This window comes from Dendropsophus ebraccatus, chromosome 5 (genome assembly GCF_027789765.1).
Source record: "Dendropsophus ebraccatus isolate aDenEbr1 chromosome 5, aDenEbr1.pat, whole genome shotgun sequence".
Classification (NCBI taxonomy): domain Eukaryota; kingdom Metazoa; phylum Chordata; class Amphibia; order Anura; family Hylidae; genus Dendropsophus; species Dendropsophus ebraccatus.
Genome location: NC_091458.1, coordinates 129,440,904 through 129,729,261, shown reverse-complemented (window position 1 = coordinate 129,729,261; position 288,358 = coordinate 129,440,904). Strand labels below are relative to the sequence as shown.

The window sequence follows — 288,358 nt, the reverse complement described above, 5'->3', positions numbered from 1 at the left end:
TATATATATATATATATATATATATATATATATACACATACATACATACATACACACACATAATATTTTTATTTTTACCAATGATCTAAAAATATATTTGATAACAATGTTATAGTGTCATTTTTACACACCAGATATCCTTGGGGCCAAATTCACACACAGTAAAATAAAAGCTAACTACGACCCCAGTTTAGAGTGAAAATTATACTATGTGAGAACACATGCAAAAAACGCCCGTACATTGCAAAAGCAAATGGCAAACAATGAATTTGTTCATTACTTGGGCAGTTGTAATCAATTACGAACGTAATTCTATACACTGTGCGCACTGCCAGCCCATTTCCCATTGGCTTCTAGAGAGCGCATTATTATATTGAAAATACTGCTATAGTTTTATCTCCAAATTACGGCCGTATTTTACATTATTTTATGGTGTTTGAACATAGCCTCGTCGTATACTGCAACCAGATAACATTCTTGGACTCATGTCCTCAAGTATTAAGAGAAGTCTGGCAAAACTTTTTATTAAAGTATTGTATTGCCCCCCAAAAGTTATACAAATCCCCAATATACACTTATTACGGGAAATTAACATAAAGAGCTTTTTTCCCTGCACTTACTACTGCATCAAGGCTTCACTTCCTGGATAACATGGTGATGTCACTTCCTGGATAACATGGACATCTATGCGGGCTGTGGCTGCTGGAGAGGATGATGGCAGAGGGATGCTCAATGTCCCTCCAGTGCCCAGTGTCCCCCTGCCATCATCCTCTCCAGCAGCCACAGCCAGCACAGCCCTGGGAGTCGGGGTGTGACATCACCATATTATCCAGGAAGTGACATCACCTTGTTATCCAGGAAGTGAAGCCTTGATGCAGTAGTAAGTGCAGGAAAAAAAGCACTTTATAAGTATTTCCTGTAATAAGTGTATATTGGTAATTTGTATAACTTTGGGGGGGGGGGGGGCAATACAATACTTTAATAAAAATTTTGCCGGACTTCTCCTGTAAAAGCATATATGTCTATAGTATTGATCCTGATATTTGAATTCAAAATTTAACACTGATAAACACTAAATCACAACGTCCTTCAGGTCTATTACTACATGGACCATGTGCTATCAAGAATTAACACAAATGCTAAATAACCACAAATACTACATGATTGTGTGTCAGGGAAATGGCTATGGTTCTCACTATGTGCAATTCAAAGCGCCTCTTTTACGTTCTCACTACAAACCTTATAAGACAAGGCTTGTTGAATAGTGTTTGGGGGGGGGGGGGGAAGCTAAAAAAAAACATGGTCACAGTAGAAAAGTTAGCAATAGGATGATATTTTATCTTCTATCCGACACCACATGCAATGTGAGAGACTATGCCGCGAGTATTTTGAAAAGAGAACATTACCTCCGTAGTTTTATGTGAGGGCTTGATAGCAACTGGTGGAGTCTTTGGTCTTACAGTTTCTAGGGGAAAAAAAAAAAGGAAAAAGAAATCCTTTACAAACCTGTAAGTGCCATTTTGTGACATCTGCAATACTTAGTGCTTTTTATAGCCTGACTCACAATGCAATATATTTTTGCTCCATTTATAAACACTGGCAATTTTGAACTAATTTATTTCTATTTACTCTTCATTAAATGTAAAAAAGAAACTAACAACCCACAATGTAACCAGCATACAACCAAAATAAGGGGAAAAGGGGAGACTCCATATTTACACTCAATAACTGTAACCACCTGCTTTTAAAGATTACCATAAGACACATAGTAGAAAGCAGAATCTTAGGTCCCTATTACACGGAGCGATAATCGGACAAATCGGCCCTATCCGGTAAATTTTTGTTCCGTGTAATAAACACAACGATCAGCCGATGACAACGATCATCGGCTGATCGTTGATTTAGGTTTGGACCTAAAATTGTTGGGCGCCCACCACGCATCGATACGTGAAACAGCGATGCCTGGCCGGCGGCTGACGATTTTCAAATTGTATACATTACCTATTCATGGTCCAGGGCTCCTCCTGCGCTCTGCTTCTTCCCAAGTCCGCTGACAGGCCGCTCGGCCAATCACTGGCCGGGACAGCTGCGACCAGTGATTGGCTGAGCGGCCAGTGATTGGCCCGTGTAATAGGACCCTTAGTGCCAGCAGAACAATTCTTACTCTCGGATGGGGATTTGCCATCCCTTAGAACTGCATTTGTTGTTCCCTCTACTTCCCCGCAGTCAGTAGAAGTCAATCAATGAAATATGTGTAACCTAAGATAATGCAACTTGTCCTGCAAAAATACAAGCCCTTATATCACTATAGGAAAAAAAAATAATGCAGAAATGGGTAAAAAAATACTGTGTTCTTAAAAGATGTACCGCAGCCATCTCATATGTGCATACTCCTGAGAAAGTCACCAAGAGTGACGGAACGCATGCAGTACGGGGACCCGACTCTGTGGTATTCACCCTCCACGGGGTGACACCAGCTTTTTCTTACTGCCTCACATTTTGGTTTTGCTTTTGGCCCATGTATTTTTGGCACTTTAGAGATGGCACTCTATAGGTGATTTTTCACTTATGATTACAGTAAGGTCTGTATTATATTTCATTCCACTGTTCAGGGATCAGAGTTGTAGTCCTGGGGGTTTCTTTGTATGGTGGGTTCTCCCTATGTGGTTCGATTTGTGGTTTTAACTTGTACAAGTCCTGGTTTGTCTTTATGTACATAATAAACAGATTGTCTTGATTCATGTGTGGAGTGCAGCCTTTCTGGTTACATTGTGACTTATAAGCCTTACTTAGCAGGATAAAGTGCCTGCTTCTTACTATGGGTTAGGTCTGGTGCTGCAGCTCAGGCATATGCATTCGATAGCTGCCGGCCAAACAAAAGTTCAGCCAAAGGCTTTCTCCCCTCTTTCCAGCAGCTCTCCCATAAATAAGCCTGATTCGGCTGATCGAGCACGTTTATTTCTCAAGAACAAAGGAGATAAGTTGCTGCCAAGCACCTCTTAAAGACCAACAGGCCAGATCCATTCCCCTCTCCCTTGACAGAAGACATTAAGGAACAATAGGGAAGACCTCAAACCTATCAGACTCCAGTGATATCAGTCATCTCAGGCATCACTTATCTTCCAGCACAGCTATAATATAGTGTCCCCTGTGCTCCCACAATGCACTTCTGCGGAACAGAAATCAGACTCTGTACTGAATTTAGCTTTATAGCCAAACAAAGACTAAAACAGAAAACAGTACAAGCATTTACATCAACATAAGATGGTGACTTTTATACAACCTGCCAGATAGTAAATATATAATATTACAATTAAACAATTCAGAGCACTCACAACAGTAAAAGCCGAAAGTAAAACACTTGCTGGTCAGTACCAATATAGAAAATAGGTGATAATACCAAGTTCCACACCTGGGGGGGGGGGGGGGGGAATCATTCACACTTCACACGTTCCTGTGCAAGGGCTGTAAGTATGGACGATGAGCTACAGAACTGAGTACAAAGCTCCAAGCAACATAATGAATGACGAGGGGAGCTACGTACTCCGCTCCGCTGTGTCAGTATAGTAACAGTTTCTGAGCTCCAGGCGTTATGAATGATGATGCCGGGAGTCGTGAAATTCTGGTCCATAGCACGTTGTTTGTGCACGGTCTGTACTTACAGAATGTGTAAATGCCCCATAATATAAAATATAAATAATATGGTGTAAGAAATTTTTATGGAATTATTGGGAGCAGATTTACTATCGCAAACATGCCAAAATTGTGGGGTAATTTGCAATCAAACTTTCAGTGCACAATTTTGTTGTAAAGTAAGCCAACTATAGGTTGTATAGATCAGACAGGCTAAAGACGCACCAGATCTATCACAGTCAAGACAACTATAATAAATCTGGCACATTCTAAGGCTGGTTTCACACTGTTCATGTGTAACATAAAAATGTAAGTTGCTATAAATGGATTCTGCTCTATGCCATACACTAGAATCTGTTTCCCACTGAATTTTTTTATAAGATTTAAAGTGTACCTATCATTTCAGGACAGCGGCAGGGTACAGTGAAAAAATATCGCAGGTGGGAAATCCTCGTATGAAGCAAGTGGGGTACAGAACTCCCAGAAGCGCTGCTGACAGCACTGTAACACACTTACAAAGAAGTCTACCACACTTCCTTCCTTTGCCTGTAGCTGAAGAGGACAGCACACCTGCAGATTTTTTTCTGTGTATCCTGCCACAGTCCCAAAGCGATAGGTACACTTTAAGGCCGGGTTCACACATCATATAACACCGTCCGTGTCACAGAACGGCCGGTATCAGTGAAGTTCATCAGATTAGTGAAGGCATAACTGGATGATCTGTATTTCTATTGAATTGGGTCGTTGTGTGTGCCCGCATCCCAGTTCACCATTGAACACAATAGAGAGTGCGGCCGAAGCTGCACTTTCCATTGTGTGACCTGTCAGGGATGTGCAGCCGCTATTTAATAAATAACGGCAGCACAAAATTGACATGTCAGTTTCTTGTGCTGTCGCTATCAATCCTGGCCGGAGTGTATACTATGTGTATACACTCTGGCTGTGATTCCATAGACGGCAGCACAACGTAAGTTTCCTATTAATCACGGCCGTTGTTTCATATCAACAACAACGGCCGTGATTATTAGGAAACTTACATTGTGTGAACATAGCCTAACAGTGTGAACCTAGTCACACCTTGTCTAGCCTATGTAAGAATTAGAAAGTATTAGTAAATCTGCTCCATAATGTCCACCATGCATTCATATATATCTACAGAAGCAAACATCTGCTTTACCTTCTAAGTCCCCATCATTTTGCTTGCTGTTTGTCTTATCAGAATTTCCGGTAGCTTGCTGGGCAGCCAGAGCGGTCAGCTGTGCAGATTGCTTTATGAGAGACACCCGATAGAAATAGTTCCTCCAGAAGACCTCTTCTTTCACACTAAAGAGAAAACAATAACATTCACTTGAGATAGACGAGTATCTTTATATATTGGTAATCAATAACCATGCCTGTACATCTTCAGGGCTCATTCACACAAGCATCAGTTAACTTCATTCTCCCGTAAGTTTATAAATAATGTATGAAAAACAACAACATAATAAATGTTATGCCGCCAGCCTACTGATATTGGTTGGTGCAGCTGACTGTGTAGGGGAGGCAAGTGCCCCACTCTAATTTAAAGCAATATTCTCTAGTTTTCAAAAAAAAAAAATAATAATAATAATTTCAATCCCTCCACATTACTGGATCTTTTGAAGAAAATGTTCTTGTTTGGATCTAGAGACTACAGCTCATAAAGTGCAGAAGCGGATATAGTTGTATCCAGTCTAGATAATGCTCTGTGAGCCAAACAGCCTAGAGCTGCTTGAAAGGGAGTCACAGTAGTCAGCAGTCTATGACAATCGTCATCTCATCATGCAGATCATCATTCCTGCTTTCCTTACACCGTGTAGACTTTATTTGTCAAACATTGAGAACACTTACAGTTTTGGAACAAGATCAAATCTCATCCGATTGAGCAACTCATCTTCTTGCAGCATCACAAGGGCAACAGAGTACATCTGGTCAAAATCAAAATTAAAATGGACACCGGCAGGAGGGTCTCGTAGGAAGTTTCTCCGGTCCTTAAAAATGAGATAAAGGTATACACTAATAATACAAACTGAGCAAGTCGGGAATGAAAATGTAAAATTTGGCTTTTATAGGTGGGTATTAAAGAATTAGGGTCCTATTCCACGGGCCGATGGGGGCCCGATCAATAATGTAAACGAGCGCCGATCTGCTAGATCGGCGCTCCTTTACTGGGCCTATCACATGGCCCGGTAATCATTTAGCGAGGGCTGCAGGGACATCGTTACCGATGTCCTTGCAGCCCTGGTTTAAACACCATACTTTACTTAAGCATGTTGCAGGTCTTCTCCAGCGCTCCTTCCTCCCGGTTCCCGGCGCAGCAGCAGCTTTGGTGCGGCCTGCCTGAGCTGACAGACCGCTCAGCCAATCACTGGCCACGGTGGTCCTGGCCAGTGATTGGCTGAGCAGTCTGTCAGCTAAGACAGGCCGCACCGAAGCTGCTGCTGAGCGTGGGATCGGAAGGAAGAAGGAGCGCAGGAGAAGACCTGCAACATGCTTAGGTAAAGTATGGTGCTTGTGAAATCTTCGGTCGCACCAACCGCGCATCGCTGTGTGGAATAGCGATGCACGGTCAGTGCCCGATGATTTATGTTTGAACCTAAATGAACGATCAGCCAATGACACGATCATCGGCTGATCGTTGTCTTTATTCCACGAAGCGATAATCGGCAGAATCGGGCTGATTATCGCTCGGTGGAATAGGACTAGAGTACTCATTATCTCCTAAAAGGATTGGGTAGAGGGGATAACATTCAAAAGGCAACAGTGGCTATATAGTACAAACACAAGAATTAGCACAAGGGACACAAGTGAGACACCTAGTGGCCCAGACTTTAGGCCTGTTTTACTGGGTTAAAGAAAATGTTTGGAAGTATGAATACATAGGCTAAGGAGGTGATTTGGTGCATTGGGGGTGCAACTAACACCCCCAGTGCACCGATCTGTCCATAGACACACACAGCTCTGCTACACACAGTTGTATTGCTGACAAATGCCTAGCACAACAAATAAAAGTCCTATGTTCAAACACACCCAGAAATTAAGACTGATCACATGACTCCAACATCATGGAAGGTCTTGCAGGACTTTCATCGCCTGTTCTGTAGCTGCATGTGGCGTTCTCTTGTTAAAAAAGGAGCATCCTATAGTCCATAAATTTACAGTAATATATACATTTTAAATATACATTTACTCGCATTTTAGTCATAATAACTAGTAAGCTAGTCTGATCAATGCAAGAACCGTACAAGCAGGCCCGCTTCTGCCATGAGGCAGGCTGAGGCTTCCGCCTCAGGCGGCAGCTCTTGGGGTCCTGCAGGGGGCGGCAGAACCTTCCCTGACACCAGTGGCGTCTGCGTCTGGCATTTGCACTCCGGGGCTGGGTCCAGCTCCCCCCAGCTCAGCCCCTTTACAATCACATCCATTTAGCAGACGTGCCATGCGCAGGCACATCTGTTACAGCACACTTCTGATGGCTGACGTCACTTTTCCGACGCACCTCAGAGGAGCCGGAAGGGGAAGGAGAAGGAGATGAGGGAAGCCAGGCCCCAGAAGAAGGAAGACACAGCTGAGGAGAAGAGTAAGTGTTCTTTAATTTATTATTGTGTCCACTTGGAGGCTGCACAGTGAGCGGGTGGGCAGGGGGGATGCTGCAGAGTGAGTGGCAATGGCGCCCCCCCCCCACCCAAGCACAGCATGGCCTAGCTCCGCTCACCCCTCCTGCCCCACAGAGACAGTGTCTCACTGTGGGCTCTCAGACCAGCACGATCCGTACCCCTCCTTCACCCCCTGCCTCTCTGCCTTACCTCACAGACAGGGTCTCAGTACGGCTGCAGCGTTTCCTGGACCCTGTGCTGGAGCGACCATGCCAGAGCCTGTCAGAGTACTTAAAGGGAACCATTCACCCCGTGGCCCCCGGCAGAAACTGACATACAGTGACATAAAGTTCAATATACTTACCACATCGCTCCCGCTCCCGTCCCGAAGCCCGCTGTTGACACGGAGAAATCGACGATTCTTCTTCTCGCGCCCATTATGGTAATGAGCGCCGCCGGGTCCGAATTCCAGCCTTCTCCCCGCCTCCGACACTTGATTGACGCCAGGTCCTCTTCCTCCTCGTCTTCTTTCTTCTCGCCGGATCCCGCGCAGGCGCCATGACAGTCGTTTTCCGCGCATGCGCAGTTCACAATTGAAGCCGCTCCGCAGCTTCACTGTTTACTGCGCGTGCGCCGATTTGCTTGAAGACCGTATCCTGTTTACCGCGCAGGCGCAGAAGAGGTGACGAGACCATCACAGCGGCGCCTGCGCGGGAATTCGGCAGAAGACTGAAGACGTCAATCAAGTTCCAGGAGGCGTGGATGGGCGGCGATGAGAAGAGGACCTCATGAATAAGTTGGACTCGTCCGTCGTTTCCTATGGACGTTGGACTCATCTCAGCTCATTACCATAATGGGCGGGAGAAGAAGAATCGGCGATTTCTCCGTGTCAACAACGGGATCCGGGACGGGACCGGGAGCGATGTGGTAAGTATATTGACCTTTATGTCACTGTATGTCAGTTTCTGCCGGGGGCCACGGGGTGAATGGTTCCCTTTAACCCCTTCATGTACTGCAGTGTGTAAGTCACACAGACTTCACTTACAGGCTGCAGCACAAAGGGTTAAAGAGCTTCAGAGAATTAGAGGTCTGCTTCTTCACTTCTTGTACAGTGATAACCCCTGACCTCCGATCTCCAGCTGCCAGTAGGTAGAAAAATGTGCGGGCTCCGTGCAGAGGTCAGGGGTCACCAGTGCAGCGCAGTGAAGAAGACCTCTCCTTCTCTTATGCCCTTTAATTATATTTGTGCTGCAGCCTGTAAGTGAAGTTTTTATCACTTACACCCTGCAGTACATAAGAGGATCATACACTGTTCTTTATAAAGTAGGAGGCTTATGTGGTTCTGCAGCAGCTGAGGTGTATGATGAGGTTCTGCAGCAGCTGAGGTGTATGATGAGGTTCTGCAGCAGCTGAGGTGTATAATGAGGTTCTGCAGCAGCTGAGGTGTATAATGAGGTTCTGCAGCAGCTGAGGTGTATAATGAGGTTCTGCAGCAGCTGAGGTGTATGATGAGGTCCTGCAGCAGCTGAGGTGTATGATGAGGTTCTGCAGCAGCTGAGGTGTATAATGAGGTTCTGCAGCAGCTGAGGTGTATAATGAGGTTCTGCAGCAGCTGAGGTGTATAATGAGGTTCTGCAGCAGCTGAGGTGTATGATGAGGTTCTGCAGCAGCTGAGGTGTATAATGAGGTTCTGCAGCAGCTGAGGTGTATGATGAGGTTCTGCAGCAGCTGAGGTGTATGATGAGGTTCTGCAGCAGCTGAGGTGTATGATGAGGTTCTGCAGCAGCTGAGGTGTATAATGAGGTTCTGCAGCAGCTGAGGTGTATGATGAGGTTCTGCAGCAGCTGAGGTGTATGATGAGGTTCTGCAGCAGCTGAGGTGTATAATGAGGTTCTGCAGCAGCTGAGGTGTATAATGAGGTTCTGCAGCAGCTGAGGTGTATGATGAGGTTCTGCAGCAGCTGAGGTGTATGATGAGGTTCTGCAGCAGCTGAGGTGTGTTATGAGGTTCTGCAGCAGCTGAGGTGTGTTATGAGGTTCTGCAGCAGCTGAGGTGTGTTATGAGGTTCTGCAGCAGCTGAGGTGTATTATGAGGTTCTGCAGCAGCTGAGGTGTATTATGAGGTTCTGCAGCAGCTGAGGTGTATTATGAGGTTCTGCAGCAGCTGAGGTGTATTATGAGGTTCTGCAGAACATAATACACAATGAGAAAATAAGTTTACTTATAGCTGAGGTATCGACGTGTGAATAGTTGCTACACAATTGATTCTAGAATGGGGGGGGGGGGGGCGCCATTTTAATTTTCGCCTCAGGCAGCAGAAAAGCTAGAATCGGCCCTGCGTACAAGGTCCTGCAAATTAAAAACATTACTATACATGTGTCTTCATCTGAGAAAACAAAAACACAATGTGAAGTTATAAATCTACATATACTGTATTTACACTGGCAGAGGTGTGAACGACAGGCGTTACAGGACTATTCTTACCGCTGACAGGGCCAAGATTTGCTGTTGAATGGTTTCCTCTTCATTATAGCCGACCCAAGGAGGAACCGCAGCTTCTGTTAAGAGAACAAAAGAACGTTTTGTTTTTTTTTAAAAGGGGGGGGGGGGGGGCTCAAATTCAATTATAGAACCAGCCCCACATGTTATCAAAGGTAAAAAAAGAAGCATCCTCCTGTGTAGATAAATCTTGGGGTTTGTATTGGACTGTTTAACCAAAATATTCGCAAATACCTATATTGTGCGGCGGTTTGGGCACATCTATAACTCTTCACCTTCTACGAGCCATAACTCTTTTATTTTCCCAATATGCAGAGTCCTGGTCCTGCCCACACTACTTTCCGTCAATTAATAGCGGTCGCAGAAAACTGACATGTCAGTTGTTTGCGGTGCCGCTAGGGATCCCGGCCGGAGCGTATACTATGTGTCTACGCTTCGGCCGGGATCCCATAGACAGCAATGCAACGTATATTCTCGTAATAATCACGGCTATTGTACAACGGCCATGATTTTACGAAAATATACATTGTGTGAACAAAGACTTACAGTGTATTAAAATATATATATATATATATATATATATATATAAAACTTATACTTTAAAACATACACATAGTAAAACACACAGTAAAACAGGATACACACCACAGGATCAGACAGGAAAAACAGGACATGCCAGAGTGCCATTCAGTACTATGGACAGGTGTCTGAGTAAACTCAATAATTGTACATGGATACAGGAAGGATACATACCTGTCTTTTTACTTGATTTCTCTTGTACAAACCTCTCCTGTTCTTTCTGGAACTCACCAATGATAGTCTGGTAATACAGAGAAAACAAATTCACTTGGGATGTTTTCTAAATGGCGCAGAGCAATGTACTGTGACTCCTACACAGGCCGATTATTGTGCGATAGATCGCTATATCCTTTGCATCTTTTGAGCCGACCTCAAAAATCATTGTTAGGCTGGGTTCACACTACGTATATTTCAGTCAGTATTGTGGTCCTCATATTGCAACCAAAACCAGGAGTGGATTAAAAACACAGAAATGATCTGTTCACACAATGTTGTAATTGAGTGGATGGCCGCCATTTAATGGCAAATATTTGCTGTTATTTTAAAACAACGGTCGTTGTATTGAAATAATGGCAGTTATTTACCGTTATATGGCGGCCATCCACTCAATTTCAACATTGTGTGAACAGATCCTTTCTGTGTTTTTAATCCACTCCTGGTTTTGGTTGCAATATGAGGACCACAATACTGACTAAAATATACGTAGTGTGAACCCAGCCTTAATGCGTTTGCTAGTTTTTCAGTATAAACACTTGTTGTGCATAGTGCACTTTCATATATCTGATGAAGAGGACACACGTCTTGAAACGCCTCATATCTGTGCTGATTTAAATAAATTCTTTTAATGTAATTGAGCCATTGACAACTCTTTTCATGGACAGCGCTGACCTAGAGTACCAAAAGTTTTTTTCTGTTGCTCACATATCATCTCCACGGGCCCCCGTGTTTTTGGGAGTATCCCGTTTCCGGTACAGTCAGCCTGGCAGTCCCTAGAGTGTCTCGATATACATCCAGTTGGACGACATTTTGGATTTGGACTTGTACCCAACAGCTCAAGAGGGGTGATATGCATAAAGCCCAAGTGGCTTTCAGGTGAGCACCTTTTCACTGTTTCCGTTTTTTCCATATATTGAGGTATGACATGAGGCGCCCGTGCCTGGTTTTCTTTCTCTTTCTGTTCCACTTTGAGAGATGGGATACAACTATATTGATGGCAGAAGGAGGGGGTCTGTGTAATGTTGGGTAGGTCATTTCTTTTTGGTTATAAAGCAATAAGAATGATGGTTTTACTGGTTTGTTAAAGTAAAACAGTCGGTTGGAATCCATCTGGTGCAGCACCAGAGATACATGAAGCTATACATATAATAATCTCCCGGCCTGTCACCAAGCAGGAGCAGACAGAGAGGAAGAGCCAATAAAATCTAAAATCCTGATGATAAACAACAATCCCTGAATGTATCAACGGATCTGACGTCATAAGGGAGGAAGGTTGAATACCTGAACTGCTGTATGGCTGATCTACCTGAGAAATTACAAACTACAGGGGTTAAGTTTGGTCACTGTCACCATCTGTCACTTAATAATAGCCTTACAGAACTGCAGACAATGGGGGAGATTTATCAAACTGCAGTAAAGTAGAATTGTCTCAGTTGCACCTAGCAACCAATCAGATTCCACTTTTCATTTTCCAAGGAATCTGTGAGGAATGAAAGGTGAAATCTGATTGGTTGCTAGGGGCAACTGAGACAATTCTACTTTACACCATGTTTGATAAATCTCCCCTGTTTTTATTTTTACACTAAGGATCAAACTATAGATGTCAGAGACAGTGGGGGTGAACAAGCCCTTAAATGTCACTTTTAAAAGAACTTTTGACATGTCCTACAGATTGAAAGTCTATGGAGGCTGTCTCCTCAATTGAACTAGAGATCATAACGAGCTGGGGAGAGAAGTGCTTAAAGGGGTATTCCACTCATAACTTTTCATATGTTACTGCCCATTGTGAGACTAACAATTCCATCTATACTTTTTATTATCTATTCATTCTCCCTCCCCCATTTCTCCACTGCTGCTTTCTTCTGAAGACACAAACATCTGTGTGTGAGCTTTTCTCTCTCTCTCCCCCCTCCCTCCCTTCAAGGACGGCTGATGTAAACAAGTCCCTGGCTGACTTTATCTGTAACTTTATAGCTTCTTTGTAATGCTGGGAGGGTTAATTTGAGGTCAAGTTGCTGATGAACTCACTGTGATTAATCCTCCCGGCATTACAAAGTTGCAGATAGAGACTTGTTTACATCAGCCATCTGGGAAAGGAGGGGGAGACAGAGATAATAGCACACAAACAGTTTTTTGTGTCTTTATCAGTAAGCAGCAGCTCAGAACTGGGGGAAGGAGACTGGATACTAACAAGTATGGAAGGAATTGTTAGTCTCACCATGAGCGTCAACATATGAAAAGTTATGTTTGAGTGAAATACCCCTTTAACCACTCGCTTCTCCTGGCTACATGGGGCTGAACACCCAGACACTAACCAATCACAACTCTCTCAACTCAACTCAGACACGAACGCTCTAAAGGTGCCTGAATCATAACCCAACAAACCTTATCAATGATGCCGTCGATTTTCCCTTCTTCCACAGACTTCTTGATAGTATGGGCAGTTTCCGTGACTGATTCAGAGATCTTTTTGGTGGCGACTGAGGCCATGTTCAGGAGATAACCTGAGACAAAAACAAAACAAAAAGACACAAAGCAAATTTAAGATCAAATGGAAAAACTGGCAGAGCAGACATTCCTGTGTCGGGCCGGGTTCATCAGCTCCTATTCCTGTTCAGCAACACGTGACAGGTGAACAGGTGGTTACAAACACAATGACAGCGTCGTCCATCACATCAGGATTTCCCTCTATTGTCTCGCTGTATTGTAAGTAAAACACAACAGATCGATAAGCTGTTACTCTGTACTGAACTCCATCATCCAACGGGGTGGAAGGCTGAACAGCTCAACAGCGGGCTGGCCTATGGTATGGACTATATACCCAGTCTCCTGTCCCTACACATCAGAGCGCTATGGAATATGCTAGCCATATGCTGAAATAAGAAAGGAATACCAGGCATAGCCATCTCCAGACCAGGGGGCATGGAGAGACAAAGCTGAACACTAGTGAGACTGAATGCCAAGGCGATCGATGCCCAGCAAGTATCCCCCACAGGTTCCAATGATATAAATAGGAACCATGCACAATACTCGATAGTCGGTAGACAGACGCCTCCCCAAGACCAGCACAAGAATGTGGGATGTCTGGAGAACGACTATACTCCAGGGGGCGCTGTGTAAACTCTCTAACACATTAGAGATGCCCAAGCAGTATGCCGGTCACTGACAGGAGGGCTGCGTCCTGCCCACCACCTCGCCGACTGCAGGCTGCCCCCCTCCTCCTCCTCACTGACTGCAGGATGCCCCCCCTCCTCCTCCCCACTGACTGCAGGATGCCCCCCCCCCCTCCTCCTCCTCACTGACTGCCGGCTGCCCCCCCCCCCTCCTCCTCCTCACTGACTGCCGGCTGCCCCCCTCCTCCTCACTGACTGCAGGCTGCCCCCCTCCTCCTCACTGACTGCAGGCTGCCCCCCTCCTCCTCCTCACTGACTGCAGGCTGCCCCCCTCCTCCTCCTCACTGACTGCAGGCTGCCCCCCTCCTCCTCCTCACTGACTGCCGGCTGCCCTCCTCCTCACTGACTGCCGGCTGCCCTCCTCCTCACTGACTGCCGGCTGCCCTCCTCCTCACTGACTGCCGGCTGCCCTCCTCCTCACTGACTGCAGGCTGCCCCCCTCCTCCTCCTCACTGACTGCAGGCTGCCCCCCTCCTCCTCCTCACTGACTGCAGGCTGCCCCCCTCCTCCTCCTCACTGACTGCAGGCTGCCCCCCTCCTCCTCCTCACTGACTGCAGGCTGCCCCCCTCCTCCTCCTCACTGACTGCAGGCTGCCCCCCTCCTCCTCCTCACTGACTGCAGGCTGCCCCCCTCCTCCTCCTCACTGACTGCAGGCTGCCCCCCTCCTCCTCCTCACTGACTGCAGGCTGCCCCCCTCCTCCTCACTGACTGCCGGCTGCCCCCCTCCTCCTCACTGACTGCCGGCTGCCCCCCTCCTCCTCACTGACTGCCCCCCTCCTCCTCACTGACTGCCGGCTGCCCCCTCCTCCTCACTGACTGCCGGCTGCCCCCTCCTCCTCACTGACTGCCGGCTGCCCCCCTCGCTGACAGGTGACAGCACACACATTGCCGGTCACTTACTGCCGAAGCCTTTGGCCTGCTTGATCAGCACATCATCATCGTCCTCCTCCTCCTCCTCGGGGGTGTTCCCTTCGGGGTCCGCGGGCCCTCTGCTCTCCCCCTGCTCGGTAATTGCGGGTCCCTCATCCGCTGTGCTCTGGGTCGGCTGAGCCTTCTCTTCGGTGGGCTGTGAGTCCGGCTCTGGGTCCAAGCCCAACCAGCTGCCCAGACCGCGAAACATGCTGCTGTCCGAGCCCGGTCACGATCCCCCAGCTGCTGACACGACGCGGTTACCGATTAGGACCTTGTTGTTGTTGTTTTGCCGTTACACCGTCAAAACTTCCTTGTTCTGCCTTCTACGTCACCAGCAGCCGCTCCAACCAATAGCGACAGTTGTTGTTTTCACGTGACATCCACAGAGACGTCCACGGCTCGGCGCCGCTCAGCCAACCGGTCCTCATCAGGCCTAGCCACGCCCCCGCTCCACGCTCTCCAGCAGCTCAGTCACGTGCGCCTTGTCTACAGCGCAGTGTTGTGCGCCTGCGCAGAAGGAGGAATTTTGTGGTATAATTTATGCAGTTTACATGTATGTATATATTTGTATATATGTTACTAATAGTTACATTTTTTTTATTACATACTGTATTCTGTTATAGCAATCTCATGCTTGTGTCCAATCTCACCTTGAGTTACCTCAGGACCTTCTCCATCAATGGGAGTCCTCTCTCTGCAGTTGTTAGGAGAAGGCCTGGGGTCGTAGTTTATTACTAATTTTTTTGCCATGTAGACAAGGAAAACCTAGTTAGGCCATGTTCACACTAGGTATATTTTCGTAAAACTGAGGCTGTTGTTACCGATTACAACAACGGCCAGGATTAATACGAATATATACGTTATAGTGCTGTCTATGGAATCACGGCCAGAGTGTATACACGGCCGGAGTGCACTGATTGACCTTCAGACGCCGGGAACCCCCGAAGCAAGCCGAAGCAACTTACATACTCACAGCTGGATGTCAGTCGCGCTGCGAGTATGTAGTCTCATAGAAAATATAAGGCAATGGATCCGCAGTGGATTATGCTGCGAATTCGCAGTGTGAGAGCCGCTGCAGATTTGTTAAGTGTGAATCTAGCCCTAAAGTGTCACTGTCATTATAACTTTCAAAATCTAAACCAAAAGTGGATGTGATATAGAGCAAGTTTGCGATAAACATTCATTATTTTTTTTTTAGTTATCATGGAAAACACGGCACTTCCTGTTTTCTGACAGTTTTTTTCTCAAAGAACAGTAAACAGTCAGAAAACAGGAAGTCCTGTGTATCCCAGGCCATCTGAGCTCTCATAGAGAGAAAGCAGTCATGTGACTGATGGACACATTGAGCCGTGACTCTCTGTACTGGCCAGAATTCCTGTGTTTAGTCTGTTTTTTTCAACCAGCACAAGACTGGACCTGGATACAAGTAAGTATAGCTTTCTTTTACAGCATGATAAAAAAAAAATTTATGTAAATTGCAAACTTGCTTTATATCACATCTACTGTTGATTTAGATTTTGAAAGTTATAACGACAGTGACCCTTTAAAGTCTCATCCAGTGTTTCTATAGTCTCAGTATACCTGCTAAAGCAGAAGTCATTTATCTACAAGGGACAGCTGACAGACGATATCTCATATATTTTCTTAACAAGGACTTATATTACCACTACTGTGTCTATATACTGCACTGCACCTTTAAGAGATTCTCACATAAAGTTGTGCAGCTATCCCTGGCTCTATATGTTTAAAGGAGAAGTCCGGCCAAAATTATTTTTTTATATGTTATTACTTATGGAAAGTTATACAATTTTCTAATGTACATTAATTATGGGAAATGCTCATATAGGGCTATTTCCCTTACTTTAGTGTATCAGGAAGTGTTAGAATTCTCTCAGATACAGTGACGACGAATGGTGTAATTCCTATGGAGTGTCCAGCAGGGGGCGCTCTCTATATAGAAGTCAACGAGTACCATTTAGCAAATGGAGTTATGGGGGGGGGGGCGCAGATCAGCCACCAGCCCAAATGTTACCGAAACTAAACATACTGCCTAGTGTGCAGCCGTGGACACACCACACTTTCACTGCGCAGGGGGGGACGTTCTGCCACCGGTGAGTTCCAGGGGCTGGGAGGACACTGACAGCTGCTGCTACTGATCAGTGTCTCCCGACTCCCCCCCCCCCCCAGCTCAACTGTGGCCCCTGAGGTTGCCCCCCCTGGGGGAGACAATGCCCATGTGCTGGAGGTGTACGGGACTCACCCGCGGCACCCCGCACTCCCCCGGACTCACCCGCGACACCCCACACCCCCGGACTCACCCGCGGCCCCCCTGGACTCACGGGACTCCGACTTCCTGCGAAGTACCACTGTACTTTAGCAGAGTGGCAGAGCTGCAGCAGGGCTTCGGCAGGGATTGCGGCCGGTGAGTTCCGAGTTCTGCCGAAGCCCTGCCGCAGCTCTGCCACTCTGCTAAAGTACAGTGGTACTTCGCAGGAAGTCGGAGTCCCGTGGATGAGTTCTGGAGGGGGGACATCAGTGCCGCGGGTGAGTCCGGGGGGGTGCCGCGGGTGAGTCCGGGGGGGGTGCGGGTGAGTCCGGGGGTGTGGGGTGCCGCGGGTGAGTCCGGGGGGGGGGTGACCTGGGGGGGGGGGGTGCGGGGTGCCGCGGGTTAGTCCGGGGGGGGGGGGTGCCGCGGGTGAGTCCGGCGGGGGGGGGGGTGCCGTGGGTAAGCCCTGGGGGGGAGGGGGATGCGGGGTGCCGCGTATAAGGTGGGGTGCCGCGGGTGAGTCCGAGGGGGTGTGGGGTGCCGCGGGTGAGTTCCGTACACCTCCAGCACATGGGCATTGTCTCCCGGGGGGGGGGGCAACGTCAGGGGCCACAGTTGAGCTCAGGAGGGGGGGGGGGGGGGAGTCGGGAGACACTGATCAGTAGCTGCAGCTGTCAGCGTCTCACTGTCCTCCCTCTCTTCACTGGACTGAGTTAGAAGCGCTAACCCAGTCCATTGAAGAGAGGGAGGACACGTGATGCCGTCTCGGAGGGTGCGGGCCAGGAGCAGGGAGCGTGTCGGAGTGGACTGAGCTTTGATGATTCTATGCATTCCGTGGGGGCGAATGCATCAAGATAACAGCAAAACTGTGCAGAATCTATAATAAATTGATATAGGAAAGATGGAAAGCTAGGGGTGGGCAACGTATTAATGCAATAAAAATTTTGGGGGGAATACCCCTTTAAGGGAAATAGCAGTATATGAGCATTTCCCATATGTGTATCCCAGGTCATCTGAGAGCTAAGAGAGAAGGCAGTCATGTGATTGATGGACACATTGAGCCGTGACTCTCTGTACTGGCCTGCAATTTCTGTGTTTAGTCGTTTTTTTCAACCAGCACAAGTCAAAAAATCTGCCTTCAGAAGACTGGACCTGGATTGCTGGTAAGTACAGCTTTGTTTTACAGCATGATAAGAACAAAAACAAATAATAATTGTATATTGCAAACTTGTTTTATATCACATCTACTGTTGATTTCGATTTTGAAAGTTATAACGACAGGTACACTTTAAATGGTAAAAAGAGTGCAGATTTTTCACACCCTTAAAAGGGTACTTAGGCAAAAAAAAAAAAAAACTATTTAAACTCAGCTGGTATAAGAAAGTTATACATATTTGTAAATTACTTCTATTATCAGCTGCTGCATGTGCTGCAGGAAGTGGAGTTTTACTTCCAGTCTGAAACAGTGCTCTCTGCTGCCACCTCTGCCACCATTATCAGACTTAAAAGAAAACACTACTTCCTACAGGACATACAGCAGCTGATAAGTACTGGAAGACTTGACATTTTTTAACAGAAGTAATTTACAAAGCTGTTTAACTTTCTCACACAAGTTGATTTGAAAACTTTTTAAAGTTTTTAAATGGTCTACTTCTCTGGAACACACATCCATGGCGTGTAACGGATGCAGATCAATCTCTAAGACCAAAAGGAAGGACGCCTATGCCTTATTCTCCCAAGAAATGTGCACAACAGAAGATTGTTGTGTGCATGTCCTGGGAGAACAGAGCATAGGCATCCTTCCTGTTGGTCTTAGAGATCGATGTGAACATGTCCGCATGCGTTACCTGTGTTCCAGTGATGTAGGCTGGAGGGAAGTGATGTGATTCTTGGCCCCTCTTGTGACCTGCGCCGCTTACCTTGAAGAGGTCTCAGTAAGATCACATATAAAGCAGTAGGCACGGGAGTATAGACACGCCCCTTCATAAAACGTATCTATGCAAAACGCATGTCGGAGTGCGGGCGCAACGCTGCAAACATGGTTAAGCATAATGGCTTACAGATTTACTTTATAGAGTACTGTGCATTGGTTACATAAGTGTTTTCTGTCCTTCATAGAAAGCCAGGCAGCTTGGCCATTGTGATTACATAGGGCCTTAATAATATGTTTACTGAATTGATCATGTTTTGGTAATAACATTGCTGTGGGTGTCTTATTTACACTGGACCCCTTTACACGTGTGTATTTTGTATTATTTTAATCATAATAATAACTTTGGTATTTTGGTTTTCAAAGCTTGTTGGTGTTATGTATAGTTATGATAGAAAAGCTTAGTGGGATGTGTCAATAAGTGGGGCTATTTGATTCTCTTATACAATACATAGAGGCCCATATATTATTGCTCCCACCTAGCCAGAATCCTGCTCCTTACTGATGAAGGGCAACACCCTGAAACAGCTGTCTATGGATGGTTACTTGGCCTTGTTTTTTCCCTTGTCATTACATTGACTTATAGGGCCACTTAATATGGTGGTTTTGGTGCCTCCTTGGCTGGGTCCTTCCCGGAGGGATATCTGGCAAGTCCTCTGTTTCGAGACTCCTAAATGGGGCTCCACGGGCTCTTCTTTTCCATATTCATGTTTCCCAGGGAGCAATGCACCTAGGATTTCACTACATTGAGCAGTTTGAGCTGCAGCCGGAAGTGTTATTATTTGGCTGGTCTCCCTGAGATCAGCGATCTGTTTCTCTTATATAAGATAAAGTGTCCATTGGAACTAGTGTATATAAAATACATCTAAACAGCAGTAGATTTTTAATATAGAGATGAAAGGTACTCTCACAATAACAAACAATGACAGTCTGAGCCATGTTGTGGAATTATACCTTAGGTGAGTCATTCCAGTGATCTAACACAGTAAACAATAGTTATACTTGTGATGATGTCAGTATTGAAGTATTAGACTGATCACAAACACCTTCTGTTAGGTCATATTTAGTGTTGGATTAAGTATCTTGGCCCTACTAGGAAAATATATGTTAGGGGCCCACACTACATACACGGATACAACCCCATCGATTATCATAGAGTTGAGTATGTGAGCAGTGATGTGTACACATTACCAGTCACTTCTAAAATCATTTCGGTGGTACCATATGCAGGCAGCACATAGTTCCACTTGCAATGTTTGAACAAAGCCTTAGGGCCCTATTAAACGGGTCGATTATTGTTCGAAAAAATCGTTAGATCGCTCGAATTTAAACAATACTCGTTCTGTGAAATTTCAGGCAATGATGGAAAAATCGTTCGTGTGTCGTTGATCGTTGATTTAGATCTGAACCTAAAATTATGGTTAATCGTTTGCTGTAATTCCACATTCTTTTGTTCAAGTTCCACATTTTTTTACTAATCGTTCAGTGTAATTGCACATTGTTCATTGTTTTGCTGGGATCAGAAGGAATAAACGATCATAGTAACAATCGCAATAACGATTGTAGTAACGATCGCAATAACGATTGTAGTAACGATCGTAACTAACGACCATCGTTCTGTATAATAAACGATTTCAGGTTAACGATAAACAATCTCATTTGCGTTTGTTAGTCGTTAATCGTTAAAAATTGCTCCGTGTAATAGGACCCTTAGAAGCATAGAAGATAAGAAAAATAGAATTAAAACAGAACATAGCAAAAGGTATTAAATAACTTAATCTAATTATTGGGGACAAACTTTACAAATGGATGATGCCTCTATCTTGTCAGGTCTACGAGCAGTACACAAGCCAGTTATCAGTGAGATTTAAAAGGAAAAAGGGAAGAGAGATTTGAAAGGAAAAAGAAGTAATCACAGTTTGTTTGTTTGTTTGTTTTTATTCCTTTATTTAATTAGTAATTAGATTTTTTTAACTTTATTGGCACCTGCGTTTAATTGCTGTAGCCATTTTTCTCTATGGGCTTGCGGCGGCCCTCATGAAAGGAGCTGGTGCGAGCTAAGAACTTCCCAGCACGTAGAGTGACGGGATGGGCTCCCATGATCCTTTCCCCATTACTCCATTTAGTACGAGTTCGCTATGTGTTATTAAGTGTCCCTATTATGTCACTATCTGTGTCCCCTAAATCTAATTATAAAGATACAGACTAGCTTTGCAGTCTGTATCTAATACTTCACCTAATCCTCTGTCACCCTGGCTGTACCCGTTGGGCATTTCCATCTTGTGACATCACTGTCAGCACTGGAACACACCACTGGGACACAGTGACATCACCAAGACGGTGGCCCCCAATGATGCAGCCAGGCGACAGAGGATTAGGTGAAGTATTAGATACAGACTGCCTTTGATTTAGGGACACAGATAATGACATAATAGGGACAGTAAGAACATAGGTAATAGGTTCTCTTTAAGGCATAGGCATAAGGTTATCTACGCCTTCAACTTCTTTTTTAAAGTGTCAGGCGATTTTAAGAAACTTTGTAATTGGGTTTATTAGGCAAATATGCCATTATCTGCATTCAAAAAGACTTTCCCCAGCCCCAGCCCCCCCCCTCCCTTACTCTCTCTCATCCACTGCCCATTATCAGGAAATCTCAACTCTTTTACATCAGTCGAGCCCTGTGTAACCTATGAAGAGGGGAGGGGGGAGAAGGGAGATTGGTCGCCGGAAGAGAGCAAAGAACAAAGGATTACACAGCGGGACCTGTGTGAAAGCCGATATTCAGAGGTCAGTGCTGACTTTAGAGGAGATAGCCCAATGATGTAGCTGTAAATTAACTTTTTGTTGTCCTCTTTTGGTGCCTCATCTCCCTCAACCCCTCCCCTCTCCATAAGAGAACCATGAAGACAGGGGAGAGAGCTTCAAACTGCTTTTTCATGATAAAAATGCATTTTTCGGTTAATAAACCTAATTGCAAAGTGGGTTATGGCCATGCACATACTCCCAAGAATTATGGGAGGAGGCCCTGATGTCTATTCATAGGTGTGGAAAAGGGTGTAGGGTGTAGAAAAGTCCCCAATGCAAAAATGTATCAGTATTAGGCTATGTTCACACATTATATGACACCAGCCATTCCGTGACCCGTCCATGACCCGTCAGATAGGATCATCCCGGCCGGTACTGCAGTTCTGATTAGAACTCCTCACTGCACACAATGGAGCGTGTGGCCGCAGCCGCGCGCTTCATTGAGTGCACTGACAGGTTCTCTTCAATGAATAGCGGCTTCAGTAAACTGACATGTCAGTTTTTTGCGGCGCCGCTAGAGATCCCAGCCGGAGCGTATACTATGTGTATACTCTCCGGCCGGGATTCCATAGACGGCAATATAATGTATATTTTCTTATTAATCATGGACGTTGTTGCAATCGGCAAAATCGGCCTTACTTTTATGAAAATATATATTTTTTTTTTAAAGGGAAAGGTAATAGTTGAATAAGTGGGAATGGTTTAAAATGATTACTTATCTTTATTTCTTGAAGATTTGCAGACATTACAGAAGTTTTATCCAAAAAAAATTTACAGCCCTTCAATCCCGTAGAACATCTTTAAGACACCTCATGGTTATGGTCCTTTTAGACGGAGCGATTAATTCGCCCGATCGCACGATTAACGATTTTGAATGAACAATGTGTTTTTTGTAACGATCAGCATTTAGACGGAACGATACATCGTACGGAAAAATCATTTTGCGATCGTTTTGTGATCGCTTAAGCCTATCTCACACATAGGTGAAATCGTTGAAAGACTGTTTACACTGACCAATCTGCAATTTTTTTGCGAACGATCAACGACGATTTGAGAACATGTTGAAAGATCAAAACTAACGATTTCTCGCTCGACGCTTGATCGTTCTCTGTGTTTACACGGAACGATTATCGATCAAATGCGATCGTTATCGTGCAAATTCGAACGATAATCGTTCCGTCTAAAAGGACCATTAGGGTTTCCAGCACACATTATTAGGGTTTCCTCTCACATTATTGACAGTAGCCAGGTGTCTACTCTGCCACTGGCTAAAGACAGATTTACCTACCATTATTCAAATCATTGACACCCTTAAAGGGAACCAATCAGCCCAATTGGGCTGATATGGTTCCCAGGAGCACTGTATACAGCCCCTGCAGCAGCCGTGGCACGCGCCCAGAGGGGATAATTGACAGGCAGAGAGGTCTGTTACTGGCCTCTCTGCCTGTCAATAATCCCTCCGAGCGTGCTGACAGGCAGAGATCAGTGACTAGACACGGGTGGGGAGCTGCCCAGATGACTACCTCGCCGCCTCTGCCTGTCACGTGCCTGGGAAATAATACTCATTTTCCTTCAGTATAAAGCCTCTGCAGCAGCCACGGCCAGTACGGCTGCTGCAGGAGCTTTATACAGCAATCCTGGGAACCATATCAGCCTAATTGGGCTGATTGGTTCCCTTTAAACATATTATGTAAATTAAATAGCACGCGAGGGAGCAATCGACGGAATTGTCCTTCCACAAGTGGCATCCTTTTATCTTTAAAGAGGTTATCCATTGCTACAAAAACATGGCCACTTTCTTTCAAAGACAACATGACTGTTGTCTACAGTTCAGGTGCGGTTTGCAATTAAGCTCCATTCACTTCAATAGAACTGAGCAGCAAAACCCCACCCAAGCTGGAGACAAGAGTGGGGCTGTCTCTGGAAGAAAGTGGCCATGTTTTTGTAGTGCTGGATAAGGCAGAGAATTGTTCAGCCATTTAGCGGCAATATGTGGTATCTCACAGAGTAGTTAAAATGCACATTAGTGGCTTTGTGCTTAACTCCTTGATTTTTTTTTGTTTTTGTTTTTCAAAAAGCTTAATAACTGCTGGAAACCCTAACCATAAGGTGTGTTAAAGGTGTTCTTGGGGACTGATACCCGATGTCAACAAAACAAGACAAGCAGACCTACTCGTTTTTGCCGAGTTTATTTTGTTGTTTTGGTTACACTTTTAGTTAATCCAACTGGAATTTATAACAAAAAATATAGGCTTGTGTGATATATTCAAGTGATTTTCTCTACCGGTTTATGTTCTACATGACCCATGAATGAAGAATAATATATGTTTAGTTATATACCTGGCTATCACCAGGTTTCTTCTCTGCTCGTTTATATTACTTGTGCTAGGTGATTGTTTTTTATTTGCACCACCTTTATTATACCTTCTTGTATGTATATCGTGTAAAGCAAATAAAGTATTGTTTAAAAAAAAAAAAAATAGAATGCTTGGTCTAGTCCGCTCCTGTATTACAATCCGCAGCAAAGGAGACCCATGACTGCTTATTCTAGCCTTGCCGCATAGGTTTTCGGCTAGAAAAAGACCACCTAATGACCACCTAGGTGTCAGTGCTCAGACCCCCACCAATTGCTAAATCCTTACTCAACCCATCATGTTTCATGTGATGGGCTCATCATGCATTGCAGATGATGGGCTTCATTATAGTGTATGGAACTCTTCACTTACAACATAATAGATTGAGCGGTGATCTAGCCATCAGTTGGGTCTCAGCATTGACAGCCAGACTGTGTCTGCATGACATATCAGACATTTTTTATAATGGCAATAAGGCCTCTGGCACACATTCGTGTCTACCTCCGTAATGCACAGTCCATGATTAGCCCAAAGCCCAAAGATTTTGATGCCTCATAAAGGGAGGGAGGCATGTGGATGGTGTAAGATAAAAAGTCGTAGAAGAGCACTGTCCATGCTCTCCAGAACCATCAGTAAATAAAAATGTCTGTGTTTTGTTGGAGGTGACAGAGAGAGACTGATTCTTGTTTGGCGAGGTCATTGGTAGGGTGGACTGTAAGCATTTCAGGATTTCTTATGTATCACCCTGTGCATGGTTGGTCTCTATGTAATTACCCTCTTCCTGTATTAGTAGAGGAGGATGGCTTCACATGTACATTTCAATCTGATCATGACCTTATGACTTTACTTTCAGTGGATGAAATGGATGTAGGATAAATGGAAAATACAGCCACTAGGGATGGTCCTAACCCGCCGAGGTTCGGGTTCGGCTGAACCTGAACGCTCGGCATCGGATTCCCACTGTCTGCCCGATCCGTGCAGCGGGCGGATACAGCGGGAGGACCGCCTGGAAAACTTGGATACAGCCTATGGCTATGGCTGTATCCCAGTTTTCCAGGCGTTTCTCCCGCTGGATCCGCCCACTGCACGGAGCGGGCAGACAGCGGTAATCATTGCGGAGGGTTCGGGTTCGTACGAACCCCGTCAGAACCAGGTTCGGACCATCCTTAACAGCCACGTGGTATCAGTCACCACTAAGGCATGCAGATTGGTTCAGTATCTCGGCCAGCATCCTTTCCAGTTTCTTTGTACCTTTAATAAAAAAGTAGGAACTAAAAGTATAGCATATAAAAATCGAACTATCAAATAGATAAATCCAGGTTTCTTGCTCCAAGATCATTATGGCCATAGAAATAAATATCAGGATATTGGTCACCATTAAAGTAGAGACTGTTCTGACCGCACGGATATGAGCCGCTATATTAGGAGATCCGGAGGCCCCGCTATTCTCCTGGATTCTCTTCATGTGTTTACACAAAGAGATGAGGATGGTTGATGCCGATACCGAGCTGAGGAAAGTGCACAAGGCACAAATAATCAGGAAGATCAGTGTTAACCAGGCACATCTTGGAGAGATCTGAACAGATCCAGCCTGGGGATCCGTTGTGTTTAGTAGACACTCCTGCTTTTTGTCCAGATTAGAAGAAAAATTAATAAAGGCGAATCCAAGGAAGAAAGCCAGATGAATCCAAGGAAATGACTTAGGAAATCCTCTCTGGAGACGAATGTAGAACCAATGGTGAATAGTGACAATCTTCAGACAGTAATGTATACTAAGGAGGGCCGAGAACCATAAGGTACACATGCTAAAGTACATGGTGAAATGTATAACATTACTGTAGGATGTTAATAGAACTAAGCACAATATTAACATTTCAATAAGTCCATGGAGAAAGGTGAAGATACTGAAGTAGAATATAAGCCGATCACCTAATGTTCGTTCTCTGTTCCTGTGGGAATCTACAATATTCACAACTATGATGAAGATGTTTCCAGGTAAAGAGATGATCGCAGTCACATAACTGATAGCTATGAGGGTTATCTGTAGAGCATCCATCTCTCTCCTGCTGTACCCAAGCAGGTCTGAATATTTTCCTCTCACATCGTGTCATTTAGTTGCTGGAATACTATAGATACTATGAAAAGCTGAACCGTCTCAGATTCACAATCGCAACACGAGACACTCGATCTTTCAAGTTTTGCAAGTGAAATCGCAAAGATGACGGAGAATGGAAATATCTATCATGGTTTAGGGGAAGATGGAAAATGCCTAATGTCCTAAAATTACAGGTCAGTGCTATATAGTTTATAGAATCTATACAGACCCCCTCACTTTTCTCACGACTGTAATGTAGATATACCAGAGCCTAAAGGATTGTGTGGATTGTGAGTTCCCTAACACATAACCGAGCCAAGGCGCAAGTCAGGTTGATGCCAAATGGAATACAAATACACATCTAAACAGAGTCTGGAACCTAAAGGACCTTGTTGTTGAGGCAAGGAGAGATGGAGAATAGTACTGAAAAGGATGTGTGGGGTGTAGTTTTCATTGGTAAATGTAGGCTGATTGGGGTAAAACCAATAAGAAACGTGTATTTCTCCTCCCCGATTCCTCTCCACCACCTTTATGATGAAGCCCAGTCCTGTTTTTTGGATTTTGACATGTTTAATCTTTTTTTCTCAAGGAGACAAGCCGCCACCGGATGAGTGTGACAGTGGCTTTCTCCTCTCTGCCCCAACAGAACACATGTACACTCTGTCAGGATGAACAAACCTTACACCACCAGCTATATGAAATGTATGGCTTTACTTTAAGTGCACTATATACATTCTTCATGCAATCTGCTCCTATTTTTTTGAAAAACAAAATGCAAATGGAGCATGTACAGTCATGGCCAAAAGTTTTGAGAATGATACAAATATTAATTTTTACAAAGTCTACTGCTTCAGTTTTTAAAATGACAATTTGCATATACTCCAGAATGTTATAAAGGGTGATCAGCTTAACAGCAATTACTTGCAAAGTCAATATTTGCCTAGAAAATGAACTTTATCCCCAAACACATTTCAACATCATTGCAGCCCTGCCTTAAAAGGACCAGCTAACATTGTTTCAGTGATTGCTCCATTAACACAGGTGTGGGTGTTGATAAGGAAAGGGCTGGAGATCAATCTGTCATGATTAAGTAAGAATGACACCACTGGTCACTTTAAAAGGAAGCTGGTGCTTGGCATCATTGTTTCTCTTCTGTTAACCTTGGTTATCTCTAAAGAAACACATGCAGTCATCATTGCACTGCACAAAAATGGCCTAACAGGGAAGAGTATCGCAGCTAGAAAGACTGCACCTCAGTCAACAATCTACCGCATCATCAAGAACTTCAAGGAGAGAGGTTCCATTGTTGCCAGAAAGGCTCCAGGGCGCCCAAGAAAGACCAGCAAGCGCCAGGACCGTCTCTTAAAAGTGTTTCAGCTGCAGGATCGGGCTACCAGCAGTGCAGAGCTTGCTCAGGAATGGCAGGAGGCAGGTGTGAGTGCATCTGCACGCACTGTGAGGCGGAGACTCTTGGAGCAAGGCCTGGTCTCAAGGAGGGCAGCAAAGAAGCCACTTCTCTCCAGAAAAAACATCAGGGACAGACTGATATTCTGCAAAAGGTAAAGGGAGTGGACTGCTGAGGACTGGGGTAAAGTCATTTTCTCTGATGAATCCCCTTTCCGATTGTTTGGGACATCTGGAAAACAGCTTATTCAGAGAAGATGAGGTGAGCGCTACCACCAGTCTTGTCTCATGCCAACTGTAAAGCATCCTGAAACCATTCATGTGTGGGGTTGCTTCTCAGTCAAGGGAATCGGCTCTCTCACAGTCTTGCCTAAAAACACAGCCATGAATAAAGAATGGTACCAGAATGTCCTCCAAGAGTAACTTCTCCCAACCGTCCAAGAGCAGTTTGGCGATCAACAATGCCTTTTCCTGCATGATGGAGCACCTTGCCATAAAGCAAAGGTGGTAACTAAATGGCTCAGGGAACAAAACATAGAGATTTTGGGTCCATGGCCTGGAAACTCCCCAGATCTTAATCCCATTAAGAACTTGTGTCAATCATCAAGAGACGGGTGGACAAGCAAAGACTAACAAATTCTGACAAAATGCAAGCATTGATTGTGCAAGAATGGACTGCTATCAGTCAGAAGTTGATTGAGAGCAGCCAGGGAGAATTGCAGAGGTCCTGAAGAAGAAGGGTCAACACTGCAAAGATTGACTTGCTGCATTAACTCATTCTAACTGTCAATATAAGCTTTTGTTACTCATAATATGATTGCAATTATATTTCTGTATGTGATAAAAACATCTAACAAACACACATAAAAACCAGAGGGCAGCAGATCATGTAAAAATATAAGATTTGTGTCATTATCAAAACTTTTGGCCATTACTGCACAAAAAACTATCAGTATAGATGGGCAGACAGAGGAAGTAGAGCGCCGGAGTGCAGAAAAAGTAGGACCTATCTTGGAGAAGATGAAAAATTTGAATTCCTTTCCTTGCCCTGAGCCCTCTATGTGTGAATGTGGACAGGGAATTGCTAGTTAAATATCCATAAAGCATGTATATGGAGAGAAGACTCATGCCTGCCACCTAGTGTTCACCACTGAGCTTATACCTATAGAGGAAACTGGGGGTGGGGCATGGTCACATGCTTCTCTATGTCAGCCATCTTATAGTCAGACTCACCTCAGAGCAGGGCAGGAGGAGGAGAGTCTGATTTTATCTCTTAGATGGCAGCCCCCATAACAATGTAAAAAAAGTTAAATAAAAAAAAAAACATTACAGTCAGAAAATAGAAACAGATGAGAATAAATAATCAAACAATATTTATTATCAGGTTCAAATCAGTAAAATAAAATGTAGGTGGTACATTCCCTATAATGTCTTGTCACAAGAGAAAAGGCAGAAAATTGTTCAGCAATTTAGGGGTACTATGTGGTATCTCACGAATGGGTTAAAAGACACATTAGGGTCTTACGCTTAACTCCTTGAACTTGACTGCCTACCATGTTACCATAATGTATCTAGTATATATAATGTTATTCGTTTTTTTTTCTCGTGTTTCTCATAAGGTGTAATAAATTTCGGAAACCTTAACCATAAGGTGCCTTAAAGGTGTCCTTGGAGACTGCTACAGGATGGCAACAAAATAAGACAATTAGCCCTGTTTTATGAGTTTATTCATTGGTTTTGGTTATGATTTTAGTTAGTCCAGCTAGAAATGACAAAACAAAATAGACCTGTGTGATATATTCAAGTGACGTTCTTATACAGGTCTATGTTCTTGATGACCCATGAAGCGAGGATAATTTGTTTAGTTATAGATCTGGAGGTTTCTTTCCTGTACATGTTTATATTACTTGTGCTGGTTGATTTTTCTATATTTTCACTACCTTTATTGTATCTTCTTATATGTGTATCACGTAAAGCAAAAAAAGTACAGTATTGTTAGAAAAAAACAAAAAAAAAACAATAATACTTGGTCTAGTCCACTCCTATATTACAATCCCCAGCAGAGGAGAACCATGACGATTTATTCTAGCCAAGCCACATAGGTGTCTGCCTAGAATAAGACCATCTAATGACATCCATAAATTGGCCTATCAGAGGTTATTAAGGCCTTACTGTCATTATAAAAAATATATATATGACCTCATAATATTTCATTCAGTCCGTGATTCTATGGATGAAATGGATGTAGCATGAATAGAAACTACAGCCACGTGGTATCAGTCACCACTAAGGCATGCACATTGGTTCAGTATCTCATCCAGCATCCTTTCCAGTTTCTTTGTTCCTTTAATGAAAAAATAGGAACTAAAAGTATAGCATATAAAAATTAGACTATTAAATAGATAAACCCAGGATTCTTCCCTCAAGATCAGTATGGACATAGAAATAAATATTAGGATATTGGTCACCAGTAAAGTAGAGACTGTTCTGACCGCACGGATATGAGCCGCTATATTAGGAGATCCGGAGCCCTCGCTATTCCCCTGGATTCTCTTCATGTGTTTACACAAAGAGATGAGGATGGTTGATGCCGATACCGAGCTGAGGAAAGTGCACAAGGCACAAATGATCATGAAGATCAGTGTTAACCAGGCACATCTTGGAGAGATCTGGACAGATCCAGCCTGGGGATCCGTTGTGTTTAGTAGACACTCCTGCTTTTTGTCCAGGTTAGAAGAAAAATAAATAAAGAAGTATCCAAGGAAGAAAGCAAGATGAATCCAAGGAAATGACTTAGGAAATCCTCTCTGGAGACGAATGTAGAACCAATGGTGAATAGTGACAATCTTCAGACAGTAATGTATACAGAGGAGGGCCGAGAACCATAAGGTGCACATGCTAAAGTGCATGGTGAAATCTATAACATAATAACTGTGGGGTAGTAATAGAAGTATTAACAATATTAACATTTCAAAAAGTCCATGGAGAAAGCTGAAGATGCTGAAGTAGAATATAAGCCAATCACCTAATGTACGTTCTCTCTTCCTGCGGAAATCTACAATATTCACAACTATGATGAAGACGTTTCCAGGTAAAGAGATGATCGCAGTTACATAACTGATAGCTATGAGGGTGATCTGTAGAGCAGCCATCTCTCTTCTACTGTACCTGAGCAGGTTTGAATATGTTCCTCTCACGTCATGTCATTTAGCTGCTGGAATACACGATACTATGAAAAGCTGCCTCTTTTCAGTTTTGCAAGTGAAATCGTAAAGATGACGGAGAATGGAAATATCTATAATGGTTTAGGGGAAAATGGAAAATGTCTAAAGTCCTAAAATTACACGTCAGTGCTATATAGTTTATAGAATCTATACAGATTCCTTCAATTTTCTCACATGTCTGTAATGTAGACGTACCAGAGGATTGTGTGGATTATGTGTTCTTAGGGGCCCTAACACATAGTCCGAGCCAGGATGCAAGTCAGGTTGATGCCAAATGGAACAGGAATACACATCTAAGCAGAGTCTCGAACCTAAAGGACCTTGTTGTTCAGGCAAGAAGAGATGGAGAATAGTACTGAAAAGGATGTGTGGGGTGTAGTTTTTATTGGAAAATGTAGCCTGACTGGGGTAAAACCAATAAGAAACATGTATTTCCCCTCCCCGATTCCTCTCCACCACTGTTATGATGAAGCCCAGTCCTGTTTGTTGGATTTTGACATGTTTAATCTTTTTTTCTCAAGGAGACAAGCCGCCACCGGATGAGTGTGACAGTGGCTTTCTCCTCTCTGCCCTCACAGAACACATGTACACTCGGTCAGGATGAACGTCTTGCGGAAAAAAACATGCAGATGGAGCATGTACAGAAAACACCATTACTAATTCCTACATCTACAATATTCAGAGCTATGATGAAGACGTTTCCAGGTAATAACAGGATAAGAGTCACATAACTGATAGCTATGAGGGTGATCTGTAGAGCAGTCATTTCTCTATCTCTGTATCTGAGCAGGTCTGGAATTGTTCCTCTCATGCCAAGTCATTTAGTTTCCAGAATACATGATACTATGAAAAGCTAAACCATATCAGATTCAAGATTGCAACATGAGACACTCGCTCTTTCCAGTTTTGCAAGTGTAATCTTAAGGGGATATCGAGAGATCAGGAAAGGTCCTTCCTTTTCTGCTCTCCGGCACTTCACTTCCTCCATCTACTTGTCCCTGCTGATGCTTCCGCAGACAAGAGGGGTGCAGGAGCATGTTGTGGGCACTGTGGGCATTGTGTGCAGGTGAAACCACACAAAACCACACCCTGACGCAATGTCCAATAGCGTCCAGATGTCGCAGTGACAACAGTAACATCGGCAGCTATTTATCACTGCCAGCAACATGCTCCGAGCCTTCCTCTCGTCTGCAGAAGTATCAGTATAGATGGGCAGACACAGTAAATAGAGTGCCGGAGTGCAGAAAAAGTAGGACCCATCTTGCTCTCCAGCTCTTCCCTTTAAAGATGACAGGAGATGGAAATATCTATAATGACATAGGAGAAGATGAAACATTTTAATTCCTTTCCTTGTCCCTACCTCCCTATGTGTGGATTTGGACAGGGAATACCTAGTCAAATATCCATGAAGCAGGTACATGGAGATAAGACTCATGCCTGCCACCTAGTCTCTACCACTGAGCTTATACCTATAGAGGACACTGGTGATGGAGCATGGTCACATGCTCCTTCATGGCATGTGACCCAGTGGCGCTACGGGCAAGCCGCTCCTCCTGCAGGTCAGAGCGGGACCGCAGCCACCACCCACCCCAATAACAACCACCCACCTATAAGATTGCCGCTGGCCGGCACCCGGAAGACCGCAAGGCAGCACCCCCCACACCCACCCACATATATGATCACCCCCAGCACGCACCTGGAGGACTGCAATGTTGCCGCCACACACACTTACATGATCGCCACCAGCCAGCACCCACCAAGATGGAGTGAGTACTGTGCCTGTCACTATGTGCGTCCAGTGGGGCCATCTTCCTAGAAGTCTTGTCATGTGTCCATGTATTACAACCTTCATACTGTAGTGTGGTGCCAGTCAGTAATGCACCCATGTAGTGATGTCTGTACATATTGCTCTACTACTATCCTCAATACTACTACTAATACTGCTTCTACTACAACCCCAATACTGCTCTACTACTACCCCCAATACTGCTCTACTACCCCCAGTACTACTTCTAATTCTGCTCTACTACTTCCCCTAATACTGCTTAACTACTACCCCAATACTACTCCCAATACTGCAATACTACTGATGTAGTATGAATAGAAACTACAGCCATGTGGTATCACTCACCACTAAGGCAGGCACATTGGTTCAGTATCTCGGCCAGCATCCTTTCCAGTTTCTTTGTTCCTTTAATGAAAAAGTAGGAACTAAAAGTATAGCATATAAAAATCAAACTATCAAATAGATAAACCCAGGATTCTTGCCTGAAGAGCTGTATGGATATAGAAATAAATATCAGGATATTGGTCACCAGTAAAGTAGAGACTGTTCTGACCGCACGGATATGAGCCGCTATATTAGGAGATCCGGAGCCCTCGCTATTCTCCTGGATTCTCTTCATGTGTTTACACAAAGAGATGAGGATGGTTGATGCCGATACCGAGCTGAGGAAAGTGCACAAGGCACAAATGATCAGGAAGATCAGTGTTAACCAGGCACATCTTGGAGAGATCTGGACAGATCCAGCCTGGGGATCCGTTGTGTTTAGTAGACACTCCTGCTTTTTGTCCAGGTTAGAAGCAAAATTAATAAAGACCAATCCAAGGAAGAAAGCCAGATGAATCCAAGGAAATGACTTCGGAAATCCTCTCTGGAGACGAATGTAGAACCAATGGTGAATAGTGACAATCTTCAGACAGTAATGTATACAGAGGAGGGCCGAGAACCATAAGGTGCACATGCTAAAGTACATGGTGAAATTTATAACATAATAACCGTTGAATAGTAATATAGCTACGCACAGTATTAACATTTCAAAAAGTCCATGGAGAAAGGTGAAGATGCTGAAGTAGAATATAAGCCGATCACCTAATGTTCGTTCTCTCTTCCTGTGGGAATCTACAATATTGACAACTATGATGAAGACGTTTCCAGTTAAAGAGATGATCGCAGTCACATAACTGATAGCTATGAGGGTGATCTGTAGAGCAGCCATCTCTCTCCTACTGTTCCTGAGCAGGTCTGAATATGTTCCTCTCACGTCATGCCATTTAGTTGCTGGAATACACGATACTATGAAAAGCTGCCTCTTTTAAGTTTTGCAAGTGAAATCATAAAGATGACAGAGAATGGAAATATCTATAATGGTTTAGGAATGTAAAATGCCCAATGTCCTAAAATTACAGGTAGTTTATAGAATCTATACAAATCTCTTCACTTTTCTTACATCTCTGTAATGTAGGCCTACCAGAGGATTGTGTGAATTGTGAGTTCTTAGGGGCCCTAACACATAGTCCGAGCCAGGGTGCAGGGGTCCGGTTGATGCCAAATCGAACACAAATACACATCTAAGCAGAGTCTGTAACCTAAAGGACCTTGTTGTTGAGGCAAGGAGAGATGGAGAATAGTACTGAAAAGGATGTGTGGGGAGTAGTTTTCATAGGAAAATGTAGCCAGACTGGGGTAAAACCAACAAGAAATGTGTATTGTTTTGGCTGAACAAACCTTACACCACCAGCTATCTGAAATGTATTACTAGCTTTACTTTTAGTTCACTATATATATATTCTTCATGCAATCTGCTCCCATTTTTGGAAAAAAAACATGCAGATGGAGCACATACAGAAAACACTGTTACTGATTCCTACATCTACAATATTAAGAGCTATGATGAAGATGTTTCCAGGTTACAATAGGATCAGAGTCACATAACTGATAGCTATGAGGGTGATCTGTAGAGCAGCCATCTCTCTATCTCTGTATCTGAGCAGGTCTGGAATTGTTCCTTTCATTCCATTTAGTTCCTAGAATACTTGATATTATGAAAAGCTGAACCATATCAGAGTTATGATCGCAACACGAGACACTCGCACTTTCCTGTTTTATGAGTGTAATCTTAAAGTGTCACTGTCGTTATAATTTTAAACCAACAGTAGATGTAATATAAAGCAAGTTTGCATTTATTATTATTATTATTATTATTATTATTATTATTATTATTATTATTATTATTATATTAGTTATATATCTGGAATTTTGTTAGGTTTCTTTCCTGTACATGTTTATATTACTTGTGCTGGGTATTTGTTTTATATTTTCACCACCTTTATTGCACCTTCTTGTATGTTTATAACAAAAAGCAAATAAAGTATTATTTAAAAAATAAAACTAGAACACTTGGTATACATTGCTCCTATATTACAATCCCCAACAGAGAAGACCTGTGACGATTTATTCTAGCTTCGCCATATAGGTGTCCAGCTCGAATAAGACCACTATAAATTGTCCTATCAGAGGTTGTTAAGGTCTTGCTGTCATTATAAAAAACCTCATGATCTTACTTTCAGTATGTGATTATATGGATGAAATGGATGTAGCATGAATAGAAGGTACAGCCACGTGGTATCACTCACCACTAAGGCAGGCACATTGGTTCAGTATCTCAGCCAGCATCTTACCTAGTTTCATTGTTCCTTTAATGAAAAAGTAGGAACTAAAAGTATAGCAGATAAAAATCAGACTATCAAATAGATAAACCCAGGATTCTTGCCTGAAGAGCTGTATGGCCATAGAAATAAATATCAGGATATTGGTCACCAGTAAAGTAGAGACTGTTCTGACCGCACGGATATGAGCCGCTATATTAGGAGATCCGGAGCCCTCGCTATTCTCCTGGATTCTCTTCATGTGTTTACACAAAGAGATCAGGATGGTTGATGCCGATACCGAGCTGAGGAAAGTGCACAAGGCACAAATGATCAGATAGATCAGCGGTAACCAGGCACATCTTGGAAATTCATCCTGAGAATTTGTTGTGTTTAGTAGATGACATGACTGCTCTTTGTCCAGGTTAAAAGAAATATTAATAAAGGCAAATCCAAAGAAGAAAGCCAGATGAATCCAAGGAAATGACTTCGGAAATCCTCTCTGGAGACGAATGTAGAACCAGTGGTGAATAGTGACAATCTTCAGACAGTAATGTATACAGAGGAGGGCCGAGAACCATAGGGTGCATATGCTAAAGTATGTAGAGAATCCTATAACGTTATGGCCGTGGAAGAGTAATAGAACTATGCACAGGAGGTACACTTCAAAAAGTCCATGGAGAAAGCTAAAGATGCTGAAGTAGAATATAAGCCGATCACCTAATGTACGTTCTCTGTTCCTGCAGAAATCTACAATATTCACAACTATGATGAAGACGTTTCCGGGTAATGAGACGATCACAGTCACATAACTGAGAGCTATGAGGGTAATCTGTAGAGCAGCCATCTCTCTTCTACTGTTGCTAAGCAGGTCTGAATATGTATTTCTCACATCATGTTATTTAGTTGCTGGAATACATTTTCACAATATGAAAAGCTGAAACGTATCAGATTAATTACAACACGAGACACTCGCTTTTTCGAGTTTTGCAAGTGAAATCATAAAGATGAAGGAAAATGGAAATATCTATCATGGTTTAGGGGAAGATGGAAAATCCCCAATGTCTTAAAATTATAGGTCAGTGCTATTGTCAGGAACTTGCCTGGCCTCTTCTGCATAGGCCCCAGCAGCCTAGCCATGCCGGAATGAGGTGCCGCCTCTCTGCCCGTGCCTCTGTGACGTCACGGATACCCAATGGAACCACAGGAGGTGCAGGAGCTATCTGTGTATGTTGCGGATCTAGGATCAGGGGGCTGGTCCAATTAGGTTCTGAACCTGCCCCTGATCCTCTATAAATAGTGTGTAGCCCAGCAAACAGATGCTAGCTATTGAGTGTTACTCTACAGCTCCAACTCTGCTGTTGGTGAATTGACCTTTAGCTTTGATCTTTTCACTTCCATATCCGCAACCTGCCTTCATCCTTCCTTTGCTTGACGTTTTTGTACCTTTGCTGCTTGCCGTTCCTGACCTGGACTGGTGACCCTGAATCATTGTGTTTGTCGGTCTACATTTTGTGTATCACCTTTTTCAGAGCAGGGACTGTCTTTGTGGTTGTCCGCAACCACCTAGGGCTGACCGAGGCAAGTGGGCGGAAAAAGCCAGGGCTCACTGTGACGGGGCGATTATTAGAGAACACACGGGGATGGAGCAACTTATAGAAAAGGAGAAGAATTTATTGAATCCTACTGTATGAAGCAGGTAATCCAATGCCAATAGAGTCCTCCCATACGAATATAGCAAGAGTCCACACAGTCTATCAGTCCTCAGGTCCCAATGGAGTTCTTCCTCTTCATCCCACCGGGGTGCTGTGCTCACATCAGCTCCTCTTCTCTCCTTATAGATCTTCTCCCTTCATGGCACCCCAGGATCTGCCACAGTTGCAGCTCCTGGCTCCTTCACAACATCACAGACAACTGCCCCCTGTGTTCTGAGTTCTTTGTCTTCTGCTCAGGATGTTGGGGGTGGGGGTCTGCATAACCTACAGCCCCCTGCTCCACACCTAGTGTCCTCTATAAATTCCCCAGCAGAAGGTGATAAGACTCCATGCTGCCCTGCCCCCTTCCTTCTCCTCCAGACTCCTTGTCTCTGGTTAGGAGTCTACAGCCAGGCACACTGTCACAACCTCTCCCCCCCCTTAAAATGTGTACGACCATGTGACCTCCACAGGTCGCTTGTTGAGTACACAGGCAGATTAATAACTCTGTGGATGGGAGTAGTGTATGGCTGTGGGCGGGACTCCCGACAGAGGCCCGGGCTGCCCACATCTGTAATATCTGTCCTCTATTACTCTTCCTCTGTATCTGGGGATGGGGTCAAGGGCAGCTGGAAGTGCAGGGTGTGGCCCCCTCCGACTCGTTGGGCAACTGGCCTGCAGATGCCCCATCTGCCCACATCCATAGCATCTGCGCTTTATCATGTTACCTCCACATATCCTTCTGGGATAGGGCTTATGGGTAGCCGTCTGCCTCTGGGTCACTGCACCCAAGAAATGGCATTGTAGATTTCCCATATCATTTCCTAGGAGAACATGTGCGGGCAGACCACCCATCACCCCAATCGTGCACTGCTTGGCCCCAAAGCCATAGTCCAGCTCCACACGTGCCTTTGGTATAGTTCTTCTGATGCCTCCAGCCAGTTCAATATTTATCCCTGGTCCCGGCTGTACTGCCTCTGGCTGAACTACACGGGGTTCAGCTAGGGTGAGGAATGCTCCTGAGTCCCGAAAGCCAATGACTCCTTGACCATCCAGCGTAACCTTCTGTAGATGCCTGCTCTGGAGGTCAGAGGGATGTAAGGTGGTGGGCCAAACTCCATAGACCCCAATGGATGGGACAGTCCGGTCTGGTTCATTGGGACAGTCAAGTTTTGCGGGTGAGAGCCCTTCCTCCATTGAAGGGGCTTTCAGATAGTTTATCGTTTGAGTTGGTGTAGAGCGACCCCCTCTACGAAGAGTTGGGCAGCTTGATTGTAGATGCCCCGGCTGCCCACACTCATAACACTTGCGTTCAAATACTTTTCCTCCGTGACGCATTTGGGGAAAGTTCAGGTTGGCTGGAGAACGGTACCCACCTGTGGGTAAGTGAAGCGAGGTTTGGTTTTGGAGTCCAGCAGTGGAGACTTTTGGATAGCATACGTGTGGTTGAGGGGAGCCCTGCTGACCCCCTCCCAATAGCTTCTTCCACTGGGGCTTTATGCTAAGAACCTCGTCAGCCAAAGCCGCTGCTTCTGTTAGAGTTGCTGGGTTCCTTTCTCGCACCCATTCTCGGATCTCGGCAGGGCATTTGGCAAAGAATTGTTCCTTTAGGATAGCTTGCAGTATTGTGTCCACAGTGTAGGCCCCCTCTCCCTCCAGCCACCGCCGGCATGCTTGGGTAATTTTATGGGCATACATTTTGAGGGAACTCTTCCCATTGCAGGACAAGAAACAGAACTGAATCCTGTAACTTTCTGGGGTTACTGCATAATGCTCCAATACAGTTTGCTTAATCATTTCATAGTCTCGGTTATATTGAGGGTCCATGGCGCGGTACGCCTCTGCAGCTCCCCCTTCCAGAAGCCCCACAAGATGACGGACCCACTCTGCTTCTGGTACTTCCATCAATGCACATTGGTGTTCAAAGTCCTGGAAGAATCCGTCAATGTCCTCCTCGCGGAATGGCTTAAAGTCTTTGCGGGACACTCGTGGGGATTCCCCCCTATAAAATGTTGTGCCTGTGGATTGCTCACGCTGCAGAGTTACCATGTCCCTTTCATGGGCTCTTCTAATAGCCTCCCTCTTATCATCTGCAGTCACATCTGCCCCAAGCAGGGCCAGTTCCTCCTCCACCCACACAAGCCTCCAACATTTTGGGGAATTTACCTCCGGGAAGATTTCCTCTGTTCCTTCTCGAAGGCTCAGCTGCTCCAAGGCTTCAATCAGCTCCTGTTTGGAGAGTCCCGTGTAGGTGAGGCCCAGCTCACCAGCCTTGGCTTGCAGAGTCATCATAGTCCAGTTGTGGTATCCAGAGGCTGTGGCCCCTCTTGTTACTTGGTTGTTCTCCATCCCCTGGGCTCTTATCCCAGCACAGCCAACCAGTTTGTGACGGGGCGATTATCAGAGAACACACGGGGATGGAGCAACTTATAGAAAAGGAGAAGAATTTATTGAATCCAACTGTATGAAGCAGGTAATCCAATGCCAATAGAGTCCACCCATACGAATATAGCAAGAGTCCACACAGTCTATCAGTCCTCAGGTCCCAATGGAGTTCTTCCTCTTCATCCCACCGGGGTGCTGTCCTCACATCAGCTCCTCTTCTCTCCTCATAGATCTTCTCCCTTCATGGCACCCCAGGATCTGCCACAGTTGCAGCTCCTGGCTCCTTCACAACATCACAGACAACTGCCCCCTGTGTTCTGAGTTCTTTGTCTTCTGCTCAGGATGTTGGGGGTGGGGGTCTGCATAACCTACAGCCTCCTGCTCCACACTTCCTTCTCCTCCAGACTCCTTGTCTCTGGTTAGGAGTCCACAGGCAGGCACACTGTCACACTCACTGTCTCTGTGTGTTTGGTGCGACTGGTCCTTACAACTATAAAGTTTATAGAACCTATACAGACCCCCTCACTTTTCTCACGTTTCTGTAATGTGGAAGTACCAGAGCCTAAAGGATTGTGTGAATTGTGAGTTCTTAGGGGCCCTAACACATAGGCCTAGCCGTGGTGCAACTCAGGTTGATGCCAAATGGAACAGAAATAATTACATCTAAGCAGAATCTGGAATCTCTCAGGCAAAGAGAGATGGAGAATAGTACAGAATGGGATCTGTAGGGAGTAGTTTTCATACGGGAATGTAACCAGACTGGGGTAAAACCAATAAGAAATTAGGATTTACCCTCCCTGACTCCTCGGCACTACCGTTATGATAAAGGCCAGTCCTGCTTGTTGGATTTTTCAAGGAGACGAGCCACCACCGGAGAAGTGTGACAGCGGTTTTCTTTTCTCTGCGCTTACAGAAGACATGTACACTCGGTCAGGATGAATGTGTTAGGGAATGATAGTTGTGGCTGAACAAACTTTACACCACCGGCTATGTGAAATGTATGGCTAGCTTTACTTTCAGTCCACTATATTTATTCTTCATGCCCCTGTTTCTAGAAAAAAATGCAGATGGAGGATGTACAAAAACACCATTACTGATTCCTACATCTACAATATTCAGAGCTATGATGAAGACGTTTCCAGGTAATGAAAGGATCAGAGTCACATAACTGATAGCTATCAGGGTGATCTGTAGAGCAGTCATTTCTCTCTCTCTCTCTGGATTTGAGCCGGTCTAGAAATGTTACTTTCATGCCAAGTTGCTGGAATACATGATACTATGAAAAGCTGAACCATATCAGATTCAGATTGTAACATGAGACACTCGCTCTTTCCAGTTTTGCTAGTGTAATCCTAAAGGGGATATCTAGTGAGCAGGAAAGGTCCTACCTTTTCTGCTCTCTTGCGCCTCACCCTGTCCGTACTGATACTTCCACAGACAAAAGGGGGGCAGGGGTATGTTTTGGGCATGGGGGTGGGGGTGAAACCATGCCTACACACAATGTCCAATAGCTGCCCGATGTCACAGTCACAACAGTCACATAAGCAGTTATTCCTCACTACCTGCAACATATTCTCGTTTCCCTCTTGTCTGCAGAAGTATCAGTATGGATGGACAGACAAAGGAAGTGTATAGGGATGAGCGAACAGTCGGACTTTTGGTCCGACGGCAACTCCTTGAACTCGACTGTATAACATGTTACCATAATGTGTCTAGCATATACTGTATAATGTTAATAGTTGTTTTTGTCCTGTGTTTTTCAAAAAGCGTCATAATTGCCAGAAACCCAAACCATAAGGTGTCCTAAAGGTGTCCTTGGGGACCGCTATCGGATGTGGACAAAAGAAACCAAGTAGACCCACTCGTGTTTAAAGAGTTTATTCAGTTGTTTTGGTTACGCTTTTTATTAATCCAACAGGACATAAAAATACAAAATAGGCTTGCTTGATATATTCAATTGATGTTCTCATACAGGTTTATGTCCTATATAACCCATGAAGCAAGATTAATATATATTTAGTTATATACCTGGCTTTTCCCAGGTACTTTTCTGTACATGTTTATATTACTTATCCTGGGTGATTGCTTTATATTTTCACCACTTTTATTGTACCTTCTTGTATGTTTATCACGTAAAGCAAATAAAGTATTGTTTAAAAAATAAATAAATAAATAAATAAAAGACCGCTTAGTCTAGCCCCCTCCAATATTACAATCACCAGCAGTGGAGACCCATTACGGCTTATTCTAGCCTTGCCACATAAGTGTCCAGCTAGGAAATGACCACCTAATGACCACCTGAGTGTCAGTGCTGCGACCCCCACAATTGATAAATTGTTACTTAATCCATCATATTGCAGGTATCATGTGAGCATTGTCTATGTTCTCCTGAACTGTCAGTAGATGTTAAAGTTTCTGTTTTTTTTGGAGGTGACAGAGAGCAATGGACTCTTGTTTAGTGAGGTAATCGGTCATGTAGACTGTAAGAATATCAGGATTTCTCATGTATGTAGGACAGGTCAGGGTACACATAGGTGACGCAGAGATAAATGCAGTCCTGACGTTGTCCCTGCCTACTTGCCTCAACGTGTCCTAAGTGACAAGGGACAACTTGGAGATGTCCCCTACGCTACTATAAGTGGAACAGGACACGAGACAAATACAAGACAAGGACAAGAACTAAGGGCCCTATTCCATAATCTAAACGATAATCGTTAAGTCATTCGAATCTAAATGATAATCGTTCAGGTGAATAGCAGTTAACGTTTAACGACCGAACGAGAAATTGTTAAACGTTTAATAAGACCTGTAACTATTTTTATTGTTGCTCGTTCGCAAATCGTTCGCATTGAATAATTATCGTTCCATCTAAATGGTTGAACGATTTTAGGTCTTTTGCAATAGCGGTCGTTTGGATTGTTTATCGTTAACGATTATGCGAACGATAATCGTCCCGTGGAATAGGGCCCTTAGTCAGGAGGATAGGGCTGTCAATCACTGGAAAGGCAAGGAGTTAACCATTAAGGTGCTGGTAGAATTCACTCCTGAAAATGCAGGGCGTAAACCAGAATGTGATCAACTAGGCCGGACAGAATCCACCCATGTTCACACTAGGGATGGAAGCAGCACAACGTCTACTCACAGAACCCTTCCCTCGAGGAGGAGCCTCCGGTCCGTCTCTGGGACCACCAAGTTTAGAAGGGTGAGCACAATGGAAAAGTTAAACAAGTTTTTGAGCATGAAGATCTTTGGCAGCCACATAAAACTCGCTCCTCAGGTCTATGCCCCCTCCAATATACCAAATATTCCACTTTACGAGAATCCATAACAACCACTGGATCAGGCAGAGATTTAGAAACCACAGCAGGAATGTATACATGACTTGTGAAAAACTGGATGTATACGGGATCACCTTGGCAATTGCAAGTTAAAAAAAAATTACAGGATTTAAAATTTCGGTAATAACGTATGGACCAATGAATCAAGGTGCAAACTGGTTAGATGATACACGCAAGCAAAGGTTTTTTGTTGAGAGTCAAACTTTATGCCCAAAAACATAATTAAGCCCTGTTTTGCATTTTTTGTTAGCCTGTTTAACCTGGTTCAACTGGGCTTTCTCCAGAGTCCTGCGACTCTGTGCCCAGAATGTGCACAGTCAATGTATTACAGATTTGACTGAAGAACAATCAGATTTGTGATCAAAAGCGGACTACCTTGGGTAGACAAGTACTAAAAGCTTTGCCTGAGGAAGTTCTGGGGATACTAACTCCTGGGGGTCAGCAATAAAAAATACCAGGTCTGGTGTAAGAGTAGCAACTACTATACCAGGGACGAGAGTACTATCTGGATCCTCATTAGGAGCATCTCAGGCACTAGAACTACAAGATAAGGCATTAGCCATAACATTTTTTAACACCAGGGTGTATTGCAGCTATAAATCCTAGCATGGGTTTAGAGTCAACAGTATATTCAACAGACTAGACTGCAATAAGATGAGATCTACACGTGGAACCCCACTGAAGTAATTTTTAAGGTTCCCCAATCGAAGACCGGGTTATGGAGATGGAGCCATGATAAACCAAGATTTTTTCCATAACAAAAAATAACATTTTCCCAGAATAAGACACCCTACAGAGAGACTGATCTCTGCAGTTCGGAATTTAATTCTTCCTTCAGTAAGAGAGGTAAAATCAGCTACCGTAACTGAAAGGCAATATCGGCATTAATACAGTTAACAGCTGCCCTAAAGTCTTGACAGGCTAACTGTCTTGTATCATTAAACATAGTTATAGGCAACATGACTGAACTAGGATGTACCTGTGGGTCCTCCATGATACCACTCAGGCACTGGAGTTTTTTCTGCATCAGCTGTGGTTTAAGAGGGCAGGTCCGAAGAAAATGACCTGGCTTCCCATGTTCACACTGAGGATGACTGAGGTGAGCAGCCTGGCATAAGCTCACATAGCAATTCGGAATTTAATTATTTCTTTAGTCAAAGGGTTAGAATCAGCCCCCATGACTGAGAAAGGAGAACACAGAAGAATAAACTTAATTTTCAAGACCCGAGCAATAACAGCATTAATAAAATTACCAGCTGCCCCAGAGTCTATCATAGTTTGACAAGCTAAACTTCTAGTACCTTCTAGTGTTATACTGTCAGGACTGGCACCAACCGGCATGCGCAGCTCCCGACAGTTCCGGAGCACGCTGGCAGCGTCCCTGGTAACCGGGCTGGCCGGTTGCTAGGGGGCACGTCATTGGCATCCATAGCATCTCTCACCGCGGCCCCCCGCCAGACGGCTCAGGCACTCTGTATTTGCTGTTATGCTGACTGGCGTTTAGCCATTTAGCTCTGTCAGGGGGTTGCGGGCAGGGGTGGGCTGGGCTGGGGGGCAGGGGGGCATCTGCCCCTGGACAGGGGCGGGCTGGGCCGGGGGTCAGGGTGGCATCTGCCCCCCGGGCCGGTCTTCCCCAGTACATTAGAGGGCCGCGCTGAGGCTGCTTACCGCCCCAGTGCTCTCCTCTCTGCCACACAAAGAAGCTGCGCTGCTGCAGGGCCGGTGTGTGATGCGATGGGCTGAAGCTGCTCCCTTCCCTCGTTAAGCCCCGCCTCCTAGTCCCATGTTCCTCCTGGTCCCGGGCTTCCTGCCACTACTGAAGGGGGAGAGGACAGCAGGGCCGACAGTGCAGGGCAGCACAACTTATTATACACATTCAGTTACACTCACTGACTGTCGGCTGTGAGGTAACATAGGTGCCTGACGCTCCAGCTGCCCCCAGCAGGTCCTGTGTGTGTCCTCACAGCAGCTGCCTGTGCTGCCAGAGCGGAGATCAGCTGTCTGCAGATACAACTATTGTGCAGACTGCCCAACTCCCTGTATGTGTGGTGAGGAGGAGGCTACAGGCTGCTAACCTCCAGCCGCCACACAGCGTCCCCCAGCTACAGGATCCTGCTTCCTGCCCATCCCCCCTCCTGTCCTGCTCTGGGCTCAGCTGCTGTATATGTCAGGTACTTCAGGCTGTACATAGGAGGGAGGTCGGGACAGAGAAGGGGGGGGGGGGGGGGGAGTCTGCAGAGCTGGGCTGAGAGAAGCAATCACATTAGCACTTGTCCCCCCAACACCTTTTAGCAGCTGCTTTGTTCCCCCTATAGCTGCCCCCTCTCCCATAGGCTTAGCCCCTCTCCCCCTGTACCTGCTATGTACCTCCTAAGGCTGAAGTGTGCACCCCCCACACACACAGACTACTGTGTTCTCCTCCATTCTGGCTGCTGTGCCCCCACACACTTCTGGCTGTTCCCCATAGCATTAGGATTCCTAATTGTACTAGAAGACGTCCAGTTATACTGCACAAAATTAAGTGTGACTGTATGTATGACTGAACTATGTATGTGTATTTGCAATGTATGGCCAGGTTCACACTATGCATTTTTTTTAAGCCCAACTACGGCCATTGTTATAAAATATGGCTGTTGTCTTTACATAGAGTGAACCTGGCCTATGTGAAAAATATCCACACACACTTATGTTTTTGTTTTTTTCCTGCTCCTGATCATTGAAGGAGAAGAATGAAAAAAAAATGCAGATGCTGCAAAACTGCTCCAGATAAAATAATATGCACTCATACAGAACCATACAGTGCAATATACACCCATACAGAACAATACGCACTCATACAGAACCATACAGTGCAATATACACCCATACAGAACAATATGCACTCATAAAGAACCATACGGAACAATGTACACCTATACAGAACAATATACACCCATACAGAACCATACAGAACAATAAACACTCATACAAAGCCATACAGAACAATATACACCCCTAAAGAGCAATATACACCCATGCAGTACAATATACACCCATGCAGTACAATATACACCCATACAGTGCAATATACACCCATACAGAACCTTACAGAACCATACAGTACAATATACACCCATACAGAGCCATACAGTACAATATACACCCATACAGAACCATACAGTACCATATACACCCATACAGAACTATACAGTGCAATATACACCCATACAGATCCATACAGTGCAATATACACCCATACAGTACAATATACACCCATACAGAACCATAAAGTGCAATATACACCCATACAGAGCCATACAGTACAATATACACCAATACAGAACCATACAGTGCAATATACACCCATACAGAGCCATACAGTACAATATACACCCATACAGAACCATACAGTACAATATACACCCATACAGAACCATACAGTGCAATATACACCCATACAGAACCATACAGTACAATATACACCCATACAGTACAATATACACCCATACAGAACCATACAGTACAATATACACCCATACAGTACAATATACACCCATACAGAACCATACAGTGCAATATACACCCATACAGAACCGTACAGTACAATATACACCCATACAGAACCATACAGTACAATATACACCCATACAGTGCAATATACACCCATACAGAACCATACAGTGCAATATACACCCATACAGAACCATACAGAACAATATACACCCATACAGTACAATATACACCCATACAGAACCATACAGTGCAATATACACCCATACAGAGCCATACAGTACAATATACACCCATACGGAACCATAAAGTGCAATATACACCCATACAGAACCATACAGTACCATATACACCCATACAGAGCCATAAAGTACAATATACACCCATACAGAACCATACAGTACAATATACACCCATACAGTGCAATATACACCCATACAGAACCATACAGTGCAATATACACCCATACAGAACCATACAGTACAACATACACCCATACAGTGCAATATACACCCATACAGAACCATACAGTGCAATATACACCCATACAGAACCATACAGAACAATATACACCCATACAGTACAATATACACCCATACAGAACCATACAGTGCAATATACACCCATACAGAACAATATACACCCATACAGTACAATATACACCCATACAGAACCATACAGTACAATATACACCCATACAGAACCATACAGAACAATATACACCCATACAGAACCATACAGTACAATATACACCCATACAGAACCATACAGTGCAATGTACACCCGTACAGTGCAATATACACGCATACGCAGAACGATGCACACCCATACTGATCCATACAGTACAATATGCACCCATACAGTACAATATACACCCACACAGAACCATACAGTGCAATATACACCCATACAGAACCATACAGTGCAATATACACCCATACAGAACCATACAGTACAATATACACCGATACAGAGCCATACAGTACAATATACACCCATACTGATCCATACAGCACAATATGCACCCATACAGTACAATATACACCCACACAGAACCATACAGTGCAATATACACCCATACAGAACCATACAGTGCAATATACACCCATACAGAACCATACAGTACAATATACACCCATACAGAACCATACAGTACAATATACACCCATACAGAGCCATACAGTACAATATACACCCATACAGAACCATACAGTACAATATACACCCATACAGAGCCATACAGAACAATATACACCCATACAGAGCCATACAGTACAATATACACCCATACAGAACCATACAGTACAATATACACCCATACAGAACCATACAGAACAATATACACCCATACAGAGCCATACAGTACAATATACACCCATACAGAACCATACAGTACAATATACACCCATACAGAACCATACAGAACAATATGCATCCATACAGTACAATATACACCCATACAGAACAATATGCATCCATACAGTACAATATACACCCATACAGAACAATACACACTCATACAGAACCATACCGAACAATATGCAGCCATACCGAACAATATGCAGCCATACAGAACCATACAGAACAATATGCACTCATGCATAACAATAGGATATTAATTATTGATATTAATTAGGCACATCTGGTTTCTGGCATGGTGTCATTTGAATAAATAACAATAGTTCTGCATGCTGCACTATTTGGGGGAATTTTGGACACAAACTGCCAAAGCCTCACTCCCCACTCGTCCATTTTAGCAAGATGTTCCCAAAGACTTTCATTATGTGACCGTCACAGTCATGTGGCACAGAGCTGAGGGAACATACGGAGCACGGACCTCTCCCAGTTTGTTTTGATTGATTGCTGTCTGAACATTCACACTCTGACCAATACAATTTTTTTATATGTTTTTATGACATATGAAACATTTTTTTCTGGTGACATTGACCATTTAAAGGAGAACTCCAGTGATAATATAATTTTAGACTTCCAGCAAAAGCGATAACAACTATAGTCAAAATACAGAAACCCCAGTTTCCCAGCATATTGTATTGTAGTCAGTATGATGGCGGTCACCCAGCTTTCCCAGCAACTTATACTCAGTATGATGGAGGTCATCCAGCTTTTCCACAATCTTATACTCAGTATGATGGAGGTCACCCAGCTTTTCCACAATCTTATACTCAGTATGATGGAGGTCACCCAGCTTTCCAGCATCTTATACTCAGTATGATGTGGTCACTCAGCTTTCCAGCATCTTATACTCCGTATGATGTGGTCACCCAGCTTTCCAGCATCTAATACTCAGTATGATGTGGTCACCCAGCTTTCCCAGTATCTTATACTCAGTATGATGGAGGTCACCCAGCATTCCCAGTATCTTATACTTAGTATAATGGAGGTCACCCAGCTTTCCCACCATCTTATACTCAGTATGATGTGGTCACCCAGCTTTCCAGCATCTTATACTCCGTATGATGTGGTCACCCAGTTTTCCAGCATCTAATACTCAGTATGATGTGGTCACCCAGCTTTCCAGCATCTAATACTCAGTATGATGTGGTCACCCAGCTTTCCAGCATCTTATACTCCGTATGACGTGGTCACCCAGCTTTCCAACATCTAATACTCAGTATGATGTGGTCACCCAGCTTTCCAGCATCTTATACTCCGTATGATGTGGTCACCCAGCTTTCCAGCATCTAATACTCAGTATGATGTGGTCACCCAGCTTTCCCAGTATCTTATACTCAGTATGATGGAGGTCACCCTGCATTCCCAGTATCTTATACTTAGTATAATGGAGGTCACCAAGCTTTCCCACCATCTTATACTCAGTATGATGTGGTCACCCAGCTTTCCAGCATCTTATACTCCGTATGATGTGGTCACCCAGCTTTCCAACATCTAATACTCAGTATGATGTGGTCACCCAGCTTTCCAGCATCTTATACTCCGTATGATGTGGTCACCCAGCTTTCCAGCATCTAATACTCAGTATGATGTGGTCACCCAGCTTTCCCAGTATCTTATACTCAGTATGATGGAGGTCACCCTGCATTCCCAGTATCTTATACTTAGTATAATGGAGGTCACCAAGCTTTCCCACCATCTTATACTCAGTATGATGTGGTCACCCAGCTTTCCAGCATCTTATACTCCGTATGATGTGGTCACCCAGCTTTCCAGCATCTAATACTCAGTATGATGTGGTCACTCAGCTTTCCAGCATCTTATACTCCGTATGATGTGGTCACCCAGCTTTCCAGCATCTAATACTCAGTATGATGTGGTCACCCAGCTTTCCAGCATCTTATACTCAGTATGATGTGGTCACCCAGCTTTCCCACCATCTTATACTCAGTATTATGGAGGTCGTCCAGCTTTCCCACCATCTTATACTCAGTATGATGTGGTCACCCAACTTTCCCAGCATCTTGTCAGTATGATGGAGGTCACCCAACTTTCCCAGCATCTTGTAGTCAGTATGATGGAGGTCACCCAGCTTTCCAGCATCTTATATTCAGTATGATGGAGGTCACCCAGCTTTCTACCCATCTTATACTTAGTATAATAGAGGTCACCCAGCTTTCCCACAATCTTATACTCAGTATGATGGAGGTCACCCAGCTTTCCCAGCATATTGTGCTCAGAATGATTGAGGTTACCCAGCTTTCCCACCATCTTGTACTCAGTATAACATGGTCACCCAGCTTTACCAGCATCTTATACTCAGAATGATGGAGGTCGTCCAGCTTTCCCACAATCTTATACTCAGTATGATGGAGGTCACCCAGCTTTCCCAGCATATTGTGGTCAGAATGATGGAGGTCACCCAGCTTTCCCACCATCTTGTACTCAGTATAATATGGTCACCCAGCTTTACCAGCATCTTATACTCAGTATGATGCAGGTCGCCCAGCTTTCCCACAATCTTATACTCAGTATGATGGAGGTCACCCAGCTTTCCCAGCATATTGTGCTCAGAATGATGGAGGTCACCCAGCTTTCCCACCATCTTGTACTCAGTATAATATGGTAACCCAGCTTTACCAGCATCTTATACTCAGTATGATGGAAGTCACCCAGCTTTCCCAGCATCTTATACTCAGTGACTGGTAGCCTCGGGGAGCTGTATAGTAGATCTATACTGTGCAGTTGAAAACCATATCATCACAACTGTGGTAATTGGTTCCCTATAAAGGAGCACTCCAGCCCTTACTACCCTCCTCACATCAGTGCAGGGATGGTAGATGGTACCCCGGGCCTGTACTTCCGCCAGCAGCGATGTTCCAACTTTTGGATAACTCTCCAGCCCTTCTGGTAATTTGTGACCAGGGAATTCCTACTGCTCTGTGTGAAGGGTCCAGAAGTCACTTTGTCAATGTAAGTCTATGGGACTATGGTTCTGTGTCAGCGCTGAGCCGTCCCATATACTTATACAGGAAGGAGATCTCCGACCCCTTCACAACGAGCAGTAGGAATTCCTTGTTTACAAATGACTGGAAGGGCCGAATGTGTTATCCAAAGTGTCAGAGCATTGCTGCTGGAGGAAGTAGAGGTCCGGGTGGCATCTACCTTCCCTGCACTGATGTGGGGAGCGTAATAATAAGTGAGGGCCAGATTGGTCCTTGAAGGATGGGCCGCTAGCCTGCTACTCATGGGCCACTGCTGTGTGCTTGCCCCCCAGGCTAAAATTTGCCAGCCAGCCCCTGGTTGCGGGCTTGGGTCTCTGCCCCAATCACGGCCTGAGACTCCATCCTCCACAACACTACTACCACCATCATGCCTCCTTGCCTGCAATGAAGCCTTTTTGATTGTGACTGAGGCCCCATTCACACGTCCGTGTCAGTTTTTACTGTCAGGAAATCCTGATCAGGAGGCCTTAAATGTCATCAGGAAAGTATCAGGATTTCCTGACAGTAATCCGTTTTTACCTTCAGGAAACCATCAGGAAAAACCTTCAGGATTTCCTGATGAGAAGAAAAATAGGACATGTATTTCTGCAAACTGGATGGTCACAGCTTGCAGAATTACAACTCCCATCATGCTTGGCTGACAGGTCATGATGGAAGTTGTACTTCTGCAGTCTGTGGTCACCCAGGTTGCAGTACATGATGGGAGTTGTACTTCTGCAACCTGGATGGCCACAGGCTGCAGAAGTACAACTCCCATCATGACTTGTCAGCAGGACATGGTGGGAGTTGTACTTCTGCAACCTGGATGGCCACAGGCTGCAGAGGTACAACTCCTATCATGACTTGTCAGCAGGGGCATGATTGGAGTTGTACTTCTGCAACCTGGATGGCCACAGGCTGCAGAGGTACAACTCCCATCATGACTTGTCAGCAGGGCATCATGGGAGTTTTAATCTCACCTGTCCTGGTCTCCTGGCCCCCGGGAGGGGGGTCGATGGGGGTGTGTGTGGGTGCCGCGAGTGCCCGTGGGAAGGGGGGGGAGGGTTCGTGGGGGGCCGCGGGGGGTGAGGGGGTACCGCGAGTGATCGCGGGGGTGCCGCGAGTGGCCGCGGGGGTGCCGCGGGAGGGGTGCGGCGAGCAGCCGCGGGGGGGGGTGCGAGGGTGCCGCGAGTGGCCGCGGGGGGGTGCGGGGGTGCCGCGAGTGGCCGCGGGGGGTACCTGCAGACAAGGATGCGGACGAAGAGGCAGCAGGAGGCCGGGGCAGAGGCGGAAGGTAAGTGGAACTCCGGACGCTTTCCTGATGTGCATCAGGAAAGCGTCCGGGGCCCGGGCGCTCCCATAGACTCCTATGGGGGCGTCCGGGCCGGATTTCCGGACGAAAATAGGACCGGTTCTAAAAAATCCGGTCCTATTTTCCGGAACGGACACCCTTCCGGAAAATTCCGGAAGGGTGTCCGTGTCCAATGAAAGTCTATGTGTCCGGAAATCCGTCCGGATTTCCTGATAGGAAATCCGGGTGTTTTTTTCCGGACGTGTGAAGGGGGCCTAAGCTAGCATAGTAAGCAACAGCACCTTATTGTCTGAAGTAGTAGGTACCTCTGTGCCTGAGTGGCCCTCCTGGAAATCACTCAGGCATTGAAGTTTTTCTGTATCTACTTTAGATTTTACAGAACAGGTCCAAAGAAAATGACCTGATTTCCCACAATAAAAGCATAACTAATTCTCTGCTCAGTGTTTCCTCCTGGCGGCAGCACCAGTTGCCCTGACTGTCCTGTTCCACCAAAATAGGTGGGAAAGGACACAAGACAAATACGAGACAAGGACAAAAATACACAATGGCGGGTGGTAAGCAAGTTAGGGTCAAACCAGGAGAGGCAGCTAGGCAATAAACTGAGGCAAACCAAAGCAAAAAACAAAAAAAACCCAGAGGATTAAAATACAGGCCAAGACAGAAGGCAAACAAGTAGTCAGGAACACAAGCCAAAGTAAGGAAACCAATAAGTCAAGATAGCTATCACAGGGTAGGAAGCGAGTATAGGCGCACAAGGTATACACTATAGCAAACATCAGGCATAGAAAATGACTGAGTTAAGAAGAAAACCAGGTGCCAGTCTCCAAGGTGATTGGGCCAGAAAGACAAGAACTAAGACAGGAGGAAAGGGCTGTCAATCACTGGGAAGGCAAGAAGTTAACTATTAAGGTGCTGGTAGAATTAATTCTAGAAAATGCAAGTCGTGAATCAGAATGTGAACAGTTAGGCCAGGACAGAATCCACCCGTATTCACACTAGGGATGGTGTAGGTGAGCAGCTTGGCGTCTGTTCACAATTACCTTGAACATGGTTGGTCTCTATGTAATTATCCTCTTTTCCTGTATTAGTAAGAGGAGGATCACTTCACATGTACATTTCAATCTGATCATGACCTTATGACCTTAACACCATTACAACAACAGATCTGACGACAGATCTGCCAAAGATTTGAAGCCAAACCCAGGAACAGACTATAAACAGAGACCAGGTCATAAAGGAAAGACTGGATTTCTCCTCTTTTCAAATCCACTCCTGGGTTTGGCTTCAAATCTTTATCAGATAATCTGTCGTCAGATCTGTTGGTGTAATAGGGCCTTTACTTTCAGCACATTACATGGATAAAATGAATAAAGCATAAATGAAAAATACAGCCACGTGGTATCACTTATCACTCCAGCATGCACATTGGTTCAGTATCTCGGCCAGCATCTTATCCAGTTTCTTTGTTCCTTTAATGAAAAAGTAAGAACTAAAAGTATAGCATATAAAAATCAGACTATCAAATAGATAGAACCAGGATTCTTGCCTGAAGAGCTGTATGGCCATAGAAATAAATATCAGGATATTGGTCACCAGTAAAGTAGAGACTGTTCTGACCGCACGGATATGAGCCGCTATATTAGGAGATCCGGAGCCCTCGCTATTCCCCTGGATTCTCTTCATGTGTTTACACAAAGAGATGAGGATGGTTGATGCCGATACCGAGCTGAGGAAAGTGCACAAGGCACAAATGATCAGATAGATCAGCTCTTGCCAGGCACATCTTGGATAGATCTGAAGAGATTCGGCCTGGGGATCCGTTGTGTTTAGTAGACACTCCTGCTTTTTGTCCAGGTTAGAAGAAAAACTAATAAAGGCGAATCCAAGGAAGAAAGCCAGATGGATCCAAGGAAATGACTTCGGAAATCCTCTCTGGAGACAAATGTAGAACCAATGGTGAATAGTGACAATCTTCAGACAGTAATGTATACAGAGGAGGGCCGAGAACCATAAGGTGCATATGCTAAAGTACACAGTGAAACCTATAGCATAATAACCTTTGAATAGTAATATAGCTATGCACAGTACACACACTTCAAGAAGTCCGTGGAGAAAGCTGAAGATGCTGAAGTAGAATATAAGCCGATCACCTAATGTCTTTTCTTTGTTCCTGCAAAAATCTACAATATTGACAACTATGATAAAGACGTTTCCGGGTAATGAGACGATAGCAGTGACATAACCGATAGCTAAAAGGGTGATCTGTAGAGCATCCATCTCTTTCCTTCCGTACCTGAGCAGGTTTGAATATGTTCCTCTCATGACATGTCATTTAGTGGCTAGAATACACGATACTGTAAAAAGCTGAACCATCTCAGATTTACAATCGTAACACAAGACACTTGCTCTTTCGAGTTTTGCAAGTGAAAACATAAAGATGACGGAAAATGGAAATATCTATCATGGTTTAGGGGAAAATGCCCAATGTCTTAAAATTACAGGTCAGTGCACCTACGATTTCACTGCATTGAGCGCTTTCACTAGCAGCTGGCAGTGTTATAATTTCGATGGTCTCTTTGAGACAAATTATCTGTTTCTCTTATAGCTCTACTAGGCATTGCTCCCACCTAGCCACAATCCTTCTCCAAACTGATGAGGGGCAACACCCCTGAAACAGCTGTATGTGGATGATTACCTGGCCTTGGTTTTTCCCTTGTCATTACATTGACTTATAGGGCCACTTAATATGGTGTTTTGGTGAGTTCCCTACAGGAACCACCCCTTGGCTGGGTCCTTCTCGGAGGGATATCTGGCTAATCCTGTGTTTCAAGACTCTTTAATAGGGGCTCCACGAGCTCTTCTTTTGCATATTCATGTTTCCCATGGGACAATGCACCTAGGATTTCACTACATTGAGCGCCTTCACTAGCAGCCGGCAGTGTTATCGTTTGGCTGGTCTCCCTGAGATCAGCGATCTGTTTCTCCTATGGCTCTACTAGGCATTGCTCCCACCTAGCCACAATTCTGCTCCACACTGATGAGGGGCAACACCCCGAAACAGCTGTATGTGGATGGCTTCCTGGCCTTGGTTTTTCCCTTGTCCTTACATTGACTTATAGGGCCACTTAATATGGTGGTTTTGGTGATTTCCCTACAGGAGCCACCCTTGGCTGGGTCCTTCCTGGTGGGATAGCTGTCTAGTCTTGTGTTTCCAGACTCTTTAATGAGGCTCCACAGGCTCTTCTTTTGCATATAGGTAAATTTAGACAGACCAAAACCAATAAGAAATGTGTATTTAGCTTCCCCGATTCCTTGCCACTACTGTTATGATGAAGCCTAGTTCTGTTTGCTTGTTGGATTTCCACATATAACAAAACACAGCAATCACTGAGATCAAGGAGATGAGTGAAAAAAATTCCAATGAAGTACTCAATCAAGAGTCTCCACTGATGCCCCAAAAAATGTAAATATGCAAAAAAGGAGTCTGTGGAGCCTCTGTTGCGAGTCTCAAAACACGGGAATAGCCAGATATCCTTAGCCTGTTGCCACGGGGTGCCTCCAGATTGGGAGAGCACCACACCACCCTGACAGATAAGGGGTTATCTAACAACGTAACAATGTAAAATAACGGCCACTGTTTGCTCAATAACGGCCACAAATTTGATGGCTTTTGTTTCCATAGACTTCAATGGAAATCATTGACTACCAAAAACACTAGCCGTTATTTTACGCCGTGTGAACATACTCTCACGGATTTCTACATCTAACACATGAACACCAGTTCAATATCCCAGACAGTGAAATATGCCGATCCTGCGCAGGATCAGCACGCAACGGCGCATGTCCAAAGAAGAGGACAGTCTGATTCCGGCAGCAGACAGTACCAAAGGGGCGGGGGGGGGGGGGGGAGGGCCTTGCGCGTTACTACCACAGAGCGGGGACGGCATCGCTACCACGGAGGCAGGGCGGACCCGGCTACGTCATTGGGGGGGGGGGTTCAGGAGGCGGCGCATGCTGTAAGTGTAGCTAACACTGTGTGGGCAGATCTGTACAGCGGTTCAGGCTTTTTGGGTCTGGTCCTGTGACATTGGGGTTGCAGGGCCATTCCATGGCCTCCCTTCCCTGCACGCTTTGCGGGGTTGGCGGTCGCTGACCGACACGGTGTGGAGTTAGCGTAGGGACCCGTGTGGACCAGAGGACCTGCGCGGTGGTACACGGGGCAATATGGCTTGATCAATTCATATACAGACACTCTGGTGTTGATTTTTAATATAGGCCTAGCGGCATTAGTATCAGCCATAGATGGGATGTGCAGCCGTTCCATTCTCTCCAGTTCGTGTTTTACAGTTCTCCCTCTCTGAACAGCTAGCACTCCTTTATAAGACCCACATGACCGAAAATTAGCAGGATATGCCTGTGCTCACATGTCTGGACCCTATGTCTTCCCCATTCCGTGAGAGCAGCAATGGTAAGTGTAATACCATATCCATACTTGTGTCGTTTGGGGGCAGCCTTCCCCGCCGGTGGTGCTGGCCGGGTTTTGGTGGGGCTTTTTGGGTCTGGTCCTGTGACATTGGGGTTGCAGGGCCATTCCATGGCCTCCCTTCCCTGCACGCTTTGCGGGGTTGGCGGTCGCTGACCGACACGGTGTGGAGTTAGCGTAGGGACCCGTGTGGACCAGAGGACCTGCGCGGTGGTACACGGGGCAGTATGTCTTGATCAATTCATATACAGACACTCTGGTGTTGATTTTTAATATAGGCCTTAGTGCGGCATTAGTATCAGCCATAGATGGGATGTGCAGCCGTTCCATTCTCTCCAGTTCGTGTTTTACAGATCTGTACAGCATTACAGCCAAAAGATGACACAAGTAGATAGCAAAGACTATAGCAGCTCAGCCTTTCTCTAGAATGACTTTTGCACAGGTCACAGAGCATGCCTACAAATGTGTCCTTTGTCTGGAGATGTCTATGTGACACTAGATGCAGTTAAGGATATCTCAGGCAAAATTGCTGCCCCCCATAATAATGTACCAAAAATAAAATTAACTCCTTAGGCCACCGTGACATACCATTACATCATGGGACTGTTAGGCATGTATGGAGGGTGTTTGTGAGAGCTGCCTGCCCCATACCTGGCGGCTCTCTGCTGCGTTAAGCAGTAAAGAACTACAAATAATAGCCTGGCTATTAACTGTTTAAATGCCGCTGACTGACTTCTGGCTAGGATGGGAAAAAAAAGGAAAATACAAAAATAAAAATTGGCATCATTCTTAACCCTTAAAAGACCTGGCCAATTTTCATTTTTGCACTTTCGTTTTTTTCTCCTCATGTATATAAGGCCATAGCGCGTGCATTTTCCCACCTAGAGACCCAGATGAGCCCTTATTTTTTGCACCACTAATTGTACTTTGTGAAATCAGAAATAATTATATGTGCTGTGAAATTGAAAAAAAAAAAACAACACAATTTTTTCAAAAATGTTTTTTTCTTTTTGTGTGTGTGTGTGTGTGTGTGTGGGGGGGGGGTTACGCTATTCACCCTAGAGTAAAACCGACTTGTCATATATGTCCCTCAAGTCAGTACGATTACGACTATATGGAATTTGCATAACTTTTATTTTATTTGATGGCTTTTAAAAAATAAAATAACATTTTTTTTTAAATGTTCCTTATAATCACTCTATTACCATGCTAATAATGCTTTTATCCTTTGGTCTATGGGGTCATTTTTGGCGTAATGATGTGTACTTTCTATTGGTACCTTGTTTGCATATATGCGACATTTTGATAACTTTTTATTACAATTTTTCTAGATTCGATGCGACCAAAAATGTGCAATTTTGCACTTTGGAATTTTGGAATCAGCTGTGGTTTAAAAGGTAAGGTCCGAAGAAAATGACCTGACTTCCCATGCTCACACTGGGGATGACTGAGGTGAGAAGCATGGCATATGCTCACATAGCAGTTCGGAATTTAATTCTTTCTTCAGTCAAAGGGGTAGAATAAGCCTCCGTGACTGAGAAAGGAGAACATAGAAGAATAAACTCTATTTCCAAGGCCCGAGCAATAACAGCATTAATAAAATTAACAGTTGCCCCAGAGTCTATCATAGTTTTACAAGCTAAACTTCCAGTACCTTCTAGTATTATACGGTGAGGACTGGCACCAACCAGCATGCGCGGCTCCCGACAGTTCCAGAACGCGCCAGCAGCATCCCTGGTGACCAGTTTCTAGGGGGCACATCATCGGCATCCCTAGCATCTCTCACCGCGGCCCCTGGCCAGATGGCTCAGGCGCTCTGTATGTGCTAATATGCTGACTGGCGTTTAGCCAGTCAGCTCTGTCGGAGGATTCAGGGCTGGAGTGTCTGCCCCAATCAGGGACTCCAGCCTCCATATAAATAGGCGATAAAGCCTTTTTGATTGTGACTAAGCTAGCATAGTTATAGGCAACAGCACCTTATTGTCTGAAGTAGTAGGTACCTCTGTGCCTGAGTGGCCCTCCTGGAAATGACTCAAGTTTTTCTGTATCGGCTTTGGTTTAACAGAACAGGTCCAAAGAAAATGACCCGATTTCTCACAATAAAAGCATAACTATTTCTCAGTGTTTCCTCCTGGCGGCAGCACCAGTTGCTCTGGCTGTCCTGTTCCACCAATATAGGTGGGAAAGGACACAAGACAAATACGAGACAAGGACAAAAATACACAATGGCGGGTGGTAAGCAAGTTAGGGCCAAACCAGGAGAGGCAGCTACGCAATAAACTGAGACAAACCAAAGTAAAAAAGACTATATATAGGCCAAGACAAGAGGGAAAAAAGTAGTCAGGAACACAAGCCAAAGTAAGGAAACCAATAAGTAAGGATAGCTATCACAGGGTATTAAGTATATGCTATAGCAAGCATCAGGCATAGAGAATGTTAAGAAGAAAACCAGTTTCCAGTCTCCAAGGTGATTGAGCCAGACAGACAAGAACTTATGGAGCGTTTACACAGACAAATTTATCTGACAGATTTTTTTTAAGTCAAAACCAGGAACAGACTATGAACAAAGAACAGGTCATAAAGAAAACTCTGAGATTTCTCCTCTTTTCCAATCCATTCCTGGCTTTGGCTTAAAAAATCTGTCAGATAAATCTGTCTGTGTAAACGCACCATAAGGGTAGTTTCACATGTACCGTATCGCTGCATTTTTAACGCTGAATTTTTGCTGCGTTTTTACATGCAATTTTAACGCTGCGTTTTTTACATGTGAAAATGTGAAATGTGAAAATCAAAACGCGCATGTAAAAAACGCAGCGATACGGTACGTGTGAAGCTACCCTAAGGGTGGGTTCACATTAAGGAATTCTCGTGGATAAACTCAGCGGAATTCCGCCGGCTGTACGCGCTCACAGACATGTGCCTTTCCCCCGGCTCCATAGACACCTTTCTATGAGCCGTCTGATTCCGCATTCCGCTGAAAGAATTGAAATGTCAGTTCTTTCAGCGGAATCAGCCGGCCCATAGAATGGTGTCTATGGAGTCAGCGGAAAGGCGCGCGTCCGTGAGCGTGTAAAGCCGGCGGAATTCCGCGGAGTTCATTCGCCAGAATTCCTCGATGTGAACACACCCTAAGACAGGAGGAAAGGGCTGTTAATCACTGGGAAGGCAAGGAGTTAACTATTAAGGTGCTGGTAGAATTCACTCTAAAAAATGCAAGGCATGAATCAGAATGTGATCAGTTAGGCCACAACAGAATCCACCCGTGTTCACACCAGGGATGATGTAGATGATCAGCTCGGTGTCTGCTCACAATCACCTTGAACATGGTTGGTCTCTAGGTAATTCCTGTATTAGTAGAGGAGGATGGTTTCACATGTACATTTCAATCTGATCATGACCTTATGACCTTACTTTCAGTGGATGAAATGGATGTAGGATAAATGGAAAATACAGCCATGTGGTATCACTCACCACTAAGGCATGCACATTGGTTCAGTATCTCGGCCAGCATCTTATCCAGTTTCTTTGTTCCTTTAATGAAAAAGTAAGAACTAAAAGTATAGGATATAAAAATCAGACTATCAAATAGATAAATCCAGGATTCTTGCTTGAAGAGCTGTATGGCCATAGAAATAAATATCAGGATATTGGTCACCAGTAAAGTAGAGACTGTTCTGACCGCACGGATATGAGCCGCTATATTAGGAGATCCGGAGCCCTCGCTATTCCCCTGGATTCTCTTCATGTGTTTACACAAAGAGATGAGGATGGTTGATGCCGATACCGAGCTGAGGAAAGTGCACAAGGCACAAATGATCAGGAAGATCAGCTCTTGCCAGGCACATCTTGGAGAGATCTGGACAGATCCAGCATGGGGATCCGTTGTGTTTAGTAGACACTCCTGCTTTTTGTCCAGGTTAGAAGAAAAACTAATAAAGGCGAATTCAAGGAAGAAAGCCAGATGGATCCAAGGAAATGACTTCGGAAATCCTCTCTGGAGACGAATGTAGAACCAATGGTGAATAGTGACAATCTTCAGACAGTAATGTATACTTAGGAGGGCCGAGAACCATAAGGTGCTCATGATAAAGAACACAGTGAAACCTATAGCATCATAATCTTTGAATAGTAATATAGCTATGCACAGTACACACACTTCAAGAAGTCCATGGAGAAAGGTGAAGATGCTGAAGTAGAATATAAGCCGATCACCTAATGTCTTTTCTTTGTTCCTGCAAAAATCTACAATATTCACAACTATGATGAAGATGTTTCCGGGTAATGAGAAGATTGCAGTCACATAACTCATAGCAATGAGGGTGATCTGTAGAGCATCCATCTCTCTCCTTCCGTACCTGAGCAGGTTTGAATATGTTCCTCTCATGCCATGTCAGTTAGTGGCTAGAATACACGATACTGTGAAAAGCTGAACCATCTCAGATTTACAATCGTAACACAAGACACTTGCTCTTTCGAGTTTTGCAAGTGAAAACATAAAGATGACGGAAAATGGAAATATCTATTATGGTTTAGGGAAAGATGTAAAATGCACACATCAGTGCTATATAGTTTATAGAATCTATACAGATCCTTTCACTTTTCTGACATGTAATGTGGACGTACCAGAGCCTAAAGAATTGTGTGGATTGTCAGTTCTTAGCGGCCCTAACACATAGTCCGAGCCACGGTGCAAGTCAGGTTGATGCCAAATGGAACAGGAATTAACACATCTAAGCAGAGTCTGGAACCTAAAAGACCTTGTTGTTTAGGCAAGGAGAGATGGAGAATAGTATGGAAAGGGATGTGCGCAAAGCAGTTTTTATAGGTAAATTTAGACAGATCAAAACCAATAAGAAATGTGTATTTACCCTCCCCGATTCCTTGCCACTACTGTGATGATGAAGCCTAGTTCTGTTTGCTTGTTGGATTGCCACGTTTGATCCTTGCTCTCAGGGAGACGAGCTGCTACCGGAGGCATGTATTGAGAGAAGTGAAGACAGCGCTCCATGGTATAGTATTGCCAGATTGTGATATACTGTAATGATAGTGGAAATAACTGTGAAAAAAATCAATGCGTGAACAACGTTAAATAACGGCTACTGTTTGCTCAATAACGGGCACATATTTGATGGCTCTTGTTTCCATAGACTTCAATGGAAATCATTGACGACAGAAAACAATAGCAGTTATTTAACGGCATGTGAACATAGCCTCACGGATTTCTACATCTAACACATGAACACCAGTTCAATATCCCGCGCAGGCACAGTGACACGACCGGCCTTCTCTGTCTAGCCTGCTGCATCATTGTGCCTGCCCGGGATCGGGGCGCAGCGGCGCATGTCCAAAGAGGAGGCTGATTCCGGCAGTGGGCGGCAACATGGTATGCGGGAGGAGGGCGGTGACAGGCAGGAGAGGCGGGGAAGGGCCGCGCACGTCACTACCAAGGGGCGGGGGCGACACTGAGAGGACACACCACAGAGGGGGGGCGGACCCTGCTACGTCATTGCAGCGGCACCGGGGGGTCAGGAGGAGGTGCATACTCACTTACAGCTAACACTGTGCGGGCGGACAGAGGGCGGAATGGGAGGCAGGGGGAGACGAAGACCAACACCACACAGGCAGTGCTGGCCTAGGGCACGATTGCTCCAGGCCACGCTTCTTAGACACGGCTACAGCTCAACTGAAGTAGAAGACTGAGACAATTTTCATTTTTGCACTTTCGTTTTTTCCTCCTAATGTTTTGTTTTGACGCCGTTCGCCCTAGGGTAAAACTGACTTGTTATATGTTCCTCAAGTCAGTACGATTATGACGATATGTAACATGCATAACATTTATTTTATTTAATGGCTTTTAAAAAAATAAAAACAAAATGTTCTTTAAAAGTGCTCTACTACCATGCTTTTATCCTTAAGTATATGGGGCTGTATGAGGTATCATTTTTTTGCGCCATGATGTGTATTTTCTATTGGTACCTTATTTGCATAAATGCAACTTTTTAAACGTTTTATTACAATTTTTCTAAATTTTATGCGACAAAAATGCGCAATTTTGCACTTTGATTTTTTTGTGCTTACACCATTTGCCGTGCAAGATCTGGAATATGATAATTTATTAGTTCAGGCAAATACGCACGCGGCGATACCAAAAATGTTAATTTACTTATTTTTATTTATAAAAAAGGGGGTGATTCAAACTTTTATTAGAGGAGTGGATTTTTTTATTAATTAACTTTTTTTTTTCCACTTATACTAGAAGTCCCCCTGGGGGACTTCTAGTATAACTGCTCTGATGTCTCATTGAGATATATGTAGTATAGATATACTGCATAGATCAATGAGATAGGCTTTCTATTGCTCTCGGCTGCTGCAGCCAAGAGCAACAGAATGCCGAGCCGGGATCAGCACCATTATTGGCGCAGACCCCAGCCCGGTACAGATGCGGGGATCGCTCCACCGCAATCGCGGGGGACAATCCCCCAACTAAACCACCAATGAAGGGGGAAATCCGGCATTTAGATGCAGCTGTCAACTTTGACAGCTGCATCTAAATGCCTAGTTAGCGGGCACAGCGATCGTACCGTGCCCACTAATAGCCGTGGTCCTTGGCTGCATATAGCAACCAAGATCGCGGCGGTTCAGAGCGGGGTCGTCTAGGGGTTAAAGAGAACCAATCACAGACGATTTTTTTTTTTTTTATTTCTCCATTTATTTAAATCTTTGTTATTATTATTTGTAAATAAAGTTAATTAATTTTGTGCCCCCAGTTTTATTTTATTCACCTTTTCTTCACTGTCTAACACCGGCTCTTTTCAAAAGTCGGAGGGAGACAGGAAACTCCCGTCATGCAAAGTGGTGGTATAGGGTCCCATGATCCTTTGCCCGCCGCTCCATCAATACACAGTGATCTTGCACTATACAGTGTGAGATTGCTGTGTGTTATCTAGTATCTCTGTGCTTCTCATCTACAGTCATGGCCAAAAGTTTTGAGAACGACACAAATATTATATTTTTACATGATCTGCTGCCCTCTGGTTTTTATGCGTGTGTGTCAGATGTTTTATCACATACAGAAATATAATTGCAATCATATTATGAGTAACAAAAGCTTATATTGACAGTTAGAATGAGTTAATGCAGCAAGTCAATATTTGCAGTGTTGAACCTTCTTCTTCAGGACCTCTGCAATTCTCCCTGGCTGCTCTCAATCAACTTCTGGACCAAATCCTGACTGATAGCAGTCCATTCTTGTACAATCAATGCTTGCATTTTGTCAGAATTTGTTGGTTTTTGTTTGTCCACCCGTCTCTTGATGATTGACCACAAGTTCTCAATGGGATTAAGATCTGGGGAGTTTCCAGGCCATGGACCCAAAATCTCTATGTTTTTTTCCCTGAGCCATTTAGTTATCACCTTTGCTTTATGGCAAGGTGCTCCATCATGCTGGAAAAGGCATTGTTGATCGCCAAACTGCTCTTGGACAGTTGGGAGAAGTTGCTCTTGGAGGACATTCTGATACCATTCTTTATTCATGGCTGTGTTTTTAGGCAAGACTGTGAGAGCCGATTCCCTTGGCTGAGAAGCAACCCCACACATGAATGGTTTCAGGATGCTTTACAGTTTGCATGAGACAAGACTGGTGGCAGCGCTCACCTCGTCTTAATAAGCTGTTTTCCAGATATCCCAAACAATCAGAAAGGGGATTCATCAGAGAAAATGTCTTTACCCCAGTCCTCAGCAGTCCACTCCCTGTACCTTTTGCAGAATATCAGTCTGTCCCTGATGTTTTTTATGGAGAGAAGTGGCTTCTTTGCTGCCCTCCTTGAGACCAGGCCTTGACGACGTCACTTGCATTCCAGCGCTAAAATGCAAGTGATGTCATCAAGATGACAATCTGTATCTTCATAAATAGACTTAGGGGGGAGATAAAACTTCTATAATAGGGACAGTCATATTTAGATCATAGGTTCTCTTTAAAGTGACTGTACCACCAGGCCCATGCTGAAGCACTGGAGGCGGGCCGACCCACCCTTAGTGGGAGGAAACCCTAGCCCTTCTATGATTAGTTTCCATTGATTCTAATGGAGTCACATCATGGAGGGGCTGAAGTTTCTTCCCACTAAGGGTGGGTCGGCCTACCACCAGCTTCAGCCTGGGTCTGGTGGTACAGTCACTTTAAGGAGTTAATTTTGAAAAAAATAGAAATATAGGGAGAAAAAAAAGTTTCAAACAAAAAAGATTACTTTATTAAAAAACAAAACACACATGCTATTTCTATTCGTTCCCCACAAAAAAGGGTAATGTTGAAGCTGCAAGAAAGTTACTGAAAGAGAAACATTCTCCAGACAGATTTATTCAATTCCTTCTTGTTTATCCTTAATGGCGACCTAAAGAAAAAACAAAGCAAAATACGAATAATTAAAATGTACCATACTGCTTTACAGAGACAACAATAAACTGTATGTGTAATCCCCTGTCCCCACAGCATTAGAGCAGTGAATAAGACTAGTGCGATCCGGCAACACGATCCACTCCCCCACCGGCCCCTCATGCCGTCAATATTTTCTCATAGACACACATTGACTAATATTAACGAATGATGGCTGGCCAGGGAGTGGACCTTTCCCCAGGTATATATTCAGATCAGAGCGGGTCTCAGCAGTTAGACCTGCTGAGATCAATAACTTTTCACATGTACGATGACGCCACAAATTTGTTGTAGTGAACGGTATCAACACATAGGAATAAGAAGTGGACCCCCCCTAGAATTTGAGAATGCATCCTTAGGGGGCATTCACACATCTGCAAATTTGCGGATGTTATGGACGGGAAAGGAATGTAATGGATTTGTTCCCCGCCCAGCATGATATGTCCATATAATGCTGGTAGCAGGGGAAACTCTTTGAATCTCCACGGTACTGTAATGAGAGAGCCACGCGGCTGTGTCACTACAGTGCCGCAGAGATTCAAACAGTTTTCCCACTCCTGGAATGATACTGATACATCACGCCGAGCGAGGAAACAGTTCAGGACAGGGATTCACTGTCCTTATCTCCCGTGTTTCATGGGCACAACACAGAACGTATATTAAGGTATCCGCAAGAAGAAAGTGATGATTGTCCAGTGTGCTATATGTCTACTTTTGGGAAACAAAAGTATTATTATATTTTTTTTTATTAATCAGGTTTTTGGCAAAAGTGTGAGAATTCTCCTGGCAGTGAAAGAGTTAGGGAAATTGTCCCATGAACCACATTTACCAACTATTTACAGGATAGGTGATAACTAGAGATGAGCGAACCTGGAGCATGCTCGAGTCGATCGGAACCCGAACTTTCTGCATTTGATTAGCGGTGGCTGCTGAAGTTGGAAAAAGCTCTAAGGCTATGTGGAAATCATGGATATAGTCATTGGCTGTATCCATGTTTTCCAGACAACCTTAGAGCTTTATCCAATTTCAGCAGCCCCAGCTAATCAAATGCCGAACGTTCGGCTTGAGCATGCTCGAGGTTCGCTCATCCCTAGCGATAACCGTATCATAGCTGGGGATGCACTCTCCCCAGTCACAGGTGTTGTGAATCCCCCAGTCATGCAGGTCCTCTGGACTGATGGGAGATAACTGAGAGTGTCAGTTTTCTCTCTATCATTCCCATAGACAGTTATAGGAGAGGTAATGCACATGCATAGCTACTGCACCATTAAAACATGGGTCCCTGGATCATAGATAAAAAATGTTTTTGGGGACAAACCCTTTAAATGGCAATCATTGCCACCAAAATTGTGACACTCCTATATAAAGTGTTCTTTACATAATGTATAATGGTAAGAAAGCAGAACTAGCTAGGTATAGTAAAGAATTCCTGAATAATAAAAAAAAAACACCTCTTCCCGATATGTAATCAGTACCATACGTACCCTAAATCTTTCTTCCAATAGGGACAGCTCACTGATCAAGTCTGTGATAGCATTGGTGAACGCCTCCTGAGGACTGTATTCAGGGGTCGTCTGGACTCTTATAATAATCTTATGTTCCAAGGGATGTGGTACTTTGTATCCAGCAAAGAGCACCTGAGGGTCCTTCAACAGCTGTCTGCAAAGCAGAGAATAGGACATACTTTAGAATGGTAGTATATGATCCACAGGCAGGAAGAGACTGTTACATTGTGCCTCATATATATTATAATTAAACAACAGCACGTGGTCTGATGCAGCGCGAGGCTGGACTCGCACAGTATTCTGGGCCTTATATTGGTCAGTATTTTCAGTGGAAAAAAAAGAGTAGGTCCAGAACACAAAAAATAAAGTTTCCGTTATGCTATTGCTATGTGTATTAGATCCAAAATAATGTGTGTGAATCCAATCTTCAAGAGGTACTCGTAGGGCTAGGGCTGCATCCAGCTTCTTCAGCCATGAGTAATCAAATGCCGAATGACTAGACTCACGCATGCTTAAGCTGCGCTCATCTCTAATCTTCATACATAACTATGATGATTCAGGCCAGGTATTACTGTATGTGCTCACTCAGATCTACAATCCTGACACGCACATGAAATGTCATCAGAATCCCTCGCAGCATAGTCTGTTGGCCTGTAATTCAGGTGATCATATTTTGGCAGGGAAGAGAAACTCTCCGATCTCTAAGAAACACCATTTTTTCCTCCTCCGTTATTACTTTCTTTTCTTACATCAAGTCTCCTTAGACTTAAAGTAGCACTATCAGCAGGTTCGGGCCAATAAACCTGCTGATATCCCCCAGCAGCTGTTTACCTTCTGACCACAGTGCTGTTATTCTTATTTTTCTCTTCCGGTATAGCGGATATAGGAGAAGATTTAACAAACATGGTGTAAATTAAAACTGGATCAGTTGCCCCTAGCAACCAATCAGATTCCACCTTTCATTTCTCACAGACTCTTTGGAAAATGAAAGGTGGAATCTGATTGGTTGCTAGGGCAACTGAGCCGGTTTCACTTTACACCATATTTGATAAATTTCCCCCTTCAAGCTTGATAATTTCAGATATGCTAATACCCGGCTTTGGAGAACCCCCTTGCCCCGCCTAGCCCACTATGCATAGTCAGAGTGAGGCCGCTTGTTACCGCAAATGTACAGAGAAGAGCTCCCATTGGAGACAGGCTGCTTCGTGAGTACCATTGACGTCTATATATAGTGCGCCCCTGCTGGACACTCCATAGGAATTACAGTGTATGTAATGTAATGTTATGCACTGTACTTTTGTGACTTCATGAATACATTTATGGAATACTTTGGGGAGCAAGTGTCCTTGCTCCCCAAAGTATTCCATAAATGTATTCAATGAATATATTTGCTGGGCACCGAGCAGGGAGGGAGAGAGGTGCCATCTACCTCCTCCCTCCCTGCTCGGTGCTGGGAACATATACAAAGTACTACTCCCCCATTATCTGCACACCTGTGCTATCCCTATCACCTGCTTTTTATGCCCCCCGCTGCTCCCCCTCCTCCTCTCGGCTTCAAACTTACTATCGCGCCGCTGATTCCCGCCGCCCGCGCCGCTCCTCACTATCCGGCCGGCCGCTGACTCCCGCCCGCCCGTTCGCACGCCCCGTTCCTCACACTATCTGGCCGCCGCTCTCTGCTCTTGCATGCCGGCCGTGTCAGCCCGCCCCCACCCCGGCCGGGAGCACTGCGCTTCCTGGTGTCCCCGGCCGTGGTGGGGGCGGGCTGAAGCGGCCGGCATGCAAGAGCAGAGAGCGGCGGCCAGATAGTGTGAGGAACGGGGTGGCCGAACGGGAGTCAGCAGCCGGCCGGATAGTGAGGAGCGGCGCGAGCGGCTGGAAATCAGCGGCACGTTAGTAAGTTTGAAGCCGGGAGGAGGAGGGGGAGCGGCGGGGGGCATGAAAAGCAGCCCCTGTGTGAGCGGCGGCGGATCGGGCGGTGATAGGGATAGCAAAAGGTACTACTCCCCCATTATCTGCAGATAATGGGGGAGTAGTACTTTGTATATGTTCCCAGCACCGAGCAGGTAGGGAGGGAGGAGGTAGATGGCACCTCTCTCCCTCCCTGCTCGGTGCCCAGCAAATGTATTCATTGAATACATTCATGGGGTACTTTGGGGAGCAAGGACTTGCTCCCCAAAGTATTCCATAAATGTATTCATGAAGTCACAAAAGTACAGTGCATAACATTACATACACTGTAATTCCTATGGAGTGTCCAGCAGGGGCGCACTATATATAGAAGTCAATGGTACTCATTGACTTCTATATAGAGAGCGCCCCCTGCTGGACACTCCATAGGAATTACACCGTTCGTCGTGACGTCACTGCTTCAGAGATAATTCTAACACTTCCTGATACACTAAATTAAGGAAAATAGCAGTATATGAGCATTTCCCATAATTAATGTACATTAGAAAATTGTATAACTTTCCATAAGTAATAACATATAAAAAAATAATTTTGCCCGGACTTCTCATTTAAATGCATAGCTGTTTTTGCATTGTGCACACTGTTTTTTTTAAATATGGACTTTTATAAAAATGCGTTTTAACCTGGAGCAGACACCGGTGCTGGAGGCTCTCTATACTACAAACCTAAGCTGTGGTTGGTTGCTGAGCGCAAATTACATCAGTGTTTGTTTCACACTGATTGTAATTTACATATAATGGCCCAGATTTATCAATGTTTTATAATGCCACTGTGGTGATCAGAAGCATTGTTCCATCACCCGCCATGCCAGTGACAGGATTCCACTCGTTTGGTAATGTAAGGCTGAGAAGTTAGGCAGCCTAGTGAGAGTGCGCTAAGAGACACTTGCTGCTAGCTAGACATAAGCGAACCTCGAGCATGCTCGAGTCCATCCGAACCCAATCGTTCGGCATTTGATTAGCGGTGGCTGCTGAAGTTGGATAAAGCTCTAAGGTTGTCTGGAAAACATGGATACAGCCAATGACTATATCCATGATTTCCACATATCCTTAGAGCTTTATCAGCAGCCACTGTTAATAAAACGATAGGGTTCGGATGGACTTGAGGTTCGCTCATCTCTACTGCTAGCCCATTGAATGCTTGCAAAGGCGACTGGTGATGCTGTTTGCTGATCATGTGTAGGAGCAGGGACTCCTGTCAAACACAATAGTGTGTTTTCTGTTCAGCCAGAGCTGGGTGAGGTTATAGTCATGTGACCTTGTGAGGTGCCAGCTATTGGAGAAGTGTACAGGGCTATGTTGTGAGCCACAAGTGGATGTTACTACTGATGTCTTAAAAAAAAAATAAAAAAAAAATCTATGTCTTCACATAGGGACAATTATTAAAGGAGAAGTCCGGCCAAAATTAATTTTTGATATGTTGTTACTTATGAAAAGTTATACAAATTTCTAATGTACATTAATTATGGGAAATGCACATATACTGCTATTTCCCTTAATTTAGTAGATCAGGAAGTGTTAGAAATATCTCTGAAGAAGTGACGTCACGACCCAGGGTGTAATTCCTATGGAGTGTCCAGCAGGGGGCGCTCTCTATATAGAAGTCTATGGGACTTTATTGTTTCTATGGGTTTCTATGTAATGTAATGTAATGTAGTGTACAGTGCTTTATTGAATGAATACATCTATGGAATACTTTGGGGAGCAAGTGTCCTTGCTCCCCAAAGTATTGCATAAATGTATTCATTCAATACATTCAATACACAGTAAGCCCGCCGATCCGCCGCATTCCCGCCGATCCGCCACACGCTGATCCGCCGCATTCCCGCCGATCCGGACCATATACATTGAACTACAGCTCCCATCATCTGCTTCTGGTATGAACAGGTGATGGGAGCTGTAGTTGGGTAAGGGATATGACATGCCGCCGGGCGCAGGGGGGAGCCGCTCAGTACACAGGAGCGCTCCCCCCTCCTCCTTCCGTGATAACTTCCGCCTATACCAATGCTGACTCCCTGCCTGGCCGCCGCTCTCCGCTCACATATACCGGCTCCCGGCATCAGCGCGGACACCAGGCTCCCCGGTATGTATGGGGGGGAGAGCGGAGAGCGGCGGCCAGGCAGGGAGTCAGCATTGGTATAGGCGGAAGTTATCACGGAAGGAGGAGGAGGAGGGTGGAGCGCTCCTGTGTACTGAGCGGCTCCCCCCTGCGCCCGGCGGCATGTCATATCCATTACCCAGCTACAGCTCCCATCACCTGTTCATACCAGAAGCAGATGATGGGAGCTGTAGTTCAATGTATATGGTCCGGATCGGCGGGAATGCGGCGGATCAGCGTGTGGCGGATCGGCGGGAATGCGGCGGAAATTCGGCGGAAATGCGGCGGATCGGCGGGCTTACTGTGTATTGAATGAATACATTTATGCAATACTTTGGGGAGCAAGGACACTTGCTCCCCAAAGTATTCCATAGATGTATTCATTCAATAAAGCACTGTACACTACATTACATTACATAGAAACCCATAGAAACAATAAAGTCCCATAGACTTCTATATAGAGAGCGCCCCCTGCTGGACACTCCATAGGAATTACACCCTGGGTCGTGACGTCACTTCTTCAGAGATATTTCTAACACTTCCTGATCTACTAAATTAAGGGAAATAGCAGTATATGTGCATTTCCCATAATTAATGTACATTAGAAATTTGTATAACTTTTCATAAGTAACAACATATCAAAAATTAATTTTGGCCGGACTTCTCCTTTAAGCAAGTATGGTTTTCTTTTACTTCTGGGGGCGGGAGAGGAGCGGAACAGAGCAGGAACACTTATTACCACACAGTCATATAACATTGTAATTTATGTGTGTGTGTGTGTGTATATATATATATATATATATATATATATATATATATATATATATATATATATAAATAAAACGCTGGAGTTGTCCTGTAAGTGGAAAACCTCAGGAACATCTTAGGAAGCTGCCCCATTTACTTCACAGACACCATTTTTTTTCTATTTTCATTAGATTTTCACGAATGAAGTAAAACTTACGATTTAATAATATTTCCAATAGTATGGTCCTCCTTGTTAATGGTGAAGAGACAAGCATTTGGCACCTTTGTGTCCTTAGTAATGGTTATTCTACACAGCGAGAAAAAATAAAAACAATATTACATTTTATTTTTATGATATGAAATAAATAACAATGTAAGCAGATCACTATTGTAAGAGTAACATTAGCAGTAGCATTTTTTAATCTGCAGCACTGTGTCATACTGGCATTGCCTAGAATGTCTGAGCCGCCTCTCCTTTCTTCCTCCCCACCCTCCTTATCATTAGGAACACCCCCAGGCAGAATTTCTATTCATCGTTGATCTAAACTGCACCTGTTTCGCTACAGCCCAGGTGGAGTTTAGAGAGGTGATTAACAGAAAAATCCTGCCTGGGGGCGTTCCTAATGATGAGGAGGGAGGGGAGGAAGAAAGGAGAGGCGTCGCAGACCTGGGACATGTCAGCATGACACAGCACTAAACATTAAGGGTGCCTTCACACCTACCGGATCCACAGCGGATCTCACTTCTGCGGATTCGAAGCGAGAACCGCTGTGGATCCGGTATCAATTCACCCCTATGATAGCACATATTCGCAGCGGGATTAACATCCCGCTGTGAATATGTGCTTTAACTCCCTGGTGCCCGCAGCCCCGCCGTCGCATCCCCCATCCCTGGCGGCGGCACATCCCCCCCCATCCCGGCCACATCCCCCCATCTCCGGACCGCCGCCGCGAGCATACATTACCTGCTCGGCTGCAGTGAGGCTCCCGGCTCCGGTCCCGCTCAGCTAATCTGAGCGGGACTGGAGCCAGCAGCCTCGCCGCCGAGCAGGTACTGTATGCTCTCGGCAGCGGGATGCGGGCGGCGGCGGGCTGGGGCTGATGTGGCCGGTATGGGGGGATGCGATGGCGGGGCTGCGGGCACCAGGGAGTTAAAGCACATATTCACAGCGGGATGTCAATCCCGCTGCGAGTATGTGCTATAATAGGGGTGAATTGATACCGGATCCACAGCGGTTCTCGCTTCGAATCCGCAGAAGTGAGATCCACTGTGGATCCGGTAGGTGTGAAGGCACCCTAAAAGATCATTCTGACCAACACACCAGGCACATTTTAAAAGACAGGACTGGCAAGAATTTACTCTCAAACAGATGGTACTAGCGGTTTGGTGGGGTGTGTTAGTGGACACAGCGTTGCTTTGAGATTTTTAAATAGAAGTAAATTACAAATCCATATAATATTCTGAATATTCTAATTTAAAGTGACTGTACCACCAGGCCCAGGCTGAAACACTGGAGGCGGGCCGACCCACCCTTAGTGGGAAGAAACTCCAGCCCATCCATGACGTGACTCCATTAGAATCAATACAACCCTATCATAGAGGGGCTGCGGTTTCCTCCCACTATGGGTGGGTCGGCCCGCCTCCAGTGCTTCAGCCTGGGCCTGGTGGTACAGTCACTTTAAAAGCTTTTTTTCCTTCTCAAAAGTACCCCATTAATCTGCCCACAACTAAGAATTTGCTAAGGACATGTTCACACAGCAAATTTGAGAGATGGAAAATTCTTTATCAAAATCTGCATTGAAACTCTGTGTGGTTGCTAGGAGTTAAAGGAGTATTCTGCTCAAACATAAGTTTTAACATGTTGCTGCCCATGGTGAGACTAACAAATCTTTCCATACTTATTGTCGATTTAGTCTCCTTCCCCCAGTTCTGAGCTGCTGCTTTCCGCTGAAGACACAAAAATCTGTGTGTGAGCTGTTTTCTTGCTCTCACCCCTCCCTGCTGAGACAGCTGATGTAAACAAGACCCTGACTAGCTTTGTCTGCAACATTGTAGCTTCTTTGTTATACTGGGAGGGTTATTCTGAGGTCAAGTTGCTGATGCACTCACTGTGATTAAAGTGACTGTAGCACCAGGCCCAGGCTGAAGCACTGGAGGCGGGCCGACCCACCCTCAGTGGGAGAACCCCCCGCCCCTCTATGATAGGGTTCCATTGATTCTAATGGAGTCACGTCATGGAGGGGCTGGGGTTTCTTCCCACTAAGGGTGGGTCAGCCCACCTCCAGTGCTTCAGCCTGGGCCTGGTGCTACAGTCACTTTAGGCCTCCCAGCATTACAAAGTTGCAGATAGGGACTTGTTTATATCAGTCATCTCAGAGGGGGGTGGAGGCAGAGAGACAAGCTCACAGTTTTTTGTGTTTTCAGTAGATAGCAGCACCTTGGGAAGGAGACGGAATAAATAGTAACAAGTATGGAAGGAATTGTTTGTCTCACCATGGGCAGCGACATATGATAAGTTATGTTTGAGTGGAATACCCCTTTAACTAGATAGTTATTTCCTCACACTGATAAATCTGCATCTGTGTGTGAACACAGTCTTCATCTGTTTATTCTGTCCATTCATTTCTATGGTCCCATACACACATAGGTATTACAGAGTCGTATCCCGGGTCACTCACTTTTTTTCGCCTTCAAACAATAAGAAGGACTCGAAGGCTGGCGGTGCGTTCATCCTGGAGCCTCCACACACCAAGCACAGTACACACTGCACTGCGTCACTGGAGCGCCACCGCGTCACTTCCTGCTCTTCCCTCCGTGTCTCCGGCCACCAAGCGCAGTGCTCGCCGTCAACGGCCATTTTTACGAAGCCCATCATATGTTAAGGCAATGAATAGACGCACCCAAAATGGCCGCCCGAGCGCGGACATATTACGAAGTTATGGAGTTTATGTTGACGCTGCGTGTTTTCGCGCTAGTCTGTAAGTGAAAGCATTCGTGGAGGTGTTGTTTTTTTCACTACACAATAATCAATCTATAGTTTACACAAAGAACGCACACATAAGCGGACAGTGTAATCCGCGTAATTTTATAAAGAAATACTTCTCTCATCACGATTTGCCCTTCTCAAAGATGGCGTCCCAAATACTTCCGTCTTCCTTGCAGGAGCGGTCACGTGGGGAGAGGCTGCAGCGCTCTGTTGTGTTGCCCTTCGTCTGATTGGCTGCGGGCTTGCGGGGTTCTGAGTGAGATTGCTGCGCAAGGGACTTGTCTGCTGTCCATAGCGCGGCACTTACAAGACTGCGTCACACTATGTCGTGCCAGGTGGAGGCAGCAAGTGACGGGGCGGAGGATTCGGCAAGGCTGGACGGCTCCAAACAGGTAACAGCAAGGCAACGGGCTTCCCGGGAGATAGGACGGCGGGCGCACGAGGAAGCGCGCACTGTACACACCTGTCACGTCCTGCCCGAGCCGCCGTCCCTCTGTACACTTCTCATCGGCGCAGGCTAGGGCAGGAGGACGCGTCCATCTACTCCCCTAGCTGTGTGTACGCGGTGACACAGCCCATGGTTACTAGTCACCCCCTCCCCACACAGATCAATATGGGCAACTAATAGACAATACTAGTAAGTTAGCTGCAAAGTTTTCCTGATAACGCATGGTGTGAACAGATGTCCCGATGGCATGTAGGGAACTCAGATCACCCGTCCTCCTTCCTGCTCTCATCCCTACACATTGCACAATAATTGGGCCCTATTCTTATATGTAGGGCAGAGGGGGGGGGGGAAGCATACTCATCTGCTGTTGGTCTTCAATAGTGCTGGTCCAGTAGTGTCGCTCCCCACTGTCTCAAACTTCCCGTTCTCTTCTCGAAACGCACAAGATTCCCGCTCAGCCGGTAAGTGACAGAGACAGGACGCCGCTGTGGTGGAGTGATTGGCTGAGCAGGCAGCTCCTGCGGGAATGTGTCACAGGAACCAGGAAGAAGTCAGAGTGACGGCATCAGGGAAGTGGGGTAAGTATGACACCTTCGGCCCCTCCACTAATTCTTTCACTTACAGTCTAGTGTTTTTTCACCTACAATATCAATGCCACAACTTCGTAACATGTAGGCGTTCGGGCGGACCATCTGAAGGGGTATAATGGAGCCTAGGACCGGTTACCCAGGACTTAACTCCCCTGGTGAGGTGCAGAGTGAATGGAGAGGTGACCACACATGGTTGGAGATTTCTGTGACTACTGAAGAAATGAGAGAAGTGAGCTGTGGAGGTTTGCATCCTGTTTATTCTCACAGCACAGCTGGTTTTCCAGGCCAAATGTATTGATCACCTATCCGCACCAAATGGCACAGTCACTAAATGTAAATGTATGGGGCCGCCCGCTTGTAGCTCAGTTCTCAGTGTTTGTGGGCTCCACAGCCCTGGCAGACAGCTGATCAGCCCAATGGATGAGCCTCCTGCCTCTGATCCTCCAATGAAGGCCATTTAAATGCAGCTGTCAGTTTTGGCCAAATAGGTGGCACAGGAGATGACGGATAGCAGCTGGGAATTGCTGCAGATGAGGGGGCTTCAAGTCCCAAACCCACTCCATACATTTTTAATGGCCCTTTTAATACATGTCATAGGTAGTTAAGGGAATAAATAAAAGTAGGGTAATACTGAAAGCTGGGTATTTACCTGTTTTTATCTTTTTTCCAAATTTAGATTTAGATAAAAAATAAACTAAAAATTACATCTGAGAGGTAACTTAAGGTGCGTTTACACGTAACAATTATCGTGCGAATTTGCGCGATAACGATCGAATTTGAACAATAATCATACGTGTAAACGCAGCGAATGATCAAATGACGAACAAGAAATCGTTCATTTTGATCTTTCAACATGTCATCAAATCGTCGTTCGCAAAAAATTCGCAGATCGTTCCGTGTGAACAGTCGTTCGCCAATTTAACCAATGTGTGAGATAGGCTGAAGCGATTGCAAAACGTTTTTGCGTACGATATATCGTACCGTCTAAACGCTGATCGTTATGGAAAAAAAAATCGTTACTCCGACATTGTTAATCGGGCCAATTATCGTTTCGTGTAAACGTACCTTTAGTGTCCATGAAAAAGACAGCCCTGGGCTTCATTGTCTAAGTATCGTATAGTGGTTGGACTATTATTTGTATTTCCTCCTTTTCCTCTAGCTCTGGTCTGTGGAGGGGGCATGTCTGGAGACACAGCGCTATAAACGAACAGGCTGTCAGCCACAAAGTGAATACCTGTCCCTCTATGTCAGGTGTCAAACACAAGGCCCTCCAGCTGTTGCAAAACTACAGTTCTCATCATGCCTGGACATGGGAAATTGTAGTTTTGCCACAGCTGGAAGGCCGCAATGTGACACCTGTGCTCGCTCTGTGTGTGCATGTCTAATAGGGACAACAGAGGAGATAGGCGTTAGGCATTAAATTGTTAGTAAGAGAAGCCACTAAAATATAAGCTTGACCCTCATATCCTTCCCTACGTGTTCTGGCTACACCTGCATCCAGTAGGCAGAATTAGGAAGGTAATAATGTAACTGATCACCAAGACTAATGATGGCTAGAAGACAAAAAAAATGGTATAACAGTTCAGAAAATATACACAGGCAGCTTGTAGATCCATAAAATAAGGAGGAGGCAGAGTTATCGAACTTGCGGGAACAGGAATTCTGTGTTTCATAGCAGAGGCAGGAGAAGGAGAAACACCTAATATTATGGCCGAGGCAGGGGAAGAGCTAATACTATGGCTGATGGCAGGAGAAGAAGAAACACGTAATATTATGGCCGAGGCAGGGGGTGCAGCTAATACTATGGCTGATGGCAGGGGGAGCAGCTAATACTATGGCTGATGGCAGGGGGTGCAGCTAATACTATGGCTGATGGGAGAGGAAGCAGCTAATACTATGGCTGATGGCAGGGGGAGCAGCTAATACTATGGCTGATGGCAGGGGGAGCAGCTAATACTATGGCTGATAGCAGGGGGAGCAGCTAATACTATGGCTGATGGCAGGAGAGCAGCTAATACTATGGCTGATGGCAGGGGGAGCAGCTAATACTATGGCTGATGGCAGGGGCAGGGGGTGCAGCTAATACTATGGCTGATGGCAGGGGGTGCAGCTAATACTATGGCTGATGGGAGAGGAAGCAGCTAATACTATGGCTGATGGCAGGGGGAGCAGCTAATACTATGGCTGATGGCAGGGGGAGCAGCTAATACTATGGCTGATGGCCGGGGGAACAGCTAATACTATGGCTGATGGCCGGGGGAGCAGCTAATACTATGGCTGATGGCAGGGGGAGCAGCTAATACTATGGCTGATGGCCGGGGCAGAGGAGCAGCTAATACTATGGCTGATGGCAGGGGGAGCAGCTAATACTATGGCTGATGGCCGGGGGAGCAGCTAATACTATGGCTGATGGCTGGGGGAGCAGCTAATACTATGGCTTATGGCCGGGGGAGCAGCTAATACTATGGCTGATGGCAGGGGGAGCAGCTAATACTATGGCTGATGGCAGGGGGAGCAGCTAATACTATGGCTGATGGCAGGGGGAGCAGCTAATACTATGGCTGATGGCAGGGGGAGCAGCTAATACTATGGCTGATGGCAAGGGGAGCAGCTAATACTATGGCTGATGGCAGGGGGAGCAGCTAATACTATGACTGATGGCAGGGGGAGCAGCTAATACTATGGCTGATGGCCGGGGGAGCAGCTAATACTATGGCTGATGGCCGGGGGAGCAGCTAATACTATGGCTGATGGCAGGGGGTGCAGCTAATACTATGGCTGATGGCCGGGGGAGCAGCTAATACTATGGCTGATGGCAGGGGGAGCAGCTAATACTATGGCTGATGGCAGGGGGAGCAGCTAATACTATGGCTGATGGCAGGGGGAGCAGCTAATACTATGGCTGATGGCAGGGGGAGCAGCTAATACTATGGCTGATGGCAGGGGGAGCAGCTAATACTATGGCTGATGGCAGGGGGAGCAGCTAATACTATGGCTGATGGCAGGGGGAGCAGCTAATACTATGGCTGATGGCCGGGGGAGCAGCTAATACTATGGCTGATGGCAGGGGCAGAGGAGCAGCTAATATTATGAGCAATGAACAGCAAGTTCAGTGTGCGCTATGGACAGCACTGAGATGTGTACCTGTAACAGTGTGCATTAGCGTGGACCTATTCATTGAGAATATATCCTGTATCCCACCTATGGGCGTGTGTAGGGCCATAGAAATGAATGGGTCCTTATTCTGTCTGTATTTATGGATAAATGGATGTGTAAAAGACCTGCACACACAAGGCTTCATGCAGAATGCCATATTTTCCATACACTATATCCAGGTTTTCCTTATGAAGTGGTAGCAGAAGTTGGAATATCTATTGCCTGGTAGATTCCAGGAGTCATGTAGGGTGTGTCATAGGGAAGACAGTGTGGATTCCATTCATGTTGCCAAAACATCTCTAAGCTATGACGGCATGGACACCACAAGACCTCTGAAGGTGTCCTGCTATATCTGGCACATTAGCGCGTATCCTTTTAAATGGTCATCCCGCCTTCCAAAATTCATGTCCTAGTCTCTAAATAGGCGATCAATATTAGATTGGCTGGGGTCGTTACACTTACTAAATAGATGTTGTTTTCTGCAATGCCTACAATCATGGCCACCACTGTGATCTAGTAGAGATGGCTTGTTCCGCACGTTGTTCGTCTTTTTTTCTTTGCTAAATGGCTGGGATTTTGGGAGCGTGCATTGTAGAGAATACGCAGTTACTCATGGCCCTAGTATTATCAGAATTGTATGCTTTTAGTGCATCGGCTTCATCTAGTACGTTGGTCTGCAGCCCTCAGGCTGATGGCGTGCTGGGAGTTGTGTTTTCCAAGAGGTTGCAGTCCACTGTTCTAGCATATGTTGTTCCAGTGTATCTAATCTGAAATACAGAGGGGCATTGGGGACTGTATGTATTCAGATCCCTACCCAAGCTGATGTGTACAAAACCCTAGTAGGTGGTAGTCAGCAGGAAATTCTGGTGGATTGGCTTCTGGTGTTCAGTAAGTGGGCATTCACACGGTCCATAAATAAGGAAGATGTGCTATGGAACGGAGTTCAGAGCTCTCAGCATTATGATTCATGATTATGCTGGGAGCGCCGAAACAGTTTGAAACTTTGTGCTCCTGTACAATGATACTGATAATAAGTGATGATGCCGGATGTCCCGTGATTCTGGTCCATAGCACATTGTCCGTGCACGGTCCGTAACGGCAGAATGCGTGCATGCCCCCTTACCGTATGATCCTCTTTATCTCTGTGTTCTCTATCTGGTGGCTCTGGGTCTGTGTCTCTCGGCCACTGCTTGTTTTCTCCCTGCTCTTGGTAGCTGTGAGTACTGTCCTGCACCAAAGAGGTCACAGCGTTACTAGAACTTTTTATAAGGCTTAAAACCACTTAACAAATAACTTTAGAAAACAATTATTAAAATTTCTGCTCTGTTATGATGATGGGTACATAGACCTAACATAAGACCAGGGTGCAGTAAAAATTCTCCTGTCAGCCCTATCTTAGTATGAAACCACTCATAAAGCCCCCTCTGCATTTACGGTCCCTTATGAGTTGCAAAACCCCACCCAAGATGGAGACAAGAGCAAAGCTGTCTCTCTGGAAGAAAGCGGCCTTGTTTTTCTAGGGCTGGATAAGACCTTTACCTTCATCCATTGTTTGTGAAATGGAAGTCTCAGGGGAACTTTTTTCAGAAATACCGGTACCATCCATGTATTGTGAAAAGTCGTCTCCCCCTATGTATTATATGACACCTAATACTCTATAACGTCTCCCAACATTATCATTTCCATCTGATAACTGTTCAGCCGCTGTGTGGGCAGTGCGGGGATGTGCTCATAGCAGTGTTTGCTGTAGCCGTAATGATGTACTGTATAGTGATGATTCCAATAATGTAGGTAATATCTAAAGGCAGAAAAGCCTGAATGGATCCATAAGCGCTGTATTGCGGAGAAGCCTTGTAAGTTGGACATGCAGTAACAGCAGACATGAGTGTAGGGCAAATTAGAGGGTTATTCCAGTAATAACCAGCAGTATGCCCTGTTCTGTGTGTGTGTAGTTGTGTGTCTCACTGTCAGGTCTGCCATGTAACCAGTACCTCAGTCGGATTCTTAAGGGTTTATTCCCATGTTCCATGAAACATGGAACCTACGGATGGAGAAGCCCTGTAGTGGAGTCTTTCTCACCACCACAACCCTGCTACCTGTACACTACCATATATACCACATTCTATAGTGTGAACGGGGCCTAACATGATATAAATAAAAAATAATGCCACTCAACAAGTTGCATCACAATCAGCATATCAAAAAGTACACAGAACAACAGGATGGAAGTAGACAAATGGATAGCTTTCAAAGGTGCACGTACCCCTCAGAATCCAAAAAAAAGCTGAGTCCAACAGAAAGTGAACAGCAACTCTTTTATTGCTGCAATGGACCTGATGAAGAAGGCACCAATAAGTCCCTTGAAACACGTTGTCCATTTTACCAATAAATGAGTTGCTGTTCACTTTCTGTTGGACTCAGCTTTTCTTGGATCCTAAAGGGTACGGGTTCCTTAGGAAGCCATCCATTTGTCTACTTCCCTCCTGTTGTTTTACTTACCGGCCCCAGGAGGGTGTTCTGGAGGGTGGCGGCTGCTCCCCATCTACTCTCATGCTGTATTTTGAGTCGTGTCGAACAACACTACTGATCCAGGTGAACAGTACAGAGCTGTTTTGATTCCTAAGTTTTTAAAGGATCTAACCGCACATGTGAGCGCCCCTGCTTTATTTTTTTTATTTTAGAAAGTTAACAGAAGAGATCCGTAAACCAAAGCTGGAGGCTATAGCAGGGTGCTAGTATTGGTATGTTCTGGAATCTCCTAATAGCTCTATAGAAGGCAGCCAAGTCCATCAATCAAACACAAAGGGGGAGATTTATCAAAGGGTGTAAAATTTAGACTGGTGCAAACTGCCCACAGCAACCAATCACAGCTTAGCTTCTAGCTCTGGTGAAAGGAAAGAGGAGCTGTGATTGGCTGCTGTGGCCAGTTTGCACCAGTCTAAATTTTACACCCTTTGATAAATCTTCCCCAAAATTTGTAGAGGTCCAGACAGATCCAAATCAGGACTCCGCCTAGTCCTATCTAAGGAACTCAATCCAACATAAAAACAAAGTGGGAGACAGGGACAGAACAAACACTAGAAAAATGGGTCACAATCCGGAACCTGAAGGCCTACAGTATGTGATAGCCCAAAGTACGCATCCCACAGAGCCCAGATCTTAGGAAATATCTCCACTCTGTCCTCATGCATTGCCAACATATGTTCCAGTCTCTTAACCTCCTGGATACCGTTAATTAATTCAGTAACAGAGGGTATAAGGCGCTGTTTCCAATATTGGGCCAGCAGGCATTTAGAAGCAGTAAGAATATAAAGGAACAGCCTGGCTTGCGCATCGTTTTAGGGGGAACCATAAGAAGATATGTAAGTGGGGGTAATGGCCCCACTTGTCCCAGCACTGCCGCTACCAAACCATGTATCCCACTCCAGTAAGGCTTTAACATTGGGCAAAATATGTGAGGGAGGGTCCCCAGCCCTGTAAGACAACACCAGCATTCCCCAGGTGTCGTCTGGTAAAGGCGATGCAACAAATCAGGCATCTTTGGACTGATTTTCCCTATTAGAAGTGCACGAAGACTACAAAGTATGGTGTATTCTGCTCTACATCAGGGATGGGGAACCTTCGGCCCTCCAGCTGTTGCAAAACTACAATTCCCATCATGCTTGGACATGTACTACACATTAGTCTGTGAGTCTATTGATCACATTCACACCTTCCTATTGTTTATTAAAGTGTCTGTATATTAGTTGGGGGGCTATCCTCTGAACTACAGTTTTGGACTAAAGATAGCTTGAAATCTCTTGTGATCTAGAGTACTCAAGCACCCGACTGCTTCTCTCTGGTCCCTGATGTTCCGCTCAGAAAATTAGTGTGCTGTCCCGCCGCAGCCACGGTGTGGATTCCCTAGTGTGAATACACCTTAAGTATCTTCACACTGAGCAAATTTTGCTCTCCCCTCAATGAATTGACATGTCAATTCTTTGAGCAGAAGAAGGGGAGACGCGTGAGCCCTCCCATAGAGACGCTGTTTGTCACTGAGGCAGGCGGGATTTCACGATAGAGACCTCCTGTCTGCCTCAGTGTCAAAGCGCGCCTCTGCTCAAAGAATTGACATGTTGCATGAACAGGATTTGTTGATAAATAATAGAGTGCTAGTGTGTAGAAAGCCTTTACAAGCTTTGTATTGCGGGAAGAAGGATGTGCAGGGTAGCTTCACTCCAAGTATCTTCACTCCAACTAAGAGTGACCAAGACCAGGGATATTTGCCAAGCCAAACCTTTCTCCACAGTGAGAGAACACCAATCTGTAGGCAGCTGTTTTGGGGTTGTTGCCCCTGGTCAGTATAGGGCAGGGTGCTGGCTGGCCACTATCCACATGGGATTATAATTAATAATCAATGTATTAATTTTTCCTCTTGTGTTACCTCATGTTTTCTATGATCTTTTTGGTAACTGAATGAAGGGATGACCTATCTAAAGTCCTACACTAGCTGGATTACCGCACATAATCCTAATTTGTTGCGCCATCTGGCTCCTGCAGATTATATGGTATTTACTGCTCACTCCGATCTGTTGTTACTTCAAGGACAAATCTATTGTGCTTTATAGCCCCTGTCTGTCCCTTCCGATCTGTCCTGGAAAGCACTGCAGCACATACTGGAGTATCCGTGCTTATTCACCGAGCACTGAAAGACATGTCACATTATCCCAGGAGCAAAGGTCTCCGTACGTTCTGACCTCTGCCTGTTCACCTAAAGATTTTTTTTTTTTCCCTTTTCTCTTTATAACCTTGGGTGGAGAAATTGTCTCTTTCCTATGTTATCACAAATACCATTCCTCCTTTGGCGAAATATTAGCTATATGTAAACCAATATATACATAAGTCATCCCATTGACACCAGTCCTTTCTCTCTTTCCCTGAAAGCTTTGCATTTGGTTTTACATAGACAACATTACGTGAACTGACCGAAAGCACGACCGCTCCAAATAAGAAGAATAGGTGAAAAATACCTAGTGTCATATATAATAATTTGGGTTTAGTAATAAGGACCAGTCATTGCCATGACATCCCTGGAGGCATTGGTGATCTCTTGTATCTGCACCTTGTAGACAAGGGGTGTCCAACTGCGGCCCTCCAGCTGATGCAAAACTACAATTCCCATCATGCCTGGACAGCCAAAGCTTTAGCTTTGGCTGTCCAGGCATGATGGGAATTGTAGTTTTGCACCAGCTGGAGGGCCGCAGTTTGACACCCCTGTTGGAGACTGTAGGGTTCTGGTTCCTTTTGGTGATTTCTTAGAGTCCCAAAAAAAAGATGAAATGGTATTAAAACAATGGCAAGTAATAAGTGGCTAGCACTATGAAGGCTGCACACTGGAGTGTACAGGGAGGACTACCTAACCAGTTCTGTTCTGACACTCCAGTTTCCACCCTCCATTTAGCTTCAGCCAGGATTCTAGCAATTATGGTAATTATATATTATTGTAGCTTATATTTCTTTATATATAGTATAGTATAAACAGGATTAGCTGGGCATTAAAGTTAGGAGCGCTCATATACAGATATCTTTTTTAGCAGGTGTCTATTCCCATAGAGTACTGTACAGTATGTCGGGGTCACCTTTTTAGGTTTATACCTTAATCAAAACAAAGGTGATGTTCATACAGCTATATTACAGGCTTAAATTTTTTTAATTTTTTAATTTTTTTTTTGCAAAACAAATGCACAAAATTACAGCGCCACTCTGCAGACCCTAAAAAAATCTAACCATTATGTATATGGAACACTGAGTTACCCATCCACTACATTAAAAGGGTTATCCAGCGCTACAAAAACACGGCCACTTTCCCCCTACTGTTGTCTCCACATTGGGTGGGGTTTTAAAACTCAGTTCCATTAAAGTAAATGGAGCTTAATTGCAAACTGTCCCTGAACTGAGAAAAAGTGGGGGAAAAGTGGCCATGTTTTTGTAGCACTGGATAACCCTTTGAAGATTCTACTCAAATGGAGTCTCTGATTTACTCCAGAAGGTGCGGTGTTTCAGAGAAATCATAGGTCTAAAGTGAAATTAACATCAGGTTAGAAGACCCTAACCTGTTATGGTTCCATAGTGCACAGAACACTGAGAATACAGATAATTTTCCTTCGTTCTAAATACAGGTTTTTTTTTTTTTTTTTTTGCTAAATCTTCTTTAATCAGTAAATAATGTGGTTTGGATATTGAGGCACCGTAGTGACGTCACTGCAGAGTGCAGGTCAGCAGGGCGGATTGGTGCACAGAGTGGTAGCCCTGCCCCCAGTGCACCAAACCGCCTAATTTACGTATTGATTAAAGTAAAGATGTCCAGGCGGCATTTAAAGGTAATCTGTCAGCACCTAGACTGGACCCAAGGTGCTCACAGTATAGTGTAGGTGGCTGGCCCCTTGTGAGCATGGTACCTGTAGCAAATATGTTCATTCAGTACAGTCTATATAGTCTTGAGTCTCCCACTGTAATGAAGAGTCCAGGGGAAGTAGTTGCTTGGCGTTAATGCTGAACTTTGGCACGCCTCACCACTACTTCCTCCTCACTCTTCTTGATGCATATCTACTGCTGGCCAGCCTCCTTCACAATGCTGTCCTCACCACATGCACCCATCTCTCCAGCTGTGCATTCCTGACACCACCAATCGCAGATGTGCCGTAGGAGTGGAGCACGCACGTTGAGGGACTGAAGCCTATACTCACATTTGGGTGGCGCGTGTGCAATCAGCAATGTCAGGAGTGCATGGCCCGAGAGATCAGCAGCGCATGCGATGGTGACAGCATGGTGCAGGAGGCCGGCCAGCAGTAAATATGCATCAAGAAGAGGGAGGAGGGAGAGTGGAGAGACCCAAGACTGTATAGAATCTACTGCATGGACGCATTTGCTTCAGGTACCATGCTCAAAGGTGGCCAGCCACCTACACTACACAGTCAGCACCTCTGGTCCGGTCCAGGTGTTGATAGATTCCCTTTAAACTTATGACACTTCTGAAACACTGCAGTCTCTGAACAGACTGTCTGTATCAATGTTTTTTCGGACTCCCCAGGGCTGCACCCGACTTTCACAGCCACCACTAATCATATACCGCACGCTCTGGTTCGTATTAAGCCAAGCATGCTCAAAGTTTGCTTAACTCCACTAACTGGTCATTGGGTTGGTCCCTGTAGCTGCCCTCTGTCCCAATGTTTTGGTTTCATAATGTGTGTGGTGCAGGCACCATAGCGGGTTCCTGTGAAATAGAGTGCCCTCTCTTGGGCCTTAGGCCCTTAGCGTGAAAAGGTATGTAATATTGGCGGCATAAGATTAACTAGGGAAAGATGGCAGAAACATCTTTCAAGATATGTTTGATGTTGTCTGGGAATTGCCTAAGCATGCCCTCGAGCTCTGTGAACTAGTCCTATATGTTGCAATCGGCGTGACTCAGTTCTGCTTTATTCCCTGTACTTTTCTTCATACGAGTGTGACCTGACAGCTACGTGACAATGCAGTTTCTTATCCCTGTCTCCATCACAGTATATACTGTAGCACTGAACACTGATCTCATCTATGCCTGTAGGTTTTTGTTTTTACTTGTTAATACTAAAAAAGCACTACGTCCAATGTAGTAAGCTGGATGTCTCCTGTGACTCATGCAGACTATGGCAACTACTTTTTCCCTCTCGCCCTATGACGGCACCCCTGGAGAGGTCCACCTCCCGCTCCTCTGGACAGGAAACAGTTCACTGGATCCATAAAAGAAGAGACCGCCCCTTCATCGCCAGTTCTGTTTCCTGTCCTTTGGAGCAGGAGGCAGGAGGTCCAACATAAGAAGAGGGGAATGGGGCAACCGGCTTACTTACCTTACTGCCGACATCCCCGGCGGCGTAAGTCTTCTAACGGAGCAGCTGCTAAGACTGGCTCTCTCCCCAGCACCTGTCAGAAAGACGACCTCCGGATCCTTCCTGGCTCTCCGGTCAGCGGCCACGCATCCTCCGGTAAGCGGGCGGTCCTAGCACTTCCGGGTAGCGGGACGCGCGCGTCGGCGTACGCGTGGTGACGTCACGTGCGTCTGACGTCCGGGACGCTCTGGCTGCTTCCGGGGAGGGGTTCCGGCGCGGCCGTGCTCTTCCGGACCACAGGCTTGGGGCCTGTTAGGTGAGCCTATCGCTGCAGCGATCTGGAGAAGGTGTTCTGGCGCGCGGCAGAGGGGAGGAGCCAGCCATTCCTTGGCGCCGAATTCAAAAAGAGCCCAGCAGTCACCGAGGATGGCGTCCACGCTGAGCAGGTATTCCAGCAGGCTTCTGGCTGTGCACTCTGCATTTTCAGCACGTTCCCGGCTGCCAATCTCTGCATTCAGCACGCTCTGTTGCAAACTCTGCAGACATCTACTTCCATTATGGAGGAGCGCGCAGATAATCCTGAGACCCCTTCTGAGACTCAACCGGTATGACAGGGGCTAACTCGGTACCCTCACAATATTTATGATGGTTTGAAGTATTTACACATAGTATGTATATTTTTTTCTTATAGATGAAAACATCCCGTACTAAGACCAGAGAATGTCCTGTGTGTGACAGAAAGCTGAGTAGTCACAATAAGACATTATGCAGCTCCTGTCGTAATAGATTCCTGGAGGAAGAAACACCATCCTTCATGAAGGACATTAAGGAACTTATTAGAGGGGAAATTAAATCATCCCTTCCCTCACAGACCCTAGTCCCCGTGGAGACTGGAGAATCCTCCAGGTCTGAGCCTAGGCCTGGTCCCAGTACGGAGGCAGATGAGGAGGATCCTATGTCTGAGACAGAGGATTTTGGTGAGATCGTTGAGATTGGTAATGAGTCTCACCAGTCGGAACCTTTAGAGTCCAACATAGAAGAGGTTGATCCGTTAGTCAGTGCAGTTAGACGCACTATGGAACTAGAGGACAGTCCTGTGTCCAAGACCGTACAGGACAGAATGTTTCAGGGCCTTACCCCAAAGAAGAGAAAAGTATGCCCTATCCACCATACTATTAAAGACCTGATTAAAAGAGAGTGGAACAACCCAGACAGAAAGTTCTTCGTGCCTAGGGCAGTGAAGCGTAGATATCCCTTTAATGAGGAGGAGACAGCTGTTTGGGATAGAGCCCCTAAAGTGGATGCACCTTTAGCGAAGATATCTAAGAAGGGGGTCTTACCTTTTGATGACTCTGCTACTCTAAAGGACCCTATGGACAAAAGAGCAGAGGTCTACCTTAAAAAAGGTTGGGAAGCAGCTGCTGCTTCTTTTAAGCCTCTTGTTGCGGCCACATCTGTAGCCAGGTCTATGGACATTTGGATAGAGGAACTAACCACAAAAATTAAGGACGATGCCCCTAAGGAAGAGTTATTGGCTGCCCTCCCCAATATTAGCCAGGGAGCCAAGTTCCTATCGGAAGCCTCAGCAGATACCCTAAAACTAAACGCCAAATTTGCTGCCTTATCCAACTCTGCAAGGCGTACAGTTTGGCTCAGGGACTGGAAAAGGGGACATTACTTCCAAGGCAAAGCTATGTGCCGTACCCTGTGAGGGTGAATTTCTCTTCGGGTTCCACCCTTGATGCAGTCCTTGAGAAAGCTTCAGATAGAAAAAAGGGCTTTCCAGTTGTACCCCAACCTCCCAAAAGTAATTATAGGGGCAGAGGTAGGGGTGGTCAGCGGGGAGGCCCTTCAGGTAGAAGGGAATGGAGGACCTCTAGAAAAAGTAGAGGTCTTTTGTTCAACTCTGCTGATTCTGCCAAAAAGCCCAATCCCCAATGACGCCAGGCCCCGGTGGGTGGTCGCCTTTCTCTATATAGTCAGGACTGGGATAAGATATCGTCCAGCAAGAATATTTTGAATACAATAAAGTATGGTTTAAAAATTTCGTTTGTGTCCCCTCCAGGCAGTAGATTTGTCACCACTCAATTCCGGGATCCAGAGCGTCAACAGGCCATGGAACTTGAGGTGCAGTCTCTCTTGGATAAACAGGTATTGGTCACTGTACCAGCGGAGGAGAGGGGAGCAGGCTTTTACTCCACTCTCTTCCTGGTCAGGAAGCCAAATGGTACTTTTCGTACCATAATTAATTTAAAGCCCCTTAACAAATTCCTTACCTATGAAAAATTCAGAATGGAATCTATATCTTCAGCCATTCTGAATCTTTCTAGAGATTGCTCCATGGCGACCCTTGACCTCAGGGATGCGTACTATCACATCCCAGTTCACCCAGAACACCAGAGATTCCTCAGGGTTGCGGTTTGGTTCAAGGGCTCCTTCCTCCACTTACAATTCAGGGCCATGCCTTTCGGTATTTCACAGGCCCCCAGAATATTCACAAAGGTTATGGCAGAGGTGATGGCACATGTAAGGGAACAGGATATCATCATTGTTCCATACTTAGATGATTTTCTCCTGGTAGCTGATTCTCCGGAGAGCTTACAATCTCAAGTCGCACAGGCGGAAGTCATCTTTAAAAAATTAGGATGGGAAATAAATGAGGATAAATCAGTCAGGACTCCTTCTCACACCTGCCAATTCCTAGGAATTCTCCTAGATTCCCATGTTCAGAAATGTTTCCTACCTTCTAGTAAAGTGACCCAGTTACTGACTAGAATAGAACACCTCATGTACAGTCAGAGCACTACACTTAGAGAGGCCATGTCAGTTCTAGGTCTAATGACCTCTTGCATTCCCGCAGTCCCCTGGGCCCAGTATCATTCCCGAACACTGCAGACACAGATCCTCTCTCAATGGGATAGATCTACAGACTCCTTAGACTCTCTATGTGTTCTCTCTCCACAGACAGTACGTTCCCTAAATTGGTGGACCCAGAGAGAAAATCTGGAAAAGGGGGTTCCCTGGGTACGCTCAGACGAAGTCATCCTAACTACCGATGCCAGCCCTCGGGGCTGGGGAGCCTACACAACAGACATCATACTCCAGGGGTTATGGAAGCCAGAGGAAGCTGCCTTGTCTCAGAACGTCAGAGAGCTGAGGGCAGTCTTCATGTCCCTATCCCAGGCCCTACCCCTTCCAAGAGACAGACATGTAAAGGTCCAGTCAGACAACTCATCAGTAGTAGCGTACATAAATCACCAGGGGGGCACAAGATCCAGAGAGCTAATGAGAGTCGCACACACTTTATCTTCGACTGGTAGAACCTCATCTCTCCTCCCTCACAGCACTACATCTAAAGGGGTCAGAGAATATAAAAGCAGACTACCTGAGCAGGCACCAGCTAAACCAGGGGGAGTGGAGCTTGTCAGTAGAAGTGTTTCAACAGATCTGTGCCAGATGGGGTCTTCCAGTAATAGATCTCTTCGCTTCCAGAGCGAACAAGAAGGTAGGGAGGTTCTTCTCCCTGAACCCATCAGACAACCCGATAGGGATAGATGCGCTAGCTCATCCTTGGAATCAGGGACTCCTGTATGCCTTCCCCCCGTTCAGGATGATCCCAAGAGTTCTCAGGAAGGTCAGGCAGGACAAAGCGCTGGTCATTATGATAGCGCCATTCTGGCCCAGGAGGGTGTGGTTCTCTTGGTTGAGGGTCATGTCCGTTACAGATCCCTGGGTACTGCCTTCTCAGTCAGGGTCCAATTTACCATCCGGAAGTCAAGAATCTCCACCTGACAGCATGGCTTCTGAGAGGCAGATCCTCATAGATAGGGGGCTTTCAGAACAGGTCATCACCACCCTCCTGGCCAGTAAAAGAGTCACATCAGAAATATATCTTAGAACTTGGAGAGCATTTTGTAGGTTTGTTAATAAACCCATTAATGTATTAGTTCCACCAGATATCCCAGTAGTACTAGATTTCCTACAAGAAGGTCTAAATAAGAGGTTAAGGCCTAGTACTATTAGGGTCCAGATTTCAGCTCTTAGTGCCCTCTTTGACTTTAAACTGGCGGAACATCCCTGGGTTAGGAGGTTCATGAGGGCGACAGAATCTTCCCTTCCATCAAGCCTAAACTCCCACCGTGGGATTTAAATCTAGTTCTCTCCCAGCTAACAGAACCTCCGTTTGAACCCTTAGCAGATCTCTCCATCAAGACTCTCTCTCAGAAGTTAGCCTTCCTTCTAGCTATTACCTCTGCCAGGAGAGTAGGAGAAATATCAGCTTTCTCCATTCAGCAACCCTATATGTCCATTAGAGAGGATAGGGTGATACTATCTCCAGACCCAGCCTTCCTTCCCAAGGTGGTTTCTGATTTCCACAGATCCCAGGAAGTGGTACTCCCCTCATTTTGTCCCAACCCCTCTAATGAGGGGGAGTCTCGTTTCCACTGTCTAGATGTCAGGAGATGTCTTATCCATTATCTACAGAATACAGAACAGTGGAGGCTTTCCAATAATATTTTAATACTTTCAGGGAAAGAATAGAGGGAAGGCTGCATCTGCCCAGGTGATAGCTAAGTGGATAAAGAACACCATCTCTTCTGCCTATCTAACCGTGGGTATTGAAGTTCCATCAGGGTTCGGGGCTCACTCTACCCATTCAGTAGCCACATCCTGGGCGGAGAGAGCCTCAGTATCTATTGAGCAAATATGCAGGGCTGCTACGTGGAGCTCCCCCCATACCTTTTTTAAGCATTATAGGCTCCAGTTATCCTCTCAAGAAGACTTAATCTTTGGGAGAAGGGTATTGCAAGCAGTGGTCCCACCCTAGGCGTAATTCCTATTCTAGTCTCCAGGGGTGCCGTCATAGGGCGAGAGGGAAAACATGAATTACTAACCGGTAATTGCTTTTCCTTGAAGCCCATGACTGCACCCGCCTAATACCCTCCCTAATATTGTATATATTGGCCTTACACTAGTAGTAGGACTTTGTATTGATATAGTCATATAAGAAGTATTATATGATATTAAATTAGTAATAGTTTTTTGTTTAAAAAAAAAAAAAAGTGTGTTTTGATAAGCTAGGAAAATATACTTATTTTCCAAAGAAGATTTAGATATGCTCCTGAGATTCCTTGATGACGAACTGGCGATGAAGGGGCGGTCTCTTCTTTTATGGATCCAGTGAACTGTTTCCTGTCCAGAGGAGCGGGAGGTGGACCTCTCCAGGGGTGCCGTCATGGGCTTCGAGGAAAAGCAATTACCGGTTAGTAATTCATGTTTTTCTGAGAATACCCAGACTTCCTAACCAGAGACTTTCTTCCCCTGCGGAGCCCTGGCACAGCTTATTTTGCTTAAAATATTTTTTTACAGAAGCATTCCATTTTTATTTTTTTTTTGTTATTACTGACATCTATACTTACATTATTCCGGTGGTGCGGCTCCACTCGTATCCCGCTGGCGCCTAGGTGCCATCTGGCCTGCAGCTCAGGAGGCCAAAAGTCAGACTTTCCAATACATCTCTGAGAGCACGCTCATAGAGATGCATGGCAGACCCTTACTTGCAGGCTTCAAAAGCTCAGGAGGATGAAGGGGGGTCCGAAGAACAGTGACGTCACCACAAGCGTGATCCGAGCAGTGCCATGCCACTGAAATGAAGCCACGCTGCTCAGCAATGGTGAGTATACTGGTCACCCTGCTGCCGGGGGAGTAACTTTAAAAAATGCTTCACATCTACAATATTTGTAGCATATCTACAAATGATGGGACCCACATCTGTCTTGAGACTGAGGGTCACTGAAGGTGGTTGGGAAACCAAAAACTGGGCCTTCCAGAATAGTGTTAATCCCCTTAATGACCACAATAAGTCTTATGTCGGTGGGCAAAAGTAGCCTGGCACTGGTCTCCTGTGCAGAATGTCACAGGAACTTGGATGCTGCATGACAGCAGGGCCCCTGCTCTATCTATCAATGGCAGAGAAAACTCCGATCCCTGTAATTTTAACCCCTTTGATGCTGTGGTTAAATTGTGTTTGTGGCATTGATAGTTATACAATGACTGGGACGCAGATTATTTTCTATAGCAGCAGGGGGGTCTAATGAAGGCCCTTAGGTGTGCCATATATTTGTGCCTACTCTGTTTTGCTTCCGGCGAGGTCGATTAAGGGGCCATTTACACAGAAAGATTATCTGACAGATTATCTGCCAAAGATTTGAAGCCAAAACCAGGAATGGATTTGAAAAGAGGAGAGATCTCAGGCTTTCCTTTATGACCTGTGCCCTGTTTATAGTCTGTTTCTGGCTTTGGCTTCAAATCTTTGGCAGATAATCTGTCAGATAATCTTTCTGTGTAAATGGACCCTGAGTCGCCTATCAAAGTTTTGATGACAGGATAATACACCACACTATACTAGTAATATGATGTATTATATTAGTGATCTGAAGATTGCATTTGAAAGTCCGTTTTAAAGTTTTGAAAAATATTATTTTATTTTAAATATAAAAAAAATCCCTGCCCCTCCCCCAAAAAAATACAACTACATAATTTCCAGTTAAAATTATTTTTATTTAAAAAAAAATAAACACATATTTGGCATCACCACATCCGTCACCACCTGAATTATAATATTATCTCATTTACCCCACATGGTAAACGCCATAAAATAAAATTGAAAAAACGACACTAGGCTGTAACTAAAGATGGTGCCAATGGAAAGTAAACCTTGTCCTGCAAAAAACAAGCCCTCCATATAGGTATGTCAACTAAATAATGGACGTTTATGGCACTTGGAAGGAGACAATTAAAAAGCCAAGGAAATTGTCTGGCCGTTAAGGGGGTTAAATAAGGGCAGAAGAGTAGTGCTCGTGGAGTATGGAGGATCGGATGAAAGTGCTATTTAGGGATGAATCGCCAACATTGGCCAAGGAGATGATGCTTTGAACACAGTTTCCCTTTAAATGGACCCATCAATCAAAAAAGCGATATAGTGCTAACTATACGTGCTGGTACATCACCGAGCGCACTTCCTAAAGATATATCTATGCCCTGCGCCCCGCCTGGTATAATTGTAACATTTACTTTGAAAAAGTCCAGTGCTGTATGTAAATGTGGGCCAGCTAGTCATCTGGATGTTGTGGATGGGGCAAGAAGTCCTGTGTCCTGGGCGTGCCAGCGCTGTAATCATGCCCCTCTGGGGTGATTCACAGTGCTATATCAAAAGCCCCCATTTAATAAAGAGGACTTGTTTATGACTTGTCTGAGCTCTTACTATGCTGAAGAACATCCTCTGGACTTTTGATCCCTATTTACATATCAATAGACTTCTGGTTGCTGAGATATTCTGAGATATCTGGTTGCTGAAAAGTACTATGGAGATTAAAAAAAAAATTAAACATTTTCCCGGATTTATGATGAGAAGCCCTATATAACCATTGGCTTATTTAAACCGGTTTTCTCCTGACCGGTCCACTTTAAATATGAATGCGTTTTTTCTATTTCTGTATGTATCTAGGTGTTTCAATTCAGTCTATAGCAATGGTAGAAGGCCAGTGTACCTGACACATATATTTTTTTCCTTTTAATTTTAATCTATTTATAACTGCTCTCTTCATTGTTTGTCCTTTCTTAGGTTGTGATGGGAGAAAGCGAATTAAAGACCGCTGCAGGTAACGCTGACCTCTTGGTCAGCCCATGCCTGTCTCTATCTGTGGAGAATGGCGAAGAACTCTCCAATTCTCGGTGCCTGGAGGAAGTACAAAGCACAAGCATTGCGGACAACGTGATGTCAAGCTTCTTGGTAAAAGCGTCCCGAGAGGAAACCCCAGGAAGAGAAGACACCAGACTGGGTCCACCTGATGGTCAACAAGACCCCGGAAGTGAGAACAATAAAGAGAAAACACTGGGTATGAAGTTTCATGGCAGTTACCTAAATCCACTATGGGACAGTACAATGCAGGAGAATAGCACTTGCTGTGCCAAAACTCTGGTGTAAAAATATAATATTAGTATAGTATATTAGTATATAGTATGGTATATTAGCATTTCTTTCTTTCCAGTTCTCTCTATGAGGTGTTAATGGTATGGACCCCCAACTATCGCACATATAGTATACTAATTCCTTTTGCTAAGTGTCTACAGTGATTCTATTTGCTTGGCCTACAGGTAAAGAAGTGCTACTATTGATGCAGGCTTTGAACACGCTAAGGACTCCAGAAGAAAAACTGGCCGCACTCTGCAAGAAATATGCTGATCTTGTATGTATGAGACTTTATAGATGTGGGTTAACAGGCTTATGCTCCATATTAACATGTGTAACCAGCTGAACCTGTGCAGTAGGAAACCCGGTATAAATATATGTTTACTTTAAAGGGAGCTGAGTTGACATGTGATGTTTTTTAACCCCTTCATGACCAATCAATTTTCTTAGTTTTTTTTTCATTCTCTCCTTCCTTTCAGTTTTTAGTCGACATACCTATGTGGAGGCGTGTTTTTTGCAGGAAACATTGTACTTGCTATTGGCACTATTTTTAGATAGGTTTAACTTTTTCATTTCATTTTTTGGGGGGATGGGGGATTTTTAAAATAGTTAATATGATACAGTTATATTTTCCAAAACGTTCATATTGTATTTTCTGGCATATAAGACAACTGGGCGTATATCAGACGACCCCTGACTTTTCAGAAGATTTTCAGGGCTTCATCTTATACACTGGAAATTGTTAACCCCTGCCTGACCGCAGCAGGGTTTATTAGCTGGAGTCCTGCTGCGGTCAGGCAGGGGTTAACTGAAGTTGGAAAAATACCAACAATAAACTCAACAGTGACCCGTTCCCGTGAGCCGCGTGTCTCTGCATCACATCGGAGAAGCTCGAAGACGCTCGGCTGCCGGGAGAGCTTTGGGAGAATGAGAGACTTCCGCTGCCTCTGTTATTCTCCTGGCAGCTAAACGTCTCTGAGCTTCATCCCAGACACCGCTGAAGTGTCACAGTCACAATTTGATCACAGCATCTAAGGGGTTGAATTACAAGGATCAATTGTTTCTCTTCCTTATAGTTAGAGCAGGGGCTCTGCTAACGGCAGCTAAGTTTCCATGATATTCTGCACAGGAGACTAGTGCCAGGATACTTCTGCCCTATTGACAAAAGACGTATTATGGTCATTAAGAGGTTAAAGAAATGGTATCCTTTAAAGTTACAACACGTGTGAGAGAAACAATAACTGGGATACCTCCTGTAACCTTTCTTTTTTTTCCCCTTCTGATTTTAGCTGGAAGAAAGCCGGAATTTCCAGAAACAGATGAAGGTTTTGCAGAAGAAGCAATCCCAGGTGATAAAAGAGAAGGTTCACCTTCAGAGCGAGCACAGCAAAGCTATTCTAGCACGCAGCAAGCTCGAGTCCCTGTGCCGGGAGCTCCAGAGACACAACAAGACATTAAAGGTCAGCTCCAGGCTAAGTGAAAAGATGCTACCCCGCACACTGTCTCAGCAATCCTCTCTGCTCTCAGAGGTGCTTAATAAGATATGACCCTGTAGCTTCTCCTGCACACTGTCTATTCTCAGACATGGTGGCCCTCATACACATGCCCTTAATGTGTCTGTCTTCTGGAAAGCAGGTCCATAACTGTACACTGTTTTTGCAATGCAGGAAGACAATCTGCATCAAGCCCGAGCATATGAGGAAGAGCGCAAAGAAGCCACTGCACACTTCCAGCTGACCCTAAATGAAATCCAAGCACAGATGGAGCAACATGATGTCTACAATGCAAAGCTCCGCCAGGAGAATGTAGAGCTGGGAGATAAGTTAAAGAAACTTATTGAACAGTACGCACTGCGTGAAGAGGTACTTAAATGGTTTTGTACACATTGGTTTCTAATGCACACTTTATTTCCTGGGGAGAAATGCTAAAGTAGAGAGCCCTATCTGTGAAATATTGTCCTAGTATTTTTGTCAGTAGTAGTAGTAGGGTATATTCACAGGAGATACATTTCTAAGAGTGTGGCAAACATATAGACTTCTCCTAGCGCCAGATGAATGGGAGAGTCTAGGACATGTCTCCAACAAGTCTGTATCTGTGGATGTCAGTAGTTAGTGCTGCTCTAGTAAAGATGTATGTATATGTATATTGATCTGAGAAGAAATAATCTCTTGAGGGGGAAAAACTTTTTTCCTACTAATACTTCCCTGGAGGTCTAATGGTGCCTTTACAGAGAGAGATTTATCTAAAAGGTTTTTGAAGCCAAAACCAGAAATGGATTTGAGAAAAGGAAAAATCTCAGTTTTTCCTTTGACTTGATCTATGTTTATAGTTTTTTCCTGGCTTTGGCTTCAAAAATCTGTCAGATAAATCTCTATGCAAATGCACCCTCAGTGGGTTCACACTGAGGTATCTGTGCGGAGAAGTTCCAGCGGCTTCTGTCCCCGCTCGCATCTGTCTGCGCCATAGACTCCATTCTATGCAAAGGCAGATTACGCCGTCTGCTGAAAGAATTAACACGTCAGTTGTAGGCTGGTTCACCATGAACATATTATGACTGCGTTTCTTCTAAGTCTACTGTGGTAGTGAGAAATTGGCCTCAAAGTGTCACTGTCATTTCAGAAAATTTTTGATATGCCAGAGACATGTCATAAGCTTTGATTGGTCGGGGACTGGGATTTTGGATTTTTTTGATTTTGAAAACTGTTAAAATTAAAAAAAAACTTCATGGCATTATATTATATCAACAAAAAATACTCAACCCTCTAGTCGTAGCTGGCGGCCACCAATACAATATACTCCCAATCCCTCAGACTAAGCACCCCCCTGTAATGGAACCCAACTAAAATATGGATAAAATCTGTATTCAAAATGGCTAAAAGAATAAATTATTAAACACAACAGTTGGACTGCTGCCATACAAACCATATGCAGCTAGACCAAACGGGTCTGAATCACTGAATATGGTGGAGCAGTGTGCTGTTGCTGATAAAATCTGCCTTACAGCACCTTCAACATGTTTCACTGCATCCACAGCGTCCTCAGGAAGAATTGCGGTCATGGTAAAAGTGAAAAGTGTTTCCCTATCATTCTGCTATCAGTACCTTCATAATAGGAGGGTGAAAATTAAATTAAAAACTACAATTCTGGACATGTTTTTTAAAGACATATATATAATATCGAAGCTGACAATGCATATCAGAACATGGTGGTGGCAACATCATGCTAGGGGGGGGAGTTTTTTTTTGTTTTTTTTTTCAATTGCTCGTAAAGGGAGATGGGTAACTCAACCCTTTACCCTGACCAATCTGCTCCGCCATATCTTCCTGGCAGAGCTGATATATGCACTACAGCATAATTGAAAGGTACTTTTTACATTGGTTCAGTGAAAATAGAAATTTATCAAAATAAAACATTTTTTTTTTCTTTAGCACATTGACAAAGTCTTCAAACATAAGGAGCTACAACAGCAACTAATCGATGCAAAACTTCAGCAGACTACTCAGCTTATGAAAGAAGCGGAGGAGCGACACCAGCGGGAAAGAGAATTTGTAAGTCCACAGTGTGCGTTTTTTCAAATTGATGCAGCTGTAAAACTGTACATTTAATGGTGGTAAGAGATCTCAGCTGAAATTTAATTAACTGGAGGCTATTTGGAATTTAGACATGCTGTGCTCCTCTATGATCTAAATGTGTTTGTTGTTTTTTTTGTTTTTTTTCTTTTGTTCCCCTGAAATACAAGATGTGACCAGTTTTAGATGTATGCGTGTTTCAGTAGTAGACGGCTACTTTCTCAGCCACCTCCTGCTTTCCTCCATAGTATCTACTGTATTTGTAACATGATATACTTGGGAAAGCTGAGCATATTGAATACAGTCTGGTTCCTGGCAATAAATGGTTTGTATTATTTTTTTTTAAGTTGTTGAATGAGGCCACAGAAACCAGACAAAAATTTGAGGAGCTGAAGCAACAAGAAAGTCAGTTAAAGCAGCAGGTAAGTAAAAGTTGCCTTTGTGTACTTTACGCCTTTGTCTTAAATTGTTATGCTTATACCACTACAGTATACCACAACTGTTTGACCTATGGTAAAACTGACATGGTATCTATGTTCCTCGAGTCAGAACGATCCCAACGATAGGCAACTTTATATAACTTTTTGTTTTATTTGACGGCTTTTAAAAAATTTAATCCTTTTTAAGTAAATGTGTTTTAAAATTGCTCTATTACCATGCTTTAAATGGTTTTATTTTTTTGGTCTGTGGGGCAGTGTGAGGTGTCATTTTTTGCGCCATGATTTGTACTTTCTATTGGTACCTTGCTTGCGTATGTCACTTTTTGATAACTTTTTATTACAATTTTTCCCAATTTGATTTGACTACAGCAATTTTGTGCTTTGGCTTTTTTTTTTTTTTTTGGTGCTTACGCCATTTACCGTGCAAGATCAGGGATGCCATCATTTATGGGGGGGGGGGGGGTTATAAAATAGGAAAAGTGGTGTGATTTAAACTTTTTGTGGATGAAAAAACAAAGCTAATCAATATTATATGTACCCCCAAGGTGACAGTGAAACTTTGAGTGATGAAGCCAGAGAGAGCACATCTCACATCTTTCTCTAAATTAAGGCAATGTGTTTTGTTTCAGTTGTCTCTTTACATGGACAAGTTTGAGGAATTTCAGACCACAATGGCGAAAAGTAATGAACTTTTCACAACATTTCGTCAAGAAATGGAAAAGGTATGTTTCAGCTCTTACTTTTTTTTTCCAAAAGATTTTATAACCCTCCGACCTAAAAAAAGATTTAATAATTTTTTTTCTGAATTGCTTGTCACAAATTGTTCAGAAGCATCAATACCACACTTGCATTTAGCGTTGTGTTCAATGTGTGACCGGACTTTTACTGCCATTCCATTATCAGTAGTCCTCCCACATTTTCCATTCTACATTTCAATGTAATGACCAAGACCAGGTATCCATCCACAGACAGCTGTTTTGGGGTGTTGCCCCTCATCAGTGTGGAGCAGAATTCTGGCTAGTTTGGAGCAATGCCTAGTAGAGCTATGGGGGAAACTGATCACTGATCTCAGGGAGACCAGCCAAAGATAACGCTGTCAGCTGCTGGTTAAAGCCCTTAATGTAGTGAAGTCCTAGGTGCATTGCTCCCTGGTAAACATGAATATACAAAAAAGAGCCTGTGGAGCCTCATTTAAGAGTCTCGAAACACAGGACTAGCCAGATATCTCTCTGGGAAGGACCCAGCCGAAGGGTGGCTCCTGTAGGGAAACCACCATATTAAGTGGCCCTTTAAGTCAATGTGATGACAAGGGAAAACCAAGGCCAGGTATCCATCCACAGACAGCTGTTTCGGGGTAACATTCATGTAAACACTGTGGGCCGGATTTATCAATCTCTCCGAAAGAAAAATGTATCTGGTTGCTGTGTGTCTGAGACAACAATCACAGGTCATTTTGAAGAGCCAACTAAGCAGTGATTGGCCACTATTAGAGCCAAAAATGGGACCCATTCTTGTCTCGACACGTTAATGCATCTAGGCCTCTGTAAAGTGGTTGGGTGTAAGTTTACATCTTACAAAGGTGCATAGCTTTTCCTATGAGATTGATTTTAGAAATATTTTTTTTCTGTCCCATTTCTTTTGTTGAAGTAAATGTAGCTTTTAACAAATGTTTAATATTTTTATGTACAGAACAGAGAGGAAAAACAAGCGGCAGTCACCAATTTTAATAAATCTTCCTTTATTGCAACTCAGCTGGAAGGGTGGTGTGGAAGAGCAGGCAGTGGCACTTAAGTAGCCTTCCTAAAGGCCATGTCAACATTTTTATTAGAATACCTACGATCTAAAATGTTGCTGTAATTTCTTTGCCTGTTTTTTTATGGATTTGCAATGAAGGAAGTTTTCCTGGAGCTGGTGAGTGCCGCTTGTTTTTCCTTTCTGCTCTGTAAGTTCTGATGCTCACCGCCTGAGAACTCTAGTACATTGTAGGTTCTCTGTCTGTAGGTGGCCTTGGAAACAGCTGTGCTGACTTTCTCCTTTCCATGTTCGGACATTTAATATTTTAATAATTTTCTCTAGATGACAAAGAAAATAAAAAAGCTGGAAAAAGAAACAGTGGTCTGGCGTACCAAGTGGGAAAACAATAATAAAGCCCTTCTACAGATGGCTGAGGAGGTAAGTGAAATGCCTTGTTGGTAAAGAGAATTTCTGTTTTTTCTTTGTATCTGGTTTAGATCACATGGATATAAGGTGCATCTTTTCACAACTATACTGTACAGTGGTCTCCCAAGTTACAATGGTCGTCCTGGAACCAATTAATATCCTATGTTGAAAACATTGTATTTTGAGACCAAAACCCTTTAGAAAACTGGTAATTGGTTCTAAAGCTCCTGAAATATCATCCCATAATTGTAAAAAAAAAAAAGATTTAGAAAAAATAAAAGCATATAATACACACTAATATAGATAAAGCAAGTCCTTGCATACAACAGTCATAGCTACTAGAGACTGTAATTTTATATGTACAGGACAGGAGCATTTTCAGGGTCCTAGAAAAATAACATAAAGCTGCCCTCACCTGGTGCAGCTCATTCTGGCACAGGTAAAGACCAGCACAGGACATGTAGTATCACACTATACTGTAGAGGAGATACTGGACACACACAGCAGTACAGGACATGTAGTATCACACTGTACTGTAGGGAGGAGATTCTGGACACACACAGCAGTACAGCACATGTAGTATCACACTGTACTGTAGAGGAGATACTAGACACACAGAAGTACAGGACATGTAGTATCACACTGTACTGTAGAGAGGAGATACTAGACACACACAGCAGTACAGGACATGTAGTATCACACTATACTGTAGAGGAGATACTAGACACACAGAAGTACAGGACATGTAGTATCACACTGTACTGTAGAGAGGAGATACTAGACACACACAGCAGTACAGGACATGTAGTATCACACTATACTGTAGAGGAGATACTAGACACACAGAAGTACAGGACATGTAGTATCACACTGTACTGTAGAGAGGAGATACTAGACACACACAGCAGTACAGGACATGTAGTATCACACTATACTGTAGAGGAGATACTAGACACACAGAAGTACAGGACATGTAGTATCACACTGTACTGTAGAGAGGAGATACTAGACACACACAGCAGTACAGGACATGTAGTATCACACTATACTGTAGAGGAGATACTAGACACACAGAAGTACAGGACCTGTAGTATCACACTGCACTGTAGGGAGGAGATACTGGACACACACAGCAGTACAGGACATGTAGTATCACACTGTACTGTAGAGAGGAGATACTATACACACAGCAGTACAGGACATGTAGTATCACACTATACTGTATAGGAGTTACTATACACACACACAGCAGTACAGGACATGTAGTATCAGACTGTATTGTAGAGAGGAGATACTAGACACACAGCAGTACAGGACATGTAGCATCAGACTGTATTGTAGAGAGGAGATACTAGACACACAGCAGTACAGGACATGTATAGTGTGATACTACATGTCCTGTACTGCTGTGTGTCTAGTATCTCCTCTCTACAATACAGTCTGATACTACATGTCCTGTACTGCTGTGTGTGTGTGTGTGTGTGTGTGTGTGTGTATAGTAACTCCTATACAGTATAGTGTGATACTACATGTCCTGTACTGCTGTGTGTATAGTATCTCCTCTCTACAGCATAGTGTGATACTACACAGCAGCAGTACAGGACATGTAGTATCACACTATGCTGTAGAGAGGAGATACTACACACAGTAGTACAGGACATGTAGTATCACACTATACTGTAGAGAGGAGTCACCAGACAGCCAATTGGTGCAGGCACTTCAGTAACACTGGGGATTTACCAGTAAAATGGCCACTTTTATTAGCCTGTCATCTAGTTATTAACATGCAGATCCTGACTGTCTGTAACATTGTATGTTTAAAATATTGTATCCTGAGGCCATTGTATGTTGAGGGACCACTGTATTTGCATGCAGGCTGTGGTATCAGAAAGCTTGTCTGTCTTGGTGGGAAAGTGATTGTGGTATCCGGTCACTATCTGGTGATTGCCTCTTCTGTCTGTCATGTGGAATAGACCCTGAAAAAAATCTAGCAGCACTGGAAGGTTAGGGACAGCCCATCAGTCATTTAGGGTTCTAGAAGTTAAACTTTCTTACATAACTACTTTTCTTCTCAGAAAACTGTTAGGGACAAGGAGCACAAAGCACTGCAAGTCAAGCTTGAACGTCTGGAGAAGCTTTGTCGGGCCCTCCAGACTGAGCGCAATGAGCTTAACAAGAAAATTGAGGTCCTTCAAGATCAAGTTACCGTACTAGATGATGATGGTGATGCGGCAAACGGAGATTCGATAGGGACAAACCCAGCAGAGGAAGAATCCTCAGAGGAAATTAATGTAGTTACAGAGAGAAAAGAACCTGGAATCCAGCCCATTACTCAACCCCCATTATCAGAGGAACAGATTGTTGCGCAAAAGACTCTTTCAACGGGCCCTCCTTCTAGCATAGATTCTGTCGACTAACACCCAGGCATTACACTGTTTAATAGATACACAAACATATGTATATAATGGAAAATATACATATATATATTTTGTGTATAACTTTGTTGGTGGTAATTTGTTTTGTGGTGACAAATTTCTTACTTTTTTCTACCATATATGTATTTTCTTAGGACTACTGGAGTACATGTGGTACATAAAGCTTCCTAGTAATTTCACAGCGTAATAGATTTTTGTCACATTCATGTTTGACATCTGTCTCCATTTCATTGTCCATTCTCTATATAAGAGGGGGAGTGCATGTTCTAGGCCCCGGCATGCCCATGTAGGTGACAAACCCGAGCAACCCGTTTTTATTCAGGGTAGCAGCACCAGGTTAAGTGTCTCGTCTTTCCCATTTACATTATTCCATAAAAGTCTAAAGGTCAGAAGCAATTTTAAGACTTTAAAAATTGTATGAATTTACATCCATTTGGTAGTATCTGATACCTTCATCTGTTGAATTACCAATTCAGTACTTTGGTATATTTTTCTTATGCATCTGTCACTAATCTCATGAGAGATGGATCAATAAGAGATCAACGTACAATTGTAATCAGGGCTCTATATGTAACTACACCCATTACCTATGCATACCTCCACATTTGTTTCCTTTAATATGTCAGGGCTAGTAGCTTAGCTTTAAAGGAGAAGTCCGGCCATTTTGTTTTATTTGGTAGCCAGCAGGGGAAACCCAATACAGAATCCTTAATTCCTCCACACTTGGCCAATCAGTGACAGCCAATCAGTGAATGACGTTGGTTGAGAGAAGATCCTGGAGCTCGGTGGGTTCCCGGAGCCACAATCTATCGCTGGAAAAAGGTGAGTTGACATTGTTTATGCTCTCCCTGCCTTTTTTTAAAAAAAAAAGTCTCCTTGCTGGTCTTTTCCTTTTATATAGGGTACCTGTCGTTAGACAAAAACTGTAGACCTGTCAGAGATATACCATTCAATGTGGGGGGGGGGGGGGGGGGGGGGGGGGGGTCCAGCAGCACCACCACCACCAGTAAATCTAATGAGCATCCTCCTGATCTACCTGAAAACAAGCAGAAGTTCACAATGTCCAACAGAATCCAAGATGAAAGAAATCCAATATTGTTTTTTGTCAAGACCATTGCTGGTCCAAACATTGTCTGATAGTTGGCTGAATAAAATTGGATTTCTTTCATCTTGGAGGCTGTTGGACTTTTCTTGATGTCATAAAGTTTTTTGAGTGGTTGGGGTCTGAGTGTTTAGATCTCGACCAATCGGGAGAATAAAGCAGGAGAAGTCCCTGCTCCACATGTTCTCTCCCAGCTTCATGTCATGTGACCTAGCTGCCCGCATAATGTAAGTCTACAGAGCTTTCCCACTTGCATGCACACAGAGCTGGGAGAGGAATGCACAACATCATGGTTGTCCTACCCCCCCTTCCCCGTCCGTGGGGAAGGAGGAGAGTGCCCGGGTACCGCCTGGAATTCCGGGATTCAGCCTAGGTAATAGGCTGAATCACAGAATTCCAGGCGGTACCTGGGCAGTCTCCTCCTTCCCCACGGACGGACCGGGAAGGCTTCAGCAATCAAATGTGGCAGGTCCATGAATGTTAGAGTTCGATCGAACCTAGGATTCCCCCCCCCCCAATGACTGGTATGAAGTGATAGCCATGATGCCAACAAAGTGTGATACCCCTGCCCCTTCATTACAATGTTTGGTAGTTCCAGCAGTCCGTACAGATGCTTCATTGATGATTATTTAATGGTTTTCAATTATCAAAAGAATTTTTTTTTTTCTAAAAAAGTTTAAAAAAAGAGGAGTTAAAAAAAGAAAAACAATTCTAAAAATCTCCTATATTCTTACCATGGGTTATTGATAGCTGTTGCTGCTTCTTTTTCTCATAGGACCAGTGGGTGGCAGTCTATCGTAATTGAGGTAAACCTGATTGGTGTTATGGGGGTGTAGACATGTCTCTTCTACTAGGTGACCTAGAAACTTGCATAAACGTATGACTCACCACAGGAATAAGAGATTATAGATATATATAATAGGTTTATATACTTCAGAGAGAGACCAAGATGAATTATAAATACAGATGATAATATAAGTTTATGAGAGATCTATCGAGATATATTTTTTTTAACCCACATTTATAAACATGCAAAGAAACATAGATTTACATGCCATACAGTTGTCTTTAACTTTTTTTTTTTATTAAATTATGGCCAGAGTTTCCACAGAATGTCATACTATTGTAATTGGGTTCCAAATTTCTCTGTAACCACATGGATTCCTAAGCAGGCATGTCCCAGTATTAACACTTGGGCATTAAGTGGCAGACGTGTACACAACCTGTGGCGCTGTTTTTGCAAGATGGCAGTGGTGCTTTTTCTAGTCCTGGATACCCCTTTAAGAAAAAGCTATCAAAAAGTCCCATCCACTCCAAAATGCTACTGCCAAAACTACATAGGGTGGTGCAAACAATGGGGGAGATTTATCAAACATGGTGTAAAGTGAAACTGGCTCAGTTTCCCCTAGCAACCAATCAGATTTCATTTTTCAGAGTCTGTGAGGAATGAAAGTGGAATCTTATTGGTTGCAACTGAGCCAGTTTCACTTTATACCATGTTGGATAAATCTCCCCCAATGAGCCTTTATATAGATGGAAAATTAAGTTATATGGGTCAGAATAGAGCAATTTATAGGAAAATCTAAAGCCGTAAAATAAAACAAAAGCTGTATTAGGCTATGTTCCCACAATGTAAAAATAATTGGAAATAACTGTTGTTAATTATCAGGATTACAGTAATAATGAAGCAAAGTGCTTTGTTATCTCTGTAATCTGCCCGTCAGCCGGCTGCCTTTTAGCTCACTGCCGCTCCTCCCCAGGTGCTTGGAAAAGCTGGATCCAGTCATGGGAAGCAGGCTGATGAGCGGATTGCAGAGAAAACGAATTTGCTTCCTTATAACTGTAAATTCCCTCATCTCTAATCCCGATCATTAACAACAGCCAACATTTTGGGAACATAGCCTAAATCTGGTATTGTAACTGTACTGACCCACAAGACATTGTTTTTACAGTAATGTGCATGGTGTAACAATGAAAGGAGTCCTAATAAAGTACAAATGGTCCCACAAATACAAGCCCTGATACGGCTTTGGACATGGAAATATAAAAGCATTATGTTTTGGGTTGGGTTGTTTTTTTTCACCAAAGCAGGGGCGATTTAAAAAATGTTTTAGGAGTGAAAGGGTTTAAAGGCAGCAGAACAGCCTATTTTTGGCTTAACTCCATAATGGCCCTTTAAAATCAAAGGGAGCCATATAATCTTTGCACCCATAGGAAAGATCTCTATGAATCCTAACTGAGAGCTCTTACAATATGGTATAATTGTAGCTGTTTCCATTACTTACCCCATAATGATGCTGTGAAAAGATCGATCATTACCAGAGAAGAGCAAGTTTACAGTATAAACAAAGCACTTCATCAGCTTGGCAGTCGGCTTATCAGCCTGCTGCACTTAAACTCTGTGCCCCTCCACGTTGCAGGAAAAGCTGGATCCGCTCCTGGGAGAAATTTTCCAGGACTGAATCCAGCTTTTCCAGGCACCTGGGTGGGAGCGTCATGAAGTGACTGCTGAGCTAATGAAGTGTTTTGTTTATACTGTAAATTCACTTATCATTTTGTGTCCTTTCCATCTACAGTTGCATGTGTTATCTGTATGTTCACTATTACCATTCATCTCAATGTCCTTTAAGAAACAACACAAAACGTGAATATCGGTAACAGGGTAAAACAGCCTTTTACGTTATGATTTGCTTGGTTTATTCTGTATTTTATGTATACTTTTAAATACATACAGCCTAAGTTACTGTGCTCAGGAAATTATATTGTTAGTGCTATCAATAGAAATTGAAAGCCTTGGCCAGTGCTAGTATTTTTGGTCACTTGCAAAAGCAGACATTTAAATTGTGTAATGACACCTGTTGATTGATTCCTGTTATAAATCATGCTAGACAATGAATGAATGAAATTTTGCCTGGGCCCCACCACTAGAGATAAGCAAAGCGCATCTACATTCAGCTAATTTGGCTGCGGGCTTTGAAGTTTGCTCCGTTCCTCTCTGGGTGCTCGGAAACGGGGAGAAGTTTGCCAGGACTGGACCCAGCTTTTCCCAGCACCTGGGGAGGAGTGGCACAGAGCGGAGGAGACTTTAAAGCCCGCAGCCTGTCACTGTCATTAAACTTTTTTTTTTTTGCAGTAATCAATAGTACAGGTGATTTTAACAAACTTTGTAATTTGGTTTACTAGCTGAAAAATGCATTTTTATCATGAAAAAGGTATCAACAAAAAGGTAATTTACAGCTTTCTCCTCTGACGTCAGCACTGACCTCCGAATAGAGGCTTTTAGCGGCTCCCTGTGGTGTAATCTTTTGTTCTCTGCTGCCTACTAATCTCCCTCCTTCCTCCTCCCCTCTCCACAGCACAGAGAGGATCCGACTGATGTAAAACAGTTGAGATTTCCTGATTCTGAGCAGTGGATGACAGAAAGGAGAGGAGGGGGGACCTGAGAAAAGTCTTTTTAAATGCAGATAATTGCACATTTGCCCAATAAACCCAATTACAAAGTTTCTTAAAGGGGTTATCCTACAAAAACATGGCTACTTCCCCTCCCCTACTGTTGTCTCCAGTTTGGGTGGGGTTTTGAAACTCAGTTCCATTAAAGTAAATGGAGCTTAATTGCAAACTGCACCTGAACTGGAGACAACAGTAGGGGGAAAAGTGGCCATGTTTTGTAGTGCTTGATAACTCCTTTAGAATTGCCTGGACTATTGATTTCTCACCAAAAAAATTTAACAACCGTGACTCTTTAAGCTGTACAACTGTTAAAGGGAACCGATCATTGCTATTAGGCTTCCTGAATCACCTGTCATTGGACAATGCCTGGTGACTTATACCCAAATCTATTCATCAAGGCTAGTGGAATGGGGAGAAGGCTAGGAACACATATTGCAGATACGCTGCAGATTTTCTGCAGCAGCAATTAAGCCAAAAGCATAACCGTAGTATAAAAGATCCAGTTGTTAAAAGATTAAATATAAAGGTATGGGTTGAGCTAGGTTCACACTACATTTGTAAACCCCCCCCCCCCCCCCCCCCCCCCCTTTTTTTTTTTTTTTGGCAAAAAACGGATGCAAATGGATCTTTTTTGAACATACACAAAAATGTAGTCAACCTCATTTTTGTGTCCTTAAAAACAAAACAAAAAAACGATCAAAACTGAAGCACATACACATCTGTTCTTTTGCAAAAAAAATGGATTGCAAAAATATAGTGTGAACTCAGCCTTAGGGTCTTATTACGTGAAACGATTACCAGCCATTCCGGTGGATAAGCGTTTGGTGTAATAGCGCATGTTAAAAGGCATAATCAGAAGATATGCACAATGTAATAGGAGGGGTGGTAGTAGACTGTCGATCTCTTCTATGGGCCACCCGATCTAAAGATAATCTGGGCAGCTCCTCCCTGCTCGATGTCTGTGCGTGTGCACATGCATGGGGAGCAATGAGGAAGCCATCTCTTGCTTCTTCCCAAATATAGGGTCCTTATACCTCCTTTCAGCTGGATGCTCTTCTGCCTTTGTCTGCAACAGCTAGAACACCAATCTGTACTGTCTATTCCTAGCCTTATACCAGGAGACAAAAATCGATGGTGGGGTAAGAAGCAGCTGCTGAGGACTGCCCTTATAACATGTGGCTTAAGGCAGCATGAAGATGATGACAGATTCCCTAGAAGTTGTACTAAGTGAGCTGCCCAACTTGGTGATCCTGCTTTCTTGTGCATTCCAGTTACATTGATGCATGATGTTTCTCCAACATCTGGTCTGGGATTGTCAGCAAAATGTGATTATACAGTATATTGATGTCTTGGTAAACCAATGTTCATAAGAAGGGAAACACTTCTGCTGCCTTACTTCTAAAAGGATAGCAGGGTTCGCTGAATGGCCATATTTATGGGAGGTAGGTGGTATATTTTGCATCTAAAATCTGACTACACGTCATCTCCTTCCTATCTCTTGCTATACTCTGCACGTGTGGTATATTCTACCATCTACATGGCTTAGCACACCAGAGAACTCCTGGGAAATGTAGTTTTGGGGAGTTAAATGAATCATCATAGTGGGGACTGAGATAAACCTTCCACTTTCATCTGTAAACACCACATGGGAATACAGCCATGGTAGACCCAAATGATTGCAGTGCCAGCCATTGTTAATAATCTTGTCTAGCCTTCAGTTACACTGGTTGGTGGAGCTTGAAAAGTGTCATATTGGGCATATAGGAGCACTCTATTCAACACAAAATACATTGCTAATAGAGATGAGCAAACCGGGATCGGGTTCATCCGAACCCGAACGTTCGGCATTTGATTAGCAGTGGCTGTTGAACTTGGATAAAGCCCTAAGGTTGTCTGGAAAACATGGATACAGCCAATGACTATATCCATGTTTTCCACATAGCCTTAGGGCTTTATCCAACTTCAGCAGCCACCGCTAATCAAATGTCGAAGTTTAGGTTCGGATAGACTCGAGCATGCTCCAGGTTCGCTCATCTCTAATTGCTAATACAGACCAGCACATAGGCTGTATCCTAGTTTTCCTGAACTCGCTTGGGCTGCATCCAACTTCTTCAGCCATTGGTATTCAAATGCTGAATGATTGGACTTGAGCATACTCATCTCTAGTTGCTAGTGACATCTGTATGTTTTTTAATCTGCAGCACTGTGTCAAACTGGAGTGTCTGTGCCCCAGGTCTGCAACACCTCCTGGCAGGATTTCTATTTATCACTCGTCTATACTGAACCTGTGTCACTACAGCACAGGTGCAGTTTAGACAAGTGAGAAATAGGAAAAATCCTACCAAGGGGTGTTCCTAATGAGGAGGAAGGAGAGGCATCACATACCTGGGGCACAGACACTCTAGGCCACCCCAGTATTACATAGTGCTGCAGATTCAAAGATCATTTTGTTGCTCTAACCAAGGTACCAGGCGCTAGAGACGAGTCATGTGTCTAGAAAGTGGCCATGTTTTTCTAACACTGTATAAACTCTTTAAGCAGTCCCTTTTGGACTAGAAAGCCAAGTCCCTGTAGTAGAAATACTGGAGACTAGTGGCTATTTCCATCTCTAAGGGCCCTTTTACACAGAAAGATTATCTGCCAAAGATTTGAAGCCAAAACCAGGAACAGACTATAAACAGAGATCAGGTCATACAGGAAAGCCTGAGATTTCTCCTTTTCAAATCCATTCCTGGTTTCGGCTTCAAATCTTTGGCAGATAATCTGTCAGATAATCTTTCTGTGTAAAAGGGCCCTTAGCCTCTGGGGCCATAATTTGCTTATGAAACAGATCAATGTGTTCCACTATGCCTATTTTTTAAGTGAGAGCAAAACTGGTGCAAGTGCTATTATAGTGGAAATTGCAAGGTATGTAAGACACACTTCCTTAGGCTACATTTCCAGAGCTTACTTTGCTAAATATGACCACAATCTTAAAATTGCTAAAAAAAACAAACAAACCAACTCTTCTAGTGCATTACCCTAGAAAACCTGTAATAGTAATGGACCAATAGTCTACTAAGTATAATAAAGCCAGGGGCTTTGTACATAAGTATTCCAGGGGAATCTTGCCTCAAATCTGATCCCTTCAGCCAGTTTTCATTCTGCACTTTTGTATACTGCTGCAACTGAAACTTTTGCTATATAACTATGTATAAGATAGTCACAAATAGAATTTATTTCTAGCTGGACCACCACAAAGCTAATACTTGTCACCTGTTAAGTGGACATAGGCTACAACATCCCTGTATTTATATTTTATTCAAGCCATAGCTATTGGGTATTCTGGTGTATATATAGACTCTCTCAACCATCTGGTTGGTAGACCCTGCTGCACAGGTGCTTTATAGAAAACCTACCTCCAGTCTGTGCAAGAAAAGATTGACATGTCTAGTGTTGGCTACATGCTGGTTTATTTATACAGCGGATGCTTTGTTTCTATGTAATAATTGGGCATTGGGTTTAATTTTCTTACTTTGTAGATGATTTTCTTGAATGTAAATCTGCCATTTTCATAAATGTAGATTAAATCTGTATACAATATAGTCTGCGTCATTTGTTACACATCCCAGAACAAAGTCCATCAATCATTTGATGAAATAATTGGTTGTTCTAAGGAGCCATTGGATACCAGCATAGGATCGATATACATACTTACACAAGATTATTTTGGGACTACAGCCACAAATTAGAGACTGATTTATTTTTTTTAATTCGGTTAGAAAAAAAATAAAAATAAAAAGCAATCAAATTCTCTTACAGCAATAAAAACTAGAGATCATGGCACAAAAAAAAGAACAACACCCCCTCAACCAGCCTTGTAGGTGGAGAAATAAAAGCACTATGGTTACAAGGTGGGGAAGAACATTGCACCAGTTTGACCTGGACATGTGGGCATCAATGGGCTCGGTCATGAAGGGGTTAAAGGGAAACTCCAGATAAGAAAAACTTGTTTTCTTTTAAAAGTACACTAAAAGTTATATAGATGTGTCTATACAATTACTGTACCTGTACGGTTCTGCCACACTGGTAGCTGATAGAAATCCAGGAAGTGAAAAAATGGCCTATGTGCCAATTCACATTGTCTTCTGCTCCCTCTGCTCTCCACCCTTAGGAGACAAATCTCCCATGCCTCTGTCTCACTTTGAGAGTGTTTGCTGATGATGGATACAGGTGGCAGGGCATGATGTCACAGGAGGCTTGGCTGGATAACCCAATCCCCTAAGTGATTCACCATCTCAGACCAGCCAGCAGCAGGTGCAGCACTAATTTTTCTGATTGTAATGGGTGGGGCTTGTGATGGTCACATGAGGGAAAGCATTGCATTCTGGAAAATGCTAAACCAGGAAAGACAGAAACACAAAACAGAGCAACGCCCCAAACAAATGGATTTTTGGTACTTTCAAAACTGGGATAGACAGGTAAGTAATGCTGTATACTTCTGTAGAAGTTTAAACTTTTAACCTATACCCAGAGTTCCCCTTTAATATTGCTCTGTTACCAGCCTTACAACACTTTTATCCTTTGGTCTATAAGGCTTGATGCGGTGTCATTTTTTGCAGCATGATCTGTACTTTATTTCAGTATCTTGATTGCATATATATGACTTATATGTGACTTTTTGATGGCTTAGAACAATTTTTCTGGATTTAATACAATCAAAAATCAGCAATTTTGCTCTTTGGCTTTTTTTGCACTTACCATTCATAATGATAATTTTAAGGATCTCACAATTACGCACAGGGTCATACCAACCAAATATTTTTTTAAATTTATTTATATTATGGGAAAAATTAGGGGAGGGGACCTCTCAGAGATCCATGCAGTATAGACTTTGCACCACTGAACGATTAGATCAGTGCTGTATTACTCTGGTCTGCTGCAGCCCAGATCTATAGATTACCCAGCCAGGATCAGCCATCATTGCGGCCCTCTCTGACATTGCAGCTAGAAGATCCCCCACTAGATACCAGCGATTGCTATAGAAGGCATTTAAATGCAGCTCTCAGTTATGACTGCTGCATTTAACTGTCCTAATTAACAGGGACAAAAACAGTCCCGCATTTGCTAATAGCCACTGTCCCTGGCTGCACATAGCAGCTGGGAGTGGCGGGGTCACAGCCCTTCTCTCAATCTCCATAGCAGACACATGACATACCAGATGACATCATGTGTCCTCAAGGGGTTAATGTGCCTGCTACACACCAGCGCATATAGGTGTCACCTACTAAACCACACACTGTCTTTACAATTCTATGGGATAAATATGGTATGAAAAATTTACATTTAATGCTAAATTCAGACACTACAGAACAGAAACATTTTTTTTAATTCCACCATTTCACAAGCCTTGTGTCAAATACAAACATGTTCATTACAATACAATATATAGGTAAGTTGTCAAAGTGTGTTGTATTCATTCATTAAAAGGATAACTTAAATGAATAGCAACCACTTTACATTGTGTAAGTCTGCATTGGTAAACAAAGAAAAACAAAACAAAAAAAAAACGCACAAAAAGCACATCTAAGATCCCTGTGCTTCCAATTCAGAAGGTTGTATGTCTGGCTCTTCATCATTATAAATATTCTCAGCCTGAAAAATATAAAAGCATAGGCACATGTATGAGAGTGGCAGAGCTGAAGCATTTAAGACCATGTTCACACAACAGAAAAATTAAGGCTGCCATTTTTAACACCAAAATGTCGTCCATCTACTGGTAATGACTGCCACAAATGATGAACATGTGCATCTTTTGGCACTAAAATGAAAGCCATCCACAAAGACTGACGTCATTTTCCCGTTGTGGGTACATAAAAAAAAAAAATCCTGGATGACATTTTAGGCTAAGTTGCTGCTTTCTTCAAAAACAGCACCACCAGTTGTCATCAGGTTTTATTAAGCATTGCAACACTGGTCTATTTACTCCATAGAAACCAATCTGCAATATCATGTACAAAGTGAGACTGAGGGTCCTATTACACCGATCTGACTGTTTTTGAAGCCAAAGCCAGAAACAGACTTACAGAGAACAGGTCATGAAGGAAAGACTGTAACTTCTCTTTTCAAATACATTCATGGGTTTGGCTTCAAAAATCTGGCAGATGAGTGTGTGTAAAAGGACCCCAAGATGCTGTTTCTGGAAGAAAGCGGCCATGTTACTCTAATTATAGATAACCCCTTTAATAATTCACATAACTTTACATTATATAATAGAACTTATAGCACCATAAGCAACAACTCAGATCAACTTACCATCTGCCAAACCTGCATAATGTTGTCTTCAGACACTGAACAAATAACCCAGGGCTCATTTGGGTTCCAGCTGAAATCTGATATCTTTGCTGTGTGTCCTCCATGGATGAACTATCAAAGACATGATTTAAGGGCACATTATTCAGTTATTAAAAATCATGTTCTTCTCAGAGCACTAGTTCACAAGCCTATGTAGTAAGAAACATTAAAGATAAAGCCATACCAGTAATTCAGGGGGTCCGTCCTCAGCATCTTCTGCAGATTGTTCCTCGCCAATTTTACTAGATTTAAAAAAAAAAAAAAAAAAAAAAAAAAAAAAAAAAAAAAAAAACACACACATGAGAAAGCTTCTAAGCGTCTGTACATTAAAAAAAATCATTTCATACAGCGCCGATTTTGCAAGTTTTCCAACGTACAAAGAATGGAGAGTTCTGTAATTTAGGGATTGTAGTAAAAAGTAAAATTGTCTATTTGCATAGTTATTACTTTTTTGAACCCTATGATTTTAATTTCCAGTCTATGGAACTATATCGAGGCTCATTTTCATGCCATAATCTGTAGTTTGACACAACCATGTTTTCATCTACCTTTTAAATCACTTTTTTGGAACCTTCCACTGCAAAAATCAAAGAAAAACTCCCCCACTATTCTGACATTTTATTGTTCGTCATTTACTTTGCAGTTTTGTTATTTTAATTAGCACTTTTGTAGTTCCCATAGAGGAATTGTATATAAGCAATCACTGTTATTCATACAGATCAGTGCAGAACATGTGTACTACACTGATCCATTATTTTGGTGCCCCTGTAGGCAAGCTGTACCAAGTTCTCCAAAGAGATCCAGCAATTGAGTCATGGGGAGCTGAGTCATGGGGAGCTGATCTGAACCACCACACCATTAATAATGTATGTAAAGCCATTTAAAATGCTGCTGTCAGTTTTTTGCAGTGGCATGTAAAGGCTTATTTCTACATCCCATATTTTGGACGGGGAAGCACTGTAATTGTGAGTGTTGAAATGTTTGAATCCCCACGGCTATGCCATTACAGTCCAGCGGAAGTTCAAACAAGTTTTCCTGCTCCTGGCATGATATTGATACATCATGCCGGACAGGGAAAAACTCCTCTACAGGATTTTCCCATCCGTAGAATCTGTAAAATACGAACGTGGGTATAAGCCCTAAATGCTAAAATAGAAAGCGTGAAGAGTGCTCCAAGTCTGAGCCCTATCTATATCCCCTTCACAACAGATGTCATGGGTCCTTAACCCTTTAAGGACATGGCCCATTTTCGTTTTTACGTTTTCGGTTTTTCCTCCTTGTGTTTAAAAGGTCATAGCACTTGCATTTTTCCACCTAGAAACCCACATGACCCCTTATTTCTTGCGTCACTAATTGTACTTTGCAATTACAGGCTGAATTTTTGCATAAAGTACACTGCGAAACCAGAAAAAAATTCAAAGTGTGGTGAAATTGAAAAAAAAAACGCATTTCTTTTATTTGGGGGAAATGTGTTTTTACGCCATTCGCCCTGGGGTAAAACTGACTTGTTATGCATGTTCCTCAAGTCGTTACGATTAAAACGATATATAACATGTATAACTTATATTGTATCTGATGGCCTGTAAAAAATTCAAACCGTTGTTAACCAATATACATTCCTTAAAATCGCTCCATTCCCAGGCTTATAGCGCTTTTATCCTTTGGTCTATGGGGCTGTGCGAGGTGTCATTTTTTGCGCCATGATGTGATCTTTCTATCGGTACCTTGATTGCGCATATACGACTTTTTGATCGCTTTTTATTACATTTTTTCTGGATTTGATGCGACCAAAAATGCGCAATTTTGCACTTTGGGATTTTTTTGCGCTGACGCCGTTTACCGTACGAGATCAGGAATGTGATTAATTAATAGTTCGGGCGATTACGCACGCGGCGATACCAAACATGTTTATTTATTTATTTATTTGTTTACTTTTATTTAAAACCTGGGAAAAGGGGGGTGATTCAGACTTTTATTAGGGGAGGGGGATTTTTACTATTAACAACACGTTTTTTTTTTTTTTTTTACACATATACTAGAAGCCCCCCTGGGGGACTTCTAGTATATATACTTTGATCTCTCATAGAGATCTCTGCAGCATAGATATGCTGCAGAGATCCATGAGATCGGCACTCGTTTGCTTTCGGCTGCTGCAGCCGGAATCAAACGAGTGCCGAGCCGAGGACGGCGCCATCTTGGACGCGTCCCCGGCCGGCATCAGTAACGGAGATCGCTCCTCCGGGACAAGGTCCCGGAGGAGCGATCTCCCCCACTAGACACCAGGGAAACGTTGCCTCCGGTAATCGGAGGCAGCTGTCAACTTTGACAGCTGCCTCCGATTAGCTAATTAGCGGGCACGGCGATCGGACCGTGCCCGCTAATAGCGGCGGTCCCGGGCTACACGCGGCACCCGGGATCGCGGCACTTCAAAGCGGGGCCGCCGCGCGGCCCCGCTTTGAAGTGCTAATGAGGACATAGGACGTACCGGTACGTCCTATGTCCTTAAGAGGTTAAAAGGAACCAGACTGTACCAACTTGGTTCACAGCAGCACAGTACAGCTCGCAGAACATACCAGCTGCAGTAGAACAAAGTTGAAACCCATTAGTAGCCTCTGTGTGTCAACCATCCCTGCATTGACAGGCTGAGAGCCGTGACTAGTTGCCGCCCCTCTCCCTGGCTCACGCAGCATAACACACTGCTTTGTACAGCATCTGCTGCGGCTGTATGCTCCACGAGCTGCACATTACCTTTATACCGTGCTGCTGGGAACCATATTATAATTGTGCTCAAGTTTTCTTTTCATTTGTACAAATCCTACCACCATCTCCCATCAACACTGCACACATACCTCAAATCCCAAACATTAAGTCTGCGATCTGTTCCACTTGAAGCCAGGATAGTTTCATTATGAGGAGACCAGTGAACCTAGTAGGAAGACAGTGTAAGTAAAGCCATACACATATGCAAGCAACAGATTTACAATAAAAAGTGTCACTGTTATAATCTTCTAAAACAGGGAATGAAATAAAGCATATTTGCAATTTACATGATTTCTTCTAAAATTTAATGCATAAAAAAAAAAAAAAAAAAAAAAAACTACACTTACTTGTATCCAGGTCCAGTCTCCTGATGGCAGCTTTTTGGTCTTGTGCTGAAGACTATAGATGATCGATCAGGAATTTTCAGGTTCGTTCGAATTCGAACCATCGGCCTTCCATTCAAATTGAATGGAAAGCCGATGGTTCGAGTTCGATCATCTCTACTGAAGACCAAACGCAGGATGTCCCGGACAACAGAGCGGTCACAAAGACGGCAGACATTTGATTGAAGGATGTTTCGAGCAGTGATTCTCTGTACTCTGCAGTGATTCTTCCTGCATTTAGTCTCTTTTTCATCCAGCACCAGACTAAAAAGCTGCCTTCAGGGGACTGTACCTGGATACAAGTACATGTAGCTTGGTTTTAATGCATATATATCTATATCTTTATACACACACACACACTTTATTAGGTACACCATGCTAGTAACGGGTTGGACCCCCTTTTGCCTTCAGAACTGCCTCAATTCTTGGTGGCATAGATACAACAAGGTGCTGGAAGCATTCCTCAGAGATTTTGGTCCATATTGACATGATGGCATCACACAGTTGCCGCAGATTTGTCGCCTGCACATCCATGATGCGAATCTCCCGTTCCACCACAACTCAAAGATGCTCTATTGGATTGAGATCTGGTGACTGTGGAGGCCATTTGAGTACAGTGAACTCATTGTCATGTTCAAGAAACCAGTCTGAGATGATTCTAGCTTTATGACATGGCGCATTATCCTGCTGAAAGTAGCCATCAGATGTTGGGTACATTGTGGTCATAAAGGGATGGACATGGTCAGCAACAATACTCAGGTAGGCTGTGGCGTTGCAACGATGCTCAATTGGTACCAAGGGGCCCAAAGAGTGCCAAGAAAATATTCCCCACACCATGACACCACCACCACCAGCCTGAACCGTTGATACAAGGCAGGATGGATCCATGCTTTAATGTTCTTGATGCCAAATTCTGACCCTACCATCCGAATGTCGCAGCAGAAATCGAGACTCATCAGACCAGGTAACGTTTTTCCAATCTTCTACTGTCCAATTTCGATGAGCCTGTTCTTAGCTGAAAGGAGTGGCACCCGGTGTGGTCTTCTGCTGCTGTAGCCCATCTGCCTCAAAGTTGGAGGTACTGTGCGTTCAGAGATGCTCTTCTGCCTACCTTGGTTGTAACGGTTGGCTATTTGAGTCACTGTTGCCTTTCTATCAGCTCGAACCAGTCTGCCCATTCTCCTCTGACATCAACAAGGCATTTCTGCCCACAGAACTTCCACTCACTGGATGTTTTTTCTTTTTCGGACCATTCTCTGTAAACCCTAGAGATGGTTGTGCGTGAAAATCCCAGTAGATCAGCAGTTTCTGAAATACTCAGACCAGCCCTTCTGGCACCAACAACCATGCCACGTTCAAAGGCACTCAAATCACCTTTCTTCCCCATACTGATGCTCTGTTTGAACTGCAGGAGATTGTCTTGACCATGTCTACATGCCTAAATGCACTGAGTTGCTGCCATGTGATTGGCTGATTAGAAATTAAGTGGTAGCGTGCAGTTGGACAGGTGTACCTAATAAAGTGGCCGGTGAGTGTAAAATTGCAAACTTTACATCCAGTTGATTTGGATTTTCGAAAATGACAGCGACATAGTAAGGCAGGGGTGTCAAACTCTGGCCCTCCAGCTGTAGCAAAACTCAAAAGTCCCATCATGCCTGGACGGCCAAAGCTTTAGCTGTCCGGGCATGCTGGGAATTGTAGTTTTAAAACAGCTGGAGGGTCTGAGCTTGACATGTCTCTTCTGAGAGTATGTTCCCACGACATACTAAAGACTGCAAAGAACAGCCATTGTTGTTAAACGGCTAGAAATAATGCTCATGAACATTTCCAGACGTTCAACAACATCCATTCTTTGCAATCTATACGTCGTGGGAACATAATCTAAAAAAGGAGAATCCCAGCGTTTAAATTTGTCGGTTAGCAGGAGGGGGCAATATAACAATCACTACTTGCCTCTCCCTTTGCCTCCAAAGCACAAAGTGACAGGCACTGGGACCCCCGCTAGGAGGTATTCTCTCTCCCCCCCCCATACTAATGTCGCCACAACTTGGGGAAAAATACCCAACCTTCCTGATAGATTGTCCCATCAGCCAGTGGCTGAGCAGGCAGTCCATCAACTGGGTTGTAAAAAGTCCAGGGGGACCCCAAAGGGGCAAGCCAGCGCTGCAGAGGCAAGTAGTGATTGATTATGTTCCCCCTGCCAGCTGACAAATCTTAGAAGTCACTGGACTTCTCAAGTAACCACAGATATACATGTCAACATGAGCACTCACCTGAAAGATCTCATCTTTATGGGATTCAAATGAATGAAGTTTAAGCTTTAGGTTCCGCAGATCCCAGAGTGCAACAGTCTAAGAGAAATACATGAGCACAATATATATTTTGTAAATCATTGTACTTGTATCTATCATTTTTGCAGTGGCCTAAAGTAGATTTTCCTTACCCAGAAGCACTTTCAGCCATGCTGCCACCAATTGACCACTGTGTACCGAACCAATATCGGTTAGCTAAATATGGTGGCCCTGAAAATTCCTTTGCCATTATTTTAGGTCACAAACAAAAATATATCTAACCACATTCGTATCCAGCATAGGCAGGGAAACCTTAAAGCGCCTCTGTACCCACAATCTGACCCCCCAAACCACTTGTACCTTCCGATAGCTGCTTTTAATCCAAGATCTGTCCTGGGGTCCGCTCGGCAGGGGATGCAGTTATTGTCCTGAAAAACAACTTTTAAATTGGCAGCCCTGTGTCCAACGGGTGGGGCTTAGATTGTGTATGCATCAGGCTGGCACAACCTCTGTCCCTCCTCATCATTAAGAATGCTGCAGGCAGATTGCCTACTATTCGTCAGCTGAGTGAATATTGGGCTGGATCGTTAAGCAGCTGTGCAATGGTCAGACAGGAGTAAATGTTCCAGTGGCATTCCTAATGATGAAGAGGGTGGGGAGGAGGGACGGAGGGGTGGTGCACAGTTAGGGCACAGATACTCCCGTTTGGCACAGGGATGTAAGTTTAAAAGTTGTTTTTTAGGACAATCTTGGATTAAAAGCAGCTAACTGAAGGTACAAGTGGTTTGGGGGGGGGGGGGGGGGGGTCAGATTGTGGGTAGAGAGCCACTTTAGGAACCTGAGCAAGGATCTTTAATAGGTCTTCTACAGACCTCATATTTTCTACACAGTTTTCGCAATTTTAAAATCGTTGTAAAGAAAAAAATTTTAAAACCTTATCAGCCGATCCAGTAGCCAGGATAAATTCGCTATATGGATTGAAGGACAAGCAGTTGACTTCGGCAGTGTGCGCATCCACAGAATGACTTGGTTTAGATGTTGTATTTGACCGCGTGTCCCATCTGGCAAAGAAAAATATATTTATACATAAAGTATAACAAAAAGAAATCTGTGCTCGTTTACTACAGTGATTGGGTCATAATATGGCCCTTACTCTATAATATAAAACACATTGATAAGTTTTTAGCAGCTTCATACATTATAATTGTTCTAAGTTACAATACAGTTGAAGGGAACAATGCATAGATATGAACTAAATCTACAAGACTAAATTAAAATCCCTACTTACATCATAAGCTTTTGGTCATCAGCAACGGAGCCAAACAAAGACTCATGCAATAGATGCCACGCCACATCCTCCACCACTGCCGAATGGCCAGTAAAGATTGCTTTAGCATCGATTATTTTGCCCTCTTTGGGCCCGGCACTTATGTCCCACAAACAAACAGTCTGCAAACAAAAATTGTTACACAAATTCATTATATAGGTTACATTACTATTTTAAATACATATATTAATCAGGTATTGTGCACTACAGAGCTCAAAACTACTTACTGCAAACCTAAATACAAGTCTGCATTAGGGTGCATTTACACAGAAAGATTATCTGCCAAAGATTTGAAGCCACAGCCAGGAATGGATTTGAAAAGGAGAGATATTTCAGGCTTTCCTTTATGACCTGTTCCCTGTTTATAGTCTGTTCATGGCTTTGGCTTCAAATCTTTGGCAGATAATCTGTCAGAGTAAATGGACCCATACTCACATGATCATCAGATGCACTCAACAGGTGACCACTTAGGTTAGAATTCCAAGACAGGCCATAGCCCTCTTTTTGATGACCTCTCAGTCTAAGATCGGGATTACACTCTCCACTGGGGTCTAGCAAGAAAAGGAAAAAGAAAAAAAAACACAAGTCAATACAGCTTCTATATACAAAAGCACTCTGAAAGGCATTTGTCAGTTTAGGCCTTCATTGAAGCCTTCTTTGCAGACTATGAAGAACAGTCTGCAAAGTGCTTTATGCTGCCCTGAGAGCAGACATATGACAAAGGGATAGATGTTGGGCTCTATGGCATATAGGTGTTTATGACTGGAAAATATGAATAAAGAGCAGAGTATATCTAGTTGGGACTACAGTGGTCAAAACTTTTTAGGCCAACTCTCATAAGTGCTGTGGATTAGCCACATCCATCATGAGGTATTCCAGCAGGCAATGTTCTACTCACCAGGTTTAGACGGGTGCTTAGTATAATCAAATACCAGCACATCAGATGATGGCGTTTTGGTCGCAATAATACATGGATTCTGAGGCATGTATCGGGCCCGATTCACTTCACCTTCATGGTTGATTTTAATTTCAGTTTCAATTTTGCCACTTACAGAACCAAATCCACCAAATTCTGAAAAGTACAAACATAACAGGGAATAATGAGAAACAACAGATTCCTCAATGGGGTCAGGACTGCCCCAAAAATAAAGGGCAAGAGAGAAATTATACAGTCCGAAAAACAAGCAAGTTGTGACTGGAGCCCATTATAGTGTTGACTATTGTGGCCACATCAATGCTATTTCCATGCATGGGACTATCGGATTTGGGGGATCTCTTACCTCCTTTCTCACTGTCATAGTGAGATGCATCAAACTGTGCATCATCATTTGGAATCTGGACTCTCGCCACCACAAGATGATTCTGCTCATCTGAAGTGTGTGTCCCCAGTACCAACCAATGCAAAGCATAGTCTTTACCTTCTGGTCTAATGGGGAGACAAAATTATAAAACAATAAGGCATTTTGCACAGACTACACAAGAGGGAACTAACAGGTGGACGAATAACTACAGGGACAGTTTTTACATTTATGGTTTGCAAGACACTTTGCTGTTTCTCTTGCATTACAACTTGGGTCCCTATTACACGGAGCAATAATCTGACAAATTGGCAGATTGCGCCATGTAATAATGATCAGCTGATCGTGTCTTTAGGTCCAGACCCTAAAATCATCAACCACCGACTGATTACTATAAAAATAAAATGTATACACCATTACCTCTCCACACTCCCCGGTGTTCTCTCCACTTCTCCCCGCAGCTGCCAGTAGAACTTCAGATATGGTCTCTGAAGTGACAGGCTGCCAAGCCAATCCACGGCCAGGGAGGCCTGTCACTTCAGAAGCTGTCTCTGCAGTTGCGTTAGAGGCTGCAGACAGCAGGCAGGGGCGAAGAGACCACCAGGGAGCATGGAAAGGTAATGTATGAACAATGCACGATAATCAAGTCATGTAATAGGCTCAGGTAGCGATTACTATAGTGGTTGGGCCTGTAATATGGCCCTTACTCTTAACATAACACATTTGGTAAGAACACAATTTTTACCTAGTAACATCGGGAAGCCACTGCACAGTAAGACTTGGCCATTCCAGGGCATGTGTCATTACCAAGTCATACAGGAACGGAGTATTTTTCTTCCAGATTTTGTATTCCTCATTGATAACACGCTCCTCCACGGTATCCTCAAACACTACGAAGATCAAAGTAAAATTTTAAAAAATTGTTTATGATTAATATCCAAGACAGGTTTAAAGGGATACTCCAGAGGGGGGTGGGGGATATTTTGAAATCTGGCCGGGGAGGAGGTGAGAGAAAAGACGTCCACTCACCTCCCCGGATCCAGCGGCAGGTCCCGTATCGCAGCGCTCCGGTCCCCAGCCGCTTCCTGGTGTCTGACGCGGGCTCGAGGCGTGACGTCTCAAGTCTGCTCAGCCAGTCAGTGACAGAGGGCGGGATCGGAGCAGACTTGAAATGGATCCCGCCTCTGTCAGTGACTGGCTGAGAGGACTTGAGACGTCACGTCTCGAGCTCGAGTCAGACACCAGGAAGCGGCCGGGAATCGGAGCGCCGCAATACGGGACCTGCTGCTGGATACGGGGAGGTGAGTGGACGTCTTTTCTCTCAGCCACCTCCTCCCCAGCCAAATCCCAAAATAACCCACCGCTGGAGTACCCCTTTAGGAAGTGATGCCTCAGTTGTACGTCTGTATGAACACCATCAGAGGTATTGTGGAGTCCAGGACTCGATGGGTCAGAGCTGTTCTGGGTCAGGGACAAAGAGGGACCACAGCACCCTTTTCCTTAAAGGGGTACTCCAGGCAAAATGTATTTAATATTTTATTACATATGGAAAGTTAGACAAATCACTTATATACACTATGAGAAATGCACATAGTGCTGTTTCCCTCAATTTAGTAGATCAGGCAGGCTCACTTCCTTAAAAAAAAAAAAAAAAAAAAAGTGACGTCACGTCTCAAGTGTATGTCTTCCGGCAGGGTCCAGCAGGGGGCGCCTGTAGAAGTATAGACTAAGGCCCCGTTCCCACTGAGCAAAGCTAGCGGAATTCCGCGACGGAATTGTCCGCCGCGGAATGCCGTTAGCCTCCCGCTCATAATGGGACTCTATGGGAGGCGCGCGCTCCTGCCCTGTCCGCGCTGAAGAATGAACATGTTCATTCTTCAGCGCGTATAGAGCAGCAGCGCGCGCCTCCCATAGAGTCCCATTATGAGCGGGAGGCTAACGGCATTCCGCGGCGGACAATTCCGTCGCGGAATTCCGCTAGCTTTGCTCAGTGGGAACGGGGCCTAAGAATAGACGTCTATGTAGAATTGCAGTGCTCTCTCTCTCTCCCTCCCTCCCTTCCAATGCTGCAATGTCACCCCTTCCTCCCACTCCCGTGCAGGGGGGTGAGCGTTCCTTATCTGCCGCTCACCCCGCTGCACCTCCTTGCGGTTCCGTATCCCCGCAACCCAGTCCCGTGCAGGAGCGCTCACCCCGCCACCTGGTCCCATTGGGGTGAGTGCTCCTGCGCCTCCTCCCGTCCTCTCTGTGCCCCTGTGATCTCCTTAAAGTGAATGTACCTTTAGGCCCAGGTGAAGCACTGAAGGCAGGCCGACCCACCCCAGTGGGAGGAAACCCCCACCCCTCTATGATGCTGCTCCATTGATTATAATTAAGCAGCATCATAGAGGGGCAGGGGTTTCCTCCCACTGGAGATGGGTTGGCCTGCCTCCAGTGCTTCACCTGCGCCTGATGGTACATTCACTTATATATACCTTTGTCTTCTGCGGCTCCTGCACAATAGGGGGCTAACAGGTTAGATTAGTCTAAACTGCTGATAGTTCCTCTTTAAGGAGTCAAATGGTAGCCCCGCTTATTTCTCCAGTCACAGAGCAGAGACTTTATATTCATATACTTATATTCATATGACCACTCCCCTCAACCATTACTAGTTGGAGCAGTTTGAGGAGGACAAAGATTTATGGAAAGCCCTTTTACAATTGTTTAAGTTCATCGTCATCCATAAAGGTGCGCTATATTGCTCCATGGGTAGTCACTGAGAATCAGAAGGTGTCCAGGAGGTCATTCCACATCAACACCAAAAGTGACAGCAGATCCTGTCCGTAGTTTGTATAACGGATAGAATCACAAAAGGTTCCGTAAACTTATAGCCCACACATCATATGCTCTAAGAAAGTGTGGGAGAACACAGAAATAATAATATTATTATTATTATTATTATTTTTATTATTATTATTATTATTATTAATAATATTAATAATAATATTATTATTAATAATAATAATTTATTATTATTCCTGTAGATTTATATGGCATTCTTGTAAAGTTTTAGTTTGACATGCAACATACAGTATGAGTGCATGCCAATAGATCAACTATCCCATATGTCCAGGTCATTAGACTAGAAGTCAGAACAGGAACCAAGACAGTAATAAGGGCACAAAAATCCATCTGTCTCAGGCTAGTGTGAAAAAGGCGAAAAAGGAGAAGTGCCATCAAAATAAATATATTTTTTTAAAAGCCAGGGGGTTACAGGAAAATTACAAATTATTCTTCCCTGTCCCCACGCCTCATAGCGCCGCTCCCGGGTCTGGTTGACAGCTGCTGATGTCCTGCAGCAACATTGCTTACACAAGTGAGTGACTGTCCGTTCTGCCAACCAGCGAGTGGGGCGGGACACCACTGCAGTCACTGACTGGCTGAGCGGGCATGCACTCAGCTGGGCCGTGATGCTGCAGCTGGAAGAGCCGGGTATGTGATGTACCCAGATTCCAGACAAAAGTGACATCTGGCGGTAGTCAGCGGGGCCCAGGAGCGGCAATACGTTCATGTGTAAATTCACTTTGTGTATTTCTCCAATATCTGTTAATACATCCAGCTCTTCTACATAAATGCTCACTTTGTGTATTGTTTTCCCACACAGTCTTCCTCTTGTTTTTCAATTTCATTGGGTGTCTTTAAATGCCAGGGCAGGGATACAATGTACTGACCTAAAGGAGCCAATGACACCAATCACGGCACACTGTATCCACACTACCTGAGCAGTGGTCCCACCTGATAGCTTCCACAGGGCACAACTGTATCAATCAACCCCAAAAGTGTATCAATGAAACCTAGTACAGTATTGGGGAGGGGGGACCCCCACAATGAACATCTTTACCCCTTAACCTGGATACCAGCTGTGAGGCACTACATACAAGCCTTTCCCAAGTCAGTGTGGGTTCAAGCTAAGTGAGAAGTTCCCACGATTTCCATCGCTCTAATCTCCGTCTGTGCCATAGACGCCATTCTATACGCAGGCGGAGTTTCAAGTCCGCTCAACTAGTCAGTGGCGGAGAGGATCCCGCCTCTGCCACTGACTGGTTGAGCGGACTTGAAACGTCACGTCTCAAGCCCGCGTCAGAGACCAGGAAGCGGCCTGTCAGCGCGGACCTGAGCGGTGAGATCTGGTGAGGGGACGTCATTGCCCTCATCCACCTCCTCCCTGGCCATAGGCAAAAAAAGCCCCCTTTTAAAAAAAAAAAAAAATCTTACATAATGGGGGGCCACAACCCACCTCTATATGATCTCACACAGACCTAGCCCCAGTATTACTGCGGCAGCACCTGTGCCCTTTCCAGCCATTGAAAAATATAATATTACAAGTTATGGGCATTAGATTTCCGCTGATCCGGTAATTGTTCTGCTCGCCATTGGAGTCAGGGGGGAGGGGTTCTCCCTGTGATGGGGCAATTGACATCTGCCTGGTGGCGGTTTTTGCCTTCTCCCGGATCAACACAGTAGGGTTTCCTTAGGTTGAACCTGATGGACTCTTGTCTTCTTTCAACCTTGTTTACTATGTTACTATCAGATACCTCCATAGGCTGCTATTAAGATATTGGTAATAATATTCCCTATGGTTTAGGTTTCTGCTCCTAGGCAGCATCAAGGGGTCACAGCCCCTAACATCAGACCATGATCTGTACTCCAGCAACGTCTATGGGGGAAACCATCACCTTATATAGCAGCATCATGGGGTCACAGTCCCTGACAGACCGTGCTCTGTGTGCCAGCAATGTCTATGGGGAGACCCATCACATGGGGAGCATCATGGGGTCTCAGTCCCTGACACCAGCCCATGCTCTATATACCAGCAATGTCTATGGGGAGACCCATCACATGGGGAGCATCATGGGGTCTCAGTCCCTGACACCAGCCCATGCTCTATATACCAGCAATGTCTATGGGGAGACCCATCACATGGGGAGCATCATGGGGTCTCAGTCCCTGACACCAGCCCATGCTCTATATACCAGCAATGTCTATGGGGAGACCCATCACATGGGGAGCATCATGGGGTCTCAGTCCCTGACACCAGCCCATGCTCTATATACCAGCAATGTCTATGGGGAGACCCATCACATGGGGAGCATCATGGGGTCTCAGTCCCTGACACCAGCCCATGCTCTATATACCAGCAATGTCTATGGGGAGACCCATCACATGGGGAGCATCATGGGGTCTCAGTCCCTGACACCAGCCCATGCTCTATATACCAGCAATGTCTATGGGGAGACCCATCACATGGGGAGCATCATGGGGTCACAGTCCCTGACACCAGCCCATGCTCTATATACCATCAACGTCTATGGGGGAAACCATCACCTTATATAGCAGCATCATGGGGTCTCAGTCCCTGACAGACCGTGCTCTGTACACCATCAATGTCTATGGGGGACCCCCCTGCTGGCGGTAACACACTGCCCGGCCCGGGGGGGGAAGCTCCCGGCTCCATCCCCGCAGCCCCCGGTACATTGTCTCTATACACCCGGGCACACAGAACAATGAGGCGCTGCTGCGGGAGTGAATGGCGCCGGGGAGCGGGATGCGGCACACAGAGCAGCCACAGCAGCGAGCGGCGCGGTTCTCCCGGCTACACACCGGCCCCGGGATGAGAAGGGTGTGCGCCCAGGGCCAGGCCCCGCTTACTTTCTTTATTCGCCATCTTTCCGCCTCTTGCAGACGGCCAGTACCAGGAGAGCCGGGCCCGCTCACTGCCTCCCTGTCGGTCACAGGACACGCTTCCCGCGCCAAAAGAAAAAGAAAGCCTGAGGTGACGCAGCCGGATGATCCCCGCCAAAGTTACACAGCTACTTGTAACAGCAGCACGCCGCCTGCAGCCCCGCCCCCCGACACGCCGCAGCGTGCGCCGCCATACTGGAGGAAGCGACCAATCAGCGCACGGGAGACTGCGGCGCCTGCGTCACGGAGGCCTGGGCGGCCATTTTTATAACTGGCAAAAAAAAAAAATCACAAAAGATGCTGAATGAAGTATAGTATATTCTGTATTGTGACTGTGGTTGTGCCAGTTTGCCTCAGGAGTACTAGGCATTTACTGGAGCCAGTCTCCTAACGTTTTGGAAGCTGGCTTCCTGAGAAACACTAAAGCCTATGGACTTGTAGATGTGCTGCATGCAGTGCAGCCTTGTCTGATGGTCACACACTGTTTATTGAGCTGTAGATGACTAAAAAGGTCTAACAAAGCCGCCCTATAAGATTCTCCAGAACCTGAACTATCCACATCCTTCTATTTCCCTTCTTTTGTACAAAAAAATAAAACATTATTTGTCAGTTTTGCCAGGTAAGCCAGCCTATAGGTGGTAGACACTGCACCCCACTGCGCTCACACAGGGGACCTAGCTACTATATGAGGGGAGGGAAAAGAGAGCGTGTATACTATATGAAGCCATATATGGGGTCTAACCACTATATGGGAGCACATAGAGGCCTAACTACTATATGAATGCATAGAGGAGGCCTAACTACTTTATGGAAGCACATAAGGGCCTGAATATCATATAGAGACAGGGAGCCTGACTAATATATGGGGACACAGAGAGGCCTAACTACTATATGGGGGGCACAGAGGGGTCTAACTACTATATGGGGGGCACAGAGGGGTCTAACTACTATATGGGGGGCACAGAGGGGCCTATCTACTATATATGAAGGCAAAAGGTCACAGAGGCTAAAGGAAATAGGGTGGGTAAGAGGATAGTATCAATATTATCTTGTTAGGATTAGGGTTTTTTCCGTGCACAGCAGACACCTGACATTTTTTGAGTAAAAATGAAGGCTTTCTTTCATTATGGTGATGAGTTTATAGTGAATCCAATTTCCCTAATTCAGGTGTAACCAGGAGCAGGTTTGTTAGCAGCATGGATTAGCAGATTGTGCATTGGTATGTGTCCCACTCCTTGAGCATAGTAAAGAGTAAAGTTAAAGGAGTCCGGCGAAGTCCGGCGAAAATTTTTATTACAATATTTTATTGCCCCCCAAAAGTTCTACAAATCCCCAATATACACTTATTACAGGAAATGCTTTTAAAGTGCTTTTTTCCCTGCACTTACTACTGAATCAAGGCTTCACTTCCTGGATAACATGGTGATGTCACTTCCAGGATAAAATGGTGATGTCACGACCCGACTCCCAGGGCTGTGGCTGCTGGAGAGGATGATGGCAGAGGGATGCTCAGTGTCCCTCCAGTGCCCTGTGTCCCTCAGTGTCCCCCTGCCATCATCCTCTCCAGCAGCCACAGTATACATAAGTGTATATTGGTGATTTGTATAACTTTTGGGGGGCAATACAATACTTAATTAACATTTTCACTGGAATTCTTCTTTAAGTGTATTCCAAACATAAAACAGTTCCAACAAAGCGGTTGTCAGAAAGCAACAGAGGTGCAAGTGGGTTATAGGGTGTAGACTGTATGTGGTAAATCATATTGTGCCACTCAGTGAATGCCACTATAGAAAAATAAGCATGTGGGGACAATGGAGGTCTATCCGAAACATGTAGGTATTTCAGAAGAGTGGACAATCTGTTTTGCTCTTAAAGGGGTAGTCCACCAAAAAAACTTTTCTTTCAAATCAACTGGTGCCATGAAGTGCCAGAGATTTGTAATTTACTTCTATTAAAAAAATCTTAAGTCTTCCAGTACTTATCAGCTGCTGTGTGTCCAGCAGGAAGTGGTGTTTTCTTTCCTGTCTGACAAAGTGCTCTCTGTTGCCTCCTCTGTCCATGTCAGGAACTGTCCAGAGCAGTAGCAAATGCCCATAGAAAACCTCTCCTGCTCTCCAGACTGGAAATAATACAACTTCCTGTTGGGCATACAGCAGCTGATAAGTACTGGAAGGCTTTTTAATAGAAGTAAATTACAAATCTCTGGCACTTCATGGCAGCAGTTGATTTGAAAGAAATTTTTTTTTTGTGAACTACCCCTTTAAGGTGCCCATAAGCTTTACACTAAAGTCAGCCTAACCTGCTGCTGACATCAGGTTCGGCCGTCAGTATAAGGTGTATGGGGGCCTTCTGGGGAACTTTCACTGCAAAACCTATTTGTTCTCTGAGACATAAGCTAGGGCCATTTGGCTGTGGCTTACTGCTCCCCATATGGAACACATAATAGTTTGGCCGTGCCAAGCATTCATGTGTATCGGGAGGATTGGGAGAGATAAATGTTGAGTTATTGTTCAGTTATTGAAGGAGTGTAGGTCGTCTAACTCTACCCATTGTTAAAATTCACCTTGAGGCTATGTTCAGACTCTATATGACACAGGCCATTCCGTGACCCAGCCGGTGTTAGGTTATGTTCACATTTTGTAAGACCCCGGCCGTTCCGTGACCCGGCCAGGTCATGGAATGGCCGGTGTCTGAGAAGATCATCCTAGCCGGTGCTGCTTATCTTTACCCGCATACAAATTCCCCGCTGCTCACAATGGAGTGTGCGGCCGGAGCCGCACGCTCCATTGTGTGACCTGTCAGGGTTTTCTGCTGCCGCTTTTCAATGAATAGCGGCTGCAGAAAACTGACGTCAGTTTTTTATGGTGTTGCTAGAGATACCGGCCGGAATGTATACTATGTGTATACACTCCGGCTGGGATTCCCTCAGCCCTCAGCACAACTTAAGTTCCGTACTAACCACGGCCGTTGTTACTACAGAACTTACGTTGTGTGAACATAGCCTGATACTGCCAATACAGCTGGCAGGTCAAAAGTGTGGCAGTGTGGGGCAACCCCTCATTATTTTTGGGCAGGTCAAAATGTCCTGAATAATTTGGAGTCTAGATCTGCCCCAAACAAAATTGGTACCACATATCTTACAGGTTCGAGCACGGCCATTTTTAGGGCGTTAAAATGCCAAAACCCTGATAGGAAACAATAATATGATAAGTTTGTAAATCCCTCTGAGTGTGTCTAGTAAAGGTCTACAGTTCAGTCTGTTATGTGGACATGGTTATGTGGAATAGAAATACCAAGATATGTGAGCCCTCTCGTCTGCCAACTGGTTTTCTCCATTCGTGTCAGTGGGGTCAAACCAGACATAAAACGCATAATCGATACAGATGCAGAAAAAGACTTGTTGTGACTTCATCAATAGTCGCTGCTTCCGTCCATGTAATGACAGAGATTGATCTGCGCATTGTTGGTTATTTTACATTGTGGTGTATGGAGTGGTCATTCTAAATAACAGCCTTCCCAGACTCAAGTATATTCGCTAAGGCACTTACATCGCAGACAAAGACCCTTGGTGAAAAGGTGTCAGTAGACATGTATAATGAAATTAATGAAAGTTTTTTTTTGTATAAAATAATTTTATTTGCTTAAATTTTTGGATATAACATCTGAAATATAGTACATCAATTGAAAAAAATTATAAATAGATATGCAGGGGACACTTAAAGGGATTGTTTGGCATTACAGATATTTATTAAAGGGTGTTTGGTTGAGCAGACATTTCCTGTGTGTTGAGATTAATGGGGACCTGGTGATCAATGGGGACCTGGTGAGTGTGGCATAGACAGAGAAAGGGGATTGTGGAACAGTATAAAGTATATGGGGGCTTCTCGACTCTTCACTGACAAGGGTTGGGTGTTATGGATTTTCATCAACTAACCCCTTTGTTCTGGGGGTCATAAGCCACCAAAACAGCTGTGTGACAATGACTTATCCCTCCTCATAGAGCACACATGGTTGAGCGATAACTGTTGGCTGACAGTTATAGAGGGTATATACCACCTTGACTCAGTCTGCCCCATTTTAACAAATATTTGTAGTGCCAGATATCCCCTTTAATGATAAGATTACATGGCATGATCACGTGCATGCTGTCTGATGTGGTTTATACATTGATTGTTAATGGCTTCACAGTCCTGCAAAATACCTGCAAAGGGGTACTCCGGTGAAAATCTTATTCTTTCAAATGAACTAGTTTCAGAAAGCTATATAGATCTGTAATTTACTTCTATTAAAGAATCTTAAGTTGTCCCATTCTTATCAGCTGCTGTATGTTCTGCAGGCAATGTTTTCGTTTCAGTCTGACACAGTGCTCTCTGCTGACATCTCTGGCCGAGACAGGAACTGTCCAGAGCAGGAGAGGTTTTCTGTGGGAATTTGATGCTGCTCTGGACAGTTCCTGTCATGGACAGAGATGTCAGCAGAGAGCACTGTGTCACACTGGAAGGAAAACATTTCCTACAGGACATACAGCAGCTGATAAGTATGGGAAGACTTGAGAAATTCTTAAATAGAAGTAAAATTATAAATCTATATAACTTTCTGAAACCAGTTTAATTAAAAGAAAAATATATTTGCTGAATAACCCCTTTAAGTAACCATGCATGAATAGACTCATTACCTGCAAAATCACACTGCTAGTAACACTCACTTCAAAAATTGTGGGTGTTCAATGTGGTCTTACTGGTAAAGTGCTATCCCCTGAGGTTGTCTTCCCATATTTGTAGTTTTGTTCTGTTTACATAACTACAGCCTAATTGATTATGTGATTTCTGAAATTTAGTCTAAATTGGCGGTGTTGCTTTGCCATGTGATTAACTTTACCAGGCTTCATTGGGGGTGTTTTTCTTGTCATAAACAATCTGATCGAGCCTGGTAATGCTAATCACACGGCAAAGCTCAGATAGTCAAATTAGACAAAAAATTGCAGAGCTCATATAATCAATTAGGCCCTGAACAAAGTAGTTGAACAACACTGAATGTGGGAGCCCGGCCTGTGTCCTTCAGTTGCTTTAAAGTGAGAAGACCTATTTTATATTTTATTCAGCTGTTTCTAATGGTGTGTTTACACAGAGAGATTTATCTGACAGATTTTTGAAGCCAAAGCCAGAAATTGATTTGAAAAGAGGAGAAATCTCAGTCTTTTCTTTATGACCTGCTCCCTGTTTATAGTCTGTTCCTGGATTTGGCTTCAAAAATCTGTCAGATAAATTTCTCTTACATCATTAGCTTTAACTATTTCTAGCAAAGGTGATTGACAACCTATATGACCAACAATACAGTTATTACTGGTGCTAACATGCTGATTTGGGGCCTATTGGTTGTCACCCAGCTTTTCAAAAAGAGTTATAGTTAAGAGTTAATTCACTTAAATAAAACACATTATAAAGTTGTATAACATTGTAATGTGTGTTATTTAGTGAATAATTGTTAAACGCCGCACTTCCCCTTTAACTACAGCAGAGGACCTCTAAATGACCCTATTTACAGGGAAATTTTCTCTAACATATACAGTATGATTCATTTAATTACCACATCCCATTAATCGTGGCTTCCTGGGAAATTATTATTGAATAGATTACTTACTTCAGCAAGTGCTATTTCTTTAATATCATATATTTAGCTATTTTGTGAATCATTTTTTTTCCCTTTAGGGTACATTCACACTTACAGGATCTGCTGCAGATTTGATGTTGTATTCAATCATTTACTTGCAATGAGATATCTGCAGTATCAAATCACAACATCAAATCAGCGGCAGATCCTGTACATGTGGATATAACCTTACTGTTCAAGGACTTTCTGGGGGCTCATAACAAAGTGGTGGCAGAAATAAGACGCTAAACAGGTGAACGGTGCAATTTATATTGTGCTCCCAAATTTTTGAGCAAGGTTTATTTTCACCCTACAATATTTACTATGAAAGGCTTAAAGGGAACCTGTCACCCCCCGTGTCGGGGTGAAGGCCGCCCGACCCACCGCCAGGGCCCGGATACTTACCCCATCTCTCCAAGTCCCATTCCTGGAGCCAGTCCCGGGATGGATTATCTCTGTCTGAAGCCCGGCACGCGCGCTGCTGAGATGAGTCCGACGTGACGACGTCCATAGAGAATGACGGCTTTATTCATTCTCTATGGGCGTCAGACTCATCTTAGCAGCAGACGCGCCGGGCTTCAGACGGGGATATCTCCGTCCCGGGACCAGCTCCAGGAACGGGACTTGGAGAGATGGGGTAAGTATCCGGGGCTCTAGGGGGGGGGGGGGGGGGGCGGGTAGCCTTCACCCCGGCATGGGGGGTGGCAGGTTCCCTTTAAGCCTTTAATAGTAAATATTGTAGGGTGAAAATAAAATTTGCTCAAAAATTTGGGAGCACAATATAAATTGCATCGGACGTTCGGGCGGCCTTCACCCCGGCACTGGGGTGACAGGTTTCCTTTAATGGTGCGTTCACACCGACAGGATCTGCAGCTGATTTTCTGCAGCAGATTTCATTTAAATAACTGAACACAGCATTAAATCTGCTGCAGATCCTGTAGGTGTGAACGCACCCTAAAGGAGTATTCTGGTGAAAATATTTTTCTGTCATATCACCTGGTTTCAGAAAGTTACATAGATTTGTAATTTACTTCTATTTAAAAAATTTTAAGTCTTGCCATACTTATCAGCTTCTGTATGTCCTGCAGGAAATGTTGTTTTCTTTTCATTCTGACAGAGTGCTCTCTGCTGCCACCACTGTCTGAGATAGGAACTATCCAGAGAAGGAGAGGTTTTCTACAAAGATTTTCTACTGCTCTGGACAGTTCATGTCACGGACAGAGGTGGCAGCAGAGAGTACTGTTTTAGACTGGAAAGAAGCCACCACTTCCTGCAGGGCGTATAGCAGCTGAGAAGTACTGGAAGACTGGAGATTTTTAAACAGAAGTAATTTACAAATCAATATAACTTTCCGGAACCAGTTGATTTAAACGAGAAAAAAACCCTTTAATTAGTATTAGTAGTTGATGTATGTCCTAGAAGTATTTACATTTTTTTTTTTTACTTTTTCCATTTCAAGATACTAAATACATATTGTCATATCGTGATCTGTATGTGGAACGAGGCATGAAATCCATATTTCTGTCTGAATGCTTTTGATTGAGCATTGTCCGCTTCCAGCAAAGATCCCGGCTGCAAGTAAGAGAAACACAGGTAAATAATAATAATAGTAAATCAGCAGGAAGTATTTTATTACTATATATGGAGGAGTAAAAACATCTTTGCATTGTCTTTCTATAGTATGTTTCCTTCTAGAGCTTGAACAATAGTTTCTATAGGTGTCTATGATTGAATGAAACAATATATGTAGTAAGCAGGGGTGTAGCTAGACTAGATGCCATAACAAACTTTTAAATGGGGCCCTCATTCCCCAAGCATTAACCCCTTAACGACATGGGCCCCCGCGCCCTGGTACATCGCGCAAATGGACGTAAATTTATGCCCGATGTTTCCCCGATCGCTGTGTGTTCACACACTGCGATCGGGGAAGATGGCCTGCTATAATGTATAGCAGGCCATCTCTGCTCGTCGGCATGGGGGGTGATTAACCCTCCCCCCCCCCCCCGTGCCAATGATTGCTGCTATCGGCTGATCAATACAGATCAGCCGATAGCAGCTGAATACAGCTTTCCGGGTCATCGGTAACCCGGAAAGCAATGGCGATTGGTGCTGTCCGAGACAGCACCAATCACCATTAGTGTGCTCCAGGAAGATGGCGCCGGTGCCACCCCCACGATCACCGTGATAGGCCGGCCAACACCGGCCGGCCCATCACGGCGATCATACTGTAAAAAACAGTGTTGCCGGGTTCTGCACCCGTCAACTAGGTAGCTGAGGGGTGCAGAACAGGTGTGTGTGGTGTAGGTGCACCATACTCACCTGATCCCGGCGTCCGGAGCGGCGATCGGCGGTCCGCGCGTCCTCTTCTCCTCGACGGCGCGACTTCCGGGTTCGGTCGGGTCCAGCGTCGGTAATCTTTGGAAATACTCATGTCTTCGGGTTCGGCGGGCCTCGGCAATCCTCGGCAGCTTCGCTCTACTGCCCCCTAGCGGCTGATCAGTGAATATTATTCACTGATCAGTTGCTTTGGGTTAAAAAGATTTTTATTTTTTTTTACCAATTTTTTTTTTCCTTTTTATGCGCCCTAACGCCGCTGAGTGCTGATCAGCATCGCACGTAAGTGCGCCGCTGATCAGCAACTTCTCCTTTTTGGCGTAGGGGCGTTTTTCCCCCCTATATCCTACCACCACTGGCTGCTGATAAGTGCCGCACATAAGTGCGGCATTTAGCAGCAGCTCCTTTCTTGGCGTAGGGATATTTTTTCTTACCGTAAAAAAAAAAAAAACTTAAAAAACACTACACTACACCACACTACATGGAATAAAGTTTTACACTACACCACTACACATTTACATACCCCATATACCAATCCCTATATAAAAATGGCCCCCAGGGTGTTTTCGGCGGCGGACGCATATGTTATTATTGCCTCCGACACCGAAGCAGCCAGTGAGGATGAATGGGGGGATCCTTCTTTCCTCCATTCATCCTCATCATCCAGTGACGTGTCTGCGGGTAGCGTAGCGTACGCTGCCCCCCAGATACGTCTTTTCCGCCAGTAATGTCCCAATAAGAGATGACAGTATGGTGTGAAATTCTACAAACTCTGTGAGAGTATCTCAGGGTACACTTACAGATTTAGGGTACGTGCACACTGCGCAATGGGGAAGGATAACCCTTTGTGCATTCCGCAGCTGGCACCCACCGGCGGACTGATGCGGGCGCGCGTCTCCGCCCATGTCATAGACTCCATTCTATGCACAGGCGGATTCCGTCATCCGTCTAAAGAATGAACACGTTCATTCTTTGGACAGAGGGTGGAATCCGCCCGTACATAGAATGGAGTGTGGCATGTGCGGAGACGCGCGCCCGCATCAGTCTGCCGGTGGGTGCCAGCTGCGGAATGCACAAAGGGTTATCCTTCCCCATTCCACAGTGTGCACGTACCCTTAGAGTGTATGAAGGAAGGGGCATCCGAATCCAGCACCCAAATGAAACCCCCCTATCCTCCGAGTTAGTGGGGAGATCGTTCGGTAACTGATCTTCCCACTGCTGGATAAAGGTTACCACCTGTACGGGGATAACTTTTATACCAGCACCCCCTCTTCCGGTCCCTCGCTGCCCGAGCTACTGTAGCTTGCGGCACGATCCGAAAATATCAGAAGCAGTAATAAAGCCCTAATATTTAGCAGCCATGGAGCGGACCCAGCGTTTCTGGATATGAGGGACCCCGTATCGCACCAGGACAACATTTTCCAGGTGACGTCCCCCACACTGGAAAACAGGAGACCCCAGAAGAATTGCAGAGTGTGGCGTAACAGGGGGATCAGGAAGGACACCATTTTCCAGTGTGCCACCTGTCCTGATCCCCCGGCCTCTGCATACTGGATCGCTCCAAGGCTCACCACACGTCACTGGGGTTCTACATTTTCTAAATTCTGTCCCTTATTCCTATTTCAGGGGTCACGTTGGTCCAGGGATTATTCTGATCGCCAATATGGAGTCGGGAAGGAATTTTTTCCCATTGATGGGGCTACTGTCGTCTGTCTAGCAAGGTTTTTTTTGCCTTCCTCTGGATCAACACAGGTTGAATTTGATGGACACCTGTCATTTTCAACCTTATAAACTAATAATTGGCCTAATACCCCCAAATAAATTAATAATTGTCCCTTTTCCCCAGCTAAATAGGTATGGCCATTATTCCCATTAGAGGATACCATGATGCAATTACAAAGCCTCTGTGCGGCCAGGACAGTAGAAACCCCCCACAAGTGTCCCCATTCTGGAAACTACACCCCATAAGGAATCTAACGAGGGGGGCAGTGGGGATATGGCCCCCTGGTGATGGCCACATTTGTGCCGTGAAAGTGAAAAAAATTGTATTTTTTATTTTCACGGCACATGTTCTACATATGTGCCCGTCACCAGTGGGGTCCATATGCTCACTGTACCCCTTGTTAGATTCCTTATGGGGTGTAGTTTCCAGAATGGGGTCACTTGTGGGGGGTTTCTACTGTCCTGGCAACACAGGAGCTTTGTAATTGCGACATGGCCTCCATCCTCCATTCCAGCCTCTAAATGGCGCTCTGTCCCTTTGGTGGCTTGCCCTGTGCCTATATGGCACATTTTGTCCACATGTGGGGTATTTTCGTACTCAGGGGAAATTACCCTACACGTTTTGTGTTCATTTTCTTTTTTTAACCCCTTGTGGAAATGGAAAAAAATCAACATTTAGTGTAAAAAATGTTTAATTTTTACACTAAATCATTGATCTTGTCTTAAAGAGTCACTGTCGTATTTTTTTTTTTGCAGAAATCAATAGTCCAGGCGATTTTAAGAAACTTTGTAATTGGGTTTATTAGCCAAATATGCCATTATCTGTATGTAAAAAGCCTTTTCCCAGGCCCCCCCTCCTTCCTCTTTTCCATCGACTGCAAAAAAAATCTGTCGTACCCGGGTGAGGGATTTGTAGATTAACTCTTTGTTGTCCTGTCTTGGTCTTTTCTTTAGCTCTCTCCATAGGAGAACAATGAAGACAGGGGGGAGAGCTTCAAACTGCTTTTTCATGATAAAAATGCATTTTTTGGCTAATAAACCTAATTACAAAGTTTCTTAAAATCGCCTGGACTATTGATTTCTGCAAAAAAAAAAATTCACGACAGTGACACTTTAATTTTTTCATTTTCACAAGGGGTTAAAAGATTTAAAAAAAACACAATGTGTAGAGCAATTTCCCCTGAGTATGAAAATACCCCACATGTGGACATAAAGTGCCATGCGCGTGCAGGGTAAGCCTCCAGAGGGACGGAGCGCCATTTGGTTTTTGGAGGCTGAATTTGGCTGGAATGGATTTTGAGGGCCATGTTGCATTTAAAAGGCCCCTGTGTTGCCAAGACAGTTGAACCCCCCCCACAAGTGACCCCATTATGGAAAATACACCCCTCAGGGAATGTAACAAGGGGTGTAGTGAGCATATGGACCCCACTGGTGACGGATACAAATGTGAAACAATGTGGCGTGAAAATGAAATATTACATTTTGTACACTGTAATGTTGGTTTAGCCTTAAATTTTTCATTTTCACAAGGGGTTAAAAGAGAAAAAAACACACAAAATGTGTAGAGCAATTTCCCCCGAGTCCGTAAATACCCCACATGTGGACATAAAGCGCCATGTGGGTGCAGGGCAAGCCTCCGAAGGGAAGGAGCGTCATTTGGATTTTGGAGGCTGGATTTGGCCAGAATGGATGATGAACGCCATGTCGCATTTACAGAGCCCTAAAACACTGGAAACCCCCCACAAGTGACCCCATTCTGGAAACTACACCCCTCAAGGAATCTAACAAGGGGTGCAGTGATGATATAGATCCCTTGATGACGATTTGTACCGTGAAAGTGAAAAAATGAAAATTTTCCTTTTCACGTCACATTGTTCCACATTTGTGCCTGTCACCAGTGGGGTCCATATGCTCACTGCACCCCTTGTTAGATTCCTTGAGGGGTGTAGTTTCCAGAATGGGGTCACTTGTGGGGGGTATCCAGTGTTTTGGCAGCACAAGGGCTCTGTAAATGCGACATGGCCCTTGAAATCCATTCCAGTAAAATCCAGCTTCCAAAAGCCAATTGGCGCTCCTTCCCTTTGGAGGCTCGTCCTGCGCCCGCTTGGCACTTTATGTCCACATGTGGGGTATTTCCGTACTCGGGAGAAACTGCGCTACATGTTTGGTGTTTTTTTTTTTTCTTGTATCCCCTTGTAAAAATGAAAAATTGAAGGCTAGAACAACATTTTAGTGTCAAAAATAGAATTTTTCCTTTTTTACACCACATTGTTCTGTGGGGTCCAGATGCTCACCACACCCCTTGTTACATTCCTTGAGGGGTGTAGTTTCCAGAATGGGGTCACTTGTGGGGGGTTTCCAGTGTTTTGGCACCCCAGAGCCTCTGCCAACCTGAAGTGGTACAGTCAAAAATGACCAAATATAACGGAGGCATTGAAATTCACTAGGCACTCCTTTATATCTGAGGCTTGTGGTTGCGTCAAATAGCGCAATAGGGCCACATATGGGGTATTTCTATAAACTGCAGAAACGGGGCAATCAACATTGGGGTGCATTTCTCTGGTAATAGGTTTATAATTATGAAAAATATTGGATTACAATAAAATCTCTGCACAGAAAATTAAAATTTTCAAATTTCTTACACACTTAGCTTTTATTTCTGTGACTCTCCTAAAGGGTTAATAAACTTTCTGGATGTGCTTTTGCAGAGTTTGGGGGGTGCAGTTTTTGAAATGGGGTGCTTTGTGGGGCTTTCTAACATACAGTCCCCTCAAATACACTTGAAACCTGAACCGGTCCCTAAAAATATCTGACTTTGAAATTTTACTGAAAATTTGGAAATTTGCTGCTAATGTTTTAAGCTTCCTATTGTCTAAAAAAAATGAAATATAGTTTAATAAATGCCGCCAACATAAAGTAGACATGTTGCTAATGCTATTTAATATATAATTTATGTGGCATAACCATTTTCTGTATAAGCAGAAAAGTTTCAAAGTTGGAAAAATTCATTTTTTCACAATTTTTCGGATTTTTTTCTTAAAGATTCATTATAAGTATCGACTCCAATTTACCAGAAATGTAAAGTACAATATGTCACGAGAAAACAATCTCAGAATCAGCCAGATAGGTAAAAGCATCCCGAAAGTTATTAATGAATAAAGTGACACAGGTCATATTCATAAAATTTGTCTCTGTCCTTAAGGCCATTTCAGGCTCTGTCCTTAAGGGGTTAAAGGAGAAGTCCGACAAAATTTTTTATTAAAGTATTGTATTGCCTCCCAAAAGTCATACAAATCACCAATATACACTTATTACGGGAAATGCTTATAAAGTGCCTTTTTCCCTGTACTTACTACTGCATTAAGGCTTCACTTCCTGGATAACACGGTGATGTCACTTCCTGGATAAAAATGGTGATGTCACTTCCTGGTTAAAATGATGATGTCACGCCCCGACTCCCAGAGCTGTGCGAGCTGTGGCTGCTGGAGAGGATGATGGCAGAGGGATGCTCAGTGTCCTGTGTCCCTCAGTGTCCCCCTGCCATCATCCTCTCCAGCAGCCACAGCCCGCACAGCTCTGGGAGTCGGGTTGTGACATCACCATTTTATCCAGGAAGTGACATCACCTTGTTATCCAGGAAGTGAAGCCTTGATGCAGTAGTAAGTGCAGGGAAAAAAGCACTTTATAAGCATTTCCCGTAATAAGTGTATATTGGTGATTTGTGTAACTTTTGGGCGGCAATACAGTACTTTAATGAACATTTTCGCCAGACTTCTCCTTTAATGTTTATTTGCTAGCTCAATGTAAAAGTTAAAGGGGTTGTCCGGCGCTAAAAAATTATTCACAGAATCTTCGGATCTTCCCGAGTGCCGGCCGCCCTCTGCAGCGTCATCCGAAGCTCAGCCGCGATTGGCTGAGCATAACTGTGCTCAGCCAATCGCAGCTGAGCAGCTGATGACGCGGCCAAGATCCGCCGGCCGCCCGAAGAAGACGTCACTGCTGAGGATCGGAGACCGTGGTCGGCACTTGACAGGTGAGTATAGCGCACCACACTTCCGGGTACACGGGTGGGGGTGGTGGGACACGGGGAAGGGGGCCATTCACAGACATAACATACATTACAAAGTTGTATAACTTTGTAATGTGTGTTATTCTGTGAATAATTTTTTTGTGCCGGACAACCCCTTTAAGGAATGGGCAAAGTCTCTTGCCAATTTATGTTAAAGGGGTTGTCCAGTGTTAGACAACATTTGACATACTGCTGTTGTTATATAAAAAATCAAAGAAGAGTCTATGCTTACCTCTCCACATTCCCCTGGTGTTCTCCTATTAGTGTCCGGTGTCCCCCCACAAACTCTTCTCGGGAGTGACAGCCCTCTCAGCCAATCACTAGCTGTGACACTGTCCTGTCTCAGTGAGTGATTGGCTGAGCGGGTTGTCCCTCCCGAGCAGGAGGCATATAATGCCCTTAGCTGGGCTGTGACTGTATAACCACTTGCACACTCAGAAGCAAAGGCCTTCTGCTCTTATGCGAAAGGTACAATACGAGTAAACATACCCTAAAAGAATAAAAAAATAAATATGTTCCCCTAACCTCTTCCTCTGGATTTTTCTGTAGCCCACAGGCTGGTTTAGGCCTTTGATGTGCAAGACGCTGGGTGTGTTATGTTATATCAGCAGCCAAGCGTAGAGAGTTCTATTTATTGCATTTATTGCAGTGCCTGCATTGGGCCACTGTTGTGTACTGTATGCTTTTGGTGTTCTGTAGTCCCCAGGCCTAAATCAGCATGTGACCAATCATAGTAAATGGCAGGGCAGCGAGCCAATGGCTCTCTGCGTCGCTATAATTTTCCACTAAATCTACTTCTTATTTTCTTTCAAATCAACTAGTGCCATAAAGCGCCAGAGATTTGTAATTTTTTTCTATTAAAAAATCTGTGGTATTCTTTCCAGTCTGGAGAGCAGGAGAGATTTTCTATAGTAGTTTGCTGCTGCTCTGGACAGTTCCTGACATGGACAGCGATGGCAGCAGAGAGCACTGTTTCAGACTGGAGAGAATACACCACTTCCTGCAGGACATACAGCAGCTGATAAGTACTGGAAGATTAGATATTTTTTTCATCAAAGCAAATTACAAATCTCTGGCACTTTCTGGCACCAGTTGATTTGAACAAAAAACATTTTTTTTAAATACCGCTTTAAGACCACAGATACAGTTGAAAGTGGTGCTCTACCAGGTCACTGAGCAAAAATGCCAGTGCATTCTGGGACCCCTTCCAAGTGCACCATTTGCGGCGTGGTAGTTACATCACTAGTTGGAAGACATTTTTGCTCTTTTCCTTTCTCTTTATGAATAATAACTTGAGGTTAATCAACTTAATACAAAACTCTTACCCTCCAAATATGAGTGCAGCAATGACGGAAAGCAGCAAAAAGGCCATTAGGACGCTGAGGATGGAAGTTAGGACAATCATTCCCCCACTTCGCCCTGAAGGCAAACCAGTGTTCCCTTGAAAGGATTTGCCTATGGGAATAATGGATTCTATGAGAAGTAGCATAATCTTAGTAACTATATAATGAATATTAGTAATATCACAGAAATCTCACTGCCGCTTCTAAACAACAATAATTTTTGCCATGTAGGAACCCCAACAACCTAAGAAAGCATGAGTTAAGGAAAAACAAAAAGAAAAATGAATAACTGTAACCCGGTAATCACTGGATATGATTGCACTGCCTTTTTATGGTCTTTTGTGGTGTGCAGAACCTGTGTAGAGCTGGTATCCACGAATATATGGTCACTTTATATGGAGATATTGGTCTTAGGGCCCTATTACACGGAGCAATAATCGCCTGAATCGGCCTGATTTGGCTGATTATCACTGCGTGTAAGGCTGGGTTCACACTACGTTTTTGCAACCTGTTTGAAAAAAAAACGGATGAAAAACAGATGGAAAAAACTGATGCATTTTTGTGCATTTGTTTTGATCCGTTTTTCCATTGGCTTCCATTGTAAAAAAAAAAAAAGGATCAAAACGCATCCGTTTTTTTTTACGTACACAAAAACGTAGCTGACCTTACTTTTGTGTACATTAAAAAAACGGATGCGTTTTGATCTGTTTTTTTTTTTATATAATGGAAGCCAATGGAAAAACAGATGCACACAAATGCATCAGTTTTTCTCGTCTGTTTTTTGCACAAAAACAGATGAAAAAAATGGATTGCTAAAAAGTAGTGTGGACCCAGCCTAATAGAAAAAACCATGATGAAACAATGATCGGCTGATCGTTTCTTTAGGCCCTGACCTAAAATCATGGCGATGTGTGGCCGGCAGCTGACGATTCAGCAAACAGTTTACATGCTCACGCTCCCGTTCTTCTCCTGCGCTCTGCTTCCTTCTGCTTCAGACCTGCGTGCTGCTGCTTCAGAGCGGCCTATCTGACAGACAGCACAATAAATTTCCCTCAGTGTCCTTAGTAGCCCATAGCAACCAATCAGGGCTCCCCTTTAACTTTACTATGGCAAATAATATTTTGAAAGCTGAGCTGTGATTGGTTGCTATGTTTTTTTTTTTTACCATAGCAGCACAATACAATTCCTTTAGTAGCCCATAGCAACCAATCACAGCTCCCCTTTCTCTTTACCAGAGTGGGACTCTGTACCTTCTTTTATAGGGTCCTGGGATGACATCACCAATTATGTCACTTACGTGATGTCACTGCTTGTCGTAGTGATGTCATGAGCGTGTCCTGACATGTTGTCAGGTTGTCATGATGGAAGTTGTCGTTTCAGGTTGAAGCACGTTGCACTGCAGTTCTATTTGCCATGTCACCCGCTATACAATATCAGATGTGAAATAGGCTTTTATGGCCTGTCAGAATGATGTTCAGACATGGAGGATATGTTGCAGATTTTTACAGTCCAATACATGTGGCTAGTGCTTCTACAACCGAGTCCAGGGGCATAGCTAAAGGCTGATGGCCCCTGGTGGAAGATTTTATCTTGGGCCCCCCTATCCCATCCAATGAGGCACAGTCAGATGCCAAAAATTTCCAGTTACTCTAAGGTAACGCCCCCTAATGTGCCACTGTGTCCTAATGAACTGTCACTGTGTTCCCTCATGTAATGCACCACTGTCCCCTATAATAAATGGACTGTACTGTGTCATTTTCTAATCATTGTTTTTCTATCTTTGACTCTCCAGCTGCAAAACTACAACTCCCATCATGAACTGCCAGCAGGGCATTATGGGGGTTGTAGTTCTGCAACCTTGAGAGCCACAGGCTGCAAAACTACAACTCTTAATATGAACTGTTAGCAGGGCATGATGGGGGTTGTAGTTCTAGGCATAATAATCTCACCTGTCTAGGTTCCTGCTCTTCCCTGGGGCTCTGGCCTCCTCTAGCCAGGTCTGACTGCTTTGTATGATGGCGGAGATAATTGCTCAGCCTGTATTACACAGAGCAGGAGTCCCGGAGGCAGGAGAGGGAGCATTTGGCTCCTGCCAACAATCTATTTAGTTGTATCAGCGAAGGAAGAGAAAGCGCCCTCCCGAACTGGCTGCCATTATCACAGATGATTCGGGATAACTGCAGAGTGACAGGATGGGACCGGTGACCATGACAACTGCTGCGAGCCCCTATAGCTACGCCACTGCTTGCAACATGCAACATAACACGACTATGACAACCATCCAAAGTCCAAATCTGATGGATTTTTGGTTATAGGTGTAATTCAACTTTGCCAGGATTGACCTCAGTGTAGGTCATATGCATATATCTGTGCTGCCACTTTCCTGTTGCCGATTACACCAGATGTACATACCAACCTTCAGCCTTTTACCCTCCCACAGCTTTTTACCCTCCCCCCCACGTCCTGACTGATGCTGCATAGAAAGCCTTGTCAGCACACAGGGAGGAAGCAGAGTGCAGGAGAAGATCGGGAGCATTGAGGGGTAATGTAAACTGTTTGGGCAAGGGCTGCATGGACATCGCTAACGATGTCCGTGCATCCCCTGCTAAATGATTATCGGGCCATGTAATAGGCTCAGTAAACGAGCGCTGATCTAGCAGATTAGCGCACATTTACAATATTGATCGGGCTGCCATTGGCTTGTGAAATAGGACCCTGGTATTATTTGTCCCTTGTATTTTGTTAGTGCTGGCTATACTGATCTTAGCAATCCTAGATGTGCCAGAAACTAACCTGCTGCATACTACAGTAGCAGTAGGAGATGAAATTGTAGCAAATCACATCTGCATGCTGTGACTAAAAAGGCATAGTGCAAGGTGACCTACATTACCCCAGCAATCCAGATATTCTTGTAGGTGTTACCTAGTACTTGTACCTTATGCACTGCAAAGTTTGTAAGCTGCCGAGTTTCACTGAAAAGTGGATGACTACAGCTCTGACACCCAAGGGCCCATAAAAACCTGCAGCCGTCCTGGACAATATTAAAAATTTAATCAGCACTGGATTTTGCTTCAACCATGTGCTCGTACACAGGCTTTAATAGTGCAAATTCTACAACATTATGCTCACTGCTGAGGATGCTGAAACCCACACATCTTGCACTGCTTGTTTGGGCCACCAGGGGGAAGCAGCTCTACTCCATGTATTCAGGAAAGCACATGTACTTTATGCACATGTACACTCTGGATGCTTCTACCAACAAATCCTAACATACAGAATCCTCAATACTTTTTTCTTTTTGTATATTTTCTTTAGGGGTGTATGAAACTTTAAAAAACGAAGATGTATTCTTAAAGGGTTTTTCTGTGCGAAAAAGATGGATGGCCTATCCACAAGATAGCTAATGAATTACTCATTGGTGGGGTGCTGATTGTTAGTGCACAGTGAATGGGGCTAGAAATTGATTTATTTTACTATTTCAGCTGTTATTTACTTGAACGGGAGCTGAGCTGCAGCTGCACAATAATCGGCCAACTGCCCCGCTGAACAATGCTGAACCCTGCTGGATCGGTGATCAATTACCTATGTGGTGTCCCACCATGGGTGTTACTAGTTTAAACCCTGCTCGCAAAAGCCTTGTATTATAAGGAACAATGTGGAAATGAAGGTGTATATTTTAGTTTTACCACAAGAGGTCACTGTGTATATACTGGTACTGTTGCACAGCTGTAGTGAACTAAGGGTTATTGTTTTGTTTGTGATCTGCACACCAATAAGAGATACTCTTCTCTTCTGCCTCTCTATCCTCCTTTTTTATTGCTCTCTCTTCACCACTCACAGGAGCTTTTACATTCACCCTGTAGGAAGTTTTCACATGGGAAGAAGAAGTGTAGACGCACACATAGTCAGTTTTTTTTGTCTCAGAGGAGCAAGACACACAGATCAGGCATCCCTGCTGGCTCTGTCAGGTTCCCTGTCCGGGACAGACCAGCTGTAGTGTATACTTTTGGGAGACACAGAGACTTTTATTTTTAAAGCAACACTTTTACCTATAATGCAGTGCTAAACACCTAAAGAGAGGACAAGTCAGAGATCAACCAACCCACACTGTGAACATTTCTAAAGGTGCAGAACAGTATCCTAAAGCAGAGGAACTGATCTGGATAGAGCAAAGCAGCTAAGAGCCAACGTACTCTATCTCGCAACGCAGGTGATACCGGGACACCCTCGGACACTTCCTCAGGTAACTAGGACTGGGGTTTGTGTTACCCTGATAGGACGGGTAACTCGACACTGCACGCCAAAAGTGGTAGAGACAAAGGTTGAGTCATCTCCCTTTTCTGTGGGTGGCGGTACCGACAGTCCGGGTGGGTCACATCCCCACTCCAAGCCACTGTGATAAGTGCCCAAGGGACCCATCACAACCTGGCAGGTCACCGACCATTGGGGAAAAGTATAGCCAGACACAAAAAAACTAAAAGCAGGTGTGCCTTCATACCTGTGTCCTGAGTTAACACTGGCATCACAACAACCTACCACCTGGCTGAGCTATACTCCACTAACCGACCACCACCACAGTAGTGGAGTCACATGATACCCTCTAGCAAGTGACTGGTCGCAGCTGCAACGCCACACGGCAGCCACACCTATCCTGTGGATAGGGCGTCAGTCTATCCTTCAGTTCATCTGAAGGATAAAATTTATTCAGTCAACAGCTATCTTTTCTGACTACAAAGTAAATAAACATGGTGGCATTTCAGGGAAATAGAGGAATAAGCCACTGCCAGGTATCTTTTCCCAAGGTTATATTGCCCTATCCTTTGCCTTGTTGCTAAATTGATGTGTTTTTCCAAGTTTATTCCAATGTGTAACGTGTACCTCTCTGCTGTGGCTATTAGAGATCACTCCCATTAAGGGGTTCCTCTCTGTTTTCTCCATATCCTCTAGCAGAGTAAATGAAAAATGGCTTGCCAAAATTCATCCATCAATATGTTTGAAATCTAGAATACAATTAGTAGCAGGTTGGTAATAGGTAGACAGTGGTAAAGCTAGGACATGTAAATACCTTGCTGCAGGATAATTTCATTTGACCATTTTGTTGTGTCAAATATTCCGCTGCTGTTTAACAGAATAAATTTTGCTCTGAAATGCAGGAAAACATATCCGTTATTATATGAAATGTAATGTACTTTGGTACTTCTCAGTAAAGGAAAATATAATGTATAGAGATGGTGGTGATGGTTGTGTTCACTTTACTCCATGTGGAATGATGATTCTCTGGAAATCCGGGCATGCTCACATAGTCTAAAAAATAATTTAGTCAGCCATACTTTTGCTTAAAGTGTACCTGTCATGGTGGCCCACTGCCCGATCAGCGACAAGTTCCTCTGTTCACGTCCCCATGGATACAAACACCCAATGAGACTGTAATGCATGTGACCCCCATTGGATACAATCTCATTGCGGTCTCATTGTGTCTTCGTAGCCACAAATTTCTGGATGAACTAAAGACCAGAGGGCTGTCATGAGGGGTACTCTTTAAAGGTACAGTTCTAGTATACTATCCTAGAGCTGTCTCAGTAGAAAACCACAGTCATGGTACTGCATCGACTGTTTGGAAGGTTTCTACATACATTTGTGATGCTGCATTTTTTTCTAAACCAGTGGGGGATAAAACCCGCCTTTTTATTTAAAGTGTCAGTCATATATATATATATTTTTAGCATAAATCAATAGTACAGGTGATTTTAAGAAACTTTGTAATTGGGTTTATTAAGCAAATATGAAATTATCTGCATTCAAATAGACTTTCCCCAGGTCCCCCCCCCCTCCTCTCTCTCATCCACAGCTCATTATCAGGAAATCTCGACTCTTTTACATCAGTCGAGCCCTGTGTAATCTATGGAGAGGGGAAGAGGGACATTAGTCGCCAGTAAAGAAAAGAGAACAAAGGATTACACATCAGGACCTGTGTGAAAGCCGGTATTCAGAGGTCAGAAAGGTCAGTGCTGACTTCAGAGGAGATAGCCCAGTGATGTAGCTGTAAATTAACTCTTTGTTATCCTGTTTTGGTGCCTCATCTCCCTCAACCCCTCTCCTCGCCATAAGAGAACCATGAAGACAGGGGGGAGAGCTTCAAACTGCTCTTTCATGATAAAAATGCATTTTTCAGCTAATAAACCCAATTACAAAGTTTCTTAAAATTGCCCGTACTATTGATTTCTGGAAAAAATTAAAAAAAATTAATCGACAGTGACACTTTAAAATAAAATACAAATACATAGGTTACTTATAACATCATAAACAGAGCATGCTGGAGTTTGGGGCAGATTAATCTGGTGTAAGTAGAATTGTCTTAGTTGCCCCTAGCAACCAATCAGATTCCACCTTTAATTTTTCAAAGAATCTGTGAGGAATGAAAGGCGGAATCTGATTGGTTGCGATGGGCAACTAAGACAATTCTACATTACACCAGTTTGATAAATCTCACCCTTTGTGTATTTCTTTTTTAGCTATATGGTCACTATACGCAATAGGTTAATATTGTTCCTACCTGTAGGTTTGGTTATTACTCAGTACACCATTGCAGAACTGATTTCCTTTGCATGTCTCAGAACCAATTTGGATCACCTTATTGGAGGTTGAATCACTAGGTAAGCAAGGATATTTTCCAGCCGAAACAAGAAGAGTATGATAATAGTTGTAAAGGCCATTTCTGTATGAAGAATACGGAATTGGAGTACTGAGAGCTGAATCACTTATGGTGGAAAATGCTGTAAGAAGACATTTGTAGAGAATTAGATTTAGAGGGGTTGTTCATAGCAACTTACCAGATTCCAGCTCAGAACAATCATAGCCATACATAGTGCAGGAAAATTCATTTTAACATACATATGATAATCTAGAAATCCCAAACACATGCATGACCCCCTTTCGTTCTGCACTGAAAGTTAGGGCCCTATTCCATGGGACGATTATCGTTCAGATTATTGTTAAGTAGTTCGAATCTAAGCGATAATAGTTCTGTTGAATAGCAGTTAACGATTAACGACCGAACGAGAAATAATAAACGCTTAATAAGACCTAGACCTAGTTTTATCGTTGCTCGTTCGCAAATTGTTTGCATTGAATAAGAAGTTGTTTGGTCGTTTGCAGTAGTGAGGAACGCAAAAGCAACGACAAGATGACCGCAAGAACGATCATAAGTAACGATTATCGTTCCATGTAAATGGTTGAACAATTTTAGGTCTTTCGCAATAGCGGTCGTTTGATATCGTTTATCGTTAACGAATATGCCAACGATAATCGTCCCGTGGGATAAGGCCCTTAGTCTGAGCAGGAGGTGGGACACTGTTCTTTACTATCAGGTCCTGGAGTATGTTCTCTTCAATATACAGGGGACATGTTCTCTTTAGTATACAAGTGTCCAAAAATTCTAATAGTACAACATTTTAACAAATAAAGCGGTTGTCCTGCAAAAATATTTTTCTTTCAAATCAACTGGTGCCAGAAAGTTATATAGATTTGTAATTTACTTCTATTCAAAAATCTCAAGTCTTCCCATACTTTTTGTGAGGTTTTATGTTTTCTTTTCAGTCTCACACAGTGTTCTCTGCTGCCACCTCTGTCCAAAACAGGAACTGTTCAGAGCAGGTGAAGTTTTCTATGGGGATTTGCTGCTGCTTTGGACAGTTCCTGTCTCGGACAGAGGTGTCAGCAGAGAGCACTGTTTCAGACTTTAAAAATATACCACTTCCTGCAGGACATACAGCACCTGATAAGTATGGTAAGACTTGAGATTTTTAAATAGAAGTAAATTACAAATATATATAACTTTCTGAAAACAGTTAATTTGAAAGAAAAAGATTTTCACTGAACAACCCTTTTAAAGGACTGCTTTAGACTTGTGTAATCAACTTAATAATAAAAATGGTAAAAGGTTTTCCTTTTTTTTTAGGAATTTGTAAATATAACTAAAAAAATACTTGTACTTACATTTATTCAGTGCAACTACAACCCACACATTGGTTGTGGGGTACTGAGTAAAAATGCAGTTTGGTTGAACCAGCACAAATGATCTGTCCGTTACATTGGTTGTTATCTTTTGTGCAATCTGTGGAATGTAGACTGATATGTCTGGAATAAAAAAATATGGTCAGTGATTAATTATTATCAGTACTACGGTATACAATTTACCAAGTCTTCAGAATTTGGTAAAGGAGATGGGGAAACAGTTGTCGGCTTTTGATCAACCAGTGTTATGTGTATTTCTTATGCAAGAGCGCCTGAAGAAGCGTAATTCCGATACGCGAAACAGCTGTCACGCTGCCGTGCTGATTGAGAAGCCCAGGTGTCTTCATCATGCCTGTCCTGCATTTGTACTCCTAAGATTTTAAAGAAGATTTAATAAAGTAAAGAAATTTTAATACTACAGCTGTTACCATTTAATGGAATAGGGTTGTGCTGCAGTCCAATGTGTAGCCAGAATGCTTAACTTAGTGCAATACAACAGAGAACCATCAGCAAGCACTGAAGATTTTTTTCCACAGGAAAAATGCACTCTGAGCAGTAGAAGATGAACGATAATAGACTGCAGATTGCTAGGGGCCATAGTGATGTTCAGGAGATGAGGCCCATGGAAGGAGACAGGGCCCGCTTTACCAACACAGGTATCTCAGCCAGCTGCAAATTTTTATTAAAGTATTGTATTGGCCCCAAAAGTTATACAAATCCCCAATATACACTTATTGTGGGAAAAGCTTATTAAGTGCTTTTTCCCCTGCATTTACTACTGCATCAAGGCTTCACTTCCTGGATAAATAAAATGATGATGTCACGACCCGACTCCCAGAGCTGTGCAGCTGTGGCTGCTGGAGAGGATGATGGCAGAAGGATGCTCAGTGTCCCTCCAATGCCCTGTGTCCCTCAGTGTCCCCCTGCCATTATCCTCTACAGCAGCCACAGCCTGCACAGCTCTGGAAGTCAGGTCGTGACATCACCATGTGATCCAGGAAGTGAACTCTTGATGCAGTAGTAAGTGCAGGGGAAAAAGCACTTTATAAGCATTTCCCGTAATAAGTGTATATTGGTGATTTGTGAAACTTTTGGGGGCAATACAATACTGTAAAGCGACTCTGTACCCACAATCTGCCTCCCCCCAACCACTTGTACCTTCGGATAGCTGCTTTTAATCCAAGATCTGTACTGGGGTCCGTTCGGCAGGTTATGCAGTTATTGCCCTTAACCCCTTAGTGACCGCCGATACGGCTTTCTACGGCGGTCACTAATGGGCCTTATTCTGCTGCCATCAGCTTTTTACGGCGATGGCAGAGAATAAGGCTGCGGGGCCGGGACGGCCCCCACCCCATCCCCCCGGCTACCGGAGGTAGCTGAGGGGTTGGGGCAGTGTGTGAGGTCCGTCCCGGCCCCCCCCCTTACCGACGATCGCCGCTATTAACGTTATAGCGGCGACCGTCGGTAAATGAGAGTACCGGTGCCGCCGCCACCTTTCATCTCCCCCCGCCGTGAATCTACGGCGGGGGGAGATGAAATAAGTATCCCCCAGACCTCAGATCAGCCCCCCCTAGTGCCCCGATAACTAACCCCCCTCCCCCGGCGGCCATCATTTCCAAGATGGCCGCCGCTATCGCTGTGAACCGACTAACGTCGGTTCACAGCGATTAAAAGGTTAAAATGAATGAAAGCCCCATGCTCTCCGCCACCGGAGGTAGCGGAGAGCATGGGGCAGTCATCGGGGACCCCCCTGTGGGGTCCCGGTACAAGCGATCAGCGGTATATACTATATACCGCTGATCGCTTGTGCCATGTGCTCCAGGCACTTTTTATCCCCTGTCACCATGAATGATTGGTGACAGGGGATAAAAAGTGATGTCCCCCCACCCCCCAAGTCGCCCCCCACCCCCCCTGTCACCCCCGTCCCCCAGTCACCCCCCCCCCCCTTCACCATATACTCACCGGATCGACGGAGCTCCTTCCTCCTCGACGTCCTGGCTGGTTATGAAGTGCGCATGCGCTTCACAACCAGCCAACTCTGAAAATTTAAAGTGACAGAGACCAATTTGGTCTCTGTCACTGAACTATGATTACTGAGATAGAAAATATCACAGTAATCATAGTAATACAGTGAAAATGAATATGTAAAGTACAAAAAGTGACAAACATACAAAAAAATAAAACACACTTTTTATTATAGTAATAATTGCAGTTTACTCCCAAATTACCCCTAACCCCTCCCCAGATTACCCGTAACCACCGCACGTTGCCCGTAACCACCGCACGTTGTCCGTAACCACCGCACGTTGCCCGTAACCACCGCACGTTGTCCGTAACCACCGCACGTTGTCCGTAACCACCGCACGTTGCCCGTAACCACCGCACGTTGTCCGTAACCACCGCACGTTGCCCGTAACCACCGCACGTTGCCCGTAACCACCGCAAATTGCCAGTGACCCCCTCCAGATTGCCCGTAACCACCCCAAATTACATGTACCCACCCCAGATTACCTATAAGCACTTCAGTTTATCAGTAACAATCCCAGATTGTCTGTAACCCTTCCAGGTTGCACATAACCCCCCCAGGTTCCCCGTAATCATGCCAGATTACATGTAACCCCCCCAGATTGCACGTAACCACTGCGCGTTGCCTCTGACCATGCCACAATGCCTCTGACCACGCCACGATGCCTCTGACCACGCCACAATGCCTCTGACCACGCCACAATGCCTCTGACCACCGCACGTCGCCTCTGACCACCGCACGTCGCCTCTGACCACCCCAAATTGCCAATGACCCCCTCCAGATTGCGGTGCCCATGTCAGATTACAGGTACCCACCCCAGATTGCCTATAAGAACTTCAGTTTATCCGTAACCACCCCACATTGCCCGTAACCAGCCAACGTTGCCTGTAACCACCCCAGATTGTCTGTAAGCATTGCAGGTTGCCCGTAACCACCCCACGTTGCCCGTATCCACCCCAGATTGTCTGTAAGCACTGCAGGTTGCCCGTAACCACCCCACGTTTCCCGTAACCATCCCAGATTGTCTGTAAGCACAGCAGGTTGCCCGTAACCAGCCCACGTTGCCCGTTACCAGCCCACGTTGCCTGTAACCAGCCCACGTTGCCTGTAACCAGCCCACGTTGCCTGTAACCACCCCACGTTGCCTGTAACCACCCCACGTTGCCTGTAACCACCCCACGTTGCCGTAACCACAGCAGGTTGCCCGTGACCACCACACGTTGCCCGTAACCACCCCGCGTTGCCTGTAACCACCCCACGTTGCCTGTAACCACCCCAGGTTGCCGTAATCACAGCAGGTTGCCCGTGACCACCCCATGTTGTCCGTAACCACCCCAGATTACCTGTAACCACCTCAGGTTGCCCATAACCACCCCTGGTTGCTTGTAACCTCCCCACATTACCTGTAATCTCATTTTTTTTATCTTATTTTAGTAACTGCGCTATTCTAATAACCATTACTAGCTGCGGTTTTGCTCCTGTAAATCGGCGCTCCTTCCCTTCTGAGCCCTGCTGTGTGCCCATACAGTGGTTTATGCCCACATATGGGGTACCGTTGTACTCAGGAGAACCTGCGTTACAGATTTTGGGGTACGTTTTCTCTCCTGTTCCTCGTCAAATTGAGAAATTTCAAACTAAACCAACATATTATTGGAAAAATTCGAGTTTTTCATTTTTACTGGCCAATTTTGAATACTTTCCTCTAATACCTGTGGGGTAAAAATGGTCACCACACCCCAAGATGAATTCTTTGAGGGGTGCTCTTTCCAAGATGTGGTGACTTTTGGGGGGAATCTATTCTGCTGACACTACAGGGGCTCTGCAAACGCACCTGGCGCTCAGAAACTTCTTCAGAAAAATCTGCACTGAAAATGCTAATTGGCGCTCCTTCCCTTCTGAGCCCGGCTGTGTGCCCATGCAGTGGTTTATGCCCACATATGGGGTACCGTTCTACTCAGGAGAACCTGTGTTACATATATTGGGGTGACATTTCTCTCCTGTTCCTCGTGAAATTGAGAAATTTCAAACTAAAGGAACATATTATTGGAAAAATTCGAGTTTTTCATTTTTACTGTCTACTTTTGAATACTTTCCTCAAATACCTGTGGGGTCAAAATGCTCACCATACCCCAAAATAAATTCTATGAGGGGTGCACTTTCCAAAATGGAGTGACTTATGGCGAGATTTTACTCCGCTAGCACTACAGGGGCGCTGCAAACGCACCTGGCGCTCAGAAACTTCTTCAGCAAAATCTGCATTGAAAAAGCTAATTGGCGCTCCTTCCATTTTGAGCCCTCCTGTGTGCCCATGCAGTGGTTTACGCCCACATATGGGGTACCATTGTACTCAGGAGAACCTGCGTTACAAATTTTGTGGTACTTTTTTCCTCTTGTTCCTCGTGAAATTGAGAAATTTCAAACTAAAAGAACATAATATTGGAAAAATTTGAGTTTTTCATTTTTACTGTCTACTTTTGAATACTTTCCTCTAATACCTGTGGGGTCAAAATGGTCACCACACACCAAGATGAATACTTTGAGGGGTGCACTTTCCAAAATGGAGTGACTTTTGGGGGGGTTCTATTCTGCAGACATTACAGGGGCTCTGCAAACGCACCTGGCGCTCGGAAACTTCTGCAGCAAAATCTGCATTGAAAAAGCTAATTGGCGCTCCTTCCCTTCTGAGCCCTCCTGTGTGCCCATGCAGTGGTTTATGCCCACATATGGGGTACCATTGTACTCAGGAGAACCTGCGTTACAAATTTTGGGGTACTTTTTTCCTCTTGTTCCTCGTGAAATTGAGAAATTTCAAACTAAACGAACATATTATTGGAAGAATTCAAGTTTTTCATTTTTACTGTCTTCTTTTGAATACTTTCCTGTAATACCTGTGGGGTCAAAATGGTCACCACACACCAAGATGAATTCTTTGAGGGGTGTACTTTCCAAAATGGGGTGACTTATGGGGGGTTTTCTCTCTGCTGACACTACAGGGGCTCTGCAAACGCACCTGGCGCTCAGAAACTTCTTCAGCAAAATCTGCATTGGAAAAGCTAATTGGCGCTCCCTTCCTTCTGAGCCCCGCTGTGTGCCCATGCAGTGGTTTACGCCCACATATGGGGTACCGTTGTACTCAAGAGAACCTGCATTACAAATTTTGGGGTGCTTTTTGTCTCATATTCCTTTTGAAAATGAGAAACTTTAATCTAAACGTATATATTATTGGAAAATTTAAATTTTCAATTTTTTTACTGCCTAATTGTGAATACTTTCCTCCAGCCCCTGTAGGGTTAAAATGCTCATTATACCCCTAGATTAATTCTTTAAGGTGTGTAGTTTCCAAAATGGGGTCACTTATGGGGGTTTTCAGGATACCAGACTTCTAAATCCATTTAAAAAAAGAACTGGTCCCTAAAAAAATCAGTTTCACGAAAATGTGATAATTTGCTGATAAATTTCTAAGCCCCATAACACCCTAAAAAAGTAAAATATGTTTACCAAATTATGCCAGAATAAAGAAGACATATTGGTAATGTGACTTAGTAACTAATTTATGTGCTACGACTTTCTTTTTTTAGAAGCAGAGAATTTCAAAGTTCATAAAATGCAAATTTTTTAAATTTTTCATGATATTTTGATGTTTTTCACAAAAAACACACAAAGTAGTGACCAAATTTTGCCACTAACATAAAGTGCCATATGTCACGAAAAAACAATCTCAGAATCGCTAGCATACGTTAAAGCATCACTGAGCTATGAGAGCATAAAGTGAGACAGGTCAGATTTTGAAAAATTAGCCTGGTCATTAAGGCTCAAACTAGCTGCAGCACAAAGGGGTTAAAAAACAACTTTTAAACTTGCAGCCCTGAGTCAAACATCCGTGGCTTACAGTATCTGTGCCCTAACTTTGCACCACCCCTCTGTCCCTCCTCCCCACCCTCTTCATCATTAGGAATGCCACTGGAACATTTTCTCCTTTCTGAACATCGCACAGGTTCCTTAAAGAGAACCAATCACCTAAAATTTACTATCCCTATTATCAAAGATTCTCTCTCCCTAAGTCTATCTATGAAGATACAGACTGCCTTTGCAGTCTGTATCTTATTCTTTACCTAATTTCTCTTCCTCTGTGCAGTAATGCTGGGCGCCGCCATCTTGATGACGTCACGCTGGAACGCACCGAGAACGCACTGGAACGCATCAAGATGGCGGCGGCCGGCATTAATGCACCGGAACAAAGGAGCAGGTAAAGTATAAGATACAGATTGCAAATGCAGTCTGTATCTTTATGAAGTCTATTTATGAAGATACAGACTACATTTGCAGTCTGTATCTTATACTTTACCTGCTCCTTTGTTCCGGTGCAGTAATGCCGGCCGCCGCCATCTTGATGACGTCACGTGCGTTCCAGCGGTGCGTTCCAGCGGTGCGTTCCAGAGTGACGTCATCAAGATGGCGGCGGCCGGCATTACTGCACCGGAACAAAGGAGCAGGTAAAGTATAAGATACAGACTGCAAATGCAGTCTGTATCTTCATAAATAGACTTCGGAAAGATACAGACTGCCTTTACAGTCTGTATCTTATACTTTACCTGATCCTCTGGTCCGCTACAGCAAGGCCGGCGCCGCCATCTTGATTACGCTACTTGCGTTCCACCGCTGGAACGCAAGTGACGTATTCAAGATGGCAGCGCGCGGCCTTCCTGCACCGAACAAGAGGATCAGGTAAAGTATAAGATACAGACTGCCTTTACAGTCTGTATCTTATACTTTACCTGATCCTCTGGACCGCTACAGCAAGGCCGGCGCCGCCATCTTGATTTAGTCTTTTCCGTTCCAGCGGTGGAACGCAAGTGACGTCATCAAGATGGCGGTGCCCGGCCTTGCCGCTTTGCATGACGGGAGCTTCCTGTCTCGCGCCGGCTCTTTTGAAAAGCGGCGGCGCGAGATAGGAAAGTAAAAAGTAAATATTTTAAAAACACAGCCAAAAAAGTAATCAATTATATTTACAAATATTAATAAAATAAGTAAATATATCTAATTAGGGGAATTTTTTTTTTTGATTTTCATCGATGATTGGTTCTCTTTAATGATCGAGCCCATGTTCACTATTTGCACAGCTGATGAATAGGAGACAATCTGCCTGGAGCATTCCTAATAGTGAGGAGGGCGGGGAGGAGGGACAGAGAGGGTGTGCCAGCCTAATGCATACCCAATCTTGGCCACGCCCATTGGGCACAGGGCTGCTAGTTTAAAAGTTGTTTTTTAGGACAATAACTGCATCACCTGCCGAACGGACAGATCTTGGATTAAAAGCAGCTATCCAAAGGTGCAAGCAGTTTGGGGAGGTCAGATTGTAGGTACAGAATTGCTTTAATAAAAAAATTCCCTGGACTTCTCCTTTAAATAAACAGTGACTGAGATTGCAATACATTATTAATAAGTTCAGTTGTTGATTCAGGGGTCCACAGGAGGATTTACTAGTGTAAAAAGTCATTGATTTGTGCGCAGCAATTTGCAGAGACGGTCGCCATAGAGGGGCGAACTCTGTATCCAATAAGAGTAGACAGGCAGCCATGTCAGTGCACCGAGGTGTAAAGTACCATGCCTGGTGCCCCAATTGGCCTCTAATTAATAAAAATTATTAATAAAATGCTTATTTCGTAAAAAAAAATGATGCGGCAGAGTGCTATAATAAGACCACACACAGTAAACCAAAATATATGTCCAAAACAGGGGATCTTGTCTGGGGTTCCCTAAATGGAATGGTTAGCACCTTCCAAAGTGAATGATGGAAAAAAAAAAAAAACACATCCAGTGACAAGGTTATGGGTGTCCAAGTTTCAGTAATGCGTGTGAGGAGCACAAGCTAGCACTTCTAACATGTGAAGAATAAAAAGAATAGAAGAATTGTTAGAAAATGTAATGCTGACTATGACAGAAAGCTGCCAGGATACATTGCTGCATAGCTGTAAACCAATCAGAATACCCTTGTTTATCCCTATTCATAGCTAAAAGCACAAGTAATGGGGTAAAGTAATGTTTGTTAGGTAGCCACAGCTCCCATGTACCCTGATAGCTCCACCTGACATCAGGAAGACAACTCCTAGCCACTGCAGGGTTGCTGTTTGAGCCCGTTGGGCACGGACACCATACCAGTGCCTTTTGTTTGTTAATTTATGTATTTCTATTAACCTCTTATTGGTAGTAATTGTGCCTCACCTCCTTGAGGACCCCAGCATACCCGGAAGAAACGTGTCGGAAGGTGGGGGACCCCCACACTAGGTAGGGTTAAGTAGGGTTAGTGACAAAGGGGTAGTCCAGCGCAGTTTAGATTATCGGAGTAAAAGGAATGTTTTAATATTGTTCTACCCCTTATGTTTGATATTTTTTGACACAGTGGTATATCACTGTATCTGGTATTGACTTCACCGGACCCTGTTTTTTGTAATATTTGTTAATGGACAAACTCCCCCAATCCCTCCCTACCTATTCCATGCGTCCTCTGAAGAGAGTCCAAAATACAGTACACTACAATCCAAACTAATAGCCTCGTGTACACGAAAAATACAGTGCAACTATAAATACACAGAAAATAATCTAGCAATAAGGTCTCCTGAACAGAACAATGGGGGTTGTGTCCTTTGTCCATGAGTAAACATGTATAAAAGACAGCCTAGAGCCACACCCTAAAGCCATCATATACATTCTTCTGAAATACCAGCTAGAGGAGGTCTGTCTTCAGTGAAGCTGGACAGAGCTAGTCCAGGGGTGCACAACCACTTAGCCCATATTCTGTCACATTTACAGAGTACGTTTTGCTTTTCATAGACATGTTTTTCTATAGCAATCAACCAATTTAGCCATCAATAAATTCGTTGATCTTGAGGGGAATCAATGCTGAGACTTTTTAGATATAACTAACATCTTTAACACCACAAGCCAAAAGACCCTTTAGGGTGCGTTCACACGTACAGGATCCGCAGCAGATCCGCAGCAGATTTGATGCTGTGTTTAGTTATTTAGATGAAATCTGCTGCGGATCCAGTCCTAAAAGGGGTTGTCGAGCGAAATTTTTTTTCTTTCAAATCAACTGGTGTCAGAAAGTTATATACATACAAAATCTCAAGTCTTCCCATACTTATAAGCTACTATATGCCATGCAGTAAGAATTGTTTTATTTACATTCAGAAACAGTGCTCTCTGCTGACATCTCTGGCAGAGACAGGAACTGTCCAGAGCAGTAGCAAATCCCCATAGAAAACCTCTCCTGCTCTGGACAGTTCCTGTCTCGGCCAGAGAAGTCAGCAGAGAGCACTGTGTCAGACTGAAAATAAAACCCCGTCCGGCACCACACACGGAGATCTCGGCCACTAGACACCAGGGAAGCGCTGGATCCAGTAATCAGATGCAGCTGTCATCTTTGACAGCTGCATCTAATTACTTTATTAGCGGGCATGGCGATCGGACCGTGCCTGCTAATAGCCGCGGCCCTGGGCTACATGAGGCACCCGGGACCGCGGCGGTTCAGAGCGGGGTCGCCGCGCGGCCCCGCTCTGAACGCCGCTACCCGCGCGAGGACGTACCGTTACGTCCTCGTGTGGGAAAGGGTTAAAAGTATTTTTTTAGGACAATAACTGCATCCCCTGCCGAACAGACCACAGGACAGATCTTGGATTAAAAGCAGCTGTCCGAAGGTACAAGCGGTTTGGGGGGGGGGGGGGGGGGGAAGTGGGTACAGAGTCGCTTTAAGCTTGAAAAGAATTTGCTGCTAATTTCTTGCCACAAACCATGGGACACCGTCAGAAGTCTTGTAAAGGCCATGTCCTCATGAGTCAAAACTGTTTTGTCAACAGGAGGGAATGTACAAAATATTAGGCAGGTGGTTTTAATGTGTCTTATAAGTGTATAGTGGATTCTTTGAAAGAAGCACAATCCTTTGAGTGGTCATCTCAAAGAAGTTTTACTGAATATTGTAATAATGTAGAAGATTGACATCAGAAAACTTCATTATAGAGTCTTCTCAACCCACCTACATCTGTGCTCAGTGCTCTTCCCCAATAACTCACCTCTCCACCATCACTAAAAAAGCTCTCCAAACTACTCTCCACATCGCCACTTATGTAGAAAAAGTAGGAAAGAGTGTCTCCCACTCACACACCACCTCCTCATCTTGCCCTCATTACTGCTGGCAATTTCCAAGGCTTTATTCTAGGGCCTCTACTGCTTCTATGCTGATGGCACTCATGACTATTGCTCTGGTCTAGATGTCATCTCCGCTATGTAGGATCCCAGAGCATCTTTCATATTCCTTCTGCTAAAATTCAGTGTGGACAAAACAGAATTAAGTCTTTTTCCCCAATTTTGTTTTACCCTACTATCTAACCTGTCAATGGCTGCACTCTCTCCCCCGTCCCACAAGTCTGTTGCCTGGAGGTCACCTTTAATTCTGCTTTGTCATTCAAACTGTACATAAGGCCCTTACCATCATCTGTCCCCTCCACCTTAAAATCAGTTCCAGAATCTGCTCTTTCCTCAACTCCGACTTAACAAAACTTCTGATACATCCTCTTATTATCACTGCTTGCACTGCTGCAATATCCCCCACTCTGTCCTTCCATCTAAAACCCTTGCTCTCTTCCAATCCATCCTTAACTCTTCTGCTCGACTAATCCATTTCTCCCATCACTCCTCCTCAGCCTCTCCCCTCTGCATATTCCTTCAATGGCTAACCGGTGCCGAACAAATTACCATGACATACAAGGCTAGCCACAACCTGTGCCCTCCATTCATCTTTGACCTGATTTCCCAATTCTGTCCCTTACACAATCTCGGATCCTCACATGACCTATTTCTATGTTTTCCCCTTGACCACTTCTCCTGGACTTCCCCCATACTCTGGAACCCACTGACACATCTAGCTCTCGCCCACCACCACATCAGTGAAGGTGCCACTGCAAAGACCCTTACCAAAGTCTAGAAAGAACTGCAGAACTTTTTGTTGAAATGGACACCATTGTGTAATACTGAATATTTTCTTCACATAGCTCTAAATAAAGTCTGGCCGGTTAGATAAATGTATAGTACACATTTTATAGAAAGAGGCATTCCAAGTCTTACCTGATGCATTAACAGCGGTATATATAACTAGAAGGAGTCCCAGTTTAAGACATAGATCCATTCCTTCACTTCAAGCTTTCATTTGAGGTTCTGATGGTTTCTATAAATGTGTTCAGCATTAGTTCTTGTGAGGAATACAGCAAGTACACTAAGATCTGTGACATTTCCCACCAGCCCTGGTTCTCCCCATGGGCAAATAACACTGATTTATGAAATAACATTCTTTAGATGTTGTATTGAGCTGCCTATCACCTAAGCAACAAACGTGTTAAACCTGTTTACATGCAAATTTTACTAGAATGTAGGTCGTTCCTTTACTAAATATTATTTGGTAAAAATTTAGTAGATAACGTCATATTACACGCACCTTTAGATTCTTTGAATGGTTGTATTTCATAAGGAAATATCGGCGTTGGCAGTACCGTTAGCTGACTGTAATGTGAAATTTAGCCCAAACCAGTTGTGGGTCCATAGATCTTTCTATTATAGTTTTTCTGTGTCCACGGCTGGTTTTGACTACAAACACTGACCAACTATTAACCTAAATACTATGTATAAACATCTCACATCTCAACCATGGTTGATACCAAAGCTTATTCAGTTATATTAAAAACCAACATCAGAAGTTAGTATATAATTTGATCAAACCATATTGCCTCATGTACCACGTGCAGGTCTTCTGATACACATGAGTTCCTACTCTAGCCCTGGTGCAGTGTCAGTTGGCGACCACCACTTCTGCAAATCCAGCGCCCACAGGGGGGAGCAGCCCAGAGGTCCAGCGACCCCAATGGCGCAGAACCAAGCCCCCAGGGCCAGGGCTGCACCACCCCGCAGACACGGCAAGCAGAGGCAATGGCCACCAGCCAACACCATATTCTCATTAGTGTTGATGTTGTCTACAGGCATCTGCAGTCTATTCCCCTCTTTACTGTGTAAATTTTGCAGAAGCCTTAAGTTCCCGGGATTAGTGGGAGTGATTTGTTAATGTTAGATATGGTATAGGTATGTTACATGGTTCTTCGAGCAGGGCTTTGCCACATGAATAGAGAGGACTGGACTTCTTATTTATTTTAACATTTTTTGTGTCACCTAGGTAATGCTTTTTAGAGATATGTCTATTAGTGCATTAAAAACCTAAAACATTAGAAAACATCTTTTTCCATCTTTGGGAGATGGTTTAATCCCTTAATGACCAGCTAAATTTTAGGCCTTTACCATTAAATGGCCATTTTCCAAATCTGACCTTTCTTACTTTATGTAGCAATTAGTATTGAGCGAGCATGCTTGTCCGAGCTTGGTACTCGTTCGAGTATTAAGGTACTAGATTGTACTCATTACTCAGACGAGCATCTCGTGATACTCGAGGCAATGGCATCTTCCTCTTCCAGCATGTTTGGCGGCTTTTTTTTCAGCCAATCATCATGCAGGAGAGTCTTTGGGAGCTCGTAGCATCACGTGGGAACCTTACATGTCGATAGCAGTGATTGGCTGGCCAGATCAGATGACCTGGGCATATAAGAATCAGGTCCCGCGATGCTCGCTTCAGACGCAGGCTGGATGAGCATAGGGAGAGAGCTGCTGTCTGTCAGGGAAAGTGTTAGGCAGGGAATTAGTTTGCGGTTAGGCAGGAATCCGACACAAAGAACCCAACAGTCCTTCTAAGGGCTTACATTTTTTTTTAAATGTTTTTTTGCTACTCCTGGTTGCTGGCTTGGACTTGTAGTGCAGCTGTCAGTAGTTAATTTGTCCTGTTGCTGACATTACCTTGGCTGGCTGGGATCTGTAGTTCAGATATACCTATCCTCACTGTGCAGTGTCCTGTGCAGTGGGGGCCTTAAAAAAAAAAACAGCACCAGTTACACACATACTCTATACCACTAGCCCCAAAACTTCTGTCAGTAGTCAGTTTTTCCTGTTGCTGACATTCTCTTGGCTGGCTGGGATCTGTAGTTCAGCTATACCTATCCTCACTGTGCATGCTGCCCCTGCTGTTTCCTGTCCATTTTCGTGTTGTTTTCATCATTTTCTGAGGTTTCCAGGTTTTCACACAACCTTCCCTGTGCAGAGCTTTGGTCCCCTGCAAAAATGCTCGAGTTTCCCATTGACTTCACTGGGGTTTGTTACTCGTCTCGAGTATTGAGCACCCGACCATTTTAGTACTCGCTCATCTCTAGTAGCAATATCTTTGTGACACTTTAACTTAACCAAGTGACAATGTCTTTACGTGACATTTTGGCTGATACATTGAGCATTTGTTTGTGAAAAAAACTAAAATTTTGTGAACAAAAATGGAAAAAAATAGCTTTTTTCTAAATTTTTAATTTTTTGCTTGTAAGAAAGATAGTGATGTCACATAAATTAGTTAATAATTTACATGTACAACATGTCTACTTTATGTTGGCATCATTTGGTAAATGTGCTTTTACTTTATTTAGACATTAGAAGGCTTAGAAGGTTAGCAGCAAAAATTTCCAAGTTTTTTAGGGGACTAGTTAATTTCCCAAGCAATTTTAGAAACCTAGAAACCTGCATAACATTTTTCACCTCAACTGCACCCCATTTAAAGAATTCACAACAGGATCTTTGTTAACCCTTTAGGTCAGGGGTGGGGAATATTCAGCCCCTAAGACCCCCTGATGCGGCCCGTGACTCTCCTGTGACATGTGGTGCTTTGGTGGGGTAGGAGCTGGCACTCAGAGAATCCTCTTGTGTCTGTGAATGCAACGGCGGCCAGACACAGGCAGATTTTTGGGGGAGAGTGAAGAGTCATATAGAAGGGGCCATGGGGCCCGTGGTCGGGGATGATGTCCCTAAGATACTCCTGGGTGGATATGGTAACGATGGTCGGATGGGCTCCTTATTGAATAAACTTAGCTCTCTGGCAAAAGTTGTAATATCCAAATGGTGGGGTGGTGATAAGGTTCCCCCGATCGAGGAATGGATCGGTCTGGTTAATAAGGTCCATAAATATGAGGAATATTGGGCAAAGCAAAGCTCCCCCAAGGCTATGCAGAGATGTAGCAGATTATGGGCACCGTGGGTAGCGGCACAAACCAGATGAGATTGATATCAAGGCTATTCTTTTGAAGATGGAATTAATTTTTTTTTTTCTCCCTCTCTCTCGGGGTGGTTTGGGGTGGGGTGGGATGAAATATATGTCATGTATTAATGAATGGCTTGGAAGATAACTATTTGTTTTCTTTTTTTTTTTTTTTTAAATGCATGTAAAGTGTAAACTTTTCTATTTTTGATAAATAAAAAAATTATATAAAAAAAAAAAAAAAAAAAAGACCCCCTGATGCGGCCCGTGGCTCTCCTGTGACGTGTGGTGTTTTGGTGGGGTAGGAGCTGGCACTCAGAGAATCCTCTTGTGTCTTTGAATGCAACGGCGGCCAGACACAGGAGTATGCCGGCTCCTTCCCTATGAGAGCAGTCTTCTTTCTCCGGTGGGCCATGCGTGATGATGTCATTTCATTGCGTGCCACCTGCAGGAGAGGACCGACACAGACTAGAGGAGAAAGAAGAGGATCTGGGCAGCATGGGAGTGGAGGAAAGGTGAGTGGGATGTTTATTTTTTTATTTGGTATGGACACTGGGTGCTAAGTTGATTACTATGGACATGAATTGGGGTTAACTAGACTACCAGGGACATCACTGGGGGGTTAACTAGACTACTAGGGACATCACTAGGGGGTTAACTAGACCACCAGGGGCATCACTGGAGGGTTGCCTTGTCCCGGTTGCTGCCAACCCACCCTACTTCACTGCCGCGAACAGTATAACATTGAGTGCAGCAGCTCTTAAATGATTTTTATCAATGCCTAAATGGCCCTTGGCAGGGAAAAGGTTCCCCACCCCTGCTTTAGGTGGTTACCCTGAATATGCAGTTTTCAAAAATAACCCACATATGGCCATAGTCCACTGGATGACTACATTTTTAGGGTGTTTAATATACTGGATTATTATAATTATAGTTTTAGGCTTTGTTCCCACATGCCAATTTTTGCCCCAATTTTCCCACTATTTTGCTGCAAATTACACATTAAAATATCACCATTTTTGCAACAATTCCTTTAAAGCAAATGTACCAGCAGGCACATTGCTTTAAGTGCTTTACATCAATAGACTGGCGCCAGCACAGGGATGCCAGTGCCACGATTCCCACGCACAGTGCCGGTCTATTCCTAGTCACCAGCCCGGCCCGAAACACTGGAGGCAAGCACGTCGGCCCCCAAGTTTGACAAAACCTCTCCCCTATGTTACGCGGCTCCATTGATTATAATGGAACCGCGTACAGAGGGGAGGGCGGAACTTCTCACTGGGGGCCTGTGGGCCTGTCTCCAGTGCTTCAGGCCGGGCTGGTGACCAGGAATAGACCTGCACCGTGCCCGGGAACCAATAAAAAGGGACTTCTGTACCGGCGTCAGTCTATTGATGATGATGATCTTAGAGCGATGTACCTGCGATGGACCTGCTGGTGCTATTTAACCACAATTGCGTAATTCTCGCACAGTATCTACAGGGTTAATCTGGAGTGGACCCAGATATCTTCAGATGCCACGACTATGTGGACTGTACACCACAATAATTATGATGAATCATGGTACGGGAACGTGCACCTGCTCATGATAGATAGATCCGTGATCAGGTGTGAAGGGAATAAACATTGGGTTGCATATCTATGGAATATACAAACAATATTAGGTGATTAGCAGTGCTTTCATTTATTGATGATTGTATGTATTAAAGTGGACCTTTCACAGGCTTTTTGGTGCTTAAACTAAGTGCATGGTTGTATAGGGCTTCTCGGTCTTATCTCATGATTACCTTTTACAGATTGAGCCCTCCTGTGCCAAGATAGCTGGGTTTTCATTAAAGGACAAACTCAGGCTCTGATAAAAAAAAAAAAAAATGAACTGAAGCTCCAGTTGGTGTCTTCATTTTTTCTTCACTTCCTGGATTGGGGTTTCCCATGATGCACTTTGTCTCCTGTGATTTCTAACTGATTCTGTAAAAGTGTTACAGCTTGCTTAGCCAATCAGAGCTAATCAACCTGAGTCATCTGACAAAGGGAGGCTGGCCTAACAGGGCTTAGACCAGTTTTCCGCTTGATGATGTCATTGTCACAAAATGGCTGTCACAGAAAAGTCAGGGGGCAACAGTTATCAGGTAAGAATGAGTTTAATTCACTTCCTGGTGGCGGGGTTGAGGGGGGGGGAAAGATAGGAAAGAGGGGCACATAGACGATTGAAGCATATTACAAAGTTATATAACTTTGTAATGTGTTTCAATTACTGGGAAAAAGCTTTTTATCTGAAGTTGTCTTTTATTATGAAAATAGGCTCCAAAAGCCTGGGGGGTGTTCCCCCTGGATGCAAAATCCCAGCTTTGTACATTGCTTGCCTCAGGTTCCTCAGTAACATGACAACTTTATACTTTAAGTAACTGGCATATGGGTGCCAGGACACTGCATATGTAGTAGAAATCACCACAAAATAAAGACACTTATGTGCTACAAACCCATTAATATTTTTATTACATACAGTACATTGTGAAGTGACAGCATTTTGACAATGTAATATCCTTTAAAAAGGATGTTTTGTAATAATCAAGCTTATACGCTAACATAACAACTTTTAGCACCTACCACACAGTTCCAACATTAAATGGCAGTGTATACAAAATATGTCTTTGCAGAGATGTTGCACCACTTACAGGAGGCCTCATTGTCCCCTGTGTGCATGTCTGTGATGTTGTATGCTGCAGTCATTCACATCGGGGTTGAATTGCTTGCCCGGATGTGACGGTGCCTTGGCTTCCAGCGGGGCGTTCCAACAATCCCGGAAGCACCGGAGATGGTAATTGGGCCCCAACATATTTAAGGGAAATAGGGGAAGATAGGGGTAGGTCCCTGAAGAAGCCTGGTACAACGAAACATACTTAGGGACAGCTCCAGTTATAAGATCGGTGAGTGATATTCACACACTGTCAATGTTTACAAGTGACCTGTAGTACTTCTGCATGTGACACATAGTGTGACAGTGTTCACATGAATATGAATAGGTAGTTTTCAGCACTTTAGTCTTTTAGACCCATACTCCAGGGGTATTTATTACAATCTTTTATATGTTACTGATTATCGGCTATCATTTTTTAACTGTTACTATCTTTTTATGAATTTTATTGTTTATGTTTATAAAGTTTTAAATTATGCAAATAAAAAGATATTATGAATTCTGAACTATGCCCATATCCCTTTTTGTGTACCCACATTTTTAGAAATATAAAGTACTAAGGAACTTCATGTCTCGAGAAAGTTGTGGTCTTGTTTCATCTTTCTACTGCAGTTTTTTTTTAATACAAGACCTAATCTGTGGTCAAAGCTTACATCACTGTACTGTTCCTCTACCCTATTTACCTGATTAATTCCTCACTAAATAGTGCCCATGCTGTGTGCCAAGCCTCTTTGGAAAATTTATAGGACTGACCACAAGACTGTAGTTAAAAGGCGCATGTGTGACCATCTTAGTGGATTTCATAGGGGGGTCAAGATCAACAGATTATCAAAACATAGCAGTACACAATAGCAATATATTAATCACCATTAATACACATAACACATAGCAATACATTAAACGGGTACTCCAGCGAAAAGTTTTTCCCCAGTAATTGAAACACATTACAAAGTGATATAACTTTGTAATATGCTTCAATCACCTATCTGCCCCCCTTCCCTATCTTTTCCCCCTCAACCTCCCACCAGGAAGTGAAGTAAACTCATTGTTACCTAATGACCGTTGACCCCCGGCTGTTCTGTGGCAGCCATTTTGTGACAATGACATCATCTGCATAAGCACAGCTTCCTGGTTTGGGCTTTCCCATGATGCACTTTGTCTCCTGTGATGTCTAACTGAGCAACCTGAATCATCTGACAAAGGGAGGCTGGCCTAACAGGGCTTAGACCCGCCTCCCTTATGTCATTGTCACAAAATGGCTGCCACAGAGCAGCCTGGGGTCAACAGTCATTAGGTAAGAATGAGTTTACTTCACTTCCTGGTGGGTGGTTGAGGGGGGAAAAGATAGGGAAGGGGGGCAGATGGGTGATTGAAGCATATTACAAAGTTATATAACTTTGTAATGTGTTTCAATTACTGGGAAAAGGCTTTTTGCTGGAGTACCCTTTTAATCATCTTCACCCTCGACAATAGACCCAGGGAAAAGAGATAATTGGGGAGTCTTTTTTTTTTTTAAATCCCTTTTATTTTACTTACCTCCTGCAGTAAAATTTTACATATAAACCATAGGTAAAAAAATATTGCAGTCTAAATGATAAAAGAGTTTAATTCATTTATACACTGTGTACACTGTGCTTTTGTTTTGTTGAGCATTTTTCCACCTTGAATGAGTCATATATACACTGTGTGGACGGTATGGAGGAATATTGTAGTTCTCCAAACCAAGTTCTTCTTTGACCAGGAATCCTTCATTATCAATGGTGCGGCACCAGCAAATGTCTTTGCTGTAAACAAAGAATAGAAGGATAAAATGTCAGACACCAAATATATTTGTAGAGAGAATACCTGTATGTCGAAGTACTGTACTGTCCCTACTGCCCCTCCTTCTTTCACATGCCATACTGTTCCTGCCACCTCTCCTCCTATCACTGCCTCATTGTCCACTGCCACATTTCCACGATGTGTTTTTTTACATTACTTTTAAGGCTATGTTCACACTGCGTATGTTTCCGTCCAAAGTGCGAACCGGGAATATACGCACATAGTTTTGAGGTTGATGCGTTCACTTGAAAGTATACGATATACGCCTGCACAATGCACACTACGTATGAGCTTATGGCCGGATCGTATGCGGCGCCGTGAAAAATGAACAAGACCATTGTTTGAGGACAGAAATGTTACAACTCACGGCCGTGGATTTCAGTGCGGTCCCGTACGAAGTACTTATTTCAGCCAAATTGAACTTTTTCGATTTTTTGATACAAAAGGTTCTGTGTGGTTTACGGGGCTGGGAGAAGATTTCCAAGTAAATGACCTGCCTCAGATCGCTTCGAAACAAGCTAGGGAAGCATAACTGTACTACGGCGTATGTTCGCGGTTCGTACGCATCCGGCCGCATGTTGATTTTTCCCACGCCCGTAGTTTCAGCCGCGGCGTACGAACTACGGACGGAATCATACGCAGTGTCTGCTGCGTGTCACCCCATGTAATAGGATCGCCGTCAGACTGCCTTCAATGGGCAGTCTGAATGATGTAAGGATCGTCCAGGTGGCAATTCCCGCTGATCCTCGCTTGCTGTCTGTACGCGTGATATCTGGAAAATGAGGGGTAAGTGAGTGCTGAGCTGACAGGTTGGGGCTCGCTTCCCCCAAAACATCAAGCCATGTAATATGCCCTTTACTCAAGTAACAGGGAGACACAGTTAGTCGTAGTGACTAGCAGCTATCCTATCACTCAATCTCAGCTCGAGCGCTCATGCACTCAGGCTCCTGGAGAAGGACCATACAGTTTGCTCGAGTACAGCTTGGCCTGAGTTTGAATGAAGGGCTGAACATGTTACATGTTTAAGAAAGATACTGGGATATAAGCTACTGTGATAAGCTACTGTGACATCACAAGTGGGATTATAGTCAGGTGTTTCTGTCAGCTGTGACATCACAAGTTCGTTTTACCGGCCCGGCCTGAAGCACTTAAGGCGGGCCTTTCCTCCCCCAGTATGATGAAACCCTTCCCCTCTGTGATGCAGCTCTATTACAATCAATGGAGTCGCGTCACAGAGGGGAGGGGTTTCGGCATGCCTTCAGTGCTTCAGGCCGGGTTGGTGCCCGGGAATAAACCGACGCTGTGCATGGGAACCCGGTCACGGTTCAAAAAAAGGACCACACCACCGGCATCCCCGCACCGGTGCCAGTCTAATCATATAAAAAAACTTAAAGTGATGTACCTGATGGTACATTCACTTTGAATTGGTAAGAATAATACAAACAATGTCATTACCTGCCAACGATGAGTGCAGCTATTAGGCAAGCAAGCAAAATAGCCAGGAGAACTGAGAGAATGACCACAATTACGATCATTCCTGCACTGTGTCTTCCAGGCCATGTAGTATCGATAGTATTTGAACTCTTTCCTGATAAAAGACAATATAATTCCACTTACATGCTATAAGAAGACACAACTTACAAAGAGCAAATAATTATAGAATGCTAAAAATTCTATCTACCAGATAAAAGCCAATATTTTACTATAGACTTTAAAGTTGTTTTTTTTTTTAGATTTTCTAAGAATTTCATAGATGCTGTGATCTGTTTTAAAAACAAAACAAAAAAAACTTTACTTGTCAGCGACACCGACACTCTACTATCTCCCACTGGGCCTACTGCCATGACATCACTTGCCTTGTTCAAGTGATGTAGCAACCAATCACTGGCCTAAAATGTCTCCTCCTGATAGTAGCTGTAGTGTCATGTGAGCAGTGTACATGATGTCATCGCAGCAGGTCTAGTGGGAGACACTGGAATTAGGGAGGAATTATTGGTAAGGAAATAAAAAACTGCAACCAAAAACATGTCAAAACATTGTGTACCTAACTGTCCTCAGGCACGTTCTGCTGTATGCTCCCCTGTCTAACAGGATAGCATACGTCCAGCTTCCTCAGTTTTTTTAATCATTACCCAGGGTTATGTAGTAGAGAATTATAAATGAAATATCATTGGAAGATCTGATACCTGCTAGTAGGTTGATTTGATCAGACCAGCGAGTCTCTTGGACCAGAGTGGTATTGTTCAGCAAAACAAACTTCACCCTAAAAAACAGAATAGTAAACTGAGAGAAAATAAGTGAGTAGGAATATAGTTTTAAATGACTTATTATTATAGGACTGTCCGAAAATTACACTAAAGATGGTCATACACCTTCAATAACTGATGGCCACTTATCTCTCCCTTCCTCTTCCGGTCCTCCTCATACACAGACACATTCGGCATGGCCAAACAATCCTGTGTTCTCTATGGGGACGGGTAAGCTACAGCCAATGAGTTCTGGCTGCAGCTTATCTCTCCCAGAACAAAGGGGTCCAGTGAAGATTTTACATTACGTTCGACCCTCATCTCTACCTTCATCATTTGTCGGTGGACGGTCAGGAGAGCCACATACACCTTATACTAACAAGTGATCCTGCTGCGAGTGGTGGGAACCAAGCTTATCAAGCTGTAGTGTCTGTTTTTTGCACAGCAACATGACTTGCATTGCTCTCAGACGTTTTACCCCATAAATGGCACTGTGACCACTGCATCTATAGAGTTGAAAGGGGGAGAGGGCTCCTCTGTTGGTTGGCATAGCAAATCATGGCCTGCCAGCTATGCCAGTGTGGCCCAGCTCATATTGGTGTTTTCCCTCCCACATAACATTTTTTTTCTTCATTCTTCAATAGAAGCCCTGGCGTCACATGATGAAAAAAATCACATGACCTGTATTGAAAGAAAACACAGAGGATAAAACACTTACCGGTAAGGTCCATTTACTGTTAGAATGCCATTGCAAAATGAAACATTGACACAATTGAATTGTGTTCCAACTGGAATCATAGCTTTTGTTCTTGGAGCGGTGTCAGAGCATGGGAAGTTAGCAGCTGGCATCTGGTAGAGATGATAGTAATTTTTTGTTGGGAGTAATTTATAATCAGATGGATTACTGAGATCCCTTACAGTCAGCTTAGGCACAACTGTGGGGGAAACATATTAACAGTTAGTCAGAGTAACAAAACCTTCCATGAATGCTGGGGCTATATGGCAATTCCCAGTCGTGTAAACAGGTGAATTCCCAGTTGTGTTGAAAGTAAATAGGGTCACATTGGGACCATGCCCCGCCCCCCAGTGTCCACCATAGACATATACAGCCTCAGCGGTGGACACTGGGGGTGGAGCATGGTCACATGCTCCTCCATGTCGGCCATCTTATGAACAGGCTCACCACAGAGCAGGGTACCACAGCCTGGAGTAGGGGAGTCTGATTTTAGCTCTATGAGATACATAGGGAGCTGCTGTCAGTAGAAACAGTGAGTACACTTATTAACCTCTTAAGGACACATGACGTTGTCCCGGAGGAGCGATCTCCGTTACTGCTGCCGGCCGGGGACCGCTCCAAGATGGCGCCGTCCCCGGCTCGGCACTCGTTTGTTATCGGCTGCAGCAGTAAAGCAAACGAGTGCCGATCTCATTGATCTTTGCTGTATAACTATACAGCAAAGATCTCAATAAGAGATCAAAGTGTATATACTAGAAGTCCCCCGGGGGGAAAAACCCTAACCCCAGGGGGGCTTCTAGTATATGTGTAAAAAAAAAAAAAAAAGTATTGTTATTAGTAAAAAGCCCCCTCCCCTAATAAAAGTTTGAATCACCCCTCTTTTCCCAGGTTTTAAATAAAAGTAAGTAAATAAATAAATAAATAAACATGTTTGCTATCGCCGCGTGCGTAATCGCCCGAACTATTAATTAATCACATTCCTGATCTCGCACGGTAAACGGCGTAAGAGCAAAAGAATCCCAAAGTGCAAAATTGTGCATTTTTGGTCGCATCAAATCCAGAAAAAATGTAATAAAAAGCGATCAAAAAGTCGTATATGCGCAATCAGGGTACAGATAGAAAGTAAACATCTTGGCACAAAAAATGACACCTGACACAGCCCCATAGACCAAAGGATAAAAGCGCTATAAGCCTGGGAATGGAGCGATTTTAAGGAAAGTATATTTGTTAACAATGGTTTACATTTTTTACAGGCCATCAGATACAATATAAGTTATACATGTTATATATCGTTTTAATCGTATTGACTTGAGGAGCATGCATAATAAGTCAGTTTTACCCCGGGGCGAATGGCGTAAAAACACATTCCCCCCAAATAAAAGAAATGAATTTTTTTTTTTCAATTTCACCACACTTTGAATTTTTTTCTGGTTTCGCAGTGTACTTTATGCAAAAATTCAGCCTGTCATTGCAAAGCACAATTAGTGATGCAAAAAATAAGGGCTCATGTGGGTTTATAGGCGGAAAAATACAAGTGCTATGGCCTTTTAAACACAAGGGGGAAAAAACGAAAACGCAAAAATGAAAATGGCCTCCGTCCTTAAAGGGTTAATTCTGTACACTGAATTATTTTACTATTAAGAATGGTGCTGAGAACTGATTGTATGGAAAGGGGGCGAGAAAATCCCTTTAAGTGATGGAATTGCAGGGAAATCTGTCTAGCCCCAGACTTCTAGACATATTCTCTAGCTTTGACATAAATCTTAAATCAATAAAATAAAATACTTAGATTTATCAACCTGTCTGCAGCAAAAACATATCTGATTTTCTTTTTGTGCCCTGCAGTTCCCAAACAGTGGTGGCAGCAGATGGGACATTTTCGCCCCTTACTTCTGCTAGTTTTCGGAGGTACATATAGAAATTTAAAAAGAGGATATCTTTTTTTTATTAAAGTTATATTACAAAGTAATATAAATTTATTAAAGCAATGTATTTGTAACAGTCTCCAGAGTACCCTTTTAAAAAATTTGCAAAATATGCCACCGATTAGTGTAATGCAAATTTCAGGGCAGAATTTGAAATGACATCAGAAACACATACAATATGCAGAAAGTATTCATTCCAGATAGGCAGTAATTATGCGATGTGAAAAATTACCAGTGCTATATACTTGTTCAGTACATGTACTGGAACTGTGACATGGGACCACATACAGACTACAGTTTTTTGTAACTTGACCAGAATATTGTGGCAAGAATAAGCCAAATCAATAGGTGAATGACATGCAACAGGGATGCCTGCAGCCATTGGGGATTTCAGGCCTTTGTGACCTAAGGCCTAAGGGTCCTAATTAGACAAAGCAATTTTTAACGATTAGCGATAAACGATCGCAAACGAGATTGTTGATTGTTAACCTGAAATCGTTCATCATATTACACAGAACGATAGTCGTTAGTTACTCCATTTGATCCCAGCAAAAGAAGTAACAATGTGGAATTGCACTGAACGGTTAGTAAATAAATAAGGAACGAATGTGGAATTACAGTGAAACAATTAGAGATGATTTTAGGGTCAGATCTAAATCAACGATCAATGACACACCGATGATTTTTCGATTGTTGCCTGCAATTACACGATTATTGTTTAAATTCGAACGATTTTCTGCACTATAATCGTCCCGTGTAATAGGGCCCTAAATGTCACTCTATGTCCCATTACAAATAAAAACAAATTCATGTTCCCATCTGTTGGTAATTATGTAGTACAATCCGGAATATTTCACGTCTTGCAAACAATATCAGCTGAATGCTAGGAGACAAATAAAAATACTATATATGGCTAGTGGAAAATAATGTACATACCAGTATCTGTCGCAATAACCAACCACACATCAGTTGTGTTATACTGTTGGAAGATGCACTGCGGTTGATCAAGCGCAAAACTGTTATTTGTCAGTTTCCCTAAAACTGGCTTGGCTGTCACTTGAGGAACATAATATCGAACCACTGAAAGAGAAAGGAACAATTCATTAACAATATCTTTTCATAGTATTTATGTGCAGGTGTAACAATGCCAGCTGGTCACTACAAGGCTGAATAAGGCTTCACCTTTAACAGTCAACTTTCCTGAATTGTAATGGTTTCCAGTACTCAGATACCCCCAAGATTTATAGCAGAATGATAAAGAATGACTAGCAAACCGTTGTAAGGAAATACATACAATCGTGTATCACAGATGGTAACAGGAAAAGGATGGCAAATCACTATTTAAAGACCGGAACTGATTTGAATAATGATGATACAAATGAATAATAAAGATGGCAGCCAGAAATGGAAGAAAAGATGACAGGACGAAGATAAACACATGAAGAGGGCCAAACTTACTCTACCTAATCTTTTCCTAGATATTTCTCTAAGGTTACAAACCCACTTGGCGGGTCTGCAGCGAGTCTCCATGCTGCGTTTTTGCAGCGAGACTCGCTGCAGATCCCGGCCCTATACTTTTAATGGCAGACAAACACGCAGCAGGGATGTACATCCCTGCTGCGAGTTTGTCTGCAGCCCACCCCATTAACCCCCCGGCCGACGGAGCTGATACTTCACCTGATCCCGGCTCCGGCGGTTCCCGATGTCTTCAGCAAGCCGGAGGGGGGACCAGGTGAAGTATATGCTCCAGCCAGCCCCGGCCGCCCGATCGCCCCCCCGCAGCCCCGGCCGCCCGATCGCCCCCCCCGCAGCCCCGGCCGCCCGATCAGGGGGGGGGGGCGATCGGGCGGCCGGGGCTGCGGGGGGGCGATCGGGCGGCCGGGGCTGCGGGGGGGCGATCGGGCGGCCGGTGCTGCGGGGGGGCGATCGGGCGGCCGGGGCTGCGGGCGGCTGGCTGGAGCATATACTTCACCTGGTCCCCGCTCCGGCTTGCTGAAGACATCGGGAACCGCCGGAGCCGGGATCAGGTGAAGTATCAGCTCCGGCGGCCGGGGGGTTAATGGGGTGGGCTGCAGACAAACTCGCAGCAGGGATGTACATCCCTGCTGCGTGTTTGTCTGCCATTAAAAGCATAGGGCCGGGATCTGCAGCGAGTCTCGCTGCAAAAACGCAGCATGGAGACTCGCTGCAGACCCGCCAAGTGGGTTTGTAACCTAAACTAAACAGAAACTAACATTACTGTCCCTGTAATATCCCTGATATAGCCCTAGTCTAAACTGTGCCAAAAGTATCAATAGGAAGGTAGTAAGACCTAGAAAAACAAACTGCAGCAAAATCTGTTAAAAAAACCCTGCCAGTGCCCAGTGGATTTATGTATATGTGCACACCTCCTCATAAATCCAGCTGCATCTGAGCTGCCTATCTGCAAACTTGGAGCTGGTGTAGATTTCAGCTATGATTCATGCCTGTGTGTGTTAGACCCAGCCTAGATAGATTCCCCCCCTACAACTTCCAAGTACTAATATTTTAATAACTGAACAGGAATCAAGAAATGGACAAAGAATTAAGACTAGAACATGGAACCAAACAGATAACAGCACTTTTGACTGCTGTCCTGTCTTTGGCTTGAAAAATTGCAAGAAAAACTGCGGCTAAAAGCTGTTTGTGAAACTTGACAGCTTTTTTTTGTTCTTGATACAATTTCTTGTGGATCCCCCCACCCAAAAAAAATACAGTGGTTTAGTACATGTTATTAAGGTTTTTTTTTGTTTTAATGTGGCATTTTTTTTTCTATTTGATTTGTCAATCACAATTCATAGATTTCTCTTAAGGGTATGTTCACACGTACCGGATCCGCAGCGAATACGCAGCGAGACCCGCTGCAGATCCCTGCCCAGTAAACTCTATGGGCAGACAAACTTGAAGAAAGATGCACATCCCGCTGCGAGTTTGTCCACAGCCCGCCCCGTTAACCCCCTTGCTGCCGGAGCCTATACTTCACCTGCTCCACGCTCCAGGCTGCTTGCGGGGCTCCCGGTGTCTTCACTTCCCGCTCAGCCAATCAGTGCGCTGCGGCGGGGCAGTGCACTGATTGGCTGAGCGGGACGTGCCGAGAACCTGTGAAGCAAGCCAGAGCGGGGACCAGTTGTATAGGCTCCGGTGGCGGAGGGGTTAACGGAGCGGGCTGCGGACAAACTCGCAGCGGGATGTGCATCCTGCTGCGAGTTTGTCTGCCTATAGAGTTTACTGGGCAGGGATCCGCAGCGGGTCTCGCTGCGAGTACACAGCAAGAAATCCGCTGCGGATCCGGTGTGTGTGAAAGTACCCTAAAGGGGTTATTCAGGATTTGATAAATTAAAGCTAGTTTCTTGCAAAAACAGCTCCACCCACTGCGTGTGTGGTATTACAATTTTGCTCTATTTTTGCTCCTCTTTCGCTCCATTTATTTCAATGGAACTGAGCTGATTTTGGTGCCTTTTTTTATCCCATGGACGCAACTCTGGGTCTATGAGCAGGAATGCACTGCAGAAATGTGTGCACAGTTATTTCCTTGGTCCTGAATGGGTTAGGGCCTCCTTTAGACATACGCTTTATGAATATTATTCTTGCCCCAAAAAATGGCACAACATACTGCACTTTTTTATTCCCTATAAAAAAAACATTTTTTGTAACATTTTATCCCAAAATAGTGAGTGCATTTTTTGTGGCTTTTTCACCTGCATTTTTCTTCATGTGATTGTTTAGTCATGTGATTCTAGGATTTATATTGCGGCTAGAGATGAGCGAATCTACATTACAAACTAAGCAAATTGCTTCCATTTCTCGACAGTCGGCTTATATGCCAGCTGCCTTTGTTCTCTGTGCCGCTCCCTGTCGCTCCACCCGGGGTGTTGGTGTATAAGCAATGGCATGTTCACTTCATTTGTAATGTAAATTCACTCATCTCTAATTGAGACCATAAACACAAGAAAACTTGCACACACATACACACGTTTTTTTCTATGCATCTTTTTGAACCTATTGAGATCTATGGAAAGAAAAACACCACAAACTAAAAAAAATGCAACAAACAAAATATTATTGTAGTTATGGTGCTTTTTTCACCACTGACTCCTATCTAACACCCGGATGCAGTGTTTATTCATTGGGGGAAAAAAGCACCTTGCATTGCCTTTGGCATTTTTTCTGTGTTTTTCTAGAAACTACATGCCACTAAATAACACTATAAAATTTTCACATGCATTTTTTTAAGGAGGAAAGAAAACATACATGTCTACTTATCTAAAGTAAAGAACATATAAAAATATATAAATTGTCTCTAGTCCATAATATTTCCCTATAGTACAACTAATATCTGTCTACAGTGTGCAAAAATACACAAAAAATTACATGTAACAGAAGCCAAAAAGATTTTTTTATTTATTTATATATAACTCAGGTTAAATCTAAAAAAAGAAATCCCATAAAATACATATAGGGGGAGATCTATCAAACATGGTGTAAAATAGAACTGGCTCAGTTGCCCCTAGCAACCAATCAGATTCCACCTTCTATTTTCCAAGGAATCTGTGAGGAATGAAAGGTGAAATCTGATTGGTTGCTAGGGGCAACTGAGCCAGTTCTACTTTACATAAATCCCCCCCCCCCATAATGTTTTACTGATAACCCTACTTTTCGATAGTGTCTCATTAGTAAAGGGATAGTAACAAATCACAATTGGCTGTGGCAAACATCACTTAGAAAAAGTGCCTGAAATCTACCATTTCTGACATATACAAGATGAACATTTTCCTGATAAAATCATCTCAATGAAAATGGAACTAGAAATAATTTCATATTGAAAAAGAGAAGTTGCGTTACCTGCGAATGTACCTGTAGCCCCCAGCAGCAGGAGCCCCAGTTTTACGAGTAGAGCCATGACGGGATACCGTATTATGATTTTAATGCAGTGGTGTAAGACACGAGAAGACGTCGTACCTGTTCGTCTAACCCCAGACCATTCTTAACATAATATTTCTGTGAAGGGTTGGTATCTCCCCCGGGCAAATAATGGTCTCTTTTAAGGTCATGCATTCCTAACATGAGAAGAATGGAGGAAGAACATGTCAAACTTGTTTAAGAATATAAAGAATATAATAAGAGGGGATTTAATAAATAATCAAATGTTTGAGGGGTCCTGACATTTCTCAGAAGAGAATCAAGGGAACCAAAGTACATGGACTGCTGCTAAAGAAAATCATGACAGAAAGTTCTAGACATATTAGTATGTGATACCATTGGAGCAGTGACCCAGATTTGCAGGAGCGCAGCTAAGTAAATATCACACTAGGTGTGGTAAAAATGTAGGGGGTTTTGTGTTATGAGTAAGTGCCAGAGGTATTTTTAGTTAGACAGTCCGTAAATGGAGGCCCTGTAATGTAGGTAGTGAAGGAACATACCTCAGAGGAGACAAATACATAAGAATATTAGGTAAGAAATGCTAAGAAACTTACGCCCATCCTGTGCAATTCATATCCAACTATCAGAAATCTATTAGGTCACCTTGGGCTCTGTCATGGTGACTGGCCTGTTTTCGACTTCATGCTTTTTTTTATGACCCTTGCTCTAATCCTCGACCCTTTTTTTTTTTTTTTCCTACCAATACAGTTCCTGGAGAGAGAAGTTGTGCACAGGTTGTTTTACTCCACTAGCAAAGAGGATAGGACCAACTTGAGATGGGCCCTTTCCATCCTGGAGCCACAACTCCAGCCAGTGGCCCATCTGCCGGGTTTCTGTATTTTTTACAAAGTGCTTCTGGAAAAAAGTTCTATGTACAGATAAGGCAGAAGTCATGCTATTTAGCACACATTCACTATGGTATGTTTAGAGGAAAAGGAACACTGCACAACAGCAAAAAACAACAACAACAACTTGATCCGACGGTGAAGCATGCAATAGAAGTTTATAAATGTCATACGTTTCTACCGTCCCTCTGGAGTTTTTGAGGCTCTGTGGCAGTTTTTCCAAAACGCAGCATGCTGAGGGTATAGCGTTTTTTTTTTCTGCAAACTGTGGAATTTCAATAAAAGATCTTCTGCTCATCTAAAAAACAGCATAGCTTATGTCTATGGCGCTTTTAGTGAGAGTCTGGCTCCCAGGGGGCTAAGTTTATCCCCTGGGGGCCAGACTGTACTCCATTGAGGGGGCAATGGATGACAATCTGGTTAACCCCCTTTGGGCCAGACTATGCTCTGTTTGGGGGGGGGCAGGGGTGTGTGTGTGTTTAAACTATTCCTCACCTATTCCTCAGTGTGAACGCACCCGATTGGGGAGAAAGAAAGAAATGGCCCTTCCCACCCTGTTACTACTAGGCTGCTGCAGTTTGGGTTTTGACCTGGCTGGTTATGGAAATAGGGAGAATCCTACACATTTAAAAAAAATAATAATAAAAAAAGGGCATGTAGGGCTCCCCCCACTTAGATTACCAGACAAGTCAAAATCCAAACACCAGCAGCCTATTAGTACCATGGTGGAAAGGGGCATTTATTTTGGTCTTCCCCAGCCTAATAATACCAACCTTCCAGTCCAGCCATTTTATGACGCTCCAGGACTACTGTTACTCGGCTCTTCCCAGTACCCCTGTGGGTACAAAGGTAATAATCGGGTGCTTAGTGTTAGCCATTTTACTGACTAACACTAAGCCTTGGTTTCGTAATGGAAGCCCACCTATCAGATGGCTTCCACTACTAAGCCTGTAAAGAAATAAAGACAATACACAAGTAAAACATTTTTTTTTTATTCAAATAAAAACACCCTCACACCTCTCCTTGACCATTTTATTAAAATCTGCTGAGCATCCATGTAGTTCACAGAATCTGATTTAATCCTCAGGATACTGATATATCTGAAAAACAAAAAGGAGAGACACAAAAAAGGTGGAGCAGAACACCCATCATTTTGACAGGTGTTCTGCTCCTTACAGTATGCAGCATCTGTACAGATACTTGTATGCATTCTACAGTCTAGCACCAAGGGGTTAAGTAAGGATGCATTTATCTCTATTTAACCCTTTGGGTGCCAAACAGAACAGTCTGGATTCTAGGGAGTAAAGTGAGGATGCATCCCCACTTAACCCCCTGGAGACCAGATTGATCTCGCACTGTACCCATGCCAGCAAGGAAGGGCGTTAAGTGACCCCCTTTCTTGTTGGGATGGGAGCAGTGCGGTGGGGAGGCCCTCATACTCTCCATCAGACATCCTCTTTTTTTTACCACACCCGGCACACAATCAGCCATTGATTGGCTAAGCTGAAACTGCAGGAGGAGCATTGTCCCTCAGCCCCTGATTGATTAAAGATTAGACCCCATTACCTACCTTCCCCAACGAATCACAGTCTGGCCACCAAGGGGTTAAGTTAACCCTCTGGGGGCCAGACGGTCAGTTTTTACCTCTCTGAGTGACCCGGCACCCAGCAAACTCAGAGTGCCGAGTCTGGTGCCTGCCCCAGCAAGGAAGGGGTCTCTTAACCCCTTCCTTTCTGGCATGGGTGCATATAGATCATGTTCAGACTCGAACATGGACTTGAGCAGCATTGACATTTTTTTCTGGTAGTTTCCAAAAAAGCCACAAACAACTGTGTCTCGGGGTACCCTGGGCACATCTTGGTTTGTGGCTGTTTAGCTGCTCCAGGGCCTGGGCACCTTGTGATCACCAAGGAAACAATTAATTCATTTGTGTATGAAGACACTAAAACAGTAATTTACAGGAGAATGTAAGGACAGCAGTTCATGACCTCAAATTAAAGAGACATGGGGTAATTCAAGAAAACAAGATAATTAACTGAAGTATAGTTAAAAAAACATTTGTGTTTTCTAATTGCCAAGTCAGATTCCTGACCTTAACCCCATGGTGCAGCTGTGGCATGACCTTATGCATACAAGGCACATTAGACCTCATTCACACTTTCATAGTGCAGCCCATAATTGCGGAACCACAATTGCAGACTGCACTACTAATGTGCATCAGTTGTGATTCACAATTTACGGATCACTACATAGAAGATAGTGATCTAGGCCGCAAAAGCAGGTCCCCAGTAGGAAATGGCCTTTTTTTGTGGCACAGATAATGGCCCCATATACATCTACGGATGTGAGAACGGGGTCATTAAAATCTACTGGTCCCATGTTTTAGCTGCAATTTTGTAAGAAAGCTTGTTCTCTGGTGCCACCTACTGGAATAAGACTTCCCCTCAAGTCATTAACTCATTGTCAAGCCAGACTCCCTCCTAGAAGGAAAAGTTACCCATCTGTAGACAGCTGTTTCTGCATTCTTGCCAGTTGTCGGTACAGTAAAGGGTGCTGGCTGGCTAATAAGAGGCCATGGTTGTGAGAGAAGGGAAGGATTAGGTTTGAGGAGAGTGCTAAAAAGGTGTGAGACTTATAGGCCATACTTGTCCACTGGAATTTTGTGAAAAAAAGCTCTCTCCCCCCCAAAAAACAAAAAGAAGTATGACTTAGACACACTGAGTGTTTGGGCGTCCACTTGGCAAATGAGGTTCAATGTGGATAAATGTAAAGTTATGCACCTGGGTACTAATAACCCGCATGCATCATATGTCCTAGGGGGAGTTACTCTGGGAGAGTCGCTGATAGAGAAGGATCTGGGTGTACTTGTAGATAATAGACTACAGAACAGCACACAATGTCAGTCAGCTGCTTCTAAGGCCAGCAGGATATTGTCATGCATTAAAACAGGCATGGAGTCTCGGGACAGGGATATAATATTACCGCTTTATAAAGCTTTGGTGCGTCCTCATCTGGAGTATGCCGTCCAGTTTTGGAATCCGATTCATAAAAAAGATGTTCTAGAGCTGGAGAGGGTACAAAGACGGGCAACTAAACTAATAAGGGGAATGGAGCATCTTAGTTATGAGGAGAGATTAAAAGAATTACATTTGTTTAGTCTGGAGAACAGACGTTTAAGGGGAGATATGATTAATTTATTTAAATATATAAATGGCCCCTACAAGACATATGGGGAAAAGATCTTCCAGGTAAAACCCCCTCAAAGGACAAGGGGGCACTGCCTCCGCCTGGAGAAAAAAAGGTTCAACCTCCGGAGGCGACAAGCCTTCTTTACCATGAGAACTGTGAATCTGTGGAACAGTCTACCACAGGATCTGGTCACAGCAAAAACAGTAGAGGGCTTCAAAACAGGGCTAGACAAGTTCTTAGACCAAAATAATATAAATGCATATGTATAGAACCTATCACCCCTCCCCCTTCCCTGTATCTATCCCCTCCTTGGTTGAACTTGATGGACATGTGTCTTTTTTCAACCGTATTAACTATGTAACTATATGTAACTATGTAACTATGTAACTTTGAAGCACACTTTGAAATCCATTGCAATGTTGGGTGTGGCTAGGGCCCAACCTAATAAGACTCTCATTGGGGATAGTTTTTTTTTCTGCTGTTTTTGGTTTGTTGTGTAGTATATGTATATCATTATGATGGTTACAATGTACAGTGGTGCCTTGGATTACGAGCATAATAATTTAGCAGTAGCTGCTATGACTGTTATGCCTTTCCTGAAGAAGTAAATAAAATCTGATTTTTGTTGGATCGTAATAAGGGTATATGCACATTACGGAATTTACGGAGAAATTTAAAGGGCTTGAAGTTCCACCTGTCTCATTGACTCAATGATATTCTGAAGCTTAATCTACCATCCACACAAATAATTGACCAGTCAATTCTTTGGGCGGACAGCGGATTGCGCTTCAGAATATCAATGGGATAAGGTGAAACTTCAGGCAAACTCCAAAGCACGGACTCCATTTGAAATTTCTGCGCAAATTCCTTAGTGTGCACATACTCTAAATGTAAACATACGATGCCTCATTAAAATCTTTTAAAATCACATTAAACACTTGGCTTCTTTTGGTTAATTTTTCACTATTGACTTTCCCCTGTTTGGGAGAGGGTCTTTAGTATTTCTCAGCCTGCCCAGATTGTGACAGGGTTTTGCCATTATTGGACCTTTCGGGGCAGTTTAACTTTTGGGCTATGTTCACACAACGTGAACAACCGGCCGTTCCGTGACCCCGGCCAGGTCACGGAACGGCCGGTCTCTGCCCGGGTGATCTTTCCGGCCGTAGAGCTCTGATGCGGGCGCATCAGCGTGAGCCCGCATCAGAGCTTCCCATAGCTGCCGGAGCCGCTCGCTTCATTGTGTGAACTGACAGGGTTTTATGAATTCAATGAATTGCAGCCGCAGAAAACTGACATGTCAGTTATTTGCGGCACTGCACAGGATCCCGGCCGGAACGTGTACGATGTGTATACGCTTCGGTCGGGATCCCATTGAAAATAAGGCATCGTTCCACCCCGCAAAAAGTACGGCTGTTGTTGCCGGCAACAACGGCCGTACTTTTACATAGTGTAAACATAACCTTAGGGTTATTTATTATCTATAGAAAGTCTTCTTTTAAACAATGCATTGTTGGAATACACAACACTATAGGACCATGTGTGAGTCTTACAAGATTTCTGATCCCTCCAGCATAGTTTCTATTTTCTCCAGGACAAAGCAAGTAAGGGAACATTGATAAGGAGGCAAACGACATAATACTATTATTATAAAAAAATCATCATTATTATTATTATTTTTTTCTTTTTCTTTTCTTTTCCATAAAAAAGACAATACAAATAGTTCTCCTCACAGGGAGTACAAACACCTTCAAATCCAAAATATTATAAATCCCCCCACCCCTGAGACTGGCGAGAGAGGAGAAAAAAAACCCAAAAAAAACCCCATACAACTCCTTTAGTCCTCAGACCATTCCCCCCAGGTTTTCAAATATTTTTTCCTGGGTTTATCCTATGCCCCAGCTAATATTTTTTCATACTTTTGTATTTTCCCCATGAGGTTAAACCACCGTTCAACCCCAGGGGGATTGGGGTCCAGCCAAGCCCTCAGAATTACTATCCTGGCTAAGAGCAAAGCTTTAAGTACAAAGGTCTGATGGCTTTCCAAGCCAACCGAACAGCCAAGTATAATATATTTCGCACAATATGGTACCACAATCTCCATTTTCTCAACCATACAGTCCACAACCTTCCTCCAGAAGACCTGTATTACATTGCACCTCCATAATATGTGGATATAATTTGCCCCAGCCTGGCCACATTTAGGACATGTGTCATCCAATCTAACCCCAACCTTACGTAAAAAGGTCAGATAATAATGTAAACGATGTAAGATTTTAAACTGGACCCTCCGATGTTTTTTATTTAAACTACACTTCCTAACATTACCTAGGATGTTGTCCCACTCTACTTCTGTCACCTCTCCTACTTCTTCTTCCCACTCTGTTCTTTTCTTACTACTAATAAACCAATCTGCGTTAAAATTTTCTGTGAAAATCACATATAGTCTCTTCAGTTCCCCTTTCTTATTACCGTACACTTCTTCTACTGTCTCCATAAAACTAAAAATATGAAACTTAGCCCTACTCCCACCCATCTGAGTTTTCATTGCGTGAAATAATTGCCTAAATCTTAACCAGTGAGATTCGTGTAGTGCAAATTCTATTTTAATTTCCTCAAAGGTCTTCAAATATCCAGCCCTAAATAAATGCTCCACACGAGTGATCCCGTGAGTGTACCAAAAACCATGATCACTGACCGTATCCAATTGTGTCAACTGTAAATTCCCCCACAGGGGTGTATAAGATGTGTACCCTATAATACCCCAAAATTTCTTAATTTTTCCCCATACTTTCCCCCACATTCGCACCATCTTCCAATCTTTATATGTGGGAAGAGACCACCTATGAGATTCCAAAAATTCAAACAACGATTGATAATTCAAATTTTCAATCCTAAAAACCACCTCTTTTCAGTGTACATTATCATTACCCCTAATCTGAAGAATTTTATACATAAAAAAATAAAAACGAAAATCTGGCAAAGACCAACCCCCCATATCAGATGGAAGAGTGAAAGTATGATACCTAAGTCGGGATCTCTTACCTCCCCAAATCAGTTTACCTTGCAACACTTCAAGACGCACAAAATATCCATCCGGGATCCAGGCCGGTGCCGCCTTAAGAAAATAAAGTACTTGTGGCTGAACCACCATTTTCACCAGGGCTATCCTATCAGTCATAGACAGTGGTAGTCTAAGCCAAACCTTGATCTTTCCCTCCAATCTATGCCAATAAGGCTTAAGGTTTAACATGGCATATCTTTCCAGTTTTGCAGAAACTTTTACTCCCAAATACTCTATAAAGTCCACCCGTCTCTGAAGCTCTAGATTCTCTGCTGTTTCCATTTGAGGGTGGTCAAGTTCTAACAGTGTTGATTTGGACCAATTAATCTGAAACCCTGAATAGGAGCCAAATAATGTAAATTGTTCCATCACGGCTGGCAAGCCCGTACCTGGGTCCCGGATGAACATCAGCACATCATCGGCATAAATAATCACTTTACTATCTCTGCCCTTTAACCCAAAACCCTCTATCCTTTGATCTTTTTTTAATAACTGGGAAAGGGGTTTTATGTAAAGAGCGAACAGGACTGGCGAAAGGGGACAGCCTTGTCTAGTACCTCTATTTAGGCAAAATGCCTCCGAGAATACCCCGTTCACCATTATGCTCGCTACAGGCTTTAAATACAACATTTTTATATACCAACATATTCCCTTCCCCAAACCAAACGCCCTAAGGGCTTCCCACAAGAACCCCCACTCCACCCTGTCGAACGCTTTAACAGCATCTATCGACAGGATGGAGCGGGGAATGCCCCCAGACATCTGAATATTAGCAAATGTCTCCTCTATATTGGAGAAAACTGATCTGCCAGCTATGAATCCCCTCTGGTCTTCACTAATCAGTACCGGCATTAAATCGATGAGCCTTTGAACAATTACTTTTGCAAAAATTTTAGCATCCGTATTTAATAACGAGATCGGCCAATATGATCCTACATCGAGAGGGTCTTTCCCTTTTATTGGTAAAAGTATAAGCGTAGCTTCATAGATTGAAGGGGGTAGTTCACCTAGTATACAGGATTCTTTAATCATCTCATACATTATGGGCAGGAAAGCTTTTTTATATTTCTTATACACTGCAAATAGAAGACCATCAGGTCCAGGGGCAGAATTTTTCACCAACGATCTCAGGGCACATTCTATCTCTGTAATAGAAGAGTCCAGCTCTGTTTTTTGTTCCTCTGAGACCTTTGGAAGATTCAGATCCTCTAGAAACTGAGAAATCAGCTCCGGCTCAGGATGACTTTGACTGGTATATAGCCCCTCAAAATATCTTTCCAAGACCTGGGACACGGATGGGGTGCCCAGCGCCAATTCTCCCCTCTCATTCCTAATAGCCGGGATCTCAGGTCTAGAGTCCTGGGCCCTCACTACGTCTCCCAGAGTTTTATTAGGTTTCCCTGACTCAACAAAATTTTTCTGCCCCTGGAAAAACATTATCATTATTATTATTATTATTATTATTATTATTATTATTATTATTACTAGTTTGTGAAAGTTACAGTACCTACAGCACTACTGTCAATTGTTCAATAGTCAGAAACATACAGCAGGGGGCAGCAGAGAGCTGTATGAGTAAAATGCTGAGTGGTGGACACCCAGCAGCAGCAGCAATGCAGAGGGGATGTTTCACCAGCTGCAGTAGTAACACCTCCTCTTTTTAGCGTCTTTACCTCTTGTTTAGAGCAGAGGAAGAGTGTGACAGCCATAGGAAGTGAGGGGAAGCAGCCAGTGCTTCTGTTTCACTAGCCTGGGCTGCTAACAGTGGGGTCCTGGCTGGAGAAGGTGCTGATCTATGGATCCAGGACCTCCAGTGGTGTCTGCTGGGCAGGGGGCTGCAGGACTTCATCTACCTCTCAGTGACAATGAGCAGAAACGCTACTCAGAGCTTTTCTCCCTGTGCCAAGTTGAAGGGTCTTCAAGACTGGCAGCTGACAGCAGCAAGGTGGCAGAGCTGTTCATGGCATCCCAGCTCCCAGCTGAAACTTTACACCAGGTGAGTCCTAAATGTTGGCACAGGTCATCTCATTCATTCACTGCTTACTCACAGATTTAGTTGGTGTAGGCACTCAGTTTTATTCATTTATATTTTGTTTGTTTGTTATATATATTTTAGAGTGGAAGTAGCAGTATAAAGTATTCAGTATGATCCCACAAATACCAGTCAACAATGAGAAGCTTGTACACCGAGTCCTGCTGACCTTATGTAGAATTTTACAGAGTTACTGGACCAGTTAGGCCTCTTCCTAATGCACTTGTTTTACCAGTCAGCTCAGGTTGTTCCTAGGCTTCCTTTGCTGGATATTATATAATGGAACATGGATTTCTCCTGGGAAACATATGCTTGCTTTGGTCAAATAAACTCCATTATGTGACCACATTGATGAAGTTCATGTTGCTGGCAATAACAGGAGCTATTGCTAGAGGTCTGTGTCACTGTTGGACCATCATTTATAGTTAATACACAAAAGGAAGAGAGTGCTTGTAATTGTAGTTTTTGTGCTTTTGTTTTTAGTACTATTGATTTGCTTTAATGTCCTCATAGAGCCTCGTAAATCTACATTAGTCGTTGGAGAATGACCGGCAGATGTATTGCTGTTTACCTTTTTACAAGGAAATGGAAAACTGAAAACATATTCCCCTGTAAATGGGGAATAGCTGAGTGTGACAAAGAATAACACACTATAGATAATGTAAAAGTTTTTCAGGTGCATTTCATATATTTAGACAGCATAGCCTATGGGGATGGAAATTAAATTGAGAAGCCATTGATGATATGCCTAATGTTATTATATAAACTCTTTCACCCCATAGCACAGTAAGGGGCCTATTATGCAGATCGATTATTTGCCGAATCGTTTTGGGCAGGTATCGCTCTATTTAATAAACACAACGATCATCGCCTGATTCTTGTCTTTTAACATGTTAAAAATTTAAAGTATATACAAAATAATAAAGATTATACTTACTTGTCCATGCTCCCCCTGGTGTCCTGCTGTCTTTTCCCCCTTGACTGCAACTGCCACTGAAGCTCCTGAAGCTGTCTCTGAAGTGACAGGCTGCTTGGCCAATGACTGACTGAGATGGGACAGTGCCATGGCCAGTTATTGGCTCAGAAGCTTCAGCGGCGGCTGGTCACCAGAGAAAGGGCTCTTGGACAGGTAAGTATGGTCATTATTATTTTCTATATAATGCACTATTCTGCACTATTCTTGCACTATTCTGCACTATTCTTGAATAGACTGTGAAAGTGAGTGCCAATCAGGGCTGTGGAGTCTGAGTCGAAGCTAGTTTTGGCTGGAGTCGGACTCCAGCTTTAAAAAAGTCTTTAAAAAATGTAGAATTGAATTTTGATATGAATTTTACAAGTTTTGCTCATGAATATATATTATGAGCAACATTCTAATAGGACACTGGCCCTATTACATATGGGTGGTCATGGAAAAGTTGTCGGTCACTATTTGGCAGTTTGTTTCTGAGCTGGAAGAGTCCATTGTGTGTGGGGAGATCTGTGCTGTTCTCTTCCTGGATGCTGGATGACTGTATATGAGCAGCAGTGTAATATGAAGATATCCTGTATAGCATAGAGGAGGAGGAGGAAGAGAAGACAAAAGTAGTGTAGCAGTAACCTCTGTCCTCAGTGTGGTGTTTTCTCTTTTAGAGAAGATTGTGTGTTTTTCTTCAGAGTTCTATGGCTGCAGCTGTGTGTGTGTGCGTGTGTGCACTTTGGCTGCAGCAGGCTGTGTGTATGTGTGCTATGGCTGCAGCAGGCTGTGTGTGTATGCTATGGCTGCAGCAGGCTGTGTGTGTGTGTGTGTGTGCTATGACTGCAGCAGGCTGTGTGTGTATGCTATGGCTGCAGCAGGCTGTGTGTGTGTGTGTGTGTGCTATGACTGCAGCAGGCTGTGTGTGTATGCTATGGCTGCAGCGGGCTGTGTGTGCTATGGCTGCAGCAGGCTGTGTGTATGTGTGCTATGGCTGCAGCAAGCTGTGTGTGTGTGTTTGTGTGCACACTATGGCTGCAGCAGGCTGTGTGTATGTGTGCTATGGCCGCAGCAAGCCGATGTTGTGTGTGTGGTGTGTACTATGGCTGCAGCAAGCTGTGTGTGTGCTATGGCTGCAGTAGGCTGTGTGGGTGCTATAGCTGGAGCAGGCTGTGTGGGTGTGTGTGTAGGCTATGGCTGCAGCAAGCTGTGTGTGTCTGCGTGCTATTGCGTGCCCCCACAGTGACCTTCTATATCACTGTGTGACCTCTATATCGCTATGTGTGACCCCTCTCTATATCACTATGTGTGACCCCCTGTATATCACTATGGCTGACCTCTATATCACAGGAATTTGGCATTGTTAGCAGTGTTTCTTTAAGTATGGTGAATATTTAGTTAGAAACATAGAAGACTGTCAGCAGGAAAAGACCACCTGCTCCATCTAGTCTAGTTGTGAGTAGTTCAGGACATAGAGGCTGGAGACTGGCTGCATCCACTGCACACACAGGAGAAGCTGCTTTATATCTTTCCCTATTCCCTCAGAAGTCGCCCCAAGATCATGTAGGACATTAGGGAGAAGCTGCTGAGCTAGTGTGATAAATAACTCCCCTGGTATGTGACTGGCCATTTATGAAGGAGCAGGAGTCGGATTCGGAGTCGGTCCTGATAAAATTCAGGACTCGGAGTTGGAGTTGGAGCTGCAGCTTACCGACTCCACAGCCCTGGTGCCAATCTAGCAGATCAGCGCTCATTTACCCCGCTAATCGGGTATCTTAGGCTATGGCTACCCAGCAACTTAAGTCACATGACAGAAAATCAGATCTACGTAGCGTAACTAGAATATTTATGCATTTTGTCACAGGTGTAAAACGAATCACGGAGGAATTGCAAGGAGGTCACAGTCATGTGCAGCTGAGGTCAACGCTAGCAAAGTTGCCTTTGACTTGCAACCAGAAATCTATTAAAGTTAAAATTAACTTAAAATTACCACAGTTTTTTCTTTTAACCTTCTAGCTGGGATTTTTATTTGCTGTCTTTTAACCTTTAGAGTCTTTTGATTTAGGCATACTTTACCTTTGAGGCTTCTTCAGGTGTTAGTGTTACAGGTCACGGTTGCAGGGGCACTACTCTGGTAAAGCAACTATAAAGCATTATAGTTGTCTTCATGGAGTATGGAGGTCAGTTTTTTGTGGGTGGGGTTGATGCTTATAAATAGTTTTACCTGTAAAGTTGCTGACTGTGGTATATTGCCAGCTTCATTGGAAACACCTGGCAGGTTCTGAAGATAAAATTAAGCCTATTAAATTTTTCTGGAATTAGTAAAAGACCGTCGAGGTAATTTGAAGACTGATAAGTTTTTCCTCATGTTGATCCGCGTGCTGCTTCCTGAGTACAGCTGGAATGTAAATCTCTTTGTGGCCTAATTTCTGCACTTAATCCTTTTCACGGTGCTTGTAGAAAATCAATTTTCTTTTTTGTCTGGCCTGAAATTTGTAAAGGTGATTTTTTAATACCAATCTTGGGCTCAGTCCAGATGGCATACCTTTTATGACTGCCAGCCCTATTAACAGAATTAATAGAAGGCAATCCCACCAGCGCAGCTAACCTTTACATAGTATTGTATTCTTGGGAATCATAAGACAAAATATTAACTACAATTTTACATCAGAGACCGCCCTTATGTTTAATACAAGTCCAGTCATATATTTGGTAAAATACAAAATAATTTGCTGTGTTTCCCCCAAAATAAGACATCCTCCCTGGACCTCCCCGGAAATCTCACCCCGGGACCAAGAGCGTATCAGCGGCAGGATATGGGTCGGGCATGTGGCGTGATGTGCGTCGGGACATGCGGAGGACGTGGGGGCCATGGACCAGAATGCCTGCAGCGATGGCTACGGAGGTCCACAAGGGGATTAAGTGAGTTCTGGGTGGCGGCAGGTGGCAATGGGTGGCCTTACTTTCGGGGGTGCCCTAGTTTAGAGTAGGGGGTGCCTTATTTACGGGGGGATGCCTTACTTTAGGCTAGAGGGTAGGGTAGTTGTGGTGTCTTATTTTAGGAGGGTGTTTTATTTTTGAGGAAACAAGTTATAAGTATTAATGTAAGGTGCTTCAGTGTTATGATGATGAAATATAAATCTAGTATGAAAAAATACAACAAAATACAAGCATCTTGTCAGCTCCTCTTCTGCTGTGGCTGCGGTGGACAATGCCTTCCTGATGCCAGGACGTGCATTCCAGCCCCCCTGCATGCTCTCTTATTAAATGATCAACGATTTCTCGTTTGGTCTTAATCGTTAACTGCTATTCAACCGAACGATTATCACTTAGATTCGAATGACTTAACGATAATCTGAACGATAATCGTTCAGTGGAATAGGGCCCTTACCCTGCAACTCTCTTGCTCGCCGGCACGCACATGCCTGACTTCTAGGACGTGCATGTGCTTGCTCAGTAAAATTTAAAGGGCCTGTGTGCCCCTAATGGGTATTTTAAATCATTTTCCTTGCCTTCCCTGTTGGATTCTCTGCATTGCTACCCTAAGCATTGTGGTCCCAGCTTTTCTGCCCATGACTCCTTTCCAGTGAGTCGTGTCCGTGCTGCCTGCTGTGTTCCTGTCTGCTGAACTGTCTACGTTGCCTCCTCCTGCACCTCGCCCGCCATTACTAGCAAGCCAAACCAGGGGTAGCGACCTGGGGGTCACCTGCTGCAGGAAGTCCTTCCTGCCTTGCGCAGATTCTGGTGAAGACCCTTAGAATCTGCACACTGGTGTGGTTTACACCATCGCTAGCAGCGGTCCTGTGGATCCATGACTCCAGCCATTACAAGTCTCCTTGGTTGGAGTGGGTAATATGGGTCTTTTACTGTTTTAATGCATGTTAATCTGTTTTTAAGAGAGATTTTTTTTTTATGATTTTCATGCAGCAATGACTAGATGTAACTGCACCATCATCATAGTGCAGGCAATTTATTATGTCAATCTAGACTGTAAGATATATTTTACCGTGTGCTACAAACATCATTTAATGCAGTTTCATGCCACTTTTGCCATGTAGCCCCAGCCCAAATTTTTTGTAAAATTTGGATAGTTTTTGCTAGGGTGAGGCTTACCTGTCATTTGTAAAATCTTTTGATATGTCAAAAGTTTTGATCGCATCCTCTTCCCGCTCTGTGCAAGACAATCTGAGTGCTCAGATCTGTACCGATCGTGAGGACGAGTTAGGAGAAGTCTGTGCTGCAGTTAGTTAGCTCTGCATCAGTGAGAGAGTTGGGCTCCATAGACTTAGGGTCCTATTCCACGGGCCGAGGAGGGCCCGATCAACAATGTAAACGAGTGGCGATCTGCTAGATCGCCGCTCGTTTACTGGGCCTATTCCACGGCCTGATGATCGTTGAGCGACGGCTGCAGGGACATCGTTACCGATGTCCTTGCAGCCCTTGCAGCATCATACATTACCTGTCAGGGCTTCTTCTCCGTGCTGTCTTCATCCCCGGGTCCCGCGCGCTCTATCTTCAGAATGGCCGGGACCGCCGCGGCCTGTGATTGGCTGCGCGGCCGGTCAGCTGACCGGCCATTCTGAAGATAGAGCGCGAGGGACCCGGGGATGAAGACAGCGCGGAGAAGAAGCCCTGACAGGTAATGTATTACTGCTGCTGCTGGTCAAATAGTCGGTTGCCCGCCACGCACTGCTATTCAACCGTAGCAATGCGCGGTGGGGGAACGAGGATTTTAGGTCTGGCCCTAAATCAACGATCAGCCGATGACACGATCATCGGCTGATCGTTCTCTCTATTTCACCGAACAATAATCGGCCGAATCAGGCCAAATGTTACTGTGGAATAGGGCCCTTACATTATAAGCCAGACTCTTTCTTTTCTCTAGCACAGAGTAGAGAGAGGAGGAGCTGCAGTGAGGTCTTCTCCCAATTGGTACAGGTCTGAACACTTAGGACCAGACCGATGAAAACTTTTGACATGTCTCTATGATCTGTCAAAAGCTTTTATAAACAACAGGCACACTTCAAAGTGTCACTGTTGTTATAACTTCCGTCGACGGGCAAGCAAACACTCACTCATTGACTGACCACTGTCTTTTAGCTTGTAAAAAAATAATCCTCCGTCAGCTGCACATGTTTCTGTGTAATAAGAGATGCGCGGTAAATGACTGATTAAAGCAAAGTTTAGCAGATTGGCACTCACTTGTAGCACAGGTCGGACCATGCAAGGGTTGGTTCAGCACAGGAAGGAGGAAATAAAAAAAATAAATTGTAAACTGTGAGGTTATTGAACAGGGCACATGTAAAGGTTTTGTATAATTGTGCTATAGTCCCTGTAATGGACTGACAGAAGAAAGAGGGTCTTAAATGGGCACTTTCAAAATCTAAATCAACAGGAGATGTGAAATAAAGCATGTTGGCATTTACATTATTATTATTTATTGTTTTTTTTTAAATCATGCCTTAAAACAAAGCTATACTTACTTGTATCCAGGTCCAGTGTCTTGAAGACAGCTTTTTAATCCTCTGCAGGTTAAAAAGAAGAGACTAAACACAGGAAGTCCTGTGTATCCCGGGCCACCTGAGCGCTCACAGAGAAGGCATCATGTGATTGATGGACTCATTGAGCTGTGACTCTCTGTACTGGCCGGGACTTCCTGTGTTTATTCTCTTTTTTTGAACCAGCACAAGACTAACAATCTACCTTCAGGAGACAGGATACAATTAAAAATATCCTATAGACAAAAAGAGAACATACTGCCACGTGTCAATCAAATCCAAAATCTTTATTTAAGGGTTAAACATGTAAAACAGCGATGAATCACACACAGAAAAATGGCAGCAAACCAGACCAGAGTGGACCAAAATACTAAGATATGCTAGTGCTGTAATTGGATATCACAATAATCACTTATATAGATTCAATGATTGTAGGTACTCATGATAATAATAAACTACCCCGTAAGGATTACACTCATGCGAGCCAACACCACCCAAATAAAGATAATACATAAAAGACAAGCTTCAGCTCCAGCTTGGGATGCCGCCATGACCATAACACGCATTTTGACCCTTCGTCAGGGAGTTTTCTGTGTGTGATTCATTACTGGCAGAAAGTTCTCTTTTTGTATATACAGTAGGATATTTTCTATGGAGATTGCCTAAGGGTGGTATTACATGGAACGATTATCGTTCAAAGAATCGTTAAATTGTTCGGATTTAAACGATAATCATTTAGTGTAATAGCAGACAACGATTAAACGACCAATCAGAAATCGTTGGTCGTTTTTATAGAATTCGGACCTATTTTTATCGCTTGATCATTGGCAAATCGTTCGCACATCGTTCGGTGTAAAAAGAAGTCATAGCTGAAACGTGCGCAATAGCAACAACAAAATGTACGCAAGAACGATCATAAGTAACGATTTCAGGTCGTTTTCCATAGCGGTTGTTTGAGATTGTTTATCGTTAATCGTTAGTCATCGAAAAATCGCTTGGTGTAATAGTACCCTAATTGTGGGACAAAAGTATTGTCTTTACAGATAGTAAACACTTTTCTGTGTTTGTTGATTGGACTGGATACAAGTAAGTATAGCTTTGTTTTATGATGATGATAACAAAAAAATAATAATAATGAATGTAAATTGCAAACTTGACCCCAATCACTGCCAAAATGGATATTACCAAATTTCCAAACCAAAATTACTTCACAGAAATGGAAATTAAAACATAACTTTTATTAAGAATATACCTAAAATTACTCTTATCAATATTAATAGTAAATAAACCAATGATGACGATAACGTCTATTATATACAGACAATCACTATAGATACCAACCCCTACTGGGGTATATAAGAAGCCTATGTACCTACACTCGGGTGACCCTGTGTGAAAGATGTGATGGGTATATGTGTAAACAAGGACAGGGTTGTGGAGCAAGGGACAAGGCAGGGTAAATGGGTCCTATGTGCCGTAATCTGGACCCTAATCTAAGCCTGTCCAAGGCAGAGTATACACCCGTAAAAGGACGACCACCGCACCGTCCCTGTCTCCTGTTTCTAACCCTACAATAATTGGGGACTAACTATCCCACTAATAACCCAAAGTCCTATCTAATCTATCATGTACTAGTGAGTAGTAACTATACTGTAAACAATACAATGACCAAATAATTAAATACGCACTTAGGATAGATAAACTCTTAAAGGGTACATAGACTAGATAGGATAAACCTGGTGGGGGAACACAGAGTAAAATATAAGTCCCCAGGATCAGATGTGACAACCCAGATGGCCCTATGTGTCATACAAAGAGTTTCTATTGTCTAACACCCTGTGTGTAATATGTATACAGATAATATCAATAAATAATACATAAACAACTGATCTTGCCAAAGAACAGAAAACAGCAGATCTCTCCACTGATGTCTAAGTGATCGTCTCAATGCAAAATATGTATAAAACAGCAAAAGAGGCCACTATCTGGGTATGAACCAAAAATTATATGAGATAGCAGAAACATCTACATTTGCCCTTGGAATATGGCAGATAAATCTGTATCTCCTATTCACAGTACGCTATATCACCAACGAATAGTGGCGCTCGTCAGGGCAGATGCAATAGGACAACCACACTGCACAATAAATATGTGACTACTAGTAACCACAGCACGCTATATCAAAAACAAGTATCAAAAACGCTATATCACGCTATATCAAAAACAACACACTGCACATTATCCTTATAATAAAGCAGCAAGATGTGCAGCTAAATAGCCAGAAGACCACTGCCTGTCCAAAACCGCATGATAGCCGAAATATGGTAAAAAAAAATGATGTTACACTAGGGCTAACCAGACAACACAAGGGTAATAGGTATAGACAGTGTAGGTATATAGGACAAGTAATTCAATAGGTATCAGAAAATGTAAGGGCCAATTCAGAGGTACAGTCACATATACTCATCTGAATGCCCCAACTTGCGGTCCCAACGCGTTTCATATCCTCCAATGATCAGGAGACCAGATATAAGGATGGTAGATAGAGTTCCATGATCGCGATGTCCTGCATAGACGCAATAGACGTAGTAGGTGTCCTTCGTTCGCCCAAATTGCAAACTTGCTTTATATCACATCTATTGTTGATTTTGAAAGTTATAAGGACAGGTACTTTATCAGGTCGTTCTGAGATTTTTGGAAGAGAGCAAAAGTAATTTATTTATTTTACATTTTTCCTAAACTGCATTTAATCTACTAAATCCATAAGTGAAAAAACAAATCCTTGTACTTTATAAGGTAGATACAACAACAAGCCTGACCTTAGTCGTTATATTCTTATAGTCATCACTATACGGCTAGCATCTGAACCTTATTTTCCTGCTGCTGGCAGAGTCTGAAACATTGTACTTTTTACTTTTATAGTCGTGGTAATACTTTTAAGGGGAGGCTAATGTCACTATAGGAAGTGGGCTGCCCTGGCAGGGACTGAGATATAAACATTCCACTACAGAAAGGAAACTGCTGTAAAAATAAAAAAAGCTGCCCAAAAGATTAGACAGCATCTTGCACCGGAATGGACTGCTGGTTACATGGTATCATTGTAAAGGTACTTTCATGTATTTCAATATGTAAACTGTACCGTCTGCACAATTTTCACCTTTCAGGACTTATACCACTATGTGAACAGTTATCTGGGTAAGGGTGCCATCACATGTAGCACGTCGCAGCGGGTTTCAGTACTTAGTACTGTGATTTTCTATGGTTTTACCTTCTTGCAGCAGAATGAAAAAGCTGCCTCCCACTTAACCCACCACTGCCAGGCTAATAAGTTGCTTGGCTTGCTTCTCAGGCTCCTGGCTCCCTGGGGTCCCAGTCAGCCAGTCAGTGCTCTGCCCCACCCCAGCCACTTATTGGCCGAGCAGGACGTTAGGGAGCTGGGAGTCTGAGAAGTGAACGGTAGCGCATGCAGGTAACGCGTTGGGGGTTTATATTTTCGCAGTGGAATGAAAACTCTGCTGTGAGAATGTAAAACCATAGAAAATGACAGTACAGAGCATTTCAGCAGATTTCGCTGCGGAACTCGCAGCATGAAATTCCCTGTAATGCCATATGTGTGACAGCACCCTAAAGAGAAATAATGTCAAAAGTTTTGATCGGTCTGGATCTGAGCGTTCAGACCTGTAGCAATCGTGAGAGCAAGCTGGGAGAAGAGCACGATTAGCCCGGTCCTCTCCCTGCTCAGTGTCATGTGATTCAGGCTCATAATGTAAGTCTATGAAGCCCAACTCTTTCACTAACACAGAGCTAACTAACTGCAGCTTGAACTTCTCCCGACTCGTTCTTACGAATGGTCCGGATCTGAACACTCAGACTCGGACCGATCAGAACTTTTGAACATGGGTAACATTCACAGCAGCAGCTGCAACATTATGGATATACCTCTGTAAGGCAGATCTGCATTCTTTTTGCAGGAAAGAAGTTTTAAACCTTGGTGGCTTTGTCCCAAACATTGTCATCAAGGCGGGGCTTCTCTGTCGCTGAGTCTTCTCCCCCCCCCCCCCCCCGCCTCGGTTCTGCAATTATATCAAATAGATTGAGCCCTTTCCCTTACAACTTCACAAGGGGGACGGGGATTACAGGACAGGACATGGGGGGGAGAGAAGGCTCAGCGACACAGAAGCCCCGCCTCAGTGACACTGTCTAGGGCAGTGGCACCAAGGTTTAAAACTTATTTTGTACATAAAGAAGCCCCGGACTAACAGAGGTATATCCGCAATGTGCAGCGATGTGAACGTCATCTGTGTAATGACGGGGGGACAGTATCACTTAAAATACGTGCTCTCTGTAATTCTCAGTTTTTTTCCCTTTTAGATCACAGAACTGTGTGGTGCAAAACACGTTGGATTCTTCGGTCCAGCTCAGTTTTTTATTGCATTGAAATTAATTGCAGCAGCACAAGCTGGTCTGGCGGTCTGCACGGAGAGCATCAAGTGTGGTGAGGAGACGATATAGTAGTAGATGAGCCTGTAGATGAGCCATATAGTCATTACTGAAAACAAGTGAGGTGCCCATATAAATGATGTTAGCATTTTATCCATTATAAATGCTACATGCTACATACTACATGCTACATGCAAAATATGGTTGTGCGCTTAGTTATGGCTGATCTGGGTGGATACCACATTGCAGTCAGTCCTCTGTAGACAAAACTGGAGTGACACCAAGTGGAAGGCAAATAATGATTTCTCTTGACATGAGGCAGAAACCAATTGGTAATGGAGATCCCCATGTTTTCTATTACACTCAGGCAAAGAACAATCATACCTGTGTCTCAGTCCATGTTGATGTTGGTGTCTCATCAACAAACACCTACTACCACATAACACCAAATACCGCTGTGCAGTGCACATAATATTCTCCAGCAGCACCAGAGACTTTTCTAGCAGCAAGAAAGCAGCACCATAGCGCAGTACTAAGTACTTCTCTACCAGTAACAAACCAACCCTGCAGAGTGGAAGTACATACTGCTCCACCTATAGTATTCCAATAAAACAGTACAGAAATATTTACTGCTCCACCTGTAGTAACCCAACACCACAGTGCAGGAATAAATACTGCTCCACCTATAGTAACCCGACACCACAGTGCAGGAATAAATACTGCTCCACCTATAGTAACCCGACACCACAGTGCAGGAATAAATACTGCTCCACCTATAGTAACCCAACACCACAGTGCAGAAATATATACTGTTCCACCTGTAGTAACCCAACACCACAATGCAGAAATAAATACTGCTCTATCTGTAGTAACCCAACACCACAGTGCAGGAATAAATACTGCTCCACCTATAGTAACTCAACACCACAGTGCAGAAATACATACTGTTCCACCTATAGTAACCCGACACCACAGTGCAGGAATAAATACTGCTCCACCTATAGTAACCCAACACCACAGTGCAGAAATATATACTGTTCCACCTATAGTAACCCGACACCACAGTGCAGGAATAAATACTGCTCCACCTATAGTAACCCAACACCACAGTGCAGGAATAAATACTGTTCCACCTATAGTAACCCAACACCACAGTGCAGAAATATATACTGCTCCACCTGTAGTAACCCAACACCACAGTGCAGGAATAAATACTGCTCCACCTATAGTAACCCAACACCACAGTGCAGGAATAAATACTGCTTCATCTGTTGAAAACTGACAAAGAAGTGCAGAAATAAATACTGCTCCATCTGTAGTAACTCAACACTACAGTGCAGGAATAAATACTGCTTCATCTTTAGAAAACTGACATTGCAGTGCCGAAATAAATACTGCTCTATCTGTAGTAACCCAACACCACAGTGCAGAAATAAATACTGCTCTATCTGTAGTAACCCAACACCACAGTGCAGAAATAAATACTGCTCCATCTGTAGTAACTCAACACCACAGTACAGAAATAAATATTACTCTATCTGTAGTAACTCAACACCACAGTGCAGAAATACATACTGCTTCATCTGCAGAAAACTGACATTGCAGTGCAGACATATATACTGCTCCACCTGTAGTAAACCAATACTGCAGCACAGCAATAAATAAATAAAAAATAGAACAGGTGCAAGTACAGACTACAAGAATGGTGAACGATCTGAAGCAAGAAATTTATTAGGAAAGTCTTTGTCACTAAGGGTATGTCACTAAGTTTATGCTGCCTTAAATGAGGGCAGCATAAACTAGTGACAGGAATGCTGAACAGATCGGTGTATTACTTTCATGATTCTTTTCAGCCGTTCTCCTGATATGTAGGTGAATGAGCTTCATGTAGCCCCAACTACCCCCGCTCTCCAGCTGCTGATTGACAGTTGACTACCTATACACAGCATGGAATGATAACTGCTAGAGATGAGCGAACCGGGTTCGGGTTCGAGTCGATCTGAACCTGAACGTTCGGCATTTGATTAGCGGTGGCTGCTGAACTTGGATAAAGCTCTAAGGTTGTCTGGAAAACATGGACACAGCCAATGACTATATCCATGTTTTCCACATAGCCTTAGGGCTTTATCCAAGTTTAGCAGCCACCGCTAATCAAATGCCGAAAGTTCGGGTTCGGATCGACTCGAGCATGCTCCAGGTTCGCTCATCTCTAATAACTGCCAACCAGCAGCTGGTGGGTTGAAGTTTTCTGGAGGTCATGAATATCCAGGACTACTGAGCTCATGCATGCAGAGGACTACTTGTTGTCCATGTTATTCAGGAGGTTATCTCCGAACCAGCAGTACAGAACAATGTTAGTGATTAGTGATGAGTGAATACTGTTCGATCGAATAGATATTCGATCGAATATTAAGGTATTCGATTTATCAAATATTATCGAGTAGTTCGCCGAATGTTCAATAAATATTCGATAAGCGTTCAAATCCCCCAGCTTCCGGTTTTTACCTCCAAGTGGTCGAATAGATGTTTTTCAATAATCAAATACTTGTTCCCATAGACTTTAATGGGATCGAATATTCGATCGAGTATTCGAATATTCGGGAGATATTCGTACGAATATCGAATATTCGAATATTTCACTATTCGCTCATCACTATTAGTGATACATCATTCTGTTCAGCTTCTCTGTCATTTGTTTATGCCACCCTAAAGGCCCTATTATACGAAATGATTATTGGCTGTATTCGGACGATAATTGTCTCGTGTAATAGAAGACAACGATCAGCCAACATAAATGTTGTTGGCTGATCATTGCTGTTGTTTGTCTTTCAACATGTTGAAAGACAAACGACTAATATAGCAGTGATCTGCTGCTGACGACCCGTGGAACAGGAGCGGCGGCAGCAGACTGCTGCTATCCGCTATGGGCTGACCAGACGATCAAGCGATCACCCGGGCAGCCCCCCTTCACTCACCCGCTCGCTGCCAACGCGTGTAATAGCGCTGGCAGCGAGCGAGGAACGAGCAGCAAGCAAACGCTGATAGCTCGCGTTTGCTCCACTACGTCGCCCCATGTAATAGGGCTTTAGATATGGTAGCAGAAACCTACTGACAGTAGGTTGAGGACAGAACTATTTTTAATAAGAAACTGAACACAAGAATGAAGGGAAACAATCTGAGGTTCGTTGTGGGAAAGATCAGAGGCAACATGAGATAATATTACTTTACTGAAAGAGTAGTAGATACTTGGAACAAACTTTCAGCAGATGTGGTAAGAAATTCTACAGTAATTAAATTTAAAACTGCCTGGGATAAACATATATCTATTCTATATTCAAAATAAAGCAATTAATATAAGGAAGGACTAGACAGACTGGGTGATCTTTTTATATAGACAAAAGTACGGGTTATTCTATCATGGATAAATACCTGTGTGTGTTAAATAGTCAGGTCTACTCATCTGTACGCTAGGTAGGTGAGACATCAGCTGCACTTCTTGATGGCTTGCCACGTCGGAATGTTAGTATTTTTTTAGTTAAATAAGTAATGAGAACGTGAATGATTAATGAATGCCGTAGACTGAAATGGACTCACAATCACAAACTTTCTCCTTTACTCTCGGTTACAGAATTGCCGCTCGCTTGTTTCCTGCCTATGAAATTTGACAACGTAAAATATGGGATTCAATCAATGGGCGTAGATGCACCACTATCAAAACATACTGCCAGTGAGAAAGGCCCACTCCATTCTCTTGGCGAAGGAGAAACTAAGGTAAGAATTTTATAAATGCAGTGTACTCACAGTCCAGGCTGATATAGAATTGCATGTCAAATGTCAGGTATCACCATTCTGGGTTTTTTTTCTTATACCAGTTCACACACAGTATTTTGGCCTGTATTTTTAGTCACAACCAGGAGTTGAACAGGCAGAAAAAATATAATAGAAAGACTTTTACCTTTTTTATATTTTTGAACCATTCCTGATTGAAATACTAGGGGGGAATGATCATTAGATTTCCAGGTTTGATTGAACTTGATGGACTGTTTTCAATCAGACTAATTATGTACCTATAACTGTATATATAACTAACACATGCTACTCCATCCTTTCCACATGTAGATCCTCTTGTATTGTTATGAGCACTTATCTGATTCTTTTAGTTCTCAGTCCCGAGTGTGAACTAAGAATTAGTCAAATGCCTCTTTAGTCGCCTGGAAGACACTAACAGAGGAATTTATCAAGATTGGCGTACCTGTATGCGAGTCTTACATAAATCCCTGCTCCCATGCCCCACACCTGGCGGATCTGTGGCTGCTGATGTAGATTTCTGCCATGATTTACCCTGCAAGCTGACGTAAATCATGATGAATCAGTTGAGAGAGGAGGACATATCATCTCCCCGTCTTGCGGCACCCCTTCCATGAGATAAGCCAGGCGTACACCAGGGAAAAGGTGCAGATTTTTGTGCAAACCAGGTGGCATAATCCTTGGCGTAAACCAGGCATATTATTGATAAATCCCCCCCTCTAAGTCTAATCTGAACTAATAAATGTGAACCTCTCCAGAACTGCCTATCCATATCTATTACTAAAGCCGCAGAAAACCAAGATTTTTGTCATTGCCCTTCGGACGAATAGATGGAGCATAAAATGTTATAAATATGTACATAAAAACTATTCTTCTTAACATGGAGGAATAACACTTTGGATATTTCTGTACAGGCTGGCTGCACGCTGTTACTGGCTTTAATCTTGCGATTTTATTTTAGACCAGTAGATTCCTAGACTTTCCATTTTTGGATGGGTTTCTGGAGAGTGCTGTTTATGAACTCCCCATTGAAGACATTTTAGCACGGTCATTATGTTTTTAGAACAACCTCCTTGGTATGAACTTAAAGGCTGACCCATTTTTTTTATCAAGTGCGGGGGAGAATAAAAGAAAAATGCACTTACCTCCCTGGCTCCAGCACTGTCCGGCGAATCCTGCCACTCCGGTCCTCAGGTCCCCGTCCGCTTTCTGTTCTGAGCAGGGACCCAGGCTGTGATGTGTGAGGTCCTCTCAGCCAGTGGGTCCCGCCTCAGCCGCTGACTGGCTAAGCAGTCCTCACACATCACAGCCTGGGTCCCTGCTCAGAGCAGGAAGCGCCCAGTGGCCTGGGAACAAAAACGGTGTGCTGTAGCAGGGGAGGTAAGAGCTCTATATTTCTTTTATCCTCCCCAACCCTTGCTAAAAAAAAATTGGTTTGGCCAGACTTCTCCTTTAAAGAACTTAAAATTCAGTGCTTTCTTTAGTTTTTCTAATATGGTCTAGTATGGACTCCTGGTCTGTTTTAGAAAATGCATGCAGTTCCCATGAAATAACAATTCTGTAACATATTTTCTCATATACAGTCATGGCCAAAAGTTTTGAGAATGATACAATTATTAATTTCTACAAAGTCTACTGCTTTAGTTTTTAAAATGGCAATTTGCATATACTCCAGAATAAAGAGTGATCAGCAATTACTTGCAAAGTCAATATTTGCCTAGAAAATGAACTTTATCTTCCAAAACACATTTCAACATCATTGCAGCCCTGCCTTGAAAGGACCAGCTAACATCGTTTCAGTGATTGCTCCATTAACACAGGTGTGGGTGTTTATGAGGACAGGGCTGGAGATCAATCTGTCATGATTAAGTAAGAATGACACCACTGGACACTTTAAAAGGAGGCTGTTGCTTGGCATCATTGTTTCTCTTCTGTTAACCATGGTTATCTCTAAAGAAACATGTGCAGTCATCATTGCATTGCACAAATTGGCCTAACAGGGAAGAGTATCGCAGCTAGAAAGATAGCACCTCAGTCAACAATCTATCACATTATCAAGAACTTCAAGGAGAGAGGTTCCATTGTTGCAAAAAAGGCTCCAGGGCGCCGAAGAAAGACCAGCAAGCGCCAGGACCGTCTCTTAAATGTGTTTCAGCTGCGGAATCGGGCTAACAGCAGTGCAGAGCTTGCTCAGGAATGGCAGCAGGCAGGTGTGAGTGCATCTGCACGCACTGTGAGGCGGAGACTCTTGGAGCAAAGCCTGGTCTCAAGGAGGGCAGCAAAGAAGAAACTTCTCTCCAAAAAAAACCATCAGGGACAGACTGATATTCTGCAAAAGGTACAGGGAGTGGACTGCTGAGGACTGGGGTAAAGACATTTTCTTTGATGAATCCCCTTTCCGATTGTTTGGACAGCTGGAAAAACAGCTTATTCGGGGAAGACGAGGTGAGCGCTACCACTAGTCTTGTCTCATGCCAACTCAGTGGCGTAGCTACAGGGGTCGCAACGGTCGCAGTTGCGACCCGGCCCGCCAGCCAGGGGGGCCCGGCTGGGCCCCCCATGCCACCTTGCTGTGTCCCCCCTTGCCACTGCACTGCTCCCCTCCCACTCCCTCTTGTGACCGCAAGCAATGTTTTGCCTGCGATCACAAGAGGCAGGCTGGGACGGCCCCCGGCTGACGTGCGGGGCTGAGAGCATCAGGTAGGCAAAAAGACAGGTCCCGCGAAGCTCCGCCCCCTCTGCGGGAAGCCCCGCCCCCGCCGCGAGAAGCCCGCCAGCGCGCGTGACTAGAAGACTAGAGGAACCATTCAGGTGAGTAAAGATTTTTTTGTTTTAAAGGACATGATGGGGGTGTAGTGGTATGGTGGTGGAACAAGAGGATGATGGGGGCTGTAGTGGTATGGTGGTGGAACAAGAGGATGATGGGGGGTATAGTGGTATGATGAGGATGGAAAAGGAGGATGATGGGGGGTGTAGTGGTATGATGATGAAACAAGAAGATGATGGGGGTGTAGTTGTATGATCATGGAACAAGAGGATGATGAGGGGTGTAGTGGTATGATGATGGGGGTGTAGTGGTATGATCATGGAACAAGAGGATGATGAGGGGTGTAGTGGTATGATGATGGGGGTGTAGTGGTATGATCATGGAACAAGAGGATGATGGGGGTGTAGTGGTATGATGATGGAACAAGAGGATGATGGGGATGTAGTGGTATGATGATGAAACAAGAGGATGATGGGGGTGTAGTGGTATGATGATGAAACAAGAGGATGATGGGGGTGTAGTGGTATGATGATGATGGAACAAGAGGATGATGGGGGGTGTAGTGGTATGATGATGGAACAAGAGGATGATGGGGGGTGTAGTGGTATGATGATGAAACAAGAGGATGATGGGGGTGTAGTGGTATGATGATGAAACAAGAGGATAATGGGGGGTGTAGTGGTATGATGATGGAACAAGAGGATGATGGGGGGTATAGTGGTATGATGAGGATGGAAAAGGAGGATGATGGGGGGTGTAGTGGTATGATGATGAAACAAGAAGATGATGGGGGTGTAGTTGTATGATCATGGAACAAGAGGATGATGAGGGGTGTAGTGGTATGATGATGGGGGTGTAGTGGTATGATCATGGAACAAGAGGATGATGAGGGGTGTAGTGGTATGATGATGGGGGTGTAGTGGTATGATCATGGAACAAGAGGATGATGGGGGGTGTAGTGGTATGATGATGGAACAAGAGGATGATGGGGATGTAGTGGTATGATGATGAAACAAGAGGATGATGGGGGTGTAGTGGTATGATGATGAAACAAGAGGATGATGGGGGTGTAGTGGTATGATGATGATGGAACAAGAGGATGATGGGGGGTGTAGTGGTATGATGATGGAACAAGAGGATGATGGGGGGTGTAGTGGTATGATGATGAAACAAGAGGATGATGGGGGTGTAGTGGTATGATGATGAAACAAGAGGATAATGGGGGGTGTAGTGGTATGATGATGGAACAAGAGGATGATGGGGGGTGTAGTGGTATGATGATGATGGAACAAGAGGATGATGGGGGTGTAGTAGTATGATGATGATGGAACAAGAGGATGATGGGGGGTGTAGTGGTATGATGATGATGGAACAAGAGGATGATGGGGGTGTAGTGGTATGATGATGAAACAAGAGGATGATGGGGGGTGTAGTGGTATGATGATGAAACAAGAGGATGATGGGGGTGTAGTGGTATGATGATGAAACAAGAGGATGATGGGGGTGTAGTGGTATGATGATGAAACAAGAGGATGATGGGGGTGTAGTGGTATGATGATGGGGGTGTAGTGGTATGATGATGAAACAAGAGGATGATGGGGGTGTAGTGGTATGATGATGATGGAACAAGAGGATGATGGGGGGTGTAGTGGTATGATGATGATGGAACAAGAGGATGATGGGGGTGTAGTGGTATGATGATGATGGAACAAGAGGATGATGGGGGGTGTAGTGGTATGATGATGATGGAACAAGAGGATGATGGGGGTGTAGTGGTATGATGATGAAACAAAAGATGATGGGGGTGTAGTGGTATGATTATGATGGAACAAGAGGATGATGAGGGGTGTAGTGGTATGATGATGATGGAACAAGAGGATGATGGGGGGTGTAGTGGTATGATGATGAAGGAACAAGAGGATGATGAAGGGTGTAGTGGTATGATGGAGGGCAGGTGGATGAAAGGGGTAGTAGTATGGTGATGAAGGGGCAGGAGGAGGGGACAACATGGGGGGCATCTGTAAGGGGGATAAAATGGGGGGCCATCTATATGGGGGATAACATGAGGGGCATCTATATGGGGGATACCATGGGGGGTTATCTATAAGGGGGAAACATTGGGGGGCCATCTATAAGGTGGACTACATGGGGGGTGTATACAATAGGGCATGCACAGAGGGGGATATGTACTATAAGGGGATCACATAGTGTCAGGGCTAGCTACTAAATGAGGGTGTAAAGGGGCCAATACAGATGTGCAGTGTGTATAGAGATGAGGATGGTGTCAGTGTGAGGAGACTAATATGTCTGTCTGGCAGATTCTGTGGATTCGTGGCTCAGACGTTCTCATAATGGCCCAGGGCAGATGGAGAAGAAGATGAAAAGGGAAGAACTCCGATCAGAGAAGACGTCCCCTGTGAGTCACTTGATATAACTGCACTGTAATGTATATGGTGTATAGAGCCTGTGTGGAGCTGCATCCACCTCTATATGACTGGATGAGGTGATATTGGTCTATGTACAGAGGATTATATTCAGTAGCAGTGGTGGTGTTAGTCAGTATGTGGTGGTATTAGTCAGTAGCAGCAGTGGTGTTAGTCAGTATGTGGTGGTATTAGTCAGTAGCAGCAGTGGTGTTAGTCAGTATGTGGTGGTATTATTTGTTGTTATCTGGTACTGTGTTTTATTGGATTTAGTATACTGGATTTGGTCAGTAACAATATGGTGGTGATGGTTGTGGTGTGGCAGTAATATTTCCCCTTGTGTACTGGTAATATGGGTCTCAGTAAACAGGATTTGTTTAGTAACAGTATGGCGGTAATATGTACGGTGATAATATTTCCTGTATACTGGTATTATTGGTAATATCAGTCTTGAGATATATATCTACCAATAGCATCGAGAAAGGGGGGGGGGGCCCAAGTTGACCTCTTGCACCAGGGCCCAAGAGACATTAGCTACGCCCCTGTGCCAACTGTAAAGCATCCTGAAACCATTCATGTGTGGGGTTACTTCTCAGCCAAGGGAATCGGCTCTCTCACAGTCTTGCCTAAAAACACAGCCATGAATAAAGAATGGTACCAGAATGTCCTCCAAGAGCAACTTCTCCCAACTGTCCAAGAGCAGTTTGGCAATCAACAATGCCTTTTTCAGCATGATGGAGCACCTTGCCATAAAGCAAAGGTGATAACTAAATGGCTCAGGGAACAAACCATAGAAATTTTGGGTCCATGGCCTGGAAACTCCCCAGATCTTAATGCCATTGAGAACTTGTGGTCAATCATCAAGAGACAGGTGGACAAATAAAAACCAACAAATTCTGACAAAATGCAATCATTGATTGTGCAAGAATGGACTGCTATCAGTCAGGATTTGGTCCAGTAGTTGATTGAGAGAATGCCAGAGAGAGTTGCAGAGGTCCTGAAGAAGAAGGGTCAACACTGCAAATATTGACTTGCTGCATTAACTCATTCTAACTGTCAACATAAGCTTTTGCTACTCATAATATGATTGCAATTATATTTCTGTATGTGATAAAAACATCTGACAAACACACATAAAAACCAGAAGGCAGCAGATCATGTGAAAATATAATACCATTAGACGTATGCATAATAATGTTAACCTTTTACATGAATATGTACGTGAATGCTATCAGCCAAATAAAACAAAAAATTCTTCTAACACTAAGGCTCCGTTCCCACTGAGCAAAGGTAGCGGAATTCCGCGACGGAATTGTCCGCCGCGGAATGCCGTTAGCCTCCCGCTCATAATGGGACTCTATGGGAGGCGCGCGCTCCTGCCCTGTCCGCGCTGAAGAATGAACATGTTCATTCTTCAGCGCGTACAGAGCAGCAGCGCGCGCCTCCCATAGACACCCATTATGAGCGGGAGGCTAACGGCATTCCGCGGCGGACAATTCCGTCGCGGAATTCCGCTAGCTTTGCTCAGTGGGAACGGGGCCTAAGGGGGAGATTTATCAAACATGGTGTAAAGTGAAACTGGCTCAGTTGCCCCTAGCAACCAATCAGATTCCACCTTTCATTTCTCACAGACTCTTTGGAAAATGAAAGGTGGAATCTGATTGGTTGCTAGGGGCAACTGAGACAGTTTCACTTTACACCATGTTTGATAAATCGACCGATTCGGACGATTATCGCTACGTGGAATAGAGACAACGATCAGCCGATGATCGTTGTCATCGGCTGATTGTTGATATAGGTTAGGACCTATATTTGTCGGCGCCGACCGCGCACTGCTACGTGGAATAGCGGTGCGTGGCCGGCGACTGACGATATACATTACCTATTCATGGTGCAGGGCTCCTCTTCTTCTGTTTCTCCCCGGGTCCCGCGCGCTCCTCCAGCGCCAGGGCGGCCTGTCAGCTGAGACTCGGCCAGTGATTGGCTGAGTGGCCTGTCAGCCGACACAGGCCGCCCTGACACTGGAGGAGCGCGTGGGACCCGGGAGAAGAGGAGCCCTGCACCATGAATAGGTAATGTATACTAGTTAAGCTAGGGCTGCAAGGACATTGGTAACGATGTCCCTGCAGCGCTTGTTTAATGATAATCGGGCCATGGAATAGGCCCAGTAAACGAGCGCCGATCTCGTTTATCGGGCCCCATCGGCCCATGGAATACCACCCTAAGTTTGACAGCATAAAATATTTCAGCACAGATAATTTCATCTCCTCATATTTCCTATTTTAAGCCTTTGGGAGTCAGAGTATCTAATGTGGGACAAGACAAAACAAGCAAAAGATTTTTTAATATTGCCACCTCTCCCGTGATACTCTAATGGTAGATTTATGTGAAAGGTTAACCTTAAAGGGGAAATATCAGCAGGTTAGACGAATCGAACCTGCTGATAGGCCCTTATAGTGCACGGGGCACCGAGGAGGAAGGCATATGTCTTACCTTCATCCTGAGCGCCATTCCCATGCTGTTAGTCGTTTACTCCTCGGTCTAGTATGACTGTTAGGAGCACTGGCCCACCCCATAGCTCCCATTCGCCTGTTCTATTGATATTTATTAGAAGGGGTGGGCCGGCCGGGGCAGATCTGCACTATGGGTGCCGTGCAGTGCTCCAAACAGTGAAACATTTAAAGGGGTTGTCCAGTGAAAATCTTTTTCTTTCAAATCAACTTGTTTGAGAAAGTTATACAGATTTGTAATTTACGTTTATTTAAAAATCTCCAGTCTTCCTATACTTATCAGCTGCTGTATGTCCTCCAGGAAATGTTTTTTTTTTCAGTCTGACACAGTGCTCTCTGCTGCCACCTCTGTCCAGAGCAGCAGCAAATCCCCATAGAAAACCTCTCCTGCTCTAGACAGTTCCAATCTCAGACAGAGGTGGCAGCAGAGAGCACTGTGTCAGACTGAAAAGAAAACAACATTTTCTGCAGGATATACAGCAGCTGATAAGTAGGGGAAGACTTGATTTTTTTTCTTTTTAAATAGAAGTAAATTACAAATCTATATAACTTCTGAATCCAGTTGATTTGAAAGAAAAAGATTTTCGCTGGATAATCTCTTTAATTGCAAGGGAACGGTGCCGAGGATGAAGGTAAGTCACTTGCACCTCTTAGCCTTCTGCGCAATAGGGGGCTATCAGCAAGCTAGTTTTGTCCAAACTACTGATACTTTGCCTTTAATATGCATCTTGTGTGATACGTCTGTTTGTTGCATAATCTCTACATTAGAGTGTAATTATGTATTCTTTGATGTCCTGTTATATTATCGCACAGCTTTTTTGTGATTATGTCATGATTTCACAAGTCTACAGTATTTTTTTCATATATATATATATATATATATATATATATATATATATATATATGATGTCTGTTGTATGATCAGTGTGATGAGTGTTAGCCGCTATGCGTGCAGCAATGCTAAATAAATCTGTGTAAAGCAACTGAATTCTGAGTCCTTCTACTATCCATGACTATACAGTATGGCGGACACATATGTCGGGGCTTCACCAGACGTGTAGATCTGACAGACTCCGCTAATGCAGTGTGAAAACTGGAGGACAAAATTAGCTCCAGAAATAAACGTTTTCTAATGTACTAATATTTTTCTAATAAAAGTCCCCCCATGTTGTGGCCTGTGCTATTGCTTTCTTCACTTGTGTTGTAGATAGTTCAGTGGATTTCCAACATAATGTCCGTGCATGTACTTTTACCATAGATTTACCAAGATATTTTTTCTTTAAGTCAGAAGCCAAGATATGTGTGACATCACCCCAGAAGTCTGCTTTCTCTACATCCCCAGAATACGTGCAAGGGAAAAAGCAAAGCAGCCCTGAACAGCACAGTGGAGGTAAGGGAATAGAATTCATGGATTTCATCTGTTCTTAAAATGAACACATAGGAGGATTGTGAGCCTGTAGGAGGGAACGTTCTGGAGGGAGAATACAGTATGTCTCACCCAAAATCTTAAACTGAGTCAAATAAAGAGTTATAGTAAGCTGGGTTTCCCCAGTCGTTTGGGCCAGGACTTTACAGCTAATGAACCACCGGGAACATCACTTTGGGCATTATATTTTAATGGAACGGTGCTGGTCTTTTCGGGGGCACTAGCCTGCCCCAGAGCACTGGGGGCAGGTCGTCTGACCCCCGGTTTTGATGCTTTTCCCTCTGTGACACGGCTCCATTAGATTCAATGGAGCCGCATCACAGAGGGGAGGGGGTTTGCCACACCAGGGGCCCGAAAAGACCGGCGCTGTGCGTGGGAACCGGGTAGCGGTTCAAAAAAAGGACTGCGCCAGCGGCATCCCCAATATATTAAGTTATAATACCCAAAGTGATGTACCTGGTGGTACATTCGCTTTAGTGGAATAGTGGAATGGTTGTATAGGGGGCAAAGGGGCATGAGAGAGCAGGAAGAGCAGACAAGCAGCCTGTGCAGTTTGGAGACTGTCTGGGCACACAAAACGCTGGATTCACAGGTCAGAAAGCTCAGTACTGATCTGAGAAGATTGCAGGATGTTGTGCTGTGTAGGGCTGCCTTTTGTCCTCTCCGTGCTCACTCATCCCCCTTGGCCCCTCCCACCTTCATAGACCATAATGGACACAGAAATCCTGCTTCTTCTGAAGTGAGGGTGGGAGGCTGCAAAACAGCTTTTTGCGTACAGAAGGAAACTCTTTCACTTAATAAAATCTATTACAGTGTTTCTTAAAATCGCTTGTACTATTGATTTCTGCAAAGTGATATTTAAATGACAGTTACACTTTAAGGTCAGGGAAAGTTGCTGGATTCGTAAATCGACTATACAGGTTAGAGAGGAAATATAGCCACATAATGGGGGTGTAGGAGGTCTGACTACTTGGATGCTATATACTCTGAGTATATAAATAGGTGAGGAACCTTCTTATGTTTACAGAGGGGCAGGGGATTGTTTTCTACTTTATTGCATGTGTTATATGCTGGAAAGTACCTGCACAGCTTTACTGCCATTGGTTTGTTTTGTGACAGCTAAAGCCAAGTTTGCACTTGAAGCTATTAAGTCTGTAAGGTGTCATTGCCAACCACACCCCACATGCACAGGTCCTGACAGCAAATATCTGTCTGTAAAGTGTGTGTTACAGAGTAAACTGAGAAACAACTGGAAAGGGTATTTTTTTATCTTAAATAACATAGTTATACTTGTAGGACTCAATATTCTTGCAAATACAGTCATTTAGAAAACTTGCCTCCTTCTTCTGCTATGCTGCTCTTTCCCACCCATTTTTGACAGCTCCTTGTCTAGCTTACAGACTACCACTCTGCTCTTAAAGCAAATGTCTGTTTGATATAGATATACTGTATATTGTTATAGTGTAGATGTATAGAGGTGTATTGTATATATATATATATATATATATTTTTTTTTTTATACAGTAATACCTCGGTTCCCAAACACCTCAGTGTTTAAACAATTTGATATTCAAACAAAATTTTCCCCTGAAGTTTTGCTCGGTATCTGAACAAAATCAGGGGGATAACAGTTAGGGGTGTTCGGGAACAGGAGCGGTGATTCTTGTGAGGCAGGAGTGGGCGGCTATTTAAACTTGCCGTCGTGCTCCTGCTCCTCTCAGCTGCTGGGGACACCTTGTAAAGACTCGGGGATTCTTCTCATTATGATGGGATTCCCCACTTCTTTACAGGGTGTCCTCCTCTGCTGAGAGGAGCAGGAGCACGACGGCAAGTTTAAATAGCCGCCCGCTCCTGCCTCTCACTGGGGGAACGCCCTGTCTCTCCACATCCCCCCTGCCGGCCCGGAGCACCTCCCGTACACTACCCCAGCCTGCAGCACGCCCGTGCTGTTGTGCCCGCAGCCCTGCTCACCAGCTCCTTAGCCACTTGCTTCTGCTGCTCACCACCGCCTCTGCAGGGTAAAGGAGAGTCTGCAGAGGCAGCGGGGAGCAGCAGGAGCAAGTGGCTAAGGAGCTGGTGAGCGGGGCTGCGGGCACAACAGCATGGGCGTGCTGCAGGCTGGGGAAGTGTACAGGATGTGCTCCTGCCCCTCTCTGCTGCAGGGGACACCCTGTAAAGATGTGGGGAGTCCAATCATAATGAGGGGAATCCCCGATTCTTTACAAGGTGGCAAGTTTAAATAGCCGTCCGCTCCTGCCTCTCACTGTTGCTGGGAACATGCAGCTTTTTTTTACGCTCTGTGGGCCGGGTGCCCTGCACCTGACCCATGGGTTGTAAAAACCAATTAATTAGATTTACATTGTTCCCTATGGGAACTTACAGCTCGGTTCTTGAACTGCTCAGTTCTGGAACAGCCTTCCAGAACCGAATATGTTCGAGAACCAAGTTCCACTGTAAATTATACTATGCATTTTATACTATACTATTTTCATACATATATATGCTTTTAGAGTAGAGTGGTGGTTTGTTAGCATGCAGCATGTGTTTTAAGGGTTTTATAAGTGCCTTAAACTAAAATGTTTGTATATCTACTGTTTGATTATATTTGAAAAATAAAATGTTTCAAGATTTGCACAAATATTTATGATGATGAGCTCTACGTTTACTATAATTAGTTTATAGGAATACTCCTTTAAATAATGCTGTATCAGCAAAGTTCCTGCAGCACAGACAAACAAACCTACCTCATTTTATAGCTTTTCAACCATTTTTGTATTGTTTTCTTTAAGGCAGGGGCGTACAAACAGCTGTCTATATTTCCTCTAGTTATGGCCTCAGCCTGGCTATGTGGACATAGCTCATTGCACAGGCAGATTATCTACTGAAAGTCGCAGACAAGTTGCCCAAAATATTTTGGCTATGCAACTTGGATGAAACTTGCTGTCACATGACCCAAAGTCTCCATGTAGCCCCAACCTTAGTCTGGGGATTCCATTCCTTGTTGGGCCTATCCTTAGGATATTGAAGGGGTACGCCAGAAGAAAAAATAATGTTTTTTTTAAATTAACCGGTACCAGAAAGCTATGTAGATTTGAAAATTACTTGTATTAAAAAAAATGCGATCTCTCCACTACTTATCGGCTGCTGTATGACCTGCGGGAAGTTGTGTTTTCTTTCCAGTCTGACACAGTGCTCTCTGCTGCCTCATCTGTCTGTGACAGGAACTGTCCAGAGCAGGAGAGGTTTTCTATGGGGATTTACTATTGCTCTGGACAGTTCCTGTCACAGACAGAGGTGGCAGCAGAGAGCACTGAGTCAAACTGGAAAGAAAACACCACTTCCTGCAGGACATACAGTAGCTGATAAGTACTGGAAGATTTGATATTTTTTTTAAATAGAAGTAGATTACAAATCTGTATAAATTTCTGACACCAGTTAATCTCCGGGGTACTCTTTAATTGATCTAAGGGGTCTGATACTTAAAGGGGCTGTGGTGCTTGGGTGAGCACTACAGCTTCTTTATTGTTTTTATCAGGTTTAACTAGATAGTGTAATACTTTTTGTAGAAGCTGTATTTGGTGTAGCAGTTGTGGAATAATATTATTAAAACTTGCAATTTCCATTCTGGACACTCAGTCTAATAAAATGTGGACACTTCTAGTTCTCTATAAAAAAAACTTTTATAGCAGTCTGAACATTGTACTTTGAAACCAATACATTAATAAGAAGGGATCAGGCCATTCAGAGCAATAGTTGATGGTCACAACTCCACAGATTTCCCCATATGCAGTGATGGGCTATGTTCACACTACATTCTTTTTAAGAAAAGAACGGACGCTGATGGTAATGAAATCAGCCTTCATTCTTTTCTGCAGGGGTAGTATTGAATTGAAGTCATTGCAATGCCGCCCGCTGTGCTCAGACATCGTTATTTTAGAATGGGCGTTAAAATAATGAACAAGCCTTTCATGTCCGGACGCTGCTCACCAAACAGAGTCCGGAAACAATAGCTGTTCACACAATGTAAAGTACGACAGGGGGCCGAACTTTAAATTGTAGTGAATGGTTAATTGATTTGTGGGCACACCCAACTGTGTCCACAATTCAATTGTAAAAATAAATAATGTTCCTCAGCCGATACAGATGCAGGAACGTGCCGAACGCCACGTGTTATTCCCTGTGTGAATATAGCCGTAAGGAGAAACCTGTCCATCATTAGTTGTGGGTTGGAACAACAGTAGCGGTGAGTCTTTTCTGGCCGTGTGCTGCCTGCTTTTGGGGGTAGGTTGTCCTCTGATGTGAGGGTCTTTCCCTACCGCGTGCAGCCTTTTTTCTTTAAAGAGTCACACATTGTCATAATGCTTAGAGGTTGTGCTAGAGAGACCCTTCTTTCTGGAGGAGACATATTTTACAAACCCTTTTCCAAGAAGGGTGCCTTTTAGGAGAATCTGTAGTTTTCCAATAATATTCTGTATTAAAGTATAGTCCTTAAAGGAGAACTCTGGTGAAAATGCAGCGAGCCGGGGTAATGGGAAGAGAGTGAGGGGGATGAGGAGAGGATGATGGTGATGGTAGTCTCTCCTGAGCGTGGCACTGAGCTCCTCTGTGAGGGGATGCACTGAGGGCTGCAGAGGGAGAGTGTGCTATACCTGCAGGATGGCTGGAACTTGTCACGGTCACAGGTGGGCACGAGGGCTTCTGCAGGTACAGGGGGACTCTCTGACGCTTCCCGGGTATCTCTCTCTCTTCTGTGGCTGCTGCAGCGGTTTCTGTAGGGGGGCTGCACCCGTGTGTAAGGTAGTCGGTGGTGTGGACTTGTAGTTCCCCCGGGGCCAATCCCAAAATACTGCTGCCTGGTAATATGGCCCTTGATGGTGGTGTGGTGCAGGTGGACCAGACAACAGGGAGACAAGGAGGGAGGCAGTGTAACAACAACTCCTTTACTGTAAGACTTGCAGGTGTTATACAGTCCTTTAGCATACAGTGGTGAATACTGGCGGCTTTGACTGAGCTACTGTGCTTGTGAGAGCCTGGTGGTGTGAAGAGAGACGACCTGCCTTAGGTCCTGGTCTGCCAGTACGTGTGGGACGCTGGTGAGCACTGTGATCCTGTGGACTTCTCCCAATGGTGCTTGAGTCTGCTTCTCCCCTCCCTGTCTGCCAGGGAGCTTCCTGCAAAGTTACTGGGCCGGGCCTTAGGCCACAACTTTCGGTTCCCAGAGGATCCAGGGGTCCTAGTCAATCCTACCCCCCGAATGTCAGGAAGATGGGTGCCGAGGCTAAGTTAACTCGGCTCCCTCCTACAGCCAAGTCTCTCCACTGGGTGTCTGTCTTTAGGATTCCCACTGACTGTATATGTGCTGGCCCTTTCCTGAGGGGGCACCTGACAAACTGTCTCTCAAGGTCTCTCTTTCTCTCACCTCCAGCTGTCTGTTCTCTTGCTGCTCTGTGTAGGATCTTTCTCCTTGTTCCCCTCAGCAGCTTCTCTCTCTGTGGTGGTCTCCTGAGGTGATGTTATACCCTCTACAGCTGGTCACTTGTCTCCTGTCTCTTGTCTCAGCTTGTCTCTCTTGTCTCAACTTGTCTCAGCTAAACACTGCAACAGCTAGCCTTATATAGGGGGCCTATCTGCATAACCACACCCCCTTCTAGCAACTTCCAAGCTTACCACACTACCAAAGCAGTTCCCACTAAGGTCAGTAGATGTCGCTGTTGTGTGGCGTGCAGTGTAAGCATGTAACCCATCTCTGCCTGCCAGTTACTGGTACAGAGAAATACACAGAATAGTTGCACATAAAACATGTTAACTCCTAAAATAGACAATAAACTGCTTGTAGACAGGTGCCATCCTCAGCCCAGCCACAGGAACCATGCTCTGGTACACTACAAAAATACTGTGGGGGAGATTTATCAAACATAGTGTAAAGTGGAACTGGCTCAGTTTCCCCTAGCAACCAATCAGATTCCACCTTTCATTCCTCACAGACTCTTTGGAAAATGAAAGTTGGAATCTGATTGGTTGCTAGGGGTAACTGAGCCAGTTTCACTTTACACCATGTTTGATAAATCTCCTCCATAGTTTTCAAATCAGCTGGTGTCAGAAAGTTGTACATATTTGTAAATGAATTCTGTTTAAAAATCAAGTCTTGAAGTACTTATGAGCTGCTATATGTTCTGCAGGAAGTGGTGTTTTCTTTCCACTCTGACACAGTGCTCTCTGCTGACATCTCTGTCCAAGACAGGGACTGACCAGAAAAAGTAGAAAATCCCTATAGAAAACCTCTCCTGCCCTGGACAGTTCCTGTCATGGATGAAGGTGGCAGCAGAGACTGGAAAGAGTACATCACTTCCTGCAGGACATACAGCAGCTGATAAGTACTGGAGGAGATTTTTAACTGACAGTAATTTACAAATCTGTATAACTTTCTGACACCAGTTGATTTGAAAACTATTTTTTTTTTCACCGGATATAATATAATATAAGAATTCGTTAAAAAAACATGTCTGCCTATGTCTGTCTCCTTCTTATGTGTCTCTTGTCTTTCACATTGTCAGTAAGTGCTCTGTGTAATTTAGCCATGAAGCTTTGTATGGTATGTGTTCATTTGGAACATTAAATACGTCTTTTGTTTGTTGTGCTTGGAGATTATCCTTATTCTCATATAAAGTGAGATTTGAAGAATGATCATTTTATTTTTACACTCCTTACATATACCACAGCCATAAACATTGCATGATTCATGGTGGGCATGCCCTATAGCAGACGGCAGGCCCGTGCATGTAGGGAATAGTCTAATTATAGTGTCTCTGGGTTTATCAGCCTGTAATTTGGTTACAACATGGAAGCATTTTTACAATTTCCTCAAGTAATTAGAATATTAAAGGATTTTGTCAGTCTGCATTTATTTACAGCATCCTAAAGTCATTACGGGAATTGACTAGTCTTTCCCCTGTAGTTTGGTAGAACATGTGTCATACAGGAAAACTGCTTAGTACTTAATGTACAAAAATCATTTGTTTGTTATGCAAACAAAAAATATCTGAGAAGCTGTTTGGCGCAGTAGATATACCGCTGACATATACAATGAAAAATAAAATCTTGCACACCGTTGCTTAGTTCTGCTTATTTCCAGGGATATTCCGAAGGGTAAGGTTTCTCGGTGCAGCTACTGCAGACTTAGGCCTTGTTCAAACGTGGTAAGACATGGCCGGGTTATGGAACGGCCGGTGTCTGAGAAGATCATCCCGGCCCGTACTGCAGTACCGCCCGGATATTCTTCACTGCCGCTGAATTCGGATGCGGGCGCGTCTGCATCCGAAGTCCCCGCTGCACACAATGGAGCATGTGGCCGGAGCCGCACTCTCCATTGTGTGCACTGACAGGTTGTTTTGGGGCCGCTATTTAATAACATGTCAGTTTCTTGCAACACTGCTAGGGATCCCAGCCGTGATTATTATGGAACTTACATAGTGCTACCTTCTAAGGAATCCCCGCAATCCCCGAAACTTACGCAATGGGAACATAGCCTTAGGGTGGTATTACTGGGAACGATTTTTCGTCGATTACCTATCTCAAGCGACGGCTATGACAAACGATCTTAAACCGTTCATCCTATTACACAGGATGATGATCATTACTTACGGTCGTTCTTGTGGTCGTCCTTTCCTGGCTGATAGACCAGGGATCGGCCAAACAACGTGTTATTACACCGAATGATGTTCGAACGATTTGTGAACGATCAAAGATGAAAATAGGTTCAGATTCTATCAAACGGTCAACGATTTCTCATTGGTCATTGCCGGCTATTACACTAAACAATTATCGTTAAAATAAGAATGATCTAACCATCTTTCGAAAGATAATCATCCTGCTAACAGCTCCAGGTGGTAACCTGACAGACCCCATTAAAGTTAATGGAGGCTCTTGGGATTCATTAGTTGTCTGGCACCCTGCTCTGTACTGACGAGGGACAATAACCCAGAAACAGCTGTCTACAGAGAGGTATTCTTTATTTTTGGAGAGATTTTAGGCTTGGCATATATCCCTAGTAGAGATGAGCAAACTTTTTTTTTTAAAATCTGGTCCACCAGGTTCATCAGACTTTATCAAAAAGTTCAGATTAGTCCAAACCTTAAACGAACTGCACTAAAACAGCTAAATGATTGAAGCTCTTTAAGGCCAGATTCACACACACCAGATCCGCAGCGGATTTTTTGCTGCAAATTAGTGGCAAAATCTGCTACGGATCTAATTTTCAATGAGATGACATACCAGTAATGGGATTGACATCCCACTGCAAGTATGTAAGTGACAGCCCCCTTAACCCCCCCCCCCCCCCCCCCCGCCAGCTGGAGCATACATTACTGTGTCCCTGCTCCGGCTTGCTTCTGGGGCTTCCGATGTCTGGATGTCCAGCCAGGAACCCCTGAAGCAAGCTGGAGTATGTATGCTCTGGTCGACGGGCCGTTAAGGGGGCTGTCACTTGGATACTCGCAGTGGGATGTTAATTCCGCTGCGAGTTTGTAATCACATTGAAAATGACAGACAAGGGATTTGTGTGTGAATCTAGCCTAAGAGCAGTTCAAAAAATATACTCTTCTATACTCATCTATCTACGCTCCCCTGGTATCCTTTTTCTCTGGTGTCGTCCACAACCGCCAAAATCCTGTTCATTTGAGACGGGACAGGACCACAACCTCAGCACTGTCCCATCTTAATCGGTCAGGGATTGGCTGATCAGGCTGTCACTCCGGGGGAGTATGGAGGTGTAAGACTTTTTTTGGATTGCGGCCACCATCATTCCAAACATGTTCCAAACTTTGGTTTGGTACCATACCAAACTTTTTGCAAAGTGTGGAACAAATCTTTGATCTCAGCTCATCTCTGATCCCTAGTCATGTTCTAAGAATCCTAGTTAGAGTGAAGCACTGACTTGAAGGGAAAGCCATCTTTTCAAGGTGATACGAGAGAGCTATCTTACATAACCTTTCTGGTTAGCCAATACGACTATCACTCCTAGAATACTTTCATCTTTTTGACACAAACGTATTTTACATCATACTTAAAAATAGAAAACCTCTGAGAAACAATGCAGCTCTGTACACATATGGTGTCAGCTTGAAGCGGTCTCACAGCGAGCTTCCTTCCTGCACTCAGTCCAAACAATTCAAGTGTTTTTACAAAGGTAGAAAAACAGATACCAAAAGAGCCGGGAGAACATGAGCTCCTGACTGATTCAAGTCACAAAGTTCAAACAACTATGGAGAAAGTTGTGTTTTCATTAAGTCACATGAAAATCTCATTTACAGTTTGTAGTCTGGTTTAACATGTAACGCTCAAATACGTACAAATAAATGATAGTGTATTAGTAGCACTGTGTAAGCTTCACAGCAAAACCAGATTAGATATAGAGTGTTTGCTGTATGCATATACCTGTTTGTCACTTGAAAGCATAGTCTTTTTTGCTTTTGAATCCAGACAAAAATATATACTTTCAGGAAACCAAAAATATATGGAGGCCTACCTTGGCAAGCCCTTGTCATGATCGCAATACTCGTACCTTGAGTTAGACATTGACAAAAAGAGGCCACCCTGGTATTTCTCTATTTATGTTCCAATACTCGCAACCGAGTGGGACTTAAGGGGCTATTTATCAGGGTGGTGTGGTGCTCTCCCTATCATGGAGGTACCCCGTGGCAAGAGGCTAGAGATATCTGGCTATCCCGTGTTTTGAGACTCGCAACCGAGACTCTGCGGACTCTTGTTTTGCATATTTAAATTTTGAGGGGCATCAGTAGAGACTCTTGATTGAGTACTTCATTGGAGTTTTTTTTCACTGTTCTCCTTGAGTTCAGTGATTACTGTGTTTTGTTGGGAGATTTCAGAGATAACTGAAATATCAATTCTGTCAGCAACATATTAATAGCAGAAGAAGGTGCATCTTTTTTCACAAATATATATATATATATATATATATATATCAGCTCTGTAACGTTATGCTAATAGATTAGATAGCTTTTTCATGGTGACCGGTTGCCGACATGCACAATGTCTGCTGATTGTTGTCTTTCAACGTCTTTCAACATGTTCTTTTAACGACTAGGACAGCAATAACTAGGATAGCGGCAGACCGCCGCTATCCCCTATGGCCTCCCCTGACGTGCCGCTCAACCAATCAGTGCGCTCTCCTGCCGCCTCCACTGATTGGCTGAGCGGGAGGCCAGGATGCCAGAGAAGCAGACCGGAGCACGGACTGGTAAAGTGTTCATTGGGTCGCCGCAGGTTAAGGGGGGGTGGTTTTTACATACTTGCAGCAGGATAAAAATTCCTCGGTGAGTATGTAATCCTATTCAAACTGACATTGCCGGGAATCGCAGCGGATTTCGTGAAATCTGCTGCGACTCCGCTATGTGTGAACCCACTCCTAAAATGCATGTGAGACGCCAGCAGAGATGAGCGAATTTACAATACAAACGAAGTAAATTGCTTTGTTAGCTCGGCAATCTGCTTATCAGCCGGCCGTCTTTGAAATCCATGCTGCTCTGCAGGGGCGGATTAACTTTACCATAGGCCCCGGGCTGTTCACCAAGTCTGAGCCCTCCCACCCCACTGTAACTATGGCAGCACTATCGTAGTGTTAATAGTACTGGATAGATAATGTCATGATGCCCTGATTTGTGCAAAATTGCAGTAAAAAAGCAGCAATTTTTTAGCAAATCATGGCACAAAGGTTTTCAGGAGACAAGACACCACTAAAGTCTGTTTTTTTGGGTGGCCATGGGCCCCCCAGGAGCTCAGGGCCCCAGGCTACTGCCCGAAACGGACCTAATATAATCCGCTACCGCTGCTCTGCCCCGCGTGCCTGGAAAAGCTGGATCCTTTGGAGAGAAGTTTCCCAGGATTGGATCCAGCTTTTCCAAGACACTTGGACCAGAGCGGTGCGGACTTCAAAAGCAGCCGACTAATAAGCAGATTTCTAAGCTAACGAAGCGATTAGCTTCGTTCGTACTGTAAATTTGCTCATCTCTTATTGTAACCACCTGACTGGATATAAGACACATGCACAAAAAAATAAAAATAAATAAATAAAATCCTTTAAAATGTGTATAATATTTAGTGGTATACAATGACATCCTCTATCGTTTGATTTTCTTACACCTCAAACATCCATCATTTCCCCAGCAGTGAAGAGGTTAAGCGACTTTTTTTTTCTTCTTTTTTTCGCAGCCTTCTATTGCTTTAAATTCAGTTAATTACCACTCGGAGCCTTGTAACCATGCAACAGCAGCCTGTGAGTCACATGACCGATTCTTCTTTATTATTCCCTCTCTGCAGCAGCAGTATACGAGACTAGACAACCTGCTCTACTTCAGCAGGATGGACACTTGCCGCTGAACTATGGAAACCAACCTGCAACGCTGCAGTCTTCTATTAGCCGGGTAAGGCTCTATATATCATCCTATAAGCAACACTGCAAATTCAATGCAGCAAGCCTGTCTAGATTCTAGAGCATGCCCTGCTGTATATGTATATAGATGGGGGTTTCTGCCGTCACCATAGCTCGCTCGGAGGAAACTGCAGCACCTGGATTCTTCCTTTAGTTTTCTAGGAATCCACCATTATAAATAAATTGCTGCTTATCGTGGAATGTAAAGATGGAATAAGATTATGGGAGACGGAAGGTTGGATGGGAACATTGCAGCAGCAAACACTGATCTGTTCTATAGGCTTTTTGCAGCGACTAGCAATGCATCCGTCACCTCTGCCTGCTGTCATTATCACATTTAACTATATATTTCATAACCGCAGAGGATACAGTAAGAGCATAGCCAAGGAGGTAGGAAAAGGAGAAAGTTTTTCATGGATGTCATGTAGTTACATATGCTACCTAATTTACATACAATTGTAGTCTTATAGCTTATGATGGGATTATAGTTTTTTTTCTCTATTAAATGTGAATATTAAAAGTGATCGTATGCATTGTCATTGCTTACATACACAATAAATAAATAAATAAATAAATCAGGCAAATCATAATGCACAGAAAGAGGTAAATCTTTAATGAATGGCATGAAAAAATATCAATATAGTTTTATGTATGATCAATTATTATGGTGAAATGTAATTATGTTTTATATGTATATGTTACAGATGATATATTATTGTGGTGTTAGTATAGGGAATAAAAAAATAGGAATAAACTGATGATTATAAACAGGTAATGTGGAGATGATGACTTTATAAACATAATAGGCACCTAAATATCCTGGAAAGAATACGCAGTATTGCTGCTGCCCCAGATTCTAAGGTTCTGCAGAATATGATGGCACCGTATAGGGCTACGTTGCCACAATGGAAAAATAAGGGCAAAGAACAGCCAATGTCGCAAAATGGTCGTTATTAATGATCATGATAATTACCAACGTTTGTTATATTTTTACATTGTGGGAACATAGCCTGAATAAAGCCTCTTCTTCTTCTTCTTAATATTATTGGGCTCTGTTTACACTACATTCAAGGCATCAAAAGCAACAAATCACCAGTGAACAATACATAATAGCGTGAATTTGCAATTTTGTTGCACAAATGTAAGTTTTTACTGTTTGTGAATGTGAATTTAGCATTTATATGATTTCATATTTCCCTGTGTATATGTATAGGTTGTGGTAAAAATGGTAAAAAAAAAAAAAAGTTGTAGGATCATAACCAGAGAGATTGAGCATGCATGTTTGACAGTGATTCTCCAGAACAGTGACTTAGAGATGACTCAGGGTGCCCTCACACATTTTTTTTGTCTGGCCTTTTTCGATCATTTTTTACTTTATGTGTGAATAATCTTTTTTGTGGTTTAGGCCTATGTGTGTGCTGAACTTTTTATGTCTCTGCCATCAAATGACCTAGTTGCTCCCCCACAAAAGGTGACAAAAACGGCAGAAAAAAAAAAAAAACACCAAGCGCACAGCAATGGCATTTTTGAGACAACCAGAACAATCCCGTTGAAGTCTATGGTAGGAAAAACGCCAAAAATGTAAAAAATGGACCATGATAAACTGCTCAAAATAGGTCAAACTGCTTCTTAAATAATGCGCAAAATGTTAGGGCCTACGCAAAAACACAAAATACACCAGAATAATGGCGCAAAAGAAGGATACATATGCCCCATAGACCTTAATTTACCCATCAGATGCTAGTGTCAAACGCTTTTGCCAAGTCCAGATATACTATATCCACAGCTGTCCTGCTATCCAGGCTTCTACTCATTCATAAAACATATTAAGTTGGTTTGACAACTTCTGTCCCTAGTAAAGCCATTATGCGCACTACCATTTATGAGACTGTTACCCCCTACATATTCCTGTATGTAGTCCCTTATAATCCTCTCAAATAGTTTTCCCACAATGGATGTTAGGCTTACTGGTCTATAGTTACCTGGGAAAAAAACTAGAGCCCTTTCTGAAGATCGCTACTTCATTTGCCTTACACCAGTCACTCGGCACAATACCACCAAAGAATCACCAGTACATTACATGACATGTTACCAGCGCTCTTCCCACCTACCTCAGCTCCTCCCTCTTCTTTACATATACAGAGCTAAAGAAACCATTTAGTAATTCTGCTTTCCTTTGATCCATAGTGATCAGGAAGGCTTTAACCTAAAGTGATTAAGTAATAATTTTATTCAATAAGTAACCTTACTGAGTAGCAGAGAATCTATAGAAAAGTCCAACATAATGTGTCTGGAAACACGTCCATCCATTTTGTCTCAAATTTTAGTAACAGCCGTCTATGATCAGGGGTGTAAGTGGAATCACCCCACTACCTTTCTGCGGCAATGCCAGCCTGTATGCACATCCTGTATATCATCAGTGCTAGCAGTCACTTCAGTGCCCTGGTGTCCCAGGGGGCCCAACCCCCGTGTGAGAGATACTAAACTGTGAGAGCCAGATACTAAAACTTTTTATTATGAATCCATTTCAATTTTTTAATTGTAATTTTTTAAATTAATTTTTAGTACCTTATTATGTGGTCACCCATCTTTCCTAAGCTGATTTTACAGCATTTAGAGATGCTTTACAGCAAGCTCAATGGGCATGGGTACAATAAACTGTAGGGGACCCTATTGAACTTTATGGTAACTTTTCTAGGCATGCTTTGAATAGGAAGAAGGCTGAACTCTAACCATCACCTATTGTGATTGGTGGATCCTGTCTTACATATGTACTCATGTAACATCACTGTAATCATGACAGTGATCAGTGGCATAGCTCAGGACGACCCACACAACATGTTTTATCAGCAAACGACTTATTACACGAACAGATATGCAAACGATTGGCGAACTACCAACGATAATTTTTCAACATGCTGAAAGACAAAAATAAACAATTTTTCATTCATCGTTTGATCGCTGGGTGTTATTACACGGACAAATAATCGCTCATTTTCAATCGTTATTGCGAATTTTTAAACAATGATTGCTCTGTGTAATAGGGCCTTAAAGCGACTCTGTACCCACAATGTGTCCCCCCCCAAAACCACTTGTACCTTCAGATAGCTGCTTTTAATCCAAGATCTGTCTTGGGGTCCATTCGGCAGGTGATGCAGTTATTGTCCTAAAAAACAACTTTTAAACTTGCAGCCCTGTGTCAAATTAGCGTGGCCTAGAGTATCTGTGCCCTAACCTTGCACCACCCCTCCGTCCCTCCTCCCTACCCGTTTTAACACAGCTGATGAATAGGAGACAATCTTCCTGGAGCATTCCTAATGATGATGAGGGACAGAGAGGTTGTGCCAGCCTAATGCACAGACACTCTAGGACACGCCAGTTTGACACAGGGCTGCAAGTTTAAAAGTTGTTTTTAGGACAATAACTGCATCACCTGCTGAACGGTGGATTAAAAGCAGCTATCTGAAGGTACAATCGGTTTGGAGTGGGCAGATTGTGGATACAGAGTCACTTTAAGGAACAATAAGTGTCAGGGTATTATTAGGCTTAGGGCCCTATTACACAGGATGATTATCATGTGAACAATCGATATATAGTTCAAATCTAAATGATAATCGTCCTGCGTAATTGCAGGCAACGATCGAAAAATCATTGGTGTGTCATTGATCGTTAATTTAGATCTGACCCTAAAATCATTGTTAATCGTTCACAAATCGTTCGCTGTTGTTCCGCATTTGTTCACTAATCGTTCAGTGTAATTCCACATCGTTCCTTCTTTTGCTGGGATCAGATAGAGAAAGTGATTATAGTAACAATCGTTGTAACGATTGTAACTAACTACTATCATTCAGTGTAATATGGTGAACGATTTCAGGTTAACGATAAACAATCTAGTTTGCAATAGTTTATCGTTAATCGGTAAAAATTGCTTCGTCTAATAGGTCCCTTAGTTTCCAGAATGAAAAAAAAAGCTTCTTTATTTTTTAATCCGCTTTTGTCAGAAGATTTTACAGATTTGTAAATGATAATTTTAAAAATCTCAAATCTTCCAGTACTTTTCAGCTGCTGTATGTCTTGCAGGAAGTGGTGGATTCTGACACAGTCCTCTCTGCTGCCACCTCTGTCCATGATAGGAACTGTCCAGATCAGTAGCAAATCCCTATAGAAAACCTCTCCTGCTCTGTTCCTGGCATGGACAGAGGTGGCAGCTGAGAGCATTGTGTCAGACTGGGGAGAATACACCACTTCCTGCAGAACATTCAGCAGCTGATAAATACTAGAAGGGTTCAGTTTTTTTTTTTTAAATAGAGTGATTCACAAATCTGTATACCTTTCTGACACCATTTGGTTCGGAAGCATTTTTTTCCACTGAAGTATCCCCTTTGAATCTTCCTCCTGAGGATTCCTAGTGAATTGCAAAAACAATACCGCCTCTCAACATAAAGGCCCTGATTTATCAAAGAGTGTAAAATTGTCACTGGTGTAAGCTGCTAACAGCAACCAATCACAGATCAGCTTCCAGCTCTGCTATGAGGAATTATGGGTAGATTACACGAGTTTGTATTTTACACACGTTGATACAGATAAAGCATGAGATGGATTTACCTTCCTGTATGACATGCCTCACTCCACTCTTTTCTTAGCTCAGCCATAACCATTTACTCATATTTGATTTAACCTTCTCAAATTTATGGCGCACAATTTTACAGCCGCTTTATAAATGCCATATTACAAGTGAGTGCAGCAATTCTGAATATCGTTGGCAAAATCAGTTTTTCTTATTGTAAAGCATGTGAAGGCTTATTCCCAGATGTGGGATCTAAGAAAGTGAGCACCAGTCAGCAGAAGGCTTCAGCTGTCTTCTGCTTGTTGGTGTAAATCCCTTAAGGCTGTGTTCACAAGGCACACAACATTGTGTGAACAGATCCTTTTTATGTTTTCAATCCACTCCTGGTTTTGGTTGCAATATGAGGACCACAATACTGAAATATACGTAGTGTGAACCCAGCCTTAAAGTGACTCTGTACCCACAATCTGACCCCCCCCCCTCCCAAAACCGCTTGTACTGCTTTTAATCCAAGATTTTTCCTGGGGTCAGTTCGGCAGGTGATTGCCCTAAACAACAACTTTTAAATTTAAAGCCCTGTGTCAAATTGCGTGGCCTAGAGTACCTGTGCCCTAGGCTTGTTCTGGAAGCTCATGTGCAGTGTTCAGACATGTGATGATTAGGAGAAATCCTGCCATGGGGCATTCCTAAAAATGAAGAGGGCGGGGAGGAGGGATGGAGAGGCGGTGCAGGCCTAGGGCACAGACACTCAAGGCCACTCCAATTTCACACAAGGCTGCAAGTTTAAAAGTTGTTCTTTTAGGACAATAACTGCATCACCTGCCGAACGGACCGCAGGACAGATCTTGGATTAAAAGCAGCTACAAGCGGTACAGGCGGTTTGGGGAGGGGAGCAGATTGTAGGTACAGAGTTGTATTAATGTCTCATTGACTTAATTAGTTTTACTATATAGCCCGAACAGTGTTCTGTGTGATCAAGTGCTTATGCAAAAAAAGGGGTCCGTGGAGTCTCAGTTGCGAGTCTCAAAACACGGGAATAGCCAGATATCCCTCTCTCCAGAGAAGGAAGCCCGTTGCCAAGGGTGCCTCCTAGTGGGGAGAGCACCAAACCACCCTGATATGTAGTCCCTCAGGTCCTCACTCTGTTGCAAGCTTTGGGACCTAAATAAGGAAACACCAGGGTGGCCCCTGTAATCAGTGGAGACTTGTAAATGAGTACTCCATTGGAATTTTTCGCTGTTCTCCCTGAGTTCAGTGATTGTTGTGTTTTGTTGGTCTATTTATCATTGCCCCCGTTAGCCAGAATCCTACTCCACACTGACGAGGGGCAAATACCCCGAAACTGCAGTCTGTGGATAGATGCCTAGGCCTTGGTAACCCTTGTCTTATGTTGTTATATTCGCCACAGAGTTAGACTTTGACTTACAGGGGCCACCCTGGTGTTTCCCTATTTAGGTCCCAAAGCTCGCAACAGAGTGAGGACCTGAGGGACTACATATCAGGGTGGTTTGGTGCTCTCCCCACTAGGAGGCACCCCTTGGCAATGGGCTTCCTTCTCTGGAGAGAGGGATATCTGGCTATTCCCGTGTTTTGAGACTCGCAACTGAGACTCCACGGACCCCTTCTTTGCATATTTAAATTTTGTAGGGGGTAATCAGTGGAGACTTGTAAATGAGTACTCCATTTGGATTTTTTTCGCTGTTCTCCCTGAGTTCAGTGATTGTTGTGTTTTGTTGATCAAGTGCTTAGTCTTGACAGGATAGGGGGGGAACATCTGGGACACCCCCAAAGTGATGAAAAACAGCACAAAAAATTGCACCATGGTTCATATTTTCCTATTGACTTTCAGCTGACATCTGGATAGAGCATTTTGCAAGGCAAAAAAAGGAAAAACTGATTTCTTTCACACAAGAATATGGCAATACGTGCATAATACAGGTCCATATGCAGACATGTTGGGTTGGATGAACTAAGATTATTGTTATGTTTTTGCACCAGCACCCTGGATGTTGCATAATTTCAAGTGTCTTTTTTAATGTAACATTTATCGATCTGCCTAATGCTGTTTAATAAATCATGTTGCCTGGCATGCCTAGGCGGCATAATGCCCGTGTGTGCAAGAAACTGCTTGGAGAATAGAACATTCACGTGTATGGAATAGTGCTGTCTGTTGTGGTGATCCTTAAGGCCCTATTCCACGGAACGATTATCGTCCCTATTCGTCCGATATCGGCCGCTACGGACGATAATCGTCCCGTGGAATAGAGTGCAACGATCAGCCGACATCGTTCATGTCGGCTGATCGCTGCAGTCGCTTGTTTTTCAACATGTTGAAAAACAAGCGACTGATACAGCAACGATCTGCTGCTGTCGCTCCGTTGAATAGGAGCATCGGCAGCAGACGCTGCTGTATCCTATGGGCTGCCCGGACGATCAGCGAAAAAAATTGTATATTGAAAAATCAAAAAACAAAACACAAAAAAAACTCACAAAAAAGACAAATAAACAAAAGTTCATATGTGCTCTATGTTACAATCTTCACGGCCATCATCTCGCTGCCCATGATCATTTCTATTGTCCATAATCCTTCATTACATTACTATCTGGCACACTTTGTCATGTATTTTAGCACCGATAATATTGCACAATGTCTCTTATTGCACTTTTTTTTAGCGAGATGATGGCCGTGAAGATTGTTACATAGAGCACATATGAACTTTTATTTGCCTTTTTTCTGAGGTTTTTTGTGTTTTGTTTTTTGATTTTTCAATGTACAATTTTTTCTTGACACATCATTTTTAGGAAATAGGAAATAAAAGGTATATTTTAATACTTCCTATTAATCAGTGATTATATGTACAGTATATATATATATATATATATATATATATATATATATATATATATATATATCATTAAAGATGTCTGTGCAGCCTTTGCTTTAAAAGTGAAGTTCATACATTACCTCTCCACGCTCCTCGGTGTTCTCTTTGCCTCTGCCTGCTCACCGCAGCCTTCGGTGGAACTTTAGAGCTGGTCTCTGAAGTGACAGGCTGCTCGGCCAGTCACTGACCGAGACTGCTCTGAAGTTGCACCGAAGTCTGCAGGCATAGGTCAAGAAGGTATCGGGGAGTGTGGAGAGGTAATGTATGAACTTTATTATGTTATTTCCACATTCATCAGCCGTTGGATGGCTCATAATTAGGAACACCCCCAGAAAGGATTTCTCCTATTTATCACTTTTCTAAAAAGTGCACATGTGCCATAGGTGTACTGTTTAGACGAGCGGTGGATAGAAATCCTGCGAGGGCGCCTTCCTAATGATAAGGATGGTGCGGAGGAAGAAAGGAGAGGCGTCGCAGACCTGGGGCACAAACACTGTAGGCCTCACCAGTATGACACAGCACTGCAGAGTAAAAATCTTTTTTTTTTGCTCTAACCAAGGCACCGGGCACATTTTAATAGACACGACTGGTAAGGTTTTACCCTCATAAAACGGATGGTACTAGCGGTGTGGTGGATTGGTGGATACATAGTTGCTTAAAGGCTGTTCACTAAAATTGCCTTAATTTGGGGTGTAGTTTTTTAACAAATGATAGTTGAGAGTTCACAGGGAAAAATGAAAGACAATACTTACAGGACATTTTTTGCTCTGGCATCTTTCAGTGCATTTACAGCTTTGTGAAATTGTAACCAGGCCCTGCAATCTGTATTTTGCCACAGAAACTTTGAATTTTCTCCCCCCCATAGACTTCTATAGGGGGGTACAAATGGTAGAAAAAATGTTGTGTCTATATGTATTTTGTTGTTTTTTTTTTGTTTTTTTTAAGTTTTTTTCCTTAACTCTTCAATAGAAAACCTGGAATCACATGACTCGTACAGAGAAAATCCAGGGGATAAAATCCCTTTACTAATTTCCACTAACATGTAAAAACGTTAGAAAAACTGCCAGTAGGAATGCTAAAAGGCAGGAAAAACTGCAGGCAGTGTTATGGGCATTTTTTTTTTTTTGTGGCTTTTTTTCAGCCCTAAAAAACACTATGCAGAATTAGTGTTTGAGGAAAACCTAAAGGGGTTATTGATCGCTTAGATAAACATGGCTGCTCTCTTCCTCAGTTCTCGCGGGGTATTGCAGCTCAGTTCTATTGAAGAGGATGGAGCTGAATTGTAATACCACACACAAGGAGGACAATGATGGTGCCAAAAAGTATCCGTGTTTTTTTTCTAATCCTTATTAACCCTTTTGAGCTACGCTGTCTGCAGGTAAACAGTTTTAGGGGATGTAGTGTGAGGTTAACTTTCCGCAGTATATTTTACATTTATCATTCATATCATTATACATTTGTGGTATAGAAAATATTCCTATTGTGTACCCCTAGTGATTTCACGCGTAGAGATTTCATACCGCAATATATCTTTAAAACAGTTCCGTTCTCAACAGTCACTTTCAGTGGAAAAAGAATCGCAGGACAGTTCAGAGAGTTACTCCGAGGACCCCTGGAGGATAACAGAAGAACAGCGAGAATACTACACAAACCAGTTCAGATCCCTTCAGCCTGATCTGAATTCCTTTATTTCAGGTAAGTTACATTGCCATGTAGATTATTTTCTTATGCAGGCAGCACTAAGTTGAATAGCTAGCTAAGAGTGGAATCCTATTTAGCAACCCTATAGTTCTTTAGAATACAACCTAATGCTCCATGTACTGCAGTTGCTAGAGCAGCATTCAATAGGGCGTTTGTGTAAAAGTGAAAAAGTTTGTTCCTCCATACAAAAAAGTTCAAAAACATTTCAACCCACCCAGAGGTTTTTTTTATCAAGCATGTGGGTTGGATTGTTGCAGCAATTGTTTTCTACAGAGGAATAAAACATTTTCGCTCTGTTTTTTTAGAAATGCCCCAATGCATGTTGCTTCTGGCTGTTCTCTTTTGTAGTACTGTAGTTGCTATCTAGAAAAATATCCTGTGTTAAAGAAGAAGTCCTGTGAAAATATTTATTAAAGTATTGTATTGGCCCCCAAATACAAATCCCCAATATACACTTATTACGGGAAATGCTTATAAAGTGCTTTTTTCCCTGCACTTACTACTGCACCAAGGCTTCACTTCCTGGATAACATGGTGATGTCACTTCCTGGATAACATGGTGATGTCACGCCCCGACTCCAAGAGCTGTGCGGGCTGTGGCTGCTGGAGAGGATGATGGCAGGGGGACACTGAGGGACACAGGGCACTGGAGGGACACTAAGCATCCCCCTGCCATCATCCTCTCCAGCAGCCACAGCCCGCACAGCTCTGGGAGTCGGGTCGTGACATCACCATTTTATCCAGGAAGTGACATCACCATGTTATCTGGGAAGTGAAGCCTTGATGCAGTAGTAAGTGCAGGGAAAAAAGCCCTTTAAAAGTATTTACCGTCATAAGTGTATATTGGGGATTTGTATAACTTTTTAAGGGCATTACAATACTTTAATAAAAATTTTCGCCGGACTTCTCCTTTAAGTTTAGCCTTTGCTTAAACCAGAGAAGATTTGAGGGAAATGCCTTCCTGAGGAAGTCCCGCTGCCGCTCCAGCCACTCGTACTTTATAATCGATAGAGACATACTTTATGGCACCCCTTATAGATGACAATAGACAGGACCTGGTGAATGTAAAGCATTAATGAGCGTACTCTGTGACCTTTGAAGAGGTCATTCCCAGGGAAGCACTATTATCTTAGTGGACCCTATTGCACCAACAGATATCTGACAGATTTTTGCAGCCAAAGGCAGGAACAGATTATAAACAGAGAACATGTCATAACGGAAAGACTATGATTTCTCCTCTTTTCAAATCCATTCCTGGCTTTGGCTGTAAAAATCTGTCAGATATCTGTTGGTGTAATAGGGCCCTTATTCTGGTGATATCTACTGGTGTCACCTGTAGCTGTAATTCTGTATAGGTTACTTATAGGTCCTTCTCGCCACAGACAGACCAGGAAGACTCAGCTTGTGGTAAGAATGAAAACTGCTAGATTTCAGGATTATTTTATAATAGAGATAGTAAAATGGAAAATGTAAAAAAAATCATCAAACTTTCTCTGAAAAGATGTTTAATATAAAAACTTGATTCAAACAATAGGTCATTTTCTGATTACACTGTCCTTTTATAATGTGTGTTCATTTTACATTACAAATGTACATGGAAACAAATGGCCTCTTGGCTGTAGATTACTTATCAAGTATGTCTCTGTACGTTTTTTTATGGTTAGCGCCATTGTATTTTTGTACCATATTTTATAGGCCTTTTATGTTGGTCTGTTCAATTAAATGTATCTTTCCATGGTCAAGCAACATCTACAGCTCCCAGCTGTTCTGTCTCTTTTATATGGTCAATCAGATGACAAAGAGCCATAATGCATTAAAAATGAGTAAACCAGTTATTGTGGTTACTGTGCTTAAGTATTATCCTAGTAGTATCCTTATCTCAGACAGTTTGACTTTATACTTTTTTGACTTGAGTTTATAGTCTGCCCTCCCTTCTACTGAGATTTATCCTCCCATACCGCTGTTTAGTTTGTGACTCATTCCTCTTGCTGTATCTGATGCTGTACTTGACTGGCAACTACTTGCTCGGCTACATTTTCCACCTCTGTCCCAATACCCAGATTATGTCCTGATAAAGACTTCATATATTATTTGTTTTTTTTTTCTCCGGGTATCAAGGAAGCGTCTTACTGCTGCTGTGTTACTAAAGATTCTCACCCCTAAGAGGTACATTATATATATACAATCTAGGGTATCTAAAAATCCAGCAGACCCTATGAATGCTGGAGCAAATGAATTGCTCTGTATATACTAACTTTTGCTTTAACACAAACTATATCTCACAATTATGTAACCTTGTAGGTCAAAACTGTGCTGCTGGTAGTTTACTAGCTGGTTTCTTAGCCAGTTGTTGCTTTGTTTGCTTGTTTGTTTGCTTTGTTTGAAACCATCTGGATTCCTATGTGAAGCTGGTCATAGGCTTTGTTACATCCACTGCTCCTATGTTTCCCATCCCTTTCTTCACATAGGTGTGTGGTGTCCCACCACGGATGTTGCTATTGGTTAAAAGCCTGTACTTTTAAGTGTGAGTGGTGATGTAGTAGTACCAGAACTTCGCAACAAGATGTCGTTGTTGCAAGTATGTATACTCAGTTATTGCACAGATGTAGTACTCAAAGGGTTATTGTTTATTTGTGTACCACATGGATCTGTACGCCAATGAGAGTTCTGCTGCCTACCTCAAGTATCTTCAGAGTAAACAAGATTATATTTATGCTAAAGAGACTCGTCAAGCACCGACACAGTACACACACACTCCTTGGGTCATCTCCCCTTTCTGTGTGTGGCAGTGCCAATAGTCTGGGTGGGTCACCAGGTGATAAGCACCTAAGGGACTCCACAACATTACAGCAAGTTATAGCAGTAAGTGTGGCATGTCATTACCACTGCTATGTACATTAGTGCAGGAGCGGTGGGGGATGTAGCGTGGTCACTACTGTGTTGTCGATTTTTTATTTCTATGCAGCTGGCAGATTCTTTTTCTAACTTCTGGGTAACACCTGTCATTTTGTTTTTATTAATATTTGTATTCTAAGTTTTAACAACCAAAAATTGAACATAAGCATGGTATTTAAACAATACTGAAAATAGAGACATAAATAAGCAGAGAAACAGAATGCAGTCCTATATCAACATACAGTAATGTTATACTTGTACATATCAAGTGGGGTCTTTGTGATTTAATGGCATTATAATGGGGGCATTTTGTATTACATTAGAATTTTAATAGTAACTTAGGTAAAGCCCAAATTCTGCAGTTTTCATACCTTACATCATTATAAATTTCTTGGTGCTTGATCCAGTGAAAAATACTTTTTATCATTGGTGGTTTGAGGCACCTGGGCGGGGCTACACAAACGCAGCACCACTTAGCCTTGTCAACATCTTTGCATCGGCGTCTAGGCTCTTCCCCCTCTGCAGCCATTGGAATGGACCGACCTAGAGGGGGCGGGGCCTAGACCCCAGCACAGATGTAGGTGGGGCTAAGTGCCGCTGCAAACATGAAGCCCCGCCCAGGTGGTACAATCCAACAATGATTAAAAGCATTTTTCACTGGCCCAAGCACCAAGAAATCTATTATAATTTAAGGTATGAAAACTGCAGAATTTACGGCTGTGTAGAGAAGTCCTCAAAAAGGGGGTGAGAGTGTCACTTTAAGGCTTTATCCAACTTAAACAGCCACCGCTAATCATATTCCAGGCAAATCACAGACATGCTTGAAGTTTGCTTTATTATATAACTCTAATGGTTACATAATACAAAAATAACACAAGGCCATTGAGTAGCACACCAACACTGCACCTCTCCAGCTGATTTATTCATTTGCGTCAGGTCAGGTGTAGCCCAAGGTAAAATCACTTTTCACTTCTTGAAGTTCTGGAAAGTTGGCTGAAATCCCAGCTGCCGGGCTTCCTCTGATTCTTTACTGTCATAGCGTTGTGCCTCAGTTTTCCTAACATATTCTGCTGAGTAGTTTACGTAGGTTTATGTTCTCTGCCATCTACACTGGGGAACATTCCGGTTTATACCATTTCTACAAGTCCATTGAGGTCACCCTTTCTCATACATCATCAATTACTAGATTAATTAGAAACCTCAATGTATTCCTTATTACATAGGCATTTAGCACTAATTTAAATGCTGCTATAAATCATTCCTGTTACGAAAAAGGTGACAAGGTGATTGCTGCTGTTATTGAGCCCCTGAATGCCCCTTCCATGGTGCACAGTAAAGATGAGCGCAGCTCCAGCATGCTCTAGTTCGCCCAAACCTGGAAGTCTCTGCTTTTGATTACTGGTGGCTAAAGAATTTGGATGCAACCCTAGAAGATCCTGGAAAACATAGATACAGTCATAGGCTATGTTTACACTACGTAAAAGTACGGCCGTTGTTGCCGGCGGCAACAACAGCCGTACTTTGTACGGGTGAACAATGCCTATTGTTCTATGGGATCCCAGCCGGAGCGTGTACACATCGTATATGCTCCGGACGGGATCCTGCACAGGGCTGCAAAGAACTGACATGTCAGTTTTCTGCGGCCGCAATTCAATGAATTGCGGCTGTAGGAAACCCTGTCAGTTCACACAGTGAAGCGAGCAGCTCCGGCCGCTTGCTTCACTGTGTGCTATGGGAGGTTCTGATGCATGCACGCTGATGTGCCCGCATCAGAACTCTGCGGCCAGAAAGATCATCACGGAACGGCCGGTCTCTATACGTTGTGTGTGAACATAGCCATAGGCTGTATCTGTCAGTCAACAGCTGATGTCTTAAATGTTCACCCGACCGATACTGCAGTATCAGCCAGATGAACATCACTTTATTTTAATTTACCATAGACCACAATGTAAAGTACGAATTAGGAGCCGGGCCGCACGCTCGGCTCCCTGCACTGCTAGGGTGTGCGGCTGGCTCACTAACAGTTCCAACGGCGTCCCTGGCGACTGGCTCGGCCAGTTTCTAGGGGCACGCTGACGGTATCCCTAGTGTCTGGCTGGTTTCTGGGGAGCTTGTTGGCATTCTCCTATTGTGTTGCTGTGGCCGGGGATTCACAACCCCTGGCCAATCAGCTGTAGGTGGTTGTTATTATTGTAATTGGGGGTCAGCATCACCCGTCAGTATACTGTGTTTTCCTGGGGCTGAAGTCTCAGCCCCAATCAGGTCCGGGGCTGGGACTAGAGCCCTCATATATATACCCTGTGTTCCTGTTAACTCTTGCCTGTGATAGAGCCTAGTAACCCTAGTATATCTTGATCTTGCATTCCTCTGACCTGATTATCTTGTTAATCTGACCTGTGGCTATTGGACCTCGATGATTCTTTTTGGACCCTGATTTTGTACCTGAGTGAACCGAACGTTTCAGACTTGGACTGCTGACTACCCGTTATTGTGTGTGATTGTCTCGTCTTGTTTTGTGTGTTTCCCCCTTACAGCAGGAGAGGGAATGTTGCCCTGTTGTCCGCTGCCGTTTAGGGCAGAGTGCGGCAAGCAGGCAGGGACAGCTGGGGTGGGTATCAGCGACAGGGACTGCACCGTCTTCCCAGTCCCTGAGCCATACTTTACATTGTCAGCACAGGCTATTTTGTACACTGAATAGTGGCCGCACAAAATAGACCTGTCAGTTGTTTTGTACAGCCATGAGAACCACAACCGTAGTTTATACTGGGTATATACACTACGGTCTTGGTTCCATAGACTGTTATTCATTGAAACAGTGCTGTTAAACAATGGCCGTTGCACTTTGCAACAACACCTGTTGTTTAACGGCCAAATACTCTGTGTGAACTATGTTTTCTATGCAGCCCTAGGGTAATCAAATGCCAAGACCTTAGTTGCCTGTACAGCCATAGCCCAGGACCTACATGATGTTGTGCTGGTGAAAGCACACTGAACATATTGGCACTGTGGTTGGCAGATGATTGACACAGTACATACACTAATAGAGATGGTATGTGGGGGAGACAGGGTTACTGATGCACTGGCTTAGCAAGGGGCTATGTGAGCAGAAACTAAAAAAACAGCAGCGGCTTGGCAAAGATGGGGTTAAATAAGCACTGCACTTCTGCTGAACACAAGTCTACAGACTAAATGGCGGGGTGGACTGTAAACTTATTCTTAGAACCACCCCAATGGAACTTGACAGTTTCCTCCTGCTTTCATCTCCCCTCCCTTATATCATCTGTTGTATATGTTCTTATCCTGGAAGTCATTTCTCCTGGGGGACCCGGGTGACGGGTAAGGCATGCTGTTTCAGTGGCTCCACTAAAAAATATTATTCCACCATTATTACCAGCAGACCCTGACCATTCTATAATATTTTTAAAGTTGAGTTATGTATCCTAAAAAGTTTTCTGCTAATAAAAACTGACACTTTCAGTCACATCCATAAGGCCATTAATATATAGCCTATCACCAATCCGTGTGATACCCTACTGTTGAATTTCCTGGAAAATTGTGCAGTGGAGCCAAAATTTAGGTGACTACATATAACGTAACATTGTCTCTAATGCCTAAAACAATGACAGGTGCTCTTTAAGACTGGAAATCTGGAAAATTGATCCTGATGGCTGTTTGCATTGGATTATGAATGATGAGTATGAATTACATCTTCAGTCCAGGGTCCTGTATTCTCTAAAAGCAACCTTATTGAAGATACCCTCAGGCCAGCACAATGGGGAATTCGCAGCCCAGTGTAACTTAGTATTGGATTTTATACCTTTTAAGTTCTAGATGTCTATCAGATTTTCACAGTGTTTCCTGTAAACCATAACATTTATTTTGTTTTATATCAAATGTGGTTTTTATTGAGTTTTATCCAGATTTTTAGTATAGCAGCGTTGAAATGTGTTAGAAGTACTGAATAAATTGCCTGTTCAGAATGAAACCTTGATCTTGCAGTTTGCCATTCTTTATCAAATCACTATTATAAGATTGGCGTACATTATCATCCTATACAAAATATTACAGTATGTTAATAAGACCACAATCTTTTATACATAACCACAATCTGACTAAACGGAGCCGCGCTGTTAGTTGGGGTAAACTCCGCTCTGGTGCACTGTTAGGAGCATTGCCATGTCATCCAGCCTGCCCCTTCTAATGATAATCAATGGAGTGGGCCTTCTGGATGATGCAGCAGTGCTCCAGAGTGGAGTTTACCCCGACTAGTGCCGAGGAGGAAGACAAGAGACATACCTTCCTCCTCAGTGTCTCCGGTGCTGTAGATTCATCTAACCTGCTGATAGTTCCCCTTTAAATCTAATAACCTGTACATCCGCATTTAGCAACCATCATCTTCACTAAATGTTTCCCATGACTGCAAATAAGATTTGTACATTGTTGAGGAGAAACTTTGGACCATTCTTCTTGCAAATGTGTTTTGGTTTATAAACATTTTTGGAATGCTTTGTGCCTGTTAACACAGAGGTTCACTTACTTTTACCCGTTGCATTGTGGATGTTTGCATTTGAGACATGAACAATACAACTAAATGTTTTATTAGTTCAGATTGTGCTTGTCTGTAATTGTGTCCTAGATCACAGTCAGACTATAATTTATTAGTCAATGTAAAAATCCAGGTAGCTTGAAAGGGTTTACTTATTTATACTTATATTATACAATACTTTATTATACTTAAATTATACAATAATTTACAATGTAAGGGTCTCCTGCTCATTTGGGATTGCTATAGAAGTTTGTCAGCCAATGCTTTTCTTCTTCAGTTTATTTTTATCTGTGAGGCCCCCTCCACACGTCCGGAAAATCTATGTGAATTTCTTGAAAATCTGGATAGATTTCCTGACCCATATGGTTCTATTGGGCACAAACACCCTACAGGATTTTTCCTGAAAGGTGTCCATGCCAGAAAATAGGCCCGGAAATTATATGACCTGTTATATAATTGTCCAGAATTCCGGCATGGATGCCCCCTTATAGAACCTTATGGGGCATCGAGAATTCCAGATGAACTGCATGGCAGCTCAGTTCTGCTCCAGCTGACACTGGCCTTTTCACTGTACACACTCCTAATCAGGAGCACATACAGTTAAAAGTTACACTGTATATTTGACAAGGCCAGGAGCCATTTGCTCCCGGCCCTGCCAATCACTCTTCTGGCCAGAGGCAGCATTGTCCCTCCAGCTACAAGAAGGCGCTCTTCCCACCCCCACCCCTACATCCAGCACTGTGGTGCACGAGTGACATCACTTGTGCGCTCGCAGAGTCAGAAGATAGAGGGAGAAGCCGGCTGGGAGCACCACTGCAGCTATGCAGCAGGTGAGTGTGTGTGTGTGTGTGTGTGTGTGTATATATATATATATATATATATATATATATATATATATATATATATATATATAAACAGTCACAGAGGTGTGAAGGGTGCCTGAGTGTCAGTGTGAAAAACAGTTCTGGCCATCAAAAGATTCCTCATGAAGACATCACACAGTTAGATAACAGTTATATATTTTTCAATAATTGTTTCATTACATACAGTACAATCAAAAATATAACAATTTCAATATCTTACAGGTCCTGTAGCCAGAAGCTTCTTTACTAAATCAAAGCTTTCAATCCCAGAACTTTCACACATTTGGTACGTATGGAAGGACAAATCGCCTTGTTATAGCTTATGGTTTTGCCAGAATTTTCACATGACACTTTTTTTTTTATTGAAAATACTTATTTCAGTTTAGGTGTGGATAAATTAGCACCCCTAGCATTATTTCTGTACCCCTAACATTTATGTCTGTGGAGGCAATGGCATTTTCAGCTGATCTTATGGACCTATTTGCTGTTTAATCTTTGGCTACACTTGTAAATGTGCATAGCAATGTATATAGACAAAAAGATCTACATAGTATTTTCCAGACACATAGGGGAAGATTTATCAAACATGGTGTAAAGTAGGACTGGCTCAGTTGCCCCTAGCAACCAATCAGATTCCATTTTTCATCCCTCAAAGATCCTTTGGAAAATCAAAGATGGAATCTGATTGGTTGCTAGGGGCAACTAATCCAATTCTACCTTACACCATGTTTTATAAATCTCCCCCATAAAGTTATGGCATGTTGCTAGGATGTGGCATTGAATCAGCACTGCATCTTTCTCTAGATTAATGAGGGACCAAGAGATTGGACCCTCGCCGATCATAAAGTGGTGGTGTATTCTGGTAATAGGCCATAACTATGAGATAGGACAGTAGACAGAGTAGCTTAGGCACTGCTAAAGGAGTGGATCGGACAAGCATTGTTCAGGTTTTTGAGTGATTGTTTGTGTCAATGCTAAAATTACAGTTTTTTGGTAGTATATAAAAAAAATTGGGTTTGTGAAATTTAGAGTTTGCCTCATACACCATGCACCTTTTTTTTTTTTTTTTTTTTTTTTTTTGGCTGTTCTTTCTTTTAGGGACCTTAGTGATGTTGACTGTGATGGTGCCTTGACACTGGAAGAGTTTTTTGCGGCTTTTCACCTTATTGTTGCTAAGAAAAATGGATATGATTTACCCAATACACTTCCCAAGACTTTGTTGTCTGAAATACTTAAGCCAAGTGAGTACATTTTTGCCTAAAAGATCTTTTGGAATGTAAAGTGGCACTGAATTTGATGTAGTAGCTTACACTGTGCAGTATAATATATTTATTTCATAACTTTGAAAACTGGTTTTGGCCATAGTAACCAATCACAGTTCAGGTTTAATTTCTTAATATGCTTAATTAAAATGGAATTTGAGCTCTGATTGGTTGCTATACATCCAGGGCTGTATTAACAGCTGCTGCTGCCCTAGGCACTAAACCTGGGGACGCCCCATCTTCACTCACCAATTAGCATCATGATTTTCTAGTTTCTGAACTTCATATTCATATCTGATTAGTTTTACGCTGCGTTCCCACATTTTCTGTAGGTCACCACATACAGCAGATGCCAGGCCCTCATGCGGTAACCAATAGGCGTATGGTCAATAATCTACTGGGGAAGAAATGGGAGCGTGGTTTCAGCCACATGCATTTCTCTACACGTAGAAGGGCTTAGGCACTGCTAAAGGAGTGGATCGGACGCTCTGCCTGGCATGATGGGAATTGTAGTTTTGCCACAACCAGAGGGCCGAAGGTTCCCCATCCCTGTCTTAGATAGTGAAGAGTTAATACCTTTTTCTCTGGTGGTCTAAAGCAGGGCTTCTCAGACTTTTTCTACTCAGCTTGACGAACAAACACATATACTACCACACAGCTCCAAATTTCCCTAACAGAGCCAAACCAGTACCACAGTGCAGCAATTAATACTTCTCTACCAGCAATAAACCAGAACTGCAGTGCGGAAATAAATACTACTGCACCTGTAGTAAACCAACACTGCATTGCACAAATACTGCTCCAGTTGTAGTATACCAACACAGCAGTACAGAAATACATATTGCTCTACCTGTAGTAAACCAACCCCATTGTGCAGAAATACATACTGCTCTACCAGTAGTAACTCAAAACCACTGTGCAGAAATACATACTACTCCACCTGTAGAAAACCAACAAAACAGCCAGAAATACATACTGCTCCAGCTATATACCCTAGCACCACAGTATTGCAATAGATACTGTTCTACTTGTATAACTTAACACCACAGTGCACCAATAAATACCTGTACAAAGCCAACACCACTGTGCAGAAAAAATACTGCTCCATTTTAAGTACATCTACAAATTTAGAGAAGCAACACCACAGTGTAGAAATACATACTGCTCCATCTGTAGTGTATGAACATCACAGCACAGAAACACTGTTCCACTTACCAAACACCACAGTGCAGAAATTCATAATGTTCCTCCTATAGTAAACCAACACCACAGTGCAGAAATACATGCTGCTCCACCTGAAGTATCTAAACACCATAGTACTGCAATAAATAAAGCCTACACTGATAATGCAGGGTTGCCATCATCAGTATAATTTCTGCCTGGAGTTGCTGTATGCCAATGTTTGGCACAGGCAAGGGCCCGTACCTCAAGACTGTGAGCTGTTGAGAACACTGGTCTAAAGTAAGCAATGTAAGGTAAATTTGTAGCTTCCCTCCTAGAATAGTGTACTAATAGGGTAATGCTTGCTACCACTATGGTCTAGGCCAGGGGTGGGGAAACTCCGGCCCACGTACCGAAGCCCACGGACCGAAAACCTCCCGATGCGGCCCATGGCTCCCCTGTGATATGCACGCCGCTCTCGTGGGGAAGGAGCCGGCATTCACAGCATCCTCGTGTCTCTGTGACGGCTGCCAGGAGGATGCTGTCTGTGCCGGCTCCTTCCCCACCAGAGTGGCGTACGTCTTCCTTCTCCTGCGGGTTGCCCGCAATGACGGGCTAGAGAAGACCGACACAGGCTAGAGGGGAGAGAAGAGGACCTAGGCAGCGTGGGAGGGAAGGAAAGGCGAGTGGGATGTTTACTTTTTTATTTGGGACAGGCACTGGGGGTTAACTAGGCTACCAAGGACATGACTGGGGGGTCGGGTTAACTAGGCTACCAGGGACATGACTGGGGGGGGTTAACTAGGCTACCAGGGACATGACTGGGGGGGTTAACTAGGCTACCAGGGACATGACTGGGGGGGTTAACTAGGCTACCAGGAACATGACTGGAGGTTTACTACAATAGCAGGGGCACTAGGGGAACAATACTTTGCCTAGCCCCGGGTGCTGCAAACCCACACTACTAACTGCCGCGCACAGTATGTGGCCCTTGAATGATTTTATTAATGCCTGACTGGCCCTCGACATGGAAAAGGTTCCCCACCCCTGGTCTAGGCTAAGGTAAGAGAGAAATTTTTCTAGCAAGAATAAAAAATGCTATTCAAAGGTGCCCGTGGTCTTGAAGTATAAGCATTTTATGACATTATCAGTCATTGTACATGACCTAGTTTATCGCTTATGTGTGTCACTTGACATTACATAGCAGTTCAACTTATGCAAATGTTATCTATGGGCACAGCCAAAATGATTGCACTATTAAAATGGGTGGACACTTCCTATTAGATATGTACAATACCTTTTTTCAATGTAGAATTAACTGTTTTTGTAAAAATTATTTTAGATAGAGCCATAGTGATTCATTTATTTTTTACTCTCTATATAGTGCTAGTTCCTGACATCAAATCGCACATATAAACAATGTATTTGGAAACCAAAGTACATTCTATACATAGAAATAATAAAATACTATAGCAAAACTGGAAGGAAACCCTAAAAAACTGTCTTGCAAATTGCTTAAAAGGAAAAGTCTGGCGCTGTAAAATTTTTTAAAAGGCATAGAGTGCCTAATACAATGCCAGCCAGCTGCATTCCTTTTAAAATAGTGCGAGACAACCACAGTACCCAAAAGGATATATGCCTTCTTGTTGTTTTAGCACATATAGTAAGTAGACCCTCCTGTGTTCCCCCATTTAGTATTAAAGCCCCTCTGGACCTCCAAATAGTAGTTAAGCCCCGATGTACATCCCCATTAAGGTCCCCTCTGTGCCCTCATATAGTGGTTAGGCCCCCTCTTTGCCTCCAATAGTTAATAGACCACCTCTGTGCTTCCATGGAGTAGTTAGGCATCTATATGCAGGCCCCCCCCCCTCCGGTAGTTAGCCATCCCCCAAGTAGGCAGTATCCCCCTGATAGTAATCCCAGCGAAGCATATCCACTATGTTGGTTATCCCCCTGTAGATAGCCCCCCATGTAGCTATCATCCCTGTATGTATTCTCTCTCGTATTTGGCCCCCCAGTAAATAATATCCTGCTGTGTTTGCCGCGCCAGAAGTGATAGACCTTACGATGAGACAAATTGTTGACTTTGATACTTTGCCTTTACATCCACCTCTTGGCTTATGAATGGATGGACAGACTTCATTTTGTCATGATATACATGACAACCATACTTGTTGTAAAAATATATATATTTTTTTATTTCACAGCACCTGTAAATCCCAGCACAGATGGTGTATATGAGGCATATCGTGGAACCAACACAGTTTGCTCAGCCAGGAAGGAGGTAAGAAAATATTACTCCACATATACTCTACTTAAGTTTTCACCCAGTGAAGGTGGTGCATTCCTTTTATAAAGAGAGCTGTGGAGCCCAATTTTCTTGAGATACCCCAAAATTGTGTCCTTTTAGCATATGCCTTGTTTTTTGTGTTTTGAAAAGCAATAACATCCCGGTCGGAGTGTATACAGAGTGTATACACACCTTCCGGGATTCCATTACAATCAATGTATCCGTCAATTTAATTAAACAACAGCCGTGGTTGCAAAACTTCAACTACGCTGTTGTTTAATAAAATAATATGTTGTGTGAACATATCCTAAGTGTGTTTGTCCTTTATTTTTCTCCTCCTTGAAACATACACACATTTTTTTCAATTCTGTCCCCTCATTCATGAGAATTTGTAATTGTAACCATTGCTAACCCTATACCTATGCCCTTAGTGTCTCTGCTGACCTTATGTAGCGATTGTATTGATGTTTATGTGACTATTGTAGTTTGTTAGTATTATATCCATCAGTATAATAAATATGAAGAAATGATGCCACTACTTTGCTTTTTTGTGTTTGATAACTTCAGCTGATCCTCGTGTGGCCCTGTTTGCATAGATTAACTCTAGCATTTTAACATCTAACCTTCCTCTGGTGTCTCGTTTTCTCTTGTAACCAGCTTGAGACCGTCTGTGAAGACCCTGCTAACTCTGAGCTCCTGATTCTCTTTGATGTGGAAACCAGTAACAACAAGCCAGTCAGTAATAATTGATGTCTCTCTGTTTTCATCCTTCCACAGTATACATCAGTTCTTCTTACATGAATGTTTGGTACCTCTTGAGCACAGCCCTGGTTGTATATACCGGGGGAGATTTATCAAACATGGTGTAAAGTGAAACTGGCTTTGTTGCCCCTAGCAACCAATCAGATTCCACATTTCATTTTCCAAAGAGTCTGTGAGGAATGAAAAGTAGAATCTGATTGGTTGCTAGGGGCAACTGAGCCAGTTTCACTTTACACCTTGGGGGAAAATTATCAAACATATTGTAAAGTAAAACTGTCCCAGTTGCCCCTAGCAACCAATCAGATTCCACCTTTCATTGCTCACAGACTCTTTGGAAAATGAAAGGTGGAATCTGATTGGTTGCTAGGGGAAACTGAGCCAGTTTCACTTTACACCATGTTTGATAAATCTCCCCTCATATTTGATAAATCTCCCCCATAGTCTTTTTATGCCTTGCATTGTTTGCGGCATACCTGTCTATCGTTATGGGAGACTGGTACATGCCCAAATGTTCCCATTCCAGTTTAATTACACAGTGATGGAATTTATTCATGACCTTAGTTCAGGAATAAGATGGAAACTTTAGATTATTCTTTCCTAGTGGGTACATGTTGCTAACATACTAATCAGTTGTGTCTCTGCGTTCACGGATCATTGGGTTAAATCCTTTGGTTTTAACAATAAGTTTTTTGTTATACCGCTTCTTTGGTATTTCAGATGGGATTGTGGAAAAAGGGAATTGTGGTCTGTATAATTATGTGAACAAAATGATAAAATGTATAGGATTGCATAAACAAATATAAACACTAGTGAACAAATGTCTTCATGTCCAGACCCAGTCACTAGATGTTATATTTAATAGGGAAAAGAGCTTGATAACTAACAAAGCTATACACTAGAAAGTCATAGGGGGAATTTATTAAAAGGGGTATCCAGGATTAGAAAAAAAAACACACTTACCTTCTTGCAAAAACAGCACCGCCTCTGTCTCCAGGTTGTATATGGTATTGCAGTTTAGCTCCGTTAACTTCAATGGAACTGAGCTGCAAAACTACTGCCAAACGCGGGACAGGAACGGTAATAACTGGAAAAAGTGCCCATGTTTTTCTAAGAGCCCTATTATATGGTGCGATAATCGCTCTGTGTAATAGAGACAACAATCAGTCGATGAAACGATCATCAGCTGATCGTTTCTTTAGGCCCAGACCTAAAATCATCGGCCACCGACCATGCATTGCTACGTAAAATAGTGATGTGCAGCCAACAGCTGACGATTGCACAAACAGTCCTGTCCATGCTCCCGTTCTTCTCTTGTGCTCTGCATGTGTCCCGGTATCATGGCCGCAGCTTCAGAGTGGCCTGTCTGAGCTGACAGGCTGCTCAGCCAATCACTGGCTGGGACTGCCGCAGCAATGTCCGTGCAGCCCTTGCTAAACGATTAGGCTAGGTTCACACTGCGTTTTCAGCATCCGTTTAACGGATCCGTTTTTTTTAACGTCCAGAAAAATAGGGTCAGCAACGTTTTTTTGTCCGTTTTGGTCCGTCAAAAAAACGGATCCGTTTTTTTTTATAATGGAAGTCAATGGAAAAACGGATGCACACAAATGAATCCGTTTTTTGCAATCCGTTTTTCATGCGTTTTTTGCAAAAAAACGGATGCGTTAAACGGATGCTGAAAACGCAGTGTGAACCTAGCCTTACCAGTGCCGATCTAGCAGACAGGACTTTCTGAAAATGTATTGAACCTAAACAAAACAGTCATGTTCATTGCCTCATAGATATCAATAGGTTCTATACGATACAAATATACAGTTAATTATGGAATGCTATATAAAGGGTAATAATCAGAAGTTTGGCAATATATCTATCTATCTATCTATCTAAATTGCCAAACTCAAACTTCCAATTATTACCATATATATATATATATAAAATTATATTTATTTTAAATACATATATAATAGTTTTATACAAAATATTGTTCTTTTCTTTCAACAAATAGAAGCCCACCACAGAAGTACCAACAGGACAAAATGCATTAAAGAAAAACACGGTGAATGACTCAGAAGGTATAAGATTGGTTTCATTGTACAGTAGTTTATTTCTCCTCCATATTTTATTTCTTTGTTACAATTTTTGTCCTCTCATCCACAGAAGTCTTTCACATAAAGGCTCGTTCACATCTGTATTTTATGGCTAGGTTCTCACCAGTGTTTTACCCTCCGCCATAATTCCGTTTCTCTTTTTCATTTTGAAACAAGCAGCTCAGTCTCCCTATTAATTTTAATGTTTTTTTTATTGTGCTCCGTTTGCATCAGTTGTACTCGATTTTCAAATCCATCAGCATTCCATTTTTTTGACGTACATAAAAAAAAACGGAACTAGAATGGAAAGTGCACATCTCTTTTTTTTTTCATTTTACATTATAGTCAATGGTAACGGATGTAAACGAAAGGTGTTTCCGTTCATGTCCGTTTTCAAGTTATCAGTCATCATCAGTTATTTTCCTTAACCATGTGCAGAAGAAGTGAGAAACCAGGAAGGAGTATAAACTGATATGCAAACTGATGCCTACTGAAGCAAGCGGATGTACAAAAGTCAGATTTTTAAAGCCAAAATGCAAATGGACCAGTAAAAAAAAACTGATAATTTTTCAATCAGTTTGCTCATCAATTTGTGCTTATCCGTTCATTTAAAATGGACAGATCCATTCATGAGATAAACGCAAGTGTGAACCCAGCTTAACAGGTTCTTACAGGTTGTTGAATGAATCTGTGAAAAACAGATGCCAAACAGATGCAAACAGACCTTAAAGGGACACTTGGGCGAAAATCTTTTTCTTTCATATCAGCTGGTTTCATAAAGTTATATAGATTTGTAATTTACTTCTATTTAAAAATCTCCAGTCTTCCGGTACTTATCAGCTGCTGTATGTCCTGCAGGAAGTGGTTTATTCTTTTCAGTCTGACACAGTGCTCTCTGCTGCCACCTCTCTCTGAAACAGGAACTGCAGAGAAATAATAGTTCAGCACACAGTCTGTTTGTTGACCCTATGTCGCCTTCTGACTGGTTTCCCCCAGTAGATGGCGCTGGGTTCCTCAGGGAATTGATGGATCAATGCTTAATACAGATATATCTATGGATTGTCAAGCAGTCAGTAGTGAAAAAGTCAAATTAGCCATAGAGTAGTGACGTTGATACATTAAATATCTGTAAGGTCCAAGTAGGAGTCTATGAAGGAAATATACCTGTCCAGAACAGTAGCTAAACCCCATAGAAAATCTTTCCTGCTCTGGACAGTTCCCAACGTGGACAGAGATGGCAGCAGAGAGCACTGTGTCAGACTGGAAAGAATTCATCACTTCCTGCAGGACATACAGCAGCTGATAAGTTCATGAAGACTGGAGATGTTAAAATAGAAGTAAATAACAAGTTTTTTTCCGGAGTACCCCATTAATGTAAAAAATTGAATGCTGTCTGGGAAGAAATGAGTGCGTGCAAGAACATTTTTTCTCCATTCAAAAAAAAAAAAAAGAAAATGAAAGGAACAGAGCCAAAATGAAGGCAAACTGAGACCTGATGGGTCCTAAAGGAATCATTGGGCAGTATATATGCAGACATTTGATCTAATTAAATTCTTTTTATGATGGTAAAATTCAGATGTTCCATAAGCTACGCAGCTCCAACATGTAAGTTTAAAACGCTTGGTTCAAACTGTGTCAAGCAGTGTCTTTGATGGGGAGGGGGGGGCGACATATACTTTAGATGTATACCTAGGATGCAGATGTAATCCAGGAGTCTGTAACCATCACTCCAAAAATCTGCTCATTTAAATATGCCTATGGTCTCAAACATAGACTATTTGTTTCCTGAGCGGACAGCATATGTTTCCCGAATATATAAACAACATGTCTCTATTTTTCTTTAAAAAAACAGCTTTAAAAGAAAATACCATAAATTACCTTGGACCGAGTGAGACAAAAAAGTTCCAGTCCTTCAAAACGGGTAATCTGACATATAACTGAATAGGCCATTGTATATGTTCTTTGAGATACAGTATGTTTAGTAATAGATAACATTGTGTCCAATCTTGTCCTATTTTGTTGTTGTTAGAAAATGTTTATATGAATCTGTTCACATAAAAACTGTATCATTAACCGCACATCACAGTTTGAAGAGTATTGACATGGGGAAAAAAAAGGGAAAAAAATGGTATAAAAGTAATGCTGTTTAAAGCGTAACTGTCATATTTTTTTTTTATTGCAGAAATCAGTAGTATAAGCGATTGTAAGAAACTCTGTAATAGGTTTTATCAGCCAAAAAAGCCTCCTTCTGTACTCAAGAAGCAATCTCCCAGCCTCCCCCCCTGACTTCTTATCTGTGCATTATCAGGCAAACACATCTTCATTACAGAGAAGCCAGTGAAGACGGGTTCTGCTCTCTCCATTCTATCCTTATGGAGGGGGGAGGGGCCGAGGGAGATGAGGGAGCAGGAAGAGGTGACATGAAGGTCAGCTGTTTGTAGACTGTCTGGGCACCTAAACCGCAGGATTCAGGGGTCAGAAAGGTCAGTGCTTATTTATGAACTTACTGAGAGAAGATTGCAGGGTGTTGTGCTGTGCAGGACTGCTCCGTGCTCAGTCACTCCTAACAGCCCCTCCCCTCTCCATAGCCACATAATGGAGACAGAAATCCTGCTACTTCTGAAGTGAGGGGGGAGGCTGGGAGATTGCTTTTTCAGTACAGAAGGAAACTCTTGGTTTATAAAACCTATTACAGAGTTTCTTAAAATCGCTTGAACTGTTAATATTTAATGTTTTCAAAAAAATTACCCTGAAATGACAGTTACGCTTTAAATACAAAAGGCAAAAACAAGAAAAAACAAGCAACAAAAACAGTCCCACATAAATGGCACATAGAAGTTTGTAGTTTACCCTAGAAAATATACAGTTACAAAACACAATACAAACATATATCCCAGGTTACATATGCAAGGTTAATAGAGCCATATCATACAGAATGTACGTACCCCCTATGACATTACAAATATTTGGTACCACTGGGCATTAGTGAATGAGAAATTCTTATTTTGGAGTTAGATCTAACAATAAACTCACTAAGATAAACCTCAAAGGTTATATATCTCCATGTATACAAAACAGACAACTCTAAGGACAAATTAAGGCAAGATCTGTTCCAAGACACAGGGAAAAATACATACCCCTCTGTTAAAGGGGTTATCCAGAGCTACAAAAACATGGCCACTTCCCCCCTACTGTTGTCTCCAGTTCAGGTGTGGTTTGCAATTAAGTTCCATTTACTTCAATGGAAATGAGTTTCAAAACCCCACCCAATCTGGAGACAACAGTAGGGGGAAAGTGGCCATGTTTTTGTAGCAATGGATAACCCCTTTAATGTCTGGTCTAGTGCATATACCTGCTTCAGAATGCTGGTGGTGCCAGACCTGGAGGGAGCAGAGGAGTGAGTATGTTTTTTTTTTTCTTCCATTCTCTGACCCTGTTTCATTTTGTAGAAAAGCACAGAAAAACGCTTTGAGATAATAGGGATTTGTTCACACACATGATGTGGAATCACTGGCAGCAAACACTTGCATACTATAAAATAAGTTTCTCTTTCTCTGACTAAAGGCCCTATTCCACGGAACGATTTATCGTCCGTATTCGGAATAGAGTGCAACGATCAGCCGACATCGTTCATGTCGGCTGATCGTTGCAGTCTCTTGTTTTTCAACATGTTGAAAAACAAGCGACTGATATAGCAGCGATTTGCTGCCGGCGCTCCATTGAATAGGAGCATCGGCAGCAGACGCTGCTATATTCTATGGGCTGCCCGGACGATCAGCGATCACCCGGGCAGCCCCCCCGCAGCTCCCCACCGCCCCTCCCGCACTCACCCGCTCGCTGCCGCCGCGTTGAATAGCGGCGGCAGCGAGCGGGGAACGAGGAGCAAACGAGCGCTGAGAGCGCTAGTTTGCTCCTCTAAACGACCCGTGGAATAGGCCCTTTACTGGCTTAAAACAGACAACTCGTGTGGTTCGTGACTTCTTTCTGCAGAGGTGACATGGATGCAGACGTGTGGTCTTTTTTTGGAGAACAGGCTTGGTGGGGGTTGCAAATTGTGGATTTGTGGATTTATACAGCTTGTGAAATTAAAAATTTATATCACCATTACCAGCATCATACAGCTGGTGTTTTCAGTTGATACATATTGGGGGAGATTTATCAAACATGGTGTAAAGTAAAACTGGCTCAGTTGCCCCTAGCAACCAATCAGATTCCACCTTTCATTTTCCAAAGAGTCTGTGAGGAATAAAAGGTGGAATCTGATTGGTTGCTAGGGGCAACTGAGCCAGTTTCACTTTACACCATGTTTGATAAATCTCCCCCATAGTGTACTAAAGAGTTACTATAAAAGATTTCATTATTAGAGATGACCATGCTCGAGTCCACCTGTACGGCATTTGAATACCAGTGGCTGAATGAGTTGGTTGAAGCCCTAGAGAGTCTGGGAATACATGGATACAGCCTATGGCTTTCTCTGTCTCCCTAGGGCTGCATCCAACTTCTCCAGTCACCGGTATTCAAATGACTAACGATCGGACTAGCATTGAGTTCATCACTATTTATTATATTCTTGCATCCCTGCACATCCATAAGAAAATGTGGGACATTATGCTAAAATTATATTTCTAGTCTTTAATTTAAAAAGACAAAAATGTTATGGCTCAGGTGCCGACCATAGACAGTGTTTCTTAGGCAGGATTCACAATGCTTTTACCCAAAAACTGTTTTTGTGCAACACTGTCAGTCTTTGCACAATGCTTTCAAGTTTTTGCACAAAAAGGAAGTAAGTAACCGCTCCAAATTTACAGCAATTTCACACCAAAGTCTAAACAAAAACTATTGATAATCCCCCCATAGTGCATACGTGGGCACCAAGACAGCTTTAACAAACCTCTTTACTATTACATTTTACAGCTGGGTTTACTTGGTAATCTCTTAATCTCATCCTTATCTTGCAAAGTAATTTTACAGTATTAATGGGATTTTAATAATCTGTTTTCCTTGTAAATATGCCAAATAGAAGCCATCTTAGTTTGTTACCTACAGGCTCATCTCTTCCACAATTAAGCATATTTCTAATCTCATCTATTATAAGCAGAAATATAACTCATATAACTACATATATGTATAACAGAATTTATATTTCACCTTCTTTTGATGATAAATATCCTTACAGTAAATGGCAGCCGGATCTAAAAAAAAGTTTTAACCGAATGTCATTTTCTTTTAGTTGTTCACCAAGAACCACACACACACAAAACAAGGCCGCGATCAAGGTAGGATCAGTATTCTCACATCTATGTTACTCAATATTTGTAATGTCTTAGTATGTTTAGTCAATATTATTATATTAAACTATTCTTTAGGAAAATATTGTCAGGCCTATGGAGGGTCATTGGAGAAAAATAATTAGAAAAGGCCCAGTTGTTGTGATTGGTGTTGATCCTAGCAGAAGAGATTATGTTTGTATCACTTACCTGTCCTCACTCCCACTTCGCCAGCCTCATCTTCCACATGGCACAGGACACCGTTGCCAGGGGGATCTGATCATCAGAGGTGGCAGCCAGGCATCCAGCCTGTTTTTAGGGATGTCATGGACTGGCCAGGCCAAGTGATGCTGTGGCCTGGTAGCCTATCCAGAACGCAGGAGCATTGGGCCAACCACAGGTGGCCCGGAGCTCCAAAGGGACAGCAAGTGGAAAATTTAAACAGGCAGCTATGTTCCATAGCGACTCCTGATTGTCTCATACTACATCACTAGAGATGAGCGAGTCCCGAACGTTCAGCATTTGATTAGCGGTGGCTGCTGAACTTGGATAAAGCTCTAAGGTTGTCTGGAAAACATGGATACAGCCAATGACTATATCCATCTTTTCCACATAGCCTTAGGGCTTTATCCAACTTCAGCAGCCACCGCTAATCAAATGCCGAAAGTTCGGGTTCGGATGGACTCTAGCATGCTCGAGGTTCGCTCATCTCTATACCAATGCTTCACCAATGCTATTTCTGAGTATACCCCTTGAGTTCGTGGCCTGGCTTGTTTTTCTGACTTTGCCTTTGTTTGTACTTCACTACTGTATGTGTATGACCCTTGTTGTGTTTTTAGTTCTTTTGCTTCTGGTTCTGAGATGGTTCTGGGCATGTTACCATGGTTTAAACCCTCTAAATTATGCCAACCCCATTGTCTTTGGCTGGTTTGGCCAAATGTCTAGGGTGTATAGTAGCCTTCTGATTCTCCATTGAAGGATTGGGGGTGTTGGATTTTCACCATTTGACCCTGATGATTTTGAAAATGTATAATCACTTTTATCTGTGGCAACCAGAATGAGAACATCCATTGTTTATGTTGTTGTGTTCTGAGTACCTTCCTTTTTTAATTCTATCACTAAAAAATATATAATTTTTTTTGATAAATAACATGATTTCTTTAGAATAATCTGATTTGAAGTAATTATTCAAAGACTTAAATCTTCCTAAGGTGTTGACTGGCATCCTAAGCACTTCCTGCCCTCAGTCACCTGACATCTTAAGGGAACTGTGATTAATCTCTTCTCTAGTTAAGTTCTGAGGATAAGATTGAATTAAGCCTCAGAAGCTCATGTCAAGAGATTACTCATGTTCAGGCCACACATTTGTGTCTTATGCTCATTCTGTCACTATTATTATTATTATTATTATTATTATGCTTCTGTAAGATACAGTTCACTATGAAGACATTAGGTAAGGACCTCCCACTGAGTTTTTTTTCTTTATAAATATTTAATTTTTTCCTCAGCTTTACCAGTACAAATAAAATATACAAATTTCAACATGTCATGATCATCCTGTGTCCCTTTTTACCCCCCGAAACATCACCCCCTGTGAGGTTCTGCACTGTGTTGCCTTGTGTTTATCATGTATCATCTTCCAAATAGCCCTGTCCGTTCTATAACGCTTGCAGCCTGTCTATAGCCCTGTCCACATATGATTCATTGCTTCTATTCAAAAGAATGTCATAACAGATATGCTATGTACTGCATGTTGAGAGAAAGGATCCCGATAGACCACACTAACAGTTCTGAATTTTTTCTTCTTTCTGTATCCTTTTAGTCCTGAGTAGTGATCTGCAAACTTGTCAGATTTTTGGGTTTGTTCGAACCCAAACACTTGGCATTTGAATACTGGTGGCTGGAGAAGTTGGATGCAGCCCTAGGGAGTCCTGGAAAACATGGATACAGCCATAGGCCATTGGCTGTATCCATGTTTTCTTCAAAGTCCTAGGGCTGCATGCAACTTGTCTGTCCTTTGGGAGTCAAATGGGGGCTATGTTCACACTGCGTATGTTTCCGTCCGTAGTGCGAACCGCGAATATATGCACGTAGTTTTGAGGTTGATGCGTTCGCTTGAAAGTATACGATATACGCCTGCACAATGCACACTACGTATGAGCTTACGGCCGGATCGTATACGGCGCCGTGAAAAATTAACAAGACCATTGTTTGAGGACGGAAATGTTGAAACTCACGGCCGTGGATTTCCATGCGGTCCCGTACGAAGTACTTATTTCAGCCAAATTGAACTTGATTTTTCGATCCAAAAGGTTCTGTGAGTTTTATTGGGCTGGGCGAAGATTTCCAAGTAAATGACCTGTTTCAGATCTCTACGAAACAAGCTAGGGAAGCATAACTCTACTACGGGCGTATGTTCGCGGTTCATACGCATCCGGCCGCATGTCAATTTTTCCCACGTCCGTAGTTTCAGCCGCACATGTACGGTGGCGTACGAACTATGGCCGGACTCATACGCAGTGTGAACATAGCCTTAAAGTGTTCGGATTTGGATGAACCCGAACATCCAAACAACTAAAAATATTTACTAAGGGTAGTTTCACACCTACCGGATCCGCAGCAGATTTTCTGCAGCGGATCCGCAGCAGATTTGACTAAAAGAATGAACACCGCATTAAATCCGCATTGTAAAATCCGCTGCGGATCCGGTGTGTGTGAAAGCACCCTTAGGCTATGTTCACACTATGTATGGCCGTGGGAAAAATAGACATGCGGCTGAAAACATACGGTCATTTACTTGGAAATCTGGTTCAACTAAAAATAACAAATAAAATCTTTAGAAAGTGATGCAAACACCTCTGGATGCATCTGGGAAAGCAGGGAAACAGTTTACAGGAATCGCTATTACCGGGGTTAGCGATCCTCTGCAGTAATGCCGATGTCTCTCATGGTTAATATATTTAATTAATAAAACACATTTTCGTTGTAATAAAGTCCCTTTCGTTGTTCAATAATTAAATTTAAACGAATCCATCATTTTGCAATTAAATATACTGTCAAAAAATAAATATATATATAAATATACATTTATTTATATATATATATTTATTTTAACAGTATATTTAATTGCAAAATGATGGATTTGTTAGAATTAAATTATTGAACAACGAAAGGGACTTTATTACAAAGAAAATGTGTTTTATTAATTTTATATATTAACTATTAGAGGCATCGGCATTCGGCATTATTGCCGGCTATTTTTTAAGTACTCTGTACGTACCGCCTGTCAATCCACGGCCGTGAATTTGCACAGTTCCGGCTGCAAACAATGGTCTTGTTCATTTTTTACGGGTCCGTTTACGATACAGCCGCACAGATACATAGTGTGAACATACCCTTAAACAGATTTATAATATAGATAATTGGTCACTAACACTATGAGAGTTTCTGTCAGATTCCCCCGCCAGAAAAACCCTAAACTTTTTGAAAGTAGCACCATATCACATGAACAGTAGCATATGCCGTAGGCATTTCAATTCTTCTCACATTACCATTATAGGCTCATAGTTTATCGTTTGGTTTATAATCATTTAATAGAAAACAATTAAAAAAAAACGAAATGAAAAATACAGGCATAAGAAAACGTGTAATATATTTTAGAAAAATATCTTTAAAAATTGTGGTTAATCAGTCATGTAAAATCCTTGAAAACACATGAAATTCAAACTAAAAAAAAACACATCACAAGAAAAATGCTACAAAAATGCATTATTTGTAGTGTGTTTAATAGCTCACATCTGAACTAGCAGCTCACGAAGGGAACAGGTTACATGCTGCCCGTACAAGTCTATGGAAAGTTAAAGGAAGATTAAGAAGTGGAGAGGGAAGCAAGCAGAGAGTGCAAAGAGCTTACCACAAGGGATGATTCAGAGCTTATTGCTGAATTTGTAAAATAAGTCATGAGCTTTTTGGGGGGATATTTGTCTGTACATTCTAATGCTGATATTTCCCTTCCAGCCATCATATGGCTTAATGCAGAATAATACATTTTGCTGAACAAGTATATTTGTCAGAGAGCCATTATGTACTTGTATGTGGTCTCATTCCAGCTATAGCCAATCAATCAAGCTCAATGATTTCTCCATATTATTCAGGTCTTACTCGAGCACTTCGATTGAAGAGACCATGAAGAAAGTAGAAGAGCCTCCAACTCCACCCCCAAGACCACAGAAAACCCATTCAAGAGCTTCTTCCCTGGATTTGAGTAGAATTATACAACATCATTCTCCAGGTTATTATATTTTACATGTTCAACATAGTACCTTGTGTGTCATTGTGTTTCATAGTCATTGTACAATGTCTACTGAAATGTGGTTAAATAGGAACAAATTCAATGTATATAGAAATGCATAAATATATAAGAAAAATGTTAAAGCTTGATGTAGCAATAAGACACGGTGAGGACTCAAACTGGACAAACTAAATTGGTTTAGGGATAGATGAAGGAAATGATGGTGGTGCAAACTGTATACAGTCTCAGCTGAGCTGGTATTTAGGTGAAGGTTATCGTGTGATTATCTCCCAGGCTGATTGAAAGGGCGGTACCTTGTGTGATACCGTAAAGGTGATATAGAGCAAGTAAAGAGATTCAGTGCTCACCTTTTTGTCCCTTAGGCTTTGCGCATATAACCCCGAGCTATGGGGTACAAGTGATCCTGGGTATGGTGTCTCCAACCGGTGAAACATCCTGTAACATGGTGGGGTTGCCAGAGCTGGCTAGAGTACATGCGGGATGCACCCAGGAAAGGGGCCCACAAAGCAGTAACATACAGGAAAAAAAATGCCAATTGGCCGTACACAAATTTGCCAGCTCTAAACTAAACAACAGTGGTTCAAAGGGGTACTAATTCTTAAGAAGAGTTCGTCATAAAGATGTGTGGAGACTTACAGACCATTGCTGCTCCACTGGGAATTCTGTGAAGAAAGGATATGCAAAACATCTGTAGAGAAAAAAGATGTTCTTTAAAGTCAAGTCTCACTCAATCCTAGAACATTGACTGGCGATTTTATGACAAGCCAAACAATCTTTCCAAAAGGAAAGATTTCCCATCTCCAGACACTCTTCGGGGGGTTGTTGCCCCTCTTCTAAAAAAAAAAAAACAGTGGTAAGAGTCCAAGATGTAAAAAAAATAAATGAATAAATAAAAAAAAGAAAAAAAAACATATATATATATATATATACACACTACCGTTCAAAAGTTTGGGGTCACCCAAACAATTTTGTGTTTTCCATGAAAAGTCACACTTGTTCACCACCATACGTTGTGAAATGAATAGAAAATAGAGTCAAGACATTGACAAGGTTAGAAATAATGATTTGTATTTGAAATAACATTGTTTTTACATCAAACTTTGCTTTCGTCAAAGAATCCACCTTTTGCAGCAATTACAGCATTGCACACCTTTGGCATTCTAGCTATTAATCTGTTGAGGTAAGCTGGAGAAATTGCACCCCACGCTTCTAGAAGCAGCTCCCACAAGTTGGATTGGTTGGATGGGCACTTCTGGCGTACCATACGGTCAAGCTGCTCCCACAACAGCTCAATGGGGTTCAGATCTGGTGACTGCGCTGGCCACTCCATTACCGATAGAATACCAGCTGCCCGCTTCTGCTATAAATAGTTCTTGCACAATTTGGAGGTGTGTTTAGGGTCATTGTCCTGTTGTAGGATGAAATTGGCTCTAATCAAGCGCTGTCCACTGGGTATGGCATGGCGTTGCAAAATTGAGTGATAGCCTTCCTTATTCAGAATCCCTTTTACCCTGTACAAATCTCCCACCTTACCAGCACCAACCCCAGACCATCACATTACCTCCACCATGCTTAACAGATGGCGTCACGCATTCTTCCAGCATCTTTTCATTTGTTCTGCGTCTCACAAACGTTCTTCTTTGTGATCCAAACACCTCAAACTTTGATTTATCCGTCCACAACACTTTTTCCAGTCTTCCTCTGTCCAATGTCTGTGTTCTTTTGCCCATCTTAATCTTTTTCTTTTATTGGCCAGTCTCAGATATGGCTATGGCTTTTTCTTTGCCACTCTGCCCTGAAGCCCCAAATCCCGCAGCCGCCTCTTCACTGTAGATGTTGACACTGGTGTTTTGCGGGTACTATTTAATGAAGATGCTAGTTGGGGACATGTGAGGCGTCTGTTTCTCAAACTAGAGACTCTAATGTGCTTATCTTCTTGCTTAGTTGTGCAACGCGGCCTCTCACTTCTTTTTCTACTCTGGTTAGAGCCTGTTTGTGCTGTCCTCTGAAGGGAGTAGTACACACCATTGTAGGAAATCTTTAATTTCTTAGCAATTTCCTTGGACTCTTCCCACTGTTTTTTTGGGGCAATGATGGCAACTTTGAGTATGGCCAATAAGCATTTTTTTTCCCTTGTATGGTAAATCTGAGGCTTGGCAGGCATGGCGATTAGGGTTATCAAAAAGCAGACAAATAGTCAGCACCCCAGGTGAGTCCTGACACTTGCAGTTTGCTGCAGCAATTTTCTATTTTTGAATGATTAAGGTTATCCGCACTGTACGGTTTGCTCACAGTAGTCTCTTACTTGGCCTATAACCTGGCCAGTGCTGTGTGTTTTAATATGCCCAGATTTCTGCAGTTAATCCAGCTGTATTTGTGATTGTTCAGCTAATAATGTCCTCATTGCTTAAATGGGCTGACCCAGTAAGATAAATAGAGTTCCACTGATACATTATGTGAAATGAAAAATATTTTGAATGTACACTTATTTATGTATACATCCTGTCTGACAGATAGAGACTTACTAATTCCTGCTAGGCTAGGTTGACACTGCGTTATTGCTTTCTGGAAAAAGAAACAGTCAGTAAAAACAGGTGCAGTTTTATGCCATCCATCAGGATATGTGTTCCGTTCACTAACAGTATTTAAAAAAATAAAACGGCTCCATCTTTTAAAAATTTTTTTTAGCATACACGAAAACATGGTCGGCCACTTTTTTTTGTACAATAAAATTAAATGTTCAAAAATGGATACAATAAAACGGATGCAAATATGCCGTGTGATCCCATCTTTACCCTTGGTTACAATGTCCTTTTGGGCATTTGCTAAGGTGTGTCATTGATGCTTGGTTCAATTCCCTGATCTGTCCCGTTAGTATTGTCAGTTGGTCTTCACTGTGCATGCAAGTAAGTGGGAATTCTGGGAGAGCGTGTGCTCTGTTGCATGCAGTGTCACAGTTCAGAGAGGAAACCAGGAAGTAATCAGATCCTTGGGGAAAAAAACTGTACAGGGATGTATGGAGAGCACGGAAATGTAAGAATAGGCTGTTTGTTATGTTTTGCGCCTGGGCAGCAACATATTAAAATTTAGTTTAGAAAAAGAAGATAGTGAAGTTTTGTATGTTAGTGGAGGGGAATGAGAGATGGATTGTTTGTTAATAGGCTAACTTGGTGGGCTATGCAAAATTGAAGCCCTTGTTATTTTGGGGATATAAATTTATAGAATCCAAAGTTCCAAGCATAGACATGATAAGAGAATGTTGCTTCTCTGCACATTGATCTATGATTACAGCAAACTGCGGTGTTATGAGAAGGCAGATACTGTGTTATATCTGGCAGCCAGACAAGATTAGACTGTAATTTACTCGGTAGAATCTGTAGTTAGTTGTAATTCACCTTCAATTAACATAATTACAAAGGGCTGTGAAGAAAAAGAAACCTACACAGAAAATAAAGAAGCCCTATGCCAAGGGGACTGTACACCATTAATCTGGCAGTACTAACTGTATCAGTCTTATACCTGCTGTTAACCAAAATGTGCAATATTACTATTGACCACCATGGATATGTTAATAATTAAAGATCTTTTTGTTTGCTTAATAAAGTCTGAGGATTTACTATGCATTAAATACAATAAATGGAGATGGAATTAATTCATGGGCATATATTTTATGGTACTTTGACAAAAAAAAAAAAAAAAAAAAAAAATATATATATATATATATATATATATATATATATATATATATATATATATATATATATATATATCCTTTGTTAGGGACTATTACTATTACATTCAACTATTAGCTTGCATACACTGCAATGCTATGATCAATGTTACCAGCGCTTTGCCTGAGGCAGACTCAATGACCAGACTTGCAATCAGACTGCAAGCAGGCCCTATTACACGAAACGATTATCGGCCGATATTGGCCGATAATCGTCTTGTGTAATAGAAGGCAACGATCAGCCAACATGAATGATGTCTTCTGATGGTTGCAGCCGTTTGTCTTTTAACATGTTGAAAGACAAATGACTAATATAGGAATGATCTGCTGCCGTTGCTCTATGGAGTAGGAGCAGCGTCAGCAGACCACTACTATCTGCTATTACCCGGGCAGCCCCCCAGCAGCCCCCCGCTGCCCCCCTATACTCATCCGCTCACTGCCCCTGCGTGTAAAGGCTGACAGCACCCATTTGCTCCTCTCAGTCGCCCTGTGAAATAGGGGCTTTAGACCTCTTGCTGTCAGGGAAAATGATCGGTATCCAGCCACATGACAAGAGCCCAACTCCTGTCACTGACACTTAAGCCCCTATTACAGGAAGCGATTGAGAGGAGCAACGGAGCACTGTAAGCACTCCCGGCTCGCTGCTGCAGCTATTACACGTAGCGGCAGCGAGGGAGTGAGTATAGAGGGGGAGCGGAGAGCTGCGGGGGGAGATCACTAGATCATCCAGACAGCCCATAGCAGATAGCAGTGATCCGAGACGCTACGTCTCAGGGCCGCTCAGCCACTCATTGAAGGAGGCGGGATCCGAGCGGACTTCAAACGGATCCCGCCTCCTTCACTGAGTGATGCGGGACCCTCCGCTGGAACCGAGGAGGTAAGTGGACGTCTTTTATTTCAGCCACCTCCTCCCCGGTCCCCCCAAAAAAGTGCCCCCCCGCCAGAGCATCCCTTTAATGACAGGCAGATAGCAGCCGATCATCACCCTCTATGAAGTCAGCTCCTGAGTTCACTTCATAGAGCCCCTTGAGGTTATGCCATGCATTGTAAGGCACAGACTTCCCTAGTATACCTTTATATGCTATGTGCTAAGATCCTTTGTCCACAAATTTTTTTGTCCTTGAGGTCCCCCACTAGTTAGGAACATTGGTTCACCGGAAGGTTCCCCTTTGAGATTTTCACCAGCATAAGTCAAGCAGAAGCCCCCATTCCAATGCCAAGCAGCAGAATCTTCTCTTTGATTCCTGCTGTGGTGCAGGCGGTGAGATAAGTGATTGCATGCCTGTGCTTCTCCTGGCTTTTAGGCAGTTGGGAGCCATGTATACAGATGAAAGATAGCGGTGGGAGCCATGTATACAGATGAAAGATACCGGTGTGAGCCATGTATACAGATGAAAGATGGCGGTGGGAGCCATGTATACAGATGAAAGATAGCGTTGGGAGCCATGTATACAGATAAAAGATAGCGTTGGGAGCCATGTATACAGATGAAAGATACCGGTGTGAGCCATGTATACAGATGAAAGATGGCGGTGGGAGCCATGTATACAGATGAAAGATAGCGTTGGGAGCCATGTATACAGATAAAAGATAGCGTTGGGAGCCATGTATACAGATGAAAGATGGCGGTGGGAGCCATGTATACAGATGAAAGATGGCGGTGGGAGCCATGTATACAGATGAAAGATGGCGGTGGGAGCCTTGTATACAGATAAAAGATAGCGTTGGGAGCCATGTATACAGATGAAAGATGGCGGTGGGAGCCATGTATACAGATGAAAGATGGCGGTGGGAGCCATGTATACAGATGAAAGATGGCGGTGGGAGCCTTGTATACAGATGAAAGATGGCGGTGGGAGCCATGTATACAGATGAAAGATAGCGGTGGGAGCCATGTATACAGATGAAAGATGGCGGTGGGAGCAATGTATACAGATGAAAGATGGCGGTGGGAGCCTTGTATACAGATGAAAGATGGCGGTGGGAGCCATGTATACAGATGAAAGATAGCGTTGGGAGCCATGTATACAGATGAAAGATAGCGTTGGGAGCCATGTATACAGATGAAAGATGGCGGTGGGAGCCTTGTATACAGATGAAAGATGGCGGTGGGAGCCATGTATACAGATGAAAGATAGCGGTGGGAGCCATGTATACAGATCAAGGTGCCAATCAGCGATTTGGGCCAAGTGACTTGTATTACCCAGCTTTAAAAACAGATAGGCAGGTGCTTATTGTTACATATAGGTTGTCCTGGTCATACTCGTAGGGCTTTAGCAGGAGGCATACATATATGTAGTTGATTGTCTTTTAGACATCATGCACAGGAGTGTATTATTGCTTCATACAACTTCTAAGTGGTACAGAGCCATAATATAATGGCCACATGGGCATCTATAGAGACTATACCTCTGTGCACCTCCAATTTCTGTATGATCCTGAAGAAATAAATAATGGCCTTTACCACCAAATAGAAAACCACATGGAGGCAAAATAAGGACCTGGGTGCATGTATGATAAATTATTTCTAAAATAAGGTATCACTGCATGATTTCACTAAATGCTTCTTTCTGGTTTACATAGCTCCCCGAGCTGGATGGATACCGCCTCCACCTGCACTACCTCCAAGACCATGCGTATCACAGGTAATAGTGAATACTTATAGTAGTGAATACTATATGTTGTTGCTCTTTTACTTTCTACTAACATAGCACCTTGTAAAGCCATCAATAACCCCCTTTCCCTCCTCACCTTCTACAGTAATGTCTAGAGAATGTAACTGCAGAGAGAAGTAGGTGCTGTCTTGTCTTTAGCCAGCAAAGTAAGGGTCCATTTACGCAGAAAGATTATCTGCCAAAGATTTGAAGCCAAAGCCAAGAATGGATTTGAAAAGAGGAAAAATCTCAGGCTTTCCTTTATGACCTCATCTCTGTTTATGGTCTTTCTGGCTTTGGCTTCAAATCTTTGGCAGAAATCTGTCAGATAATCTTTGTGTGTAAATGGACCCTAATGCTACGTTTACACGGAACGATTATCAGGCGAATTTCCGCAATAACGATCAAATTCGAACGATAATCGTACGTGTAAACGCGGCGAACGATCGATAAATCGTTCATTTTGATCTTTTAACATGTTCTTAAATTGTCTTTTGCAAAAAATTCAGTCATTCACTGATCGCAAAACGAATTTTCTGTACGATATATCGTTCCATCTAAACGCTGATATAAAAAAAAAACATTATTTCGAAATCGTTAATCGTACGATCGGGCGAATTATCGCTCCGTGTAAACTTAGCATAAGAGAAAGGAGGTGTAAATACTGATTATCAATCATCCCAGCTCTTGTCCTTCCCCTGAAATGGAGAGCATGAGAAATAGCTGTGCATCATGAAGGGGACTTTAAGGGGCTCAATAACAGCAGTGAGAGCACTTATGGTGCGTTTACACAGACAGATTTATCTGACAGATCTTTGAAGCCAAAACCAGGAACAAACCATAAACAGGGATCAGGTCATAAAGGAAAGACTGGGAGCTATCCTCTTTTCAAATCCATTCCTGGCTTTGGCTTCCAAAATCTGTCAGATAAATCTTTCTGTGTAAACGCACTATAAAATCACCTTGTCATGCCAGACAGAGGTACTCCTGCGCTGATAAAACAAAAAACAATCAATCAATCATAAACTAATGGTGCTTTTACACAGACAGATTTATCTGACAGATTTTTGAAGCCAAAACCAGGAACAGACTATAAACAGGGTGCAGGTCATAAAGGAAAGACTGAGATTCCCTGTCTTTTTAAGTCCATTCCTGACTTTGGCTTCCAAAATTGGTCAGATAAATCTGCCTGTGTAAACGCACTAATAGTTTTTACATTTACCATCCCTCTGGAGTCTGTCTCCATTTGAATTTCCCGCTGTTTGCAGGTCCCTGAAACTCTAGTTGGTGGCTTCATTTTTTTCTTTACTTCCTGGTTTGGGGTTTCCCATGATGCACCTTGTCTCCTGTGATGTCTAACTGACTCGGTAAAACTGTTAGATGGCTTACATCTTGTTCAGCCAGTCAGAGCTGAGCAACCTGTGTCATCTGACAAAGGGAGGCTGGCCTAACAGGGCTTAGACCCACCTCACTCTTGATGATGTCATTGTCACAAAATGGCTGCCACAGAGCAGCCTGGGGTCAACAGTCATTAGGTAACAATGAGTTTACTTCACTTCCTGGTGGGGGATTGAGGGGGGAAAAGATAGGGAAGGGTGCCAGATAGGTGATTGAAGCATAATACAAAGTTATATAACTTTGTAATGTGTTTCAATTACTGGGAAAAAGTTTTTCGCTGGAGTAACCCTTTAAGTCATGCAGGAATCAAGTATGTTTTAAAGCAAAACCTAACCTGCTGATATTTCCCCTTTAAAAGAAAATAAAGAGAGAAATAAAAATTCACGACAGTGTCTCTTTAAGTAACATTCTGTTATACTTCAACTTTTCTGTACATGTCCCCACACTAGCCATATGGCTTCTGTTGCTCTACAGGGTCTGCCAGGTATCCCGTGCCTTATGCGGTGCATATGGAAGCAGATGATACATGTCACAATTTTGTATGTTACATTTGTACAGAAAAAAACTCTATGGGGGACATTTATTAAGTCCGACGTTTTTTACGCCGGACTTAAAAATGTCCCCGCATCTCCGGCGCTACAGGGATTTATGTAGAGGCGGACTGCCTCTACATAAATCCTGTGTGCTCTGGTGCGCACGGTCAAAAACCTACGCCAGCTGAGGACTGGAGTAGGTTTTCGGCGTATGTTTAAGATACAAAAATGATGAATTGCGCGGACTATGAGTCCGCGCTCCACCGTTCCGCCCCCTCCCCCCCCCCCTTCCTGCCCCCCCGGAGTACCCGTCGGAAAGTGGCGATTTGCGAATATTTTATTCGCAAATCGCCCATTTGCGCTTAAAATCATTCACAAATCGCCACTTTCCGCCGAAAAACCACATTTCGCCGGATAATACATGTCCCCCTCTATGTTCTACATAAAAATCTGAGGTATACTGTATATAGGTACAGTGGATACATATGCAATAGGATACAATTTTCTTACAAAACAGCCATAGTAGGGCCTTATATCCTACAAAACTGCATAATCCAAGAAGTGACCATGCGCTTTGATTGTATCTTGGCAGCTTTCTTATCCCAGCACTAACGCAGATCAAAAGATACAAATTCAGCAACTAACCTTTGCGGATTTCAAGTCACAAGAACAGGTAAGGAAAGCCCTGTGCCGTATTCGTGTTTCTACTGCATTTCTTTTCCAGATTTCCAAGTTTTTTTTGCAAAGATCTGTGTAAACTGTCTGTGAATTTTATTGGTTTTGGGAAATTTTCCAGTACAGCTTTATTATTTTTCTTTTCATTTTAAAAGGCGTACACCAGAGACTCCTTTTAATTTCCATTAATATATTTTTTAATAACGATATAACTTTGTTAATGGTAAAGAAAAAAAGTATACATTTGTTGTAATTATGTTATTTTACAAAATAATCTAACTTTATTAAAGCAAATGTACCTTCAGGCTTTTTTTTTTTTACCTTAGCCTCTCGTCGTCGGTCTTTTCCCACCGAGCTCTGGCCCACCTCGGAGCACTGGGGGCAGCATGTTGCCCCGCAGTGTGATGAAATCCCCTCCCCTCTGTGATGCAGCTCCATTGATTCTAATTTGGGGGAAAATGTAGTCTGAACCCAGCCTAATCTTTTTTTTTTTTTTTTTTAAAGAAAAACACTATAGATTAAATAAATCTATGTAATAGATGAGATTGTGTCAAATTTTATTTTAGAAACAAATAAGACAAAATAACAAAATACTCCACTAGGTGGCGCTTGAAGGACATGTCAAACACAGGTCTGTAAAAAAGGCTTATTGAAGCAAGCAGTTTGAGTATCTTAATGGAATTGTTTCTGCAGCATGTAAGTGTATTTTGCATTCAGGTGTGTCTCTTTTAATATACAGATTTAGGGTACAAACACACACACCGTATACGCAGCAGATACGCAGCAAATACGCAGCAGATCTGCAGCAGATTTGATGGTGCAGATTTAATGCTGTGTTCAGTTATTTAGATCTAATCTGCTGCATATTTGTTGCGTGTTTGTTGCGTATTTGCTGCATGTCGCAGCAGTAAATACACTGCGTATACGGTGTATGTGTTTATACCCTAAAGCCACAATCACACAATGTCTTTTTTTGTTAGTTGGATGGTTGTTATAAAAAATTGCCGCCAGAAAAAGACCACTGGGTCCATCTAGTCCGCCCTATTAGTATTTCCCTTCTTATTATCTTAGGATAGATATATGTTTATCCCAGGCAGGTTTACATTCTGTTATTGTAGATTTACCAACCACCTCTGCTGGAAGTGGGGGGCTTGGGGGTCCAAAAGGCTTCTCTGTCACATAACTACAGAATTACATAAGGTCAATGAGGGTGTTTCATGATTGTAGAATAGCACTTGTAACTTATAACACTGATGTGATAGCTACTAGGTGGGCCCTGGTACATAATCTTTTATAGGGCCCCTAGAAACTTACTTAAAACTGCGAGACAACATAGTACAGCCTTTGCGAAAGCACACCTATATTCGATGATCATGATCCGGAACCTGTCCCACCCTCCCATCTCAGAAGATGACAGGGAGGCGTAAGTGGAATACTGGAAGCAAAGTATTCCTTTTCCACTCCTTGGACAAGCCCTTTAAATGTACAGCTGTCTACATACCACAGCTGAGACCCATTGCTGATGACGTGAGCTCAGATCCATCTCATCACCACGCCATATTTTCTAGTTTATATAGCTTTATTATACCTTTTAGTTATGTTTTCATCTAGTCCAACCTTTTAAAAATAACATCATAAACTGTTTTTGATTTATTCCCATTAGAGAACACTAGTAATTCCACATAACTGTGATTTTCATACAATCCATTTCATACAAAGTGCATTCTATTATTTCCTGATGAGAAAAAAGAAAGTAGAGACACTTTTCAATGTAATGTTTTTTCAGTGCAGTTGTACAGATGAAATTCCAGTTTTTTAAGATTTCCTCCATAAATATAAAGGGGGTCATAGGTGACTTTGGCAAAGCACCATCTTCTTGGAGATCTTCCTAATCTGTAGGCTTGTTGTGTATAACAGAGACAGACGCTCAATACTTTTTACTTTTACTTTTAAATCTGGCACCTTTGTACAGACAGATATTGAAAGTTTTGGGTGACACCGACCATGCTCTAATACTACAGATAAATAGACATATACAGCTTTTAAAATTATTAGGGGTACTGTATTTACACAAATACCCAAATCGAGGGTATTCTGACAGCTCTACACTAGAGATGCGCACAACTCAAGCATGCTAGAGTCTGGACAAACCCGGGAGTTTTGGCATTTTATTACTGGTGAGGGAAGAAGTTGGATGTAGCCCTAGGGACTACAGCCTATAGACTACTTGGATACAGCCTATGGTTGTATTCATGGTTTCCAGGGAGCCTTAGGGCTAAATAACCACCAGTAATTAAATGCTGAGACTTAGGGCCCTATTACATGGAGCAGTAATTGGCTGAATTGGTCCGATTTGGACGATTATTGCTCCGTGTAATAGAGACAACAGTCAGCCGATGAAATGATCATCGGCTGATCGTTTCTTTAGGGCCAGACTTAAAATCATCGGCCGCTGACCGTGGTGTAGTGATGCACGACTGACAAATGCCCAAACAGTAAATATTTCACCTGTCTACGCTTCCGGTCTTCTCCTTTGCTCTGTATGCGTCCTGGCACTGCGCACTGTGGCTTCATCCAATCACGGCCAGCAATTGGCTGAACGGCCTGCTCAGACAGGCCACTCTGAAGCTGTAGGGCGTGGTGCCGGGACGCATACAGGTGAAGTATTTTCTGTTTGGGCAAGGGCTGCACGGACATCACTAAATGTCCATGCTAAATGATTATCGGGCCGTGTAAGAGGCCCAGTAAATGAGCGCCGACCTAGCAGATTGGCGCTAGTTTACAACATTGATCAGGCCTTCATCGGCCCGTGTAATAGGACCCATACGGGTTTGGACGGGCTCCTGTCGAGCATGCTCAAGTTGTACTCATCTCTATTCTCCACCATTCCCACTTATTACTTAGTAGGCCTTGTAAACATGCAAATGGCATAAAACTCTATGATGGCTGTGTCATTTTTACTATTACATGTGGTACCTCTGCGATCTCTTGTCGGATTTTTACAGAAAGCTTTGTAGTATCGGGTATCAAAAAATCTCAAATGCATTTTTAAGAACAATGTGAGTATTTACAGGACATCCCTTCGGTAGTGTCATAAAGGCAGTCCGTACATCACCCTATGTACTCCCCCTTTTCATTTCCATCTTCACATCAGCTCACCTTTCAGTCATTCTTTACCTAAGGCAAATACTATCTATTCTACAGAATGAACGAGGAGTAGAGATTGAATTACAGACTAATAAAATGTTGCCCCAGACGGAGGAAAGCAGTCCTGCCAAAAAGGTAAACCTGACTTTCGTACTGTCACAGTGTTATCCATCACTCCCAGATTTATCTCCAGTATCCGTTACACTAACCCACATACATTACTCCTATGTGTTTCAGTTAGAAATAGGGAAAGGGACTTGTATCCATATGCAGATGGTTTACATTTACTTATTCTGCCAATTTTATTATACTTTGTTTTGCTGTAGACAAGCCAAAGTGACTGGAGATAAGTTTTTTTTTTTCCTAATATATAAAGTCGGAAATTGTGAATTCTGCTGCTAACCCAGTTAAGAGACTTGGGGAGATGTATCATCCTTGCGCCTGAGCACAAAATTTTTTTAATTTAGCACAGGACTACAACATAAAATGTAAAAAAAAAAAAAAAAAAAAAAGGGATTGAAGACTTTCCAAATGCATAGTAACTATTAGGCTGGGTCGGCAATCAGTGCCTGATTATGTGACCTCTTTGAATGGGGTCGCATTGCAATTCACAAGCAACCACGACTACAACCCTGCAGTTGCTAAAAATCCATCCTGGATGGATTTTTCAATTGAAGGTATGGGCACTTTTTCTTTAATTGACATATAGGAGCAACTAATGTGTTCTTGAAAATACCCCTTTAGGCTGACGTGTAAACAACAGCCCTTATTTGACACTCAAAACAGTGGCCGTTGTTTGCGTATCAAACAACGGCCATTGCTTTAAATGAAAATAGCATTGAAGTCTACGGACAACACCCGGAAATAATTGACATGATCATTATTTCACCGGCCGTAGTGAACAACGGCTGTTGTTCAATACATTGTGTGAACCAGTGGCCAATTGTTTGCATTGAGTTCAATGCATTATGAAAAAAATGACCGTTGAGTAAACTGAAAACAACAGCAGTTCCTGCATGAGTGCAAACAATAGTTTTGCTTCATAGGCATGAGCCACAGTGCCAGCTTTAGTGCCCTTTTAAATAGCAGCCCTAGTGTTCATATAGAGTACAGTGCCCTCTTAAAGGGTATTCCAGGTTATTTTAACATTTACCCTACGTATTTTTCTTGTAATATAATTACTATGTCTCATTGGTTTCTATTACGAATTTTTTCTCTTTCTTTCTATTTTTACATTTGTCACGTGGTTCCGTGACATCACCGGACTGGAAGTGTGGGGACTTCCCCGACTCAGCCAGCCGCTAGCTAGTTATGCACTTTCAAGCTTTCAGGGCCATACAAACGGCCCTCCCTGAGCACGGGACGTCACGTGACGCCCCGTTCCAGTGCGGGCCTGTCAGTGTGGAGGAGGTCGCAGCTACCTCCTGTGTAATCATCCCGATCCCTCCGGCCCCCTCCCTGCATAATCACTCCTATCCCCCTGGCCCCCTCCCTCCATAATCACTCCTATCCCCCTGGCCCCCTCCCTGCATAATCACTCCGATCCCCCTGGCCCCCTCTCTGCATAATCACTCCGATCTCCCCGGCCCCCCTCCCTGCGTAATCACTCCGATCTACCCGGCCCCCCTCCCTGCGTAATCATGCCGATCGCCCGGCCCCCTCCCTGCATAATTACTCTAATCTCCCCGGCCCCCCTCCCTGCGTAATCACTCCGATCTACCCGGCCCCCCTCCCTGCGTAATCATGCCGATCGCCCGGCCCCCTCCCTGCATAATTACTCTAATCTCCCCGGCCCCCCTCCCTGCGTAATCACTTTGATACACAGATCACTCACCCCCGGTGTATTCCTGCTGCGGCGCTGGCCCCGGTCTCCGCATCTTCTGCAAGCAGCTGTACTCAGCTGACAGGCGCTCTGTGTGTGTGCAGGAGAGATTTGCCTGCTCCCTACAGAGCGCCTGTCGTTTGCCCCGGAAAAACTTTAGGCAGCCAGAGTGTCCTGTATCAGTCACAGTTACTGGCAAGATGTGTAACATCTGTCCTGGCCCTGCCATTCTTCCTCTCAGTAATTATAATGTGTAGTTAAAGGGGTAGTTTACCCAAAATGTTTTCTTTCAAATCAACTGGGGCCAGAAAGTGCAAGAGGTTGGTAATTTACCTATATTAAAAAATCTTATCTTCCGGTAGTTATCAGCTGCTGCATGTCCTGCAGGAAGCGGTATTCTTTCCAGTCTGGAGAGCAGGAGAGGTTTTTTATGGGAATTTGCTACTACTCTGGACAGTGCCTGACATGGACAGAGGTGGCAGCAGAGAGCACTGTGTCAGACTGTGTCCACCACTTCCTGCAGGACTTACAGCAGCGGATAAGTACTGGAAGACTGGGTATTTTTATACAGAAGTTAATTACAAATCTCTGTCACTTTCTGGCATCAGTTGATTTGAAAGAATTTTTTTTTAATCATAGTAACAGCTGCCTTCATTTTCAGGACTAGACCACTGCCGCTATATAGAACGATCTAATAGCAGAAGAGCATGTTTCCAGTTTATTGTTGATGAAGTAGCAGGCACCTGTCTCTACTTATTTACAGAGGAAAATCAACATATTTCTATATTCAGTTTCAAAGGGTTGATGGCCATTTGATATAGTGCCTTTAGGGATGCTCTCCATGACATTGTCACTTTGTTCATAATGAAGCATATGACAGAGGTGTTCTCTCTTGGATTAGACGCATTGGATACACTATTGAATTTCACAGATAATTCAGATTTTCCAAATTTTCCAAATAATTAGAAAGTCAAGTTTTATTTTTTTATAGACGTTTGATTAAATGGAAAAATTGCATGCCGTTAATTCTAGTTTGACACTGTATGACATGAAGACTAGACGTTGCTGATGTAAGCTCCTGCAATGAATCTTTTATATATAAACAGTTAATAATACACACTTTGGAGGAGATTTATGAAACCTGTTGTAAAGTGAAACTGGCTCAGTTGCCCCTAGCAACCAATCAGATTCTACCTTTCATTCCTCACAGACTCTTTGGAAAATGAAAGGTGGAATCTGATTGGTTGCTAGGGGCAACTGAGCCACTTTCACTTTACACCATATTTCATAAATCTCCCCCAATGAGAAAAAAATAATGCTCCAAATAGGAGTAGTTGGAATTGTATTAACCGTTATATGTGTGAATTTAATATGTAGGTGATTACAATATTGGGCTATGTTCACACAATGTACGGACAACAGCCATTGTTTGGCACTAAAAATTGCATTGAAATCAATGCACAATGGCGGAAATATTTGACGTGTCAATTATTTCAACAGCCGCATCAAACAACGGCCGTTGTACAGTACATCGCGTGAACAGCAGCCGTTGTTTGTATTGACTTCAATGCAACACTTTTCACTATGAAAGGAATGGCCGTTGTTTTAAATTGCAAACAACAGATGTTCTTGTCATAAAAAATACATAGCCTTAGGGTAGTATTACACGGAACGATAATCGGCCCAATTCAGGCAATTATAGCTCCGTGTAATAAATACAACGATCAGCCGATGATCGTTCTCATCGGCTGATCATTGATATAGGTTAGAACCTATATTTGTCGAGCGCCGACCGCACATCGCTACGTGTAATAGCGGTGTGCGACTGACAATATACATTACCTATCCACGCTCCAGGGCTGCTCCTGCGGTCCACTTCTCCCCGGGTCCTGCGCACTCTAGCTTCAGAGCGGCCTGTCAGCCAACAGGCCGCTCAGCCAATCACAGGCCGCGGCCTGGTTGAGCGGCCTGTTAGCTGACAGGCCGCTCTGAAGCTAGAGCGCGCAGGACCCGGGGAGAAGCGGACCCCAGGAGTAGCCCTGGAGCGTGGATAGATAATGTATATAGTCTAAGCAAGGGCTGCAAGGACATCTTTAACTATGTCCTTGCAGCCCTTGTTAAACGATTATCGGGACGTGTAATAGGCCCAGTAAACGAGCGCTGACCTAGCAGATCGGCGCTCGTTTACAGGTATTACCAGGCCCCCATCGGCCCGTGTAATACCACCCTTAGAGTGAAAGGATAAGTTTGTTGGGGTAAACCATTGGTCCCATCTAGCCTGGATTCAGGATGTCCTGTCTTATCACTTGTCCCTTGTATCACTACTAGGGTTGAGTGCCTGTGCCTATGTGCCTATGGCTCCCCAGATCATCACACCAGCAGTTGAGGCAGGATGTTGCTCCACAGTGCAGGCAGGATTGATGCTTTTACCTCAGAGCTTCTATTTTTGAACCCGACTGTCATGAGATTCCAAATAAATCTGGATTTGTCATTAGAAACAATATGGTTCCAGTTAGTAGCAGTTTAGGCCATTGTCCGGCCAGTTATGCACTAAACATGGCCGTTGTTGCAATGGGCCGTGATTGGTACGGAACTTACGTTGTGCTGCAGGCCGAGGGATTCCCGGCTGGAGTGTATACCTATAGTATACATTCTGGCCGGGATCCCTAGTGGCGCCGTGAGCAACTGACATGTCAGTTTTTGGCTCCCGCTATTAAGTAAAAACCCTGTTAGTGCACACTATGGAGCTTGCAGCTCCGGCCGCACGCTCCATGGTGTGCAGTGTGGAGTTCTAATGTGGGTCCGCAGGGATGCGCCCGCATCAGAACTCATCGGTGCTAAGAATCATTCGGGTGGTACTGCAGTCCCGGCCGGGATGATCTTTTCTGATACCACCCATTCCGTGACCCAGGCGGGTCACGGAACAGCCGGTCTCATACAGAATGTGAACATAGCCTCTTTGTGCGTCAACATAACAACTACTCCTAACACCTAAAAGCTTAGTTAGAACAACTAGATGGATGGTAGTTCATCAAAACCATCCTGCTTCTCTCCGTCCAATGATGTGCCCCCTCTCTAGGTCTCTCAGCTTGGAACATGTCTTTGGGTGCCTTGTAGAGTCATGTCGAGCAGTCAGTGATCTTTTTCCAAGGGGTACACTACCCAAAACTAGCCTTTGAGCTGTGGAAGTATTTTCTTGCCATCTTGTGTTTGATTAGATCACACATATCTGTGAGACATAAGTACATGCTAAGTTCTGCAAAAATCCAATGTTTCTATCTGGGCGCAACATTTTTTTGTCATTGAGTGTGTTTTTGGTCTGGATTAGATGGGACCTACAATGTATCCATACATCAGAGAAATGTAGCATTTTAAAATACTTTTTTTTTTTTTTTTACATTAGCCGATCGGCACCAATGTAGGGATCCCAGTGGCGCAGTTCTTTTTTTGAAACACTGCCCGATTCCTGCACTCGGCACCACTCTATGTGGTACCAGTCTCTATGCAATGGAGGCCTGCTGCCCCCCAGTGTGACTATATCCCCTCTCCTCTATGACACAGATCCATTAGAATCAATGGAGCCGTGTCACAGAGGAGAGGGTATATGGTCACAATGGGGCGAGGTGGGCCTGTCTCCAGTGTATAGAGCCGAGAAAAGAACGGGTCTGAACGGTGCTGAGCGGACCCGGCCACCAGTGCATTGCCGATCGGCTGATGTAAAAAAAAAAAAAATGCAATGTACCTCATGGTACATTCACTTTAAAGGGTATCTGTCCGCACCTGTTCTGGGTTCTGAGCTGCTCACAGTGTGATGAAGGTGTGTGTCTCCTAGTGCGGTGTGTTACCTTTCTTTTTCAGATGGGTCCTGTACTTTGTCCCCATTCTGTGCCGTAACTGTCTTCACAACTGTCAATGAGGGGGATTGGTGATGCGTTCGTGGCGCACTTCGGCCCGCCTCATCACTACCTCCTCCCAGCTTCTCTTGAATATTCATTGCGCCCATCGCGAATCAGGCTGCGGGAGCGTGCGCAATACACAGAACCAGACAGCTAAAGATGACTTCGCCAGTAGTCCGGGGGAAGGGCGCAATGAATATTTAAGAGAAGCTGGAAGGAGGTAGTGGTGAGGCGGGCCGAAGTGCGGCACGAAAGTATCACCACTCCCCCTCTTTGACAGTTGTGAAGGCAGCTACAGCACAGATTGGGGACAAAGTACAGGACTCATCTGAAAAAGAAAGGTAACACACCGCACTAGTAGAGACACACTGTCAGCATCTCAGAACCCAGAACAAGTGCTGACAGATTCCCTTTAAAGGGGTTGTCCAGCGGAAATCTTTTTCTTTCAAATCAACTGATATCAGAAAGTTATATAGCTTTGTAATTTACTTCTATTAAAAAATCTCAAGTCTTCCCATACTTATTAGCTGCTGTAGGTCATGCAAGAAATGTTTTATTTTCAGTCTGACACAGTGCTCTCTGCTGCCACCTCTGGCCGAGACAGGAACTCTGTCTCGGTTTTCTACCAATCCCCATAGAAAACCTCTCCTGCTCAGGACAGTTTATGTCTCGGCCAGAGATGTTAGACATACAGCAGCTAATAAGTATAGGAAGACTTTTTTTTTCAGTTTTTTATTAGAAGTAAATTACAAATCTATTTAACTTTCTGACACCAGTTGATTCGAAAGAAAAAGTTTTTCGCTGGACAACCCCTTTAATTTACAGCTAATATTTTATACTTCTATATGATCTTTATAACAGTCATACTTTGGGAATGGAAAGAACAGAGTCACTATGGTTGTAAGTGCAGTGCAGCACTCCCTCCGCTTCCTTCGTGCATAGAGTGCAGACTGCCATAAACAATATGGCTAGTATTCTGCTGATACTTCTCCTGGGGCAATGAATTTTACTTCCCACTAACTTCCCTGCTTTTTTTATCCACATTGTTGAGCTCATAACAGGATAAATTAGGCTTTGGCTTGAGAGTTATGCCCATAATATATTAAAGTAGCACTTAAATCAGTATAAATAATGTGTGTAAATGCTACTTCAGTTACACATTTTTTATGTATTTCTTCCTTAAAGGAGATGCTACTTAACCAACCACCCACAAAACCATTAAGAAGAAAATTCCATCCTGAAAGCCAAGTGCTCGAAAATCACGACTTGTCCTCAGCATCAAGTGTGACCTCATCTGCCACATCCTTAAAGTCGCATCCTGCCGTCCAAAAGTATATTACATAATGACTATACATAGAGTTATAAGTAGCAGGGGTTTATTATGTCATGCTATGTGCCCTGACAATCTCCAAAATACATGATACTGACCTCCACTAAACCATAAATAGCTGGCTTCATAGTGACCTCCCCACTAGTGTCTCCATATAGTCTACAGTGTAACGAAAGTGCTGAGTGAGTGGAGTAGCTTCTGTTTTCTGGGGCAGCTGCCATATTAGCAAGACCAATAAGTGCATATGGCAACACATGGTAATCCCCCAATATTGCGCTAAAGATTTGACAGACACAGAGGTGTTCCTTCAAGATAAGTCAGTATACATGAACGAGAGTTAAAAAAAAAACATCACAAAACATGCCATCTTGAGGGCTTGATCTTCTCAAAAGAAGTGGTCAGATGGTGTCGTTCATAGAAAACAGAAATATAGATTCACCCTCAATGGTCACCCTTTTGTGGGCAGAACCTAAAAGGTGGATCCATTGGTTAATATTGTAACCAGCTTAGTGCCACATCTGGTTGCTGCTTCTGCTAAGATGATTGCCATATCAGAAACAAGTAACATTATATCTACATACATGAAAGGGGTTCTCCAATTAAAACCGCACAATGACGGCTGATAGTTGTCTTTCAACATGTTGAAACAGCAACGATCAGGATAGCAACAATCTGCTGCCGTTGCTGTGTAATAGGATCGGCGGCAGCAGACCGCTGCTATCTTCTATGGGCTGCCCGGATGATCTGGCGATTACCTGGGCAGCCCCCCCCCCCCCAGCTCCTCATGGCCCCACCTGCACTTACCTGGTCGCTGCCGGAGTGTGTAATTGCATCGGCAGCGAGCGGGGAACGAGAAGCAAGCGAGCGCTGACCTTAAAGGTTGGCACTCGTTTGCTCCTCTGAATCGCCCCGTGTAGTAGGGGCTTAAGGGTTTGTACACACTGAGGAAAACACACGGAGGACAGCGTGCTCCTGCTTCACTCTCCGCCTGTGCCATAGACTCCATTCTATGGTACGGCAGATTCCACCGTCCTTCTGAAGACTGAACCAGTTTACAAGCACACAACGTCTTGTTGTGGGTGTTTGATGTCTGTTTTTTTGGACGTCAATCATTTTGCACCCAAATAACGGGCAGTATTTAAAAACCACGGACGTTATCTGTGGAATAACAGCCGTTGTTTTGAAATCATGGCCGTTATTTGGGCGGGAAGTGAAGGCTGTCCTAAAAACTTCCATCAAACGACCTTTAAAGACGTTATGTTATTTTTTATCTATTATGATGTTTTTATTTATTCTAATTTAACTGTGTACTATGTACCTCTGTACTGTATGCATAGAAAAAAAAAAAAAAGCACTGCAGAATCTGTTAGTGCTATACAAATAAATTTATTATTATTATTATTATTATTATTATTATTATTCTTTATGGCCTATAGGTGACAGAGCTGTCTATTGTAAATTGCCTCTAAAAGAAGTCCTAGACAAATCAGAAATTTTCTGTAAATATTGAGATCTATGTAGACAATCAGATAATACTGCCAGAAGGAATTCCGTCTGTCACTGGCAACGGAGTGAAGGATTGTTGTAGATGATTAATTCACTTGTTTACACATTTTAAGCAATGTACCACATTGACTCTTCAGTGATTATAGTAACACTCAGATGATTCCAGTATATGTGGTGTTTCTTCCATAACTGGGAAACACTGGGCTTAGTGGTTAGCACAGTTACCATGCAGAATTGGATTAAAAGAAGTCATCTTCAGTTATAAATACTTTAACGGGGTAGTGCGGCGGTAAAAAATTATTCACAGAATAACACACATTACAAAGTTATACAACTTTGTAATGTATGTTATGTCTGTGAATGGCCCCCTTCCCCGTGTCCCACCACCCCCACCCGTGTACCCGGAAGTGTGGTGCGCTATACATACCTGTCACGTGCCGACTCGTCTCCAATCTTCAGTCATTAGAGTCATCTTCGGACGGCCGGGCCGAATCCCTCAGACCGTCCTGAGTGCCGGCCCCCGTCTGCCGCGTCATCGGCTGCTCAGCCGCGATTGGCTGGGCCCGGCCGTCCGAAGATGACTTCAATGACTGAAGATTGGAGACGAGTCGGCACGTGACAGGTATGTATAGCGCACCACACTTCCGGGTACACGGGTGGGGGTGGTGGGACACGGGGAAGGGGGCCATTCACAGACATAACATATATTACAAAGTTGTATAACTTTGTAATGTGTGTTATTCTGTGAATAATTCTTTACCGCCGCACTACCCCTTTAAAGCACCACTGTCAATCTGTAAGATGCCCATAAGGGATTGAAACTGCCCCTATGGATTGAATATGATTCCCTTTATTTTTTATCTCAATAGTTTTCGGCAGTATATACATGGATTTTCACAAGCCCCATTCAAATGAAAGATGCTGTTGTCAAAACAATGTGGTCCTGGGAAAATACCCTAAAGGGGTGGGGGGTGGGGGTCAGTGTTATATATCATGCCCGCCCCCGTTATATCCTTAGTCACAGACTTTGGCATAAATCATGGTAAAAATCTACATCAGCCTAGAGCGGGTGTAGATTTCTGAGACTGCCGCACGGCAGCCTCAGATATACTGGATTTACTGAGAGTCATGCAATAAATAAGGCATGGCACATGGGGGCAGGGATTTAGGTAAGTCCAGTGCACAGATAAACTGTTCTTGATATATCCCCCCTAGATTTTCCAAAAGACAGTTAGTCATTTTTAGTACATTAGACATAACTACAGTAGTATTTGTTACAAAAAAGATACTTTGGACAGTTCATGACACTTCTTAAATTTAACTTAAAGGGTTTGCACCGGGGAGGGAAGAAATTCTATATATGCCTGGGGGATATGTAAAAATAATAATATAAAAAAAGCTATACTTACCTCCCTTGATTCCTAGCAGCTACTGCACTGATGCTTCTAGTTCCCCGTTCTTCACCACTACTTCCTAGTTCCTGGTGATGCGTCGTCCCCACAGAAACTGTCCTGTTTAGCCATTCAGCCAGTCACAGGCCATAGCGGTCTCCCACCTCAATCAGTGATTGGCTGAGCAGGTATTGGGAACAGTGCGTTAACAGTAACCAGGAAGAAGCAGTGATGACCACTTGTTTTGGTGAAACATTTTTATTAGTTTTACACCACCCTCTGGTTTGTGTATATAAAATAAATAAATATATATGTGTATATATATATATGGGAATTTACAGTATTTGTCAGTTTGACAGTCAGCTTGCTGCCTTTGAACTCCGGTGGATTTCTCCCTGGGTGACTGGAAGAGCTGGATCCAGTCCTGGGAAACTTCGCCCAGTTTACCAGAACTGGATCCAGCTTTTCCCAGCAAGCAGAGCGGCACAGAATACAATGGAGCAGGCTAATAAGCCGAGTGCTGAGCTAATGGATCGCTTTGCTTCGGTAATACTATAATACCTCTCACATATATATAATTTACCCCTGGACAACCCTGATCTTCATTTGGGACATGATTGCTTTCTGAATTCTGCTAACAAAGCAGAAGCTCAGATCAAGCGGCTTTCCAAACAATAATAGAATGGAAAAAATAAATAAATCTATAACCAGATAATAAACACACAAAAAAATTGGTGAAAAATGCCCTTTAAATTCATCTGGACCAAAATGGTCCTTTTCAACCCTTTCCCACCTCCCCACAGACCTGCCACTCAGCAATCTGCAGGCAGCGGTGGATGTGCTGACCAGCACTTTCCGTTAGACAGAGCTGCAAGAGCACACCATCCTCATCTGCTAGCAACCTAGCATAATCCAGTGAACAAAAAGCCTGATTACTGCCGATTATCCCTGTTCTAGGAAACAGACATAGTTTTTATCCCTTAGACTATTGCAGCCATTAGCTGAAGTGTGAGATGCTCCATTGAATGTGTGCAAAGCATATTTACAATGAATAGAGGTTGCATCATAGGCAAGCTCTGCAAACCAGTATGCTGACTGGGACATAGCCCAGTGATTAAAACCATTAAAAAAAGCCCTGCAAATAAATCCTGCACGCTCAGCAATGTCATGGAGCAATTCTTGAATGAAAGTGAACAAGGAGACGTGCGGCGCTTACTGGGATTATAAGCCATAAACAAGCACTGACCAGAGGTGAGGACAATGACTGATATTGGATCAGTAGGAAAGCTGGTCACTAGCATCGGAAAGTGGCAATGATCTCATCTCATCGGCATTGTAATTTTAGCCCATAGATTGTCAGCTAATTTTTTGCGTATGGTGGGTGTGTGGTCCTCCGGAAGAAGTGGGTTTTGCTGTATCTTTAGACTGGACTTTATATACTTATCCTGTTTTTAGGCAGCCTTCCAAACAGAAGAAAGCTATCCAGACAGCCATCCGTAAAAACAAGGAAGCCAATGCAGTCCTGGCCAGACTGAACAGTGAACTTCAGCAGCAACTCAAGGTGAGCGATGCATTTGAGTCCTATTGTGTTTGTGATATTTATCTCGATGTTACCATTTACTATTAAAAAAAAAATTAAAAAGTTTGGAGTTTGGTTAGTTTTTAGTGTACCTGTCATTGGAAACAACTATTGACATGTCACAGAGATACTTAAAGCGACTCTGTATCCACCAACCCAAACCACCAAACCGCAAGGACCATCTGTTTGATGAGAGTAAATCTTTACCAGTCGTGTCTGGTGCCTCGGTTAGAGCAAAAAAATGATCTTTTCATCTGCAGCGCTGTGTCATACTGGCATGGCCTAGAGTGTCTATGCCCCAGGTCTGCGACTCCTCTCCTTTCTTCCTCCCCACCTTCCTCATTAGGAACACCCCCAGGCAGGATTTCTATTCATCACCTTTCTAAACAGTGCACATGTGCCATAGTGACCAGTGCAGTGTTTAGACCAGCAATGAATAGAAATCCTGCCTGGGGGCATTCCTAATGATGAGGAGGGTGGGGAGGAAGAAAGGAGAGGCGTCGCAGACCTGGGGCAAAGACACTCTAGGCAACACCGGTATGACACAGCGCACAGCCAGTATGACAAGTTTAAAAGTACATTTTTTACTCCAACCAAGACACCGGGCACATTTTAAAAGACACGACTGGTAAGGATTTACTCTCAACGAACAGATTGTACTAGCGGTTTGGTGGGGTGGGTTGGTGGATACAGAGTCGCTTCAACTGGAAAAACAAATATAGTCCAACAGCACCAATTGTTCCTCTTGCAAACCTGCTGTAGATGTATGCTTGAGAATCCACAATCCCAAAACTGGATATCAAGAGTCCAACAGCATCCAAGTAGAATAATCTTTAAGTCCTTATTGTGCAGTCAAGCATATATATGACGTTTCGAGTCACCGTAAGTCTTTGTCAAGTAACCTTGAGAGTCGAAACGTCGTATTTATGCTTGACCGCACAATAAAGACTTGATTATTCTACTTACATGCTGTTGGAATCTTGCTATCCATGCCACAGAGATACGTCAAAAGTTTTGATTGGTCGGGGTCTGAGTGTTCAGACTGCGACTGATCAGGAGAACATTTCTCAGCACGCTTCTCTGTTGCTAAGTGATCTGGACGGCTGCATAATGTAAGTCTATGGGGCCGCCAAGGTCGGACAGACACAGAAGGGGGAGAGGAGCACGTAGCAACACAGCCATCTCCCCCTATGGTTCTCCTGATTGGTGGCGGTCTGACCACTCACACTCCAACCGATTAAAACTTTTGACATGTCTGTTGCCTTTGATTGTGTGTTAGGCAAGAATTACTGAAAATAATTGAAGTCAAAAGTACATATTACAATTGAGAATTACTGTATTTCATCTTGTACTTTGTAGGAAGTCCATCAGGAGAGAATTGCCTTGGAAACCCAATTAGAGCAACTCCGTCCTCTTACTGTGTTATGACCTTTGCCCTGCTGGAAGAGGTGACAGCTATACAGTGCACACATCTAGTAGCCTGGTTGTCATTCTTGTTGTCATTCATGGCACTGAAGCCAGTTGCTTTTTTGGAAGGAGATATGATGTTTGTCATTTACATGGTGTGCAAAAGCATAAAAAGCAGAAAAAAAATATGTTTTGAAGTCATTTATACAATATTTATATAATATACGACAACTCATTTGCATCTTGAGTTGTGCGAGTGCTCATGAACCACGGAGCCCGAGTTTATGAAGGTTGAAGGACGCCTAAGTTCCAGTGAAGCACATCCACTCTCACACCTAGAGATGTGGGAAATATAATGAATGTAAATATGGACATGAATAATAATAATATAACTTTTGGACCACCCTAAATGAACTGCTTTCCTCTAAATTTAGATGATATTGGGTCTCTTGTATCTATAAATGCAGTACAAATAAATGGGCTTACAGAATAGACCAAGGTGAATATATCTGCAAGAGTAAAGGCTGTAGATGTGGGAGCTCCTTCATCATGGATAGTCACTTGTACAGCCTTATGCTCACTCTCATATTTTGCTGCATAACATGTGCCTATTCAATTCTGTTTCCAATGTATTGTAAAGTAAGGGCCTATTCGCATTGTATTTGGTACCCTTCTGGAGCATACTTAATTTTCGAAAATGTATACACTCTGAATGTAAAAAAAAAAAGAATGCAAAATTATGACAATATGGTTGCATACAGCGGCCACTGACATTGGTTGTCAAGTAAACATGTACCATAACGCAGCAACCTATATTATTCAATATGGTCAACAAACAGTACCACATGGTCATCTGTCTAACATGAGTGTACGTCTTACAAGCATTGGGCCCACAGAAATTGACTATACAGCTTGCTTTATACTTTTTTGGAGGGCTATCCAAACATATACTTGTGACATGGTCCATATATGTGGTGTAAAAGGGGGCTTATTGGCTTATGTTATTGTGGATGTGTTATTTAATATGCAACAGGTACAGCAAAATGAGACTAGGGTCACACCATGTTTTTACATCCTGTTGATGTTTCTGTCCATTGTCGGCGACAGCTCACAGAACCACAAAAGGATTGTCAGAAGATCAAGTGAAATTCCCTTTTAGGCCAAGTTCACACAATTTTTTTTTTATTTTATTAAACAACAGCGGCTGACTGCATTAACCCATATGGAATCCCAGCCATAGTATAAACACACTGTATACACTACGGCCAGGATTCCATGCGGCCGCACAGAAATCTACCATGTCTATTTTGTGTGTCCGCTATTCAGTGAACAGCGGCTGCACATAATAGACTGTGGACACAATATAAAGTACGGCTCCGGACACATTGTGTGTTATGGCTAATCGGAGTGCGGGCACACCTAAAAGTGGTGGTATTCCAGTTAAGTTAAAGTGATGTTCAAGCGGCCGATTCTGCTGTATTAGCAGGGTTAAACATCTCAGACATGTGTGAACATGGCCTTAAGGTGTCCCTCCAGTGGTGGGGGTCCGTTTTGTATTAAATGACTATGGTGCAGCACTGTGCGCAATAGTCCTTTTGTAATATATATCCATTTTTAATTTGTTTCTGGAATAGGTTTCCAAATGCCTGTTCACCATGCTCACTGTTGCATACAAATATACCTTATGAGGCATGCTTCCCACTAAGTGTTATAGCTCACAGTGCAATACTCAGCTCCATAGACTTACATTACACTGCTGCCGCACTGGACATTGGAATTCTCGGCACTCACCAATTAATTTGCTTGTAGTGTTTATTGCATCTGAAAATGAAACATGAACAGTACAGGATGTATTTTGGCTTTTGTCGAAACGCATCCTGTACAGTTTGTGTTTTATTTTGAGATGCAAAAAACACTACAAGCAAATTGGTGAGTGCCGAGAATTAAAATTTTTTTATTAACATGGGACTTGCTCCTATCTGCGTGCACCACCAGATACAGAGTGCCGAACTTGATTGAGCACTGGAAATTGGAGCTGTGGAGAGGAACCGAAAGCTTGTCTCATAGGCGATGGGGAGAAGGGAGCACTCGGAAAATTCCAGCACCAAATTCAAAATAGATTCATATTAGAAAAACCACTTTTGTGCACAGTCATTGTTTAATACACCACTAGAGGTAAACTCTTAGGGGGAGATTTATAAAACTGGTGTAAAATAGAATTGTCTTTGTTGCCCCTAGCAACCAATCAGATTCCACTTTTCATTCCTCACAGATTCTTTGAACAATGAAAGGTGGAATCTGATTGGTTGCTAGGGGCAACTGAGACAATTCTACTTTACACCAGTATGATAAATCTCCCCCTAAGTATTCTCCACTTTAATATTATGCTGAAGGGCTACTCTCGTGGAACCTCTACATCCATATCCGTTTATACTCTTGAAAACTCCTGCAAATCATGACAAACTGTTAACATGTTAAATATTTCACCATTTTTGAATGTATAACATTTATATAAATATATTTTTCATCATACAAATTAATGTTAATAGACAGTATATAAGTTCATGACAGAATTCAAGGTCTCACTATATTTCTGGCATATATGAAAATCATGTAATGTTGAAATTAAAGTTCAAAATGATCTGCTATGGATATCATGTGTATTGCTTCAGAATCCAATTTCTTCAATGGCTGTAATGGACAATGGTCAAAACTGGTAGAGTGAACATTTCTGTAGCACAATGTCTAGTTTACTTATGTAGTTTGCAGCATTTGCAGCAGTATCTACTCACTATGTTATCACTGTGTATATGGGCTGGATGCAAGTCCTATACAAGCATTATGCTGCAAAGTATACAAGAGAATATACTACTGATCAGCTGATTGCTGAGCCGACTTCAGTATAAGGCTATGTTCACACACAGTATTTTTCCTCAGTCTTTTGGTCAGTATTTTGCAACCAAAACCAGGAGTGGATTGTAAACACAGAAAGGCTCTGTTCACACACTGTTGATATTGAGTGGGTGGCCGCCATTTAATGGCAAAGAACAGCCATTACTTCAAAACAATGGGTGTTGTTTTAAAATAACAGGAATTATTTGCCATTAAATGACGGCCATCCACTCAATATCAACAGTGTGTGAACAGAGCCTTTCTGTGTTTACAATCCACTCCTGGTTTTAGTTACAAAATACTGAGCAAAAATACTGTGTGGGAACATAGCCTGAAAATGAGTTGACATAATCACAAGAAGGATAATAACAGTATTTTATTTACCATTATTTAATACATGTATACACATATAAGGCTAGGTTCACTTTGTTTTTGCAGTCTTTTTAATGAATCCATGTTCAAATGGCTACTTTTAACATACAAAAAAAAAAAACGTGTTCAACCTTATTTTTGGTTATGCTAAAAAAGACAAAAAAAAACCCTTCCTTTATAAAAAAAAAAAAAATAAAATAATAAAAAAAAAATATATATATACATATATATATATATATATATATAAATTATATATAAATATATAATGAAAAACAGATCCAAACGGATGCACACAATTGCATCTGTTTTTGCATCTGTTCTTTCCATAAAATTGGTACTTTAAATCGACTGCAAAAACGCAGTGTGAAACCAGCCTAATTTACACTTTCTGGTTTACATATTATCAGCGTGTAACTAATGAAGGAGGTCACTTGTCATAAACTGGCTTGGTGGATATATAGGTGTGCTATAGGCTGAACATATATCCTGGGGCGGTCTTGGCATTTCTGGGGCCCCAAGCGAAGTTAAGTCTGGGGCCCCCCCCTCGACACGCGTTCCAAAACAATAGACCGCTGTGTGTTGCCCCAGTAGTATATACTCTTATGCGCTACCGCCAGTAATATATACTCCTTGTGTGCTGCCCCCAATAGTATATACCCCTTGTGTCCTGCCCCCAGTAGTATATACCCCTTGTTTGCTTCCCCCAGTAGTATATAGACCCCTGTGTGTTCCCCCAGTTATATATAGCTCCCCCAGAAGTATATAGACCTGTGTGCTGCCCCAGTTGTATATAGACCCCCTGTGTGCTCCCCCACTAGTATATAGGCCCCCTATGTGCTCCCTCAGGGGTATTTAGCCCCCCTGTGTGCTCCCTCAGGGGTATTTAGCCCCCCTGTGTGCTCCCCCACTTGGATATAGACCTCCTGTGTGCTCCCCCACTTGGATATAGACCCCTGTGTGCTCTCCAGTAGTATGTAAACCCCCTATGTGGTTCCCCCAGTAGTATAAAGACCCCCTGTGTGCCCCACCAGTATTATATAGACCCCTTGTGTGCTTCCCCAGTACTATACAGACCCCTGTGTGCTCCCCATTTATATATAGACCACCTGTGTGCCTCACAAGTAGTATATAGACCCCCTGTATGTTCCCCCAATAGTATATAGACCCCCTGTGTGCCCCACCAGTAGTATATAGACCCATGTGTGCTCCCCCATTAGTATATAGCCCCCCTGTGTGCTCCCCCACTAGGATATAGACCTCCTGTGCGCTCTCCAAGTTGTATATAGACCCCATTCTGCTGCCCCAAGTAGTATATAGACCCCTCTGTGAAGCCCCAGTAGTCTATAGCCCCCTGTGTGCTCCCCCTGTTATATAGCCCCCCTGTGTGCTCCCCCCATTTATATAGACCCCCGATGTGCGCTCCCCCAGTTAAACAGACCCCTGTGTGCTCCCCCTCCCATATAGTATATAACACAATAAAAGAAACACTTTTACTCACCTGGGTCCGGGTGTCTCCTCTTCTCTTCACTCTTGTGGCCGCAGGAAGGGTTTTCCCTGCGATCACAAGAGGCTGCACTCCCCTTGTCCTGGCGCCAATACTCCAGTGATGTCACTGGAGCACCGGCACCACAAGGACAGAGCGGCCACTTGTGACCGCAGGGAAAACACTTCCTGCGGCCACAAGAGTGACTGACAGGAAGGGAGCCAATGTCTCCCTCCCTGTCAGTGCTGCTGCGTGTAATGAGTGCTCATAGTTACAGTTCAGATGGCAGCAGCGAGCGGGGCAGCGGCCCTGTCCAGCGGTCTTGAGCACAAGAGCGGGGCGTGGGGGCCCCCCTGGATGTTGGGGTGCTTGGTGCCAAAGACCGCCACTGCATATATCCAGTGTTGTTGTCATGGGTAAAAGGACAGCAAGGACACACAAGGACAGCAGACTAAAAGAAATATTCCCAGTCCCCCCACTGCTTTCATTTCGGCAACCGCCAAACCTGCGACAAATCATTATCCGCAGTACTCTGAAGGCCCCAACGGATAATGGCACCTCACCCTGCCTACAAAACCGGTGCAAAACCTGCACACACATCCATATCTCTGACAGTGTACCAGTCCCACAGTCAC

The 288,358-nt window shown here is 43.5% G+C and overlaps 9 protein-coding genes across 12 annotated transcripts in view; 2 read left to right on the top strand and 7 right to left on the bottom strand.

Moving 5' to 3' along the window:
- SYAP1 (synapse associated protein 1) overlaps nt 1–15,024 on the bottom strand; it is a 21,177-nt gene extending 6,153 nt beyond the window's left edge. Inside the window, exons 1-7 of the mRNA XM_069971251.1 lie at nt 14,612–15,024; nt 12,923–13,041; nt 10,496–10,562; nt 9,728–9,801; nt 5,503–5,642; nt 4,811–4,956; nt 1,407–1,465 (exon numbers count right to left, since the gene is read on the bottom strand). Of these exons, the coding sequence (XP_069827352.1) occupies nt 1,407–1,465; nt 4,811–4,956; nt 5,503–5,642; nt 9,728–9,801; nt 10,496–10,562; nt 12,923–13,041; nt 14,612–14,831 (825 nt within the window). The 5' untranslated portion in view covers nt 14,832–15,024. The remainder of the gene's footprint in view (nt 1–1,406; nt 1,466–4,810; nt 4,957–5,502; nt 5,643–9,727; nt 9,802–10,495; nt 10,563–12,922; nt 13,042–14,611) is intronic.
- A 10,137-nt stretch (nt 15,025–25,161) lies between these two features.
- Nucleotides 25,162–26,034, bottom strand: LOC138794193 (taste receptor type 2 member 4-like). The gene has a single exon (XM_069972970.1). The coding sequence runs from the start codon at nt 26,032–26,034 to the stop codon at nt 25,162–25,164; it is 873 nt and encodes a 290-aa protein (XP_069829071.1).
- A 33,656-nt stretch (nt 26,035–59,690) lies between these two features.
- Nucleotides 59,691–60,566, bottom strand: LOC138794192 (taste receptor type 2 member 9-like). The gene has a single exon (XM_069972969.1). The coding sequence runs from the start codon at nt 60,564–60,566 to the stop codon at nt 59,691–59,693; it is 876 nt and encodes a 291-aa protein (XP_069829070.1).
- A 3,884-nt stretch (nt 60,567–64,450) lies between these two features.
- LOC138793020 (DNA-directed RNA polymerase II subunit RPB11-a) lies at nt 64,451–73,882 on the bottom strand. Its single transcript, XM_069971249.1, has 4 exons — nt 73,654–73,882; nt 71,193–71,282; nt 66,140–66,314; nt 64,451–64,614 (listed from the first exon to the last, which is right to left on the bottom strand). Exons 1-4 carry the CDS (start codon nt 73,848–73,850, stop codon nt 64,579–64,581), a joined length of 498 nt encoding a protein of 165 aa, XP_069827350.1. The 5' UTR covers nt 73,851–73,882; the 3' UTR covers nt 64,451–64,578.
- A 283-nt stretch (nt 73,883–74,165) lies between these two features.
- TXLNG (taxilin gamma) lies at nt 74,166–102,785 on the top strand. Of its 2 annotated transcripts, none has more exons than XM_069971245.1 (10): nt 74,166–74,353; nt 93,621–93,894; nt 94,154–94,245; nt 95,258–95,428; nt 95,636–95,830; nt 97,397–97,516; nt 97,885–97,959; nt 98,607–98,699; nt 100,054–100,149; nt 102,213–102,785. In XM_069971245.1, the coding sequence occupies exons 1-10, from the start codon at nt 74,285–74,287 to the stop codon at nt 102,552–102,554; spliced, it is 1,527 nt and encodes a 508-aa protein (XP_069827346.1). In that variant the 5' UTR covers nt 74,166–74,284; the 3' UTR covers nt 102,555–102,785. The 2 variants fall into 2 exon arrangements, with proteins under 2 accessions (XP_069827346.1, XP_069827348.1); XM_069971247.1 differs by lacking the exon at nt 74,166–74,353 and adding an exon at nt 74,578–74,598.
- Nucleotides 102,786–112,473: 9,688 nt separating this feature from the next.
- Nucleotides 112,474–127,404, bottom strand: RBBP7 (RB binding protein 7, chromatin remodeling factor). Its single transcript, XM_069971248.1, has 12 exons — nt 127,205–127,404; nt 122,262–122,406; nt 121,499–121,644; nt 121,117–121,290; nt 120,654–120,769; nt 120,180–120,340; nt 119,826–119,952; nt 118,874–118,951; nt 116,307–116,383; nt 113,642–113,699; nt 113,419–113,529; nt 112,474–112,758 (listed from the first exon to the last, which is right to left on the bottom strand). The coding sequence occupies exons 1-12, from the start codon at nt 127,218–127,220 to the stop codon at nt 112,690–112,692; spliced, it is 1,278 nt and encodes a 425-aa protein (XP_069827349.1). The 5' UTR covers nt 127,221–127,404; the 3' UTR covers nt 112,474–112,689.
- A 6,798-nt stretch (nt 127,405–134,202) lies between these two features.
- Nucleotides 134,203–161,681, bottom strand: LOC138793809 (uroplakin-3b-like). Its single transcript, XM_069972507.1, has 6 exons — nt 161,514–161,681; nt 150,350–150,490; nt 148,908–149,127; nt 147,420–147,496; nt 142,337–142,466; nt 134,203–134,458 (listed from the first exon to the last, which is right to left on the bottom strand). Exons 1-6 carry the CDS (start codon nt 161,572–161,574, stop codon nt 134,341–134,343), a joined length of 747 nt encoding a protein of 248 aa, XP_069828608.1. The 5' UTR covers nt 161,575–161,681; the 3' UTR covers nt 134,203–134,340.
- A 7,080-nt stretch (nt 161,682–168,761) lies between these two features.
- On the bottom strand, nt 168,762–180,612 carry LOC138793017 (uroplakin-3b-like). Its single transcript, XM_069971244.1, has 7 exons — nt 180,536–180,612; nt 178,840–179,054; nt 174,916–175,059; nt 172,037–172,253; nt 171,259–171,335; nt 170,528–170,660; nt 168,762–169,035 (listed from the first exon to the last, which is right to left on the bottom strand). The coding sequence occupies exons 2-7, from the start codon at nt 178,895–178,897 to the stop codon at nt 168,861–168,863; spliced, it is 804 nt and encodes a 267-aa protein (XP_069827345.1). The 5' UTR covers nt 178,898–179,054; nt 180,536–180,612; the 3' UTR covers nt 168,762–168,860.
- A 7,088-nt stretch (nt 180,613–187,700) lies between these two features.
- REPS2 (RALBP1 associated Eps domain containing 2) lies at nt 187,701–285,180 on the top strand. 3 transcript variants are annotated; one of them, XM_069971242.1, is made up of 20 exons: nt 187,701–188,008; nt 198,866–198,989; nt 202,563–202,705; nt 211,726–211,831; nt 223,202–223,305; nt 232,322–232,460; nt 240,993–241,056; nt 241,869–242,011; nt 245,401–245,477; nt 246,141–246,218; nt 248,248–248,314; nt 250,182–250,250; nt 253,560–253,605; nt 257,751–257,887; nt 264,222–264,283; nt 266,816–266,896; nt 270,103–270,180; nt 276,949–277,094; nt 281,446–281,551; nt 282,929–285,180. In XM_069971242.1, exons 1-20 carry the CDS (start codon nt 187,808–187,810, stop codon nt 282,995–282,997), a joined length of 2,040 nt encoding a protein of 679 aa, XP_069827343.1. In that variant the 5' UTR covers nt 187,701–187,807; the 3' UTR covers nt 282,998–285,180. The 3 variants fall into 3 exon arrangements, with proteins under 3 accessions (XP_069827343.1, XP_069827342.1, XP_069827344.1); XM_069971241.1 differs by having other exon boundaries at nt 232,307–232,460; XM_069971243.1 differs by lacking the exon at nt 270,103–270,180 and having other exon boundaries at nt 232,307–232,460.
- The last annotated feature ends 3,178 nt before the right edge of the window (nt 285,181–288,358 follow it).

Excerpts from the sequence above, each read along its gene's own strand:
- LOC138794193 (XM_069972970.1), bottom strand. The coding sequence starts at position 26,034 with ATGGATGCTCTACAGATAACCCTCATAGCTATCAGTTATGTGACTGCG.
- LOC138794192 (XM_069972969.1), bottom strand. The coding sequence starts at position 60,566 with ATGGATGCTCTACAGATCACCCTCATTGCTATGAGTTATGTGACTGCA.
- LOC138793020 (XM_069971249.1), bottom strand. The coding sequence starts at position 73,850 with ATGATGGGCTTCGTAAAAATGGCCGTTGACGGCGAGCACTGCGCTTGG. Across the intron at positions 71,283-73,653 it reads TTGTTTGAAGGCGAAAAAAA|AATAACCATTACTAAGGACA; the intron begins GTGAGTGACCCG and ends CTCGCTGTGTAG. Across the intron at positions 66,315-71,192 it reads ATTGGAAATATTATTAAATC|ACAGCTGTTGAAGGACCCTC; the intron begins GTAAGTTTTACT and ends TCTGCTTTGCAG.
- TXLNG (XM_069971245.1), top strand. The coding sequence starts at position 74,285 with ATGTCGTGCCAGGTGGAGGCAGCAAGTGACGGGGCGGAGGATTCGGCA. Across the intron at positions 97,517-97,884 it reads ACCAGCGGGAAAGAGAATTT|TTGTTGAATGAGGCCACAGA; the intron begins GTAAGTCCACAG and ends TTTTTTTTTAAG. Across the intron at positions 98,700-100,053 it reads TTCGTCAAGAAATGGAAAAG|ATGACAAAGAAAATAAAAAA; the intron begins GTATGTTTCAGC and ends AATTTTCTCTAG.
- RBBP7 (XM_069971248.1), bottom strand. Across the intron at positions 116,384-118,873 it reads ATAAAGATGAGATCTTTCAG|GTTCACTGGTCTCCTCATAA; the intron begins GTGAGTGCTCAT and ends TCTTCCTACTAG. Across the intron at positions 113,530-113,641 it reads ACGGACCCCCTGAATTACTG|TTCATCCATGGAGGACACAC; the intron begins GTATGGCTTTAT and ends TGTCTTTGATAG.
- LOC138793809 (XM_069972507.1), bottom strand. The coding sequence starts at position 161,574 with ATGGATCTATGTCTTAAACTGGGACTCCTTCTAGTTATATATACCGCT. Across the intron at positions 150,491-161,513 it reads TACCGCTGTTAATGCATCAG|ACATATCAGTCTACATTCCA; the intron begins GTAAGACTTGGA and ends TTTTTATTCCAG. Across the intron at positions 134,459-142,336 it reads GCTGCACTCATATTTGGAGG|CCGGGATCTTTGCTGGAAGC; the intron begins GTAAGAGTTTTG and ends TCTTACTTGCAG.
- LOC138793017 (XM_069971244.1), bottom strand. The coding sequence starts at position 178,897 with ATGGCTCTACTCGTAAAACTGGGGCTCCTGCTGCTGGGGGCTACAGGT. Across the intron at positions 172,254-174,915 it reads GGTTATTGCGACAGATACTG|TTGTGCCTAAGCTGACTGTA; the intron begins GTATGTACATTA and ends TTTCCCCCACAG. Across the intron at positions 169,036-170,527 it reads GCTGCACTCATCGTTGGCAG|CAAAGACATTTGCTGGTGCC; the intron begins GTAATGACATTG and ends CTTTGTTTACAG.
- REPS2 (XM_069971241.1), top strand. The coding sequence starts at position 187,808 with ATGGATCCAGGACCTCCAGTGGTGTCTGCTGGGCAGGGGGCTGCAGGA. Across the intron at positions 253,606-257,750 it reads AAAACAAGGCCGCGATCAAG|GTCTTACTCGAGCACTTCGA; the intron begins GTAGGATCAGTA and ends CATATTATTCAG. Across the intron at positions 257,888-264,221 it reads TATACAACATCATTCTCCAG|CTCCCCGAGCTGGATGGATA; the intron begins GTTATTATATTT and ends TGGTTTACATAG.